Consider the following 231,011-nt stretch of genomic DNA (forward strand, 5'->3'; position numbering starts at 1 on the left):
GGGAACAGGTGTTACCCTAAACCGTAACAGAATAAATATATTTGTATAATATATTTACATCTATATAAATTTAACCTATTAAATGAAATTGAAATTCATCTAGATGTAGCTTGCATTTCAAATATTCAGTTAACTTGCATTCAGTTAATATTTTGTGTAAGACAAGTGCATGTAATATTATTTGTTTTACATCCAGAACAAGCTGAGAATGGTTTCTGAATTCTGAATTACTTTAAAATTTAATTTTATACATCTCATTACACTTTTTTACATTGCACACTTTTTTCTCATTACACTGTTTTAAACATCAGTGCTATAATGGGAATGTTGTAGTGTTGTGTATGTATGTAGTGTGTCACTTCATTTATATTTTTGGTTAAAATAGTTTAAACTACAAAAATGACAGTTGTAATCATAATCTTGAACTAATTGTTCAGCTGCACTACACCATCTTTTAAAAACATGTCTTGGTGACCTGTGTTTTATTATATTGTGCTGTTTTTAACGCAACACTGTGTCCTGTCAACACCTCCTCGTGATGTAAGGCAACTTAACACTGTTGTATTGTGACTTAACTGAACATAACACTGTCGTAACAATTGTAGTCCCCAGTGTGTGTTCTCCTCTGTCATTCCCCTCTTTCACACAGCTCTGCTCTTACATCAGTCTTCAGCATCAATATTTACTGAGCAGAAGACTAGACCCCCCCCCCTCTGGCTTCACCCCCCCGTATCACTCAACAACAGCCCAGTCCCACTGGAGAGCCTCAGTGCTGTGTGGGTGTCTGGACTATACCAAATGCGCTGGGAGAGGGGTGTGCTTAAAACTCAGTGGGATGTTAAAGCATCGGTGCCGGCTGAGAGGCCACTGTAAAACAATGAGATCACCTTGAAGAGGTGGATGTACCTCTGCTTTGTTAATATGCTACGCCCACTTCGTCCTAAAGTTGGTTTTGAGCTGAGATACAGGCACCCACAACTTCTATTCGGTCTCTTTCTCTTCCACATTCTCCTCTTTCCCAAGAGGGCTCTTGGATTTTGTGCTGACAGATATAACTATGCATTTCTTTAGTGTTTAAGGGTACACAAGAGGCCTGATGCAAGAGATCAGAGGGTTAGATCAATCCATCTTCAAAGCTCAATCTAAATCGATTCATCAGAGACAACACAGCACCTGTTCATCTGAACTGCATCATGAAATGCTGCATGAAGATGAATGAATCACCTCACTTCAATAAGCATGACGCATTTCAATCTCATTTAAACATTTGATAGCTATAAAACAAGCAACTTTCATTTCATTTGTAAGCTTAATTAACACTATAAAACTCGTATTAAAGGGGTAGTGTGCCCACTGATAGATCAATTCTGTTGGCATTTACTCATCCTCATGTCACCCAAAACCATACAAACTTGTTTTCCCATGGAACATGAAAAGAAAAGTTTTGAAGAATGTTTAAGCTGCTCTTTCTTCACACCTGCAAAGTAGTCGCTTTTCTGTGAAATTCACAGTTTTGAATCAAAATATGTCATTTATATGAATGGTGTAGATCCGAATTCACACACGAATTCAGACCATAGATGTTTCTCGAGTTGTTGTGCTCTTTAAAGGGTTAGTTCACCCAAAAATTAAATTTCTGTCATCAATTACTCACCTTCATGTCGTTCCAAACCATAAGACCTTCGTTCATTTTCAGAACACTAATGAAGATATTTTTGGTGAAATCCGAGAGGTTTCTTTAAAACCTCATATAGAAAGCAACAAAATTACCACATTCAAGGTCCAGAGAAGTAGTAAAGACATCGTTAATATAGTCCACGTGACTACAGTACAAACTCATTGTTAAGAAGCGCAGATAATGCCTTTTGTGAGCAAAAACAAAACAAATATAACAACTTTTTTTAACAATTTGAGCTGTTGTCATACGCAGTTGATGTAGTGAATGCAGTGCAGGCTTTCGTGTTTTCGTCCAAACACTGACTCAATAATGAACACGGAAGCCTGCACTGCATTCACTATGTCAGCTGTGTATGACAACAGCTCAATGAATATGTTAAAGGGACAGAACATATAAAAGTTACATTTATAAAGATTTATTGTCCATCAAGCTAATCTGTCCAGTTTCATTAATTTAATTTCCGTTTTTGTTTAGCATTTGAGCATTTGTCATCCTGTTTCTCGCTCTCTCAGTTATGCATGAGAAATTGTTCCCAACCGTCGCTTATTTTTCCAACACTTTATAGCTTTGCAGGCTGATAAACGGATCTTTACAGAATTCGAGAGTTTGTCTGCTAGTGAAAACACCTTGGACAAATTGCAGACTAATGTTAATTAATTTTAATATGTGAGAAAAAAGTGCAGTGAGAGACAACACTAGCATAGCTATGTAGGAAATTGGTTGATAGGAACAACTATGAAAAATACAGTGGCCATTATACAAAATATTTGACAGCAGAATGCCATGACTGACCAATCCGAATGAAGTATTCAATGCTGTTTGAAAGTTTTATGAGTTTTGAAGCAGTTTGACTGCATTTTCATTCTTCACAATAGGCTGGCAGCATCTCTAAGCCTTTCGATTAGACATTCAGTGACTCGTGCTGCTGATGGTGTCACTTGTCAGTGCTGAATGAGAAAATTAAAGGGTGCATACACTATAGAATAATGAACGCACTCCAATGAGCAAGTCTATTTTTACACCAATTCTTATCTGATTGTTGTTTTGTGAGGCCTGTAGTCTTTTGCTTACTAGAAAGGGAAAATCAGAGATGTTATGGAGAGATAAAGAAGAGCATGAGTCATGCCATAGTCAGGAGACTGGGAGGAGGTGTCTCAGCTTTGAGTCGCTTGTTCTTGTATGCTCTGCTTCATAGGCAGGCATACACCCCTGTTAGTTTTATGCTTTTAGATAGGTAGGCACCAACTCAATAGTAAATCTATACAATTACTTAAATTTTATTTATTTATTTAATTGTAATTTAATATTTATTAGAATATTATTTTACATTTTTAAATTTGCATTTTTTATTTAATTTATTTTACATCTTTAATTTAATTTACATCTTTAATTTTAATTTAATATTCATATATATTTTTTTAATTGTACATATTTCATACATATTTTTAATTGATTTTGATTTAATATTACTTTTATATTTTACATTTTCTATTAAATTTACCTTTAAAAGTTACTGGTATTGGTTGTGACTACTGACATGATATGATATCGTGACATTCCTACTTTAAGATGTCATCCAGGTAAAGCAGACAAGCAGAAAACAAAGGAAATTAAAAAAATAAAACATTTAGAGGTTGAGAGAACACAAGAGGGAGACATGAGGTTTATAAGGAAACTATGGAAACTGTTTAGGATGTAACAGAGCGAGGGAGGGATGGGGTAAAAGAGAGAGGCTTTGAAGATGAGCAGGTGGGCTTTTGCCTTTGATACATGTAGCTGCTCCTTTTAATTCACATCACGCCTGTATTATCTCTATCTGTAGACAGAGAGCTGTCTGTGACTCTAGGCTTTAGCTAAAGGCCCTGTAATGATGATTTATTGGTGGAACCTCAGGCCATACCCCATGCCCGTGTGTATGCGGATATGTTCCGGATGCATCTCTCGCGGGTACATGTGCACGAGGGAGGGAGAGAGCTTTGTGATATTTCATTGTGCCTGTAGGGAAAGGAGTCTCTTGAGGGAACGACAGGGATGATTCCAGGACAAGGAGGATGGAGAAATGAGGGGTGGAGTAGAGAAGGAAGAAGTAAAATGGAGTGAAATAAATATGGGAGGAGAAAAGAATGGAAGTGAGGAGAAAAAGATATGAGAATCCATTTGGTCCTTGGGTGATGGTATCACACAAAGCAATGAAAGCATTGCAAATAGAATAGTGTCTGTTAATGTTCAAGTATTGAAGCCCCCCTCTAATCATGAGGTGGAAAGATTTCATTCAGGCAAACATGTTCAATACTGCTGCTAAAGTTTAATGATGTCATTTTTTTCCTGACAGTTTTTCAGTTTAATATGCACATTATTGTTTGGCCTGTGATTTATGCCCAGACATGAAGTCATTTGTTTCATGTTAGTCATTACGTGTTGCTAACCCCCCTGGGCTCTGGCATTTCTCATGTACTGAATGAAAGCCAAAGATGACTTGACTGGGAGTCTTTGTCTGTCTGTGTCTCTGTAAATTGGTAAGTTCATGTTTATGTTGGTGGGTACTTGTATAAAGGATATTTAAGGGTGCTTTAGTTCATCCCAGAAATAATATTTGAATCCCTCATGTTCCAAATGTGTGTGTCTTTCTGTCTTTCATAAAACAAGAAAGCATAATGGTTACACTGCTCTTTTCCAGACAATTAAGTGAAAGAGATTGAATGCCCCTAGCCCTGCACATTTTGTCTCCCTATTTCTGACACACCCATTTCAGGTCTTGCAGTCTCTACTAATGAGCACATGAGTTGAACCAGGTGTGATATATCAGGGAAACATACAAAATGTGCAAGGCTGGGGGTCCTCCAGGACAGGTTTGGGAACAACTGCTCTAAGTGAATGAAAACATCCTGCAAAGTTTTAAATCTGAAAGTGCACCGTATATAAAAGTTATTTTCTCTCTAAAGTAAGAGTCAACTCTGAGTCAATTAAACGAGTCATTTGTAAAATGAATCCCAAGCCGTTTCATTGTGACGTCACAATGAAACATTAGCATATTGCCCGCCCACATATTGCTAGTTTAACATATGATTCACAAAACACTTGGTCTTAAAATATGCATCAATGACCAGTTTATTTGGACCAGCTTGCTCCTCTCAATCTCAATCTGTAAGTATGATTAATAATTGATGTTTATATTTTCTAGCAGTCGTTCAAGTTCATAGTTTTGTATGTTATGTTGTGTAATGTACACCTTAGTCTGTCTCCAGCTAACCGGCTAACTCACATTTCTGTAGTTCTGCTATTCAGATGTGGGTCCAATATTGTCTAAAAATGTGTCGATTAATGCAGCTTGTCTGTCTTATTACTTGGAATAAGGATCAAGGATGGAGCATGACTTTTGCTAAACAAAGTGTAATGCATTATCAGCTATTTTCCTCTGCGTTTTTATTATTACAGTAGCATGGAGCTCTATCTGTATTGTAATAGGATGTTAAGATGCTAGTCCACGCTAACTAGTTGAAGTATTCTCTCTGTAAACAGTAAACACCCACTGTAATAATATAGCCATTTCTCTTTGTTAATAGGTATGACGAAAAAGTCTGTACACATCTGGCCTAAATGTTTATCTTATGTTAGAGGTTTTCAGCTTTGCTTGGCATTCTGATACAGTTCCCACAGGTGCACCTTCATAAAGTATAACAGTAACGCTGCTATCACGCCTTATAAACAAATAAGGTGACACTTACGTGATTGCGAATCAGTTTCTGGTTGATCGACTACTTCAGACGTTTCATCGTCAGACTTAATTGATATGGTAGTCACTGATCAAAAGCTTGACTTGACTTCAAACTTGACATGTTTATGAGATCAGACATAACCTATGCTTTTGACATCATTGACTTAAAATCTGCCACAATGCATCTTTATGTGCTGTATTTGAATATATATGAATAAGAATTGAGAGCTGTGGTCTGTTTCTCACACAAATCTTTCAAATAGCTTTAGAAGAGACAGTCCTTCCATATTTCTTTGAATGAAATAAATTAAGCTTAATATGGTGGCTGTACTTTTGCTTTACAGTTAAGAGCAGATTGCCTACTGCATTGAGTTCTTTTCCATGGCTTATTGCTCTCAACCCATTTAACATTACTCTTCTTAACCCTACGTATCCACATTCAGTTTCATTGTATGGATAAGAGCAATCTTCTACATTTCTTGTTTTTGTGTTTCACAAATACAGTCGTACTGGTTTGGAATGACATAAGGGTGAGTAAATGTTGACTTTTTTTTATTTTGGGATTAACTATTCCTATAACTTGACATTTGCCTTGTACTTGGTGTTTTGTGCTATGTAGTGTGGTACAGACAAATTTCAATACATGAATTTAATCCACGTATAAAACTCATAGATGATGTCCTGTATCGGAGTACTTTTGGTTGACACAAATCAATATCTGAGATTTGAATAGTAGGCAGAAGGCCAGTACACAGTCCTGCCAAAAGCGGTGTGAGATATTGATGTATCACTGAATAAACAGCCACCGTTCATACACAGACTGCTGAACTACAGCAACCTCACAGACTGCATGTGATTTGCTAGTTCACATCGCATCCTTTAGATTAAAACACTTCCTCATTTCCCTGTTGCATCACCTGTTGTGGTGAGTGTATGTGCTTTACGATGCCTCAAAGGCAGATAAACATGTTGGATAATGTCATTGAGGATCTGAACCAGCACACTTTGCAGAGTCCCAAAGGACTATAAGGGTTTACTGCATTGTAAAATACTTAAATGCGAGTCGATGTGTTTTTGCCACAAGAGGTTTTTAGATCCAGCGTCATTCTCTCTCTCTTACTCTTTCTATTGTGTAGGTGTAGGGTGATTGCATGAATCAGTGTGTGTGTGAGCATTTGTCATGGAGTTATCTGAGAAGACTGGAAAAACATTTGACAGAAACCCATGCCTTTAGTCACAGAACATTTCCAGGATCATTGAGAGTGGACTGATGATGGCGTTCTGCCCCTGTCTGACCTTCAAATGAGAAGATACAAGCATTTAAACTCCAAAAAGGATTGGTGATACTGTTGAGGAAGAGAAAATAGATGTGAGAGCGGGCGAGGGAGAACATTTTCAACAAAAGACTATTGTGGGGTCTATAGATCAGCGTGAACTGCTGAATAATGCCCATTTAGGCAACAGTTTAACTGTTGGCTTCTGCAAGACAGAGGAAGTGGCTGGGTAGAAGAAAGAGAGATTAGTCAGATCCTCAGGCAGGGATGTAAATGCTGACAAATACAGCTTTAGCCTGGCATCTTCGCTAGCCTCCCATCTCCAGGCTCCTGACTCAGACAAGTTTCAGGGAGAGGCGGCCATCAGCCAAAGCCATCCTGCAATGTTCCTTCATTAATCTGCTCGCTGTTTGTAGCCTAATTGTCTGGACAGCTGAAAGGCTTACTGCAGTGCCAAACATGACTCCTCTTCTCATCCTGGCCTATGCAGCAATGCTGAGGTTCTAGCTTATTGCTGAGATGGAGAGAGACTATTAATTTAGTGTGATTTTTATCAGTATTAAAATACTTTCCCCTTTCCCAGCTTAATTTGCAGAGACAGCTGTAAGTAATGGGCATTCACACTGACAGAGATTTGCAGCGCCGAAGCAACCAGATATCATTCCTTTTCAGTGAGAATCTGCGATTCCTGACAACAAAGTTTAGCAGAGCTAATTTCTAACTGATATGATAAGTTGTTAATTATTATCATGTTGAAATTCTGTATACTGTTTTGTCTAAATAAACTAACACACTAGAACAGGGGTGGCGAACTCCGGTCCTGGAGAGCCACATTCCTGCAGAGTTTAGCTCCAATCCTGATAAAAACTCACATGTCAATAGCTCTCTAGCAACCCTTCAGACCTTGATTAGCTTGTTCAGGTGTGTTTAGGGGCTTTCGCACTGAATAGTTCTTGAAACTCAGTTCTAGGAACTAGCCACTAGGATAGTTCCCTGGGAACTAAAATTGTTCCTAGTTCCTGCGGTGCAAACACGACAAAATCCAGGTACTTCAGCCAATAGTTCTAGGAACTATGAAAAGGTTCCTCCGGTGCGAAAGCCCCTTCTGATTAGGGATGGAGCTGAGCTCTGCAGGACTGTGGCTCTCCAGGACCGACGTTAGCCACCACTACACTAGAAGCTAAAGTCAATTGTTTTTAATTCTACAAATGAATTGAGGCATGACATTGCAATGTACAGTATGGACATTTTTTAGCATTTTGAGATTTGCTAAAGATTGCATTTAATGGTGTTATTTAAATTTGTTCTTTTAAAAGTTAAAGGTGCAGTAAGCGATTTCTGAGAAACACTTTTGATATTTAAAATTGACACCCAAACAAGCACATCCCTCCCTTCATTGCTCTGCCCAAAAAGTAACAAACACACTATGCAACACAGGCAACCACCAACAGCTGCCACATGAGTCTGATCACTCAAGTATGGAAGTTTTTCCATCACCTTACTCGCATATCGAGCTGAAAACAAAGCACACTTAGCATTTTTGTTCAGGCCTTCCCACTCTATAACGTCTCTCCAACGCTGGAAATCTTTTCCAGTATTACCGTGGGGTCCTAGTTGTTGCTCGATCATTATCCTTTTCCTCTTTGGGAATATCTCAGCCATCTCTCTTTTTACAGTCTCTTTTAAATATCCTGTTTACTCACTCTCTCTCCTCCCTCATCTGGGATACACCCCCTATTGCTGAATGGCTATAAGAATGTTTTGGTGCTTCTCTGATTGGTGTGATGCACTTAGTTTTTCTCCTATTTACACAGCCAGGACTATGTATAAACATATTTTTTCCCCCAGCACACACAGAACAGACATCTAGCAAATATTCAAAAAACAAAAAATTTGTTTGTTTAGGTGTTTAACGAGTTTGTTTGCCCATAAAATCTTTAGGATATTAGGTAGGGCTGCACGATTTATCGCATACAATTGTCATGCGTGTCTCATCAGTAAAGCCGGTTCTGTGATTAGCGGTAAATGCCCATCACCTGCTTTCAAATGGAGCGGCACTTAATAAACAGAGCCGTAGTTCGCGGACAAGCTATGCAATATCGCGTTCATAATCACAAACAGATGAATCGCCTTCGATTATGAACGCGATATTGCATAGCTTGTCCGCGAACTACGGCTCTGTTATATTAAGTGCCGCTCCATTTGAAAGCAGGTGATGGACATTTACCGCTAATCACAGAACCGGCTTTACTGATGAGACACGCATGACAATCTCATGCGATTAAACGTGCAGCCCTAGTATTAGGTTAGCTAATTTGGCTTGCTGTGAGGAGGGGCTCGATAAAGCATCTTCAACTCAAGCTCTGATACAGCCCCCCAGTGAATAAATATAGGATGTGATTACATAGGTCAAGGTACCTGAGATGAAGGAGGAGTTTGGGGAGGTGGAGGGATGCTGAAACAGCTGAGACTGAAGAGAGGTAAGCAGCTGCTTATATACTCTGGCTGTTGATTGGAAGATTAGATGGGCTCGCTCCTCCCTAAATTACGTTTAGGAACTTCACAAAATTTTCAACAGAAAATTTCTCAGAAATTGCTTTCTGCACCTTTAAATTTAAGTAAGCGTTAGATGAAGGCAAATGTATTCTAAAAGATGAAATTCACTACACAACTTTTAAAATCTGAACAGATTTTAAAACACTAGGCATCATAAACTTGTTCGCTTTGTAAATGGTCACAGAGGAAAAACTGGACATTAGACACTAAACAAGGATCACAAACTACCAGACTTTAAAGTTCTTCTGCATGCAACAAACATGTGCCTCGTTGCTAGGAGACACCTGACAAATAAAAAAGAAATGTGTTTTACTGTAAAATCAGATCAAAATATCAAATACCAGTAAAATATCAAATACCAGTAAAGAGAAAAAAGCTAAGAAAAGGAAAGAAAAAAATTGTTATTCATCCAATCACTGATTGTGCTGCAGTGAGAGACACCCCTAAGAGCCAATAGTAGCAGCGCATTCATTAGTGCCGCTCACTGGTCGTGCCGGTGCCGCTTTCAGCATGAGCAGCAGATGAGAGAGAGGCTGTATCCGAAAACCTAGGCAGCTGACTCGTTGCCTCGCCTGTAAGGCAGTAAGGCAGTGTTTGTGCATGAAGGGACCTCACGAAACTGATTTCATTCAGGCAGACTTCCAAGGCAGCGTAACAGTTTAATGATCTACTGCAAAATAGCGCGCACTTTGGTGAGAACTATACAAATATTTAATTACTACAGTAGTAATTTCATCAAAAGTGGAAAATGTTGGTCAAAAAAGTACATTTAGACAAACTGACGCCACTTTCAGACGCCATCTTTATTTTTCTAGCTCAACTGTCACAGAATGGAAAGCACAGGATTGTGGGATATCAAAGGCAGCGAAGGACACCTCTATGTTGCATTCAAAAATCGATCAGACGAAGGGAAGTAAGTAAGAGACGGAGCAGTTCCCAGAGTGTTGAAGTTCTGAATAATCTTCCTTCGCTTCCTTGTGAATATATGATTCTATTTCACTTTGGTTGGGTTTTTCTGTTTTTCTTTCTATGTGAACGTGATCTCCTGCAAGAGTTACCTGTTTTGTGCCAAATATAATCCTTTGGAGAGAAATCGTCTGTGTATTGGACGCATTTAAATGTGCAAGAATGGTGAGCTGCCCATGGACCTGTTTCCTGTTTCCAGTTTGAACTGTGCTTTGAAATTCCAATTTTTCCTGTTTTTTGGACACAAAAGACTTTGATTCGTGGAATTGGTTTGATTTTTTTGGCCTTCAAAAAGGAGAGACTTTATCTTTTGAACTTGAACTGCACAAAAGAGACTTTTACAACTATTTGAACTGAATCGTTTGATTCACAAACTTTGATCAACTGAGTTGTTTGATTCATGAACTTTGTTCTTTTGAATTCATTGTTTTTTTGCATTTCCAATTCATACTGTTGAATGTACTATTTATTTTTTGACGGAAAAGTGGCTTATTTCAAGAAATTCTGAATCACATTCTGTGTTTTGGGTCAAATTGAACATCCATTTATATTTCTTTTTGTATATTTGTGTTATTGAATGTAATATTTTGTTGAAGGTTTTATTATAATAAACTACTTTGCTCAATGTGAAAGAAACAGAAACAGTATTGGTTTTGGACAATTCACTCAACAGTTGCATCATTTCCTCTCTCCAGTAGACGTTTCTTACTTCTGATTTAATTGTCCCATACTGAACTTCATTACTGGGTGTAGCACGTCAGTTACGTTGCGCACTACATGCTACACAAGCATTTGATATCCTCTAACTGGATGAAATCATAGTCTGAGCCTAGAAATTTCGGAATCTGTGCCGATCATACACATGTGATTTTCAACTCTGACTGTCCAAAATCTGCAGATTGGTTATGACTTTTTGAAACTCACGTTGACTCATCCAGACGATGAGTCAATGAAATGAGCATCACATTTAAATATACAATATCATTTAATGGCCGATAGGGTTCAGATATATAATTATTGTGCAACCAACAGCACAGGGCCTCAGCAACCTCTGGCAATTTAATCACTGTCAGTATGAAGGGGGTTTAATTAATTTGTACACTGACTTAAGAATTTCCAAACATTGCTTGTTTGAGCAGTCATAAGTCCCAAAGCCTGACTGAACCAATAGTGTAAGCAGAGCCCAAAAATGACACTCACCAAAAACCAGCTATGAGCAACAAAAGTAAATGGCTGATATGAAATATTTATTTATTGAACCTTGAGTGTAAGTTTGGAGCAGGACTACCTGTTTTGACTGAACGATTGCAGATGGGAACAGTGTTTGGTAAAGTAGTTTGAAAACAGTCATTGTTTTTGCAATTCCATTCGGTGCTGCTAATGGTGCAGAAATTACACATTTCGCCTTGAAGGAATGAGAAAGGCATATAAATGTGTAGCGCTGTCATAGTAATTCAAAGGTAATTAATATGAAGTGGTTTCAGGATGATTTTGTAATAAAATGAGCTTATAAATTTGATCTGTCTGACCTACTGAAATCAGTCATTCGTAAAGGAACAAAAATCAAGGTTATAGGAAACTGGTCCTGTGAACACTCTATGTCTGTTGTTGCTGTAGAGCTCTGTTTTCAGTATTACGCATGTGGATAGAATAAGATTTGTGAGTCTGATTTATTCACGTGCAAGCAGGAAACGTTCACATGATTAATTTTGTTATACAATTGCGTGACTGGAAAATGCTGCCTGTGGTCTTTTCTCTCACCGCTGCATCCAGGAATGTACCTGTCAGCGGATCTGTTTATTGTCCCTTTTCCTTTATCTTTACATCTGAGCTACTTAGAGCTATATCATACCACTATGATTTTGTCTTCCCTGGCAAACTGATGCAATGCATCTTCTTGTCTGCACAAAAAACATGTCAGTACATTCATTAAAACAAAATGCAATTCTTTCTCTCTTACTCCTCGGATGATTACCTGTAAGATCTTCTTAACCATATCTTGCGCTTTCCTCCTGAAATAGCTGCCCATTCCGAATGGATCTACTGCACAGATATACCCAGTGGACTACTGGACCAAAATAAATCCAAGCTAAATTTCAGACCACACAAACAATGTCACCACAAAGAGCTGTTTCATTAAATCATATCCTACTGATATTGACCATCCCCTAAATAGTCCCAGTCTATATTAAACCAGCTTCCGCAACCGTAAACCTAACAATACATAACTGCACCATTTCCCGCTGTGAGTTTGCTGGTCTTGCGATCTTGTCCTGCAGTCTATTCTGATCACCTGCAGGTTTCCTCCCATGGGCAGCACCAACACCTGGTTGCCATGGCAACACCCTCCTAATTGGTTGACTGGGCTGGACACAGTGTGATTGCTGTTGTGGTACTTCTCTTTCTTTTTATTACCTCTGAGGAATCAGCTTTCCTAAAAGTCAGGAATGATCTTCCAGTCAGTGTGTTCATATTTAAGTGTCAACTGATGTGTGTTTATTGGGTGATGTGTGAAGGAATGGCCTTCTTGTCATCTCTCTCTCTTTATCCGGAGAGCTTAAGGGACTGACAGCACCCAGTGGAATGCAGCCATTCTTTGCCTCCACAAAGAGAGCATGAGAAGGGAACAAAGAAGGTCTTTGTGTCCCTTTCCCACCCTCTCGCTTTCTCCCCCTCCTTCTTTCCCTTTCTGTCTTTAGCACCATCTCTCTCTCCTCTGCAGAGGCCATTGTGCTCTCGAGTAGCGGTGTCAGGAGTCACGAGCGCTGAGCTTGTTCGCTGTTTTATTTCATTCAGCTTTTCACCTGAGAGTCTTCCAGCACATGTGCATGTTAAAGTAGAACTTAGTGAACATATCCACTTAATATATTTACTTTGGAAGTGCATAACCAAAACTTGATATTTTCTTTTCAGTATAACTGCTTCTTCTACTATGGGCACATTTGACTTAGAGTTTTAGAAATTCCCTAAAAGCACACTTTTCAAACTCATTGATTTATGTCATTTGCTTGCTTTGAAATACTGTTCTAACAAAAGCCGCCTTTCCACCATTGGGCTGAACGGTTCTCAATGCGTAACCGTTCCATTCCGTGCCGATCCGGACCAGCTGGTACGGTTCCGGTTCCATTTTCCACTGTGGGGCTGATAACTGATAAAGCGTCAGTCGTTGCCTTGGTAACGCAATGGTTTACGTATGATATGAGATGTAATAACGGCCGCGTTATGGCAGATGATTACATATTTCTTTTAATTTTATTATTAATTTGTGTTTACATCGCTGAAATAGAGCACTTAGGCAGCTATGGAGAAACTGGTAGCCAGGCAACAGACAAATGACCAATCCTGGGTGTCGACTTCACTTCACGGATTCTATTTAGCACGATTAAGCACAGTTAGACAACCGTGCCCGAGAATTCTGAGAACGGTTTGTAATCGTGCTGTGCCATACCAGTGTCCAGTGGAAACACAACTGGAACCGTTCTATACCATTCTAAGAACCGTTCGGCCCGACGGTGGAAAAGCGGCTAGAGTTAGATTTTGTATGTAACCATACTACACACTGATGAATAATATTTCACACTTTTTGCATATTCTGTTCTCAAGTGATAATTAACTTCTTTCATTAGTTTCTTCACAAGCCACATCTCATTTCATCTTAAGCATGTTCTTTACTGAGACTGTTGTCTCCTTTGTAACCAATGCACTAATGTTTGATAACTTTACTATTGTCAAAAAGGTTGATTGTTGTGGAAAAGGTGTGACAGCTGGGTGACAAAATAAATATTAATATGGTTGATTTCAGTCTTAGATTTTATTTTCATTTTATTTTATTTGGTCTTATTTCAGATCATTTTCACACAATAAATGTTGGAATGGTTTATTTCAGCTTTTAGGGGTTTTTAGGCCCCGTTTACAGTGCGTTTTCGTTTTAAAACAGTATTTTAAAAATAAAAACGATCCTCTTCTACACTACATGACTGAAACACATGTCACATGACCATTCATACACACTGGGTATGCGCTTAGAAGTGTAAATCGTCAAGGATACGCAGAGTAAACGTGGGCAGCCATCAGTTTATACTGAAATGCAACCCTGGCATTTTCAAACTAAAACGGGTTCAAACAGCATTTTTGAAAGTCTCCATTTTCGAGGGTTGAAAACGCTGGAGTAGTGTAAACGACAGGCATAACCATAGCAAAAGTTTTATGCTTTTCTCAGAACGAAAACGCACTAGTGTAAACAGGGCCTAAAATATTTATTATTTTATTTTTAAATATATTTCATTATTTCAGATGATTTTAACATGATATCATGTTGAAAATGGTTTATGTCTTCAGTTTGTTTGTAATGATGTCTTTATACCAAATACATTTCACACAATATTTTTTGAATTAGTACTTTTCAGTCTTGTTTTTTTATTTTTATGTTTTTTTTTTTTGAGTATTTTTAGTCTTACTTCAGATCATCAAAGTATTGTAAGATTGAAAATCTCGGTCTGGGAAAGGGGGCTTTCATACTGGGCATGTTTGCTGCGGTCTGAATCCGAGCGCGATTTTTCCCGTGCTCCCCACAGCATTGGTCTGAATTCACACTCAAATTGATTCTATCGAACCCTGGTACACTTGTGTTCATCTTATGTCATCATAAACATGCACGCCGCATGATAGAACACAGAACAATAAATTGTGTTTTTTATTAATTTGATGCTATTATGCGCAGCAGAGTAAACGACACTTGGGTTTATTGTATGTGCGTTGCATGAAGGTGACTTTCTGCTGCTTGCAAATGGAATATTTAGAGGAAACAGTGGATTGCCATTCAATTGCCACCCTGATTGCACCCTGCTATGCGCGATTACACTGCAGACTCACTCTCGCTCGTATCCAAGGAAAATCATCAACACTATCATCCCTTACATGTGTTTTATTGAACTAAATACATAGTCATCGATTTAAACCTGCACATGCAGGTTACTTTTCTTCCTGAACAAGTGCACACCTGAGTCCGTGTTGCTTTCACATTCACGTGAATTGCGCCACAGTTCTCTTTCAGGTAGTCTCACCGGTGTGCACCCAGGTCTGCACGACAGCTTTCACATTAGCAATTTTTAACTGCCAGTGTGAAAGCACTACTAAACAATCCAAATCTAATTTTAAAGGCCTTTCAAAGTAAATGATAACTTAATTAAAGAAAAATCTGTACACTGACGTCAAAGTACCAGTAGTTGAAGAACCACATAACGTGGCCAGTCAACAGCGTTTCATTTATAGAATAGAGAGGGATGAGAGAAAATCTTGTTTTCTTCTCTAGACCTTCCTTTCATCTCCCCCTCTGCATGTGTGCTTGTCTTTTCTGCATGACACCATCCTTCATCTTTCTGTCCTGTCCTTTTCATGAGAGAATGCTTCGTTTCCAAATCCTTATTCAAAGCCAATTTCACAGCACTGGAGGAAAGGAGCAAACCGCTGACACAGCACAGCGATAGAGGGATGACAGGAAGAAAAGAAGGAAGGAGAGGAAAGTATGGATAGGGAGAGTGTGCAGAGTCAGGTTGAGGAGAAGAAGATAATGATGTGGATGTAAATATTAATATAAGAGATTAGGGTTGGGAAGCAGACTATGTGAGTAGAGCGACAGCAATTTCCCCTCCTTGCACAAAGTAGTCAGCAATCCCTACGCTCCAGATTTCACCGGGGTTTTCCATTTCCTGCTGCTCGCTTGCTCCACACTCACAGGTGAAAGAAAGCCAACTCATCTGCTTCAGACCAAATTTGCATAGTTTTTTTTTATGATGAAGATCAGCGGAACATGAAAATTCTTCAATTTCTAACCTTCATGTTATTCCAAACCTTTATGACTTTTCTTCTGTGGAACACACAAGTGAAATTATGTTACCATGTTTTCCTCAGCACATTCCACACTGGCAATGATTTTCATAATTAATCTTCATAAAACTTTCGGTAACACTTCACTATAAGGCAAGATAATGCAGCTCTGCTCCCCTCTCCGCACCGCTGACAGACTGTGGTAGCAAGATTCTGAGCAGGTTGGAGGAGAACAGACAGGGAAGCCAAGCCAGAATGGATTGATTTTGCCCTGAATGTGGCAGGATGGTTAATTGACAATGAGAGGTAAGGGAAGGAGAAAGGAAAAGAGCAGTTAGTGGTGGGAAGAATGTAGAGAAAATGTAGAGTGCCACAACTGAATCACACAAGCAGAGAAGATTCTCTCCCGCACCCTAACAGCACGTGTGAGCGTATCTGCCGCAGTCACCCCCCTTCCTGTTAAATACACGCACATCCTCTTCTCTTGCTTCCCGATTATATGCATGTATATGTAAATCAGGTCATTAGGAAGATGCAGCGTGTTCTTCTGGGGTAGGGGCAGATGGAAGATGAGGGAAGGAAATAATTTTCTCCTTTTTCAGTGTTGTAGGAAGTTTAAACTCTGCTGTACTAACTTGCTGCATCACACTTTACATCTCTGATTCAGTGTGCTGGAGTTTATGATTCCAGTGACACAAATCTTTAGTCTCTATTCACTTAAAAGATTTGTTCAGATTCAAACACTCGTTCGTTCTGTAGGTTACATTTTTAAGCCAGTGGCTGGAGACTAGGGCTTAATTCAGTCATTAATTCACAAAGGTGAATTGGTATTCCTCTATGGTATTCCAAATCAAAAAGTGTGAAGCTGCAATGTGCCAAAGAGTCAGATATGTTATTGAATGAAAGTCAAAGAAAATTTTATGTTGTCTTAAAATATTTGTTCAAAACACAAATTTGTTCACATTCTCTATTTCAGTGTTTGTGAGTTTGTCACTCAATTACTCTGGCAGTTCCTGACTCTAACATTAAGCTGCCTTGTGATCTGGACTGTTTGGGTTTTTGTACTGAGAGAGAACTCTGGTACATTGTGTTCGCTGCAGCTAAAAGAGATTTGCAACTCCTTTATACCATCTTCCACCCTCTCACTTTTCTCTTCTTTTCCTACATTCCTTGTTCTTTCTGTCTCAAAAGCCTAGACAGTCTATTGAAATGAGTCAATTTTAAAGCTCATTTTCCATCCTCTGATTCTTTCCCTCTCATTTGCATGTTGTCTTCTCTCTGCTTCTTTTTTCACACATAAGAACTGATGCACAAATGCTAGTGCGGAGGCATAAAAGCATACTCTGGCTGTCTCGACATATAACACACTAAACCCAATAGAAGTCTGCAAATGTGCACATATTGTGTTGTCTATACATTTTGCATCAGGTTTTTTTCATAGCAGATTGATGACATGCATGCAGTCTTTGTTGAATATGAGCCTGGCATCAGTCATGACACTCTCACCATTATCTTTTACATCGTACTTGGAGAAGATGGCATGAGTTTTGCTGATAGTTTCTTTGCTAAATCCATTATATACTGCTTTCTATTTTCTATTTGTTGAAAACATTTCCAGTGAAACAACAGACCTGTCCCTGGTGATGTATACTGAACTTTTCCAATTACTTTTCCGCTTAAATTCACCCCTTGTGTAAGTTAAAATGCTTTTTTGCTTTTTCTGATGATTCCTTTGAAACTATCAAAATATTGCTCTGTTTTTGCTTTCATCCTGACCAACTTAACCAATGGTATAAGTTTTGTCTGAGCAATGGTAGATGTGGGATGTTTGGGAGGAAAAACTGCTTTGAAAACAATCGTTTTTTGCAGTTCTGTTTTTGGAGATTCTAGAAAATACACATACTTTAATTTTAAGAGTGTACAAAAATGGACAGTTGAGTTTCTCATGTATAGCGTTTAATTTTAATCTGCAAATAAAAACATTTGCCATTTTGTCAGATCTTTTCAGTACTATCTCCTGTACATTAAGGAGGATGGTATATTCTTTATCTGAAACCTGACTAAAGCTGCCTGAACCAACTTCATTGCCAGCCATTTGTCAATCACACCAAGTGTCATGCCGACAGGCCTCTTCGGGGCAGGATTAGTGTACATATACTGACAGGTATAAAAACTGCGTTATCCTGACAGCCAGGTGTGGCAGTTTTAACCATCATAGTACTAGAATCAGCATTACAGACATTTGAATACACTCACTCATACCACTCTTACATGACTGCAGGGCCTTTAAGATACAAACCAGGGTGGAAATTTAAAATAGCTCCTATTGAATAATGTGTCAATGAATGAGTCATATTAGGACATTTGAAGAGAATTCCTATCTGTACTCTGGAGGCATAATATCTTCATTACTCACATACTGAAATAGTATAAAGTATATTTTTGGCGTTTGAGTTAAAGTGAGGTATTTAAAACTACTGCAAGATCACTTACAAAGAAAAAAACGTCATAGTGTTAATTAAACAACCCCTTAAGTAAATTAATTTAATTAGATAAAAAAGTAAAAAAAAAATTTCTTTGGTTTTTGTCAACATTAAAGGGTTAGTTCACCGAAAAATGAAAGTAATGTTATTAATTACTCACCGTCATGTCATTCCACACCCATAAGACCTTTGTTCTTCTTCAAAACACAAATTAAGATATTTTTCATAAAATCTGATGGCTCAGTGAGGCCTGCATTGCCACCAAGACAATTAACACTTTCAGATGCCCAGAAAGCTACTAAAGACGTATTTAAATCAGTTCATGTGACTACAGTGGTTCAACCTTAATGTTATGAAGTGATGAGAATACTTGTTGTGCGTCAAAAAAACGAAAATAACGACTTAATTCCAAAATATCTAGTGATGAGTGATTTCAAAACACTGCTTCATGAAGCTTTGAAGCTTTACGAATCTTTTTTTTTTTTTTCGAATCAGTGGTCTCTCACACCCTCCCAGTGGTGAACCAGTGAAATTTCAAAAAACTCTTATTAAGTAACGAAGCCTCGTTTACTGAAAACAAATAATTTGTAAAACTTTGAAGCTTCATGAAGCAGTGATTTGAAATCACCCAACACTAGATATAAAGTCGTTTTTTTTTTTTTTTTTTTTTTGGTGCACAAAATGTATTCTCATCGCTTTATAACATTAAGGTTGAACCACTGTAGCCACATGAACTGATTTAAATGCGTCTTTACTACCTTTCTGGGCATTGAAAGTGTAAATTATCTTGCTGGCAATGCAGGCCTCACTGAGCCATCGGATTATCAAAAATACCTTAATTTTGTGTTCTGAATTTGAATGAAGGTCTTACAGGTGTGGAACGACATGAGGGTGAGTAATTAATGACAAGATTTTAATTTTTGGGTGAACCAACCCTTGACGCTTCTCACCATACTATCTGCTCATTATCTCAAAATAAACCTGACAGTGTGATCAGGACTCTAAGAACAGAGGACTTGTATCATCCTGAGAGAGGTTTATTTTGCAATAATGGCCAGATAATATAGGCTTGCTTAAGAATCTTGATATAGACAGAATAACGATATTGTTGACTGTACATTTTTATAAAATAAATGTATATAAAATTTATAAAATACAATTTATATAAAATACAATTTATAAAATACATTTTGTACTTTCTAGACCTCTTCAGTCTTTTTTGGATTCAGTGTGCAGTCAGCAATTTTTTTCCGTTTGACTGTACATGTTGTCATGCTTATTCCATGGCTGCCTACCTGCTAATAAAATAAATAGACTAAAATGTTAACCAAGTAGTTTAAATAGGTTGAAGTTGGAAGGTTTTAAGGAAGCACATGCAGTTTATCAGAAGGTTGCTGGGTTGATCTTGGTGGTTTCTTTAGCCACATTTCCACTGTCGGCCGAACGGCGTAACCGTAACTGTAACCGAACCATTCCGTGCCGATCCGGGCTAGCTGCTATGGTTACTGTTTCGTTTTCCACTGTGGTCTGATAACAACTGCTCTTTGGAAAGTAATACAAAAGCATCAGTTTTTGCCTTGGTAACACAACTGTTTACTGATGATATGCGATGTAAATAATGACCGTGTTATGGAGGATGAATAGATATTTCTTTGAATTTTATTATTAATTTGTTTACGTCTCTCAAATAGAGTTCTTAGCCAGCTACAGAGAAACAGCCAGGAAACAGACAAATGACCAATCCTGTGTGGCGACGTTACTTCACGGATTCTACCAGCGCGATTCAGCATGGATAGACAACCGTGCCGAGAATTCCAGGCCGAGAGCGGTTTGTAATCGTGCCGTGCGTACCAGGCTCATGTGGAAACGCAACTGGAACCGTTTCATACCATTAGTGTTGTTTTTGGCGGCCTGTTTTAATTTTAGTTTTAGTCTAGTCTTTGTGTCAAGTGGTCATTTTAGTTTTTATTAGTTTTAGTCATGTTCATACTCTTTGTAGTCTAGTCAAGTTTCAGTCTGAGCATTTTAGTCTTATTTTAATCAGAATTATCCATGACTATTTTCATCTAGTTTTAGTTGACGAAAACTGATGACATTTTAGTCTAATTTTAGTCAATGAAAACTGCTGATAAAAGACAAAAAAAAAAAATTATATATATTTTTATAATTTTTAATTTTTTGACATGGAATAACTCACGAAAGCAATAAGATCAGAGAAAAATTATTTTTTGGTGATGCTCTCCTACATGTGAGCTGCATCTGGTTCAAATTTTGTGGCATAAAGTATAGTTAAATAAAGTGTTGTTCATTTTTTCGCAGCTAAATGGCGCCCACGGACGGTAAACTCGGGTTTAAAAGGCACTCATTAGGAGTTTTTCAAAATGGTTAGATGCATTAAAAAGCCGAGTTTCTAAGCTTTAAGATGATACCTATTTTGTGTTATTCCACGTTGGAAAATAAACATGGATGGGTCCGGGATCATTGGATACACACTGCATCCCGGAAAGATGAGACATGTTTTCAGCCAAGTATGTTAAATCATTTCCTGTGTAATATCTTGTGAACAACGCAATATATTATGTTGATTTTGGATTCATTTCGTAAGAATCGTAAGAATCTGCTTTAAATAATGATGTGCATTTTCTATGATCTGTGCAATTTTCATGAAGTTATGAGCACGTGAAATCTACATATTTCCCTACATATCGGTCCCTTTCTTACTGTCTATGGTCAGACCTAACTTTGTTTGTTGTCATTTATGCTAAACTCACCGCAGCTACATCTTCTAAATAATGCCGCGAGTGGGGCTTGAAGAAGTGACGTCGCCTGCGTCTGCGCAGTGCGACCTGATGCAGCTCCTGAAGTGAGACACAGGAAACAAATACTGCAAAATAATGCTGCGTTCCAGGCAGGTTTTTGAGGCCGTAAGTCACGATTTCAAATCACGACTCACGACTTTCTAGCGTTCCAGGAAAGTCACGCCAAACTGCGTAAAAGTGTAAACAAACCAACATGGCGGACCGTACGGGGCTTATGCTCATTAATTAGTTCTATTGCCAAAGGTGCTTACTCCTTGCTTATTTGAGGGAAACAGAGGAGGAAAACGGTGCATAAGGCAAGAGAAGCTGTTATACCTTTTATTTTACGTTATTTTACCGCATTTATGCATAAACACCGCATCCGTAGGGGCTGCCATTGTTGTTTCGCGGGCTATGTGACGTCAGAACTCATAACTGGGAGTACATCGATATAGTACGAGTTTACGAGTGGGAAGTCACGGCTTTGACTGCAGTTCCAGTGCACTTTCACGGGTAGAAGGTTGGAAAAACACGGGTTACGGGTTGCCTGGAACGCGGCATAATAATAATAACGCAACTAAACGAGACGTAATAACGTTATAACATTTCGTCTTGTCTTGTTTTGGTCAACGAAAATTAAGAGACATTTTAGCATAGTTTTTATTTTGTAAACCACATTTAGTCTCGTTTTTATTTGTCAACAATATTGCATTATACGATTAATTATAGTCATCGTCACATGACCAGAATTTACGCCGCGTCTCGTTTTCGTCAGGTGATAAAGGTTCGTTGACGACAATATTTAGTAATAATTTTCGTTGACGAAAGCAACACTGGCCCGACGGTGGAAAAACGGCTTTTGGTTTGAATTTAAATTTTTTTTTAACCTTTATTTTTTTTTTAATTCGTGTCATAAAGTAAGACTGCATAATGTAATGAAAACTAGAACAGTGCAGTGTAACAACAGTGTTGTTATTTTTTGGCTGTAATTATTAATGTGTTTTAGAATTTAAAATAGATATTTTTTGTATAAGTAAATGTTTTAAAGCTTTTGAACCGGCTGCCAGCAGAGCTGCTTTGAGCAAAGGTTTAAATCAGGCTGAAAGCATTACTGAGATGTTTTGTTTCTTTTTGACGTGTGTGCTTAAATGAGGTCTGTTATTTAAGCTGCAGTCATTTCATGGCAGTCCACTGAATTGAATGAGCCGTGCCTCCACTGGTTCCCATTTAAATGAGCCTGTCTCTTTTAGTATTATCTAATAAATTCACATTAACACTCCTGGACTTAGTTTCAACTCGAAATCTCTGAATGTCAAGCTCTCTGATGCTAATGCCCCCTAAACAACGTTGTGCAAGCCTGGCACAGCAATGCAACTGATATGATTAATGCTGCGAAACAGATTGCAATAACAAATCGCTAATCCACTGGCATCCACTCTCTGGAGCCCAGACGTGACTTAGCTCATTACAGGGGCCATCTCTTAGGAAATAGGGAGGAAGAGGACAGGAACGGTAAGAGACTGCTTGAGAGGGGTCTAGTGCAATTCGTGCATGCTGTGAGAAAGGACAGGATTAGAGGTGTAGAACAGTCAGACACATGATCAGGTGCTTGAGAGATGCTTGAGAACTGTAGGCATCTTTGATGTTTATGCTTGGGCTGCACAATATTGAGGGGAAAAAAAATAACTTTGCGATATTTAGTTTTTCTGCAATATATTGTGGTATGAAAAGATACAGGAATTTTTACCAAATGACTTGAATAGCTTTGGAAAGAATAAATCATTCTAGAGTGAGTGGGGAGATGTTTTTAGAGAGTGCTGCATAAAATAATAATAATAATTATAATTATAATAATAAAAAGCTGATTTTTTTTTTTTTTTACTTTGAGGACTTTTTTGAGTGTGAAATCCTTGTAGGGCTGAACATACTTGGGTTTACTTTTTACAAGAACCAACTCAAACCTCTTTCAGTAAGCATAAAATACTGCTGTACTATACAATAATGTATAAAATTAGTCTTATTATTGCTTTGTATCAGAAACAAAGTCACAATACGATACGTGATGATACAATATGATATGGGTCTGCACTAAATTACACCTCACCAGAATTTAGTAAAACAGCTGTTTATTAAACACTATATTGTTATACAGTACTGTATTACTGTATAACAATAAAGGTATTGGCGTAGGGTACATGTTAACATTGGGTACTCCCCACCAGGTACAATATTCTGATTGATTTCTTGTTTTAAGCTCATAAATAATAATGTACTCATTTTAATAAATATAAATATATTTATGTACTCATTCTAATATATTTTTATAAAATCATCTTTACATTGCTGGTAGGTTATTATTGCACAAATTAATACACTCTGTACATGTAAGAAAAAAATAGAAACATTCTAAACAAATGCACTTTCTTCACTGTAGCTCACGCACACATATTCAGGCAGTAACTCAAGCGCAAAGAAACTTCTCAATGCTGCCCTGCTATTTTTATCAATAAAATAGCTTCACAACTGAAGATGTACATTATCATTCTCACCAAGGAGTTGGTAACGTTAGTGTTTTTGAAGCAGTTAAACTCACCACTTACTGTCAATAGAGAAACACTGCACAGACTGTGGTAATTCATACATACACATTCTCTCTCTCAGGCCCGTGAATGAACATAGACTTGATGTATTCCACTTTTATGCGAATAGAATATCAAACTAGAGATCACTAAACTGTGAGCTTACCCGTGTTTTCAGAAACGCTTTTATCCACAGTGGAGACAGAGCCCATGCGCATGGTTGCCAGGTTTAGAAGAATAAGTAAAACACTTTGCAGATATGCAAGTGTGAAGCTCTGATTTGGGGTCTTTTGAAATCAGGCAACCCCAGTTATGTTCCTCTGTGGGCCAGATTAAGCCTTGTTGTAGCCTATATATTATATTTTATTCATTAATTTCAGCACTTTTCCTTTTAAACATCAGAACCAGCTGTATCGATACTTGTATCGATACTCATATCAACAAGTAGTATGTGACGATACATTGTCATATTGTTGTATCAAACATAGCCCTAAATACTGTTATTTCATTTTCAAATAGTAAATCATCATGCTTTCATTTTAATAGGTTGCTGGCAAATAAAAATATGGCATAACTGGTTTCAGAATGAAGTGCCGTGGAAACACTGTATCATGAACTACATGTGTGTATAATGCCACACTTCACTCTAAAACAGTAGACAATCACACTAAGCCATATTTTGATTTTGATTTTATTTCAATACATCGTGTAGCCCCATTTTAGGCATATTTGTTTCATGAAATATGGCCTAATAAGTCAGTATTTGCTGATGATGGCCTGTGACTGCATGTGTTCGGTTTTGTTGAAATATGACTGACTTTGTAATTATCAGGGTTGAAGAAAGCTTAGCATGCCTGTGTTTGTGCTGAGGGCTCGGCTCCCTACTGGGCCCTAACTACAGACGGAGAATATAAACATAAATTGATGTCACACTGTAATTCTACCAAGAATTTCCGACAGACTTTTCTGGCACCCTGTAAAGACGCTAGCTTCTCTGCTGCATTCATGCATTGATAATCAAGAGCCTGCAATGTTTAGTGCTCAATTATAGAGAATGCTGGTTATTTCTGCAAGCGCACTAAGCAGAGAGTGTAATGTTAGTCTAAAGCACAATGACAAGATGACCAGAACCAAAACTTATTCACGCTCCAACAGTTAGCTCTGCATTTCCATTTCATTCATTATTTCTTCAGTATTAATTACTGGGGTCCATAAACTTATGTAACATTAACTATTGAAGTAAATTATTTGATTTCTTCCAATTTCTTTCACTTTCAGTCTCTCAGTGACATTAAGTGTTTTAATAAAACGTGTGATGCTTTGTGGAGTAGTGGTTATCCTTACAAAAATGCTGAAAGTGACAGTTATGATGCCGGCAATTTAATCTGCTTAGCACACGGCCATAGACAATGATAGAGAAGTCTTATTGCGATGCAACTTTTGAAGCTCCAAATTGAATTGTAAGGCAGCCAACAACCTCACAATGGCTGTTTTGAGCATATGAAAGCCCAAGACTGTCCAGACGTAGCTGTCAGCACAGTCAGGTACTGACAAATGTCTTATTCATAGTAAAGCAGCATTACATTTCGGAGAGTACACATTGTTTTATAATTTTACACACCTTGCTATTGTCCGAGGAGACTAGTGTGCAGGGTCTGGCAAACTGCTTGCATTGTTTAGCGTAGTTTAAGGATAGGATGACCAGAAATGCAAAGCAGCCATGTGATATCCATGTAATTATAACACAATTACAATGGTTTCTTGGTCTCATTACCATACAAACACCTATATGTGCATAAAACCATTTCAAATGCAGATTTTGCGATAAATTATTACAACAGTTGTGTGCAATTTTTTTCTGTAAGAATTATATTTAAATTTATTTATAGCATACTATTTATTATTATTATTATTATTAATAATAATATACTTGGCTTTACTTGATCTTGCGGCATGTGCTCTCAGGTGACAAGATGTGTTTGTAGAAAGTACCAAATGACTGTACAGCAGAGGTTTGTGTAGGCTATATACAGCTATGGAAAAAATTAAGAGACCACTCCAAGTTCAGAAATCAATGTTAAGTGGTCTCTTAATTTTTTCCATAGCTGTATATATATATATATATATATATATATATATATATATATATATATATATATATTATATATATAAAAGATGGTTTAGGCTTGTATTGTGTTAATGATTAACTGTAGTCTTTATCAACATGAGAAAAAGGGTGAGAACAAATTTGTTTGTATGCAACTGTTGTGAATCCGATCTTATTCACCTTATTCAAATCTGCTCTTAGCTGTGTTTCAGTCTTTTAAATGTCTCTTGCAGTTTCATATGTTCGAAAGAACAAAACAGTACTTGGAACTCAAGGACAGTTCACATGTTGATATAATCTGTTGGTGTTAAACAGAAGAGAAATTCAGACATGAGAAGCAAATAAAAAGGTAGAGAAAGCCAGTCAGACGCTGTGGCCTTGTTGTAGCTTTTGCTATGTAAGTACTGTCCTGGGAGAGCACTGAAAAAAGGCACATGTACCATGGTCTAAAGGGATTTAAAGAGCTTTTAGTATGTGTGAGTTTGTCTAGTGAAAATATCAAAAGGCTTTAATGTGTTTGGCCATTTCACTCAAGCTACAGCTTTTACTTTCTCTCTCAATTTAATTAAATTCAGTTCATATTGCTTTATTGGCATGACATACTTAGGTACATATTGACAAATATTTGCACAAAGCAAAACAAAAACAAACAAAAACATACTTAAAATACATCTGTAAGCATATTAATTGTACTGCTAATGCGGATGTGTTTACTCAGTACCTCTTAGTTTGTGGCATTTATAATTATGATGTTCTACTAAAGAGGAAGCAGGTCCTTCAAGTAAGATTTTAAATTTGTCATTTTCATGGAGTGACTGGAACTCAAGAATAGTCTGCTCTCTCTCTTTCTTTCTCACCTTTTCCTGTTTAACTTGTGGTGTCTTGGCACTGACCTTGGCCAAACCTGTCGTGTATCGATACAGCATACAAAAACATCTATATGTTTGATGAGTTTCAGAGCATCTAAATATAGACTACTATTCAATTGGGATGCAAGATATAAGAAGACCGTATGAGTAAATAGAATATATAATTACTATATACTGTGTGTGTGTGTGTGTGTGTGTGTGTGTGTGTGTGTGTGTGTACCTTGAATTTGTAGATTAAATAAAGTATTTAAATATTTTAATATTTATAATTGTTCAAAATATTTATACATATATTAGCATTTAATAAATGTGCAAAGTATATCAAATACATGATATATTATAATATGTTGCATTTTTTTGTTTTTAAAATCTCTTAAAATTTGGTTTAAATGGAAAAAATATCAGAACGTTGAACAGATGTGGTTGTTGTTTGAAGTCCCTTTATTTATTTTTTAACAGAAAATGGTACAGTAATAGCCTTAGCATGAAAATATGTATTGCAATTAGTAAATAGTATCAGTCAGAATGTCTATATTTGTGTATCTGTACTATTCTTTTTTTATTTCTTTTGGGTTAAAAATATTGCAGAGTGATATTTTATTCACATGAGAGTACTGAGTTTGTAAATATTTAACTGTAAGGTAAATGTGTGCTTAAGCTAAAGGTGTTTTAGCGTGCAGCTGATTTAAACAGAAGCATCAACACAAGCTCTCAAGGGCTTCCTGCAGCTTTTAGTGTTGAATGTGAGAGTGTCTATTCTCCCATTAGGAGTGCTAATGTGTTTTAGCGTTAACACACAAGAGAGAGGCTTACCACAGCGCTCTCCCTGCAAGAGTGAGACAAGAGGGAGGCAAGAGCAGGAGAGCGAAGAGATTAAGATGCTGCTAATTTGCTTCATTTTGAGTTTCTCATCATCTCAAAAGTTTCATGAAGTGCCAGATGACAGTAAGAATTAATGCGAGATAGATGATTTTGAAACCATAAAAATAGTACACTGTAGTCCTGTTGTTATCGGCTCATATCCTTTCTTTTTTCTCTCATTAGCTGCATTTTAACTTCTCCTGTTTATTTGCATTTGCAATCATAATGGCTGCAAATAGAGGCTTTTTAGATGTTGGCACCTCAGCATCTACTCGGGGAGAGGGGAAAAAGGGAGAAACTGCAAATTAGATTCAGCTCATCACCACAGCAACACTGACAGAACTGTAGGTAGATTTTGTGTTCCAGGACAAAAGGAAAGTGGCTTGTTATATTTAATTGAAGTGAGTATGGCTAATGGAAGCTTGTGGAGTACTGGACTTCAGTGAGAATCGCAGTCAGGTGAGGGATGCGTCTGATGCTGCAGAAACTCATCCACGCTTGCTTCTCCTGCTTTATGAGTCACTGCTTGCAGTGAGTGAATGAACGGGGATGTAGCGCAATATGTTGCTGCATTCATTACGGATTTGGAGTTGTTTTTATTCCAGTCCTCATGAAAGCGGAGCAGATGACAGAGTGGCTCAGCGCTGGCACATGAACGTGACACCAGCACAATATGAGCAAATCGAAAGTTATCTGTTTCCTTGTAGCTTGTATTTCAGACTATCCTGGCATATAGATCACATCAGTAGGGTTTTAGAAGTAAAAAAAATTCCAATTTTCTCCAGACAAAACATGTTTTTAGCAATAATATGAAACTTTTATAAGAGACGCTTTGAGATTGCTTCTGCAGATGTCACAAGCCAAGTGCAGTTTCAACTTCTTTTATTAAAATGGGTTTAATAGCGACTATCCCTATGTATGTTTACCCTCAGACATCCAAGCATTGACAGTGGTGATTTATCTAGTTTTTATAATTTTATAATTTCTTACAATATTTTTTTTAATTACAAAGACAAAAAAAAGTCCTTATCTTTCGCTGTAATTTATATACTGCTACTTCTAGCAGTCTTTGACTACAGACTTGTGTACAGCTCTGTGTGTACTGTTTACTATGAACAGGCTAAATATTGAAAATTGTGCAAAAGTTATTGATATTGTAGTTTTTTTTTTTTTTTTTTTACGATAAACATTGATTTATCACCCAGACCTAACCATAACTACAACTAAATCAGTTGAAATTAATAATTAAAGGGTTAGTTCACCCAAAAATTAAATTTCTGTCATTAAGTACTCACCCTCATGCCATTCCACACCTGTAAGACCTTTGTTCATCTTCGGAACACAAATTAAGATGTTTTTGATGAAATCCGAGGGTATCTGATCCACACATAGGCAGCAACGACACTGCACATTTTGACATCCAGAAAAGTAGTTAAAAACATAGTTAAAATAGTCAATGTGACTACAGTGATTCAGCCTTAATGTTATGAAGCGACGAGACTACTTTTTGTGCGCAAAAACAAAACAAAAATAACGACTTTATTCAACAGTTTGAATCGTTGTCAAACGTAGTGAACTCACTGTAGTCATGTTGACTATATTAGCCATGTTTTTAACTACATTTTCTGGATTCCAAAAGGTGCAATGTCGTTGTGGATCTGATACCCTTGGATTTCAACAAAAAGATCTTCATTTGTGTTCGGAAGATGAATGAAGGTCTTGCAGGTGTGGAACGACATGAGTGTAATTATTGACAGAAATTTTATTTTTGGGTGAACTAACCCCTTTAGAAAAATAAAAAAATATACTTGCTTTGAAAATGACTAACTTTGTTCCAGAAGTATTAGCAATAAGCAGTGACCTTGTTGTGTGACTCCAGCAAGCAGTGACATTCAATATGTACATATTTTTTCCCCCCACTACAACCCTTGCTGTGATACATTTCAGAGTATCAGCTTCTGATATTAGTATTAGGAGTATTAGTATTATCTGTATTGAGGAAAAAAACCTTGAGTTTTCGGAACACTGACGTCTCTTTTTCTTATCCTTCCACAGGCTGACGCTCCGTCGCCATGACGACCGAGGAGTGTCCCGTGCCGCTTGGCGTGAGCCAGGTGGGGGCGGGGCTGTGTGAGGACTTCGGCCACTCTCAGGTTGATGACATCATTGAGGAGGTGGGGCCATGCGATGATGCGGGCAGTGACATCAGCACTTTGGTCGTGCCGTTTCCCGATTTGGCGCCAGTGGTTTTCTTCTGCCTCAAGCAGACAACCTGCCCACGCAGCTGGTGCATTCGAATGGTGTTGAGTCCATATCCTTTATTAGCTGGCGCTCACAGGTCGTGAGTAGAGTGTGATTTTCTAACAATGGCTTTCACACATGGGTTGACTTGGAGGAAAGGTATCTAATTGACAATAGCCAGTCGACTTAATCCAGCTTCCTACTGCTTTTTAGTCAGCAAGGCAGTGATTAAGTGTTGCGAGATCGCAGCGACAAGCTGATCTAAACACACTACGAGTGACAGCTTGAAGCAAGCGGCTTGGCGTTGTGCATGTCGTTGTCAACGCTGAGACTTTCAGAGTTGTCGCCAGTGACAGTGACATTGAGTTACAGTGTCAACATGTGAAAATGCAACTGGAAAGTCAAGAAACATACAGTATGAATTGTGCAGTTAAATAATGAATTATCAAGTTGAAATATTAATGAATAACTTGAATTACATAGGTAAGGGTTTAAAGTGCGTCGATAATGTATTCTTGCCGCGGTTCGCAAAGCAGGGCTGAGTTTTCTCTGTCGTTTGAAGTTTGAAAGTTGATTTTTCTTTCCTTTTTGTGCATTTCTGCCAGCTAGCTGTGGCTGCCTTGGGGACTCAGACTTCTTTGGAAAGTGTCTTAAATCGAATTTCACGTCTCTGCGTTGGTTTGGCTGACACTCTCATTTGGCTGATCTCAGTGAAAGCCTTTTATTCATGATGGGCACAGGTCTTCTTTTCCCCACAGAGGCCCAGATCTCCCATTTCTTGAACAGCCACAGGGCGCTAATCAGCACCGCTCGCTGTTACCACAAAGACAAGCACGCTCAAACTCCGTTGTCTCCAGCTACTAGCCGGCTAGTGAGTGGTAGCTGGAAATCTGCAAACAGAGGCACTTTCTGAGAAGACATTAGCACTCACACACATCTACACAGCATGCCAAATTTATTTCAATGCCTTAATGGGATGTCTCAGTAACTTGTTATGATTTTATTACATGTAGGTAGCAAGGGAGGGGGAGAGAGTGAAGGATGAAAAGATCCTTTGATGACTTTATTTATGGTCAAAAGTGTGCTGAGATTAATTTTACATGCTTTAAATAAGAGGACATTCGAGCTGTGAATTTGCAATGATGTAGAAGCAGAAATGCATTTCACACTTCTGGGGAACTAGAGGCTTATTGATATTGTATGCTTTACATTTCAGAAATATTGAAATTAAAGTGGAGTACTCTTTATCAAGCCCAAGGGGCAATTTGCTAATTATTTAGTAATAAGAGAGATTAGATAAGGGAGGAAAGAGAGGAAATTATCTCCCTTCTCTTTTCCCTGCATATTTAATATGTTGGCAAAATGAATCATTATCTTTTTAATAGTTTGTGCATATTGTTGCCCTTGTCAAAACACTTTAATTGGTGATTTAGTGGTTTAGATATGAGGTCCCTGAGTGTTTGCTATCACTTTGTTTGCATTTGAGGTACAGTTTAACTGCGGGGCTTCTTACAGTCAATTACTTTTGGATTTACATTCAGTCTGCCTTCAGTGAAATTTATAGAAAACTGAACCCTTTTACATCAGAACTTTTGATCCACTTTAATTTGGATTTTATCTGCTAACACTTCAACTATGAACTAGCAATATGAAAGTTTAGATGTAAAAGAAATAGTTCACCCTGAAATAGGTTCACTTCACTCACACAGTTTCAATAAAAAAAATTCTCTGTGGAACTCAGTAATAACATTTAGTGTATGGGTTAAAAAATTGTTTTAATTAATTTGGGTGAACTATTTGTAAAATGTCAGTAGAATTTCAATGGAAAAGCAAAATCGGAAAAAGATCGATCACCCGTTGGGTTAAAAACTGCCCATTTTGCAAATGGTTACCAGTGTGTGTCTGCATTTACTTTAATTTTTACTTTAATATATATATATATATATATATATATATATATATATATATATATATATATACTGTATATAATTTGTCAGTGTTAGACCACACATTCTGTCTAAATCCTGGAGAGTCCCACAAATCTAGAACAAAACAGCCACATTCAATTGGCTCATTGCAATGCTCCCTAGACAGCAATCCCCTCCCCAGAGCACACCAAGTATGACAACGCCCGTCATCACAGTGCCCTAATGAAATAATGATATTCCAAACCTTTGACTCCCAATACGAGAGGGAAAATTAGAATCTGTCAACACTTCTGAAACCATTTAGTATCGGTTTTCAATTCATATCCATGTTCCTTCTTTTAGTCTTTTTCTCTTTTCAGAGGCCTTTTTAGTAGAATCTATGGACTCAAATGCCTGTCTGTGTTTCATCTTTGTTCTTTATATAAAAGGTCTTGCCTCTTGATAGTATGATAGGATGGTGAAATAATTGTCATTCTTAGTTTAATATGTAGTATTTGAACAGTGGCTTGATTGCTTCCGGATGTCTCTCTCTGAATTGCCAAGAGCCTTGATTTCTCTCTCTCTGTAATAAAGGTGTAGCTAATAGACCTCAATCCCTCCTCACACATCACTTTGTCTGTGCCAGACTGTCTAATTCAGCCCCCGTGTGTCCTGAAGAGATCTTGGGAACACGAGGTTAATACTAATCTCCAGTCCTGACCGGTCTGTGTTGCTATGACAGCTCATCACACAGGCAAGACTGATGCTCGCTCACCTTCTCAACCTGCCTCTGCCTGCGTCTCTCGTGTTTCTGAATCCTCCTTTTAACCCTTTCTCTCTTCCCATATGCTTCTCAGGGGCTGAAGGATCTTAAAGCAATAGTACACGCCGATAATGAAAATTCTGTCTTTGTTGAGCCTTTTGATGTTCTAAACCAGTTCAAAATAAATATCTTCGGGCCTGTTTACACCTGGTCACTTCATGCGTTTTCTCTGATTGGATAGCTATCCAATTGTGAAAAGACTAGGTGTAAATGCCCTCCAAAGTGCTTTCAAACCGGATTTAAATCTGATCACTCAAACCACTTCAAGTGGTGGTTTGTAAACCAAAATGAAAAAATCAGAAATCGGAACTGGCCGCAGCATATCTAGAAAACCGGTCACAACACAAAAATTATTCACACAAATGCTCCCAAATATATTTTGAGGTCGCACAGACTAAACTTCGGGAGCATATTTGACCAAAATGGTCACAATTTCAAGCCTTGTATATGGCTTAATATTTTTCTGGAAACTGTAATACACTTTTTTCAGGATTCTTTGATAAATGTAAAGTTCAAAATAACATCATTATTTGTAATGGAAATGTTTTGTAAGAATGTCTTTACTGTCACGGTTGACCAATATTTAATGCCTCCTTACTAAATGAAATGGTTAATTTCTTCTTTTTTTTTTTTTAAAGTCTCACTGACTTAACTTTTGAACGGTAGTATAATTATTTAAAAAAATTCAACTTTTGTTTTCTCTGTAAGTCATACAAGTTTGGAATGACATGATATAAAGTTTTCTTCTTTTTTTTTTGGTGAACTGTCCCTTTAAGATCAGTCAGCTTCTTCCTGTCTGTCTAGACCTTTCTTTTTATCTTTTTCCCTCCCTCCATCACCTCTGTCTCTTTCCTCACCAGGCACTCAATACGAACTCTCTGGTGTGTGATTTATGTCACAGCATGTTAAAGTAATTACTGAGGACTACCATCTCTCGCTGTCTATCGCTCTCCTCCCCTCCCTCTGTTTCGACACAATTTGCGTGTGTGAATCTGACACTGTGCAGTAAATTCAGGCAGACCGCAGTTGAGTCCAGAGTACTGTTGTAATAGAGCGTTATAGTCAGTAGATCCTGAGTGATGGTACGGCACTCAAATTTCAGATCAGATGGACTTTGGGCAGAACGGTTGTGTTTGTACTTCTGAACTGAGCACACTTAAAGAAATCCAGCAAAACAGTGAACCTACTATATCAGATAAATAGTTCAACCAAGAATGAATGTTGTTGACTTTGAATGACTTTATTTCCTTTGTGGAACACAAAAGACCTTTGTTTAACTCTTATGATGTTTTGTATGATAGTATAAGGTGAAGATTATGATAGTAGAGTGAAATTTAAGAGTCAGACCATGTTTAAGATACACTATATTGCCAAAAGTTTTGGGACGCCTGCCTTTACGTGCACATGAACTTTAATGACATCCCATTCTTAATCTGTAGGGTTTAATATGGAGTTGGCCCAGCTCAGCTATAACAGCTTCAACTCTTCTGGGAAGCCTTTCCACAAGGTTTAGGAGTGTGTTCATGGGAATTTTTGAACATTTTTCTAGAAGCGCATTTGTGAGGTCAGGCAGTGATGTTGGCGAGAAGGCCTGCCTCACAGTCTCCACTCTAATTCATCCCAAAGACGTTCTATCGGGTTGAGGTCAGGACTCTGAAGGCCAGTCAATTTCCTCTTCACCAAACTTGCTCATCCATGTCTTTATGGACCTTGCTTTGTGCACTGGTGCACAGTCATGTTGGAACAGGAAGGGACCATCCCCAAACAATCCCACAAAGATGGGAGCATGAAATTGTCAAAAATGTCTTGGTATGCTGAAGCATTAAGAGTTGCTTTCACTGGAACTAAGGGGCCAAGCACAACCCCTGAAAAACAACCCCACACCAAAATCCCCTCTCCACCAAACTTTACACTTGGCACAATGCAGTCAGGCAAGTACTGTTCTCCTGGCAACCACCAAAACCAGACATGTCCATCAGATTGCCAGACAGAGAAGCGTGATTCGTCACTCCAGAGAACATGTCTCCACTGCTCTAGAGTCCAGCGGCGGTGTGCTTTACACCACTGCATCCGACACTTTGCATTGCACTTGGTGATGTAAGGCTTGGATGCAGCTGCTCGGCCATGGAAACCCATTCCATGAAGCTCTCTATGCACTGTTCTTGAGCTAATCTGAAGGCCACACAAAGTTTGGAGGTCTGTAGCTATTGACTCTGCAGAAAGTTGGCGACTTCTGCGCACTGTGCGCCTCAGCCTGCGCTGATCTTGCTCTGTGATTTTACGTAGCCTACCACTTCATGGCTGAGCTGCTGTTGTTTCCAATTGCTTCCACTTTGTTATGATACTACTAACAGTTGACCTTGGAATATTAGTAGTGAGGAAATCTCACAAATGGACTTATCACACAGGTGGCAGCCTATCACGGTACCACGCTTGAATTCACTGAGCTCAAGAGAGTGACCCATTCTTTCACAAATGTTTGTTTAAGCAGTCTGCATGCCTAGGTGCTTGATTTTATTCACCTGTGGCCATGGAAGTGATTGGAACACCTGAATTCAATGATTTGGAGGGGTTTTTATGAGTATTTTTATGGTGCCTGTGACCCTATTTATTGAAATTATGTGGAAAACAGTAGCCATGAAAATCTTAATGTTTGTGTTAAATATCCATTTAACGTAGAGGTGCTTTGACCTTTTAAAGTGAGCTTTTTTATAAATTACGCTGCTTTCAGGCAAATATGCTAAATCTCATCTCAAATTTTGGATTAGAGAAAAAAAAAAAGAGTGCTTTATCTTCATCAATGTCAGTAAAATGCTGTTGCTCATATTCGTCTTCCCTCTGAGAAACAGATGGTGTTGTAAAGTTTTATTTGATACAGTAAAGGTGTCAGACAACTGAGGTGTGTTGGAGTAACCATCATGTGGGTGATGTAAGTGAAACATAGCAACAAATGAGATCTCAATGCTTGAGATTTAGGTGTATATTATTTTAATTTTACAGCCATTTATTAGACTGTTTGAAGTGAAATTTTGTTTTTCAGGTGTTTGCTGTTGGCGCTGAAGCTAGAAAACACTTTCTGCTCTTGTTTCTGGCTGGTGATGGGAAGTGCAATCTGTTCTCTTTCCTTAGCTCAAATTGAGGTTTTTAAATGGTGTTCTGTGCTAACAGATGTCTTTTGTGCTGTTGAACTAGACCCACAGATCATACTTTCTGAAACTGGATTTGTCTTCAACACAAACTTACACACACAGTAGTTGTAGTAGATTAGTCTTCTGGTCCATCTGTAACTGCTTTTAAGTCTTTGTGGTCTGTGGTCTCAGGGCTCTGTGTTGAACAGCCGTTTGAACAGATTGTTTTGCTTTCAAACAGCACCTCTAAATGCCTGCACACACTTCCTGTCTCTTTCTCAGACACACTCACACTTGCCTTATGTGGGTATAATTTCATGGGTTATTGGCATCAGAAGTTTCACAGTGCCTCTCTCTCCTGACCGTATCGGCACAATACGGCTCGGTGTCATTGTCTCGGGTCAGAGCAAAACTTATGTTCTTGAATTCCCAGCCTGAGATGTGTGTTTATTTGTCATGCTGGGTGGGTATCAGAGATTCCATTAGACTTAAATGGTTCTCTCTCCATCAGCGTATTTCCACACCCTGCCTTATAGGGTGAATGGCATAAATTGATATCAAGCATTTAGTAGGCCTGTCTTGTTATATCTTGTGTGCAGTGTGTGTTTCTATAAGGATGCATATTAAAAGATATTCAAATTCTGATTGATTAAGATAAGCTGAAAATTATTTTCATGTAGTAAGTAACAGTAACTGATGAAAAATTTGACTATTTTGTCTAAATGACACTTGAACTGTACATTATATCACTTCAAAGCATCACAGCATTATAATGTACAGTATGAAAAATGGAAATTCATTTTGAGTTTTGCTAAAGGTTACATTTAACAGTGTTATTAAATTATTAGTGATTTTAAAAATGAACTTCAAGTTAGCATTAGATGGTGAAAAAGTCATCTAAAAGGGGGGGAAATGAGCATGCACAATTAAATAACCAATATCAATAATTAAAAAAAAATAATGATACCAAATACGATACCATTGCAACTGTAGTCTTTAAAAAAAAAAAAAAAAAAGACCTTTGGTTGTACGTGCTTGTCTCCGTTTAAAACAGGCTGGGTATTAGGATTTAATACATTTGTCAGAGAAATTAAGTTTAGTTTTAGCATGGCTGGTCACCAGCATTTGTTGGGACCAACATTCTAGTATGCTGTTATCCCAACCAGATAACCATAGTCCATAGTCGACAAACTTAACCAGTTTTACTGCAAGTGCATGTCTAAACATGTCTAAACTGATCCACCAGACTAGACCAGCACTAACCAGGCCTGACACCGGTTTCACACCGCAAGCGTGAGCGGCAGGTGAACAGCACGAGAGCGTAACTACAGTGTGAACTGCAATTGCAGAGATGCGCAATTATTCACACTGGAAGCGTTTGTACAGCGTCACATCAGCGGATCCAAGCTTCATATAAGTATGCATTTCTTTACAAAGACAACTATAGATTTTTTTTCATAAGTTGGTCATTTATAAACTTGAAAGTCTTGAAAGTTTGTTAACATGGGGAGGTGTACAACATTCTCATGTAAACGTAAATAACAAATAAACAAACGAAGAAGCCTTGTGTCATATTGCTGCACATGAATGAGGTAAGCTTTGTGTTTACATCATCTGCCACATGTACATGTTTACAAGACTCAGGTTTGATTTGGGTATTGCTGCCTATATAGCATACCTGTCACTGTAATAACTAAAAAAAAAGTTACTGAAAAAAAAAAAGTTTATATATCATATTTTCTTTACTCACCCAAACTGAATAATTAAAAACATTTATATCTTCTATAAAAATTTTTTTAATCTTAATTTTCTTTTTCTGACATTCTCTAATTCTTGTTAAAATCATATTTATTTTGTCCTTCAAAAGTGTACTTTCACTTTAATTGAGCGTTAGCAGCACAGCAAAAATAGACCCAGCGCTGAAGTGATCGCGGCACTGCTGCTTCTGCTCTGCTCCTGCTAAGCGATGCTGCGCAGCCTCTGTGTGCAGTGTGAATGCTCTAATCCGTTAGAGGCGAAAAGTAGTCTCATGATATTGCCATGACAGAGTGTTAGGATGATTAGGAAAGAATATGCCACCACTATGTTTACATTATACCTCCATTATCGTTTTGATTTGTATTTAAATAAAAAACATTTAATTCAGTTGGATAACGGTCGCTGCCGCTCCATATTAACAGAGTACATGCGATCGCGAAAGTGAAAGTAAATGCGAGGGCGCATTCAAACGCGATTTCAATAAATATGCAAATATCTTCAAATATGAAAGCTATTTTAGGCTGGGCCGTGTAGTTGTAGCCATCTCTTAGCTCTGTATCAAAGAAAAATGTGGTCTTATTTGCACTTTGAATATTGAGAGAGTGTGATTATGGTTGCACTTAATGTAAAGTGTTACCATAAAAATTTCTCTTAATCTTATTAAGCGCAAACAATAAAGTTTTATTTGTTAACTTTAGTTAATGCACTATGAACTATCATGAACTAACAATGAATGACTACTTTTATTAATTAACAATCACAAAGATTAATAAATACTGTAACAAAAATATTGCTCATTGTTAGTTGCTGGTTAGTTAATACATTAATGTTAATAAATGAGACCTTATTGTAAAGTGTTACCATTTTTATTTATACTGTTTTTATTTCTATGATCAGATTGTGGAAAGGAGTTCAGTTAGGAGGTCAAAAGTTGTAGAAGCTCATAAATCATGTACAGCAAGGTCTGAAAAGACTGAAATCATACAGAAGAGAAGCCAGTCAGTTGAGTTAGTGGCAAAACCTTTTACATGCTTCAGTATCGTTGTCTTTTACTGCATATGATAATTCATACTCAGAAAGTGGAACTAAAATAAGATGATTAGTTAAAACATTTCAAATGCACCTGTAGACTATTTATTCTAGTCATGTATTTCGCCATTGAGGATTTCTTAAAAATAGTGTGTAAAAATCTTGTCTCGTCTCGTTCTTGTGAACTCAATCTCGAGTCTCGTCTGGTCTCGTGAGCTACCTGTCTCGTCACACCCCTACTGTTAACATGTGTGCCGAAAAAAATACGCGCTGCTTACGCTCTGCTGCCGCTCTGTCTCTGTCAGAGTGACTGGACCAACCTGAACCAGCATGGAATTTATTGTTTAAGCTATTTTTTAAGCAGGGGATTCTAGCTTGCCTATATGAGTTTTTTTTTTTTTTTTTTTTTTTTTTTTTTTTCAGAAACCGATTGTCCACATTTTATCTTGGCAAAGAATTTGTGAGTGTAAGCAAATATGTGATTTGAATACCTGAACTGGAACTTGTTCAAGTTAAAGATTAAACATAAGATGACACAAGTGGTTTGTGCCAGGAGTGGATCTTGGCTTTTTGGGGTTTTAGTATCAAGAGTATTTTGATGGAAAATTGCCTTGAATTTGTTTGTGAAATAGTCATCCATATGTTTAATTAGACAAAGTGGTAACACTTTACAGTAAGGTTCATTGGTTAACATTAGTTATTTACTAACATGAACTAACAATGAGCAATACATTTGTTACTGTATTTGTTGATCTTTGTTTAAAGGGGTGGTTCAATGTGATTTCACTTTTTTAACTTTAGTTAGTGTGTAATGTTGCTGCTTGAGCATAAACAGTATCTGCAAAGTTACAGCGCTGAAAGTTCAATGCAAGCAGAGATATTGTCTTTTAAAGTTATGGCAGTTTATTGCCTACAAAAACGACCGGTTTGGACTACCAGCTTCTTCCCAGGTTGGTGACATCATAAACCCTGCAAAACATGCCCCCGGGAACACACAACAAAGCGGGCGAGGCCATGCGGCGCGGCATAATGGAAGCGGAAGAGTTGTGTACACCAGACGCGAGCGGCGCGACGTGACGCGTCAAAAGATAATAGACCCCATTATAATCTGTGACATTTTCTACACTGGATTCGGCGCGGAAAACAGCTTCCAGAATCTACACAAGTTAAATACTGGATTTGCACAAAGGCTTTTACTGAAAGAAGCAGTTCCCACTTTAAAAGCAGAAGCTGCTGTTTATTGGCTTCAAACTGTAAGTACGTTTTATGTCTTTTAAACGTATAGTTCAGTTGCTATTTTTGGTTGCATCAAGGACTTAGACAAAGAGCAACTCATTTTTGCTAGCCAGTTAGCTAAATTCTAGTGCATACTTCTCCAACAAACGTCTATGTTCATAGACAAACAGTTGTTCATGCTATAAATTAAACGCTACCTTTACAAAAATGCTACTTACACAGTCATGTATTCAGCTACAGTAAAGCTTTAATCAGCATAAAACTGTATATTGAAAGCTAACAAACAGCAGTGACAGCATCTAAACACTTTGACACAAATACTAAATGAAATACCATTCATAAACGTCCTTTAAAAGCCACAATTGCAGAGGTCCTGTTTGACCCTCTTCATCTGGGTCTGATTCGGGCTCACTTTGATACAGCAATATAGACGGCATTATTTACATTTCCACTGAAGCGGTAGTAATAACGAATGGTAAGGGGCGTGGCGTTTCCAGACGCTTCAGTGAATCACGATACACTGGGCCAGCTACCTACCTGCCAAACAATCTGAGCACATTGCGTATGTCGGAGGGAGTGGCTTAATAGAACCAGGAAGTCAAACGAGCCGTTCATATGACAGTGGAAACAGAGGTGTAGAATAAAGGTAAAATATATGAAAAATACAGCATTTTCAAAAAAAATGAAGCATTAAGACATGTTAAACTGTGCCCCAAAACACACAATCAAGCCTGAACCACCCCTTTAAGTTAGTTAATAAAAATACAGTTTTCTAATAATAATCATTATTTTAATGCAAAAAAAACTATGCAATTTATACTCTATATATATCAAGTATAGTTTAATATGCTTAGTTTATTTTATACATTAAAGTAATAAGTGTCAAAAAATATCTATATAAGCAATGTTCCCTCAAAGCCGCTTCTGAAGCCACGGCTGCGCAGAAAAAATAATTGCCACGCACAGAACAGACATTAAAATCATGTGTGGGTAAATCCCTTTGATTGTAGTAGTTTAAATGAGAAATAATTGAAGTGCTCTGGATAATAGAGTTATAGAGTTAGAACCATAGGAGTTAGGTCTGGTGAATGCGGTTTACAGGTTTCATAGAAAGAGAACGATTGAGCGCGTGTGAGCTGGCTGGCCCTGAGCCAATTCAGTCGTGGTAAGAATACTGTCATGTTTGCGGACTAAATACATCAATGCGAGAGGCAACGCGAAATGAAAAGAAATGTGAAATAAAACGTCATGTTTTAATGAAAAGTGGTGGAAATAACAGATGATGGGCACAGAATGCTAACAAAACTCTGAGACATTTACAATCACACACCCACCACAGCTGTAGCTTGCAAACTCAAAATACTTAAGTGATATACCTCAGTTTAAATAGATTATTGTGTGTGGTGGTGGTGTGGGTTTCAGGGATGTTTAGATAAAAGAGTTAACGTTTTCTTAAAAATATTTAGCTATCAGATCTGTTTAAATGCTTCAGTTTGTTTTCACTTTATGATATATTAAAACAAATGGAAGCATTTAAACTGATATACTACTGTATATCAGTTTAAATACTTAAATATTATATGCCTAATAAAAAATTGATCTCACAAGGGGATTGTTTAGGGCTCCTTGCCATGAAAAATCTTGAAACCTCCTGGTTTATAAAATCTGCGAAATTCATAAGCCATAAACATGTGATTTTGATGGTTTAACACTGTCTGTTGCTAATAATTGACTGTACAAAAACACATTATGGTTGTTCCAAACCATCATTGTAACTGCTCATATTATATTATTATAAAGAATTGAACTGTCCTGCAGGAGGACAGAAATTATTTTTTAATAGAATTTCTTGGTAAACACAGTTAATGCAGCAATGTGAAAATATCTCAAGTAACCTAAAATGTGCTTAATTTAGGTTTTGAACTGCTTGTTTTTAAACATATTATTTAATATATCACTAAGTTACATCAAGGGTCAAATAAAATAGAAATGGCTCATTAAAGGTAAATGTTACAGTTGCATGATAAAACCATTTTTTGTGTGTGTTTACGTTGATTGTACAGGTCTGATATAAAGTATGTTTTTGCTCAGGTGGCTAAAATGTGCGCTAAACAGAGAAAAGTTTTGCTCAGCGAGAAAAAAAATTAGAGGAACATTGCTTGTAGCGCATGTCATGGCATCTCATCACATTTGGTTAGGACATGGTGTAAAGCTGCAAGGAATTATGCTGCTGTTCTCTAAAAAAAAAAAAGGTTTCTTGCAGTTAATGTTATTTTCTAGTTTTAAATTAGAGTGTATCAGGTCAGCATCCATTTACCTTGTCCTCATTCTCTTTTTCAAAACAAATAACATTTCCATTAAACTTACTGTGACCTGCCTCGGAATCAGATAATATGTGTTTTTGAGACATATGTGTGTGCAGTCTGCTTTGCTCTGTGTGTCTGTCTAAAGGAGGTCATGACTGCTGTCTGTTAAGACTCTGTCAATAAACAGGTATGAGGACCACTGAGTCTCAAACTGTGCTGTTGGCAGGGGCTGTTATAGGCTGTGCCCAGAACAGCATGAAGCAGTGACAAATAGAGGAAGCAGGAAAATGAACAACAGACAAAGGCAAATGGAAGGGAAGAGGCTGTGGGAAGGGAAGGGGCTAGAAGATCATATTTACTCCCAGAAGGAAAGAATGAAGAGAGATGAACAATGTCTGTGTGTTTGCCCTACTCAGTGACCTTTCACCTCTAGTGGAGCCAAGCCACCGATATGCTCATCACACACAGATAGAGGGAGATAGAAGGAGTAAGAGAACAATCAGTGAACCATGGGAGTTAGCTGAAATGGCAGTGCTTTGTCACTGTCAAAGTGACTGGACCAGACCTCCTCCTGTGCCACAGTAAAGGTGCTGACAGCACACTGGGCGCATGTACAGTACGCGCAGCTACACATGCAGCTATGCATTTATTCATACAAGTATTTATGTATATATACTATGACATATATATGCATGCACTAACAATTTGCTGTTAAGAAATTGTCTTTTGGACCATTAAGATTTTTTTTCTTCTCTTTTTTTTTCTTTTTTTGCATTTCATTCAAGATCTGGCAGCTGGACAATCTTGGAATAATATATAGATGTGATTGTTCATATAACGAGGTTTGGGCCATACAAATTACAGGAGTTTCCCGGGAGAAATAACAAAACGGGAGGGGGGCGAGAGATGGGTGTGAAATATGAGAGATTCCCGGGAAAAACGGGAGTGTTGACAGGTATGGTGCAGTGTGGCATATAATAGGGCGTCCTTAAGGGTCTGGATCAGTGTGAATGAAATTTTAGGCAGGTAATGCAGGGCTTGTTAGATGGACATCAAGTATAACTCACATTTCTGGCTTTTTATTGAAAATCAGCAAGCAGAAAAAATTGTAATGGTCTCCTAATCCACAGCTTTTCATGCTCATTTCTGTCGTCTCAGGCCTGTGGAGAACAGTATAGTCAAGATATTTTTTTTCCCACTGACCCTGGATCAGTGGACCTGCTGTTCTCAGTGACACCCAGTTCTCTTGGTGTCAGAGAGTTAACCAGAGGGAGAAAATCCTCAGACATTTATACAGTGTCCAGATTAATGTCACAGAGCTGTCAGCATGAAGTGGAGAGAGAGAAATGTAGAGAAGGAGATTATTTATTTGGTTTTCTGCTCACCAGCACATAAAGATGCTAATGCAGGTCATGACTTTTGTCTTGTTTCAGTGTAATCTAATTTGTTTCTACCTGGGCTGCTGTTGGATGACGTTGCAGTTCTTTGGACAGTGGTTGTTGACTCCTGCTCTCTCCCCACGTACTGTAGCTCTTGAGCAAGGCGTTTAACCCCAGGTTGTTCCGAAGGGACTGTACCTGCAGTCGGTGTCCTGCAGTGTGCTTTAAATAACAAGCGTCTGTTGAATGACAATGAAGATTTGTAATTACAAATTTCCTCTAGCAATTATGCTGCCCTTGTCCAAACAGTTTCAAAAGAGTTAATTCAAGCTGTCAGTTCATTACAATATAATTGTGTTTTTTATAATGATGTAAATTACTGTTGGCAGACATTTTGCTGAGTGAATTAACTCAGGTGAGGTGATTTATAGTTAATCTTTGGATCCAGCTTTTTGGATACCTGGGGGAGATAGAGCTGAAATGTAAAAGGATAGTTCACTAAGCATTCTGTCATTATTTACTCATCCTTTATGATTTTCTTTTTTCACTTATTTCAAGAAATTTCCAAGAATAAAGTGTACAAGTTACATAACAATAACAATAAACAATATTTTTATGGTGCTTTTGCATCCTTTTTGAAGCTTGTAACTGCACGGAAAAAGAACATGAAGACATCATAGTTTCTCATTCTTAAAGGGTTAGTTCACCCAAAAATGAAATCTCAGTCATTAATTACTCATCCTCATGTCGTTTCACACCCGTAAGACCTTCGTTCATCTTCAGAACACAAATTAAGATATTTTTGATAAAAACCGATTGCTCAGTGAGGCCTCTATTGACAGCAAGTTAATTAACACTTTCAGATGTCCAGAAAGCTACTAAAGACATATTTAAAACAGTTCATCTGACTACAGTGGTTCAACCTTAATGTTATGAAGTGATGAGTCCCGAGAATACTATTTGTGCGACAAAGAAACAAAATAATGACTTTATTAAACAATATCTAGTGATGGGCGATTTCAAAACTGTATGGCTATATATTAATACATATAAAATATGTATAAACGAAGACAAAAATAGCATTACATTCATACATTTTTATCCTTTATTGTGTACATATATTGCACATACAGGTTCCCATATAAATGTGAATGTACACACATATATTAGGGGTGCAATGGTTTAAATCAACTAATCAAATATTCGAAAATTGTGACACATCCCTAGTTACAACAGATTTCTAGTTCCCAGCATGCTTTGTTTCTGACTGTTAAAGGAGAGTAAATGTTAAAATGAAGTGCTATTTCATGTGTTTTGCTCAATATTAATATTGAGTAGATCTGTTAGTGTTTAAAGTTATTTTGGAATTTAAAAGGTTTTTTGGTATGTGTGAGTTTTTGGGGTTACCATTGTGCTGAAGAGTTGAGCCTGAGGTTAGGTTTATGATTGGCTGAGCACTGTTAAGACTAATAACTATAATAACTTTATTTAAAAAATACCGGCTGTGCACGCTATAGCACAGTGATAATCTCTTTGGTAGATACTTTAGTACATGAAAGTGTGCTTTTGTTAAATTACTTAAAAATATGAAACATTTAAAATGTAAATAATTATAAAATATAAGAAATGTTACATAATATTTTTTACCATATATGTTTATACTGCATGAGTAAATATATCTGCAATATATTATGCATGCAGTACCATATCTGATCACATATAAATCTATATATTATGAAGTATATTACTGAATATAAAATTACATACATTATTATATATTAGTAAATATATTATAACATATTTTTCAATATATGAAAAGCGGCAATTCCTTTTGTATTATTCAATATATTGTAATATATTTATGCAATATATTTTTCTGAATATTTTCAAATATACTGTTAAATCATGTAATATATTGATCATTTATATAAAGGGAAATATATTTTTTTTTCCATAAGGAGTAATGGGTTATAGAAGGTGATCAGTTCATGCGAATTGAATCTGAACAGAACGTGCGTCTGTGGTTACATACATACATGCTATCTAGGCACTTTCGCACACACTCGAACACATGGCTTAGAAGTCATGGAGATACGCTTGTGCATCTGTTGTTCTTCCCTTGCCATTACTTTGACCAAAGGAACAAACATACTGTAGTTACAAGATTTATATAATTATGAAATTACTCGAAGCATTGACCATACTCGCATTTAAAGTTGTTTTTGACTAGATGCTGTTCTTGCTTTTTCTCCAAATGCGAATTGACGGTGCAATTCGCTTCAATTTACTTTTAAAGCATGAAGTGCCACAGAGCTCCAGTTCATCAGTATGATTCCTTTTGGCCAATTTCCCAGACAAATTAAGGAAGCAGACAGAAGTCCATAGAGATCCGAGCACAGTTTAGACGATGTTATCACAGCCCACAACAACAGCTTCTCACAGAACTCAATCCATTTCACCTTTTTTAAACAAATACCAGACGTTCATACGATTTACTTTGGTACACGGATCAGTGGCGTGTGGTGGGCTTGTGAAATGAGGAGTCAAAGTCTCCTCTTTAGATCTGAGGGATTTTTTATATCCATGTTTGCATGATTTTAATTAGATATGAAATACCTTTTATCATAACCTATTAACAAACCTTATCTACATGGACATCAGATTAATGCATTTTATTTATTTTTTATTTTTTTTACATTTGTTAAATGGGTCATGACATAATATGGGTCATGACATAATCATATTTGCTTTGATCTTTTGATATAAAGACCTACAGTAAGAGGTCTTTGTACTATTAAAACATCCTGCAAGTTTCATATCTTGAAGCACCCTCCTTATTATTATTACAAACCGTATGTAAATGATTTCATAATGCTTTGTCTGTAAATGATGGTTTTATATAGATAATGTTTTCAAAACACTTACTCACATGCAATAGTGAGGGGCGTTGATGCTGTTTCCTATAAGGTTAAGGTGAAGGTTAAAAATAATACTTTTTCCGCACATTATATATATAAATATTTTATATTTATATATATATATTTTTTTTGTGCCAAAACTTTATTAACATAAGTGAACCTCAAGGAACATCAAAATAAATTAACAGTTAACAGTTTCCTGACAAACATGTGACAGAATTCAGAGTCAGGCACATTAAAAACTTTATCTGTCTCACACATACATATGCACATACTTGTCTGTTTTTGACCCTGCTGTGAGTGTGACTCATAGCTGGCTGTCCTCATGCTCAGCTCACCTGACATCAGAATCAGAACCCCATGCCCCTTCCCATAAATACACACACACACACACACACACCTGCTTTCCTGTCACTGAAATCACTCTCAGCCACCGTTGCAAACACGTCAAACACTTCAACTGTAACACACCTTACTGGTTGTGTTTTTGTGCGTGTGTAGTACCCATTTCCATTAGCTGTCTCAAAATGAGAATGTATTAAGAATGTACAGTACTGGTCAATATATGAGAAAGAAATGAAACACTGCCAGATTCATTACTGAATTTTTTGGCCAAAAAAGAAAATGTATTTATTTACACTGAACAAAATTATAAACGCAGCTCTTTTGCCCCCATTCAACTCTATGCGAAGGAGATGTTTTGCACTGCATGAGGCAAATGGTGGTCACACCAGATACTGACTGGTTTTTGGACCACCCCGGACCACTGGGTTTATAATTTTGTTCAGTGTACTTACTTACATTTCTTAATTACTTAATTTATTTTATTTTATAAATAATTTTTTAATTTATTTTTTATTATTTTTTTTATAAATGAGGACATACTCCATTCCAGGTGTAAACCTACCTGAGTACTGCTCTGTATGCTCTTACAGGTAAACTATATTCTTTTTTTTATTATACTACTTATATTTCAGTATTTTCTATGTGGTACTGAAAGATGTTTTTAATTTAAATAGAATTTGAAAGCGGGAGCAGGAGCGTTTAAAAGCAGCTTTCAAACTCTCCCGTGTGTATCTGTGTAAGTGCTCGGTGAAGAGTGTCATTGGTGACTATTTACAACACTTTTGAAGTGTTGATCATTGAAGCAAATCACAGACTTATCCGGTGAGCGCGTCACAATGGCCATTCAGAGGTGTTTACGAATCCGCTCAACAGCACTCAAAGCATCACAGTTTTAAAATTTCAGCACTGACTTGGTACCAAAGTCGGTACTTTTGACAACTCTAAATGTAATATAATTCATTATAATATATTTATTTATTACATTTTGCTATAGTTATCCTGAAGTCTTGTGTAGTGTTTTTTTTTTTTTGGTATTTAATTAAAAGCATCAAAATGCACAGTACAGTTTCTTGACAGGCAAGAGAGAGTTTTTTTTTGTGTGTGTGTGTGTGTGTGTGTGTGCGTGTGTGATTGCAGTAGATCTGTCTCGGTGTGCATTTTACTTATTAACTCATACGTCATGTGGTTTGTGTATATCTGTAGTATCAGTTTCTTTCCGGAGAATCTGCTCTTGTGGTGGCTACAGTATTGGCGCTGAGGTTTGGCAGAAGAGTCCTCCAGACGACATTAGAAGTGAGGAAGTAGCAAGATTGGGGTAATTCAACATTGTATTGGCTTATTGTACAAAACATGTATCAGTGGCCTCTGAGAACTGACCCTCCCAGATCTCTCTTTCACAGTGTACAATTATCTCGTGCTGGGTTAGCCGTCAGACTAAATGATGTCCTTTTGTTCCGTTAATGTGTCTAAGTCTGTCTAACTCTCAGCAGGGCTGCTGTGGGCTATGTCTGCCTCTGTTAATGACGTGTATGAAACTGATCTATTTCAGCCAATTTAAATAAGGCTCTCTTAAAGATATTACCTAAACGGCCAGTAGCCATAAGCACTAAGGAAAATGATGTTAACACCGTTCTGATTATTAGGTAACATAATGGAGAAAATTGAATGCTATTACTCAGAAGTTATCCAATAACTCTTATAGGCTCACAAATCAGACAAAGAGATGGGCCCTCATGGGTGTCTTATTCCTAAAAGCCTATATACCTCAGTATAATTGATTTTTCAAATTTTTTGGGCCATATTTGTTTTGTAGGCTGTAATTTAGCCATCTGTGGGGCTGTGGAGGACAGATGTGGGGGTGGTGCGCTCATGACTGGCTTATTTGAGTCTGTCATGTCTAAGTGATAGACTGCAGATGTGCAGCTCCAGCGGCTCACTGGCAGATCTTCTCTTGTTCTTGGTTGTGGATGTATTTTATTGTCACAACCAACACCATTAGCAGAATGTTGAAGTCTATGTACTTTATTACTAAATTTATCACATAACATTTAAGTTCACGTGTTTATAAAAACTGCTGTGCCACTCAATGTTGGTGACACATGTTACAAGTAAAATGTTTAATATAACCAGGATTTGCCCTGGCTTGTGCAACCATTGTCCGTTTGTCTGTTGGCCATTGTCGTTACAATCAAATCTTGTTTTCTTTTGGTTGAACATTTTAGCATTTTATAACAGCATTTTAAAGAATCATCAGTGAGCTCCTGATGTGAAGGCAGTCCCAAAAATGTAGGCTTAAATGTAGGCAAAAATGTATTGCTGCCTTATAAAGCAGAATTCGAGAAGGCATATGACGTGCAAGAACTGTCCATTTAAAATTCATTCAATGCTGAAAATAATTAATAGGAAATAGTTAAATCTAGTTCTGTTTAGCCAATTTACTCATTATTTTAGGGAATCGCTGATTCCAGAAAAGGGATCCCATTTGTGCTTGACAGCTTAGAAACATTTTAACATCAAAAGTACAACAGTGCCACAAATATTTTCAGTGGCCTTCATTCATGGATTCCGGCATTTTTCCCATAGGGATTTCAAAATAATTTTACAATAAATGGTTATTATCCATTAACCAAATCAGCTACAAAGTTAACAACAACATTACAGACTTTTATCTGAAGCAAAAAAGTATTGAAAATCGTACAAAAAGACAAAGGTACAAGATTGTGCTGCTTAAAGGATTAGTCCACTTTCAAATACAATTTTCCTGATAATTTACTCACCCCCATGTCATCCAAGATGTTCATGTCTTTCTTTCTTCAGTGGAAAAGAAATTAAGGTTTTTGATGAAAACATTCCAGGATTATTCTCCCTATAGTGGACTTCAATGGCCTCCAGACAGTTGAAGGTCAAAATTACAGTTTCAGTGCAGCTTCAAAGGGCTTTAAACGATACCAGATGAGGAATAAGGGTCTTATCTAGCAAAACGATCTGTCATTTTCGAAAAAAATACAACTGCATATGCTTTATAAACACAAATTATCGCCTTGCACATGCTTCAGCTTTCCGCATTCTTCAAAAAGCTCACGCTGTGTGTCCTATGCTTTCCCTATTCTATTTATGGGAAAAAAACAGAACTGGTGCCGCGTTCGTTCTGTAAGTAGAATATGGAAGGCGTAGGAAGTACAGCATAAGCTTTTTGTAGAATACAAAAGTGTGGTTTTGGCGGAAGCACGTGCATGGCGATCATTTGTTTATATAATGCATATACAGTTGATTTTTTTTTAAAATGGCCGAACATTTCACTAGATAAGACCCTTATTCCCCGTTTGGTATCGTTTAAAGCCCTTTGAAGCTGCACTGAAACTGTCATTTTGACCTTCAACCGTTTGGAGGCCATTGAAGTCCACTATAAGGAAAATAATCCTGTGTAAAATTCCAATGTAAAAAATGGCTGCTAGCCCAGCAAAGTGCTTCTACTCTGGAGGAGTCAGCTGACAGTGAGAAAAAATAAATGAATGTATTTCCCAACACTGGTGACAGCTTAAGCCTTGCATTCCACAACTCAGCTCAAATAGCCAAGAGAACCATCACAATTTCCTCCTCTTTTATTGTGGAAGTAGTTATGAGCAATATTAGCCATGGCTGGATTAGTATGAATGCACACTTTCAAAATACTATGCCCAGGGCACACTAATAATACCTCTTTTCTGGTGAATTTTCAGTGATGATTTGGGACACTTTAATTTCATCTGGCACACAGTGTTATGTAGTATGGATTGCATGTGAATCGGAATGTAGGAATTGTTCTAAATGTCTTAAAAGCATTCAAGAGACCGTCACAAACAGGAGAGGAGAAGGGCCAACCAAATGATGGCTGCTGAGGACTGTTGTGTTGTTTATCACAAATGTTGTTATTATAGCTTGACCAAGTGTTACTTTTTTCAGTGGGAATGGATTATACGTTTTCAGAGAAGCTAATTTCACCATGTCTCTCTCCCCTCTGGCATTACGGCCTTCAGAGCTCAGCCAATAGAGGTCTGTAGCAAATTGAATAATGGCAGAGGGTTAAGCTGAGCATCTGGCAGACCCAGGTGTGTTTGTACATCTGCTTGTGTGTATCTTTCTGTGTAAGTGTGATTGCACGCTCTACACACCACCCCCTGCTGGCGGTTGGACCGCAGCACCTCTCTCAGTGGCCAGGGGCTGCCAATACCCATCAGCATCAGTGTGGGCAGCCCACTGGGTGCCTAGAGCTGAAGTAATGCGCCGCCAGCGAGCTTCAGCAGCGCCATACTAATGTGTGCAAACCAGGATGAAGGGGAAACATAGGTGAGCACCTGGGAGGGAGGCTTTGAATGGCCAGTCACACGCAGACCAAGCCAACTTCATACATAAATATTTTTTAAAGCTATCATGTGTACACTGACAAGATAAAACATTATGACCACTCATAGGTAAAGAAAATTTTGTTGATTACCTCCTTACAAGGTGACATAACTGGGTAGATTAGATCATTTCTTGTAGAAAACATGTTGGATACATGAGAAATGGGCTGGAGTAAAGACCTGAGCAACTTTAACAAGGACAATATTTTATGGTCAGACGACTGGGTCATAGCATTTCTGAAACTGCAAGCCTTGTGAGTTTCTCCCAGTCAACAGTGGTGAGAACCCACTGACACTGGTCTGAGGAGGGACAAACCAGAAACCAGTAACAGGGCATTGGGCTCCCAAGGCTTCTCACTGTGCAACTGCAATAAAGGCTATCCAGCCTGGACCAAACTTAGAGAAGGCCTTCTATAGCACAAAATGTTAATGATGGTTATGGGAGGAATGTGTCACAACACACAGTGCATTGCACCCTGACACATCAAAGTGCCCATGATGACCCCTGTTGAGTGCAATCCTTGATGGGTTGGAACTGTTTGGCAGGACACGGAGGACCAATACTATATTTGGCAAGTGGTCATTATGTTTAGGCTCACTGGTATATGTATGTATGTATGTATCTGCCTGTCTGTCTGTATGTATATGTATGGTTAGTTGACAGAAGTTATCATTAGCACTAGATAAAAACAATGAGGCAACTAAAAGTCTGTGTGTTTGTTCACTCGCTAAGGATTTCTTGTTTCAGGACTGTACTATCTGATGAGCTGTCAGATTGTGTAACCACAAGTGACAGTGATGTTTTAAACTGCTTCAAAAAAGCCCAGAAAGAAAACAGGGTATCTAGTGATCCCGAAAAAATGTAATGCAAAAACACATGCTTTTAGATGGCTCAAACCTCTGGTGAATCAGACAGCAGGTGCTCTAATGGGATGCTGGGGTCGAACTCTTCCTGAACAGCGTTGTGTGAGGAGATGGTTCCTTGTGGAGATGGCCTTGGCCCTGAGTCACCGACTGACTTAGTGTGACAAAAACGTCTTGTCAAATTGTCACACCTTTGCCTCCAGACTGCTGCTGTCCCCCGGGCTCAGACTTCAGCTTGTCCGCTGTCATCTATTCTGACACAGGATCTGAATTTGCTCTCAACATCGCAGCGTTGCAAACACGTTCAACCAATAGAGAGGCGAGGCTGGAACACTGAAAAGTGGAGAGAGTCTCGTGTTTGAGATTTCAGATTGTACACAGGAACAGATGGAGGGAGGGGAGAGAGTAAAGAAGTTGTTATTGTCAAGCTCTTTGTCAAGCGTTTGGTGGTTTCATTGTAATGAAGTCAACATTTACTCAAAGCCGTTGTCTAGATCAGCATGTAATCTAAGCAACAGTTAGTGATTAGCAATAATGACAGACCTGTTCCAACATCCTACAGTAGCTCTGATCTAAGACCTAGTGTGCTACATCACCATCCACATAGGCAGCTGCCTTTTTTCAATATTTTCAAAATACAAGCTATTGATCTTATTTGTGAACAATTCATCCATTCATGTTTTATTTATTTATTTGTTGGACATAATTTTGAATCAAAATATAACTGAGATTTTACAGTGAAATGACAAATGGATCTCCAATCATTTAGTCTGCTTAAATTTAGCTCACATTCAGGTCTTCCTTAATCCAATCAACAACCAGCTGTGATTTGTGTTGTTGCCCGATTTGCATAGTTCCTTTAAATAACTTATCAATAAAACTATGCATGTGAAAACAAAACAAGAAAAAAACAATAAAATTAAAATGACAAAATCAAAATTCTTATAAAAATGTGCCAAAAAACCCTTTTGTTACACATGGTTTCAAGAAGAGAATTTCCTCTGAAAGAGCACTGCCATTTTTTTTTTTTTTTTTTTGCTCTGACTGCACTACTGTGACGCTGATGTAGGAATTAAATGCATTAGAGATATTAACGAGCACATTAAATTAACTGCTGGGCTGCTGTAATGGTCGTAATGAAAGAAGTGATTGCTGAGAGCTGAATGGGCATGTAATGTTAAAAGGAGTGAGACCAACATTCTGAGAATACAAATCCAGTTAAGAGTCAGAGTTCTCCATCGCTGCTTGCAGTGTTTTACTGTACATGGTTATTTACTGCTCCCACTGTAACATTATTTTACCCTCTAATGACAGAATGGTAGACCACCTATCTCCAGAAGTATCCTTCTGTAATACCAAAGAATGGAAGGAGACCTGAACATTTGATGCTTTTCATCACATTTCATCATGCCATGCGCAAGAATTCGCCTTTAAGCATGGTAAATTCACTGTCATGCCTGGCCTCTCTAGGCTTATTGCTTTAATTGCTTACAGTTGCAAATTAGGTAAGACTACAGGGCTTATTGAATATTAATGAAATGACAGAACAATTAATATTTATGAGCAAGCTAGTAAGTTGTATAATTGTGTACCTCCCCATTTTTTCGACCCTGTTGATGATGTGTATTTAGTCCTCAACAAAGTTCACATGAGGTTGACTGCATAGTGAAGGAATAAAGATCAGTGTGTGTGTGTGTGTGAGTGAGAGAGAGAGAGAGAAAGATAAGAAAGAAGGACTGAAGGATCACACTGTTGAAAGTCAGTTAGATGGTAATTAAAAAAGACAGGAACATTGGCTCTCCAGCTGGGCTTGACGTGACTGGTAGAATGCTGCCATTAGTGAAGTAAGCTCTCTGCCTCCCTGCTCTCCTTACAGCCACTAAATTAGCAACAGGGATAGAGACAAAACAGGAGACGGGGGATTAAAGTAGCACATTCCAGGAGGAACATGAACGTGACAAATATTTATCGTAAGGAGGGTAATGTGGTGGATATGTGAGATGATAGTAGGTAGAAAGATTCCTTCCCAGAGAGAGGAAAACAATGGATTGGTGAAGGAAAGATGAGAAAGGTCAAGGGAAAGACAGATGTAGTTTTATGGATTGACTTTGAATGTGTGTTTGAGCCAGCAAAGCAGAACTCCAAAATAGACCGAACAGGATACAGATAAAACCAGTGATTCATTGAGGCTTCATTCATTTTCAAGACATATTTTTGTAAAGTTACTGTTGTAACCATAATTGGTTGTTGTAAAATGCTACACGTAAAGTAGAAATAAAGAATGGAAACAGAAAATTAAGTAGTCTAAAGCATGAAAAGTTCACTTTTAAAAAGTTGCCTATACTTTAGGCGACTCACGTTTTCACAACTAGGATTTTGATTGTTATAAAGGTTCTATGTTTGATTTATTTGTTTAAATTAATAAATACTTTTCATAGTCAACTAAAATTGTATTTTCATCATCAAAAATTATATTTCAGTCAGAGTAAAACTAATAATTTCACTAAATTTTGACTGAATTTAAAGGACCAAACTTGAAAGGCAAGAACCACCACAACAAAACATTAATGTCGATCTGATGAGGTGGGTGTGTCTACTACATTTTTGCATTGCTGCATCACACATGTCTGACCAATCACAGAATGTGTTTAGCTGTGCTAATTTATTATGCAGGAACTTTAAAACAATGGAACATGGGCATATCTGGATTCATGAGGAAAAAATGCCTTTAATAGGCCTACTAGGCAAAATGTAATTAATACAAGTATTGAGATTGCTGCTGCCTCAGTAAACACTTATTGTTGGGTCAAATGTTACATCTCAACAAGCCATCCTTTAATCTTGTTTTATTGAGGCCGCTCTTAAATGAGCCTTGCTCACATCAATCTCATGGAAACGAGGATACAGTAGTGTTGCCTCTCATGGGTATGACATCCTTAGTAGAACATGTCAAATGAGAATCTAATTAATTTCAAGGGAATTTTAAAGGTGAGGTGTGTATTTTTATGTAAAAAAACTTCCAGTTTAATGTGCCTAGACAACTGATCATTAGCACATGATCTGCCTAGAACCATTTGTGTTATGGACATCAAATAATATCTCAAATGCATCTTGAGGAGAAATTTTATTACTTTTCTGAGCCGGGTTGGACTTAGATTTCCACCTGGTACACTGTAACACCATGTCTTAACCAGATGCGACGCAATGCTGCAACACATGATAAAAGGTATCTTTTCCATGTTAATTTCAGTTTTTGCGACAGCGACACGTGAATATTCTATTTTAGAAATGGTTTCTATTTCTTCACGACGTCGCGGCTAAAACAGCAACACAAAGTATGCCAATGATAATATCAGGTACTGTTTATGTGCTTTATTTGATATTAAAAGTGTCTAATGTGAGTTTGAATATTCTGGCTAATTCACCTCAGATCTTGAAAATAAATAAATGGGCACAAGACTGTAACAAGAATGGGCACAAAAACTGTCAACTCAACGTGCACAAACAAGCATATTCTATGACAAAGATTCAGAAGGTTCAGTCACTCCGTATGTACTTTAAATAATGTTTAAATGATATAATGTTTATGAATTTTAATATGTACTTGCCCATTTCTGCCCACACTCTCTTCTGATTGGCTGTGGTTTTGATTGATTTTATCGCTTCTCATTGTCGAGTCACGTCTAGTGTGGACAGGCAAATTGCTGGAAACTTATTGCATTGTGCCTGGTTAGGACACAGTGTAAGAGGCAACATCCCATAGACTTCCATTTAAAAGATTACCGAGTCTTATCTACAGTAGAGTCCAGAATATCACAGAGACTTAGCAAAGACTATAGAATAACACAAAATGCGTCACTCGTATTGTTTTGAATGGGAGAAAGTGCTCCGGTTGGTGGGAGAATGTTGGTAGCTCCGGTTCCTATAGAAACAGTAAGACGCGCGCCTCTGAAATGAGTCACGAGACGCGCATTTTGGACTGCGCATCAGCTTGATCCAGCCTGAAAATAATACTGTTTTTTGTTATGATTTGAGCATTTAGAAACAAAATTTATGAGCCAGTTGTTGTCAGATTTAATTGGTGATTTCAAATATGAAATTGAATCGAAAGCTTGGCAAACAATTTTGGAGAACTTGATTTTTCCTCATTTAAAGTGATAGGAACTGCATTTGCAGGCTTTTCAAAGATGGCTGCGGAGTGAAATGACTTGTCTTAAAGGGACACTTTTGACTTGAACCAACCACCTATCTACTATGCAGAATACTGTAGTAAATGAAGAGCAACATGCTAAAAACACCCATAATACCTTAGCAAACACCCACAACTCCTTGGCATTGTGGTGGAGATTTGGACAGGCAAGCAATACTTTTGCAGTTGAGTTGTGTGCAGCTAGTGGCAAAGAAATTACACATTTTATCTTTCTTTGTCCAATATTAAGTTCAATTCTTAACCAAGTTTCGATTCTTAACCAAGGGGCCAGGGAAAGCTTCTATCGGGGCCTCATTTTGACGTAAAATGGTTGAAGATAAGAAAAAAAAAAAACAAGAATAAAAAGTAAAAAAAAAAAAATTCACCTCCTGAACTTTTTTTTTCATTTGAAGAACCAGTGCTCCCACAGTCTTGGAAAAACATGGGTATATGAGGTAGCCTAATTTTAAAACTGTGATTTCTAACGTCATGTCAATTTCTAACTTCATGTCTGTCATTTTCAAATAAATATGCATTTTTTGTAGTTATGACAGCTTTAAAATATTTTATTGGGTAGAAATTATTAGTAAAAAAAATCTTTAAAACCATTGACCTTAATCCATAATATGCATTAAATCATGAACAACTGGAAAAGTACATTCAGAACATTCAGTTCTTCTGGGAATCCTGTGTTTTAATTAGAATCTAGGAGCGTCTGGCCTTTGCATATTGTTTTTTGACAGTGGGGGGCCTTGGTCTCAAAAAGGTTGAGAAGCGCTGATCTAGACAGATCTTCATTAATGAAATATTGCAGCACTGCATTATTGGCTTTCCTGCATCTGTGGAATCTGTATACATAGTCCTAGATGCAAGCAAAGTTTGCTACCTATTGTATAGCGCTTAAATTGCCATTATTACTGTACTCTCATTATAATATCATTGGATGTGATGGCCTGTTAATCAGGCTCTTTCATCCTGGCATATAAAATATAGACCAACAGATCCCTGTGCCGCTGATGGGCCGTCACGCCAGAGCTGCGTGTTCCGCGTGGCCAGCTCATTAGCGGCAGCTATTCAGCTCTTCACATCCACCGCCGGTATTCACCCAAAGAGTGACAGACCCCCGCCTTCCGCTGTGCAAATTACCATCACAAAATGCCCCAGACTCTACCTATTAATAATGCAATTAGCTTCCTTTCTCCTGCCCGCCAGCTACTATTGTGTGGCCTTTGAGGCCTTCGGCACGTTTGTTTCTTCTCCATTGACACCTGCGCTAGTTGCTCGCGCTTCGTCATGACTGTCTCACAACGCTCTGAACATACTGGCGTAGATGTTGAAATAGCTTGTATTTTTGGTGATGCTCAAACTCAGATGAATAGTCAATAAATGTGTTGCCTGAATTGAGTTTTGATTGAGTTTCATCTAATGAATGCAGTGGCGCGGGGTCTGATTATCAGTGACGAAGAGGCATGTTAGAGGTGTTATTTATACCCCACTTGTAGTGGCATTCATTAAACATAATGATGAGCAAATGAGCCAAGCCACGTCAAGATGAGAACCGCTTCTCCTCTAGTCTTGCCTTTTCCTCATGTTGTCCTTCCTCTTTCTTGCACTCTATAATTCTTTCTCTTTGTTGTCCAGTCTTCCACTACTTTTCCATCTTTCATCTTTATTAACCCCCCTGAGCCACATGGTTATCTTTTATGATGGATGGTTGCACTTTTTTGGGCTTCAAAATCTCATCCTCTATTTACTGCCATTATAAAGCTTAGGAGAGCCAGGACATTATTTAATATAGCTCCGATTGTATTTGTCTGAGAGATGAAAGTCATATACACCTAGGATGGCCTGAGGGTGAGTAAGTCAATGGGGTCATTTTCATTGGGTGAACTAACCCTTTAATTGTTCATGCTAATTTCCCCTGTTTTTACATTTTGATTACCTATGATAACTGGGTTATTGGAATTGGCCAGAAATTTAATATCAGTGCATTATTACTATGAATTGTTATTTGGAATTATTGAGTATATTACCATTGTACATCAAGACTAAATCTACATGTGGAAATGTAATGGTGTATGAGTCTATATAATAGGGCTGCACGATATATCGCATGGGATTGTCACGCGCATTTCGTCAGTAAAGCCGGTTCCCTGATTACCGCTAAAACGCCATCACCTGCTTTCAAATGGAGCGGCATTTAATAGACAGAGCCGTAGTTCACTGACAAGCCACGCAATATCGAACCGGCTTTACTGACGAAATGCGCGTGACAATCTCATGCGATATATCGGTCAGCCCTACTATATAATATAGTAGTCATTTGAAGAGGATCAAAACCTTTCATCAAAGTTGTCCTAAAACCTTCTTCTTAGGACAACTTTGATTAATTTTTTTATCCACTTCAAATGTTGTCTACTGTATTTTGGACAATGAAAACAGCGATGGATAAAAATAGAGCGTGATGGAAAACTTTCCCAGTCCGTCAAAGTGACGGATAATGATCTGACACTCTGAGTGACAGCAGGAGAAAGCAAGAGACAGTCTTTAGTCCTAGGCTTGTTATGCTTTGCTGCACTCAGGTCATCTGATCTGGCTTTGGACACTCTATGTAAAATGGATCATGTCTCTGCATTAGATCTGTGTGAAATATGAATGAAGGTCTTGAGCTCCAGGGCTCTCAGAATCACTTAAATGCCATGTACTTCACCACCTAGCATCAAAACTATCAGACAGTTTCCTCTTGCTTTTACATTTTACCCCACTGTAAATTCAAGCTCTGCTTCTGTCCAGCTCTGTTGTTTCATTACACTAGGCAGCAAGAAAAAGAAACATGAGATATAATTGCTCCATATCACATTTTCAAATTATGCAGAAATGGAAAATACTTCCAAATGTATGCTACAGTGTGTTTGTTTTCGTTCTTAAACTAGTAAAAAGTTTTCTGTTTGGGTTAGAGTGTTGGATCGTCTCGGTTACAAAGGTAACCCTCGTTCCCTGAAGGAGGGAACGGAGACGTACGTCGGACAGACCGACGAATAGGAATCTCGCTAGAGAGGCCAATCTACTTCGAGTGTAACTAAACGAGCCAATGCACATTGGCATGCAATCATATGCATCAGCTGCTCGCCTCGCAGCGCGGGTATATAATGAGCAGCAGGTGCGTTGCATCTTCAGGTTTTCGCTGAGGAGCCGAACCGGATAGGCGGCAGCATCAGCGGGGTACAGCGACTGTGGCGACGGGACGTACGTCTCCGTTCCCTCCTTCAGGGAACGAGGGTTACCTTTGTAACGAGACGTTCCCATTCAGTCGGTCACGTTCGACGTACGTCGGACAGACCGACGAATAGGAATCCCTACCAAAGCGCCACAGGAGCTGCCCCCTTCCAGCGCTCTGTTGTAAGCCACCTGAACCCCCTTGCCTGAGGATGGTGGGACAGGGCTAACACAGAGAGAGTCGATCACTGCTGTTCCCCAAAACCCATTCAGTGAGACTATTGGATAACGCTGGGAAAGCGTACCCTTCGCTGGGAAAGGAACGCTGCGGAAGCCACATCCTTCCCCGAAGGAGTTATGTGGAGAAGTACATATGGACTAACCCTGTAGGGCTGTGCTACATATGGAAGAGCTGGGGTGACTCCAACCCGATGAAGGGTAGGTTCTCCCAGAGGGAAAGACACGGGCTTCGTTTAGGAGCAACCGTGGAACCAACCATATGGGATCCCCGTAGGGTCACACATATGGAACCCAGCCTAAACCCGGTTCTCAAGGATACAACGGAGTATAGGCCTGGCGCCAGACGCTCCGCCACGTCGGCTGCCGAAGGGATATCGGAGGACTCGACAGGGTCTGCCTTGTAGGGACTCTCTGGAGAAAAGAAGCGCATGTAGCGCAGCAAGCCGACACTAAGCCGGGGCCTCTCCGTGCCTCTGACCTGTGGCGAGAACATGGGAGGAGACCGGCTCGACACGAAGGCTATAGTATCTAGCGAACGTGTTAGGTGTCGCCCAGCCCACAGCTCTACAAATGTCTGTCAGCGAGGCGCCACGAGCCAGCGCCCAGGAGGATGCGACACCTCTCGTGGAGTGAGCATGCAACCTGAGCGGGCAGGGCACGCCCTGAGCTTGGTAAGCCAGGGCGATGGCATCCACTATCCAGTGGGCCATCCTCTGCTTGGAGACAGCCTTTCCCTTCTGCTGGCCTCCATAACAGACAAGAGCTGGTCTGAGGTCCTGAGGCTTTAGGTTCTGTCTATGTACAGTCGCAAAGCGCGGACTGGACAGAGTAAAGCCAGGGCTGGGTCTGCCTCCTCCGAGGGCAGCGCTTGCAGGTTCACCACCTGGTCCCTGAAGGGAGTGGTAGGAACCTTGGGCACATAGCCAGGCCGGGGTCTTAGTACCACGTGGCTATCACCCGGCCCGAACTCCAGGCACGATCCGTCGACCGAAAATGACTGCAGGTCCCCTACCCTCTTGATGGAGGCCAATGCCACCAGCAGCAAAGTCTTCATAGACAGAATCTTTAAGTCTGCTGACAGCAAAGGCTCAAAGGGAGCAATCTGAAGTGCTCTCAGCACCAGAGTGAGGTCCCAAGAGGGTATGGAGAGGGGACGAGAAGGATTTAACCGTCTCGCCCCCCTAAGGAACCTGATGACCAGGTCGTGCTGACCAACAGATTTGCCATCTAAGTGGTCGTGGTAAGCAGATATAGCAGCAGTATGGACTTTGAGGGTGGAGGGGGGGGACAGCCTACGCTCCAACCCTACTGCAAGAAGGAAAGCACGACTCTGGTCGAGCATCTTCGGGGGTCTTCCCGGCGAGAAGAGCACCACTCGACGAACAGGTTCCACTTTGGAGGCGTAAGCACGTCTCGTAGACAGTGCACGTGCCGAAGTGATGGTGTTAAGTACCTCAGGGGGTAAGTCACCTAGAACCTCTGCATCCCGTCCAAGGGACCAGACATGGAGTTTCCAGAGGTCTGGACGCGGGTGCCAAAGAGTGCCCCGTCTCTGAGAAAGAAGGTCTTTCCTCAGAGGGATGGGCCAGGGAGGGGCTGTCGCGAGGAGTGAGAGTTCTGGGAACCAGGTCCGGTTGGGCCAGTAAGGCGCAACTAACAAGACCTGCTCCTCGTCCTCCCTGACTTTGCACAGGGTCTGTGCAAGTAGGCTCACTGGGGGAAACGCATATTTGCGCAGGCCCCGGGGCCAGCTGTGAGCCAGTGCATCTGTCCCGAGTGTCCCCTCGGTCAGAGAGTAAAACAACTGGCAGTGGGAGGTTTCTGGTGAGGCAAACAGGTCTACCTGAGCCTCTCCGAATTCTCTCCAGATCAGCTGAACCACCTGGGGGTGGAGTCGCCACTCTCCTGGCAGCGCAGCTCGTGATAGCTCGTCGGCCACACGGTTGAGCACACCGGAGACATGAATGGCGCGAAGCGACCTCAGATGCTTCCGACTCCACAGGAGGAGATGGCGGGCGAGTTGTGACATGCGACGGGAGCGTAGACCACCTTGACGGTTGATGTACGCAACGGTCGCAGTGTTGTCCATACGGACCAGTACATGCTTGCCCTGAAGCAGGCCTTTGAGGCGGCTCAGAGCAAGGCGTACTGCCAGCGACTCGAGGCAATTGATGTGCCAATGCAGATGGGGTCCCGTCCAAACCCCTGAGACTGCATGCCCGTATTACGTGGCACCCCAGCCGGTGGCAGAAGCATCTGTGAACACCACAGCATGCCGGGACACCTGTTCTAGGGGCACTCCTGCCCGAAGAAACAAGGGGTCCGACCACGGACTGAAGGTTTGGCGGCACTCCTGAGTGATTGGCACCCGGAATGTGCCGCGCTGCCACGCCCATCTCGGGACTCGGCCGTGAAGCCAGTGCTGAAGCGGTCTCATATGAAGCAGACCGAGCGGTGTTACAGCCGCAGCAGCCGCCATATGCCCCAGGAGCCTCTGAAAGAACTTCAGTGGGACCGCTGTCCTGCCATTGAATGTATTCAGGCAGTTCAACACTGACCGTGCACGTTCCTCTGTGAGGCGTGCTATCTGCTCGACCGAATCCAACTCCATACAGAGAAAAGAGATCCTCTGCACCGGGGCGAGTTTGCTCTTCTCCCAGTTGACCTGAAGCCCCAACTGGCTGAGGTGTCTGAGCACCAAATCCCTGTGTTTGCACAACTGATCCCGGGACTGTGCTAGAATGAGCCAGTCTTCGAGATAGTTGAGAAATGCGAACACCCTGTTCTCTCATGGGAACAAGGGCTCCCTCCACGACTTTCGTGAAGACGCGGGGAGACAGGGCCAGCCCGAAGGGTAGGACTCTGTACTGATATGCTCGACCTTCGAACGCGAATCTCAGGAATGGCCTGTGTCGCGGAAGAATTGAAACATGGAAGTACGCGTCCTTCAGGTCAATCGCTGCAAACCAATCTCGGGGACGGATGCACTCGAAAATGCGTTTCTGCGTGAGCATTTTGAATGGTAGCTTGTGGAGGCTCCGATTCAAAACTCGCAGGTCCAAGATCGGTCGTAACCCGCCGCTTTTCTTGGGTACAATGAAGTAGGGGCTGTAGAACCCCGACCTCAAATCGGCTGGAGGGACCGGCTCTATCGCGTCCTTCGCCAGTAGGACTGCGATCTCCGCACGCAGGACAGGGGCATCGGCATCTTTCACTGTAGTGAAGAGGACGTCCCTGAACTTGGGGGGGGGGGGGAGCCGGGCGAACTGAATCGCAAAGCCGACCCTGATGGTCCGAAGGAGCCAGCGAGACGGACTGGGGAGCGCTAACCCGGCTCACAGAGACCGTACAAGCAGGACCAAAGGGACCACAGGTGTACCCGCAGCAGGGCAGCGAGGTGGAACACAGGGACGCGGCTCGGGGGGCTCTCTTTGTGAGGCGGCCCGAAGCGGCGTCACAGTGTGCTAGGCAACACTTACCTGGCTCCACGGATGGACAGAGGGAGCAGTCGAGGCTTTGGCTGCCCGCTGTTCGCTGCTGTCCGCTGGCGACAGAAGAGGGGGATGAGAGTGGTGAGGTTTTTCTCCTCCCACTGCTCTCCAAACCCTCTTCAGACCTGGAAATGGAGGAACTGCTCTTTAAAATTTGGGTACCGCTGCCTCTTGGGTCAGTGGCGGAACAGAAACAAACTCAATAAAGGATTTACCACATGGCCCTCCTACAGGGGTGGAAGAGCAGCCCCACCCATCTCTGGGTCGCCCGTCTCAGGGGTGATTCTCACCAACCAGTTAAACAGCTGCAGAGACGGGAGGCGTCATCTCCCCGCAATGGATACAGCAGAGCCTGCTGGGCCGGAGTTTCTTGCAGGGGACGACACCCTTGGCGACGAGCAGACTGAGGGGCGGCCCAAGAGGAACTCAATGGTTTGTCATGGGAAGCTCCCCTATCCGCTACTAACTGAGGAGAACCGCTGGGCTCAGTCCTCGACAGTGTCACCGAAAGGCCACCTCGTAAGATGGGAGCATTGAGAAAGCATTTAGCTTGACAACCTCTCACACCTCACAAGGTAAGCCAGGGGGCACTTCTGGACCACGGAGGTGGACATCGTCTGGCTGAGGGCCTGCACCGTGACTTTGATCACGGTTAGTCAACAAGCGCAGCTCAACCCCAGCACAGAACTACCCTCATGCAAAAAGAGTGCCTTGGCCTCACATGCAGGGTGGGTGTGGTCTGTGTACAGCCACCCCATCCAAGAGGGTAGTGAGAGAGGAAAAACTTATGCAGATTGGCACCTTTGGCATTCCATATTTATGGCACCAATATACCCCCATACTGCCAAGTTTTCCATGCACATCTGGAAGACCCAGGAAAGCATGGCTGTAAACTCTGAATCTGAGTCAGCATAAGCACACACCATTACAGTGGGCAGTGTCACCCTCATTTCCAGAGCATAACAGCACTCTCTCCGATGCTGCAATCGACGTCTGTCCCTCAGCTGGAGCTCTGAATGAAATGCTAGGTTCCCCTATGAAAAGGACCAGCAATCCAATCCAGAAACTGCACAGCTTGTAATGCGCTAGAGAGGGAGGGGCCCTAGGGGGTTGGTTCCCCGAAGGAACCCCTCAACCTCATGTCACCCAAGCCATATCAGCAAAGTAGACCTCTTCTGGTGCACCAGAGAGGGCGCTACAATGGAGATTACGCAAGGGAACCGCGCATCTAGAGCGCCGAGCGAGCGCTGGGTTGCCGTGACAACCCGCGCTGCAGCCCGGCAGCTCGACGGCACACGACACGCAGAGGAGCGAGAGGTTTGCTCTCGCTGATCTCCGCGGTCTCCCAGAGTGTCGGGCAGAGCCGCGGCTGTGCTTTTACACACAAGCGGCAGCTGGCCAACAACAGAGGGGACTCAAGCTTCCCGGAGAAAGAAGAGTCACGACCGGCGTGTCGACGTGATCATGTTCTCATATGAAAACATGAACACCCACGAACATCATTTCAGCACGCGCCCAGACATGCGAAACTGTGATCGTGGCCGTCAGTGAGGACAGGAACGATCGCATCCAGAAACACAAGTAGGATGTCGTCTTTAAAAAGACGCGAATCTACTTGTGTAAGCTCTTTCAGGGACTTTACTCTTTTAGAAGTGCTGAAGCACGCAGGGGAACGGCCACCGCAACACAGACAGGGATTGTGTGCAGCCTGTCATGTGCTTTCTCTCTCTTTGAAGGCGCTCACTCTTACCAGCCGTAAAAACGGCTTTTCAGCGCTCAAAAGCGCACTGTACCGGCCGTGAGAACAGCCTTCTGACGCTGTCAAACAGCTATTTGCTCAAAAACGGCAAACGAAACAGAAAAAGAGAGGACGTCGACCCCGCTGCTGTGCTGTTCGCCCGCACTCGGAAAAAAAGAGAAGTTCAACCAAAAAGCTTGACTCGTCTTCTAGCAGACACTCGCTTGCAGAGAACAGGAACAAACACCGTTCGGCTCCGAAGCGAAAAGCTGAAGATGCAACGCACCTGCTGCTCATTATATACCCGCGCTGCGAGGCGAGCAGCTGATGCATATGATTGCATGCCAATGTGCATTGGCTCGTTTAGTTACACTCGAAGTAGATTGGCCTCTCTAGCGAGATTCCTATTCGTCGGTCTGTCCGACGTACGTCGAACGTGACCGACTGAATGGGAAATATACTTATAATTAACTTGTGCCAGTGTATTAGCCATAAGTAAGCTTGTTCTTAACATACATTATAGTCAGAGAAAACATTGCTCTGTTTGTTTAAATGGCCTGGCATGCCAACTACTGTCTCAAACTGTAACGTGAGTTAGATTAGAGCTATCAAATCTTTGAAAGAAAAGTTCTGTTTGAAAACAATCATTTCTGCAGTTCTATTTGATGCCATACTTCACCTAAAAAGCGTTAAGAACTGGCTAGCTTTTTCCAGTATCTTAATTCCAGTATAGAGTGAGCAGGAAGCTTGCTAAGGGAGGATCTTTCTTTTACATTCGCATGGGTTCCCTTCATCGCTGTTTTCTCTTCCGCTCTCAGTGCCGGGAGCAAACACTGTGAAAAGAAAGGTCAAAAGTGATGCGATGAGGGAAACATAGGGAAATATTTGAAGACAGGGAGAAACGGAGAAAGAGGGGAACGAGTGACAGATGGCCAAAGGGAGGCTGGTGTTGTTGTGGAGTCCTGCGTGTCGTCATATAGAAGTCCTTTTCCTTTGTCAGTTTTACTCTCTCTCTGGTTGATTCTACTCTCTGTCCACCTGTCACTTGCTCTCAATCACTTTTCCGTCCTCATCAGTCACTCTCATATATTCTTATGTCATACACTTTCTGACTAGTGATGTTTGTGTCATGTAGCTTTTTAAGTGTTTTCAGATAAATATGTAGAAGTCTAAGACAAATTATAGATGTCCAAGAAACAGTATAGTCAGTTATTTCGTATATGAATAAGAGAGAGATCAAAACACTCAATATGGATAGAAAGTTTGTAACCATAACTGTACAAAAGCATACAAAAAAGAATTTACTTGCTGATCAGCACAGTAAGAATCCAGAATGAGGTGTCTAACACCCCATATCTTTTACTGGTAGAGTGTCTTGCTTTTGCCTGTCATCTCCTCCAATATGATTTTGAGCGGCTGTAGTAGCTACACACTGCATCATATTAACCATTTTTTTTTTTTTTTTTTTTTTTTTTTGCGTTTTATGACGGGCGGCAACCAGAGTTAAGGTGCAATACCACCTACTATGTTAGAGTGTCAAACAGATAAAGAGGGGCTGAATAGACCTTATTCAGAGCAGCACCATGACTGTTATGAAAGCAAGGCTGTGAGGGATAAATTTACCGTGTTTTCATTGGTGTCCACTGTAAAAAGCTGTATAAAGCTTCTAGATCACTTAGAATTTTCCACAGCTCATGTTGTCTGGAGTTTTATGTCTGCTGAAATTTTTTGGAAAAAAATATGAATTTTCTTAAAATGTTTGTTGTCAGCAGAACAATCAAAAAAAAAAAAAAAAAAATTCAAAACATTAAATAACAGTACCCACTGAAGAGATGTATGTCATTCCTCACAGCTTCGCTTTAATTTCCTTTAAAATTCAAAGATGGCACTGCTGTTAATAATGTCTATAATTTATGATATTGTTATGTGTAGTTTTAACATTTTATCAATATTTCATTTTCAAAATATCCTAGTTACTGTCATATTTTATTTATACTGTTATACCCCTAGTATAAATCTAGCATGACTTTTAAAGTTCTAGAAAACTTTTGCTGCCCCGTACAAGCCACTTAAGTACAGAAGAGCAGCCATTTGAGGTCACAGGAGAGCTTGAGCAGAGAGGTTGCACACATAAACGCACACTCCCAACATGAAACGGGCCAAGATCAAACCTTCCTAAGCGTTCTGATACACACAGATAAAACACTGCCATGATCAATAGATCAAAGCCTTCTGGGACACTGGAGGATCAATTAGCACCCAGCTGGTGAGAGAGTGTGTGTGTGTGTGTGTGTGTGTGTGTGTGTGTGTGTGTGTGTGTGTGTGTGTGTGTGTGTTAACGTGTGATGAAAGCAGAAAGGGAGCATCCCGAATGTCTCTTTTTCTAGAATGCATCACATCCTGGTATTTATGACATCATAACCTCATTATCATCTTCATTGTCATGTCATTGCTATGGAAATGGGGTCCATACAAGCTCAGTCTGTCTCTCCATCAATCTGCGGTGTGATCTTCAGTTCTTCTGACACATGAGCGGCATGAACGCTTAATCAAAGCACCCGTGCACTCTTTGCATCTCCCATTTTGATTCCCCTCGCAGGAGAGACACTCTGTTTAGCTCAGTATCTAAGAAGGCACCTCATCTGATCCTGTTGCTGTGGCAACAGGGCCCGGCTTGTCTCGGGCTACTGTCAGGGTCCAGTGCAACTTAACATCTGGGAGATAGACACACTCCCTTCCTCTCCTTCACTCTGTTTTCACCCACTCTTACAGCCTTAAGACTTGTGTTATTTGTGTGCAGATGTTTAAAGGAACACTCCACTTTTTTTGAAAATAGGCTCATTTTCCAACTCCCCTAGAGTTAAACAGTTGAGTTTTACCGTTTTTGAATCCATTCAGCCGATCTCCGGTTCTGGCGGTACCACTTTTAGCATAGCTTAGTATAGTTCATTGAATCTGATTAGACCGTTAGCATCGCGCTTAAAAATGACTAAAGAGTTTTGATATTTTTCCTATTTAAAACTTGACTCTTCTGTAGTTAAATCGTGTACTAAGACCGACGGAAAATGAAAAGTTGAGATTTTCTAGGCTGATATGGCTAGGAACTATACTCTCATTCAGGCGTAATAATCAAGGAACTTTGCTGCCGTATCATGGCTGCAGCAGTGCAATGATATTACGCAGCGTCTCTCACCAACGTCTCCATGGTTGCAGTACGTTCCCTGTGCAAGCAGGGGCTCACAGGCGCTGCGTAATATCATTGCACTGCTGCAGCCATGATACGGCAGCAAAGTTCCTTGATTATTACGCCTGAATGAGAGTATAGTTCCTAGCCATATCAGCCTAGAAAATCGCAACTTTTCATTTTCTGTCGGTCTTAGTACACGATTTAACTACAGAAGAGTCAAGTTTTAAATAGGAAAAATATCCAAACTCTTTGGTCATTTTTAAGCGCGATGCTAACGGTCTAATCAGATTCAATGAACTATGCTAAGCTATGCTAAAAGTGGTACCGCCAGAACCGGAGATCGGCTGAATGGATTCGAAAACGGTAAAACTCAACTGTTTAACTCTAGTGGAGTTGGAAAATGAGCCTATTTTCAAAAAAAGTGGAGTGTTCCTTTAACTACGTCACTACTGTGACATTCATGGTTGTTGTGCTCCGTCTAGATGATTTTGAACATGTCTTGCATGTATTCCTGTTTAAACAAAGTGTTGAGGACATTTGTCTTGTTTTCCACTAAATATATATATTTAAAACAAGGTAAATTAGTTTGAAGCAAAACTGTGATAAAATAAGACTTGTTTTCAGAAAACTTAACTTGAATTAAACATTTTTCTTACCCCTTTGGCTGATGTTATTGTTGATTTAAACAAATGTAATAATGTTTTTATGAGGTTTATACCAAAGGGGGAAAAAAAGAAAAAGAAGCAATGTGCCAGTGGGGTAAGAAAAATAAACTTAAGATATAACATCTGAAAACAAGTATCAAAGGATTAGTTCACTTTCAGATGAAAATTAGCCCGAGCTTTACTCACCCTCAAGCCATCCCATAGGTGTATATGACTTTCTTCTTTCTGATGAACACAATCTGAGATATTTTAATAAATATCCTGACGCATCTGAGCTTTATAATGGCAGTGAACAGGGTTCATGAGTATGAGCTGAAGAAAGTGCATCCATCCACATCCATCCATCATAAATATGTACTCCACATGGCTCCTGTTAATGAAGTCCTTCTGAAGCAAAGCGATGCATTTGTGTAATAAAATATCCATATTTAAAAAGTTATGAAGTAAAATATTTAGCTTCTGCCAGATCGCCTTCCGTATTCAAGTTACTAAGAAAGTGTAAACTGGCGTTGCATCAGTTAAGCTTTTTCTGTAAGTTGAATAGCGAAGGCGTAGGACGTAGCGTAAGCTTTTTGAACTGCAAGAGTTTTACACTTTCTTCGTACGTTGAATATGGAAAGGATGTCTGGCGGAAGCTAGATATTTTACCTCATAACTTGTTAAATGTGGATATTTTTTTTACACAAATGCATCGCTTCGCCTCAGATGTGGAATATGTTTATGATGGATAGATGTGGATGGAGACACTTTCTTCAGCTCATACTCGTGAACCCCGTTCACTGCCATTATAAAGCTCAGATGTGTAAGGATATTTATTAATATTTCTCCGACTGTGTTCATCAGAAAGAAGAAAGTCATTTACAACTAGGATGGCTTGAGGGTGAGTAAAGCTTGGGCTAATTTTTATTTGAAAGTGAACTAATCCTTTAATATCTTAATATTTAGCTCCAGTCTAAATGCTATGCTAAAAATAGAGTCTATATTTTTTGTCTGTATGTACCGTCTGTATTTTTAAGTGTTTTTTTTTATGGATGATGTAGGAAGTATGACATTCAATATTCACGTCTTAGTGTGACACTGGATACAAGGTGTTCAGTTCCACTGCAGTCTGTTCTTTTTGTAAGTGCACTGTGCTGCACGATGTCCTCTATTGGCCTCTACAAATTTTTAAATGAAAACAACTTAAACACACTTTGCTCTTTGTTTGAAGAAGCTGTTTATTATTGCTCTAGGCTCCTCATAAAATTACAATGAAGTTTCAACTATTTAAAATGTAGATGGAAGAAAACAGTTGCCGCAGAACCAGCTAAACACATCTGGGCTTGGAGTGATGCTCATGGACTTGCAGAACAGTGCTGAAAGGCCTATACGTAGGTTCTGTGTGCATGACAAGATGAAGGAAAGCCTCACTCAACGTTAATGCTGATATTGATTATTTTTAGTATATTATGCAAATGCATGTGGCTTTTAGTTATTTTTTTAGTCGTCATCTGATTAATGTGACCAGATGACTATGAAGTATGTAATATGGGCTGGTATACATGGTTCAGCTAATTGGGGGTAGTGCAGACAACACATTTTCAAAAGCACTCATGTGTTATTTAAGGTAGCATTTTGATTTTACTGTTTGAAAATGTGTATAGTATATGTGGTAAAACCTGTAGGGGTGCCCAATCCTGTTTCTGGAGATCTACTTTCCTGAATGTTCAGCTCCAAACCTGATCAAACACAACTGAACCAGCTAAGGCTATGTCTACATTAATTCAGGTACAGGTGAAAAAGGTTTCAAAATGCTCTCCATCCACACTAGTGTTTTCCAAAAGTTGTCTTATCCACACAGAAACATCAGTAAACGCTAAATTCACCTTACTGCGCATGCATAAAACCTCATAAAACCCACTGTTACAGATGGAACATAGATAATCAAGTTGTCATGCTATTCTTCTGGCAGGATCATTTTATTTAGCAAAATATCTCAAATATCTTCACTGATTCACCCAGGTCGCGCTTAATCACCATTATATTTTTGGTCTTAAATGCAACTGCCCTCCTGTTTTGCCGCAGAACAAATGAATTGCAGGACTGATATGAAGAGTGTACAAAGCAACATATATTTAGCAACAATGTGAAAGTGAATAGTACATAACGGGCACAATACCAGTATAAACATAGATATCTGTCGGTACAATATGCTTCACATGACTAAACATACGTCATTGTTTTCGAAAGCCTCCATTTTCACAGTCCACACTACAATGTGAAGACAGCATTTTCAAATTTATCCACTTGGGAGAGTGTTTTCAAAAAAGCGTTTTCAGATTTCACAGGAAAAAAATCACCATCTCAGTGTGGATGGAAGGCAAAACAGAGAGAGAAAAAGATGCATTTTCAAATGAAAACATTAGTGTGTACCGGGCCTAAATAAAATCTTCAGGAACACTTGATGAATACAGACAAGTATGTTGGATAAGGGTTGGATCTGAACTCTGCAGGTAGGCAAATCTCTAGGAACAGGATTGGGCACCCCTGCGGTAGAAGAATATTAGCTTTGGGTTGTTGAATTATTGAAAATTAATTTACAACCCCAGTGTAATGGCTACAATACCATTCTGGGATGTGCATTAATTTTCAGTAGTTGAACAGTCAGTTGTGATACACAAGGATAGGATATATAAATAAAACAATAGTCATGTAAAAGCTATCCTGAAATAAAATGTTTTAAGATGAGATTTAATAGTACGTACCAATTATGCTTCCCTAATGTCAGCTGGGAGAGAATTCATATTGAATTAATATGTGCTTTATAAATGTTATTTTTTTAACAGGGATGAGGGCTAGCCTATTGTTTTCTTAGCATTGTACTCACATTTGCATGATTCAGTTGTGATTTTGAGATATGTGAGATTTGTACTCAGTAGTCTCCAGCTGCTGATGTTTGCATGAATATTGCAGTGTGTTCAGCTGAGAGTTTCTGTCTTAACATGATGAGGCTGTTGAGGAGGTCAGTGGTTTTAGTGAAGTGTGTACTCTGTGTGTGCATGTCTCACTTTGAGTAGTGACATACAGCCAGTGTCTGCCTACTTTATCTGCAGGCTCAACACACTGTGCTCTTGACCAGCATGTGCGCTGTAATTAATCCAGTACAAAAAAAGATGAGGAAACTTACGAAGAGAGAAATGATGGAAAGACCTGAAGTGATTTAGTAGAATGTAAAAGTACAGACTGGATTGGGCTGACAATTTTGGAGACTTCAGTACCCATGATACAGTGCTGCTAGAGTACAACTCGAGTGAATGTATACACTACAGGTCAAAAGTGTTTGAACAGTAAGATTTTTAAATGTTTTTAAAAGAAGTCTCTTCTGCTCACCAAGGCTTCAATTATTTGATCCAAAATACAGCAGAGTTTTATCCAAGTACACAAAATGCACATAGTTGAGAAATCTTTTGTTACTTTCTGTTGTGTTAGTAATGTCTAGTTTTTGTTGTTAACATACAAGAACATGTCCTGTATGAATGCCCTCTATTGTGGGTAAAAAAAGGTTGGTAAGATTGTTTTAATGTTTTTTAAAAGAAGTCTCTTCTGTTCACCAAGGCTTCATTTATTTGATCCAAAATACAGCTAAAATAGTGATATTGTGAAATATTTTTACAATTTAAAATAACTGTTTTCTATTGAATATGTTTTAAAATGAATTTTTTTTTCTGTCATGTTAAAGCTGAATTTTCAGCAATATTACTCCAGTCTTCAGTGTCGCATGATCCTTCAGAAATCAATCTAATATGATGATTTGCTGCTCAAGAAACATTTATTATTATTATCAATGTTGAAAACAGTTGTGTACATTTTTTTTTTTTTTTTTTTTCAGGATTATTTGATGAATAGAAAGTTCAAAAGAACAGCAAATAGGAAACTTTTGTAACATCACTTCCATTCAAAAGTTTTGGGTCAGTAATTTTTTTTTGGAAATAAAATACTTTTATTCAGCAAGGATAAAGGGTTAGTTTACCCCTAGAAATGAAAAATCTTTCACCAATTACTAACTCTCATGTCGTTCCAAACCCATAAGGCTTTTGTTCTTTTTCGGAACACAAATGAAGATATTTTTAATTAAATCTGAGAGATTTCTGTCCCTCCACTGAAAGTCTATTAACCCAGAACTTTGATGCTTTAAAATAGGGCTGGGTATTGACACAATTTTCATGATCCGATTCGATTACTATTTACATGCTTTCAATTCGATTTGATTACGATTTGATTCAACATCGATTATTTTGGATGTAGCATTTCAGTTACAGTACATGACAAATGTTCTAGAGGAAAAAAAATGCTCAACTAATGCTGTAAACTACACACGGGAGTCAGTTGGTACTACTATAATAATATTGAAGGTTTTATTAACTTTTTATATAAAAATTTATATACAAACACTTAAATTACACTCAATGATGTTTTTATTATAAATAACGTTTAGAATTACATAATCATATTTCTACTCCAATTGTTTTTTTTTTGTTGTTTTGGTTTTTTAAATATAAACATTTAAATCACAGCTGATTTATTCAAACATGCATTAAATATTGAAGAACATTAAAAATTATAATGAATATGTAATGGTGCATAGCTATATTTATCAGAATGTTGCTTTCTAGAGTAGGCTACACTTTTCTAGCTGACTAATGAGTTTATGGTCAATGAATATGTTTTTCTGAGGTAAATGTGACGTTATGTGACATTGTTTAGCCTACAAGCTGTTTTATTGACGTCTTTCCAAGGTTGAAACACTGATTGAGCTATTACACGAGACATGATAGGGATTTCAGTAAGTTGCACTGTATATTTTAACATACCTTCAGAAGTTTAGTCATGTTTATTTCGCGCTGTAACTGGTATTAAAGTGGAGGAGAGGATGTTCACATAAACTCCATGCCTCTTTAATTGAGGCGCTAAAACGATCACGTCACGTCACATTAAACAGCGCCAAAACGGTATTTATTTTTTGAATCTCATAATAAGATGGATGTCATTTGAAATCTGAGACTTTGCTTCATATCAAAAGTAATAAAGCAAAAGATTATTGCGATTTATTGGATGGGAGGCGCTACATATTCTACTCATTCATCAACTGAACAGAACTAGACTAATCGATTCTTGGTATTTAAGAATCGATATTGGTTCATAAAAATGAGAATCGATTAAAAACTGGAAATCGATATTTATATCCCTACTTTAAAATGTTGGTAAAAAGATTGTAAAATAAATCCATTTGAATCAAGCAGTTTAATCCAAGTATTCTGAAGAGACACAATTACTTTGTATGATGCACAGATTAATTTACGATTTTTTTCACATGTAAACATAGATCAGCAAATGTACATAGAATACTCAAGTTTGGTAGAGCTCAAACATGTTTGCTTGATGTGTGAGAACCAATGAATTTATTCTCTCATATCAAGCAAGTATGGTTGTTGAGCTTCTATATACCATATTTTAGTGCTCTATATGTATGTTTGCTGTTCAATGTTTTTGAAGAATGAAAAGTCTTATGAGTTTGGAACGACATTGATGACAGACTTAATTTTAGGGTGAACTATCCCTTTATATGCACCCCTCAGTAACTTTCAGTTACTATGTTCTTAGAAAGTCAAGTCATGTGACCTGCTCTTCTCATTCCTGTATCCAATCTTCAGTCGATAAAGAGTCTACTGCTTGGATATCAGTTCCTACTATTCTGCTGATCATGGTTAATATTAGTTAGATAGGTTTGGAGAGTTAATCTTGGATTAGAGGACTGAAGTGAATTTTTAATTTTACTGGAAAATGAGTCTGCTCCCACAGGCAGCTATGAGTCACCACGGCCTTCGTCGACAGAGTTTCACACGGACACTCACATTTCACACCACACGTTCCTCTAACGAGAGTGCAGCACGCAATCACTCGCACACACACCCAGTGTACCAGAAGAGCAGGCAAAGTTCAAACTGCACGTACAAACCCACACAATTAAGGACAATGTTGCAGGCAGAGTTCAGAGGTGCTCTGTCGATTGTACACAAGGGAAATCCACACTGTTTCACTTTACAGAGCCGTAGAGTACTCAAGGGACACGCATACTTGCTTTTATGGCGAGATAACGGTGAAAGGTTTTAGTTAACTGCCGTTATTAATCCTCCTCTTAACATCTCTTAACACCAATAACCAGAGCATGTGTTGCACACACTTCAAAACACACTGCCCGCGAGCTCTTTGCATACGCACACTTAATGCTAATGCACAGAGGGTGGTGGGAGTGCTTCTGGAATTTGTTCCCTTTTCCACTGAGAGTTACGTGGTTGAAGCGGAGCGCCGAGGCAGTCAGCTGAGCAATGACTGCATTATTTGAACAGCTCTGTGGGGCTGTAGGTAAAAGAGGCAAAAGAGGTTCTGCATAGCGTGAGTGATCATTGGATAATGTTCAAACCCGCCTCAGAAGCCTACATCAGAGAGAGAATGACTGAAAGAATATGATGACAGTTTGTGAGAGAATCTGTAATACCCTGTTCCCAGTTTCGATTTGCTGATTCAAAGTGATTGAGAAAAAAAAAAGTGATTCAATGAATCAGTCATTCATTGTTAAGAAATAGGACACTTCTCCCCTCAAGGCTGCTGATGATGTTCTTATAAAGCTCAGTGAGCTGCACTGCTGAAAAAAAAGAGACTTAATCCAGCCTAGAAAAGCTAGTTTGCTGATTTTAGAGAGGTTTTGGACACATTGCTTTATTGGGTAAAATTATTCTTTTTCTAATTAATGCATTATTAGGGCCCGAGCACCGATGGTGTGAGGACCCTGTTGTAATTGCCCGATCTATTATTCTTCTTCTCCTAAATGAATCACATTTTTGATAGCCTAAACATGCTCGAAAACTCATGAAATGTCTGATATGGGTTTCAGAATTAGGTGTGGGTGTCGCTGAAGGGCGTGCCATGAAATAGGAAGCTGTTGTAACTCAGGCATACAATGTCCAATCTGCCCCAAACTTCACATGTTTGATAAGAGTCCTGGCCTGAAGACATCTACATGCCAAAATTTAGTTATAGTCATATCGCCACCAGCTGGTAGCAGGAAGTGTGGCAAATACAAACGACTGACATAGTCCTCCTATATTTATATACTTAAATACATATTGCCCACCGTTGTGGTGGTGGCATGGGTGCGAGTGCTCTTTCATCAAAATTAGACCAAGGAATGTGAATTAAATTATCCACTGTACGTTTTTAAGCAGCCTTTATATCAGGTACAATGACTTAAAATTCTTCCTCTGTAGAGTAATTGCAATTTTAGAGAGAAAATGAGATGGACAGAACTGTTATTGTAGATGAATTAGCTCATGCACAAGACCAGATGTCACACCTGCAGCCTGTTTTTGTGCGAGAAAACATTTACATGTGCTTTCACTGTTGACTTACACCACACTACTTTGTTCGTCGAATCTGTTTGGTATGCTTCTGCAGAGCACGGTGGGTCATTTAAATCTGAATTTGTTCAGCATTGTGAGATAAATATTGTGTCATCTGTGGGACCTATAGTCCTGGCCTCATTATTAAAGTCTCCGGGGGAGCAGAATATCCCAAAATAGGTCCCTTTCTCCTCATCAACTGCCTCTCATTCCCTTTGCTCACTGTCTCCAACCCTCGGACTGACAATAACCCCAACCCTCACCTTTTCATTTCACCCTCATTCACACACTTCATTACAAAAGAGGAGAAATTAGACTTTATCTGCCCTGGTGTCAAACTGTGTTAATTGGGACGGGGATGTTTACTGCTTTATACATTTATTATCATATTGTGTAATATATATATATATATATATATATACCCTTTAGCCCTTCAGGACAAAGGTTCACTTACACTACAAAATGAGCTGTCTACACCTGTTCTTTCCTCTAATCCTGCTTCAGTGTGTCTCACCCCTCGATCCACTAGTGTCCTGTCCATCTTAATGCCAAATCCAACAATGTTACAGCGCTTCTGGTTTCTTTCCCTTCAGGGTGCCAATTACAGCAAGCCCCATCCTCCTCCACCTCTGTTGTCTCTGTATTATGTTGACTTAAACATAAGCTGGGTCTGTCTTAATCAGCTAGCACTTGCAACTGATGGAGCTGCTCTCAAAATGAACTTGTTTCATCGCTAATCACACTTATCACACACCTACTTCTCATCTCCCTCGTTCATCTCTCTCTCTGTCTGTGGCTCTGATGGCATATGCATTGGTATAGGTGGTGTGCTGTTTTCCTGTTTTTTTTTATTGTAAGTGTCTGTGATTGGCTGTTGATATCTGACCCCCCCACACCCCCCCACCCCATACATCATGCATTACTTTTATTGAGCCATTTTGCATGTCTGTCAAAGGTGCAATTGTTTTGAGAATGTATACTGGCCGTGAACATTTTATTATCATATTATGCTATTTTTAAGGTTCCTAATTTTGTTTTGGAGGTCTCCTACAATAGGTTTACATGCATCCAAGGTCGAAAAATACTTGAATCTTCTCATACATTGCACTTTCTCAGTGTCTAAAATGGTTCAATAAAGAATTCTGTCTCTCTAAACACCTCCTTTCCGAGAAACTTCTCTGCTCTGATTGATCAGATGGCTCAGTCTGTTGTGATTGGTCTACCACTTACAGCATGTGACTGAAAAGAAATGACCATTACGATATTTGAATTTCAGCTCCGGAAGCTTCCTCAGTATTTGTATAGACAGTGATACGAACAGTAACAATGGTGTCAGTTTTACAGTGTCAATTCGAGTGCGAGTCCCCATCCTTTGGAAATGCATAAAATGTAGACTTGCTATTGCAGCATCTTCTCAAAATGTCGACAACATGAACCAAATTCTTCCATCCCTCAGGTACAACTACAGTGTTTGAGGGTGGTTCAAAGTAGACATTGTTTGCAGACAGCCAATGAAGACCTTAGGCTAGTATTATGCATATTTGTTACAAATCTACGTAGGTTTGTACAGGAAGTAAGACTGAAATTATTGATGACTCCTTTCAGGCAGTTCAAAATTGGTTATTTTTTTGGGAGACAATAGCTCAATTTATCATGCACTTTGATCTTTCAAACATTGAAGACCTTTTGTATTCACAAACAGCTATATTACAAACTACATGACAGGTAATATCTGAAAAAGCATAACAAGGACATTTTAAAACAAATAACTGTGTCCCTGTGAACTATATATCTATCCACAATTCCACATACAATAAAATATCCTACGATCTCAGCGAAAAACGTACAAAACCTGTCACTGGGGCTGTACCCTTACAAAAGCTTGTACCTTATTTACCTTTAAAGGGTGCATTTTAGTTCCTTAAAGGTACACATTAGTACCTGCGGTAAAGTTATATTAGTACCTAAATTGTATTAGTATCTTTTGAAAGGGTACTGCCCCATTGACAGTGTGTATTTACAAGATAAGCTAGCCTTTGTATCTCTGAAGCTATACATTTTTTTGGACAATTTTGAATATTTATTTCGATTTAAAAGACAACTTCACAGATTTTCAACCAGGTTTGTATTGTTTGTATTGAGCACAGGTAACAGAGAAAGAAAACACATTATATTACATATCCTACTGACATTGTAACAATTGGAAGCTGGTTGAAAATTGGCAAAGTTATCCTTTAATTTTTGTACCAGTGATTTTCCATTACATTCTTTCATTTTTTACATTTTAGTTTCTTTTTTTTATTTTTTTATTTCCTTTAATTTTATATTTATTTTATTTTGCATATGCTTTGGCCTATGCAGTTCATGGTAATATTAATAATAACTTGAATAAAAAACAGTATTGAAACTGTTTGTTTGCCACTAGATATCAGGTCCAGAAACAAAATCAAGTGCAATTCCTCATCCTCAATGATCCCACTGTGTCTATCTACCTTTTTTCCCAATAACATTTTTGATTGAAATGTTTTCCCTGTGTGCATGTGATTGTCTCATTTCACACTCCTTCAGCCTTCTTTCCATCTTTCCTTAAATAAACATGTTTCTGTCAACCTATCGGCTTTGTCTCACTCCTCCTTTCTCTCTCTTTCTCTCTCCCTCTCTCTTTCTGATGTGTTCTGTGAGATTGATTCTGTGCTCCTGTCCCTTTAATGTCATTTAAGTGTTTCTGTGGGCGCTTTTTCCCTCTGCCAAAAGCCCGCCTCAGAACCTGATGAGGTATCAACAATAATATAAAAAAGAAAGGAGCAATTTTCTGTAGTAACCATAGCGAACGCTTTGCTGCATGATGCGGATGCTTGCTTTACCCCTATGGGGGTTGCGGTCTCCATTCTAATGATTAAAGCAGGAACACAAGCCTGCAAGGCTTTTTACAATATTACACATGCAAGTTCAAAGTGTGGCCAACACTGTGGCAAATCCCTTAGTCTAATAGCACATGCATATTGAAATGTACTTTTTTTTTTCTCATTGGAAGTTTGGATGAGGTTGAAGGGCAAAAAAAAAAATTAAAAATTGCCCATAAATCACATTTTACTGAGTGCCAGAAGCCTATTTCCGGTGCAGTGAATTTTTGTAGGTCCTAATTAATTGAGGAATGTATAGCGCTGTTAGATCCAGCACAAAGCAAAATCAGCAGCCCTTTTGCCCTGTAGCTAACATAGTTCAAACACTAGAAAATGTTTCATGAAAACAGGAAATAAAAGGCAAGTGTTGAAGATTAGAGGCAAGATGGAGGGAGAATGAGAGAAACATGATGGAGTGAATGAGGAAGTTAAACGAGGAGGGGCAGACGGTATGTGCAAACAGAAAAAAATAGCTCGCTAAAAGGTTGACCAAGCCGGAGGAAAAGACGGAGTAGAGTAAATTGAAAAAGAAATGGTCCATAAAGGTGAAGAGATGAGGCTTGTAGAGATTTAGTGGAGAGGCCTGAAGATTTCACTCCAGCTAACAGGCCTGAGTGAGGAGGGAGGTTTCAATTTGTTTTTTGTTTCTTTATGATGTGCTTCTACTGTGAAGGTTGTATTAATTGAGTTGTCCAATTCATACATTGTAATGTTTATTAATTTAATGAGGTTACATTGGCACGAATAAACCGCACCATTCATGTAAACTGATATACAATCCAAAATCCACATAATGTTATATCTCATGTTGACTGGTGAATATTCACAACAAGATTTGCTTTTCGGATTTATCATTATTAGTGGTGTTTGCTAAGGCATTAATCAACCCCCAAACACTGCTTATAACGGTAGATAAATCTGCAAAACTAGTCTTGTTCCTGAATTTGAATAGGAAACATTAAATTCTCACCTGTCACATAAATAAATCCAAAACCCTAAACATTAAATTTCAGCATGGAACTCATTCTGCTAGCAAAACTACATTGCTTCACTACCATTATTTATTTATTTATTTATTTATTTTTAAGAGTACTCCAGTCCATGATACATTTTCTTTGATAAATAGAATGTTCAAAAGAACAGCATTTATTTGAAATAGAAACATTTAGTAACATTATAAATGTCTATATTTTCACTTTTGATCAATTCAATGCATTTTTGCTTAGTAAATATTAATTTCTTTACAAAAATCTTACTGACTCCAAAATTTTTAACAGTACTGTTCATCCTAGCATCTTCATAGCAATTTTCTCACAGGTAAGCACCCTTTTCAGAAAATGGAAAAGTCTATTTTTGTGTATTACTGCATTTATGTGTCTGCTGATAAAAATTAGCCTTAACATATACTTCCTCACATGGTTCGAGCGGATCAGTATCATGGTGATACTGCTGAACTGCGTCACTCTTGGAATGTACCAGCCCTGCGAAAACATCGACTGCACCTCGGAGCGCTGTCAGATACTACAGGTCAGTATGGACATATATAGGCCTACATAAAACTAGCTCTTTTCCAAAACCTAGCGATCAACCTACTAAGGCAGCATTGTAATTGTCATGGAACAAAGTAGTCATTCTTTTTTTCTTTTTTTTTTTTTGTTCCCTTGTTGGACTTTATTTTTAAATAGGGAAATTAGTTTGACTGTACTGCTCACTAACTTGCAAAATAGCCTTAAAAACCAACATGATAAAAAATTATAAAATCATGGATTGTGATCATGCCTGAAAAATTAGTGATATGATACTTTTTTTCATGATGCTCTAATACGCATATTACTCTAGTAATTGTATTGAATTGCATACATATATTTGTAATCATAATTTCTCTCACATTGTCCACCATCTTTTTTATCAATCCTTTCTGCACTCTCAGGAAAAAAATTTGCAAAAATAGTATTTAACCTTAAAAGTTTCATAGTAGTACCTTAAGGGTACATATTACTACTTTAAGGTACTGATATGCAACTTTTACAAGTAGATAAGGTACACAGTTGTTCCTTTGACAGCCCCAGGGGTAAGGCGTTGAATGAGATAAAATCTTAACTTGCATAGTTAAGATTGTTACCTTTTTTTGAATAGCTTTCAACTGGGGGAGCATGACTAAGGTGCCTTAAAATGCTGCCTCCATTGGATGGTCAGTAGGTTTTGGAACAGTAAATCTGTCTTTATCTCTTTTCAGATATATAAAATCAACCTGATACAAAAGGCCGGCCCTGAATGTGATAATGTGCCTTGTCAAAATGCATTTATTGATGTCATTTGAAGAGAGTTTAAGGTTCATACACAGACTCCCAGTCCGTCCTCTCTCAAGTCACAATCTTCCTCCTCTCTTTCCCTCCATTTATTATCATCACAACTCTCTGTGGTTAATGAGGCTCTCTCTCTGTGAGGTTGACGAAGCGGACAAAACTCGAGGGGGATTGTGTTGACAAAGGATGGCCTTTAATTGCTTATGTCATCTTTTGGGAGCTTTAGGGACATTTTCATGTGTCCTCTAAACTCTCCATGAATCCACTGTCCCAGGAGGAGCCCTGTTGTGTTCATTAGCTTGCCTGGATGTGATGGCTGGTTCCAGGGAGTCTGTTCAGAGACCTCACATAAAAATGTACATGATCGTTGTGTGTTTTGAAAAACCATTGCCTATGGCACTGCTCCAGTTCATCTTTCGTTGTACAGCTTAAACATGAACACACTCCATTAGGATTAACTCACCTAAAAACTGCCATTGTTTACTCACTCTCATATTGTTCCACCTGTATAATTTACTTTCTGTCGTGGAGCACAAAAGTATTATAAATGGTGGTCAATATGATGACGCACTGCATTTCTAGTCTTCTGAAGACATTATGAAAGAAGTAGCAATGTCATATTCATGAACAAATAATCCATTTGAGTCAGTTGTTTTCAATAAATTTGTATGATTCGTCATTTTTAAATCATGCTTTTGTGTTCAACTCAGGCTCTGGTCTGTCACAGAGCCGTTGAGAGACATATCTGGTCTTTTATTGTCGTGTTCTGGTAGCCATGTGGGTAGCCATCAAAAGTCTCTGTTTTCATCTGTTAACACTGAAACGTAACGCCGGGGTTTTCAAACTAAAATGGGGTCTGAATAGTGTAGATGCCAGGGGCCTATACTGTGAAGCTGGATTAGCTGGCTAGCCAGTTAAGTTTCAGATTAGTTTGCACCAATCCTTGGTTTTAGGTACCATGAAAGTGGCTTTTAGCGGTGTTCATCACCATAATAACTTACACTCCAAGGCTAACATGCTCCGGGACAGGTTTTGTTCTGGGAAAGAGATCTCAAACTGAAAATGGACCAATCTGAGCAAAGTGACACTGACCCATTCAACGCAATAAAGTCACTCCCCCAGTTTCTCTTCCTCCAAATTAAAGGTCACTATATAGTAAAAACAAATATTTAACAATGAAATTGTCTGGCTTTAATGATAATTAGAATTGTTTTATGATCTATATATGATTTATATAATTATTATATGATCTATATTTTTAGTAATCTATTACACTCAAGCAATTTTAGTTTAACAGTCACTAAGCATTTAGTTTAAATGAATATTAATATATACAGATCATGTGTAATATAGATAAGCTGTAGAATCAATAGATAACTCTTTAAAAATTACTACAGTGTACATGACCTTACATGTTTGAGTCTCTATCACTATATATTATCAACTATATAAACTAACTTCACAAGTCACGCATTCATGTGCACTCGCTCCACAAACTCAGGATCAAAGCCCGAGTTGGCAGTGAAAGTTGATAATAGCATCATGCTACCAACAAAGCCAGATTGGAGTGGTTTGGTTTTGTCAACGTGAAACTAATCCTATAACCCTGAGTTTGTTCAACTAAAGTCATGGCACAGGCCCCAGGCTTAACCGTAGCAAAAGTTATGCATTTTAAAATGAAAACACACTAGTGTAAAAAGCAATTAAGCAATTAACAGTACAGAAGGCATTTTAACGACTTAATTTGGGTGTGGTGGCATTCAAATCTATTGTATGTTTTCAGAAGACTTAGAATACAGTACATATCACTTTTATAATATCTCTTTTAGTGCATTTGCGTCTTTTTTTAATGTCCCCCTTCAGTCAATCATTTTATCGCTTAAAATTAGTATTTGATCACCAAAATTACATTTAAACAAAAAAATTCTTCATGCCTTAAAAGCTTGAATGTAACTACACCCTTGCAACATTTATTATGCAGAATTCTAAATATGCAAATTTGCCCCGCTTCCACTCACTTGCATTAGCTCAGAGATCCACCAGGTCAACTTTACTGTAGTAAACACTGCACAATGGCAATTGGAAATACTGGTTTAATTCAGCCATTATATGTTTGAACCAGATACTGATTCAGAAGAAGGGGAAGAGTGAATTATACAGACTTGTCTACTAAGCTGATATATAAGACTGGTAATGTGTTTTATGTATCACTCTTTATAACGTCGGACACATAACAGTAATTATTATGATTAGCCTTTTGCTTGACTACATTATCAAACAGCTAATAATGTGTTATACAAACCATGTTCTCATTTGCCATCTCAGAGTCAGACAGCTGCCTTCTAAAAATCAGTATCCTTAGAAATGCTTTGAACAACTTAGAATGTCAGTGGAGAAAGGCATGTAGTTCATAATAACATTGTACAATACATCATATACATAATTCACCTGCTATATTGCTAAATGTACACAATTTTTCATAGAAACAGAAAAATATACTGGGATAACCTGACTTCTCTTGAGACTCCGCTGCTTCAGAGCATATTCAATGATATGCTAAAGCCCTCCAGCACATTGACGTGATTGGTAGGAAGCACAAAAAAATGAACCTACAGTACACAAGAGTTAATACAAAGTGTTTGTTGATAGTCGCCAACAGCACAGCAGCTCCAGACAATCAATAACATTCAAAACCAGTGTACTCACATGAGTAGCTGGATCAAAACAGCTTCTGCGTCTGTTTTCAGGCCTTCCCACTTAGCTCTCTCCAGTATTGGAAAGCTTTTCAAATATATTTAGCTCTGTTTAAATATAAAGCACATTTAAAAACTACATAGACATATAAACAACATTAAAAACTTGATTTTCACTACATGGGGACTTTCAGCTTTAAAGCCATTCATTGTAATTTTAGGGAAAGACAAACCAGTAAAATTTTTCAAAATGATTTATTTTGTGTCCCATTGGAAAAAAATCAGTCATGTTTTTTTAAACAAGATTTCAGATATGTATGCAATATAAACTCTCTCTGTATCTTCGCCTGTCCTCACGACACATCGATACGAGATTAATTTATATGCTCCTGTTCTTGAACAGTGCCATAAGGGATGGTTATAGGTTGGTGATTTTGACTTCTGTCTATTGTGATCATCTTCTGTATGTGCAACACCCTCAGACATTTTGCAACACTGTTTTGATTCATTAGCCCTGTGTTCACAATAATCAAGGCACAGACCAATTTGATTTGATGCAAAAGCTTACCGCTTAAAGGCATAGTTCACTCACAAATTAATTTTCTGTCATTATGTATACACATTCATGTCATTCCAAACCTGAATGACTTCTGTAGAAGAAGATGAAAAATGTCTTGGTCATACGATGAAAGCCAGTAGGGCCCAAACAGTAAAAAACACATTTTTCAAAATATCATCTTTTCTGCTAAGTTGTACAGGTTTGGAAAAACATGAGGGGGAGTTATTTTCTTTTTGGGGTGAACTATCCCTTTAAGTTTTACAAGAATTAAATTATGCCTTAAGTCATCTTTTAGGGCTTTAGTCTGAGAGATAAGTCATCAAGATCTTCTCCTAATTACTAGGCTTTCCGCAACATCGAATGAGTTTTATAGCAACTCCCAATAACTTCCTACAGTGCACTGCCCAATTAAGAGATAATGCTGACTGTGGGCTTACCTTACATCTCAGGCTTACCTGTGAAAGTGGCATACGTTAGGGCAGGCCAGAGGCATCAGGCGGCAGCTTTACCTTCTCATTGGTGCAGCTGAAATGGAGCGAGAGCCATGACTCAATGTTTTATAAGTCAAGATGGCTGACAGTATTTCCTCAGTGAGCTCTCACTGTTCAAAGCTATACTTTCATTGTGTAAAAAGAGTTTTGAAGAGAGAAATGCAAATGAAGAAGGTCTGCAATGCGATATTTCTCACATTAGCTTTTTGGATTGACTGCAAAACAAAAAGACGGGGTTGAAATGAAAACTGTGTGGGCAGGAACGAGAGTCTGTCTCTCTCCTGCTTGCTGTGTGTGTACGGACTCGTATAGAGAGCCATATGTCATGTATGGCACGTGGAAGAAGGTAGCTTTAGAGGAAGCATCCTCCTGGCGCCAGGATGTTTGCGTCCTCTGGTCCCACAGGGGATCTTAAACCAGTACTGTTTTGCTTGCCTGCACCGGCCGGTTTCAAACTCTCCGTTTCTCGTGCGGGCGGCCGTCCAAATTGGCATCACTGCCCAACGGCCTCCTCCTTGTATCACACATACACACACTGTAGCATGAAACAAAACCTGTATCAGCTCTACTTGGCAACTGGGGACATGCAAAGTGACTAAGGACACAACGTAACAAACATTCTATTTTCTGCATGCGTGTGCAAGAAAATTACACTTCTCACGTCTTTATAATTATCCCCGCAGTGTCGAACTTAAAAACGAAACGAGTGACCAATGTAAGAAGAGAAACAAAGCCATTGATGAGGGTGATTGCGGCCTGACTGGTCTCTGTAATCAGTCGTTGAAATCCCAGCTATCTGTGGTGTCGTAATGAGAACGCAGCAGGGCTCTGACAGCGACAATCACGCATCAGAGTGTTTGTAAGAAGCTAATTAACAGCCCTCCTAAAGTCTGTGTACTCATGCAACTCAATTGTTTATGAAAGAAACGCTTTCTGTCAAGCCGATCATCTGATCTGATCGTCAGTCATCTTAGTGTCGGTTGGGAAATGAGATCCGAAGTGGGTCGTCCAGGGTCAGGTGAAGTGAGGGTTAACAGGCTGGGTGTTGACTGGACTTCATAATCAATTGTTCATTTACACAAGGGTTCTTGAGGGACCTTTCGTTTCAGATCGCATTATCTCTCATTGGCAGTCAGACATTATGTTTTAGAAAAATTGTGCTGTGCAACACATTGCTAAGTATCTCGGTCACTATGTCCTTCCCAGAGCAAATCTGAATGATCAGTGATTTTGAAGAGCAAACGGCAAAAGCAGAGCAAATAATGGATTGTGAACCAGAACTGGAGAACTGGTTCCATCTGGATTTGCATAAATAATCGTATGTTTGTCTGTCTGTATGTCTGTCTTTCAATGATGTTTGCAAAGTATATAGCAAAAGCAGATCAATGAATGGATCTTGAACCAGATCTGGAGAACTGGTTCTATCCAGACTACTAATCATGTTGCATAAGTTAATATAATCTTTTTCAGTTTTCCTGTCGTGTCTGTCATTCTGTCTATCTGTTGTTCTTTCGTTCTATCTAACAGTCTATCTACATTGTACTATCTGTCAAATAGTCACTTTCTGAGTTTCCTCTCTCTTGAAAAGCACCAGCCACCATTGATTTATATAGGAATCACAGAAACAATATATCATCTAATTGGACAAATCTCTGCAGTGATTGTTATCTAAATTGTTAGTAGTATACTATAATGATAGCCTCAGAGCTAAATATGGACACAAAACTCTATTTTTTTATTTCATGGGGTCTGTCAAAACATACATTGTGTTATACAAGTGCCTTTATTGATCTCTTCTTTTCTGCCTTTTAGGCATTTGATGCATTTATCTACATTTTCTTTGCACTGGAGATGGTGGTGAAGATGGTGGCTCTAGGGATCTTTGGCCAGCGCTGTTATCTTGGCGATACTTGGAACAGGCTGGACTTTTTCATCGTCATGGCAGGGTAAGGGCACTTATGTTTTCTTTCAACCTTCCCTGACATACCATTCATTTTAGCTGCAGGTGAATCAGGGGCTAAAGTGACCCTGAGTGGTTTTATTTTTTCTAATTAGAGGCATCTACATTCTGTGAACTGCATTATTGGACATTTCAATTCAGTTGTTCTGAAAGAAAAAGAAAAAAAAAAGGCTAATTTAGAATATGATAACTGTTAATATTGTGAAGTAAAGACTTCATGTTTACTTCATTCTACTTCATGTTTACCTCCAGAATGGCCTTGATGCACTTGTTCTGTTGTATGTCCAAGCCAAACCCCTTAGCTACAGTCCTTCAGATCTCAGTTATGTCGAGTTCAAGCATCCCACGTGTTGTTTTGATGGTGTTTTCAAGATCTCCCAGTTTTCACTGCCAAAAAGAGATGTAAAAATGGCTAAAACTGCTATGAGAGTATAAATTTACCAAACTTTTCTGGATGTTTCTTTGAAGAGGACATCAGAACAGAAAGGAAAAGCATTGGATTAACAGGACAGACCTGCTGGAACAAGATAAACATGTTTTAATTTGTTATATACACACATAGTCTCTCTCTGACAGACTATCCACACTAACTCACAGGAAACAAACCCTCATAAGTTAATAGACTGAACAAATTGAAACACAGCCATAATGTGATGCAGGTTGTTAATTTTTTATTATATACTACCTTAATTGGCCATGAGCAAATGCGTCCCATTACAATCTTTCTTTCTCTTCATAGAGCACATTAAGCTTTTCTTCTCTACTTTTGCATGTTAATTTGGTTGCACATTCAAGTGTGTATTTAAGTACTATAGGGTAGTACAGGATTTTTATCAATGAGCAGCCCCACCCTAGGTTACTCTCGGTTTGGCAGGATTCGCTGAGTGAAAGATTAGACTCATTAGAACATGATGGGCTATAATGTGGCCTTGTCTAATGACAGACATTAGTCTGTTCCATGCCTGTATTCCTGGTATGAAAATACTCATATACACACATTGTTTTGAGTAATTTTGTGATTTGTGATAGATTCACATTTTTTTTTTTTTTTTGACAAGGTGTATTTTTTTATATTGTCCATCAAAACCAGTTTAATGTGGTATTCTGTTTTCTGTTTTTTTTTTTTTTTTTTTTTTTTTAAGTAAACCAAAAGCTTCACTGGGTAGGCTAATGTCTCTCTCTCTCTCTCTCTCTCTTGTGTGCGCTCTTTCCTTCGCTCACTCTTCGCTCTTTGCTTCGCTCACTATCATTCATTCAAATAAATGTAATTTTACCTGCTACTTTATTTCACTCCAGAATTCTTGATCTAACGACTATAGACAAAAAAACAAATGCAAATTACCTTTATTTTCCAGTCTATATTCGTTCGATCATAATTCGCACTGCAAAACATTCATGAAACTGACAGCTGTTAACTTATCCATTCTGGCAAGTAATCATGGCCACCCGACATGTAAATGTAATAGTACGGCCATTCAAATTGCGAGGGTCTGTGCATGTAAAGCTATTAATGACAATCATTTTGGGCAGGAATTAATGTAAACGCAGATATTGGATACCAGTCGCGTCTAAAGTGAATGTAAATACACGGGCCAAAAAAATCGGATATGGTCAAAACATTGGATCTGTGCATTAAGACTTGCAGTGTAAATGCAGCCAATGTCGGCTGTTTGACCAGCTAAACGCCAGCTTGGCAAGGCTGGGAGACCAGCTAAACCAAGTTAACTAGCTAAAACCACAAATGTTTTCCCCCTTCATATGGTTCAGGGCACATATCAGGGCACGTACTGCTTCCTACTATTTACCTTCTGAACTCAGGACAAACAGCTGATTACAAAACTGCTTCAAAGTAGATTAGATTATCAGGTACAGTGGGTACGGAAAGTATTCAGACCCCTTTAAAATTTTCATTCTTTGTTATATTGCAGCCATTTGCGAAAATCATTTAAGTTCATTTTTTTTTTCCTCATTAATGTACACACAGCACCCCATATTGACAGAAAAACACAGAATTGTTGACATTTTTGCAGATTTATGAAAAAAAAAAAGAAAAATTGAAATATCACATGGTCGTAAGTATTCAGACCCTTTGCTGTGACACTCATATATTTAACTCAGGTGTTGTCCATTTCTTCTGATCATCCTTGAGATGGTTCTACACCTTCATTTGAGTCCAGCTGTGTTTGATTATACTAATTGGACTTGATTAGGAAAGCCACACACCTGTCTATATAAGACCTTACAGCTCACAGTGCATGTCAGAGCAAATGAGAATCATGAGGTCAAAGGAACTGCCTGAAGAGCTCAGAGACAGAATTGTGGCAAGACACAGATCTGGCCAAGGTTACAAAAAAATTCTGCTGCACTTAAGGTTCCTAAGAGCACAGTGGCCTCCATAATCCTTAAATGGAAGACGTTTAGGACGACCAGAACCCTTCCTAGAGCTGGCCGTCCGGCCAAACTGAGCTATCAGGGGAGAAGAGCCTTGGTGAGAGAGGTAAAGAAGAACCTAAAGATCACTGTGGCTGAGCTCCAGAGATGCAGTCGGGAGATGGGAGAAAGTTGTAGAAAGTCACCCATCACTGCAGCCCTCCACCAGTCGGGGCTTTATGGCAGAGTGGCCTGACGGAAGCCTCTCAGTGCAAGACACATGAAAGCCTGCATGGAGTTTGCCAAGATGGTGAGAAATAAGATTCTCCGGTCTGATGAGACCAAGATAGAACTTTTTGGCCTCAATTCTAAGCGGTATGTGTGGAGAAAACCAGGCACTGCTCATCACCTGTCCAATACAGTCCCAACAGTGAAGCATGGTGGTGGCAGCATCATGCTGTGGGGGTGTTTTTCAGCTGCAGGGACAGGACGACTGGTTGCAATTGAGGGAAAGATGAATGTGGCCAAGTACAGGGATATCCTGGACGAAAACCTTCTCCAGAGTGCTCAGGACCTCAGACATCAAAGGTTTACCTTCCAGCAAGACAATGACCCTAAGCACACAGCTAAAATAATAATGGAGTGGCTTCAAAACAACTCCGTGACTGTTCTTGAATGACCCAGCCAGAGCCCTGACTTAAACCCAATTGAGCATCTCTGGAGAGACCTAAAAATGGCTGTCCACCAACGTTTACCATCCAACCTGACAGAACTGGAGAGGATCGGCAGATCGGAGGAATGGCAGAGGATCCCCAAATCCAGGTGTGAAAAACTTGTTGCATCTTTCCCAAAAAGACTCATGGCTATATTAGATCAAAAGGGTGCTTCTACTAAATACTGAGCAAAGGGTCTGAATACTTAGGACCATGTGATATTTCAGTTTTTCTTTTTTAATAAATCTGCAAATTAATTTTCTGTTAATATGGGGTGCTGTGTGTACATTAATGAGGAAAAAAATGAACTTAAATGACTTTAGCAAATGGCTGCAATATAACAAAGAGTGAAAAATTGAAGGGGGTCTGAATACTTTCCGTACCCACTGTATTTACTCAGGTAAATAAGTACATTGAGCACTTGAGGGAAGGTATTGATGGAAGAAAGTACTGAGAGAAATACTGAATTTATTACATTTCACTCATGAAATATGTATTACTGAGCAAGAAAGCCTTAAAAAATGCAAACTGCATGGGCATGTTTACCATAATTCTCATTTTGCTAAGTGTGATTTGAGAGAAAACACCAGCTAAAAAATGTAAGATATGACAGACTGAAATGTCTGAAGTGGATATGCTACTTCCACGACCCAGTGAATCGGTCTGCACTGCATGGTTGAAAAAAAGAGAAAAAAAAATTGAGTAAACAGATTTTCTCTTCACTCTCCAGTGAAGTATCACACTGGTTGTATCACACTGCGTGGTTCAGTTGGGTAGTGCCGTTTCATCACACTTTCAGAGTGTTCGTCTTCCCATACAGATTATAACTAATACAGTAAGGCAGTCTGTGTGACTGTCAGGAACGTTTAAAGGAATAGTTCACATAAAAGATTCTGTCATCTCTTACTTTCCTTCATGTTGTCCCAAACTTGTATGTCTTCTGTTTTAGTTAGTTCTGAGTTGTATTGGAAGCCAGGCACTTCAAAAGAGTGATAAAATATACATGCAACCCGTTGGTCCCGAGCTGATATGCTTCTTATAGTATAGCACAGATTAGTTTTGACCACCAGTATGTCTTGGGTGGATATAAACAGATGGGGCAAAATAAAATCAGATCTGTGAATTAGAACTTGCAGACGATGTAAACAGATCCCTTGAACTGCTCAGACATATCTTGGGGCATTTTAGGGTTGCTCTGTTATGCTGTGTTCAGTTTCCCATTGCATCCAGACCTCAACTCTGAGGAAAGAATGTTAGGAGAGAGTTAGTCTCAGCCTCAGACGTCACACCCACAGACCGTTGGCTTAACGTCTGATGCATATGGTACACTTATCTGGAAACACTTCAAGAGTTTTGAAGTCATCATCTGGTTGGTTGAATTCTACAGGATGTCCAGGAGACGTGTGTGTTGCGTTCTTTAATGTTCTGCCTTGAAACAAATGATGTGACACCAAAACTGTTCTTGAAGAAGAAGAATGCCATCGTGTTTACAACTGTGATAATGACCAGGATCAACTAAACACAGGTTTTTCAAAAGTATGTGAAAAGTACGCAGCTCCATTGTTGCAGTAAACTTGCACAATGTTCTTGAATGAATAAATTATTAGATGCATGCCGGTCTGTTATTGTAGGGACATAGACTTTACATTTTCACGCCCCTAAACATGACTTGGAACCAAACGTTACATGTCAGTCAAATGTCCTCTTAGGCGGTCCTTGGCCAATGAAAGCTGTGATAGAGTCCAGACCTTCTGCTGTTAGTCTGAAGGTCTGGCTACGAGAGACTAGGAGAGAGTCAACTTCAGATTCACTTAGGCCATGTACACACTGCAAGTTTCAGGAGTGACAACCGCATTTAAGTGCAGGAGTGAATCCCCTAAATTATCATTACATGTGTGTACAGAACACAACTTACTCTCGAAAATGCGATGATTGACAGCTTGGAAACCATAGCGACGTTGTGGCGTCTCTTGTGTTTGGTATCCGTTATTGTGACCAAAGTAATATTGAAGTGACAAAACACTCGTTATTTTCAGCAATTGAACTAAACACACTAACACAGTCGACGGAGGCGTCGTGTTTTGTTTATGCTTGTATAGCCAGTTTCACACAGTGCGCGGCACTCTTTCTGTGTTGCCATGGTCACTCATTATAAGCGTTTTGGGCTTGTTGTTTATGCTTGTCTCATAAAGCAAATGGGTTTATAGAGTTATTAAAGTGAGCAGACATGAATCGTGATATTTTGGTCTTATTTTCAGCATAAAGCATTTGGATTTAATTCAGTATATTATGGGCTATTCTTGTTTGCTGATTTTTCTAGCAAGATCTGGCAACACAAATGAATCAAGGCCGTAGACCAGGGATGGGCAACTCCAGTCCTGGAGGGCCAGTGTCCTGCAGAGTTTATCTCCATCCCTGATAAAAACTCACTTGCCTATAGCTTTCTACTAATCCTGAAGACCTTGATTAGCTGGTTCAGGTGTGTTTGATTAGGGTTGGAGCTGCTGGGCAGCGGCCCTCCAGGACTGAAGTTGCCCATCCCTGCCATAGACTGTATAAAAAAAAAAAATGAAAAAGGTTTGTGCTTTCCTTGTGATTCGCCGCGCATTCACGAGAGACACGTTACACCGGTGCACATAAACGTCATTAACAACTAGTTGTTCAGTTCAGTTCTGTACTCACTGCATAGAATTTCTGTAAGTGCGGTTGTCACTACCTGTATTTTTCGGGAGTTAATATGGTTGTAGAATGTGGTTGTCACTCCCCGTATTGTACTGAACTGTGTGTGTACAGAACGTGATTAAGCACTAAAAGGTGAATTGACAACCGAATTTAGCTGCAGTGTGTACGTGGCCTTAGAGGCAGTGACAGTAAGAGAAATACTTGACTTTTACTGAGGAAATCTGGAAAACATGAAGAGATAAATGTAATGAAGTTGAATATTCCTTGACCATGATTACATGCATTTGTAAATTCAGATTACATGTGAACCTGATAAAGAAATAACCTGATTAAAATAATATTTTGGGATTCATTTTTTAATTACACATGTACAGACACATTCACCCATAGCATTAAACTGTTTGTCGTTTCACTTTTAAAATTCTAACAATCAAGACTGTGTGTAAAAGCAGACTAAGCTGCTTTCTCTCGCTTGAATAAGACACCTGCGCTTATTTGTCTTTCAGTTGTGACACTTCTGGGTGCAATCATACAGAAACATTCTCAAAGTAAGACCTAACAGTGAATTCATTTAAAAATGAAATCCAGATGGGACATTTAACTAACGTAAAGTAATTTGCACTTTTTGAATGGTGGAATTTAAAACGTGCCAGAGCTCAACAAGTATGAAATATCACCCACGAGCAAATACATCACCATTAGTGCACATTTTAATGAGGACCTGTGACTTCCAGACGACCAAGACATGTTTAACCAAGTAAAATCGAAATCTTTCAAAGTACCCCCGGAGGTACTCGCACACCTGGTTGGTAACACTGGATTAGAAGCCCTGTTACATAAAGTCCTCTCCTGTGTGTGTTTTCTGTGTGGTGGAATGTCTGTGTGTTTGTGTGATATTTTCTAGCCGACTCTTGGCTAATCCTTCTGTTGTGTTGTGGGTGAAGTCAGTGAGGCTATCTCTAACTACACACCCAGATTACATGCCTCTTTCTCCCCATTTTCCCTCCCTCTCTTTCTCTCTCACACACAGCCTCAGCTCAGATTGCCTCACTGCCTTTTTTAGTCACTATCTTTCTCTCTCTGTGTCTTTTTCTCTCATCCATCCCCACACCCACAGAAGAGTCATCATTTTTGCAGTCTCATTTCACATGATGCACACAACAGCACACACACACACATATACACCCCACACATTAACACTCTAGGAGACTGACGGTACATGAAAGTGAGGGAGATGAAGGCAGAGCAGGAAAAAGAGGCTGCAGCAAAGCAGTGAACAATTAGAGAGAGGCTGCCCGTCGGCAGGTAGCTAATTACTCTCACAGACACAAACTCTGATTGATGTGCACTAAAACAGCCGAGATCTCCCTCCCTCTCTCTCTCTCTTCGTCTCCCTTCTGAGCCTCTGTTCAGGATTTGCTTCTGTTTATTTATGTCTCTCCCCACAATACCTCACATATGTGGTGTCTTTTTTTTTTTTTTTTTTTTTCTTTGTCCCTCCTTCCATTGCTTTGGCACATTCCCTCACTGCTTGGCACAGCTTGGTTGATTTGTAATTCAATTATTCTGTTGAAGTTATACTAGACCCACCAGCTGAGATATAGTAATGACTTTATTAATTTTATTAAGTTAGTAAAGATTTTCTGTCTATACATTCATTTGTCCATCCGTCTGTCCATCATCTCTAATCCTGTGTAAAATGTACTTCTAATTTTTTGTATTTATGTTTAGTTTTTTTTTCTTTATCATATTTAGTTAAGCTTGTCCTGTTTTTGTTTAGTCAAGATTCAATCAACAAAATGTCTGGGCATTTTAGTCTAGTTTTAGTCATTGAAAACATAGTCACACTTTCGTCATGTTGCACAATAGTTAAACTGATAATAATTATTATTTAGCTCAAAATTGCAATCACAATGATTGTTTATTGTTTTATTGATGATTTGATAAATTTGTTTATACATTTCATCAGGATTATTGCACGTTCACCTATAAGCACAAATTAAGAGAGTGCCAACTTAAAAGCTTGGTTTATTTTACCTCATCAAGTGTACTGATTTATAGGTTATTTATCATATAACACACACTTAATTAAATAAGAAACTTCTCTTAAATTAAAACAGTAATTCCAATAATTCCAAATTACATTAATGTTTTTCTATTACAGTATTTCACAATTGCTAAAACACATTTCTTGAAACCATCACTCATTTTCTCAAAACATTAAACACAAATCCAATCTTCAAACTTATTTCACAAAACCTCTGACTCTTCTGGCTAAATCAAACACTTGCCTCAAAACCATTTGATCTGTGCTCAAAATCAAACAATGCTTTCAAAACATAAACACAGCCAGTCAATATATAAACACTCATCAGCATTCATTAGACACTACATCAAAAAATTGAGAACACAGCATCCAGAACATGAGGTTACAGAAAAAAAGTATTGTAACACACTAAACACATTTTGCCATTACATAAAATGTATAGAAATCACAAGTAACGTGAATTTATAGTATACTGCAAGTACAGTATTATATTCAATATTATATAGTATTGAATGTCTGCATATACAGTACTTGCATACTGCAAACATACAGCAGTCTAAATGCAAATGACTAAAAGGTCAAAGAAAACTCTAAATGAAAAGCATGATACACTCACACACACAAAAAAATCAAAGTTCAGAGTCAGTGAGAGATTAATTCTGCTTCAGCATCAGGTCTTCATGTTGGGTCCGGCCTAAATCAAGTCAAGTCACCTATATTTCAATTTCAATTTACTACACAGATACTAGTATAGTATAGTATAGTATAGTATAGTATAGTATAGTATAGTATAGTATAGTATAGTATAGTATAGTCTAGTATAGTATAGTATAGTATAGTATAGTATAGTTTAGTCAAAGCAGCTTTGCAGTGATAACGGGTACATGATGATCAGTAATGCAAAGAGGGTTCATTTTGGCTGTACAGCTCTAAAAGAAAATAGTGTCATTGTTCAGCTGAAGTCAGTTCAGTGTTGATTCACTTACATTGTAAAGACCATCAATAATTATGTAAATTACTGTAATTATTTTCCTCTATAAGGAAAGCAGTTCTGCAGAAAACAGTGATGTCATCATCTAGGCTAGCTTAGTTCAGTTCTCATCCAATAATGTCAGTACTGTCAGTTCAATAATATTGTTGAATATTATTGAATATTGTTGAGGACAATTTTCACATCACAGGCAATGTTGTCTCTTGCCAGGCAAAGGGAAAAACCTGTGCCGGATCCAGCCTTGACAGCCTTGTCTCCACACCCCTTGCTCTTTCTCCTCATCATCCTCTTACACATACTCTTCCTCCTCTACTTTTCAGATTGTTTCCATCTATTGTTGGTATCATCATTCAGCACCTGTGTCACCTGTGCACTCTGAACTGACCTATATTTTATACAGTTGATTTGATCACATCATTAGAAATAAGTGTTAATAATTCTGAGTCATTGTGTTTAAAGGATGACAACTGTGTTGTAGTTGTGTTTAACTTTTGCCACATGTATTTACCATTTTGCAAAACAGTGCAAAATCTGTTTTAGTGAGTAAGAATGTGTTTAGAGTTTTGCAAAAAGAGTGGATGAGATTTGCAAACATTGTCTTAACTACCTGAACTTGTTTAAGGTTTTGCCTACAAAGTGACTGATTCGACAAATGGGTTTAGGCCACTGAGCATTGGGTTCAGAGAATGGGGTTTAGTGTTTTAGCAATTGTGAAATACTGTAAAATAACAGCAACTTTGTATTGACACAGAGGTTGCTATAAGGTTTATTCTGCAAGCACAATTGCAAACAATATCGAGATCCATGTTTGGATTCACGTAGTACAGTTCATCACTGAGAATGTTTGATCGCAGATTTAGTCACAGCAAACAGTGCAGGCAGTTCTTGACAGAACACAGACTGTCTGAATGACACTTTCATTTAAGCAGAATATCTCAAATGGATATCGCTAAACTCCAGCTTACTTGTTTGTCAGGTTTTTCAGATCATTGGTGCTTCTTCCAAAGTTTAGAGAGAGCATGTGCGCATGATTGCCAGATGGTAAAGATTAAGTATGCTAAAACACCAGGCAGAAAATGTGTCCTTTTAACAGAAAATCGCTGATTGGGGGATTTAAACTCTTGACATATGGCAACCGCAATAATGAAGGCTCATAGTCGAGGCTTGTTCAGTATTCTGTAATATTTTGTCTCCCTTTTTTCGACAAAAAAGAGAGATTTTGGTAAAGTTTTTATTTTTCAATTACTGAACATTTTCAGTCAACGATATTGCATGTTGATGTAGTCACAGTTATCGTTTAATGACCTTGCTGACATTAGGTCATCCTGTTGTAGTCATGGGGGAAAAAGCTCATTGACAAAAAAATTTTTGGCATAGATTTTAACGAAATTAACACTAGTTAACATTTATTAGTTGTTTATACCCTGCAATGGGTTTTATTTAATGCAAACTATACAAAATATTAGCAATTTTGACTTTGGGTATGTGTGTCCATCTATACAGGAAGGGCTGCTTTATAAGAATGTTTGATGCCGAAAGTTTTAATCCCTCCAGGTGTAAAGGAAATTGATAAGCTCATCTCTCTCTATGGTTTATGTATGTGTGTCAATTAGCATATATCTGTGGTGGTTAATTTGTCCAAATGTAGTTTGTTCAGGTCTCTCTGTTGAAGATATCCTAGGCATCATGATGCCTTTGAGGGTCGGAAACTTTTGTCATTAAAGCGTGTTTGTGTAAATGGTGTTAATGTCAGTATGTTTGTAGAGGGGAGCGATCCTGCTCTCTGAGGTATTCTCACTCTATATGACATTTCAATCGCCAGTCTGACATTTCAACTGATTCTACAGTGCAGGAAAAAAAAGGAAAAAATCTCTGCTGATATTTTTGGATCATCCAACCTGGTCAGTCTGACTTCTGCCAGAATATTTGCCTTGAGTGCAAGTGTGTACTTGTGCCACTGAGCGGATGTGTGTGTATTCACCCAAAGCCTGCATTTATGCATCTAAATGGAGCTGCTTATTTCATTCGTAATCAGGAACACTGTGAAGAACTCTACTTAAAGTGCTACAATGTTGTCCGATTATACACCCTTTTCACTGGCTTCACTCTGAAACAAAATAACTCATCGTGTAGTGTTCTTCACTTAGCTGTCCAATCCCCTCTCTGATCCTCTATTCTAATCAGCTTCCTTTGCATGAATGAATAATGTATGTATGCTAATGAGAGGGCCAGCTGCTGTATGTGATTAGCAGGTGTTTATTGAGTGATGGACGGAGCACCTAAGGCTCTACTTCCCTCAGCAGGCCCGGGCGTGAATAAGTAAAGATGTTATGAAAATTCAAAATGAAAGAGGAGAAGAAATAATTTTTTCTGCTAGATGGCGATTGAATGAGATGTTCAGAATGAGTGGATGTCATCAAAGCTACCACTGTTATGGCATTATTGCTCCAAATAATGCCAATGGAACATTTTTTGTTTTTGTTTTTTGTTTAATGGGGTTATTGTATCTAGCATAGTATGCATATTAGTAGATATTGCCAAATAGATTGAGGTACTCAACCTGAACTTGTTTATTGTTCTGCATAAGTGGATGCCATTACTGTTACGGCAGTATCACTCCAAATAATGCAAGTGAAACATATTTTTTATGGGATTATGTATTTAGCATAGTATGTATGATAGTACACACATTTCCAAATAGCTTGAGGTACTCGGCCTGAACTTGTTTATGTTGATACACTTGCGGCTCATACTTAACATTGACATGCATTTTTTGAGTTTAGTGCCAGAGGCCGCACACACAGGATTCTGGATGGAGTGCAGTGGAGTGGAACAGAACATAGGGATCTTGAGACTCGTCTTTTTAAAAGTACTGCTTATATATTTACATTTATGCATTTGGCAGATGCTTTTATCAAAAGCAACTTACAGTGCATTCAAAGTATACATTTTTTTTATCCACGTGTGTTCTCTAGGAAGCAAATCCATGAACTTGGAGTTGCTAGTGCCGTTCCTTAACAGCTGAGAACCCACAAATACACAAATATTCAGTTTAATGTCAAACCTGGCCACACTTAATCACATACTGAAAGTCAGAGAAGCCTAAATTGTGTAAAAGCATTATAAAAGTGTTAAATTCCAGGTGCTTTAAATCTATATTACAGCGTTGTAGAAAAAAGAGTAATAATAGGGAGAAACTAACCTAATTTGATTATTAATTAGTTTTTGGTATATTAATTAGTTTTTACCATGAGACAGATTCATTTCATTAGTAGTATTATATATATATATATATATACAGTGGGGTGAAAAAGTGCTTGCCCCCTTCCTGATTTTTTTTTTTTTTTTTTTTTTTGTCACACTTTAATGTTTCAGATCATCAAACAAATTTAAATATTAATCATAGATAACACAAGTAAACACAACATACAGTTTTTAAATGAAGGTTTTTATTATGAAGGGAAAACTAAATCCAAAGCCACATGGCCCTGTGTGAAAAAGTGATTGCCCCCTAAACCTAATGACTGGTTGGGCCACCCTAAGCAGCAACAACTGCAATCAAGCATTTGCAATGAGTCTGTTACATCGCTGTGGAGGAATTTTGGCCCACTCATCTTTGCAGAATTGTTGTAATTCAGCCACATTGGAGGTTTTCCGAGAAAGAACCGCCTTTTTAAGGCCATGCTACAGCATCTCAATAGGATTGAGGTCAGGACTTTGACTAGGCCACTCCAAAGTCTTCATTTTGTTTTTCTTCAGCCATTCAGAAGTGGACTTGCTGGTGTTTTTGGATCATCATCCTGCTGCAGAACCCAAGTTCGCTTCAGCTTGAGATCACGAACAGATGGCCAGACATTGTCCTTCAGGATTTTTTGGTAGATAACAGAATTCAAGGTTCCATTTACCACAACAAGTCTTCCAGGTCCTGAAGCAGCAAAACAGCCCCAGACCATCACACTACCACCACCATATTTTACTGTTGGTATGATGTTCTTTTTTTCTGAAATGCTGTGTTACTTTTATGCCAAACGCAATGGCACACACACCTTCCAAAAAGTTCAACTTTTGTCTCGTCAGTCCACAGAGTATTTTCCCAAAAGTCTTGGGGATCATCAAGATGTTTTCTGGCAAAACTGAGACGAGTCTTTATGTTCTTTTTGCTCAGCAGCGGTTTTCGTCTTGGAACTCTGCCATGCAGGCCATTTTTGCCCATTCTCTTTCTTATGGTGGAGTCATGAACACTGGCCTTAACTGAGGCAAGTGAAGCCTGCAGTTCTTTGGATGTTGTTGTGGGGTCTTTTGTGACCTCTTGGATGAGTCGTCGCTGCTCTCGGGGGGTAATTTTGTCCGGCCGACCACTCCTGGGAAGGTTCACCACTGTTCCAGGTTTTTGCCATTTGTGGATAATGGCTCTCACTGTGGTTCCCTGGAGTCCCAAAGCTTTAGAAATGGCTTTATAAGCTTTTCCAGACTGATAGATCTCAATTACTTTCTTTGTCATTTGTTCCTTGATTAATATTTACATTTGTTTGATGATCTGAAACATTAAAGTCTGACAAACATGCAAAAAAAAAAAAAAATCAGGAAGGGGGCAAGCATATATATATATAATATACCCACCAGTTGAGAAGCACTGATTTTGCTGCTATCATGCTGTAAGACATTATGAAGATATCCTGAGAACTTTGGACAGTGATGGAGAGAGGTATGTTCAGAGAGAAAGGAAGATACTACAGGGAAAAAGAGAATGAAGGAGGCTGAGTAAAAGGAAAGGGATCAGCCATGTTGGTCTCAAGCTTTTCAATTATTCATGATAGACATGCAGGAAAGCAGAGAAATCTAGTGTGTAAGAGAGAGAGAGCAGGATGGAGAGAGAAAAAGAGTTTTTACATCAGTGTGTGCTGTGTGTATCTTAACATAGGCTCTGGCCAAAAATGCATTGCAGGCAGTACATGGAGGTAGGAAGGCATCAAGGCCTCTCTGAATCCAATGTTTGCATAACATCCACTTCTATTGAGATGAATGGAGAATAGAGAGGCAGAATAGAGCTATTCTTTGCTGCCTGTGATATCCCACAATCCTGTGTGTTGTCCAGTGCTTTGTAGAAATAAATCAGAAGCTGATGGAGTGGTTAAGTCGTAAATAGAAAAATATTTTTTTTTTTTAATGAATGCTTAAATTTCAAGTTAAGATTAGTTTTTTTTATGGAAAAATAACCATTGTAATCTTTAAATATTAAATAAATAATATAATATATTAAAATATTATTATCTTTAAAACTTTTGTTTCTCTAAAGCTCACTCAGATTTGTTTTTCTATATTTCATTAGACATGATGTTATGGTGTCTTAGAAGGTTTTCATGCTAGTTCTGTCTGTTTAGTCAAGCAGCTGCCTCAACAGTTCACACTTGTTGAGAGTTTTATTGTGAGGGTTTCCTCTTGTCAACATGTTTTAGAAAGAGATGGGTGATGGGTAGTTTAGTACTTGAGTATCTGGGATGTTGACCTAAAAATTTCAAGTTCATGGGCCGAACTGCAGGGTAGCCAAGAGCAAGGCACTTAAACTCAGGTTTCTCTAGGCTTGTTGTCCCTATCGTAGTTGTACTAGATCACTTCATAAAAATGTATGACCCAAAAATAACTGAAGTTTAGTCCTCTATTTGTGCATACAGTGAATACAAACAGGTCAAGGTCATTTGTCTCACATAGGGTTGGGAATCAAAAATTGATTCCAATGCTGGAATACTTAAGGTAAAGAATCGGATACTTGTTATAAAATTAAAATTTTAATTCCTCTTATCGATTCCTTTGTGTGCATTTTAATGTGACTTTAAACCATTTAATTGTTAGACCCAAACATTGTTTTCTGTGCTGTGTAAACATCCAAAACGATGTGTGCACAGAAATCCACCTCTCATACAATAGTGCGCAATAATGAACTGAGTTCTCCTCCATGTGTTTTTGCACTTGAACAGACAAATACACACTAAACTATGTCAAAATATCCTTGTAAACATAGTTGGTTGTGTCTTAAGGCGCACCGGCCTTGAGTATCTCATGGAGGAGCTCCGGGAGCATAAAAGGAGGAGCGACGACCGTGAAGGACGAGAGAGGACCAGGCCTGGACTTTATTTTATGTTTTATTATGTTTGTGTGGCCGGCAGACGTCCGCGAGGGTCTGCCAGCATTACTTTCGTTTTGTATTTATTTATTTTGGTATTATACTTTTGTTGAACGTTCGCCGGTTCCCGCCTCCCAAGTGATGCTCGTTATCACTTGCGTCACCGGCCTCGTGCCGTTCCCTCACGGCTCTCGCCCGCCCTGGTCGCCACAGAACGTAACAGTAAACATATGTTTAACAGTATATTGGATCTGTGCAGCTCTTAAAGGGTCATGAAACCCCCCTGTTTTAGCCTGGTCATTCACACCTCTGAGCTGGAAAAAGTCTGTAAAAATGGGCGTGTAAAGCGTCAAAAAGCAGAAGCGAAATCTTTAAGTTTCTAATGATACCCAACCCTAGTGTCACACAACATTATCACATCACTGAGCTTGAAACTGCAAAGCGTTAGTACAGAATTCATTCATAAACAGTTATTAACATCCCCCTTTACATGCATGTTTGTTTATTAAATATTTTGTAATAATGCAATCAGTTACCAATAAGTATTTTATACTCTCAAGTTTTCCACAATTTCAGTCATTTCTGCAAAATTCCACAGATTTTCTTACACAGTCAGTGCAGAAAATGTTTCGTGGCTAGTTTGACCCATCAGATCTGATTGGAGTGCTTTGTTGATTTTTCTTTTAAACTGTGTTCTATCTAGACACAATGTAACAAGCGACAAAATATTTTTGATTTCTGCAGTTTTGTGGTGGGTAGCTCCACCCACACTGAAAATCCATTGGACTAAAATCCTACTCCTCCTTTGATTATATGTATATATCAAACATGGATGAATAGAGATTAATTGTGGGTTTACAGCCTTTAATTTGAATACATTTGAAATGTTTTCTATTATGAAACAGACAGTTAAATAAAGGCTTTTTAATATTTTGACTTTGAAGTGAACAATTTCCACAAAAAGAGCCATAAAAGCATCTCATCCGGTGAGGCATTATGGAAGTCATGGAAAATACAGTATTCAGCTGCATTGTATTGGTGAGCACACAAAATCCAAGTGATGCTAATTGAGTGTGATTTTCTTGCATCACAGCTTTTTTACATTCACTGTGGACAAAAGAAAAACACTTGTCACTGGAATCTTGTCTCATGCATGCCTATGACATGTTGTATATGTTATATTTGTTATGAGAAATATTTTGCCTATTTTTATGAGAATTTGTATAATGTTATGAAACATTATGCCATGGAATTTATTATTGTTAAGGAGCATGTCACTGCCTGAGCCACACACATCCATGAGCCACACAAGCAGCCGCAGTGGTGCATGTGTGGCAGCGTCCCACTACTTTTCGACTGCTGACACCACTGTCAGTCAGACGGTAATTGACATAATGGGATTGTCAAGCTCTACAACAGCAATGCAGTCGATCATTCTTCTGTGGTAGTACTACGAAGGAACACAGTCCATGTCCTTTTTCCTCTTTCTCTCTCTCTCTCTCTCTCTCTCTCTCTCTCTCACTTTCTGGCCTGTTTCCAGCTCAGAATTACTAACTCTTTTCCCTTAAGCTGAGTCTTTTGGATAAATCCATGCCGCTGGGGTGATGAATATCCCATAAGCCCTTTGTACAACTTTTATTAACATCCAGTCTCATTGGTACAGTCATAATGATTGGTTACTTTTCTAATCAAGGCACAGCATGTCCGCACCTGCCTGTCGAAATGCATCGCTTGCAACCAGATGTTTAGTCTCCAAAGAATATTTTAATTAGCTCTTTGTTTCTACTTGCCGGTGGGTTGTAAACTGGACGCAAAAAAAAAAAAAAGTCTGGATATCACTTTGTTAATATAGTGAAAAATTAAACCAAATATTCAGTCTTTTTATACAACACGAATTCCGGAAAAGTTGGGACGTTTTTTAAATTTGAATAAAATGAAAACTTTCAAATCACATGAGCCAGATGTGTACACCTTAGATGTGAAAATAGCACCAAAGCAAATAAAAACTGTAATTAGTTGCTAGATGTTCTCTAGATGTGCTAAATCTTTTCAAAATTTCTTGCTTTTTCAGTCATTTGTTGCACCCGTCCCAACTATTTTGAGACCTGTAGCAGGCATCAAGTTTGAAATGAGTTTTGTTTCAGTTTGTGCATAAAATTGTAAAATTTCTTTTTAAACATTTGTTATGTTATCAATGTTCTATTGTGAATAAAATATTGGCTCATGTGATTTGAATGTCATTTAGTTTTCATTTTATTCAAATTTTAAAAAATGTCAAAAAAGTCAATCTCCAAATTCCTGATTTTATTGGATTTTTTTAGTGCATTGTTAGTGCCTTGTGGTGTTATTATTATTCTTTTTTAATAAAATCATTTATGTATAATATTAATATGCAAATTTATCATGGTCATTATTGTTGATTAAATAAAAGCTCATCAGTAATTTTGCTGATGTCATTAACACTTTTTCACCTATCCAGTGAAACAAAAACATCACATTTTGAACTGTCCAATAACACAACTACCTTTTTAAATCCACATTTTTGATTTTCCCCTTAAATCAGTGTGTAAATGGCATTTGCAGATTCCATATGGGCCCGCAGATTATTCCTGTTAAAGTAAACACTACTAAATGGTTTAATTGTGTGTATGTGAGAAGGGTTTTGGCAGTGAAGCGGCTCTGGAGAGCTGTGGAGTATTTCTCGCTGTGTGGTTATGTAGACATGTTGAATGTGTGACTCCCTATGCTGCTGCTATGAGATGCTGTCATTATATTCTCAGTGGCCGGTGTGACTCATTCGTCCTGTTCTGTGACTCAGCTCTCACCGCAGATGCCTCCCATTGAAAAACATTTCATGGAGATGGAGGTCAAAGTGAGGCTGACGAGATTGGTGACATCACTGAAGGTGTGACTGCTTTAGGATGGTCCTGACTGTATGTGTGTGTGTGCGTGTGTGTGTGTGTGTGTGTGTGTCTGCTGTTGGTAGCACAACAGCGTCTAGATTTGTTCACTGTGATGAACTATGCAGATTAAATGGGAGATCAACAGCAGATAATGTCAAATTCTGTCTGGGAAAAGAAACCCTCTGGCCTCTATTTTCAAACACACAGTCCCACAGAGCCGTTTGATGCAGAGAGCAGTCAGTAACTATTTCAAACAGAGCTGCTCGCACAGAGACGAGAGAGATTAACCCCCACCGCTTCAGTCCCTGACATAGTACACATGGTCCGATCAAGATGAACAGGGCTGTGCTTTGGGTTGGGTTGCATTAGAATGGCCTGTTGTCCTCCTGTGTGTGTGTGTGAGAGAGTCAGAGTGATGAATGGAGGTGTCTGTGGTGTGTAGGGCTGGTCTGAAACAGCTGTTTACCTACAGTTGATGTTATCTGGTGCTGAGGATGGAAGAAAGACCATATTCCTTTGGTTTGCTATTAAGCCACTGGAAAAAACAAAACATATGGGATGATACATAACTACTGTTCAAAGGTTTTGGGGTCAGTAAAATTGTTTTTTGTTTGTTTGTTTGTTTTGTCTTTTATTCTCGCCATGGCTGCATTTATTTGATCAATTAAAGGGATAGTTCACCCAAAAATGAAAATTATTCCATGATTTACTCACCCTCAAGCCATCCTAGGTGTATATCTTCTTTCAGACGAACACAGAGATATATTTAAAAATATCCTTAGTCCTCCAAGGTTTATAATATTAGTGAATGGTAGGCCAAATTCTGAAGACAGAAAAAATGCATCAATCCATAAAAAAATGAATCCATACGACTCCCGATGGTTAACAAATGCCTTTTGAAGCGAAGGGATGCATTTTTGTAAGAAAAATATCCATATTTAAAACTTTATATATTCAAACAACTAGCTTCCGGCGAAAGACCACACATAGAATGCGCAAGTTGACTTGTGCCAAATGAGTAATCCTCTGACGCGATGTATGACACATGATGCAGGAGAATCATAAGCGTATACGCCTCTCACGGTTCAAACAAATACGGCTGGGCAACAAACTCAAGCTCCTCTTCTCTTATATTGAAATTTCTCATTTTAAACTTCTAATTTGTGACTAGTGTTTTGTTTAGCTCTCTCCTATTCGCCTCCATGTGTGTCATTGCGCCATCACGTCAGGTCAAAGGTTGCTTTTCCGGCCCAAATTGACGTGCGCTGCATGTGTACAGTCGTCCCCTGGAAGCTCGTAATTTGAATTTATAAAGTTTTAAATATGGATATTTTTCTTACAAAAACGCATCCCTACACTTCAAAAGGCATTTGTTAACCTTAAATTTGTTAAGTCGTATGGACTGTTTTTTTTTTTTTTTTATGGATGGATGCATTTTTTTCTGTCTTCGGAATTTGGAATACCATTCACAACCGTTATAAACCTTGGATGACTGAAGATATTTTTAAATATATCTCGGGTTGTGTTCGTCTGAAAGAAGAAAGTCATATACACCTAGGATGGCTTGAGGGTGAATAAATCATTGGATAATTTTAATTTTTGGGTGAACTATCCTTTTAAAATTGAAAATAGCTGTTTTGCTGTTAAATATATTTTAAAATGTAAATTATTCCTGAGATGATGACAAAGCTGAACTACTACTATCATTACTCCAGTCACATGATCCTTCAGAAATCATTCTAATATGCTGACCTCAATAAACATTTCTTATTATTATCAGTGTTGAAAACAATTTTGTTGCTTAATACTTTTGTGGAAACAGTGAAACAAATTTTTCAGGATTATGAATAGAAAATTCAAAAGAACAGCATTTATTTGAAATAAAAATCCTTTGTTACATTATATTAGAAAACTTTTGTCATATTTGTTCAACTAAGGTGTCCTTGCTGAATAAAAGTATTCATTTCTTTCTTTCAAAAAAGAAAATCTTACTGGCCTTAAACGTTTATAAATGAAGTGTTTGGATTTATATGCAATATATAATAAAATAAATGTTATAACATAATGCATGAGAAATATTTGGTCACTAATAATCAAATGTTTGACATTGATCAATGTGAACTCTTCTGTACAGACCATCATATTATGTTTGCATCATTCTCAAATCATGAAGATTTTTCCACTCAAATTGTCACACTGTAAAAAGTAAAACGTTCTATCTACTCAATAAAATTGTGGCAACAGATTACAAGCAATATTATTAATTAAATTCAACAGATAAGAATTGAGTTAGAATGAATCAAATTAATTACTTAAAATACAACCATTTAAAATGTGTAAAATTAGCAAACATTACAAAAACCACAAACTGACATAAAAGGTCAAACTACCCAAATAAAAAAATTCTGATCATTATAATGATGACCAAATATTTTCAATAAAGTCAACATCAACATCTAAACCTGTTAATCCTTGTGTTTTTTTCTTTCCTTCAGTGATTCTACTTGTTATCATCAGGTGTCTTCAATGATGGCAATAAAAAATAAATAGTTCTTAATTTATCTTTGACGTCTGTCTATTCAGATATTTTTGTTTACATTTTACTCGTTTTAAATGGTTGACATTTAAGGAATTAATTTGATTAATTCTAACTCAGTTATATTTATTGAATTTAATAATATTGCTTGTAATCTGTTGCCAAAATTTTATGGAGTAGATAGAACGTATTACTTTTTACAGTGTATGCAGATGACAAATGTTTTATGAAAACAAACAAATAAATCATTAAAAAATTAAAAGTACATGTCTGACCAGTCTGCCCAACTTGGTATTTTTTCAGCAGGGCAATTAGAGAGAGGTTAGAAATAGACATATAAAAATAATTAGAATGTTTTTGTTAGAATGTTATATAATCATTTATATAATAATAAATGATTAACACAAAAATAAAGCGCTAGGAAAGTGTAGACTATGACCCCTTGTAAGTAATGAAAAGGGTGGCAGAAGCCAGTGTTGAAGTCGAGACCTACTGATTCAAGGCTGAGTCAAGACTAAGTCCAGATAAGGGTCTGGTTTCTCATTTTCTTGCTCTTGTCATGGGCTCGAGAATATGTTAGTCTTAGTCTTGACTCAAACTCGACCCTCTTCTGGTCTCTGTCTTGACTTGGTTTTTAATGAGATGGTCTCAACTACAACACTGGCAGAAACAAAACTCAGCTTGTTTACACTATGACAGTAATTTTCTGTATGTTTGTATTTCTCAGGATGGTGGAATACTCCCTTGATCTCCAGAACATCAACTTCTCCGCCATCAGAACAGTGCGTGTACTCAGACCTCTCAAAGCCATCAACAGAGTACCCAGTGAGTAAACAACACATACACTTTCCCCCAAAAATCAGTGATCTGCAAATCTCAGGTGTTACACATGCTCCGATTCAGTGTGTGTCAAATTTTTCTGGTTTTGTTAATGCCAAGCCTCAAAAGCACCCTCATGTGTCAGCTCCAACCCCTGTCCTATCAAAGCCACGGAAGCGTGCATTGTGTAGCTTTGTGTCTGGCATGCAGGTTTTCCAGAGCAGCAAAGCTGGAATGAATCAAAGAGGATTTCAGAGCTATTACTTCCCTGCCACCACCATTAGCAGAGCCAGATTAATCCCTCCTGTAATTGGGTAGAAAAACTGTTGTCCTTGAACAAATGCCATAATTCATATTCCTCTGCTTCACGTTCACACCCATCCCAAAAGTTGTGGCCTTTTTTTGAGCTTCCATAAGAAGCCCAGGATTTATCAATATTTCAGTGCCCATGGCCATGGTGTAGCGCATGAAATATAAATGCTAACTGAATTAGCTAGCATTTGATTTTTCTGCTCGAAGTCTTGATGAAGAGATAGCGAGTGTTCAAGGGGAGGGTTTTGGAAAATGTTTGTAGAATGTAGGTCTTTGTGTGTCTTGGAATAAAAACAGATTTTGACGCACACAAACACAATGCATAAACACTGTTACACACTCTCCCTCGTGCATGTTGGCATGCAAAATCGAATTAACATTCAAACATCCACTGATCTGTGCATATAGCATGTCAAATTGTAGGAAGGTTTTATGCATGGCTTTGTAAAGAGATAGTTGAAAATTAAAATTCAGTCATCATTGACTCATCCTCAAGTCATTCCAAACATGTATTTTCTTGCCTTTTGTGTGAATCTGAAAATGGATATACAAAAAAATGTTAGCAAAATAATTTTTCGAAAAAGAGCAGTCCGGACATTTGGCATGATTACCGAAAACCTGAAAATTTCAGGGAATTGTAAAAATCCAATGCCTTGAAAAGTAATGGAAATTTCTAAAAATGATTATACACTAAGGCCAGTAAGATTTTTTTTTAAATACCTTTATTCAGGCAAGGATGCATTAAATTGATCAGTAAAGACATTTAAAGATTCCTATTTCAAATAAATGCTGTTATTTTGAACTTTCTAAATTCTTTTCAGGTAAATACAAATGACTAGAAAAGTAATTGAAATGTATTGGTCCAAAAGTCTGGGAACCCTGATAAATGATCTTATTGGAAGGCTTTCCATGTTTTTTTTTTTTGTTTTTTGTTTTTTTGTTTTTTGTTTTTTCAATGGTCAAATTATGTAAATTATGGTCGAATTTTCATATTTAGGGTATTCTCTCTTTAAAGGTATAGTTCACCCAAAAAAAGAAAATTCTGTCATTAGTTACTCACCCTCTTGTTGAACACAAATGAAGTTTTTTTTTTGTTTGTTTGTTTTTTTATTAAATCAGCGATTTCTGTCCCTCCATCAGCTATGCAACTACCACTTTGGTACTTAAAAAAGTTCATAAAATGATTGTAAAAATAATCTATATCAAGTGAGTGGTTTAGTCCAAATCTTCTGTAGAGACTGATCACTTTATATGATGAACAAATTTAATTTAGGCTTTTATTCACATACAAACATTAATCTCATCATTTAGGATAGACAGAAGCTCAAGCATGCTTGCTTGACGTATGAGAATCAACGAGATTCTTTCTGTTGTGTTACACAGCCAGTTTGGACCAGCAAGGACCAGTTTGTTCTCGCTGTATGTACACATTATAATCCTCATCATCAAGGTGAAAATAACATTTTAAAACATTCTAGAGTATTCTTGAAAATGAATTAGTGAAATACCTGGTTTGGTAAAGTGATCAGACCCTTAGAGTATACCTTTATAAACTTGCTCAGGTGCAACCAATCAACTTCCAAATCAAACACCAGGCCAATTGCCCCACCTGACATCAATTGTAGTGGTTTTTAATTACTTGAGAATAAAACCAGCTGTTTCTTGAAGATTCCACTGTTAGTAGTGTATGGTACTGCAAAGAATTCACATGGGAAAATGCTTTCAAATGGCCTCTGAGATAAATTTGTAGAAAGGCCCAAGTTAGAATAAGGCTACAAAAAACATTTCGAAGGCTTTAGCTATGCCTATAGTACTGTTCAGAGCATCAAGAAGTGGAAAGCATGTGGCACCACCAATACATTTTCTAGCTCAGGCTGTCCATCCAAACTGGATGATTGAGTCAGGAGGACACTGATCAGAGAAGCTACCAAGAGGCCAAAGTCAACTTTGAAGGACTTACAAGGTTTTATGGCTGGGACTGGTCAGACTGTGCATGGGACAACTGATTAGTTTTACAATATCTTTATGAACTTTTTGAAGCATCATAGTGGTAGTTGTGTAGCTGTCAATTGATAAACAGAAATCACTAATTTTATTAAAAATATCTTCATTTATGTTCCAAAGATGAACAAAAGTTTTACGGATTTGGAACAACACAAGGGCCACAAGTTTTAATTCATCCTGTTCTCTTCTGATGATGTTGGTGTTGTTTTTTAACTGTGATTGCCTTTTCTGTAAGCGACCAAAGACACAATTCTGCTTTTTAATTTCAGATGTCCAAATATTCATAGCACTTGTCACTTCACCTGTCCACGTTCAGATTTATAACATTTTTGTGCTTCCACACACCACACAGTGTGTTAATATGGTCCATCAGCATTGGGTTAGTCCCCTGTTGTGTTTTTCCCCGATCCCACACACTGCGGTAATCACATGCTGCTGTTCTCCAATCAGAATGGGCACACACCCTTCATTCAATCCCAGCAGTGCTTCACTAACACACATGAACACACCCTCACTCACACAAATGAGCCCACTGTTGCAGAAGTAAACACACAAAGTTTTATGACGACAAACTCTCAAGAGTCACAACTGGGTGGACGGTCATATTAACAAATTGTTATATGCAAATAAAATGAAGTGCAAATGACTTGATGTGCTAAAAATAACCTGAGAATGGCAACATTATTAACTTCTGCAATGTGACAAATTTATGTGTAATCAGTGAAAAATACATTGATTTTGACATTTCTGCTCAGTAGTATTAGTATTGTGTCAGAGGCAGGATATGAAAATAAACTTTCTAGAATAATGAATATCTCAGAGTAATTATTCTTTCATATCATAATCATTTTTCTGTGTTTGTATAGGTATGCGTATCCTGGTGAACCTGCTGCTGGACACTCTACCCATGCTGGGAAATGTGCTTCTGCTATGTTTCTTTGTCTTCTTCATTTTTGGCATCATTGGCGTGCAGCTGTGGGCTGGACTATTAAGAAATCGCTGTTACCCAGAGGAGAACTTCACCCTGTGAGTACCAAAAGAGGAGAGCTGGTGGGCTTAAGGGAGTGAGAGAAAGAGAGAGGACTGAATGTACAGTTTCAGTGGTGATTTAATTGCGAAAATAGGCAGAGAATCCATACTTTGGGTTTATTTGGATGACAGTTTAGGTTTACAAGGATAAAGAGATTGAATTTAGGAGGCCGGATCTTCCAAAAGATGCATTTCAGAGTGTTTAATCACTCCATCATTGGATTGGACTTGTATTTCAAATGTCCTTTCCCTCTAAGAAGAGATACTTGATGTAATCAATGGATATTTTGGGATCACATGGACATTTGGTACCAATAAACAAATTATTCATTCAGTTCCATGTTATCCTTGTCATATATTCTCTATTTAAAAAAAATAAATAAATAAAGTTTTTAAGATGTCTTCTTTTCACTCATCTTCTCACTTGTATCTTTGTTTTTAATCTCTCCTCTCATCTTCTTGTTTTTACTGTCTACCTGCCACTAAAAATGCAAATGTGGTTCCACCCAGTCGATGGCTCCAGTTGATTAAAACTCAGATTGGCGTCCATATTCATGAGTGGGTGTCTGCCTGAGGTTACCGTGCCAACCGTGGTCTGCCTGCCTCTTACTGCTGTATGATTGGATTTGAAAGGACTCACGGTGCATGGCAGTGTGTGAGACACCCTGTGCGTTTGTTTGTACGCATTTGTGTGGGATAAAGAAGCGCATGTCTGGGTTTAACGTCAGCTGAGGTCTGATTGTCGTTTATTGTCTTGCAGCAAGTATATTTATGGGCTGGCACTACAGTCAGAGGATGATGAAGTGTTTTGAAAGGAGAGTCTATCATAGTCTCTTGAGAGAACGCCTGATTTTCTTCTGCTTTGTACATTCTCTTACAGTCTTTTTAAAATGTACACTCTCTTTCCCTTTTAGTTGGGGAAGAATTTCTTAAATGAAAATGCTTTTATTGGGTTTGAAAGAGCAAATACTACACTGTTTTAGTTTAATGCATTACAAGGAATGTCTTTATATAAGACATTTCTTTAGCTTTTGCAGACGTTTACTGCAAATGTTAGTCAGAACTTGTATTTTTATTTGGCTGCAAATGTTACATACACAACCGAAATGTAACCGATTATTGAAACTTACGTACCATAATTTATTACTTTATTATTACTTTATAAGTATATTAAAGAAACATCTACTATGGTACTATAAGCATCGTCAGCCATTTAGCTAACTTTAGCTGTTTTGTTAACTGTATAGCCATTTAGCCATCTTTTTACCACATTTCCTCTCAGCAAACCCGAAGAAAAGGCAGTTGCAGGCATTTGCTAGCAAAGTAGTTTGTAAGAATGCTTTGTCACCTTGCTTTACACCTTCATTTATTACATTTTATTGCATTTCAGTTACTAGTTTGTGCCAATTTCCCCTCAGAAGTGACACTTTTGTTCTCTCAAGCACAAAATAAGCTGTTTTCATGATATTCACGAGTTTTAATGTAAATCTTAAAATATTGCATTGAAAATGATAGATTGAAACCCCAAAATGTGCATCAAAATGTATATGCTTGCTTAAGGTGGATACGTTATGTATTCATTGATATTTTTTGTTTGTTTGTTTTTTCCCCCCTTGATATCCTGATTTTTTTTTTTTTTTTTGGCACCTATTTCAGTTACATCTGTCATGTAGTTGCTGATTAAAAAAAGCACCTTTAAAATCATTATGAAATGGTGGTAGGGACAGAGTGTAATGTTTAATTTAAAAAAACAAAAACAAAACAATTTAATGCAGGAACTTGGTTCTATTCATTGGTTATTAATTGATTTTGACATGGGTGTTGAACTCAAAAATTAATTGTGAGCTTGTGTTTGATTGTGGTGGGGTGATGGAGAAGTCCAACACGTGTCACTAGAAGGAAGTGTCATTTGCTTCAGGAAGATTTTGTTGATTAAAAATGAATAGATAAAAAATAAAACATGCATGGATGAATCGTTACATGCATTTAGAAAAGAGAGTCATTTTTAATTTCATGCCGACTTTAAGACAATCAACCAAAAATACAATTTAGATTGCTGAAGTTGAACCTTTGAATGATTCATATTAAAGAAATCCCTTTAAAAAGTCAACCCTCAAAGTCAAACCGATCTCCGGGGCTCATTTTATACTACATTCCTTAACACCCACCCACCTGCGATGGCCCACAAACAGCTTGTCAGTCATTGGTCAATTATCTCCATGTGCGAGAGCAGTCTCATTGGCAGTAGAATGGCATTTTGTGCCACAGTGGGGTGTTATTGGAGTGCCACGCTGGGCTGTGCGTCTTAGTGAGCTGCCACGCTGTGCCCGAGCCCTGGCACTGGCACAAACATCATTCAAACGCCAGCACTCCTTGCAGAGCCCTGACAGACCTACTGAATCTCTGTCTCTATGTCTTTCTCTTCCAGCCCCCCTTGTGTCGCCATACTGCTGAGCTCTTTATGGAAAGTGGTGGCACATATTCTGGCTTGACTGAATATTCTTGGCTGTTGTGTTGAAAATTCAAAATGACGTTTATAGGAGAGATCTCAGTGTGTGCCACACAAAGCCCACAGGGGAATTCATACATCTGTATGATGGTTTGATGCATTGGCTCAATTTGCCATATCACAGGCATTGATTAGTTTTCCAAGTTGGAAATGTGCACACGCATACCCTCACACGAGTGTCACCACGGTGGTCTACCTAGACAAATTGCTTTTTCTGGTGTAGCCTAATATACCATTGCTCATTACTGGTATCGAATGGTTCAGATCTTTTGGCTGCCATGTTGTTGAAGGGCAAAAGAAAAATGTCCTCCACAACTGCAGAAATATTTGGCCTTTATCGAGCTGCGAGTCTGTGGAGGAGTCCTCCGTCCAAATGGGGAGAATTACACCCTGGGGATGATGAACCAATCCTTTCTTGGCATCCAATACCTCCAACATGGCTGTCATGGGAGCTTTGTGTATGTGTGTGCGTATGCATTTAGATTAACTGTCTAGACCGCAAAGCAATAGAGTCATTGATTGATCAGTGTGACTGTGGCTTGCATGTGCTATGTTTATGTGCTGTGTGGAAAAAATGGCATTGCATGTAGCTGCATATACATGGATATGTGTGAGAGAAAGAGGCTAAAAAGGAGAGAGAGAGTGGGAAAGGGGGGGGAAATTGTCATTGTGACCCTGTTATATGAATGAGAGGGTGAGTGGCTGATGGAAACAGCTATTTCTGGGCAGTAAAACACTGTGATTAAGGGGCAGACTGCCCTCAATGGGTCACTCCCAGAGAAATGGGCTTCACACATATGTACACACACACTACACAAGCTCAGTTGCTCTGTTATAGAGTGAGTCCATACTGAATACTTCTCAGATCTCTTCAGGTCTACGTAGAGAACTTTCGGCTATCCTGCAAAAACAGACTATAATTTTTAATAGGCCAACAAGTGGCAACTTACCAGATGGGATTTATAGATGCTAGGGGTGTAACAATATATTGTGTTTAAATTAGTTTTTCTCCCCCTTGATTTAAGCACAAACATCACAAAATTTTGTTAGAAAATAATAAAAAAGTAAGAAAAATAAAAAAATAAAAAAATGTGTGATCTGTCTATCTATGTATACTGTATACAATACAGTATATATCTGTCTGTCTTCATTTTGTACAGTTTTTCACTCTGTATTTTTCAAAACCTTGACTTCTCCTCTCGTCTTGTCCTCAGCACATCTGGCATCACCCTCCCCACCCCATATTATCAGCCTGAGGAGGATGACGAGCGGCCCTTCATCTGCTCTCTGGCTCAGGATAACGGCATCATGTCCTGCAGAGATGTGCCCGCTCGGAGAGAGGGCGGACGGGAGTGCTGTCTAGATAAAGATGACGCGCTGCACCGTCAGGCTCTGGGTCTGAGTGCAGAGCCATTGGTCAATGGCAGTGCCTCTGCAATGGGGCTCTGTGTGAACTGGAACCAGTACTACACCCGTTGTCATACAGGACACACCAACCCACATAAAGGAGCGATAAATTTTGACAACATAGGTTACGCATGGATTGTCATTTTTCAGGTATGAGACTGAGCCAAGTGCCTTTTGTTTAAATTATACATCTTATTCAGTCTGTTTTGGGTGATCCAATCATAAATCAACAGTGCCAAATATAGGTGTAAATGCGATCCAACACATTGTTTTTTTATCCAGTCATGTTCGGATGAAGTCAGAACTGCATGTGACCACAATTGATGTGTAGTGTGTTGCAAATGCTAATCCATTCTGATACGTTTTGGACAACAGTGAATGGCCGCCTACACACCTGTTCTAAAAAAAGGTTTAAGGAAATTAACTCTTTTTTGCATTTCATGAGAATTGAGCATAAGATATTATGTGTGATTAAGACAAATCTAACAAAAGTGAGGTTTTTACACTCTTAACACTTCTAACTCTTAAATGCATATGCATTTTATATGTAAATTCTTCCCTTGAAATCTGATCACAAATAGTAGACCCATCTTACTTCCTCGCGAACAGCAGTTTTTCTCAACTAACGACTTGTGATGGATCATCTGGGACTAATCTTACCAGGTGTGTAAAGAGCCTGAATGTGATCTGATCTGGTTTGTGCAGGTGATCACACTAGAGGGTTGGGTGGAGATCATGTACTACGTCATGGACGCTCATTCCTTCTACAACTTCATCTACTTCATATTCCTCATCATCGTAAGTTTTTATATGTTGGCATGCATGTCTTTAGAAATGATGCATGTGTCCTTATTATTGAGAACTTGTAGTCTGTGGATTTATATGGCATATGTAGTGGGAGGACCTGAAGTTACAGTAGGTGACCTTTAACAGGGCCAGAGATTGAACTGGATGTTTGGTCTCACTTGTAAGAACAAAAAGGTCATGTCTCTCCCCTGGACACAAAAATCACAACACTGAAGCTTTTAGCACAAAGTCTACTAATTAGAGATGCACTGAGATTAATATTCTGGCCGATACAGATAAGAGAGTGATTATTTTAAAGTTATGGTTGTTAACCTAGAAATGGCTGATATTAAAATTCTATACTAATTTGTCTTAACAAATAAAACATTAAAATACTACATTCAACCATTTTAAAAGTAAAATTAGGCATCACAACATTATTATATACAGTATCTAAAATGGATATTAATTTTGAGATGTGAAAGAATTGAAAAAATCTAATATCAGCCAATAACCACTATGGCACCAATATATTGTGCATCCCTACTGCTAATTATTTACTTTTTGTTTCTTGCAAAACAATCATCTTGTAAAAAATTGAGACTCATATTTAGTGTTTAGAGTGCCATGTATAAGCTCAAAGTTAATACAGTAGTTTAAATGCAAGGCCACGTAACAGCTAATAGATGTTTAAGGACGATAACTGTTTGGTTAGTCCTGCCATATGGTGCATTGCAGCTGAAGTTTAAAATCTTGGAAAAACATCACTACTGTCATTCCTCAGAGATACATCTGCACCCAGCTTTTATTGACAGACTGAACTTAACTGAATTTGCAGGACTCCCATTGATGGCCTGAAGTTTTCAAAGATGCAGATATTAGCTAAACAGCACATTTAGGAGTCAACGGAGCTGCAGAGATCAATTAGGCAATGAACAACATAGTGTAGAATCAATAGCTGGACACTATAAAATGAATTTATCTTTGCTTCAGCTGCATGTTTAACAATGCCTTGTTGGAGCCAGCTTTCGTACCGCGGCGGCCCTCTTCATTGAATGGTAGGAACAGCAGTGATCGAGACGGCCCTGCAGTGAGATGTGCTTCGGATAATGTCTCCTCACAAGATTAAAGTAGAGGGAGAGCGGAAAGAAATGCCCTGAGGATGAGGAGGAAAAGGATCTGAGGCTGAAAGCCAGCAGGAGACTAAAGGAATAAAAGAGGAAGGGAATGGATTTAGGAATGAGATGTGCAGGTCAGATAGTGGAGAGGCCTCTGATATTTGTTGTAGCTATCTTACCTTCCCAGTTTCCTGCATTGAAACGCGTGTTAAACAACTGATGGCACTGCTGGAGATTCCGAAATCCATTTTAGCCCAACAAATGGCAAGTATAGGGAAATGTGGGTGTTTGTCTGTAGCTAATGACAGGGCCTAATCCTGTGTAGGTCAGCGGAGTGAAAGCATTAGCAGTTAATTAGAGCCCATCAGACTAGCGGACCCCTGCCGCCATCACGGCAGTCTCACACTTCCTGACAGAGACCCTGCCACCCCGACACATGCAGCCTGCGAAGCTGTCATGTGATCGTTCCCAGCATGCACCAGGAATGTGGAATGTGAGTGAAGTATAAAGAGACTGAGCAGAGTAGTCATTATTAGTCTTTTGCTGCCTAAAAATGTGACCATACTGTAGGTCCATAGGTGCAACCCAGTTGACTGTGCTTTGTACTCGCCCTAGTTCTTGCACAGTATCCAAAGTTTAACTGTGCTAAAACTGTGGATACTGTTGTAAAGGTATACATGTTGTAGAAAAACTAAGCTACACAAGCTACACAAGGCATATATAAAAATAAAAAGTTTTTATGCTTATAAACACATGCAAATAACATTCAAGGCCACTAAGGGTCATTTTATATTTTATTTACAGAGTTCTGCTGGAGTCCTAAAACTCGTTCATTGGGATTTTTGAATGTTTTTTTTTTTTTTTTTTCAATTTTTGGTTAAATGCCTAAAATAAGGTCTGTGGTTAACACAAGCTCAATGTATTTTCATGTTTTATTCTGTTCTATTTTATTCCCTTTCATGATTTTTTTAAAAGCTTTTACAGTTACTGCAGTAGTGAGAAAAAGGCAGTAGTGTTGGGTACATTAAACATCACACAGAACAGGAAAACTGATATATAACTCATCTTGTTGGAAAAAAAAAAAAAAACAACAACATATAAACCATATAAAACTTCATAATCTAACCATATAAAACTAAATAATCATAAACTACCCACTAGAAAAAACAAACAAACAGATGAACAAAAACAACAGAAGAACTGTGCAGAAAACGTAACGGCAGGCTGAGAAACAAAGCATACCCCACACTTAAAATTAGCAATACTTTTGGTTACACTTTATTTTAAGGTGACATAGATACATTGCATTTACTCAAATAAGTACTTTGTAATATTAATTAACTACATGTACTTACTGTAGAGTTATGATTAGGGATAGGGATTGGTTTAGGTTTAGTTACTTGTAATTATGCATCATTTACTGTTCTTTACTAATGGATAAAAAACTATTTATTAGGTGCACTGAAAGTAATGATATTAATATACATCATCTGTGCACGAGGTAGGGCCTTAAAAACATCAGCCAATCGTTTACGCGATCATCACATAAACGATTGGCCCTCTGGCTTGTCAATCACTGCCGTGACGTTCCTTGTGAGAGACGAGCGCGGCTGCGCGCTCCAGTAACTTTCCACACTCCACAGGCGCCGCATGCAATGTTTTTGTCAGGATACAGGAGTAACAACTGCAGATTATGAGGTACCTGCGGTGAGTCCGACATAATGAATCCAAAAAACACGACACAGTGAATGCCGGTGGTAAACACTCGTGTTCCAATACTCGTGCACAATTTTTGGGAGGCATTCCTTTGAACTGAGCTGTGAAGGAGGGGGGCTGTTCTTACGCATGCGCTCATTTGAAAAACTCAGTAACAGTCTTTGGATTCTCAGTCGACGAAAAAATCCTCTTTAGCACCTTTAAAGTGTTACCATATTTTTGTCTCAATTTTAATATATTCTTAATTTTAAACTCAATTTAAAAATATATTCTTGATTTTTAAGTTTTGTATTTCTGAAATCTTTTTAAAGCAAAGCAGTTCACTTTCTGCACTTTTTTTTAAAAGTACTTTTTTTTTTTTATAAGAGGATAACACTCTACCCTCTTTTTAAAAAAAAAAACACAAAATGTATTCTTTTGAAACCAATCAAATGTGATTTAGCTTTATGTAGCTGTTAGTTTCTGATGCTTTATGCTCTCTGGCACCCCCTTCACAGCTTGAAACAACAGCCAAATCCCTATGTGATCTGCACTGTTTGAGTGAGTAAGATGTGTCTTTTCACTGTGTGTGTGTGTGTGTGTGTGTGTGTGTGTGTGTGTGTGTGTGTGTGTGTGTGTGTGTGTGTGTGTGTGTGTGTGTGTGTGTGTGTGTGTGTGTGTGTGTGTGTGTGTGTGCAGGCTGTCCCTTAGCACTTTTATTTACTTCTTTGACGCCCTGCTCTGTCTGTAACCTGGCAACCACACAGCTAGCCGTCGCTACCTGTAGAGAGAGGGCCATAGTGTGCCGACACAGCCCACACCCCGCCGATGCACCTCTATTCACTTCCTTCCACTTCTATTGAACGTCGGAGCAATTAATTCAGGCTCGGCATCTCTGTGCCCTGTTTTTCGTCTTCAGCTGTTCTCTGACAGATCAGAACAAATGATCGCAAATAATTCGATTAAATGCGTTGTCTTTGATTACATAACAAATCTTATGTTTTTGGCCTGCTGCTTGTTGGTTTCACTAATGAATATGATTCTTATATTTTATTTTATATAATTTTTTTTTTGTTATTATTTATTTTATTTCCTAATCTATATTATATAAATCTATTGGTGACGTTCTCCACACATTTGCAAATTAATGGCACAATAATTAAATGGCCGGCTTTGCTTACTGTTCTTTTTTTTGGACAGTAAGTCTTAAGGTCACCCTGCCTGCAGCCAGACCCTTCCATTGTAAGAACAATATTAAATGAGAGTATAAATCATCACCTGTCATCTTTCATCCAGCTGTAACAGAACTGAAGTATACTTACTAACCCCTTTGACCCTGTCTACTTCTGCCTTGTTCCTTCTGTATGCCTCACCTTTTCTTCTTTTCTTTTCATTTCTTTTCTTTTCTTTTCTAAGCAATGTCAGATTTTCTTGTGTTTTAAAATACAGAGTGCCTATTTACACTAAGTGCAAATAGCGTCCCTTGTTGGCAAACACTATTTACACTAGCTCCACCCACCAATGTCTGGTTGGGCCACTCAAGTTTTACAAGATGTAAAATAAATCTTAAATGCAAATCTCCCTTAAATGCAAATGAGCTGCTGTGCTCGGCCTAAGAGGGCAGTCAGGATGCACTATAATGTCAGAAACTGCAAATATATGCTGCATGGAGATAGAACAGGTATAGTTTAGTTTAATTACAGTTACAACTTATATTGTCCCCTTTTTTTGTCCACTATATTTGTACAAGCCAGTTTACCGAGTTTATTGTACGTTTATTGTACTTCACACAAAATATGAAGCATTTGTTTTCACTCTAGAAAATCACTGTAAGAGCTAGGGATGGGCATTTTTCCAAAATATTGTATTCGAATATTTGGGCTTGTAAAAAACGAATATTCGAATATTCGTTCATTTAAATTACCTTAAACAAGAAGAACTTTTTTTTTTTTTAATTCATCAAGAGTTTGTAACCTGAACAAGCATATGATTAGGCAATATACACAGCAAGCTTACATTTTATCTTAAGGTTTAAGGTGAAAGCATTAAACAATTTGTGCAAACAAAAAAAAAATATAAAGAACAAAAGCATTTAAGCTCAAGTAGCACAAACTAAAAAAACGCTAATAAAGCAGACAGCGTACAAATTATGTACAAAACGTACATAATACACTCGAGTCCGTATATGGTTATCATTTTCATATTGTTTCACATGTTCATGTTGAGAAAAACAATAATATTATCCACATGCTCAGGTGAGAAACGAGCCGCGCTGACAGACGTTGCAGAAACAAGATAACGATAATACATAATGGTATGCTAAGTTTCTTTTTTCTTTTTAATTTCTTTCTTGTAAATTTGTGCACACCCCTAGTAAGAGCTAAAAACACAGTGCAAGTGTGTATTAAAATATTACCCATAAACTCTCTCTCTCCCTTGCATTATCATCAACATAGTACATAGAAGTACACAGAAACACTCGTTACAACTAACCGTAAACAAATATATAAAGACCTTATGCCTTTTCGGGTGGTGCTTAATATACTGGTAAACTTTATATCCATAAATCAACTCCGATGAACTGTAATAAAGTGCTCTCACCTTCATTACTGCCGTATCCAGTATCACTCTGGAGACTCTAAGCTGGATCACCAACAGTTTGTACTGATCTATCCTTGAGTAACAAATTTTTAGCTCAACCTCTGTTATGTATTGTCCCTTTGTATTGACATTTGTTCACAAAGCACTCCGGTGTGAAATAAACTAATTTTGGGTTGAGTTGAGGGAGCATTTTCTTAAAACAAAATTAATCCACCTCGTCTTCAGCGGCTCAGATTTCAGGAGTAAATGGAGAGAGCTATGTGGATTAATCCATCCACAGAACCTAAAAACTCTTGGGAGACATTCTCATAAGTGCAGCAATGGCGGACTGTGTACAACTCGCTGTGAACGTGCTCAGGGCAGTTCTTTGTTAAAACGGCAGTGTCTGTCAACATTCGCGGGCGGGGCCTGTGGCTAATGATCGTGATCGACACAGGTTCGAATCCACCTTTTGCCAAGTTCGCATTTATTTTCAATAACAATAATGTTCTAAAAGTGGAAATATATGATCTATGATATTATTGCATCCGGTTAATGTACAAAAATACTGAGGTGCAAATAGTATCTGCCAATATATAGTATAAATAGCATCTAATTACTATTTATTTATCTATTTATACTATCTATTTATTTATTGCAAAGAACTGATACTAAATCTATAGCTATTTTCACCTAGTGTAAATAGTATATCACTAAGAAAATGCTGCTATTGTCACTTAGTGTAAATAGAATATATTGCTATATTCACTTAGTGTAAGTAGTATCTATCACTAAGAAAACATGCTATTTTCACAGTGTAAATAGCATCTATCGCTATTTGCACTTAGTGTAAAAAGTATCTATTGCTGCTTGCCTTTAAAATCTTGTTTAAGTAACGGCGCTGATATGTCTTCAATGTTTTAAATGCATCATTATAAACTAAATCAAATAAGTTAAGTTGTTTGTGGCTAATATTCCCTTTGTTGTGCTACTAAGCATCAGTCATTGTATTTTATTATTTTGTATTTTATTTTATAGGAGAGCTAGAGCCAATGTCTACATTGTCTGAATAATTGCTTAAATTCCTATTCTTCACACAAAGCTATCACTACCACTTTTATGGTACTTATTTTGTCCCCCAGTCTTCATTCTCTTTCATAATATTCAAGACTGGCCTGGGTTGCCCTAAGTTGATCATAGAGAACATTGGTGGCAATGGTCTCAACAGTCAACTTGGGCTCACAATGCTTTTGTGAATTCCACATAAAAATAAAGTGACATGAGGGTGAGTAAATTTTTGGTTCATCTATCCCTTTAAAGGAACAAATATGTTCATAGCAAATCGAAGAGAGGAGCAGAAGACACATTTTAATTGTGCTTGTGTGTGCATCAAACATTATAGTAGAATTGATGATATGAAAGGTGACTGCAAGGAAAGAACGTGTCTATCTGCATAAAACAGGTCCGGCTGTTGATTAGGGGCAGTCCAGTCACACATCAGAATCCCAAATCAGGACAGCAGATGTGAAGGCAGGATACATCTGTACAGCTGCCCTACACACACATATGCACAAGTCCTCATTTCTCCACCTTCTCTGTCCTCCTCACAACTCATCTGTCCTCTCTGATCCCTACTTCACATAAGGTGGAAGCAGGCTGTACTTTCATTAAGGCGAGAAAGATCTGTGTGCGTTTGCGTGTTGACAAATGCCAGTGATATGAATGGTGAATGATATAAGAGCAGGCTCTCTGTTCTGATGAGTCTGGAACTGGTTCGCTCTCAGTCTTTAAAATGATTGGCTCCCAATTCTAATCCTTTTCACGTTGGCAGAGGGATCTAGCCCTTCTCTGCGAGGACTAGGGGATATTTGGAGGTTTTGATGCTATGAAAAAGCCTGATAATTATAGCATATCAAAGCCAGAGCGGTACAGGCGCACACACAACAAAACAGGCTCTTGTTTGGGCGTCTTCTGACTTCTTCAAACATAGGGTCTGTTTATAGCAGCTCATCTAGACAGCTATGGCCGCTGCTTATGCCAAACGCTGCAGCACAGGCTGCCTTAGAGAGATTCCAAGGTGTTTTGGTGTCATGTCGATCTGGATATTTAAAGCGGCTGAGACTTCACACGAAGTGCAATAGTTATGGTTACAGAATTAAGGGCAAGAATGATCTTTAGGTATTATAATCACAGCAAAATGCTTGTAAACTCAAATACATAAATTTAAAGGTTTAGTTCACCCAAAAATGGATATGAATATTGTCATTTCAAATTCGTTTTACTTTTTTTCATAGATGTTTTTCAAACAATTACACTAAATGTGTCCTGGAGCTTTTAAGCTCCAAAAGGGTTGGAAAAGCCCCATAAAAGTATTGTGAAAGCGATGTATAGGAATTCTGAAGTCATACCATAGTTTTGTGTGACAAAAAGACCAAAAAGTTATTCAGTGAAAATCTGCCTTGGCAATCCTTGAGAGAAGCGCTAAAGTCTGATTTGTGAATAATTCCGTTAATCAAATTGGTTGAATTGATTGATCTGGTTTACACAATTAATAAGAATGATTTGTTCAAAAATCTGACTGATTCAGTTCTCAGGTTCAACTCGCTTACTCATTGTAATTGCTGTGATCATTGAATCAGTGAATTGAATGCCAGATCTAAATAAGCCATGACTTTCAGAAAAGAATGACCAGTACCAGAAAGTTCTTCAGCATTTCTTTGTTTTCCATGGAAGACAGATGCTTAAGGTGTGATCACATTCGCTAATTTTCGAAAGCAAAAACGGTCCGTTGCCTATTGTCAATATTGTAGTGATTTATTAATCACAGAGAAGTCACTTTTAAACAAGCACCTTTCTTTTGTTCAACACTGCAAAATTGCATGACCAACTTGAACTTGTGACGGGTTTTCTGGAAAACGGTAAAGGTGACTGTGGGTTTAGAACAACATAAGATATATTTTCAAGATATCTCTCTTCTTCTTCCTGTTCCAGATTGGATCTTTCTTCATGATTAATCTGTGCCTGGTGGTCATTGCCACTCAGTTTTCGGAGACCAAACAGCGAGAGCACCAGCTGATGCAAGAACAACGTGCTCGCTACCTGTCCTCCAGCACACTGGCTTCGCTTGTTGAGCCCGGAGACTGTTACGAGGAACTCTTCCAGCTGGTCTGCCACATCCTACGCAAGGCCCGCCGCCGCTCAGCCGCCCTTTATTACATGATCCGTGGCAAAGCCCCTCCTCCTGGGGGAGGGAGGGGGCGTGGCAAAGGAGGTGCAGGATCGACAGGGGGAGGAGCTAATGTGAATGGTGGAGAAAGACATCACTGCCGTTCAGCTCAGAGTGAGTAAGGAGAGAGTTGGAGGCAGAGACATGACAGTGGATCATAGAAAAACTATGACTAACAGTGTTGGGAGTAAATAACTAAAATTAACTAAATTTTTCTTAAGTAGCCTGACATTAGCTCAAAATAGTAGCAAGCTTACATACAAACTGTCCTCTCTTGCTCATTTGCAATCCTGAAACGTTTAATTCATTCTAGTGAAATCAGTCATCCTAAACTCTCGAATTCTAGTGATTTGTTTCATCCTGAACTCTCCTCTATCACTTGTATTTAGCTTCAAAAAGTCTGATTCATTTTAGTGAACTGGTTCATTTTAAACTTTCATCTCTCATTCATGCATAGCATTCGAGATTCTGATTCATTCAAGTAAAGTGGTTCATTTGGATGGTTCATTTAAAAGAATATACATATGTATCTGTTTATATGTATCTGTATAATGAATGTTGCCGCTATTCCCATTAATTCATTCAAACCCCCAAAAATATGGCTCTGGAATTATAAATTATATCATCAGAGAGTTATTTATTTAAAAAGATATTGCCATTTTAAGTTTCTTCAGTGTATTTAGCTACTTGAAGTCTGGCAAAGTTTCAAAGTAGCTTCCTTGACACTCCAAACCTCGTAGCAAGTTATAAAAGCAAAGAGCAAGTTGCAATAAAAACAAAAACATATCCATCCATGTCTTTGCTTTAATGGCACAATGACTTTTCAATCCCAAACAGTATCATGGCAGTTGTCCAAGAAACTGACAGGCAAAAATTTTATTGTGTTATATGAAAATGTCAAATAGAAATGTTGAATTTTTTATGTGTTTTACAGCACCTCACTGTATTCACGAAACCAAGTTGGACCACAGCTCCCAAGCTCTAGAGAACGCCATCTCCCTCTCCGTCCCAAACCCACAGGAGTGTCCACAGTGTGCTGCAGCCCTGTCACTCAAGGAGGGGGAGGTATCAACGGAGCATTCGGCCAATGGGGAGGAAGAGGAGAGTGCGCTGGAGGAGACCAACAGAGATGAGAACCACTTGGACGAGAGGGGGGACGAAGACTCAGAGGACACGCCGAGAAAGAAACGTACCTGTTTCGGGAAATGTAAAGACGTCTGGGATGAAATGAGAGTGAAGCTTTGGGGTATCGTTGAAAGCAAGTACTTCAACAGAGGGATTATGATCGCCATCCTCATCAATACAATCAGCATGGGCATCGAGCACCATAACCAGGTAATTTCGCCCACAGTTCAGTCAGTTCACATAATGAACCCACTCTGAAGAAGTGTTCAACCTCATCATGTCACATATTACTGTAATAGCCGGCTCTTTCTGCAGTGCTGATAGAGTCTTCACAGGGCCTGCCATTCAAAGTAATGAGAGTGTGTGGAACGGCCTTTGGAGTCTTGTTGGGTTTTTTCTTGCCATGAAAGTGCAGTTAATTATCTTTGGAAGATGTAGAAAGCTACTACTACTCATGCACACTCTCTCTTGCTCTCTCTCTCTATCTCTCTCCTCCTCCACCCCCTCATGTCTTTGCTGACTTGCCTGCAGTGGGGCCTGTTTTCTCATCTCTGTGGGCTCTAAAAATATCAACAAGCAGAGAAAGCGGATATTTAGAGAGAGAAAATGAGAGAGTCACCATTGGCTGCTATTACGCAGCATTTTTAACATGTGAAGCATCATGTAAATGCAGCCCACACAGGCAAAACAGAAAAGCCCCTGTTTGCACGTTCACATATAAACACAGTATCTGTTCAACAGGTCTTTCCTCATGAGTTTGTGTCCCAATCGTCTTGATATGTTTAAACAGATCATGTGTGGTGACATCATCTGCTGTGACTCATTATGTTTTAACCTGGCTCTCAACCAGGCTGGTAAAGATCACAATATTTACATGTGTGTGGGCAGCGTGTGTGTTTGTGCTCACACACAACAGTCGATTGAATGAGTGTCAAGTCAACGTGCTTGGTCTGCACAATCAAATGCATTCAAAGATTCCTGTAGCTCAAACAGTAGAGCATGGAGCTAGCAACACCAAGGTTTGATTCCCAGGGTAGGCATCAACTGAAAAGATGTATAGTTTGAATGCATTGGAAGTTACTTGCGATGAAAGTTTCTGCTAAATGAGTAAATGTAAATATAAAGGTGCTGTAAGCAATGTTACCAGATGGGTCCACTGCAACTGTGTCTGATTAGCAGCCGTTTCAATCCATTCTCTATGGGAGCTGAATGCCAGAATTGTACAGGGATTGTAGTATCATCTGAGCAAGCAGTGAGAGCATGACTAAAACTGTAAAATACTCAAACTTATGCAAGTGAAAGCTGAAAATGCTGATTTAGTCTGTAAAATGTTGTATATTATTGTATTTAATTAATATTTCAAATGCAGTTCACATACTTGAATTGTGGATCGACTGTGGATTAAATGGATTAAATAGTTCACCCAAAAATTTAAGTTCTTTCATTATTTACTAACCCTCATGACTTTACAAACCTGTATGACTTTCTTTATTCTGTAGAACACAAAAGAAGATATTTTAAAGAATGTTGATAACCAACAGTTTGGCTTACCATTGACTTCCATTGAATGGACAATAAATAAATAAACAGACATTTCTCAAAATATCTGCTTTTATGTTCTGCAGAAGAAAGAAACTAAGTTTGAAACAACACAAGGGTGAGTAAATGATGACAGATTTTTTTTATTTTTGGATAGGTTTTATTTCTCTGTAAAATTTACTCAATACTTCAACTGGAGTTTTGGAGCAATGAAATTTTACATTGGGAACACTTTTGTTGCCTCTTCCTGAAATCTGAGTATGTACTGCATTTAACATAAGCAACTTAGCTGTTAATAAAGTACAAAATAAAGTAAATAATAAAGTGTGGTATCTTGATCGAAGTAGCAGGGTAATCCAGGTATTTTTTGCCTACTCTTTAATGAATTGTGCATAGGCAGGCAAGTTGCAAGGCAATAAGCACCTAAATGTCCTCTGATTGGCCGAGAAAAAAAGAATCTACTCTCTTAAAAATAAAGGTTCTTTATTGCCATTAAAGGATTAGTTCACTTTCAAATAAAATGTTCCTGATAATTTACTCACCCCCATGTCATCCAAGATGTTCAAGTATTTCTTTCGTCAGTCGAAAATAAATTATGTCCTGTATGTCCTACGCCTTCCCTATTCAACTTACGGAACAAACGGGGTGCCAGTTTTGTTTTTTCCATAAGTAGAACAGGGAAGGCGAAAGACATACAGCGTAAGCTTTATGAAGAATGCGGAAAGCACATGCAAGGCGATTATCTGTTTATAAATTATATACAGTTGTATTTTTTTTTAAAATGGCAGATCGTTTCTCTAGATAAGACCCTTATTCCTCATCTTGTATCGTTTAAAGCCCTTTGAAGCTGCACTGAAACTATAATTTTGACCTTCAACCATTTGGAGGCCATTGAAGTCCACTATAAGGAGAATAATCCTGGAATGTTTTCATCAAAAACCTTAATTTCGTTTTGATTGAAGAAAGAAAGACATGAACATCTTGGATGACATGGGGGTGAGTAAATTATCAGGAAAATTTTATTTGAAAGTGGACTAATCCTTTAATGGTTCAATGAAGAACCTTTAACATCCCTTTCTATTCCACAAAAAAAGTTTTTTTAAAACAAACAATGTTCTTTACACCATGTCTACACCAGCTAAAAGCTGTCTACACTGAACGCGACAAACCGACCGTTGCAAAACCATTGAACTACGTCAGAAATAGAATGTGGAATCCGTTTACTGTCAGGAATTTGCTGTGTCATGTCGCGTTGCGTCGCGTCGCGCCGCATCCAGTGTAGAGAATATCACTGATTATATTAGGTTTCATTGTCTTTTGATGCATTGCATCGCACCGCTCACGTCCGGTGTAGACACAGTGTTAGGTTTAGATAAAATGTTCTTCATACTATGAAAAAACAGCTTTGGGGAACCCAAAATTCTTCTATTGCATCGCTATGAAAGCCCTCTTTTGGGATGTTTATTTTAGTGTAGGTATGATTTCACAAGACATATTTCAGTGATCTTTCAGTTTATAGTGATAATTTATTCATGGTTTACAAAAAAAAAAAATAATCACAACTCTTTAAAGTAGTGTGCAAATAGCTCCGATAATGAGACGATCTGCTGATGGATTGATTTAAGAGAAGTGTACAGTACAGCCTGAGGAAGGACGAAGAGAAATGGAGCAATAAAAATGGAAAGAGAGGGGAGAAGTTATGGGTGTTTGTTTACCATATTGTTTTGCCGTTATTACTCCTGATTGCTGTGTCAATATTCAATTTCTCTAAATGGCATCTCCCTGGAGCTGCCTGTGGTGTGGTTTCCATTCATCCTTCAGTTGTTTTTTTGACCTTAACTCGTCAATGGAAAGATATTGATCAATAAAAGGATGGGGGGAGAAGGAACAAAAGGGACAATGAAGGAAGTGTTTTGAAATCAGAGTTCGCTCTCACTCCACTGGAATTCAGTCGCCTTTTCGCTCGTGCCCATGAACATACACTGTGTTATCAGTTGAGATAAGGTGTAATGGATTTATGTGATGTCAGATTACACAGCATGGACTGAAGCAGATCAGGGTGGTCTGTTGATCCTTTTCTAAGCGCAGTAGATGCAGTAGACACTAGGCTCAGCATTTGACAGACCACCCACAATCTGTTCACTGACTGTCTGATGCTCAGTGCACAAAAAATGGCAAGCTCAGGCTTAAATCACCAGCTAAAACCTGAATAGCTGGCTTTACACAATGTACATGAACACACGGTTCAGTCTGCATGGAAACAAAGCTTGGGTTAAGGTTGGCTTAAGAGGACATATGCAAGGTTAGTTTGTATGTTACTATAGTAGTAATATTACATCACAGTTCTAAAGTTTATAATATTGATAATGTAATATTACCTAAGATTTCTATTTCAAAGAAATGCTGAAATAAAATGCATCAAAGAATCCTGAAAAAATTTCACTAGTTTCACAAATATAGTAAGATGCACTGTATTAAGTAACTTTTTTCAACACAGATAATAATAATAATAATAATAATAATAATAATAATAATAATAAATGTCTCTTGAGCACCAAATCAGTATATTAGAGTGATTTCTGAAGGATCATGTGACACTGAAGACTGGAGTAATGATGCAGAAAATTCAGCTTTGCATCACAGGAATAAATTACATTTTTAAATATAGAAAATGGTTATTTTAAATTGTAATATTTCACAATATTACTGTTCTACTGTATTTTTGATCAAACAAGATTCAGTCTTGGTGTGCAAAAAAAGAAAAGAAAAGTGATTGGTCGGTTTTCATGTAAATCAGACCGTTTCCTCCTGTGTAAGTGGATGGATATTGGCTAGAATAAGCTGCAGACCTGCAGTACTTACAATGCACATACAGTATCAGTGTACTCGCATCACCCCTGATCTTTTCCTAACTGACGTTCCACAAGGAATTGTTCAGGTTTAAACTCAGTTTTCTCTGACCTTTATATCATATGAGAGGTCACAGCCTCACTGAGAAACTCAAGCCTGCCGTCAAGAGCTGATCTTGTCCATGCAACAATGCACACCCTCTTTTGAACAGCAAAGCAGTGATCTGAAATGACCTCTCCACATTTACTTCTCCTTTTATCCATCCCAACCTCTCGCTTGTCCCCTCTCTCTCTGTCTGCAGCCTGATGAACTGACTAATGTCCTGGAGATTTGTAACATAGTGTTTACCAGTATGTTCACCCTGGAGATGATCCTGAAGCTTACTGCCTTTGGCTTCTTTGAATATCTGAGAAATCCCTACAACATCTTTGATGGCATTATTGTGATCATCAGGTAAATGGATTTACTTTTATAGTTTGTCAAATATATGAAAAAATCACATTGTGGGTGTTATGCATTTTAATTGATTGTAGTAATTTATAATATTATAAATCATATTATTTAATTAAATTATACTATTATGATACTATTATATGTGACCCTGGACCACAAAACCAGTCATAAGTCGCACAGGTGTATTTGTAGCAATAGCCAACAATACATTGTATGGGTCAAAATTATCGTGCCAAAAATCATTAGGATATGAAGTAAAGATCATGTTCCATGAAGATATTTTGTAAATTTCCTACTGTATATCAAAAATGTACTTTTTTGTGAGTGGATATGCATTGCTTAGGACTTTATTTTGACAACTTTAAAGGTGATTTTCTCAATATTTAGATTTTTTTTTTTGCACCCTCAGATTCCAGATTTTCAAATAGTTGTATCTCGGCCAAATATTGTTCTGTCCTAACAAACCATACATCAATGGAAAGCGTATTTGCTGTATTCAGTGTTCAGATGATGTATAAATTTCAATTTAAAAAAAATTGACCCTTATGACTGGTTTTGTGGTCCATATGACTTATGGGTGTTTCTTCAACTGTGGTCATTTTTGGTCCTCTGGACATTTAGCAAATAAACTCTGTTGATACATTTTTCACACACTCACTAATCCATTAAATTTATTGACTATCAATGTCTAACAATGTATAAATATATACATAGCAGGAGAATTTTTTTTTTCTCTGAAAATTTTCTCTAGTGTCATTTCCATCATTTCTCAAAATGATATAGCATTCAGTGGTGGAAATTATTTTTTAAATTAAATGTCTGATTCCTTTGTTTTGTTAAGGCTTATTTCAAAGCTAGCATTTAATGTATCCTAAAATCGCGTTTTACATAATATTTTGACAAAATTGCAGCTTGGCTGAAAATAACACAACAAAAATAGTGATATTAACCTAGTCTTTTTCTTTGCACGTTTCATCTCAAACATGATTGCTTACTTTGTTGTTTCCTTGGAAACCAAATACACTTTAGCAAAAACTTTATTAGGAGCAAAACAAAATTGATATAGTGAAAATGAAACTACAATATACATTAATTTTGGAAAAAATTATAACACTTTACAATAAGATTTCATTAGTTAACTACTTTAGACATGAACTAAGAATGAACAATACTTCTACAATATTTATTGATCTTAGTTAATATTAATTCAATATTTACTAATACATTATGGAAATCAAATGTTGTATTTGTTTATTAACTAACATTAACAAAGACTAAAAAATACTGTAACAAATGTATTGCTCATTTTTGGTTCAGGATAGTTAATACATTAATTAATGTTAACAAATGAGACCTTAAAGTGAAGTGTTACCAATAATTTTCACATAATTTAGTCTTTTTTTGTTTTGTTTTTTTAGATCATCAGTTTTAAACCTAATATAATATGAAGTCATTAAATTAGGAATCTAATACGCACAAGGACAAAATATTTCCCCATGCAGATTTTTCAATGAATTCACTCCACAGAAAGCTGCTTGGTTTGAAAGTAACAAAAGCGTGAGCTGTGCTTCATATCACTACATTATTCACAATAAACAATGGAAATAGACAAAATTTCATAAAAGTGCCCGAAGTTAAAGAAAAATGTATTATATGATAGTTTTTCTGCAATTTAATCAACACGTTTTGTGTGTGTGTTTATAGTGTGTGTGAGATCATTGGGCAGTCGGATGGGGGTCTGTCTGTCCTGAGGACATTCAGACTGTTGAGGGTCATCAAGCTGGTGCGGTTCATGCCAGCTCTGCGCAGACAGCTGGTGGTCCTGATGAAGACCATGGACAATGTGGCCACCTTCTGCATGTTACTAATGCTCTTCATCTTCATATTCAGGTGGGTTGTTTTTGTAATTGCAGTCCAGTAGGTCTTATACGCAATTATTATTGAATGAAACCCAGTGTGTTTCATATCTGTGTGCTTACTCATAGTCTCTGTCCGTATCCGGACACTACACTTGTTTGTAATAAATGGCAAACACTTTATCACACAAAGCAGCCTGGGTTTATAAAATCCCACACCTGACAGCAGCCCCCTCCTCACAGCTGGATCATGCTGGGCTCTGCATGTCTGAGTGTCTCAGCTGCACAGGCTGCTCAGAGTACACCTTAGCTTCAGCTGCGAGTGACAGGCCCATAAGGATCAGAGTGAGATTGATGGAGAGCAGAACAATAACACTCAGGCCCCTGGTGCCCACTGACTCACCCGCCTTCCCCCTGCAGCGCTGCAATTCCAGCAGATTGCACCAAGACAGATGGAGGCTACTGCAGGATTGAGAGCATAAACCAATCCTTCCGATCCATCTTTTCCACTCAAGTTTAGCTTTCAGCGCCCCCAACCCCCCTCTCCCAAACACACATCTCAATTTATAACCCCTCATCTGAAAACAATGCCCAGATTTATGTCTCTTAAATGGATAGAGTTGTCCCCAGCCTGCGGGTACATTCAACAAGCTTCAGTAACTGTTAGCAGATGCCTGGGATGACGTGTCTTTGGAGGAAATGGAGAGAATGAATCAGCATTACAGACTGGAAGCTATAGTTGTGCCAGTTATTAATCAGCTTCATCATCGCTCTGCTGCATAGAGAACAGTTTAACACAAATTAAGTTTGTCTTTCACAAGGTGTTGTTAGATGTTGCTGTTAAACGTAATGCATTACAATTTTGAGTAATACTTCTTAGGAAAATCAGCATTAAGTTTCTATTTTTTGTCTGGTCTTTCCTTAAGAGTCGGATTCACTCACTTATTTAATCACTCATTCATTCACTCATTCGCTCCATTCATTCATTCACTCACTCACTCACTCACTCATTCATTCATTCATTCATTCCATTCACTCACTCACTTACTCACTCCATTCATTCATTCACTCACTCACTCATTCACTCACTCACTTACTCACTCCATTCATTCACTCACTCACTCATTCACTCACTCAATTTTTCATTCACTTACTCATTCATTCATTCACTTACTCCACTCACTCACACACCCATTCACTCATTCATTCATTCATTCATTCATTCATTCCCTCATTTCAGTTCATATTGCTTTATTGCAAACATACTTGGGTACATATTGCCAAAGCACTGCATAAAGCAAAACAAACAGACAAGAACATACATAACATTCATTCATTCATTCATATATATATATATATATATATGTATTTATACACACACACATATTAATAGTATTATAATGTTGATGTTCACTAAATACCTTAGTTTCTGTCTCACTCACTCATTCATTCACTGACACATTTACTCACTCATTCACTCACTCACTCACATGCTTACTCACTCATTCATTCACTCACTCACTCACTACATTTATTCACTCACTCACTCATTCATTCACTGACTCATTTATTCACTCATTCACTCACTCACATGCTTACTCACTCATTCATTCACTCACTCACTCACAACATTTATTCACTCACTTACTCACTCACTCATTCATTCACTCACTCACTCATTCATTTACTCATTCACTTTTATTTTTATTTATTGTAGTCACTGGGTGGAGATCACAGCACTGTCTGTTGATTTTTCAGAAAAGTATAAACATATGTAATACTAAAACAAAAAAATCTGATTTAAACATTTTATAGATTTTATATAGGCATATTTCATACAAGCACTATACATTTCATATATAGACATTCGATAACACTTTATTTTACAGTGTCTGTTACAGATCTTACATGTATTTAGTAATAACAGTAAATTATGCATAATTGCAAGCAACTAAACCTAAACCTAACCATAAGCCTAATTATGTACTAAGTACATGTAATATTACAAAGTACTTAAATGCATAATTACACTGTAACAAGGACACCTTAAAATAGAGTGTAACCAGACATTCATAATGTTTTAAGTTGTGCGCAACCATTAATAACTAGACTGGAGCCAGTTAAGCAGAGAAAATTCACTTCTGCTCTGAGGCTGCACCAGGGTTATTATAGTTTACTAAAAGCATAAAAATCTGAAATAAAATCTAAAAAACTGAAACTTTTATTTCAGCTTGTTGCTAAGAAACATTTGTTGTTTTTTACATATTGCCAAGACCTAACCTAACTTAATAAAACAGACTGTGTGACTATGAGGAATGATTACCTCAAAATGTATGTCTGTAAGTTCAAGGGACTTTATTTAAATTAAATACATACACTTCTTTAGCTATTTTCACATGCCAGATATTATCTTTCCGTGTGCCAATGCTGCCACACGTGCCATAGGTTGCCGACCCAAGCTCTAGAACTACAATACTCACACATACTACAACTCCTATAATACCTACACGCCTTACATGAATGAGGTGTTCAGTTATAACAAAGACTATAGAATAACACAAGACGTGTCACTCGTATTGTTTTGAATGGGAGAAAGTGTAACGCGCAATATGGCGGAATAAGTCCTGCCTTCTAAAGCTAAGAGCCAATCGCCGACTGGTAAAGTCATCGCGTCACTTCAGCGGCCGTTAGAATCACCGGTTTCTATAGAAACAGTCAGACGCGCCTCTGAAGAGACACACATTTAGGTCTGCGCATGTGCATTAGCTTGATCCAGCCTGAAAAAAATTGAGTTTTTTTGTCATGATTCGAGTGTTTAGAAACTAAATTTATGAGTCGGTTGTTGTTAGATTTCATTGGTGATTTCAAATATCAAATTTAATCGTAAGGTTGACGAACAGTTTTGGAGAATCTGATGTTTCCCCATTCAAAGAGATAGGAGCTGCATGAGGCCCAGGATGCCCGAGAGGTATTTCAAAGATGGCCGCAGAGTGAAATGACTTGTCTTAAAGGGACTTTGGTTATAACTCAGATATTGTGGTTTAAATTTAACAAATAACAATTTTTTGTTTTTACTTACTCCTTAAAAATAAAAGTAATGTCTATCACTTGTTACATATTACCAGCAACACTGCTTATATCAGTATTGTAGAATCACCTCTGTCTCATTTATCTCTTGGTGTGTGTTGCAGTCTGAATTCTGTGATCTGTCTCTCCAACGTCAACGACTGATCTCATCTCTGGCTGCTGTCCAACCAGGACATATGTCTCCTCACATAGCACTGATATCATTTTTATAGGCTCCTCACCTCTGACAGACTCATTCATCTCACATCCTGTTAAGGCTGATCGGAAACATACGGGATCAGAATTTCTAAACATGAGTGTAACATTCAAAGCTTGTTTGTCTGTTTGTTTCTGCAGTATTCTGGGAATGCACATATTTGGCTGCAAGTTCAGCCTGAAGACAGAGGCTGGGGACACGGTACCTGACAGGAAAAACTTTGACTCCCTGCTTTGGGCTATTGTCACGGTTTTTCAGGTGCGTAGCACTCTCAAAACTCATCTCACTTATGAAAGCACTGCTGCAGGTGGCTGGAAACACAAGGCAACTGGGAGCTAGGTGAAAACACATTTTAATCACACACACCTGGGTATTCTCTGTAGAGTTTAATTGTTTAGACAATCACATGCTAGTCTAAGGTTATATATATATATATATATATATATATATATATATATATATATATATATATATATATATATATATATATATATATATATATATCAGTCTCTTTATTAGAATATAACCAGAAAATACAGGAAATGTGTATGCCGTATTAAAAAAACAGGAAAAAATCAGAAAAATATGACTTCTATAGGCTAAAGTGGCAAGTATTTAATGATCTCCCCTTACACTTGAGTAATAGCAGGAACTGGCTCTCTTAAACCTGAATGGAACAGAATAGCACTGGAAGGCTAAGAAAACTTTCTTCTTTGAAACCAAAGAAGAAACATTTTCTTCTTTGAGAAACGAAGAAGTCCAGGAGGTCACACTAAATACTGATTTCTGCTTAAAGAAGCCATTTTTTTTCTGATTTTTTTTTTAAATTATTATTATACAGTTTGTGTACATATTTCCTGTATTTTCTGTTTGTACCATAATAATGACACACAAAAAAATGGATGGCCATTAAAACTTTGCTAAAAACAACAAAGTCATATAATATGAGATTATATATTTAAAAAAAAATGTCTTGGCTTTTTATAAAATAAAAATATAATAAGTAAATTAAAAAAATAAATATATATTATAATAATAGTAAAATTATTTATTCATTATATTTTATTGTTGTTTATTTATTTATTTAACTAATTTGCTCCCAAGTTTAATCTAAAGTTATACAGTATTTGTCAATATTTGTATGTGTGTGTGTGTGTGTGTGTGTGTGTGCAGATCTTAACTCAAGAGGACTGGAACATGGTATTGTATAATGGCATGGCCTCTACCTCCCCCCTGGCGGCCCTGTATTTTGTCGCGCTCATGACTTTTGGGAACTATGTTCTGTTCAATCTACTTGTGGCCATTTTAGTCGAAGGATTTCAGGCTGAGGTAAGGTACACACCTTAGGGCATCTGGGTAATTGAGTGTTTTGGTTGATGCACAAAACAATCCCTGACATAACAGGGCCAATAACTTACAGGTTTAAAATTTCATGCTCAGTGGGGTTATTTGAATGCATTATCCTGATAAGCATCTGTTGGCTGTGATGCTTTTGTAACAAGGTCAGATTTGTGCAGGTGTTTAGCAATAAAATGACAGCAAGAACATGCCGTGACTCTAATATCTTACCGCTGTCCCAGGGCATTTTTCCAAAGGCTTTTGTTGTTCTTGCCATTGAATATATTTTCGATGTGCATGCTTGTATGAATACGGTTTCACGGGCAGGTATGCAGTCTGCAAGAGTAGGTTATCTCTCTAGGGAGCTTGTAGAAGTGGGCCTCCAGGTTATGGTCTAGATCTGAGGCATGATGTGAGGGTGAGTGGGGAACTAGAGCAAATGCGACTGACTTTCAGAGGGAGGGCAATGATTTGACATTTTTAGTAAAAAATGCTCATGGCTGTTTAGTTATTTTACAAGAGAAATTCTGTTCCTCACTCTCATTCAGTTGAAAGTGTGGTAATGTATACACACTTAGGTTATAAACATGAGTGAAAACCACATTCTATAACCAAGATGTGCTGTACGAATGGACTTAACCAGTATTTGCTTCGTAACTCAACCTTATTATTGTTCTTGTGTCATTTTGACCTTGTGTGCCTGTTTTTTGTTTTGTTTTTTTTCCCTGTCTGGAACAGGGTGATGCTAACCGTTCCTGCTCTGATGATGACAGATCCTCTTGTAATATAGAAGAAACAGAGAAAAAGAACTCGCTCCAGCTGTCAGGTACTGAGCTGTGGACTAACTAAAGAAATACTTTTAAAGCACAGCTGCATTTTCCTGAACTTTTTGTGAAATACTGTAGTATTTCATTTTGATTCAGCATAAAGAGTATTTTGAGGCTCAGAACTCCTTTCCAAATGATCTAAATGATGAGTTAATAACAGTCTTTTACAATGACAGTACATTGCATTATGGTATTACATGTTTATATTTATACATTAAGCCTCCAGTGTTTTGAATTCTGGTGATTTGAATTAGTCAGACAAAGTCATTTAGTACTGTAACATTCAAAGGTTTGGGGTCAGGAAGATTTTAAAAAAATAAATGAATTAATTTACATGTGCACCAATAATGTGATTATTTCTAATAATCAGATTAAGGTCTTAATCACAGTAAGATGTTTACATGACACGAGCAGAATTGGCATAACGTTGGTTTGACGTTGGACGTTTGATATTTGCAAATATAGGGACTGTCTCTAAAGTTACATTCGACATTGGTATGCACGTTTCTAACTTCAATAACATTTGAAGGGATTTACAGCCATAAAATCAAATGTAAAGTGTTCATCTAAGTGTCAGCTAAGATGCACACCTTTTATATTTTTGATATTTATTAAAATATACTGTCATATCATATGTAAAATTGCTATTTTTCACCACTGTATATGGGCTCATACATAAATATGCCATAATTTAAAGTTCAATAACATTTGAAGGGAATAATTTACAGCCATAAAACCAACAGTTAAGTGTTCATCCCGGTGTAAGCTATCATGCACACCTTTCATATTTTTGATAGCTTTAAATTATGACATATTTATGTATGAGCCTATATACAGTAGTGAAAAATAGTGATTTTTACATATGATTTGACAGTTTATTTTAATAAATATCAAAGATATAAAAGGTGTGCATCTTAGCTGACACTTAGATGAACACTTTACATTTGATTTTATGGCTGTAAATCCCTTCAAATGTTATTGAAGTTAGAAACGTGCATACCAATGTCGAATGTAACTTTAGAGACGGTCCCTAAATTTGCGAATCTCAAGCGTCCATCGTCAAACCAACGATTTTTACATATGATTTGACAGTTTATTTTAATAAATATCAAAGATATAAAAGGCATACCCCACCTAGTTTGATGTGATTATGGTTATTACAATTATTAGCTTAATTGCATTCATTTGATCAAAGTATTGTGTTTACATGAGGTAAAGTTTAATCGCAGTATTGCCAAAATCCCATTATAATCGCATTATGAGGGTTCATGTAAACACACTCAGTGACAGTTTGTCACACTTTAACTCCCATTAAGTCTATTTCTTATTTTAATCAATTGTCTTAGTAATCTATAACATACATCATTTATAATATTTTATTAAGACCATATTCATAGTACAGTATACATAATTTATAACGGTAATACACTATAAATGTTCTAAATAATCTATATTTTATGCTATACCATGCTAAGATACAACTCAAGTTGTATTGTAGCATAGTATAGTATATAATATAGATTTATGCTGTATAATATTTCAATAAATGTCTAATACTTCCATTCAAGATGAGGCAGAGGCAGGCTCAGGGAGTGAGGGAGAGCCCACTGAGCATCAGCCAGATCAGACAGTTACAGGTAAGACTGTTAAACTGGCTGACAGTAAAGGAATATATAGAGTGTGATAAGAAGAAAGATAGACATTAAATGATTTGAATGGAAGAGTAATTACAACAATATAAATTGAATTAGACAATGATTGAATAAACACTAAGCCTAACAATTGTGTTTACAATATGATTCTCTATATTAAGATGACACTGCCTCAGCTTTAAACTTCAAAGTGAAGGTCTATGTGCTGTCTTCTCTCTTAATTGGATATTTGTAACAACTTGTATTACTTGTATTAACAAGCACCCCCATCCACCCTCATCCAGGCCATCCCATACACCCACTACAAATTCTGAAACCAAAGACAACCCTATTTTTTTTGTATGACTATCAAAAAATGTCTAAATCCTTAGGCTGGGGCTGTGCAAAATAATTTTTTTTGTTTTGTTTTTTAACTGCACCTTCACTTCCCTTCTCCTTTTTCTTCCTTTTCCCTGATGCCTCTCTGTCTCTCACTTGTATGTGTGTACTTTTTTTTTGCTATTTTTCTTGTACCTATCACTTCTTCACTAGCAGTTCTACTAAACAGAACAGAACCTTGCTGCAAAACATCCACCTCATTTGAACAAATCTAAATTCGTCAAAGTATTACATTAGGACAATGTGTTGATGCTGTTTTTCATCTTAGAATGATTTAAATACCCATTTAACAAAAATATACTTCATACAAATACTTTATAGTAAAACAAATTTTCTAAATTGCCTAAATGTTAAAATTAGTACAATAACTACACCATGACAAGTTTTTTTTAGAAACATTATATGAATATGTTCTTGCATTATTATGATGACTCATATTTTTGTGCTGTTGACTGCCCTAGCTCCCTCCCTACCTATACTATAAATTGATATGAATATCTGTCTGCTAAATAACTAATACAACTTTGCAGTAGATAATAGTGATGTCATTTAGCACACAGTATTTTGACTGATGGTAGTAATGGGTTGCTGCTGCTAACATTTTCTAGCTTCCTCTAGCTTTGTCCGCATTTATCTCTTCATCTTTGAATCCCACACATTGACTACTTTGTTGCAAACCGTTTGGTGGAGGTGCTGAGTGGACTTGAACTGAATCGTAGCGTTGCCAGTCAAGACTAACAGATTCATGATTTATTATTTATTTATGATTGAATGCTGAATTCTGAAATTATGACTTTGGTACATTTGGACAGGCAATAATATAAACTTAATAATTTTTTTTTTTTTTTTAAAAAACACACACACACAGGGCAGCAGGCCAAATACTATAAATTGATGCCACAGGCAATTCTCCCGGTGGTCCCAATGACCAGTTCAGGCCAACTGTGAACATTGCATTGAAATGTCTTATTAATATCTGGTTTTAAAAAAAAAGAAAAAAACATGGCGCTATGAGATCTGAGGACATGACATTATGAATAATGCATGTGCACACTGAAGCTCTCCACAGACAGAAGACAAACTTGCATGCCCCCATCAGGGTCACCTGGCATGAGAGGAAGGTTTAGAGATTCCAGAAATTATGGAAGCTTTAAACTTTATAGGCTTGGTGGAATATACTTCCTAATTCCGCACCACAAACACAGAATAAATAGTTTTGCCATAAGCCTTGCAATAAGCTAGCTAGTGTTTTCTTCTGATGTTTTTATGAAATAATCAGTCTTGGCATGTTCGTTTGTGCAGATCCCAAGATTTCCACTTTGACCCCTAATGGGCATCTGGATTTGGCACCTGCACCCAACGCCAGGGGTTTGTACCCATCTGAAAGGCTGAGCTTTGCCTTGGGTTCCCGCAAGAGCAGCGTGAGCTCTCTGGGCAGGGCTAGCCTGGAGCAGACGACGCTGGTGAGCCTTTGTGCATGCTGCAGTCAACCTGCCATTCATTACAGGATCTTACTCACTGAAAAGCACAGAAGCTATATCATACCACTCCAGCAATCCAAAACCCCCTTAAAAAGCACAAAGAACACAATAATTATCCATTGGCTCTGCATGTATTAGCATTTAGCAAACCATTAATAAGACACTTACTCAGCACTTAGAGAGCCGTCTCTACTCGTCTAGCTTGCATTAAATTAGCATATACACAGAGGGTCGTTGAGCGGGCACTCGAAGAGCTGAGAGCAACTTATAAACTACATAATTATTTTTACAATGGTTTAAATAATAACAGCTCTTGTGAGGAGGTTGGCTTTTTATGAGGGCTCTAGACGGAGGGTGGAATTAGCTAAGAATGAGTTGAAAGCATGTGCTATTTATTTGCATGCGCTGTCTGTTGTTTTAGCCAGATTCACCAGGAATTATGTTAACCAGGTTACACCTAAAACTTTAGTGCAACACAAGATGATTTTGGTGCTAGGGTGTGGAGGATGCAGTAGACTACCATGATCAGAGAAACTTTACTGGACTGTACAAGCATCAGCCCACCAAACACCTGGACCTGAACCAGTCTCTTTAAAACACAAAGTGCGCTTGACTTAACGGCATGTTTACCATCTGCTTCCTGTGGGCAGTAATAGCACAACATTAATTATATCTGACATAAAGTTTTGTGATTAATACTAAAATCTATAACAATGTTAATATAATACAGTCTACACACCTAAAGACAGGTCAGATGGACTTCAAAATGGTTTGATAACAGCATCTACAACTAGTTCCAGTTTGTCTTACAACCATTCCCACTAGAAGAGCATTGGTGATGAGTAGCCTTTACATTCTGAGTTGACTATGATCTGGGTTTTTCTAAAGCAAATAATTCTTGTGGTGTGTACTTGGCATAAAACACAGGGGTGTGTGCTTAAATGTTAAATAAATGTTTTTTTTTGTTTGTTTTTTTGTTTTGTTTTTTTGTTTTTTTTTTAAGTAAATTAGGCATTTCAGTCTTGTAGTGTGTAGTGTTAAGTTCAGGTTCATATATTGACTATGAACATGTGTTCTCTGTGTGTGTCAGTGTCCAGGACGAGCTTCTTTGTACCACAATTGGGGACGGCCCGCACGACCCACTATATGGAGCCGCAGGTCGAGTTGGAACAGCTTGGGTCGATCCTCTAGATGCTTGGGGATGGGGGGTGGAGGTAGTTTACGGGTTCGTAGCCCTCACTCTCGTCCCTCTGAGCAGGAGTCCCTGCTGTCTCCTCCGCCCCCTCCTCTGCATCCGCCTCTTCTCTCTAGACACTTTGTCCCACGCAGAGAACGACGGGCTCTCTCTTTGGAGCTTCCGGAGCTTCTGCAGGTGCCCGGACCGGCCCTGCCTCCCCTGCACCCCCGGCAACGCAAAAAGAGCTTCTCTGGGGGTCTGGGAAGCGTTGGAGAGCACCAGGACTGTAATGGAAAGACACCATCAGTCCAACCACAAATCATCAATGAAGTCTACCCTCAGGTCAATACGCGCAAGGACAGGGAGGATCTGGATGATGACTATGTAAGTGCCCAGTAAACCTAGTAATTGTTTTAAGGAATAGTTCACCTATAAATAAAAAGTGTCGTCATGATGTTCCAAACCCATTTGAACTTGGTGTAACACAAAAGGAGAAATTTGACAATGCAGATGTCAAATGTACTGGGTGCTCTTATCCATACAGAGAAAGTGAATGGAGACGGATGCTGCTAAGCTCCAAAAATGCAGAAAAAATAGCACCATAAAAGCAGTCTTAAATAGATGTCATATTCCAAGTCTTCTAAATCCATACAATAGTTTCAGTTGAGAATAGCAACTTAAATGTTGATCTGTATTTTAAAATTTATACTACTGTTTGTACAGTAATTAATATTTTTATTCAGCAAGGATGCATTAAATTGATCAAAAGTGACAGCTAACACATTTATAAGATTTCTATTCCAAATGCTGTTCTTTTCAAACCTACTATTTATCAAAGAATCCTGAAAAATGCATCACTGTTTCCACAAAAATAGTAAGCCGCACAACTTGTGACGCTTGTGAGTGTTTGTTAGAAATTAAGAATTGTGGGAGAACATTGTGCTTTGTACATTTTTGGTAACACTTTATTTTGATGGTCCCTTTTGAACATTCTGTTGACTATACTGTAAGTAACTTTGCAACTACATGTGAACTAACTCTCATTAGAGTATTAGTAGACTGTTTGATTAATATCTGCTAACTCTTTATTGTGATGGCCACCCAACAGACAGTCCACGGGCTACAAGTAACTGTGCAAGTACATTTCAACTTATTCTAACCCTAACCCTACAAATCTACTAATACTATACTAACACTCTAATGAGAGTTAGTAGACATGCAGGTGCAATGTTACTTATAGTCAACAGAATGTGTTAAAGGGATCATTAAAGGGACCATCTTCAAACCATTTCATCTGGCTAGCACGCTTATAATGTTTACTCATATAGGCGGAGAGTAGGTGGTCTATTGTTGAACGCATTCGACCACATAAGCATCTGCACTGCAAAGCAATCTGGTCGAATGCATTTTCGACTACCTCTGGAAGTGGTCGAAAGTAAACAAGCTCAAAATGTTTTAGACCCGTTTACCCTTGTATTTAGTGCCATCCACTTATAATCTGATTGACCAAAATGTATCTTAATTCCAGGTGTAATCAGGGCCTTAGAATGATTTCTGAAGGATCATGTGACACTAAAGACTGAATTGTACCAAAGTAATTGCTGAAATAAACTTTTTAGAAATAAACTTTTGAACGGTAGTGTATTGTTTCTGAAGACTTGAATTATGCTACTTTTATGGTGTTTTTCATTTACGAAGCTCAAGAAGTTGCTCCATGGAAGAAAGATTTGATGAAAATGAGAGTTGCCTTTTAAACTGCAATTTTGTTGGATTATCTGAGAATTCTGGAGAGGAGGTAGTATTTATCCCTGTAAAAAACAAAAAAAACAACCAACCTTCTGCACACATTGTAAATCTGCTTAAGCAGCGCCAATTGTCCATACAATCAAATACACACTGAAAATCACCCAATTATTATCTGTTGAGGAGGAACGCTAACAGATGGCAGTAGGATTTTAGTTTTTAATTTACAGCCAGACTCTTGTTTTGTAAGCAATTAAGAGTAACATGGCAGCTCCAAGGGGACATGAAACATTGGAAAGCTCCGTTTCATAACTGCTTCGACTAACAAATGCGTCTCCAAGAAAATTCTCCCACCCTGGATCCTGCAGAATTAATCTCAGTCCTCAACTTTGCCAAAAAAATCTTCAACTAAATGCTTTTTCTGTCTGCAGAGTTTATGTTTCCGGATTCAGAAGATGATAGAAGTGTACAGACCAGACTGGTGTGAGACCAGAGAGGACTGGTCTGTCTTCCTCTTCTCTCCTCAAAACAAGTCAGTCCTTTCACTGTCTCCTCTCTTTCACTACATAATAGTCATGAACAGACTTCATAAGAGCTGAGGGAAGCTTTTTCACCTACTGACCTTGTTCACAAACAATTTATGTAGGTAGTTTTACATGTTATGTGGTAATGATGACATTTAAAGAGTTCTCTGTTCATTTTCAATGAGAAAGAAGCCGATAAATGGACATATATAGTTTTGCGTTTGTAGCTGCCATGTGTGATTGACCCATCAGGTGATTGTTGTGTTATTTTTTATTATATTTGGCATTTAATTTTTATGTGGTCAAAAATACTGCAGCAAAACTTGTCACTAATAATAAATAACATTGTATAAATGTCATTTTGTTTTAACTTTGTTGGTTTCAATAGTTTATATAATATTTACAGTAATAACCCATAGCCTGTTGCAGCTATGTTTGAGAGTGCAGCTGGAAGTTGTCTTTCATGGAACCTGACCTCATTATAACACAAAACAGATTAGAAGTTGCTCCATGCCCAAGAACAGGTTGAAATTACATAGATAAAGGGAAGCTTGTGTCACAGGTTGTTTCCTATAGTGCTACTGATTTGATCTCTGAGTAATACAGAGGGAAAGATGCCCGCACACCTCTTCTTCTTCTGATGGAAACTCAGCCAGCAGTTATTCTGCAATTCCTTCCTGATCAATAGCACTGATGGGCTGCCAGCTCTTTAGAGGGTGGCTTGATTAGGATATTGATCGGTGTCAAAGAGATAGGAGCCTATTATTCCCACCCTCTGCCTGTCAGTCTGTTTTTTCCAAACTGTCTAGTCTTTGAATGTCTATCTAAAGTTTGTGCTGTGATGGAAAAATTGAGATATTTTACTGTTCCAACACATAGTGAGCTGTCAGAATGCATTTTGACAAGCTCCATGAAAAAATAAATCCAAGATGGCAGATGAAGTCAGAATCATATTATACTACCATTCAAAAGTTTGGGGTCAGTAAATTTTAGTTTATTTCATTGTTTTGTTTTGTTTTTTTAAAGAAATTGCTACTTTTGTTCAGTGAGGATGCATTAGATTGGTTAAAAAATATTTATAATGTATAATTAACTCCTTGACATTGACAAAAAATTGGTTGGTATTCAGTTTTCAATTTTGGGATTTGAATATTCATTTTTTTCTTTGTTGTTTGTTTGTTTGTTGGCATCCCCCTCACGAAACGGTTCTCATTCGTGCTTGTATATGTTTACACTATAAAATATGGTGAAATACAATACTCTTTTTTTTTACAATTATCTTACATAGCCTAGCCGTTTTTGATAGGATGGACAGTTTAAGAAACCCAACCTTCTTATACTTAATAAATATATTTGCTTCTTCTTAGCCTACTAATGTGTTCCCTGTAACTGGAGTATTCTCTGTCTGAAGCACACAACTGCACGAACTTGTATTTTGGGTTAAGCTGCGTTGCTTTGACATTGTGGAAAATAGAATAATAGAAACAAAATGTATTAGCCTTTTTACCCGTTATTATCAGTCTAAATGAATCTACTGCAAAATATACGAACTTGTTAAAACTCAAACGTGAGATTTTACTAGGACGGAGTGTTCTTTATTTCTTACCATTCGTTCATTTATTTATTTTTCGTTTCGTAACTTTAAATGAGCAACAGAAAAACAGAACCCACATAACCCGCATACATGCAGTGCTTGAGTCGTTCGAGACCGTTCAACCGGGAGCACGCAGCCTTAAAGGGGCCACACCATATTTCTACACATTACACATGCTGTTATTAGAGAGAAGAATTACCTTCAGCCCCCTCCCGCCGAAGCTTCAAATATTCAGAGCTTCAAAGCTCAAAAAATGGTATTCGGACCAGCCCTACAATCCATACAAACATAAACAGAATATAAATCAAAACTGTGTAACATTACCGAATGAAATGTCAAACCCATGAAGAGTTAAAGGGCATATTGCAGGTTAGCGCTTCAGTGATTCAATGTATAGAAAAAGAATGTATTAAATAGATTTTCTTGAAAAAACATGTATAAATTCGCTACATAGGCTTCTGGAGTCGTTTTTTTTTTGAGAGAATTTTATTTCCGCATCTGAAAAATGCCAAATCGGAAGTGACGTAACTCAAGAGAGCGCGATCAATATAAACAATAGGAAAACAATGGATCGCAATGACAGTTTGGACACTGAGGAAATTGTAAATGTTTATTCATACTCGTATCACAAACCACAGCCATACAATTAGCCTGCTATGTGTTTAAGAGAGCAGGGACAGGCCAGGATTAGACAGAATAACGGTCAAAATAGACAAATTGAACTGTTGTGTGAGGAGAAGCAGTGGAGAACAGGGCAGCGACCGATGTAAGCTTAGCTAATGATATGTGCTCAGATCACAATAGGCAACAGCAAAGCTATGTGTACATAATTTGTATTCATGCAGTGTTGAAATTGATTAAAGTAAAAATGGTGAAGAAGCATTGCGTGTGTAAGTTTATTCATTTAATATAATTATTTACAGTAGTAGTATTACAATGTTGAACTCCATCATATCGCCAGGATGATAATCCTCCGGTCTATAATGAACGCGTTTTTCGAAGCACATGCAGAAGTGAAGCCCCGTCTCTTCACCTGCACAAAACAAACCCCAGCACAGAAGATAGCAGCGTCCTTTTTCTTGTTATTAAACCTCTGGACTTGATGTCCTGACAGGCTGAAGTTTGTGCAACCTCCACAAACACAATAATTTACCATGACGATGATAAATACAATACAAAAACTACAGAAAACACACTAATTCACGACTGCTGTCACTGAATACCAGCCTACTCTGCACTGAATCAACACTGAGCTCGGCAAACGATTCCCTTTAGTGACGTAAAATGATGCAACGCTGAAAAAAAAAAAACGTTTTTTACAGAGACCGTCACTTTATCTACTAAATTCATGCCCTTATGTCCTGCAAAACATTTTTAAACCCTGCAGTACCCTTTTATATGGTATTTTTGTACAAGGTTATATATTAATCTCGAAAAAAAAATTTAACCTGCAATATGCACTTTAACAATTGTGAAGCTTTAGGGTTGATTTTCTCAGCTTTTTGTTCAAAATGTTGCTTTTTTTAATGAAACTTGCCTATCAGCTGTTGAAATCAATTGCAAGTCTATTCAGGCTTGTAGATTCTAAATAGCTTGCTTGTGTTTCCATTACTGTTTGGCTGCTGTCTATGTAGGCAGTAGGCAGCTTACTAGGCTTTGGAACAATGTTGCTTTGTCTCGTTTACTCTTCAGGTTCAGGTTGTTGTGTCAGTCCATCATAGCCCATAAGCTGTTTGACTATGTGGTGCTGGCCTTCATCTTCTCAAACTGCATCACTGTGGCTCTGGAGAGACCCAAGATTCTTCAGGGTAGCCTGGTAAGACTGAGGCCATAGACATTTGATTCAGTTGTTCAACCTATTGTTTTACTGATTGATGATTTTCATTTGTCCACAAGCAGATATTTTCACTGCATTTTTCCCTTTTCCCTTTCTTCTCTTTTCCTTATATTTCTCTTTTTTTCTCTTTCTCTTTCCCTTTTCTTTCTGTAGGAGAGGCTTTTCCTTACCGTGTCCAATTACATTTTCACAGCCATATTTGTGGGGGAGATGACACTCAAGGTAAATATTTACATTCACTGCATGATATATTGCATTGATTTCAGGACTGCCATATTTAGGTTTTTTTCACCCTGTATGCTCTGCCATTACCTCTGATCTATGGTGACAAATCAGGAGAAAATTATCTATATTATCTTTATTTTCACAGCAGTTGCGGATACTGTGACTCTATCTACTACTATGTCAGTCTGCTAAGAATTAGCGCACTTTTTCCTTTTTTTCATGTGAGTTTTATGGTTTGAATTCTGCTGGAGTACAATTACTTTCCATTTAGTTATGCTAATAACATACAGTGGGGTCCAAAAGACTACCAGTGAAAATTCATCTGTTTTTCATCTTTCTGATTTAAAGCAGCTTTTCCATTTCCATTATATTTTTTTATTATAAGCATAAAAATTGGAGTGAACAGTTGAATTGAAAAAGTGAATAATAATTGTATCATCTTAGTTTTTGATTCGTTCCTCTTTTGCTTTGACAGCTGCACAAACAGATGTTTAATTGAAAACTGATGATCATGTTCTCCAGCATGATTTGAGATGATCCAAAGAGCATCTTGTGCTTCAGTGGAAATTATCTGACCGTCTGTACAAAGACTCACATGATCAGTGTCACAAATTTACTTATTTCTCCAGTGAGCTAGAAATAGTGCTGAATGTTAAAATTATTGTTAAAACTTTTTTTGTTTTCAGATTTAAAAAAAAAAAAAAAAAAGCATTGTACCCTGCTGTGTCTATGACCGAATATTACATAATTCATCATTATATTAAACTTTGAAAGATACTAAACAAAATTACACATACACAAATATGACACAAATTTGTTGGTGACAAAAGACTGTGGTCATTTGAACGAGTAATTATCTAAATATCTCCCAGAAGATGAAAGAGTGTGTGTGTGTGTGTGTGTGTGTGTGTGTGTGTGTGTGTGTGTGTGTGTGTGTGTGTGTGTGTGTGTGTGTGTGTGTGTGTGTGTGTGTGTGTGTGTGTGTGCTTTTGTTTATATTACATTGTGGGGACCAAATGTCCCCATGATGTAATATAAACCTGAGTTCACCTACATCGTGGGGACCAGCCAGCGGTCCCCACAATGTAAATGGGTTTATAAATCATATAGAATGAGTTTTTGTGAAAAAGTAAAAGTTTGCACAGTTTCCTGTGAGGGTTAGGTTTAGGGGTAGGGGCAGGGTAGGGGGATAGAATGTACAGTTTGTTCAGTGTAAAATGCATTGAAGTCTATGGAAAGTCCCCACAATTCACAAAAACAAACATGTGTGTGTGTGTGTGTGTGTGTGTGTGTGTGTGTGTGTGTGTGTGTGTGTGTGTGTGTGTGTGTGTGTGTGTGTGTGTGTGTGTGTGTGTGTGTGTGTGTGTGTGTGTGTGTGTGTGTGTGTGTGTGTGTATATCTCTAATCCATCTCTCATTTCATAATTTTCCTTTCATTCAATCTCTCTTTCTCAGTAGTTTTCACTCATGCTTTCTCCCGTGGACCTCTTGAGAGTGGAGTATTACGTTTGCTGGCTCTCTCATGACAAGCAATTAAGCAATGATATTAATTAGAGCCAGTTTCCTATTTCAGATGCAGTCAATCTCACAGTCTGGCCCATCTATTCAGCTGCAAGCACTTGGCACTTGTAGGTCATCAATTATGTAACTTAATCAATTATTAAAAAATCGAACAAACAAGAGATAAACCTGTCAAAAGTGTACTGTGCTTAAGTGAATATATATATATATATATATATATATATATATATATATATATATATATATATATATATATATATATATATATATATATATATTCTGTATAATAACTATACAAGAATTACATTTCTTTAGATGTTTTAGATAGCATTTCATAAATCATATTGTTGTCAGCGTTTGAAATGTCATGTCAACTAACCATACGCAGTCGATATTTAATGCGTATATCCTTTACTGTGGACATTTTTAAAAGCGTTGGTGCAGTGGGAGACACAAGTCAAACAATGATTCCACCTTTCTCCCGGGGACCAGAAAGTCAACAATTACAGTTCATCCTTGGGGAGGCAGATTCTGCAAGCTACAGCAAAAATATACCTACCAGTATAACCGCCTGAGGGGCAACGGCTGATTTTACTGTCCCCAACCCACCTACACTCGACTAATAGGAGTTCTGCAAGCAGATCTGCTCTCACTCAAAAACACCTCCTTAAATTGCTAGCATGAGTGTCACATTACTGTACTAGCCTGGTATACATCACTGATTTATTATTGGCTTCTTTTGGCAGTATTGTAAAGAAACTGTCAGGCTAATACAGCCCAAATTGATCCCAAGAAAGAGCAGATATGTGTAGCAGTAGGTATCTCATTTCTTAAAAGTACATAATTCTCTGTGTCTATCTCTGTTTTCTTGCTCTTTTTGCTCTTCTCACTTTCAGACCTCAGCCAATGCTGACGTCAGACTGAGTGTGCGTGCACGTATTTCTTTTTCCTGTCACTCGTCTTGTTAGTGTCACAAGAATCTGCCTGGGAGGCCTAAGGCTCGGGTCACCTTGGAGCTTCAGTGGATTTAGTCATGTTTTAGTTTCGCTGTTTTTCTGCTGTTTTTTATTTTCACAAATTAAATAGTTTTTTAAGTCTTGAAGTCATACTGTATCTCACAGCCATCAGCAGTTCCCTTAAGTACATCTGCATCACACTACTGACATAATGGTGGATTTTAGATGTACTTGTGCAGAGCTCAGCTGAGTTGCAAATTCAGCTCTACAGGAAGCACTTTTTTAGGGTTTCAGTTAGAATAGTTGGCTTGGCTTGACTGGAGATCACAAACTCTAACATTGCTGTCTGTTAATGTGTCTGTTTCCCCACTGTTTTTGTTTATTGTAGGTGGTGTCCATGGGTTTGTATATTGGAGAGCAGGCATATTTGCGCAGCAGCTGGAACATTTTGGATGGTTTCCTGGTGTTCGTGTCTTTGATTGACATTGTTGTGTCAATGGCGGGTGGGGCTAAGATCCTGGGGGTCCTGAGGGTTCTCAGGCTTCTTCGCACACTGCGCCCCCTCAGGTACAGCAAGCAGTTGCAAGCATTTTTGTGGTGTTGTCCAACGTATGCTTGGATTATATCTCTGCAGGTGATTTTTTTTTTTCTTTCTTCTAACAGGGTTATCAGTCGAGCTCCTGGACTCAAACTGGTCGTGGAGACTTTGATCACCTCTCTGAAGCCTATAGGAAACATAGTTCTCATCTGCTGTGCCTTTTTTATCATATTTGGCATCCTGGGTGTCCAGGTAAAGAACAAGGGCTCTCTCTGAAACATAATGCCTATTCAGTATGCTACCTGAGATTTTTCATGTATACAAACATTACAGTTCAAAAGTTTGGAGATTTAAAGAACTGAATACTTCAGCACGAATGCATTAAATTGATCAAAAGTGACAAAATTTTAACAATGTAAAAGTCTTTCAAATGTCAAATAAATATGGTTTAGAATTTTCTATTCATTAAAGAATTCTAAAAAAAAAAAAGAAAAAAAAGCGTATCACTGTTTCCACAAAAATGTTTTTAACATTGATGATAGTAAAAAATGTTTCTGCAGCAAATCAGCATATTACAATGATTTCTTCATGTCACACTGGAGATTGGAGTAATGATGCTGAAAATGGCTGTTTTTTTTGTTGGTTTTTTTATCAAATAAATGCAGTCTTGGTGAGCAAAAGAGCGTTCTTTCAAAAACATTGAAAAACTTAAATCTTTGAATGACAGTGTATATATTTTTAAAATAAACCGTAAATTTGAACAGGAGATCTTTTGCATATTGACAAAAAAAAAAAAAAAAAAAAATATATATATATATATATATATATATATATATATATATATATATATATATATATATATATATATATATCTTTAATTTCTTAATTTTTTGATGTCTTATCTTGCCTAGGGCACCAAGTAAGCCTGCCACTGGTGCAATCTCAAAAAAAAAAAGATAAATGATGCCCCAGCGGGCCCTAATGCCTTTTGTCTTTTTTTTTTCTTTTCTTTTTTCAGATTTTCTGCTTAATCTCACTATCATACCTTTCTGTTTCTTTTCATTTATTTGTTCATTATTTGTTCTTATTTCTTTTTAGTGCCATATCTTGTTCTTTTCTTCATAGAGAATGTTTTTTTTTTTTTCTATTTTCTCATGGTCTTCTTTCATAACACCCTTTTTTCTTTCAAATACCCCACAGTACTCTGACAGTTTTATTAAAGAGATGTTCGAGACGTGGCATTGAGTGACATGAAGTGTGTGCCATTTCTTTTGTTTTAACAGCTGTTCAAAGGCAAGTTCTACCATTGCTTGGGCCTCGATGTCAAAAACATCACGAACAAGTCCGACTGCCTCTTGGCCAATTATAAGTGGGTCCATCACAAGTATAATTTTGACAACTTGGGGCAGGTTAGTTTGTTCTCTGACTGGGCCTTTCAAATTACATGACAGATTCTGAGCAGCTCAATGTGTTGCTTTGTCTAATTTAAATTCATTGATGTATATATACATTGTGTGTTTGTGTGTGCATCTTTATCAGAATTACCTGTCATCGTTTTGTTGTTGTTTTTTTGTTTTTTTGCACCCTTTGTCTTTCCATCCATCTCCATACTTCCGTTTGTCCTTGTTTGTGCTCATATTAATGTGTGTTTATGTTTTTACAGGCTCTGATGTCCCTGTTTGTGCTGGCATCAAAGGACGGCTGGGTCAATATCATGTATCATGGTCTGGATGCAGTGGCAGTGGACCAGCAGGTAATGTTCCCATGTAACATGTTCACTGATGTTCCCATCCTGCCATCCTAATAATACTGACAGGGCGAATGTAAATGGTCGTCTTTCAATGTCGTATGAACTTTTTCATAAATTTGCATATTATCACAGTGAATCTTAACAGCCAGTCCTCTCATAATAGGGGTTGTGGGCAATATGAACCCAAAACAGGCACATTTAAACAAAGGTACAGTAAAGTGGCAGCACAAATTTAATCACACAGAGCTTATAAAATACACAAGTCAGTGGTTTTAAGACTTACCAAACTAGCTAGGTTTTCTGATTACCTTAAAAGTCCATAGATATCAGCATCAGTTCTGCTGTATGAACACTTTCTCCAACAAACAGATGCGATGAGACCTGTTTTCCTATTTGTTCATGTGATGTTTGAAATAAAGCCTTTTTCGCAGTAGACAGGTGCACCCTCAGTGGAAAAAAAAAAAAAAATTCTATAGCTAGGATACTACAAGCTTTAATAACTTTGTATAAAATGTACTCTAATTTCAGAATTAGTTATTTTCGTACTTAAGTGTTAAAAGATCTTAAAAGTTACTTTCTTTCAAACAAAATAAATAGCTATAAGGAATAATCACTCAACAGTGAATATTTAATCTTGAATACACACAACCAGCTTCATGAATACTAACAGGCTTTTGGCTCTGAAGCTGAAAAGCAATGACTTTCAAGAGTCCTCGATTCAAAAAGCAGTGAGCTTGCATAGGTCAGGGACCAGCACATAATGATTGCGTGTAGGCCTGCAGCCAAACCCTATCCCACTAGAAGAGCCCAACATCTCTAGGTAGTCAAACACAGGGCGGATTAAAAAAAAAACACACACACACACATGGATTAAATGGCATGTGTAATTTACCCGCTGCATCATCTCTGTCACACCAGAGTCCACTGCAGGATGTAATCTATGTGTGGAAGCAGATGGAAACGTGTAGAGTACTGTGTGCTTTCTCATCCCATGTTTTAGAATGAGCCAATTTAGACTTTGGCATCTTCGTTTTGCTCTAACACTGCTGCTAAGCAACCGAGTAAAAGCTGCACCTAAGTTCATTTTACCATAATTTGACCAATTTCCCTCAAGCTCATAAGTGTCTGCATGTTGATTTTTACTCAAGGCTGTGTTGAATAAGCATTGTTATTATCATTCCTCATTGTTCTGATCAAAACTTTGATGAAGAACCAGTCCTGACAGGTTTGTGCTACAGAAATTTATATCTCAAATAATGTGACTTATTGAGTAGAGGTGGACTTATATTTGTATTAAAAATGGGTTTACAATTGTAACCGGGCAGATGACAGGTGAACATCTTTAGCAGCAACCACAAAGCCCAAGCAAATGCCTAGCAACATCCTAGCGACCACCCCAGAATAGCATATCAAATGACTAGCAACACCCCAGTGAGTCGTGACTTTCATCCACCTTTCTTTCTGTCTCTTCATTTATCAGCCCATAACCAATAACAACCCATGGATGCTGCTGTACTTCATCTCGTTCCTCCTGATTGTCAGTTTCTTCGTGCTGAACATGTTTGTTGGAGTAGTGGTGGAGAACTTCCACAAGTGCCGTCTGTACCAGGAGGTCGAAGAGGCCAAGAGGAGAGAGGAAAAGAGACTGAAACGCATGGAGAAAAAGAGACGGAGTAAGGAGGAGAAAATGAGATGAGAGGCAAAATGTTTTGAATGGGTCAATAATGGAATAATAACAGTGGAATAATAATAATCTCCTGTTCAGTTTAATATTGTCTTCAGTTTGGGGAAAACTATATATTTATTATACTATTTATATATAATTTTGTTAAAAATAATGCAATGACTGATATTAGACATAGCCCTACTGGTTCCACAGACCTTCTGGTTCCATGAAATCTAGGGATGCACAATATTATTGTCTCATCTCCAGAATCGGCCAACAAAGGCTTAAAACGAAAACATCAGCATTGGCCTGATATGAAAAATGATGCCGATATGATTTGCCAACAATAAGACATGTTTATTATGCATCTGCAGTTCTTTCTTGAAGCAAACTTTTGCCTGAATTGTGATTAGACTCACTGTTTTGGATCACGCGCTGAACATGAGAATACAGATTGACACCACAACCTCCCCTGGCTCCTAATGCCTGCCCAGTAAGGAGTTTTATTTATTTAGGGGGCGCTGTAGGCCTACCTGTTAGACTAATGAAATAAAAGATAAAATACACAAATAGCATTAAGATACTTGTGTTTCTGAATAAATAAAGCAACAATTGGTGTCATAAAATCACGAATCTGATTATTTTTAAAGGTCAGAAGGTCAAAACGAATCCAAATGAAAAATTATTTGTTTATAATCAACGCACAGGAGAGACTTGGTGTTTTTTGTTTTTTTTTTGTTTTCAAAGAAAAAAGAAAATATACCAAAATTAGTGGCAAAATTATCTGCATATCGGATATCGGCAAAGATCCAATATCTTGCATCCTTAATGAAATCCATAAAGGAAAGGAGGAGGGAGGTAAAGGAAGAAACATAGTGACTGTAAATAAAAAGAGATGATTTGATTTGCACACTAATGCTGAACAACCAGTTTAATTCTCCAGACATCTCATAATAGTGTTAGCCAGATGGAGAGACAGCACAGGTGTGTTCTTTGATGCATCTTTCCTATGCAGAAAGCAAATCTAGTTTACAGACCAGAGAGTAGCCTTTTCATCACTTTTTATCATTTTAATAAAAAAATATTCTCCTGTCCCAATTTAATGTGTAGAGATAAACTTAATCCATTGGTCGGTTGATTTTCAGAAAAGTGTAAGCACTGTGGCTCTGTAGCGCTATCAAATAATTTCTTCTTTTGTTTGAATGTCACAACAACATTCAGCTTATCTAATGGCATAAGTTTGGGGGTGGGATTATAATTATGTTGAATTCCATTTGTTGAATATACACACTTCAACTTTAAATATTTGTTGTCAAAAGGTGTGCTTACTCATTTTAAACTGATCTAATAATTTCTCTCAGAGGCCCAGAAGTTGCCCTACTATGCCAGTTACAGTCATGTGCGATTGATGATCCACACTCTGTGCACTAGTCACTACCTGGACATCTTCATCACCTTCATCATCTGTGTGAACGTTGTGACTATGTCACTGGAGCACTACAGCCAGCCTCATGTAAGATAAAACACAGGCCTCATCCTCTAAATAATCTTTATTATTTAGATTTTTTTTCGTACCATATTGTATTTTTATCATTATAGCTATCGTTGCTGATTTGGCTTTACAATATATCACTTGCCTTGTTATTGTTTTCAGTGAGACAATTTTGTTCACAATTCAGAAATTTCCCACAGTCCCCTTGGGGATTTGAGACTGACACACTGGGGATTCATAAATTTGAGAAAATTTCTGCTCTGAAACGCATACCATTGCAAAAACACATGTGACAATCAATTTATTGGGCTTTATATGAACATTCATAGAATACATGATATTGTTATATAGCTAATGTAAAAATGACTGGTTGGACTGACTTTATGAACCTGAGGCGAAAGTCTTTTAATCATTCACACCTCTCTTGTTCTCTTCCTCTGTCTCTCTGGCTTCCTCTCCATCTGTATGTTTCCTTCCCCCCAGTCTCTGGAGATCACACTCAAGTACTGTAATTATTTCTTCACCAGCACCTTTGTGCTGGAGGCTGTCCTGAAGCTCATCGCATTTGGCTTCCGTCGTTTCTTCAAAGACAGGTATTCAGTTCATTCCCCTTCTCACCTTTCATCTCACGTTTTCTCTGCTACGATCGCTAATTGATTTAATGAATTCACTAGATGTCGATTCCACCTGACCGAATCCTCTTAGTTTCTTCTCTGGAGTCACTGGAGGGTGTTTTATTGGCAAAATGTTGCTTCTGCTGTTGCATTTATGACGCAGATAGAAATGAAATTAGCCCTGCATGGTGTTAATAGAACAAAATGCACCTGACTACAGAGAGAGCGAGAGTGAACATAGTTATTTGTCTCAAGGGTTTAATGAAATCTCACTTCTGTGTTTGTTTACCTAATAGAACTTCTATTTATCATTAGGCGGACTACAAGAGTAGTTCCTCTGGCTTGTCTTAAACTAATACTGACATGTATCGAGGTGCATCGAGAAAGCACAGGGTGTAAACATCCTGGCATTTTGTAGCTTTATTAGAATATATGGTATTGACCCATTTAAAAGAGTAAAAAACACAGGCTCACGCCGCAACACACTTTGTCTTTTTTATTCAAGCACATTTGGGTCTGACACCAGAAAGCTTTCAACAAGCCATTATTTATTGTCGTAGCTCTCCGTGCCTCTTAACTAGGTCACAATTACGAGCTGGATGGCAGAGGTGTGTGCACAGACAGGTGTGCCATGGCTGGTTCCAGCACTGCAGATGTGGGCGACTGTGATTTGTGCTGTAAAAACGAGCCGGCCCTCGTCCTGCATTAGCGAATGAGGTCACCTATGCTGGAGTGGGTCCTTAATTCTCCCTAATTGGGTGTTATTAAGTGGTCCCCAGCAACAATCCAGGACCTGTTTAACCAGACCGATCTTCAAATGTTAATTTCTTTTAAGCCAACTCTCTGGAGGAATAAATGACCAGACTGAAATGAAACTAGAGAGAAAGGTTGGATTCAGAGTGCATGAAAGTTGAGTTTTTGCATAACTAAGCAAATCTGTCCCCTGTGTATGTGTGCAGGTGGAACCAGCTGGATCTGGGAATAGTGCTGCTGTCAGTAATGGGCATCACACTGGAGGAGATAGAGATAAGTGCAGCTCTGCCCATCAACCCCACCATCATACGAATTATGAGGGTGCTACGTATCGCACGTGGTTAGTCACGCAAACACAGACACTGACCACTGGTTAATACCACTCATCATAGCTGCTGATAGGCATTAAACTTTTAAAACCCCTTAAAGGGTTAGTTCACCCAAAAATGAAAATTCTGTCATTAATTACTCACCCTTATGTCGTTCTACACCCACAAGACCTTTGTTCTTTGGCAGTTTGATACACGCTCCTAACCACTGATTTGAAACAAAAGATTCATAAAGCTTCAAAGATTTATGAAGAAGTGTTTTGAAATCGCCCATTACTAGATATTGTAGAATAGAGTCATTATTTATTCTCGTCGCTTTATAACATTAAGGTTGAACCACTGTAGTCACATGAACTGTTTTAAATATGTCTTTAGTTGCTTTCTGGGCATCTGAAAGTGTTAATTATCTTGCTGGCAATGGAGGCCTCACTGAGCCATCGGATTTTATCAAAAATTTCTTAATTTGTGTTCTGAAGATGAACGAAGTTCTTACGGGTGTGGAATGACATGAGGGTGAGTAATAAATTACATTATTTCCATTTTTGGGTGAACTAACCCTTTAAAATATGCAATTATGTGATTTGTCCTCATGCTTGCTGAGTACAGAGGCTTTTTTCCCTACTCTGGATTCCCTTACCAGTAAGGATGGGTCATGATGGTTGACCAATCCAACAACCTGTTTGAAATATATGATATATATATATGTGTGTGTGTGTGTGTGTATATATATATATCATGTGTGTATAGATTATTATGTTTCTAGCATGTTATATGTTTGGCAACGGTTCTTTTAACCCTAAAAGATTGAGTGTGTAGCTTTTCATTTCTTAAACAACCATGTATGAAGACACATCATGGCCATATTCCAGGATGACAATGTCAAGATTCACCAGGGTTAAAATTGTGAAAGAATGGTTCAGAGAGCATGAAGAATCATTTTCACACATGAAATGGCACCTCTGAGTCCAGACCTTAATTTTATTGAAAGTTTTTGGGATGTGCTGGTTTAGACTTTACAGAGTGCTCACCTCTTGCACTGTCAATACAAGATCTTGACCAAAACTTTCTGCACCTCTTGATTGAAATAACATCACAACTTTTATTTCCATCAAGAGGTGCATCATTCCAAACAGCAACTTTTTTTTGGCTGGGCAGTGTATATATATATATATATATATATAGAATCGCCCCTGACACATGCATTCCAGCGTAACCTCCACAAGTGCTTATTGTCACAGCACACAGCCTTTATTCTCCTGACTTTTATCTGTCTTTCTGTTATTTTTAGCCCTTTATCACTTTTATTGAGTGGTAAGTAGCGAGGGAACAGGAAATGATTGGGAGTGAAGACGAATGGGACTGAGAAATGTTGCGTGCCAGATTTGAACTTGATCCCCTACATGAGCACCACAGCCCAATGTGTTTTTGCATGTCCGTTAATCTTTTTTTAATCTTTTGTCTTAATAAATGACAAAAATCTATTTTTCTGCATTGTTCTCCAGATCAGATCAAATTGCTTTATTTCCTTTCTCAGTGTGCCATTCAATCTTCAGTCAGCCTGCCTGAAACACAAACAAACTCACTTCATGTACAGAATATTGTTACGAAATTTAGTTTAATTGCTTATCTCCAGTGCCAAATTCCCCAAATCTGTCGTTTTCTCCTCCCCATTTCCCTCTACTACCTGATCAGTGGCCCATGTGTTGATAAGCCCTTAATAGCCGATGAGTCTTATGTTTGCCTCATTACCCAGTACGAGCCTTAGAAATATTGACTCCATCATACCAAAATGATATTTTGCACAGGTCAGTGATGCTGTATTATTGAGGATTGATCTGTTTGTCTAGAGTTTAATCTGGTATTTAATCCTGCTGTTGTCCACAGCCATCACTGAGTCAGTGTGCCATCACTCTACATATGTACAGGGAGAGGGTGGCAGTGTGAGGGTTTAATTTTAGCCCTGACCTTTTCCTTCTCTCCTCATTAGCCGTTTAGGCTAGAATTAAACCAAGGTGGGAGGGGGTGATCCTTGTCGGTTAGCGGCCTTTTTGTTTTTCTTCTTCTGAAATGATCAACGCCTTGTAGACATGCACCCACACTGAGCTGTCTTGTTGAACTCTCTGTAACTCTCTTTTTCTCTCTCTCTCTCTCTCTCTCTCTCTGACAGTGTTAAAGCTGTTAAAGATGGCAACAGGAATGAGAGCACTGCTGGATACTGTAGTCCAAGCCCTGCCACAGGTGATAATACCATTGCAAACACCCTGATGAAGCATCACATTGTTACCCCACCCCCTTTTAGTCACATTTTGGCTTGAGAAGAGGAAGTCATCCAAGAACAGGCTGCTCATTGGCCCATGAAAATTGGTGACTCATAGGAACCATAAACTCACTCAGGGCGGATAATAACCCCAAAAGCAAGAATAAAGTACCTGCTTTTGCACACGCACACACACACACACACCTACACACACACACACACACACACACTTATCTTATTCATAGCTTTTTCAACAAGGATGCATTAATAACAAAGTTCATTTTTATGTCACAGCTTTAAAGCACTACATAAAATTGCATAAAGAGATATGAAAAAGAACTGACTCAAATAACAGTTGAGACTCTAAATAGAAAGATCCATCTCCCACAGAGCAGATGAGTTTGAGGAATATTTAAAAGACACAAGTTTGAAGAAAGAAGTAAAATGAAAAGAAAGCAGTTCTCACAGACTCCATAAAGCAATCAGAACTCTTTCATAACCGAACACAGAGTGTTGTTGTCATCTAAGTGGTCACAGAGTGGTAACTGCTTCAGGAGAAAACTGCTGGCTAGACATCGCCAGGGTGGAGTAAAGCTTCTCTCCTGTGTGGATATCGATCCCTTGTTCATTACTGCTGGGCCCAATGTCTTATCCCCATGGCATCTGTGAGGTAATTAACGCTGCAGCTGATTAAAGAGCCACTCAGGCACACAGTTCTACCACACAGTTCTTATTTAGTACATCCCTCCAGAAACTCCTGTGCATTTCCTTTACAACTCTCTTAGAGATACTGCTCATTCCCCATTGGCTTCAAATTGACTTTACAGTAGTTTAGACTATATCATTTAACCTTATTATGGTCCTCATATAGATTTTGTTTTGCAGTAGACATACCTTAAGCCAGTTCAAAAATTTGGAATCAGTAAGATTTTATCTCTTTTTTTTAAGCCTCTTTTGCTCACCAATATTGCTCACCAATTATTTGATTAAAAATACAGTAAACCAATAATACTGTAAAATATTAATATAATTTAAAATAATTTAAGTTTTATAATTTATTTAAAAACTGTTTTCTGTTTTAATATATTTTAAAATGTGATTTATTCCTGTGATGGCAAAGCTGTATTTTTAGCATCATTACTCCAGTCTTCAGTCACATGATCTTTCTGAAATCATTCTAATATGCTGTTTTGCTGCTCAAGAACTTTTTTTTTTTTTTAAACATTTTTTTAAATAGTTTTTTTGGTGAAACTGATCCTTTTTTCAGTATTTTTTTATTAAAGGTAGGGTAGGTCATTTTCGGAAAGGCTAGCAATAGTGAGCTAGCTTTGAAAGCATAAGATCCCACCCTCCCTTAAGAGTGTCTCCAAAGAAGACAAAAAAAACTGACTGCTGAAGATTAGTTTCGGCGTTGATAGTGTTGCCAATGGAACGCATAAAGTCAAAACCACTCCAAGTATAACGTCATGGGTTTCCATCTCTTCCAAATTACGGTTAGTTATGGCGTGAATGCAGCAAAGCTCATTGTTTTGGTTCAGGAAGAACTGCAAAATGTGGTTGCCGATTTGGTTGCGGTGCTCATGACTGGCGTCACTCTGCATACAGTAGCATGAAACGCGCTGATGAAGTATGATGTCTAAATAGGGTGCGCAAGGGTATGTAAAAACATAGGTTGACAGGCAGGAAGGACATCCTATTGTATCCCTCGGAATGAGTGGTATGATTGGATGAACATTTTATGGTCTTATGCCTTCCACAGATGATATAAATACATTTAGACCACTTAACTTAGTAATTGCTATCAGCAGGTGAAGAGACTTTCAACCAGCATAACAAAAAATGATTTTGAAGCAAATCACCTACCCTGCCTTTAAAAGAAAGTTCAAAACAACATTTATTTGAAATGGAAAACTTTTGTAACATTATAAATGTCTTTACTGTGCGTTATTATCAATGGAATGCATCCCTTCTGAATAAAAGACTGACAATAATTGAATGATACCATGTTTTTTTTGGACATAGTACCATTGTATTCTTTAAGCACCTTGGAGAGTACCTAAGGTGCATAAATATAGTAATCATGTATTACCACGATATATATCAAATGGTGTGGATTTACCATCTGTGTGAAACCAGTGCTTGTTTCTAAGCTGCCTAAGCAATATTTTGTGCTTCATAGGCTAGTGAAAATTCTAGTGAGATGCCTGCTGTACATAGACTGCATGTTTAGCCATCATAGGCTCATTTTAGATTGAAACACAGCCAGAGATGGTCATTTTAGAAATAAACAGAAGTATGATGCCGTTTTACAGCTATTGTGCACACATTCTGATTCTGTTAGGTCATAAAGTTTCCCTTTACATCTTGAAGCCAAAATGACTTTGTAATTTTGTAGCATTGGTTTGTAGGTTTGATAGGCCATTACTTAGCATTAAATGGTAATAAAGCTCAGTTGTTGTTTTATCATACCCGCTGACACGCCACATAAAATGACACAGCCAACCACATCCTGTAACTATACAAATTACAATAATGTGATCTAAGCACATTTTATTCACCATTTTACATGTTTATAGCTCTCTCACACTGTTTTCATAATTACCAGCACTTTAGGCTAGCTGTTAGCTCATGTGCCATATTCTTTATCACCTTCAGTTTTGTCTCATCTCTTTGTTTTTGTTTTGAGCTACCTGTGCAGCAGTGGACACACTCTGAACTCCTATGCTAATATTCTTGACAGGCTAGTGTGTTAGCGTTAGAGTGGTGAGCCTTACAAGCATGCACGCTCCATGTTCTTTGGCCGCATTAGGACACAGGTCATTTCCTCTAGTATGAGGGTTAATTCTGTCCTCAGAGCTGTACCTCCGACATGACCACTGGTACCATCCATCATTTATGAGCTTTTTGTTCATTCAAAAATTTGTTCTGCTTAATTTTGTTGCAGGGAAACAGGTACAGCAGTTGCTTAGACTGACTAGAGAGACTCAAATTGCAGGGGCAGAGATATTAAAATATACATTGCATTGTACATGTTATTGTTATGTCTGTTCCAGACACTTCTTCCATCTGTACTAAACCTCTGTTTTTTTGGTTGTTGTTGTTTTTTGTTTTGTTTTTTTGCTTTGAAACATTGCAAAAATAATTTTCTTAATCATTTTTTCCATTTTTTTTTTTTTGTTTTGCCCAAACCAAAATATATGAACATTCTTATAACATCACATATATTTACTTAAGAAGCAAAATTGCAAAAAATAATGGAAAAGTATGGCTTGAATTACATTTATTATTCTTACCCCATTAGCAAATATTTTGTTTTAGCTTTAAGCATAAATATAGCCAAATTTAGTAAGGTTTAAACATAAAACATGGGGAAAATGCCTTTTTTTAAGACACTATAGGATTACTGTGGTTTTTAGAAGGTGTTTTACTTGGAATTGTAAATGATCTTCTTTAAACTATAAAAAAAAAAAAAAAAGAATTAAAAACAATTTTGTCTTGAAAACGTCTCGGGTTACGAGTGTAACCCCTGTTCCCTGAGTAAGGGAACGAGACGCTATGTCGGATGACGTGATGGGAACCCTCTGTATTTTGTGTTCGTGAAGCACCTCTGTATCCAACCAATGAAAAGACTCAACGTCAGAGGCGGGTGACGTCACGGATCAGGAAGTTATAAAGCACACCTGAACACAAACCACGCCAGCTTCTGTAGGTTGTCTGAAGCAAGCGCACCAGGCATGCAGGAGATACGGCCACGTGACGTAGCGTCTCGTTCCCTTACTCAAGGAACAGGGATTACACTCGTAACCCGAGACGTTCCCTTTTCGTGGGAACTATCGACGCTACGTCGGATTACGTGATGGGAACGCAATCCCAACTACGCCGTGTCTCCGAGTGCCTGGCTGCTATCTTGTAGCACCCTGGCCCTCGGATTGATGTTAAGGTGAAGATTGTAAAATCTGATAAAGGTGTGCTGGGATGACCATCCAGCAGCACCACAAATGTCGTCCATAGAGACACCAGATAGGAGAGGTCTGGACGCGGCCATACCTCTCGTGGAGTGAGCACGCACCATCAGAGGACACGGGCGCCCCACCGTCTCATACGCAAGTGAGATGGCCTCGACCACCCACTTGCTCATCCGCTGTTTAGATGCTGGGCCCCCCTTCTTAGGGGACCCATAACATACAAACAATTGTTCTATTTTTCTCCACAGGGCAGCTCTGTGAACATACGCATCTAATGCTCTTACAGGGCAAAGCAGATTCTTCCTTTCCTGATCCAAATTCGCAAAAGAAGGCGGGCAGAAAGCCTCAAGTACAATGGGGCCTGGGACCCTCGTCGGAACCTTTGGAACATAGCCCGGCCTGGTATGCAGAAAGGCTTTCACCATACCAGGCACAAACTCAAGACAAGATAGAGCGACTGACAGCGCTTGTAAATCACCAATTCTCTTCAGAGAAGAGACGGCCAAGAGAAAGATGGTTTTAAGTGTCAAGAACTTGTCTGACACCTCTTCTATTGGCTCGAAGGGAGCCTCAGCCAGCCCTTGGAGCACAATAGTGAGGTCCCAGGTCGGGGTCTTTGTGCGCACCACAGGTCTCAACCTGAGTGCACCACGGAGGAAGCGTACTACTAGGGGGTCTCGACCCAGCGAGGAGCCCCCTACAGGGATATGATGAGCCGAAATAGTGGCCACATATACTTTCAGCATGGAAGGGGTTAAACCTTCCAAGAACTTTTCCTGAAGGAACCAAAGCACGTCTGAGACTGAAGAATGGACCGGGTCCAAATTTTCATTTATATAGGTACAGCTTCCTCGTGGAGGGAGCTCTGGAGTGAAGAATGGTCTCCACAACCTCGGTTGGGAGACCAGTTCCTATGAGCCTTGCCCCCTCAGGGGCCAGGCCCACAGTTTCCACATTTCTGGGCGGGGATGGAGAATCGTGCCGCCCGCTTGAGACAGGAGATCCTGCCTGAGGGGAAGCTCTAAGGGAGAGCCGTGAAGTAGAGACATTATGTCCGAAAACCATATCCTGGTCGGCCAGTAAGGGGCCACCAATATTAGGTCGACCTTCTCCTGGTGAACCTTCTCCAGAATTCCGGGGAGCATTGAGACTTGGGGGAACGCATACAGACGTAGCCTCGGCCACGTCTATAGCATGGCATTCAGCCCTACAGGTGCTGGGTCCTGAAGTGAGTACCACAGAGGGCACTGAGCTGACTCCTCTGTGGCAAATAGATCGACTTGAGCTCGACCGAAAGTTTTCCATATCAACTCCATCACCTCGGTGTGGAGTTTCCATTCCCCCGGTCTCGCGCCCTGCCTCAACAGGGCGTCCGCTCCCACATTCAACCGCCCGGGGATGTAAGCTGCTCTCAGCGAGAGGACCAGAGGAGGATGCGACTGGCCAGCTTGGATAATAGGCGAGACCGCAAACCCCCCTGATGGTTGATGTACGAGACCACCGCAGTGTTGTCCGTACGGACCAGCACATGATGGTCTCTCAGGTCGGGGAGGAAGTGTTTTAGTGCAAGAAACACCGCCATCATCTCCAGCCGATTTATGTGCCAGGAGTGCTGATGGTCCTCCCACAGACCCTGAGCTGAGCTGAGCGGCCACTCATGACTGCTCCCCAGCCCGTGAGGGAGGCATCTGTCGTAAGCATTACACGACGACCACAAGTCCCCAGCATGGGCCCCTTTGTTAGGAACCAAGGCTTTTTCCACATGACCAGAGCACGAAGGCATCGCCGCAAACCCCTTGGTCCTGAGCCACCACTGTAGGGGTCTCATGTGCAGGAGGCCAAAAGTAATGACGTTGGACGCAGCTGCCATCAGACCCAACAGTCTCTGAAACTGTTTTACAGTGAATCCCAGATTACACCTAAGTAGTTTGCAACCTGACTCGGGACCAGCACACTCTTTTTGGCGTTGAGCCTCAGCCCAAGCCTCTTCATGTGCGACAGAACAACATCTCGATGTTGAACTGCCAGTTGTTCTGTTTGAGCTAATATCAACCAATCATCGATATAGTTCAGCACGCGGATGCCCTGGAGTCTCAGCGGAGCCAGCGCTGCATCCACACACTTCGTGAACGTGCGGGGTGAGAGGGATAGGCCGAACGGAAGAACCCTGTATTGGTAAGCTTCGCCCCCGAAAGCAAACCTGAGGAACTTCCTGTGTGAAGGATGGATGGATACATGAAAATATGCGTCTTTCAGATCTATCGCTACAAACCAGTCCTCGGACCTGATCTGAGGGATGATCTGTCTGAGTGTAAGCATTTTGAACTTCAACTTCCTTACTGATCGATTTAACACACGTAAATCTATGATCGGATGCAACCCTCCATCCTTCTTCAGAACAATGAAGTAGCGGCTGTAAAAGCCCGACATTTTGCTGGGAGGGGAAACCCTTTCTATAGCCCCTTTTTGCAAAAGCGTCATTACTTCTTGCTCCATCACCAGAGACTGCTCTGGGGTTACCACCGTAGGAAGCACCCCATTAAAATTGGGCGGTCGTGAACCGAACTGAATTCTGTAGCCCTGTTCTATCATGAGCAGCACCCACTTCGAAACATTCGGGAGATTTTTCCACTCTTCCAAATATTCTACTAAGGGAACCAGTCTCTCGAGACTGGTCTCTGATGTTTTTTGAGCACTTGGCTCGTCCATCTGACGCGGCGCACCGGCAGACAGGCGAATCACGTGCTGGCCGACCCTCCTCGGAGGATCGGTGGAGACCGCTGCGCCCTGACTCACACTTGGTGGCAGGGTTGACATAACGGTCCCGAGGAGGACCCGATATACGAATCCTCCCAGAGGGGGCTGCCCTCGAGAGATCCTGCGCCACTAACGTCAGGACCTCTTCTTTGAAGCATTCCGAGAGATAATGATGGCCCTCAGATCCGCCCTACCTCCGGAAGGCTTCGCCTGTGCCGCCCGTCCCGGTCCCTAGGCACTGCGTGGGGGAGTACGGGAGGCGACACTGGCCTTTTGTTTCGCTCTGTGCGCAAATGTTGCTGAGGAGCTGGCTGTCGGCCGAGGCTGGTCCTGCCCAGCAGCCTCGGGGGGATGAGAGCAGCGGGGAATAATTTAAGAAAAAGCCTCTGTTTGTTTGCGTGACTCCTGGAACCTGTCGACGACCGTTGACATTGCGTCGCCGAACAGGCCACCAGGAGACAGTGGCGCGTCCATAAGCATGTTTTTGTCACGCTCTTTGATGTCTGACAGATTTAACCACAGGTGCCTCTCCATGGCCACCAGGGCTGCCATAGAACGGCCGATGGATTTGGCCGTCTCCTTAGTGGCCCGGAGAGCTAAATCTGTGGCTTTACGAAGCTCATGAATCGCCTCAAAGGACGCTTCCCTGCTCTGATCAATTTCCCCCAGCAGGTCGGCTTGGTATGCCTGGAGAATAGACATGGTGTGAAGGCATGCCGCCGCCTGACCTGCCGCCGAATAAGCCTTGCCCACCAAGCTAGATGTAGTTTTGAGGGGCTTGGTGGGCAGCGCCGGGGTCTTAAGGGACGACGCGGTCTCGGGCGAGAGATAACTTGCAAGCGTCTCCTCTACCCGAGGCATCGCCCCATAGCCGTGATGTTTCAGACCGACAATATTGCTGTACAGTGATGTCTGCGGGCTGTACAGCCGATACTGCACAGGTCTCTTCCACGACCTCGACACCTCGGCATGGAGGTCGGGAAAGAACGGCAGACCCTGGTGCTGAGGCAGTGACCGAGGGGGAAGAAAGCGTTCATCCAGTTTACTTTTAACTCTGGACTCAGCTTTCTCCGCGGGCCATTCGATATTTAACTTTTCAACAGCCCTAGTCACCACCTCTAATAGCTCCTCATAAGCTGGTGAAGCTGATGGCGGTTCATCATCGACGCTCTCTACATCAACCTCCTCGGAGGAAGATATATTGAGCATTGGTGTCTCTCTTCGGGGGGAAGAAACCGCTACGCGTGCTTCCGCTGCCAAAGGAGAGACACTGGGTCTAGCGGGTAAGGGAAGCGATAAGGCAGAGCCCGTCTTTTCCCCCTCCGCTAGATCCATCTGTGAAACCCACGAGTGCAGCCTGCACTGTGCCTCGGCAGCAGCGGGACCAGACCCGCGGGGAACACTCGCCTCGGCGCCCTCCTCGAAGACCGCTCGACGCGATCGCAGCACTCTGAGGGTGAGCTGCTCACTCGAGAGCCGCCTGTGCATGCTCAACCTCCAGGCATTTTACGCACAATACACAATAAAGCGTGGGCAGGGAGGAGCACACTTTCTAAATTGCTGCTTTTCCGCCATAATAACTGTGTCTTATATATATATTGTGCTTGAAACTCTTGTCCTCGGACGAAGAGATCACTGTGTGAATGTATCAGACAGACAACAATAAATAAGACAAACGAGATACAGAGAGCGCTTGCTGAAGACAACAGAAGCTGGCGTGCTTTGTGTTCAGGTGTGCTTTATAGCTTTATCGCGTCTTTTCATTGGTTGGATACAGAGGTGCTTCACGAACACAAAATACAGAGGGTTCCCATCACGTCATCCAACGTAGCGTCGATAGTTCCCACGAAAGGGAACAGGACAGCTCTGTTTAGCTATACAATTACAGAGATTTAGTGCAAAACTATAAACTTTTGTGCACTAATTTTTGTTCTACTTTAGCTTAATTGAGATTGTGGTACTGCTCTTGGCCTTTGTATGATAATTGTTATTTGCTTTGGATAAAATTATCTGCTGAATGATTCAATGTAAATGTAATATGGTGTGCTTGCCTGTATATTGTGTCAAGGATGAATGCATGTGTCCTGGTTTCAGTATTGATTGGTGTGTTTCAGGTGGGGAACCTTGGACTCCTCTTCATGCTGCTCTTCTTTATTTATGCGGCACTCGGGGTGGAATTGTTTGGAGAGCTGGGTAAGAACATACTACTCCTCTTTAACCCCTTTTGATGCATATTTCTCTTCCTTTCAATCTTTCTCCCTCACTGGCTTTATGTCAGTTCTTTTGAATTTGGCATGACTGCAGACCTGCCAACATGTACGCATTTTGCGTAGTGGGTACGCATTTTGACCTCAAAGTACGCTGGTACGATTTGTCACTCTAAACTACAAACTAAAAGTTTAAGTTTGCCTAATATATGTGGGTGTAATATAATTATTGTACATATAAATACAAACACATTCATGTATATATTTGAGAAATATTTACAGGTATATGTATTTATTTCTATTTTTATATCATTTATATCATATATAAATACAAATATTTTGTACATAAATAACATATTTCTCTTAAATATATACATTAACTTGTGTATATTTATATATGCATATTAATTACACACAGTACTCACACATATATTATGCAAACTCAAACTTTTATTTTGTATGCGATTAATCATGATTAATCGTTTGACAGCCCTACAGTACAGTAGTCACGGTACTTCTAACTCCTTAAGGTAAACGTGTATAAAATGTTCAAATAATGTTGAACAACAAATCTAAATAAAATTGAAATCGCTATATGGCTTAGTGATTATGAAAATGTTGTGATGTGTGACTGACTGACAAGCGCGAGTCTGAAAAAACGCGTTTATTTTTTCTCAATGTTCAGAAACGTAGCCTACATATGTTGCGTTACTGTGTTAATAATAACTAAAGCACCTAATTATTTTACATAGCCTACTTATTTTGTATGAAAACTAGCACATTAGTTACTTACGCATTTAAAATTACTGTTGTTTCAGTGCTGCGCAAGCTCTCTCTCATAAACGCAAACGCGCGTGCACACAGAGAGAGGCAAGATCATTGTAAAATGAAAATTTCCGTACTTGGTTTAAACTTTGTTCTTGCTTGTGTTATTTTTCTGTCGGTAAGCATTTTGAATTATCCATCCATGTTTTTAAGATTCGTTAAATGGCGGACACTTTAGTTAACACAACCCATCGTTATATGTAGGACTAACTTTTACTTGATATTCTTGAATTTTCAATTCGTTTTTGCTATTATGGGTCCTTTCTATTCATTGTCAACAGTTTTCTATAAATATGTTTGTATTGGCTAACCTTTATACAGCGAATGTTTCTTGTTTATAATGTGCAATGATCAAATGCAAGGACAGCACGTTATTGAAACCCTTTTTTCTGTGGGATTTAGTAGTTATTATACTTGGATATTGGAATAATAAATTAAGTATTCAATGTTTTTACTGTTTTCAAAGGGTTTCTAAATTTTATACTAGTTTCCATTACAAAACCTGTATAAAGGACTGTCAGATTAGTTGTAGTATGTAAATATAGCCTACTTGTTTTAGTTCATATAATTGAATGCGATTCACTCGTGGTTGTCAGTTTGTATAAGCACACATTGTTAATCATGAATTTAAAAAATGCTTTTGAGCAGGTTTGAAATTTTTTAATTGGATCAAATTCAAAAAACTTTAACAGTAAAAATTAGATTTATAAAGATAGGTGAGTGCGTGCGTGCGTGAGTATGTGAGTGTTTTGTGTATTACATTCTCAAAAATGCCTGTGACTGCATAGGTAACATTGAGACAAAGCTTTTAGGTGATAACATTCACAATAGTATGCATCAATACAAAGTCTCTTTATGTCTCTATCTGTTTCCTTCAGTTTGCAATGAGGACTACCCATGTGAGGGAATGAGTCGACATGCCACCTTTGAAAATTTTGGCATGGCATTCCTCACCCTCTTTCAGGTGTCCACTGGAGACAACTGGAACGGCATCATGAAGGTACAGTACCATGAGCATCACTTTGTTATAAAAAGAGGTGGGGACAGCTAGTAAAAAATCTTTTTAAACTTTTATTTATTTAGTTTGGAGTCATAAGATTTTTTAAATGTTTTTAAAAGTTGCTAAATATTATTATGATTTAAAGCTGTTTACAGCTGTTTTCTTTTCTAATATATTTTAAAGTGTAATTTATTCCTGTGATGCAAAGCTGAATTTTCAGCATCATTACTCCAGTCTTCAGTGTCACATGATCCTTCAGAAATCATTCTAATATGATGATTAGATGATTAAGAAACATTTCTTATTATTATCAGTGTTGTATTGTTTAATATTATTGTGGAAACAATATTACTTTTTTTTCAGAATATAGAAATATTTTAGACGACTATTATAAATGTATTACATATTTAGACTATAAATGTGTTTACTGTCACTTTTGTCATTGCCTTAAAAAAGTATTGATTTCTTAAAAAAAAAGAAAAAGAAAAAATTCTGTCTCCAAACTTTTGAACAGAAGTGTAGGTACACAGACTACCTGAAATTGCAAGTACCTAGCTCATTATTATTAAAGGTGCCATAGAACGCTTTTTCACAAGATGTAATATAAGTCTAAGGTGTCTCCTGAATGTGTCTGTGAAGTTCCAGCTCAAAATACCCCATAGATTTTTTTTTTTATTAATTTTTTAACTGCCTATTTTGGGCCATAATTAAAAATGTGCCGATTCTGTGCATGTCCCCTTTAAATGCTCCCCGCCCCAAGCTCGCGACTCTATAATACACTGCATAAACAAAAGTTCCCACAGCTAATATAACCCTCAAAATGGATCTTTACAAAGTGTTCATCATGCAGCATATCCGATTATGTAAGTATGGTATTTATTTGGATGTTTACATTTGATTCTGAATGATTCTGATAGTAGCCTATGCTGCGGCTAACGGAGCTACAGCTAACATTACACACTGTTGGAGAGATTTATAAAGAATGAAGTTGTGTTTACGAATTATACAGACTGCAAGTGTTTAATAATGAAAATACCAACATGGCTCTGGTCTCTGTGAATACAGTAATAAACAAAGGTAACATTAACCACATTTAACAGTACATTAGCAACATGCTAACGAAACATTTAGAAAGATAATTTACAAATATCACATCTGCCATTTTTCGCTATAGTCCTTGCTTACTTACCTGCAGAATGTCTGATGATTTGGCTGTGCACATCCAGACGTTAATACTGCCTTTCCTTGTCTAATGCCTTGAACATGGGCTGGCATATGCAAAAGTTGGGGGCGTACATATTAATGATCCTGACTGTTACGTAACAGTCGGTGTTATGTTGAGATTCGCCTGTTCTTCAGAGGTCTTTTGCACAAATCAAATTTACATAAGAAGGAGAAAACAATGGAGTTTGCGACTCAATGTATGTCATCTCCATGTACAGAACTCTTATTATTTATTTAACTATGCCGAGGTAAATTAAATTTTTAATTCTAGGGCACCTTTAATTAATGCATAAATCATATTAAATGATGACTAAACATTCTATGTGATTAATTTATTTGAAGATGCGTTTAAAAAAAAAAAAGTAAATTCAGTGTCTTTCCCCTTAAAGCCGATTTAAGTATTCAAATGAGCTGACATATTTAATTTGATATCTTCATCCTTTCATCTGCCACTGTTGTTCCTGGGATTTTCTAGATTAGTGGATGAATGCAGTGATCAGCAGTTCAAAACCAAATATGATTTAGATTTTAATATAAGATGTTCAAGATCATAATAAATAAACACTAATTACATTAGGTTTGTACTGTATCAGCAACAGGGATGCATTTCTTCGTATTTGGTTTTATGATTACATCATGGAAAAACAATTGACATGTAGAATAGACAAGAAAACATTGCTGTTGTCACTTTCTGGAACTGAAGAGAATGAGCACTTCTGATGCTGAATCTGCATTCATTATAACACACAAAACAAAGGCAAATCAAATGAGAACTTGCTTATTCTGTGTTCGGTACAACACTGTCATTTCATAAAGTGTTGGGAACTAAATCAGCTCAGGAAAAATGTGTGCTTAAAAGCTGTGCTTAAAAGTACCCATTTAAGTGCAGAGTACTCAACAGAAGAAGCTGACAGATTACTTGCAGATGATATGACCAGACACTTCAGAGACACATTCACAAGCAAGACGCATATGTTGTATAATATCTAATGTCACCGCAGTAAAGAGGCCAGGATAGGTTGTTATGAAAAGTCCTTTGAGGAAGTGGCTTATATATCTACAGCATTACAATCTGTTCACTTTTCCGCACTTTTCTTGATCCCTTCTTTTGGTTGGAACGTTTTCATTATAGCCTCTTTTATCATTGTTTTTCTCTCATGTTCTCTGTATCTTTCTCATTTCTAATACACTTGTCTTTGAGGAATGAGTTCTTATCGGCATGTATAAAGAGAATCTGGCGCCTTTCATCTGCTCTCCCTCCAACCTGGCGTTTATATGATAGGTATATGATGGAGGAACTACCAGCTCAGCATATTCAGCGCAGTAGTAAACCACACCTGAATAAATGAGAACACATCGATGCGTAACACCCCACACATACCAGAGTGTGCATTTGATGGAGGGTGTCAGGCTTCCCCCATTAGGCACACACACAATGAGTTTTATGGTTTCCTGGCAGCTAAAGCACCATAATCAGAGCTGTAAATTACAACCTGAGTTTCGACATACCTGCAGAGAAGCCACCGCAACAGCCCTGCACCCATGTGCCTCTCAGTCACTGCAGCTTTTCGAAGAAAAAATATAGGTAGAGTTTGTTACATCAGAATAAATCAAAATTAAATTGGCAGTTTGGGATTTGTTCCTATTGTTCCTGTTGCTCATGATAATCAAACTGCAGATGATAAGAGGAGGAAGGGGAAGTCATTTGTCACACAAAGCACTGGTTATCAGCCATCTGTAGAGGCCATTGTAAATTTAAAGTATTAAAAAAATATGCTTGTCATTTAAAAAAAAAAAGAGAGAGAGAGAGAGAGAAGATATAATGCCAAATTCATTTAATCAGTTTTTTGTCTTGTTTTCCTTCATAAAATAAAATAAATCTCATTACAGTGCAGCTATTTAAGTCCAAAAAATATAGTTCTAAAAGAAGTGGGATTGAGTATTGGAAATCTGTGTAGTGAGTGTGATTTGTCCAGTCAAATGAACATAACTACCTGTTGTATAAGTTTATGGTAACACTCTCTTCACTCCTGTAGGACACTCTTCGAGAATGCCCGCCGGGCGAGTACGCCTGCAATCCGAGCCTGCAATTCATCTCTCCTCTGTACTTTGTGAGTTTTGTGCTCACGGCCCAGTTTGTTCTGATCAATGTCGTCGTGGCAGTGCTCATGAAACACCTGGACGACTCAAACAAAGAGGCCCAGGAGGAGGCAGAGATGGATGCAGAAATTGAGATGGAGCTGGCCCAGGGAGCACTCTGCTGCATCATTGGAGGGGGGACTGGAGGGGGGACCGTAGCTGAGAGGAGCAGTGGAGGGCATCAGGGGCCTGGTTCCAGCTCTGGAACAGCAACTGTTCTACCACCATCCCCAAACACACACACAGGGACCCACGAGCACAACAGCGCCAGGAAACTTTACTCACCAGCCCAGGTAGGACACTCACAGTGCTAGCAGGGAATGGATGGATGGACTGATAAACAGATGATTGATGGAGGAATGTATTCATGAATATTAGGATATGCTTAGATGGATGAATGAATAGATAAATAGATTGGGTCATGGAGCAAAGGATTGATGAATTAATGATTTGGGTGAAAGGAAGAATGCATAGATTGTCAATGAGATAATGGATGAATAATTAAATGATGGATGAATAAATGGATAGATTGTAGATGGGGGAATGTATTGATTAAGAAAAGGTTTGACTGAATGGATGGTCATAATGATGGATACTGGAGGTGTGATTGATTGATGATTGGATTGACAAAGAGATAGATTGACTGTTAATGGAGGAATGAATTGGTAAATATATGGTTTGGTTGGATATATTCATGCATGAATGTATATAGTGAGTTATTTTAAATCCCAGTTATGACATATATCACAAAATGGATATAATTATGCTGCAAGTCAAATCCTAAAATTGAATTTCAAAACATTTATAGGGGTCTACATTTCTACATATAACAATGCAAAAGTCTTAATGTCATGTTTGATCAATATAATGTATCCTTTTTTGAAAGAAATAATACTTTTATTCATCATTTATAATAATAAGAAATATTTCTTGACAGGTTTTCAATGGGCCTTAAAGGAAAAAAAACACTATTTTTGAAAATATGCTCATTTTCCAAGAGTTGAGTTTTACCATTTTGGAATCCATTCAGCTGATCTCCGGGTCTGGCGGTACCACTTTTAGCATAGCATAGCATAGATCATAGAATCTGATTAAACCGTTAGCATCTCGCTCAAAAATGACCAAAGAGTTTCGATATTTGTCCTATTGAAAACTTGACTCTTCTGTAGTTACATCGTGTACTAAGACTGACGGAAAATGAAACGTTGCGATTTTCTTAGGCCAGTATGGCTAGGAACTATACTCTCATTCCGGCGTAATAATCAAGGAAATTTGCTGCCGTATCATGGGTGCAGCTGGCGTGTTATTTTGTTGCTAATACAACTCATTGTTAGCTTGACTTCGTCATACTCATATTCTAGGCAGAATGTGAGTCTGATACTGCTCCATTGCACTTGAATTATGGGCGTGTCTTAACCGAACCAGTAAAAAAAAAACTCTGCACTCAATTGGATAGACCTACAACCAATCAGAGCAACGCAGTAAGTGACATATGTTGAACTTGTACTTAAACTTTTGCCGAATCCCGTTGGAAGGACGGCAAACACATCTTTCCCATCGACAAATGCCTTGATTGCGGTTCTTTGTTAATGCGCTGTCGATTTCTTTTATTACAGACGTGATAGCGGAATCTAAACATCTTACTTCTCCAGCTGCAGTCATCATTGGTGAAAACAAGCACTCTTTGATGACGTGGGTGGTTACGTAACCGCAGATAGCCTGTCCATCATCGATTAAAGCCCACCCTGGCAATTTGATTGGCTCGGCCTTCTGGGAGCCGAGCATAATTACTCCACAATGGATCGAGTCCAGACCGAACTTCCCGTCCAAAAAATGTTGTGGGCGGGGTTCGGGCTGGCACCCAGGCTAACTCATTGTGTTTCTCCCTAGGCATTTACATTTAGAAAACATACGGCTATACTACATATTTAGTATTAAAAAAATGTCTTAAAGTCTTAAATTTACCTTTATAAAAACTATAGAAACCCTGCTTGAGCAGCAAATCATCATATTAGAATGATTTCAGAAGGATCACGTGACACTGAAGACTGGAGTAATGATGCTGAAAATTCAGCTTTTCATCACATGAAGAAATTGCATTTCAAAATATATTAAAATAGAAAACAATTAATTTAAATCGTAATAATATTTCACAATATTAATGATTTATTTTTCATCAAATAAATGCAGCCTTGGTGAGCAGAGAATACACTTTATAAACTTTTAGATGGTTGTGTATGTTCAAAAGACCTGGATAAATTTGCTTAGACAAAATTTAAATTGCCATGTTGGAAATATATTACATATTCTATATTCTTATAGATAAAATGTCTTTATTTTTCACTTATCCATTTTCATCTCTCAGTCATAGTCAGATGCACAGTATATGATGGACAGTTTCTGTGTATATGCTCAGGTGACCAAAATGATGCTTTAGATTAAATGTGTGACACAGTTTACTCTCTCATCTTACCATATTCTCCCCTTTAGCAGAAACTCTAGTGATTGACACATTTCTACCATCATGTGGTACATACTGTACCATAAGTAGCCATGGATTTCTGGATGTTCTGTACAAGTTTGCGTACTGTCTGTAGTGTTTTGTTTTCATGCATGGAAAAATGTTAGCGCCATTTGCTCATGAAGTATGATTTGGGTCTGCTAAAAAGGGCAAAAGAGGCATAATGAGGGGGAAGGAAAAGCCACAGAATGAGACGTTTTCATTATAGATCATCGGGACTCGCCCCAGCTTGGGTCCTGTCGCCATGGAAACACATTATGTCAGTCTGCAAAGTTCTCTTAGATATGTAAACACTAAACTACTAAACTACAATTAATCACATTTTGTAATTAAGTTAAGGATCAAATATGATTAACTGCTTAATTAAATCTATTAGTACAAACCAGGAAAGAAAAGTTTCTCACGTGCATGCATGACTGAACTGCTAAAAAGAGAATACTGACAAATGTTGTGGTGCACTCGCACAGACACACATACACACACACACACATGATGACTCACTGTCAGGCAGCTATTGTGGAGCTATAATTGTCTTTACCTGTCCATTTTTAGCTTCTGCAGCAGATTATGTAACTGCCGAGAGAAGAGGAGAAGAGAGGAGGAGGACAGAGAGAGAAAGGAATGGAATCCTAATTGAAGGGTTGAATTCATTGCGATGTTAAGCACATGGATTCAATAGTGAAGCTGGGCTTGTTTATCCACCTAAATTGTAAACGTTTTTTACATGCTCATGCAGTTAGGTGTCAATGGTTAGTATAGATTGGAACATTTGAACTTTACACCCAGAAAAGAAAAGGAGAGTTCAGACTGTAACTGTTGCAGCAGTGATTCTACTTTCTACGAATAGGGCAGTGATTCCCAAACTTTTTCTGATGGACCCCCCTTTTGTAGAAAAATATTATGCCCCAACCCACCCCCACACACACACATACACGTTTGTTTTTGTGAATTGTGGGGACATTCCTTAGCCATAATGGGTTTTATACTGTACAAACTTTATTTTCTATTGCCCTACACCTAAACCTACCCATCACAGGAAACTGTGTACATTTTTACTTTCTCAAAAAAAATCATTCTGTATGATTTATAAGCCTTTTGAAAAATGGGGACATGGAGTAATGTCCTCATAAGTCACCATCTCTTTGTAATACCTATGTTATACCCATGTCATTATACAAATTTGTGTCCTGATATGTCACAAAAATACGTACACACACACCTTGCCAAATTTAATGGACTTCTATTTGTGTTCGTGATGTAGATTTTTATTTTTATTTTTAAAGTCTCTTATGCTCACCAAGGCTGCATTTATTTAGTAAAAACAATAACTATTTCTATTTGAATGTTTTAACATATAATTCAGTGTCACATGATCCTTCAGAAATCATTCTAATATGCTGGTTTGCTGCTCAAGAAATAGTTCTGATTATTATCAGTGTTGAAAACAGTTGTGCTGCTTCATATTTTTGAGGAAACTATTTTTTCAGCATTCCTTGAATATACATACACCCAAAAAGCACCCAGACATGACCTTGATTGCAAAATTATATATGATTTGATGTGATTAATATAGTACTACTTAGCTAGCCAACTTGGCATCTTAACTTGTCCGGCTTCATTACCCATCTTTGTACTGGTAAATCCGAGCGAGATATGCCTCGACATATTTCCTTGTCTTTTCACCGCACCGGATGTGGTGCAACAGGTGATGTCTACTGGACACGACAAAACAAACGTTGCAAATTCTTTTGTCCATTGTGTCAGATCACTGGAGTTTGTCAGAAATAGAATTGGGCATAAGTTTAACAGTTTGTCTGGGATTTGTTGTGTTGGGTCACACCGCATCCAGTAACAGCATCACTGATTGAACATCACTGGGTTCTGTTTGATTTTGCCATTGTTTTGGTATTTTTTAATTTTCCATATATTCATCATCTGCTTTGCGTTTACCTGGCACTGGCAGTCCTTTCACAAACCTGTCCATGCTTAGTGCAGAACCATGCATCATTCATTTATATTTTTCTACGGCTCCCTACAATGATCAATCCCGTTTCTTCAATCGTGCCATCTAGTGGTCTGTTATTGCATGACGACAACAACTGCTACATAGTGCTGTAGTACTCGAGTCCGGACTTGGACTTGAGTCCGGACTCGAGACGTTTTTCTGTTGTCTCAGACTCGTCTCGGACTCGGTGATATTTGCACTCGGACTTGGTCATTGGTCTCGCCACAAGTTCTAATTGGTCTCGACCGAGTCCAGTTTTTCAGTCTCACTTCTTACCGATTCCGAGCCGATCTTTATTGTTACCAGCGGCACAGGCAGTAACGTCAGCTGCGCATTCTCGCTCTCTTCTCTCACGGTGAAGTGACACACACTCGCGCGGGCGCCTCCTTTCTCTCACTCGTCTCATTCGCTCCGGTTCCTGCAGGTTTCGTGCTCACACCGAAAGCGCGCGCACCACTGATCACGCAAATAAGCCACGCTTAGTCTCAAACAGAGACAGGAGTCAAACAGAGTCACAATTACCAAAATGAGTGGCTTAATGCACTTAAAATATTAAATACATACAAAATTATGTCAAAATGCTCGTCTTGGCAATAATTCAGATAAACACAGTCAGTTTTGGATCGTTAAATAGAAATATTCCTGCTGCTGTCTGACATGTTATTTAAAGAACAAAAGACAAAGAAAATCACTTTCTGCTCTTGACTGAATACATTTTTAACTTTAATGGTAAGAATAAGTCTGTATTTAATATTTACAATAAAAAATACAGAAATTAAGGTAACCAATGTGGATGTGTTATTTCACATTTGATTACTTTAATTTCTGTAGTATTTCTTATCTAAATAAAAACCTACTTAACCTGAAAAACTTAGTTTCATTGCTCTCTATTCTATTGCATTTATTTGCTGTTTGTAATTTTTTTTTTATTTGTTCTTATTTTATTACTGAGTTTTACTTTTTTTTATGAAAATAAAACTTTGTGTTGAAGAAAGGTAGATTTTTGTTTGTATATGCTGTCAATTATAGTTCTTAGAAAGAAAATCAGAATCGGCAAAAATAGGTATCGGCAGATCACACTATCCAAAAATCGGAAATCGGAATCAGCCAAGAAAATTGAAATCAGCGCATGTCTAGTTCAAACAAAGCCACAGCAGAACTGCGATTCATATCGATGTTTTGTGAACAAATCTGTGGCTGTGTAAAAACCATGAGAGTCAATGATTCAATTACCCTTTCAAAAATACATCCACTTGTGTCGTTACTGAATGAATGAATGAATTGACTTACCGCCACCTACTGGCAGTTTTAGTTCAATTTAAAAGTATCACACATTATAACATCATTGCTTATTTTTCTTTTGGACATTTTTAATTTAAAACATTGATTTATTTTATAAAGGTATTTATAGAGGTAAAAAAAAAACACTGTAATGCACAATCAGTTTAAAGGGGAAAATATTGTCCTTTAATGGAAAAGGTGTGATTGCAGCAGTCTAAGTGGAAGAGAAGGGGTATGCAGAAGAATGTTAAATGCCTCATGCTGTGTTCACACCAGACGCGACTTGCGCGAATTAATCACGCTATTCGCGCGTAGTTGGACGCTTGAACATTTTGAGTTTACTCGCTTCATTCGCGCTTGAAATTCGCTTCATTCGCGCGTGAAAATCCCTTCACAACAGACGCGAATTCGGGTCATGAGAGGGGCTCTCCCGCTCCTTTATGTGTCCCAGACTCTCCAACTGCTTTCTGCACACTTCCTCTGAATAAACACAACTTGTCAGTGGGGAAATAATTGTAAATTACAGCGAATAAGCTCAATTGGTCGTCTTTAGTTGGCTTGTAGTCTTAATATGTATGTATATATATGTATAGCTCAAATTGAGTAAAGACCGTTTTTTACAACTTATCAGATTGTCCGACCTCCTCACTCACTTTCTTTCAAACACGATCCTTTTTATTTCTGTTTCTATAAATGTATGAAGATGTACAGCGACGATGATTTTGTCCTCCATTGTTGTTTCGAATTTCTGCCTCAGCTCGCTACGTCACGTCACTACTAGAGCAAGCTCCTGATTGGTTAACGCGGCGCGGAAATTCGCCAAAGTTCAGATTTTTCAACTTGCGCGATTCGCGCGATTCGCGCGAATGACGCGCCGCAGGATGTCAATTCGCGTCTTTGCATTGACTTAACATGTAAATCACTCGCGCTTACCGCTTCATTCGCGTCCGGTGTGAACGCACCATCAGGGTGTACGCGACTGTAAAATGTTTGGGAACCACAGTTGTAGAGAATTTAAAAACGTAATAATGCAAAAAATAATAATGCAAGATTATTATTTTAGAATCTAAGATATGCTGTCTCTTACATCACATAAATTATCAATAGTTATGTACGAAGGTCTTGAAGAGGATTCTTTTTTTTTCTGTCTCTGTCTTGACTGTCTCATTTGGACTCGGACTTGACTTGGAATCGAACCTTTTGGACTTGGACTTGACTTGGACTTGAACCTCTTTGGACTCGGTCTTGACTTGGACTCGAACCTTTTGGACTTGAACTTGACTTGGACTCGACAAAGGTGGACTTGACTACAGCCCTACTGCTACAACTGATAACTGAACGCTCAAGCAGGTACAGAGCATCATTTTGAGATATGTCAAATTAATATTTTGTGTTCAAGTATTTATTTGTCTGGCAAGTAGCCACATATTAAGTGAGATAATTACTCAGTGTTCCACTGCCGTTTTTGCCAAACTTCCTCCAAATTAACACCTTCTTGGGGTGGAGTCTCCATTCCCCGGGCCTCAGCTCCTGCCTTAACAGGATGTCGAATAAACATTGACATCATCTTGACATTGAGTCTCATCCCCAAGCATCTTTGATGGCGAAGAACGACATCTCCTCTGACTTGGCAAGAATGAGCCAATCTTCAATATAATGGAGTATATGAATGCCCTGAAGCCTCAGTGGAACTAAAGCAGCATCCATACACTTTGTGATGGTGTGAGGGAAGAGGGCTAGGCCAAATGGAAGAACCCAATATTTATACGCTTTTCCCCCAAAAGTGAACCTCAGGAACTTTCTGTGTTGAGGAAGGATGGATATGTTGAAATATGTGTCCTTGAGATCTATCATGATAAACCAATCTTTGGATCTTAATAGACTCATGATGATAGGTATAGTTAACATCTTGAACCTGAATCTCCTCAGAGAACAATACCCTGAGATCTATGATAGGACGCAACCCCCCATCCTTTTTGGGAACTATGAAGTACCGGCTGTAGAACCCGGCCTCCCTCTCGTGAAGAGGAACACACTCTATGGCCCCTTTCACTAAAAGGGATTCAACCCTGCTCAGGGTTGACAGTAGTGTAAACCACCAAATTAAATTCTCGACCCCCTCAAATTCGGCGCAGAGTAGACATTTTGAAAAATAATGCTGCCCTCAGTTGTTAATCTGGAGTCTTTCAAACTTAAAATAAAACTGCACATTGTAATTTATGTAAGTTAAGTCTATTTATTACCAAGCCATTTGTCAGTAACACAGTCAAAATGAGGGAAAATGTGAATAATTGCAATGCAGGTCAATTTAAGGTGTGCCCCTAAATGTTCTGCTTGCGCTCCTAAAATTTTCAGTAAGGGGCTACAGTGTTCCTAGTAAAAAAAATTAGTCTGGAGCCCTGAAATGCTGCTGACTGTCATTTTGCCTCCTGAATCCTCTCGACGACAGTATTTACAGCATCGCCAAAGAGGTCAGAAGGCGAAAGCGGGGCATCAATGCGGAAAGCCCGCTCCTTCTCACCGATGCCCAACAAGTTCAGCCACAAATGTCTCTCCGTAGCCACTAATGCTGCCATGGAATGGCCGATGGCATGAGCCATCCTAGAGAGACAGGTCTGCAGCTCGACGTAACTCTTTGATATCATCAAGGCACACCTTTAGTAGGTCGGCCTGGTATGCCTGCATGATGCCCATCATGTGCAGGCATGCACCAGCCTGACCCGCCGCCATATATGCCTTGCCCACCTTGCCGCGGATGTTGTGCAACAGGGTTTGGTGGGCTGTGTCAGAGTCTTAAGGGATAGTCACAACCTCCAGCAGCTCCTCAAAAGCAGGGGAATAAGGTGGCAAGTCCTCTAATTGATGCAACACCAATTGAGATTGGACTAGTTCCACACGTGCTTCAGACGCTATCACACTGGAGGTGTTCCCCAAAGTTTCGTCTTCAACGCAGCACGAGTTCCCTCAAAAGGGAACCAAGGGCTTATAAACACAGGGAGTAATTAAGTAATCAGGGGAAAACAGAACAGGTGTGGAACTAATTACAAACCATGACAACTGATGAACGAACTAGAACTAAAGCAAAATGGAGACAATGAAAACTAAACAAGGCATGCACGTAACAATATCATGTATGTACTGTATATCATACACATTTATTTTTCATATAGCATCTAGCAAGTAAAGAGTTCAGCAAAATATTTGTTTAATAATATTGATAAAGTTATTTCTTGTTAAAAAATCTTTTTTTTTTTTTTTTTTTTTTTTTTACAACTTTGATTACAGGTTTGAAGGTTGAGCTTAATGATTGCAGGCAACATAATTTAGAAAATTAAATGAAAATATTTAATACCACTATTTTACTTATTTCTACTGAAAATGTATTTCTCGACAATTTTTAAGGAATGCAACATTTTTGTATCATTGTGTTTAAAGCTATTTGTCAGTTTGAACAATTCTATGAGTTCTCACAGCAAAAACAAAACAAGAAAAAAATAAGGGATTTGTGTCTTTGATGCTTTAATAAAATAAATAAATAATTTAAAAAAAAAAGTTATTGGACACCATATGGGAGTACCATATTTATGTAAAGTGCTGTATCAGTCCAGATAGCTGTTCAAGCAAATGTTTCCATGTTTTCTAATTAGATATTCAAACCAGTGAATGGAGCCAAGAAAGAGAAGTCTCTAAAACTTTTAAGACTTTTTTGTTACCTTTTTTGTCTCATGTCTTCAACTATCATAGTGCAGGCACATGCGCTGAAACTACAGCCCCAGTGATGGTGTTAGTTTATTAGAATACTAAGATCCAAAGAGACTGAAGGAAGTGATGCCCCATACCTGTACAGGGTCTTAGGTAGATAGTGACAAACACAGACAAATACAAAGGCGCACACAACAACACAGATTACACAGCAGCAGCTTTCCATGCAGTAAGCTCAGTCCTTATCACTACCTGCAGGCTCAGGGCTGGAAGATGGAGAGGGGGAGACAAAGAGAGACACAGAGACAGGAAAGAGGTATGCATGACAGTCAGCAGAACACGAATTGGAAAAACTAGTTTGACTTCAAGCAGAAGCCATGTCAGCAGACCCAAAGCATTTCATCTCCTCAGAGAGAAAGAGAGCAGAACGGAAGAAGGATAGAAACACAAAGAATGCAAATGTGTCATTAATGAGCTTCATTTTTGCTTAAGTTTGTTTTCACAGATGGTCAGCCGGAGTTTTCACAAAAATGTCTTTGTAGACAGTCGTGTAGTTATATTTAAGGAAGGATATATATATCACCGGTGGCGTGCAGTGGTATTCTGAAATGAGGAGGCAAACAATGACCTCAATGACCTTGAGAGGCAGGATTTATCACACAAACCAATCATATCCAATCATAACCGATCATATCCATTCATAGTGCAATAGAGGCATTGCCTCCTCTCTTATGACTTTCCCCCATTCATTCTCTATTACCCCCCAGAAAACCCACCGCATGCTTAAGGGATTAGTTCACTTTCATATAAAATTTCCCTGATAATTTACTCACCCCCATGTCATCCAAGATGTCCATGTCTTTCTTTCGTCAGTCGAAAAGAAATTAAGGTTTTTGTAAATTACCAGGAACATTTTATTTAAAAGTGGGCTAATCCTTTAAGGGGCTCTGTTCATTCTCTATGAGCTCAAGGGAGGCACAAGACTCCAACTGTAACTTTACTTGAGGGTGTCGCTGTTGGACAGTGTTCCTTTAGGAAAACGAGTGACTTGCACACTTTTTATTGTCACATTTTTTAATATTGTGTTGCTTTATTTTTGTAATATGGATTATTTTCTCATCCTGATTTTTTTGAGGACGCACTGCCTTCCTTGCCCCTTGTTGCACACCTACTTAGACTGTAAAGCTATATGTTTTACTTGTTGCACTTTATTTTAAATTTTCTTTTTTTTTCTCTCTCTCTTTTTATTCTAATTATACTTTTTTTATATACTTTTTTTTTATTATCATTTATGTTGTATGTGCTTCTATCTTTATAATATCTGAATATTTTATTTATTTGCTGTAATTTATTTCACTGTTCCTCATTTTTAACTATTCTTACAGTATTTATCTGAAAATAAGTTGCTTCCAACTGATTTGGCAGTTTAGACATACTGTTATTTGTTACACTGGTAAAGCCTGCTAAAACTGAGCAGCAGATTGTGAAATAGAGGTTTACATCCTGAGTTCAAGCACAGTTCAGTGTGTATTTATAACAGAACATATTTTAAATGCAGTGGGAAGTCACCTCCCACTCTAGACAACTCTTCTGAATTGTGCATTGCTCACTGACACACTGACTGCAGCATTTCTGCTGAACAGCTCTTCTTATCCTCAAATCACTTCAACTTTTCTGGTCACACTGTATGCCATGGCCAAGAAAAGTAAGATGATTGTCTGAGTCACATGGTGCTGTCGAGTATGTGTATTTGATTTTTACAGTGTCCATAAAAGATGGCCAACAGAGCTTATCAATCTCTGTATAGTTTTTTTTCTATGCTATCAGCCCTTATTTAGCCAGTTATTTTTATTTGTGGTTTGAGTTATATTATGCCTTTTGTTTAGATAGATAGATAGATAGATAGATAGATAGATAGATAGATAGATAGATAGATAGATAGATAGATAGATAGATAGATAGATAGATAGATAGATAGATAGATAGATAGATAGATAGATAGATAGATAGATAGATAGATAGATAGATAGATAGATAGATAGATAGATAGATAGATAGATAGATTATATTACTTTATATTACAGTTTTTACTGTATTTTTAATCAAATAAATGCATCCTTGGAGAGGAATAGAGTCTTCTTTCAAAAACATAAAAAAAATGTATGGATCCAAACTTCTGAACTGTAGTATAGACAAATACACGTGTATGCTACTCAATGTGCATAAATGTGTCGGTCTCGGAGGAAACATCATGTACTGATTAGGTCCCCGGCAACACATAATTTTCCTCATGATCAGCACTGTGCAAAACCGCTGCTAAAGTCAGCAGATGAGAATAGACAAGCAGACAGACAGAATGAGAGACAGACTATGCCTTGAATCGGTATCAAGTTCATGACCGTCTCTACTTAATTCATCTACCTGTAAAACACAACCTTCAGAAAAGTGTAAAACCAGCAGATGCTGCTTTTCCTTGAATTCACACCTGTTTGCACCATGTGTTGAATGATTTGCCACCAGGAAGCCACCAGAATGCTCATTAAAAGAGATAGTTTGGAGGTGTACACTCTCTTATGCTTAGATTTATGGAGACCTGTGATTTGAGGAGTGCTGAGGTAGCCATATGCTGAGACATTGATACTCCCTTATGCTGAATTGTCATTAAAACTCCATCCTTGCCAATTATACATTTCCCTGCTCCATCCGGCTGATACGAATTATGACCCATATCGGCAAGGTGAGACTATAACACCCATAAATATGGCACTCGTGCTCAGAGCTATATTGAAAATGATTGTTCTCACACTACAGGCCATGACCACGTTGACCTGTGCATTGGCCACAAACAGACCCGAGCGGGCCCATTACCTTTGTGGGTCATGGCTGGAACCATAAATTGGTAAAACCCCTGGACTACAGAGCTGTATGTGATCCTATAACACCATGCACTCCTAGGTGCTAATCTTCAGGGGATAATCGCAGCCTGTGAGTTGGTCTCAGGCCAAGTGTAAAGTCTTGGAGTCAAACTCTCATTAGAGCTGCTGAGGTGAATGTTACAACTTTTCTGTTGGTCGGTGTTTGTAACAGCTCTTGTTGTACTGTAAAGGCTTTTGTTAGACCTGTTTGTTGTACATAAGAGGTTGCTTGCTAATAAGCAAGTGCTCTCAGAATTAGCAGGCAGGCCAGCCTGATCAATTTTCATCAAACTCTAATGAATCATTTCAACTTAATTGTTTATATGTGTGTAGGAAATCAAAAGCATTTGGCTCCAACAAGCTGGCAGTGACGCAAAGTGCAATTACCAGGAGAAATAAATGATTGTCATTAGACAACGCTACATTATGATTGTGTTAGATTGATCCTTCAGTTGACTGCTTCCTAAATTACTTTGTTGGGTAAATTAAATATTGAATGGTCAGCCCTTATTCCTTCTCCCCAAAGCATATTTCTGTTGTGGAATCGTACTTGCATAACATTTGCTTTATTTTGATATTATAATTGAGTGATGTGGCATTTATGAAGGAAGCTAAAACAGATGTTGATTGATGGGGGCGAAAGGTTTTTGTTTGTGTTTAAAGCCCTCAAGTTTAGCCAAATTTCAATAAACTTTTGAGGTGCCTCAAAAGGTGCCTTTTTTCGAACTTTTATCGCTTTCAATATTTATTTATTTTTTCCCTCAAAGGATTTTGCTGAGCAGCTACTGTGTGTGTGTGTGTGTGTGTGTGTGTGCAGGTTTAGCCCTCTATACAGCTGCTCTTTGAAGCTGTGCTGTAAGGCTCCTCTCAAACGCCATCATTAAGACCAGTCTTGTGACAGTGAAGGAGACCCTTTCGCTGACCCTACCCCACTTATTAATGTGTGTGTGTGTGTGTGTGTGTGTGTGTGTGTGGGTGGGTTGGATGTTCTATTTTGTAGTACAAGGAACATCTCAATGTGTGCTATTATGGATGCATATATATACAGGCACCTTAATGGTTATAAACCGATATTAGAGTATTTATTTATTTAATTTTTTATTTATTATTATTATTATTTATTACTTCTTAATATTACTTTTTTTTTTTGTCGATATTGGATTTTTAATTTTGCATGCTTATTTCCCCTATATGTACATTTAGTTTACTTTCACCATCATGTAATACTCAAAGTTAACCATTAAAAATGTTAATAATTTAATAACATATTAAATGTTATATCTTATAACATTTATATTTTAATATATTTTAATCTTAAAATTTAATATCCATTTTTATTATCTACATTATAGTAATGTGGTGCCCAAATTCAGTTGTGGGTTTTAAAATTATTGATTTAACTTTTTTGTGTTTCATTTTATATTTATTTAGGTATAATTTTATAGGATTTTACCATTAGCCATTTATCAGCCATAACATAATTAGCTTATTGTATCCAGAATTTTAATATTGTGCATCCCTATTTGATATCTTTTAAGTCACCCAACTGTTATAGAATTACACTTCATTATTCATAATGAGTCATGCACTGCACAGTCTTAGTGTGCCCCCCTCGTTATAGTTTTTGGGAAAGCGTTCCCAGATCTCCAAACCCCCACTCTATGGTGCTGCATTTACTCAGTGAGTTATTAACTCTGGTGATGTGTGTTTGTATCCCAGGAGAACTTGTGGCTGGACAGTGTATCTCTGCTTATCAAAGATTCATTTGAAGGAGAGATGCTGATGATTGACAACCTCTCTGGCTCTGTCTTCCATCATTACTCCTCCCCACCCGTCTGCAAGGACTGCAGGACTCATCCGCAAGAGGTAGTTTCACACTGAAGATGTCAGTGTTTGTTGCAAATGCACTCTTGAGTTTAAGAACATTACATTAATTCTTTCCCCACCAACATTTTTTTTTTTTTAAGTTGCCAGCCACCGCCAGCATATTTGATCATTTGCACACAATTTCATGGCCCCCAGAATATTTCATTTATTATATTGTTATTGTATTGTATCTGAACATGCAGTACATAAAAAGAAAGAACAGAGCCTCAGGGCCCTATCATACACTCAACACATTGTGACACCAGGCATGAAGCAAGTGTTTTTTACTAGTTTCAGCCCGCTAGTTTCATTTTCATGTTTTCTTGTTGTTGTTGTTGTTGTTGTTGCAATTATTATTATTATTTTGTTATTTTTATTATTGTTATTGCAACTAAAAACGGCTGTGCCATTGACCAACAAAAATCAATGTCTAAAGTCAATGGTGCAGTATTTTTTTTGTTATTTAAAGGGTGTGTTAATAATATGCGCCTATAAGCAGGTACACAACACGTGTACACTCTGCTTGTTAGACACACAGGGATGCGCAGCAGCACACAAACATACCAAATATTAAAAATAAAAAGATTCCTCTCTGGAGAAGCAATCAGACTTTCCACTTGCAAATTCTGCCATGTAAATAGCAATCCACCATGGTGCAAGCACAACTGGCTTTTAAAGGGAATGGGAGATGAGACTCTGATTGGTTAATGCATGTTAAGCCCAAAACACACCCATGATTCATTAAGAGACCAGGTACAACCCTTTTGGACCATGCACCTGGTGCGCCGACCATTTTTTCTGTCGTTACACTTGCAAAAGTGGAATCAGACAAGCCCTAAGTGCACCTACGTCATGCGCTTCAGACTATGCACTTAGAAAATCATGCTTTTTTTCAAAGACTACGTCTGTGTCAGATTCAGATTGATGATCAAAACATAGATGGAGTAGATCGCTCCATCAACACCCTCAAAGCTTCTTAGTTGTTACCTATTCATCCGTTTGACATTTCATTCAGTAACGTTATGCAGTTTTGATTTATATGTTGTTTAATGTTTCATGATGGTGTCTGTATTGATGGTGTCAGAAGATGTGCAATAGCGCTGCCTACCATATACTAGTGAAAACATGGATTGCCAGAAATTTCTGTCAATGGTGGGGAAGCATTTTCATAAATGTTGGAAAATTCTGTCAATAAAAGAGTTAAACTAACCTACATACAAACCCATCAGAATTTAATTCAGAATGGCTTTTAAATTAGATTTTCATGTTCATTTTCAAATTCACATGACTGTAATTGCTTCAGAAAACCTTGTTTGAAATCAGTTATCAAAAGGATTTAAAAAGCCACGTTTGGATGGATGGATGGATGGATGGATGGATGGATGGATGGATGGATGGATGGATGGATGGATGAATGGATGGATGGATGGATGGATGGATGGATGGATGGATGGATGGATGGATGGATGGATGGATGGATGGATGGATGGATGGATGGATGGATGGATGGATGGATGGATGGATGGATGGATGGATGGATGGATACTAATGTTGTACAACTAATGTTGTACTACAGTACATATTTTAATGTACACACACAAAATCTCCCGACGCTTATGTCCCATCACTCTGACAGACAGGATAGGGGTAGTTCAGGAAAGAAGTAATTCAAGTGGTAACCTCCACACCTGTCATCCTGCCATTCTGCCAGTCTGCCAACAATGTCAGTCCATCAGTCTGTTTCCATTGCCCTGTCTTTGCTCTCTATACATCTCTGATTTGCAGGCTCTTTTCTCTCACTCACTCTGTTTGACTCTAAGCATCTCTCTTCTTGAATTACCCAAATTTCTTCAATCACGTTGTCAGACATGAACCATGCTGTCCATAACAATTAAAGGTCTCTTTTGACAGTTTTACTAATCAAAATTCACCTCACTCTGCAAACTCTAGCCGTTGGACTGGCACATAGTAAAAGTCTGCAGAAATTCAAATACTGGGAAAGGATTTTAATGATTAAAACCCCTCTCAAGTCTCATTGCTATAAATTCTGGCCCACAGCAGATCCACATGGCTGAACTGGAGCAGGCGTCTCTGAGGTCAGAGCAGCTTTCAGATAAGTCATCCTCACCAGCGCTGCCTGATGACCTCAGCCTGGACGAGCAGAGCATGTACCAGATGGCTGCCAAGGAGGGCAAGGTGAACTTTCTCACAGAAAGATGATTTTGTCACAATGCTTCACCCCATTAATTATCCTAGTATCCACACTTACAATTTAAAATATTCAAATCTATTTAAAAAAAGATGCCCTGATATTAGGATTTTTGCTAATATCAGAAAGCCACTAATTACTTTCATGTTATGGCCAATAACTCATAAATGGTTAATATTAAAATGTTGTACTATTTTGTCTAAAGATTATTTAATGTTTTTTTTCTTCTGCTCACCAATGTTGCATTTATTTGATCAAAAATACAGTAAAGAAATAGTAATATTGTGAAATATTATTACAATTTATAATAAATGTTTGCTATTTTTAATGTATATTAAAATGTATTGTTTTATTCCTGTGATGCAAAGCCGAATTTTCAGCATCATTACTCCAGTCTTCAGTGTCACAGAAATCCTCCTCCAGAAATCATTCTAATATGATGATTTGATGCTCAAGAAGCAATATCTTATTATGTTGAAAACAGTTGTGCTGCTAAACATTTTGTGGGAACCTTTTTTTAATATATTTATTTTTGTCATGATTTTTTTCATTCAAGATTCTTTTATGAAGTTTATTTGAAATAGAAATTGTAAATGTCTTTGCTGTCACGTTTGATCAATGTAATGTGTCCTTGCTAAAGCTAAAGAGTTTCTTGAAAGAAATGGTAACACTTTACAATAAGGTCTCATTTGTTAACATTAGTGAATGCATTAGCTAACATGAACTAACAGTGAGCAGTACACTTGTTGCAGTATTTATTAATCTTTAATTTGTTACAGTATTTATTAATCTTTAAAAATCCAGCTGTTCATTGTTTGTTCATTAGTTCACATTGCATTAACTAATGTTCACAAATACATTTGATTTCCATAATGTATTAGTAAATGTTGAAATTAACATTAACTAAGATTAATAAATGCTGTAGGAGTATTGCTCATTCTTCTCTAAACTAAAGTATTTAACTAATGAAACCTTATTATAAAGTGTTACCAAACAAATGTCTCACCAAAATGTATAATGGTAGTGTACATTTACAATGTTATTTGTGGGATTTAAGATATAGTATAGTATAGTATAGTATATACATGCTCTTTTCATTTTTCAGATGCCCTAAATATATAACTGCTGTAATCCCTTACATCCCGTACTATGATCCTTTAATTGAATATAATCAGTGAGAATGACCAGACTCGCACTAATTAGATTGAAGGAATCAAATAACTATAAGCTGTTAGTCTAAAACCTGCAGTCTCATGGGGCATGTAGCTCTGCTGCTCAACCAGCGTTATTCTTCTGCAGACTTTAAACATCTCTATTTGTTAGAGAAATGCCATAAAGACAATATGTAGGGCAGATGGCTCAGATGATCCAGCAGAGCCTAATTGCTCCTTAATCTCTTTTACTGTTATACAGACAATCCCTAGATGCAAAGAAACTAAAAGCGTTTAGTTTACCATGAAAGCAAGATGTTAGCATCTAAGAGTCCTGAAAGGCTCCCCAGGATACTGAAAGCTCATGCTAATGTTTTTGCTCAGGAAAAGGGCTGTGATGAGTGTCTAACCTCAGAAGAAACAGGCGGGAGAGGTCACAGCAGGTTACGGCGACCCTCCCGGGTTCACAGCTCCGGGATAGAGGATGGGCCGGCAATGCATGGAGGCGGTTCACAAAGTCCACATCATAACACACCTGCTCGTCACAGCATAGGTAATGCGGCACCTTCACAAGCAAAGCAAGTAAAATGTTGCAAAATTGTGAAAGTGAGGAATTGGCTTCCTTTCAGTCATGCTAAGAGTTTTAATTTGAATTGAACACCTAATTAGCTAATCTAGAATTACAGGTAATTTGTTAACTTAGCTAGCAGCTAAAAACTTTTGTTCATCTAATGAACTTAAAAATTCTTAGCATTTAGCAATGCAAAGAGCTACATACCTCATTCTTTCTTCTTTATGATTTTTCAAAGCCTACTACAGTACATAACATGGGCATTAATTGCCTCTTTAAGCGAGAGGGAAACATATTATACTGAAGTTAATTTTTATTTTTTTTTACATTGAATAGACCACATCCCACAAAAAGTTTGGAGTGACAGAAGAAATTGTAGGTTTTCATTTGAATTTTACATCCATAAATTCAAACTCAAATTTTCCTTCTGCATCCTGTTCGCTGCCTGAATTTAATTTCAATTCAAATTCAGTAACTGAATTTGTGTGCAGGTGGAGTTCCCTGTAGCAGCAGTAATCAAGAGTACCCAGAGGTTTCTGGAGGTTCAAGCCGCTCTAACACTCTTGTTCGTCTCCCAGCTGAATTCTTCCACCCAGCTGCCGCGGTCCTCCCTGCACCCCCAAAAGGCCGACCGGGACACAAACCAAGAGGGCTCCGTCTAACTTCCCCAGCATCATGGGCATCTCTACGCTCTCCTGGAGCAAACACCAGGCTGCTCACTACACAGGTATAGACTCATTGTTCGAGTTCGAATTAACTTGATCTCAAAATTCAAAATATGGCATAGATAAGACAAGCAAACATGCTGTTTTTCCCTGAATATCGGCAGGATTGCAAATGTGATATTGATTTTATACAATTCGATAAACAAGAAATTGATATTAAGCGAATTACATTTTAGACACAATATTGCCTATTTTTGTTACAAACTAATTACAGAAACATTATGCATCTCTGAGCAACACAGTAGTGTTTGTCTCCTGAATTAATCCATATCACCACATTACCTCTTCTAACATTTTAAGGTTAGAAAAATCAACCAAAACCAAAACTGTGTGGACAACATACATTTCTGTGGATCTCTTTAAATAGGTAAATTTTTAAATGAGGGGGACCCACCAAGAGCTTTGACAGAATTCAAACATTGTATGGGCTTTAATACATGTATGGCTTATGCATCTTATCTGTTTGTTGCCATAAATTCCCTTATTGACTCCTTTCTGTGTGAATTGAACTGAGCTAGACAATGACATCACTGTTTTCTCCAGAGCTGCTGTATAGCAGCTCTAAATTAGTAACTAATGATTTTTACAACGGAATGAATCAGTACTGAACTTACTGAACAATGACACTATTTTCTTCTTGAGCTGCTGTGCAGCAAAAATTATTTTCCTGTTATCACTGTAAAGCTGCTTTAACACAATCTGCATTGTAAAAAGCGCTATATAAATAAAGGTGACTTGACTTAAAAAAACTCTTTGTCCTTAGTATCCATCTCACAGTGACTCCTCCCTGGCTACGGGCAGCTCAGAGGGCAGTCTACCGACCACCATGGAAGAAGGGCTCAGTTTCGTCGTATCCACCCCCCAGCCCCTGTTGGACACGCTCCTCGACGAACGTGCCAGTCTCTCCACAGAGACCCTGAGACCCAGTCCTCCAGCCGCCCAGAACCTCCAAACCACAAGGGGGCACCAGCGCAGCAAGAGCAACTGTGAAACGAACATCAGTGCGGGAAGCACTAGACAAGGCCCCGATGGGGATGTAGGGATGGTACGGTGCGGCTCAAACCTGACGTGTGACAGCCAGCAGCTCTTAGAGACGCAGAGCAGTCTGTCGCTCACGTCGCTGCTTCTGCCGAGCTCTCTAGCGCCCCCGTCTGTGAAAAAGTGCAACAGCACGGGCAGCTTAGACCAGGGGACTCTAACAACCCAAGAAAAGGTGTTCGCAAAAGAGCCACTGGGTAATATCGCCAGCCCCTGGAAAGAAAGGAAGGAAGGAGGACCAGAGAGGCAGTTGGAGGCAGCACAAGGAAAAGACGGGGAAAGTACAAGCCAAATAACAATTGTGGGCTCTAGAAAAAATAGATGAAACTCTACCTAGTGTTTTAGGATGTTAACACTTTGAGCATACATACTTTTTACAGGTTATCTGTTCATTTGTCATTTTGTTTGTTTGTTTCTGTCTGTGTTGTACATAGGTGAGGATAAAGAAAAATGTTCCATTGTCAGCCTGAAGTAAAGATTTCGTTTTATCATTTGTCTATCTATCTGTATGTCTGTCTGTCTTTCATTTTATTTATTTATTTATTTATTTAAATTATTGTTTGTATATTTAATTAAAGGGCAAATGCAGAAATATATAATCTCCTACCTTTTGCATTAGGAGATGAAGAAAATATGGACACAAGGACAAAGAACAGTCCTCTGCATGACGGAGTCTCTTTACAAAGAAGTTCAATGTCACATTTACTGAAGATGTCAATGCTGGATGAGAGGAGTGAGGTTTTTACTCAGATATTTTTTTATTGATATGCTCTGGATCAAGGAATAGGTGACTCACGTTGTTGTGGTCACTTTTGTCCTCCCCACAATCCAAAAACATTTCTCTGTGACTTTATTCCCTGCAAGTGGCTTCCATTTTTATAATTTTGGTTAGGTGGAGGGGACTCTTTGTATGCTGGGCCGAAAAGAGCCAAGCAAACAAACAAACAAAAAAAAAAAAAAAAAAAAAAAAAAAAGGAAGAAAAAATGATTTTGGACTGTGGATTACCTGAACTCTTGGATGTTTTGGAGGTTGAATACAGCCAGACACAAAGGATGATGAACAGGCCATGGGATTTAAATGCTTCTTCAAGAACCCAGGAGCCTCTGATTTATTTTGTTCCTTGGATGGCATGTCAGATGAAGAAAACACAAGACGGTGATATTCAGCTTTCATTTTGACAAAACTAGGTTGATTGGATTTGCAACTGAATCAATTATTTATACATGAATTTTCTTTAGCATGGTTACTGGACTGCAGTAGGACACCTTATTTATTATTCCTCCTCTTTAAAAAAAAAAATTGCACTTGTTTGCTCTTTATTTCATCTAACTTAGATTTGGTCATTGTATTCATGTGCAAATGGAGCAACTGTAGGTATGACACTCAAAAAATCTCCAGATATCTTAGTTTAGTCTGCCGTAGTGTTTAGCACCCCTGGTGAGTTTTGTTTTATAATATTCATGTGAATATCACAAGTAGACTTGACCTGTTGATGAACTTCATTGTCACTTGATTGGTAGTGACTGTCCATCCGTGACGTCGTCGGGGTCTCTGTACATTACATCAGTTGTGTTGTGGTTTAGTCAGGACCCAAGTGCGGGGTTGTCATTTTAATCTTGCTTATTCCATCCGTTTGAGGAACACTACAGTTTGAGGAAATATTAAAGTTTAATCAGCAAAACACAATAACAAAGGGCTTACTTGGTTTCCAAGGTGTTCTTGGATCTTTCACAAGACAATTTTTTGCTAATAGTGCGCAAGACTTCAAAGGTTAGTCTGACACTACAGCAATAAACAGTAGCTTTGTGTGCCCCAAGTATACATAATGATGTCAATGTCTTTTTTTTTTTTTCTTCAAGTAGAGTATTTACCATTGATAACTAGCCTAAAAAACAACACCTGCACGACGTGAGGGCTGATCTCATTACATAACCATTCGATCTTTGAGAATAGATGGGCTGCCAATGGTTCAGATGAACATATAAAGTCATTTCGAACTCAGGGCCTTGGAAAATACCACTACTGAATGCTCTGTTTCCTCAGGGAGACAGATGGCTGGATGAAAAAAATAGGACTGTATGTTAAATGTTAATGTTCATTTGATTTGACTTTGCATTTAATGCTCTAATAAGCTTGCATCAGTGCATCACCATTATAGCAGAACATGACCGGTGGCCAGTTTCATAAGAGTAACAGGTAAACCAAGAGTTAATTTATAGCCATCGCTGCATAGTTTGAGAGTGTATGTAGCTTAGAGAAATATATGACAATGCATTTAAGGACGGATGCATATAGTATTTGAAAAGTATATGTAAGTGTGATGTTAAATGGTCTAGAGTGATGGGTGAGATTTTATACGAAACTCAATGTGTCTTGTCAATGGGTTGAACATATGTACATATCCTTTTATATATTGAATTGCATGTGTGCAATGACCAATGACAATAATACATGCATTTTAGAGTGGTTGAGGCTTGTAGGGATTTTTTTGTTTGTTTGTTTGTTTTCCACCCACCCCAAGGTCTTCCTGAATCTGTATTAATGTAAAACATTTCCCTTTGTTTTATTAATGAGACTACGATTTCTTATTAGACTGCTGTGGTCATATGCAGTTTGGGCTCAAACTGTCTTCTGTGCTAGCTCAGATCCCTTATTGAACAGTTAGTTCTGATATTTCACTGTTTGTATGACTTCATGTGTCCGTGTTTGCGACATTCCAGACCAGAAAATGTGAAAGGTGTAGACTGAAATGAGATTGTTTTGCTTTGTAAGAGCATCTGAGACCAAAATTCATTTGAAAGGCAGAAGCTGGATTTCTCAGTAGCTCCTAACTGCATGTGATCCAGAGGGTGAGGTTGGATCCAGATCCAGGGGGTGGAGACTGGTAGGTTTAGGGATCAGTGTTTAGTGTAGGCAATCAGTAATGTGATTGACATGACCAATAAAATCTTAGTGTTAGTTCACCCCAAAATGAAAATTCTGTCATTAATTACACTCATGTCGTTCCACACCCGTAAGACCTTCATTCATCTTCGGAACACAAATTAAGATATTTTTGATCAAATCCAAGAGGTATATGACTTGTCCATAGACAGCAATTTAACCACCACTTTCAAGGTCCAGAAAGCTACTAAAGACATTGTTAAAACAGTCGACGTGACTGCAGTGGTTCAACCTTAATTTTATGAAGCGACGAGAATATTTTTTGTGCGCAAAAACAAAACAAAAATAACAACTTTATTCAATCTCTTCTCTTCTGTGTCATTCTCATATGTTGTTTACATCCAGCACTTCCAGGTTCTACATCAGAATGCCGACTCGTTATTGGCTGGCTCCTGCGTCAGCATCACACACATGCATCGTGCTGCTCACGTGATCAGTTTTGGCCCATACTGAGCTAGCAATTGGACGTAAACACAGAAGCCTTCACTGCTTATTGTGGCAACTATGTATGGATAATGACAGGCAAAAGAAGAGATGGTTGAATAAAGTCATTTTGGTTTTTGCCCACAAAAACTATTCTCATCACTTCATAACATTAAGGTTGAACCACTGCAGTCACGTCAACTTTTTTTTAATAAGGTCTTTAGTACCTTTCTGGACTTGAAAGTTTCAGTCAAATTGCCGTCTATGGACGAGTCTTATACCTCTTGGATTTCATCAAAGAATATCTTAATTTGTGTTCCGAAGACGAACAAAGGTTTTACAAGTGTGGGACGGCATGAGGGTGAGTAATTAATGACAGAATTTTCATTTTTGGGTGAACTAACCCTTTAAGAACGTCTGACGTCACAATTGAATGTGGGCCAGGTTGGATGTCCACCACAGGCTTCAGTAAGATGCTTCTCATATGTAAAGTTTGAGGAGTTGGATCTGGACCCAACCTCACCCCCTGGATCTTGTGTTGTGCAGTGAGGACCATCTTGTGTGATTATGAAGTGCTTTGAGGAGGGAGGCAAAACTGGTGTCACTTTATTCTATTCACATCCTCTCTTCTGGTGTGTACAGTATGTTGGTTGGCAACACACAAGCTTTATGGTTGGGCTTTTTGGGAAGTATTTTATAATATATATATATATATATATATATATATATATATATATATATATATATATATATATATATATATATATATATTATTAAAACCCGAACTTGCTTGATTTTAAAGGGATAGTTCACACAAAATCTGTCATAATTTTTTCTTCTTTTTTTGGTCAACTATGCCTTTAACTTCTTGTGCTGATGTTCAGTGCAGCTTGTGTGGTATTGCTTAATTGGATATTCATGAGTAAAATACATAGATTTGCCCCTCTAAAAGAAGCAATATACTCGATGTAGCATGGCCCTTGAGAAAATAAAGTTGGGTGGAAAGAGACAGGAGAGGTTCTGACAGAAGACATGCTGCTAGTGCTTTGGCATGCTTGTGTGGTTGGTCAGAAAGCTCTGAAGCAGAAATGCATAGGAGAAGTGTTGTTTCTCCACACCTAAACCATCTCTACCCTCCAGCTATCTGTCCTTTAAATGTCAGCTGCTCTGCTGCTCCAAATCCTGACCGCGCACTCGTAAGGCCGTGGTGTCGCCAGCCTCGGGAAAGTTGGAATGCGGGCTGTCACAGCATCGAACAAATCAAGAACCCTCTGAAGGGGTAGAGTTTCTTAAGCTGCAGTTTGTGTTTTTTTTTTTTTTGCCTGGGAAGTTCTGGAGGTCATATGCTTTATATTTGACTCATACATGTGCTCTTATCTAATCATTACAGATTTAAGGAGTGTCGGTTAGATGTATGGAGAACCTCTGTCATCGTGGCTGCATCAGTGTTTTATCTAGAGGTTGAGTAATTACTGTCCCCATCTGACTAGAATAAAGCAAGTGCTAATCACTACAAAAGTCATACGGGTGAAATAAAGGAGATCCTCCTATTAAATGACAAAAAATGAACTTCAGTAATGACCAGGGCACCTCTGGGAGGACAATGAGATGGATACCCTTGTGGCATACTGTATGGCCTTGAATGTGTCATTATCTGTACCTTTTCTTTTTCTTTTTTTTTTAAATGGAAAAAAAAGAAAGACATGTTTAAAATTACTTCTATGTGTTGTATTTTTGGACTAAATTGCAGCTTGGTGTGACATCTCAAGTGTAGCCCTCATTCGGTGTGTTTAAGTCTCTCTCTCTCTTCCCAGTATATGTACCTCTCTCATTTGGTTTGTTTGGCAATCACTAAATCAAGGCACCAGCTCTCCATCATCACAGAGCACAGCACTTCACACACCTGAAATATGGTAGCCCACTCACTCACACACACACACATACACAAACAACCGTTTCATCAAGGTGACACAAAGCAAATCGCTCCTGACATTCCACTCGGATTCGCTTACTCTACCACATTTAGTGCCGATAAGAAAAAAAATGAGGAGCAAAAGAGATAAAAGACACAAAACAAAACCACTATAAACATCCTGTGACAACAGGAACAAAGGCTGAGAGTTATCTGATGTGCCTGTCAATCTGCCCCATTAGAAGCAATGCTGATACCTGCACTCTACAGCGGTGGCTGCTGTTATCACCCTATATGCTAACTGCAAATCATAAAATGCCACAAATAGATAGTAAAATAAATAGGCTTCACTTTTAAAAGGGAGGATATAAATGCTTTTCATATATTTAGTTTTTGTCCCTAAAGCCTGTGTCTTCAAATCAACTTGGTCCTTTAACAGAAGCTTGTTGCCATAAGCATGATACCATTGAAAAATTCCGGATTAGAAACAAATGCCCTGTCCAAATACCCACACTCGACAGGAAGTGCGCAAGACTGTCCCATGTCTTAAAAATGCCCAAGAGCTGTGCCCTTAATGCACACTAAACCCACACTACCGCTTCGGAGCGGTATTCGAGGCTAATATAAAGTGTTGCACATTGTATTGATGCAAAGATGCGTCGGCTGTGTGTATTTTATACATCATTTGCAACTTTTTATCACTTAAAGAAGCACCACAATTTCTTGTTAGTTACATAGCGACCACTGAACAGACATTTAGAAGTGTATTTTAAAATGCAAAGTATTGAATAATAATAAAAAAGAAGCTGTAAATGCTTGCATATTTTTCAAGACTATAAGAGTGTATCCCATCGGGTAATCAAAAGTTCTACACACACTACAGGCCCACTTGAACACTTGAGCCAAATACAGGAAATACGTCATGTAAGTTGACAAGTGGTCAAGTGCAAAGACTGCAAGTGTGGTTATTTGGACAGGACAAAACTTAAGTTCCCTTTCAAGTAAACTCTACACAATCCAATTGGCCAACAGGCATCAGGTGACGCAGATTAATGCATCTTCAAGACCTAAAAGGGGAACCTACGTCATAGAATCCCCAGCTTCTTTGTCTTAAGAAGCCGCATCTCTGTTTCAGTGTTGACCACTCAGGAAGTGTGGTGTGAATCTGAATCAACAGCTTCTGCCACCAAAACAGCACTTGTCATTGGATTTTTGAAGAAATTTCTTTTGCCTACGAGGCGCGCAGTGTGGCTTTGTCTCTTGGCACCAAAGCTCACTCCACTGTGCCTTTGCAAGATGTTTATTCTGCCGTAGATTGGTTCTCTCCACACACATTCATAAGGTTCTACATTTTGGATAGGAATTCAACCTTAGGATCTCAGGTCCTTCTGGTTTAATGATTCCTTACTGGCCATAAGGTTTGTAAATGCAAAATCGCAACCTAACTGGTTGGCAATTTTTTATTTGCTTCGCCTCTAGGAATCAAAGCCCACTCCTCCAGGAGCATGGCCTCTTCTAATATGCTTATGTTAGGCCCCGTTTACACTAGTGCGTTTTCGTTTTAAAACGGCATTTTAAAATGAAAATGATCATCTACACTGGCGTTTCCACAGCATTTCAGAAACAATCTCTGTCTACACAACTGAAAATACATGTCACATGATGGTTCATGTACACTAGGCATGCCTGTTCAAATGTAAACAGTTGCCTCTTGTGCATGTAGGCAGCTGCAATATTGAAAAAAAAAAGCACAATGCAGAGTTTAACTGCACAATGGCTGCTAAAAAATGACAACAAAGCCAGCAAAGATTGCAGTTCAGTATCCATGTTATTGTTTACACGGTCGTCAAGCATACGCAGAGGCAGAGTAAACGTCGGCAGCCACGCCATTGTTTTAAAAGTCTCCATTTTGGTCTGTTTATACTGAAATGCAACCCCGGCGTTTTCAAACTAAAACGGGGTCGAAAGTCCATTTTTGATAGTCTCCATAGACACTGGAGTAGTGTAAACGACAGGCGTAACTGTAACAAAACTTATGCGTTTTAAAATGAAAACGCACTAGTGTAAATGGGCTTAAGAGGTTTGTGTCTTTTCTGTACACATTCATAAGGCTTTACAGTATGGACATGGATTCGACCCCAAGCTGTCATTGTCAATCCATTCAGTGGGTTGCCATACTTCATGCCCGCTCGGCTGCTTCAGACAATTAGAATCTGGGGATACTGTGATGTAGGTGCCCTTTAATGGTTTTGGTGACACGCTATACTTTGTCACATGACCTCCGTCGGCCAATAGGATTGGTGTGATTTTACGTGCACTTCAGACACTGCCGCATGCTGAAGGCGTTTCCATAGCATCACTGCCATGACGCTGCGTCTCATTCCCTTCTCAGGTACACACGTAACCCCGAGACATCTTCTGTGCCTATATAGCTAGATTTAACTGCATTTCTGTAAGATAAAAAAAATGTGGTACTGTGTTGGTTCTCTACTTTGATGTAAAATCTGAAACAAAATCAGTTCAGAACCAGTGCTATAGAATATCTGCATCTTTTATTTAAAAAAAAAAATAAAAAAAATAGAAGATGCAAATTGCTTAAAGTGTTCTTTTCTTACTTTCTTTCTTTTATAACCAGTTGATTTTAGTTTGTTTCACAGCATTTGATTGGACAAAATGAGTTGGCGCAGGATGAGTCATCAATATTATTAAGATAAAGACCCAATTTTAAGTGTGCTAAAATGAAACCTTTTCAGTGTTTAGGAGCACACTAGCATACAGATGATCTCAAAGCTAACAGAAAAGGGCTAAGAGCCACATAATTAAATTTGATTTAATGGTCTTTATTATCAGACCGTTCTATAGACAGCGGCTGAGAGAAGACTGCTGGTCTTATTCTTTTGTGTGTCTGCACAGGTCCTTTGGGTCGGTTTATATTAGTTTAAATTGAATTTGGAGCCGTTTTGTCTTATTTCCATCAGGCGCAGGAAGTGATCAAACTACAAACAGGTTATTTTACTATGCAGGTTTTTGCATATAACATGAATCGGCTTGCGTGTATGTCCTTTCCTAGTCCTGAATCATACATTTATGTTAAAAAAGCCACAATATCCATTAATATTCATGGTTCTGAGAGCTTTGCTAATGTGAGTTCAGCTTCAGTTCATTGAATTCACTGGTTGGCCTTGCCTGTTACGTGTAAGTTTATGTATGTTTAATAGACAGCTGATGGCAATGATAATTCATTAGATGTCTCAGTGATTATGAATCCCCTTTTGATCCTAATTTAAAAATACTAACTTTTAGAAAAAGAATAGTAGAAACTAGGAATTTTAAAATAAATTCCATGTCCTCAATCGAGATAGCAGGTGTTTGGGTTGAAATCCCTGCCCCAGAACCCTACTTGGAAACAAGAGAGATCTTTTTCTGGCCTGAGACTGATGATGATTCTTATTTGCAATGGCGCCATCATAATTTCTTGTTTGGGTGAGATAGGCCTGCTATTGTCTGGGCTTGTCTGCGATCACTACGACAGGCTTATGAAGTGTCAAATCTGTATTATTAAGTTTGCCCAGCATCACCTTGCCTTTTGATTGAATTATGGCCAGATGCTTGGCATCTAAATTAGGGGACCACTAAAAATGTGCAGTTTATTGTTTCAGCGTTCATTTCAGTTCAACAATTGAAATGAAAAATCCCTCAAATGCACAGTGCCCTGAAGATTTCGTTAGACTTTAGTTGCTGCTTATTGGAACTAGCATCTTACTGTGCGAAATAATAATATTTAAAAAAAAAAAAAAAAATGCTGACCACATCAAAAGTTTTCTCTTATGGCTGCCATTTAAATCTGTGAAAAAATGATTTTAAATGACTCCAAAATGGTTTCTTTCCATATACTGATACTTTAAAATTCTAAAAAGATTTTAAAGAAATATATTAGCTCAATGGTACAGTTTATGTAAGCATATTTGCAAACAATGTTGCTTCTAGACTGAACCGAGCGATGTAAACTATATCATTTTCCAGAGCTTGATTATTTATTTATAAGCTATAGGGTTTTCGTTTTTCACAGATGTTTGTTGAGTGTTTTGAAGAAGCTTGGTGAGAGACATAAGTATGTTTATTTCCAGCATGTTATGCCTGTTTATTTATTTATGCTGTATTGACATTAATTAAGCGAGTAGTGTCTGTATCCTCCAGGCACATTTGCCTCGTTTTCTTCTCTTTTTATGCACTTGATTATTTACAGGTACAGTTGTAATTCATTCATTTCAAAGATGTCATTAGTCATGCGTGATGTTATTTGTTTTAACAAACATGATCTTGTTTTTTAATCAAGAAAAACATGTTGAATTCTCCATTTACAGAACCTCATTTCACTTTGCAGGAATGGATTGAGTGTGTTGCTCTGATTAAAAAAAAAAAAAAAAAAAAAAACCTGCAGTCCAAATCATTCTTGCTAAATGACTGCACCAAGTGCTCTTGAAAATTCAAATATGCTTTAGCATTATACGGTACAATACATTATATATACAGGGCTCTCAGTGAATTTGCTGAGGCATGAATTCTTAACTTCGGCCTTCTACTATAGGAACAACTTCAATGTTACAAGCTCTTATTTTCATGCCAAGGTCTTACACAGCACAGACTGGGCTTGGCCAGTGCTTATCAGTGTTTGGGAATCTACCTTGAAATTGTAGCTTGCCAAGCTGCAAGCTAATCACAATTTAAACTATTTAAAGTAGTCAAGGTACTACAAAAAGTAGCTGACTACATGAAATATACTATAGTAATTTATAGTGTTTTTGAACCATACTATAGTAAACTACTTGAATTAATTTGTTGTGGAAATTCTATAGTTGTTGTGGTAATATAACAACTATACTTTACTCAATACTGTACTTAGTTTTCTACAACTATAGGGTATATACAATACACTAGTATACTGTAGTAAAAACTAAAGTATACTACAGTATTTATTACAGTTGATCAGTTCACTATAGTTAATATTACAGTATGCTGTAGCATTCATCAACAAAGTGTTGTACTGTAAATACTATAATATACAGTATACTACAGTTTACTATAGTATGGTTCAAAAACACCATATTAGTATGGTATTTACTATTAATTACTATAGTATTTTTTTAATGTTACAAAGAAACATAGCTACTTACAGTAACTACTTCATCAGCGAATTGGTTGTTTTATTTGTTTATTTACATCAACCGTCTGAACAAACTAGCCTAGATGCTACATACCTTAGGGGAAAGAGTACAGTTTGGGATGAACCAATTAATTTCAATGAATGAGAGAGAATTAGGTGAGTGCATTTGTCCATCTTAGGCATTAAAGTTACCATATTTTTTATGGTACATTGCAGTATTTGTAAATGAATATCTGTGCTACTAGTTAGGGATTGGAAACAGCTAATTTGAAATGGCTGTTGTGACGCTTCAGAAATTAGCTGTTAGGTTTAGTGTTGCTTCTCCCCAACAATGGTGTTTATATAGTCTCTAAAATATGCGCTGTCTGCTAATTGCGTCCTAATGTCATGACACATACACATTCATATCGTTACGTGCGGCTGCATTTGATTATATTTGATTTCAGTTCAGCGCGATGGACTAAAAGGCCATTCATTTGTCTAGATGAATGTTATGTCCCGGTTTAACATGAAACATGGTCCGTGCGCAGCAGGTAAAGCCTCCACTGTCCCTCTTCATCTTTGTTCCGCTTCATTTAAGTAGCCGTTTGTTTGCGTTCATACGGTATATTAACTCAATAAAAACCTCATCTATTTTTCCATTAGAATGTGAAGTGCTAATATTGGAAAGTGATTACTCAAAGACTGTTTTGCACGGGTTGACATTAATACACCGGCAGCAGCGTTGCAGATAGGCGCTGAGAGACAAAAAAAAAAATCACTAGCAATTTATTCCTGATGTGTCATGTTCTCGATAGCAATTATGATGCTGGCCTATTGTGTGAAGAATAAAGGAGATGCAAAGATAGCATGTGGCGTTTTTCACGAACCCTGTGCACAGCTACTGACTTGTCAGAACAAAATGCTCTCTCACCCCTTGCTAAGACCCTTATCTGTCTTTCTCTTGTTCTCCCAGTCTTGTAAACAGCACGTGGCTTTGGCATGCCTCTAGAAGGTTCATTGTGTGCACAGCCTGCGACTGCAGGTTCACCCTAGTCAACGGCCCATGGGACTGTATTACGTATTTATCTTGGCAAATAGGAGATGTGCGCACTAAGGGCCATTAAAAGGAAAGTGCCCCTGTGCATATAGTGCATTGATGCAGTCTGTGCTCGCCACTCGTTCTTAAACCCGGTTATCAATGGCTGTGGCTTTTGTGTATACATGAGAGATGCTCAAACTCTCCATTACAGCCACCATCACGGCACTATACAGCCCCAACAAGGGCTCTGCCACTCCTTTTCACTATACCACTCTGCTTTCATAGAAAATAGCTGCTCTCCGAGAGAGAAATAAGGAGGATGTGGTCTGAAAAGCTGTGATAAGGGTTCAGCAGGAACATACATACCAGCCCACAGACATCTACAAACCGAGGTTGAAAATAGCCCTTGTTTGTCTGGGTGACATGTTGTATAGCTCCGGGCTCCAGGAAATCGGTCTAAAGCCAGCACCTCCAGCACAGGATGTTACTCTAGTGCACATTACTATGATTCTCTTAGTCATTCATGAAGAGAAACCAAAGCGGCTGGCTGTGAAATCTACTACATATCAGCTACAAATTGCTAGGAAGATGAGCTAAATGTTATATGTGTGGGACTAGCTTAGTGGCCCAGAAGGATGGACGGATGGGTAGACTGCACTGCATTCACAGTAGAATGGTCCCAGCCGTGCATGAATGAATGGAAATCTGCATTAGCATCTTCTCACATCCGTCCTCTGATGTCTCCCACACTTTGATGTTTGGGAAGATGGACAGAAAGAAGAGAGGTAATGGGGAAGGAGAAAGAGATGGCAAAAGATGAGAGACCGGGATGAAAGCCAATGCTGAGGGTAGAGAGAGAAAGATGGATCATTTGGGATTTTCATATTTGTCTTAGCATGGGTTTTATGTAGCATCGTCTATAAAATCAATCATGGTATAGAAAGTGGGAAATGGCTCTTTTTGTCATGTCTGTTGCATATGTGTTGTTTATTTTAACGATCCACCAACATGATCCTGAAAAATCTATTATTAATGTCTGGGTGGAATTGCCAGCAAGATAATTAACACTTTCAGATGCCCAGAAAGCTACTAAAGACATATTTAAAACAGTTTATGTGACTATAATAGTTCAACCTTAATGCTATTAAGTGATGAGAATACCAAAATAGGTTTATTTAAGAATATCTAGTGATGGGCAATTTCAAAACACTGCTTCATGAAGGGGTTCGGAGCGTGTATCAAATAACGAGGATTCGTTACGTCATAAGAGTTTTGAAATTTTAATAGTTCACCAATGGGGGGCGTGACTTTGGCAGTTTGATACACGCTCCGAAAAACTGATTGGAAACAAAAGATTCGTAAAGCTTCGAAGCTTCATGAAGCAGTGTTTTGTAATCGGCCATCACTAGATATTGTTGAAAAGTCGTTATTTTGGTTTTTGGAGCACAAAGAGTATCCTCGTTGCTTCATAACATTAAGGTTGAACCACTGTAGTCAGATGAACTGTTTTAAATATGTTTTTAGTAGCTTTCTGGGCATCTGAAAGTGTTAATTATCTTACTGGCAATGAAGGCCTCACTGAGCCATCGGATTTTATCAAAAATATCTTATTTGTGTTCCAAAGATGAACGAAGTGTAGAACGACATGAGGGTGAGTAATTAATGACTGAATTTTCATTTTTGGGTGAACTAACCCTTTAATTCTTTGTCATTTTTATCCACAAAAACTAGTTTGAATGATTTGTTCACTCAGTGATTCGATGATTTTTTCTTGTTGAATTCGACAAGAACTCTAATCTCACCCAAAATCAGTCGTATTGCTTGGTGCATGAGTCATATATGGACCACTTTGATGGTGCTTTTTATGGTACTTTTGCTTTCTTTTTGAAGCTTGAAAGCTCCATGCCATTTATTGTAACTGTATGGAAACAAGTGACCATTACATTCCAATTTTCCCTTATTGTGTTCTACAAAAGAAAGTAAGACACACAGTTTTGGAACAATGTGAAAGTGAGTAAATTATTTTTAATTTCTGGGTGAATTATTCCATGGTGTTGTGTTTGTGTGTTTAGATTTTATGGCCGTTTAGTTTATTTGAACAGCAGCAGCAGAGAGTGATGAATGTTCTCATTATCAGAAGCACAGCCTTATGTCTTGTTTTCACATTTGTTAATGTACAAAGCCCTTCATCCCAGCAGTCCAATGCAGCGCATGAGTCATTAGAGATTCACAGGGGAATATATGAAAAACAGGCCATTCGTACTCTGTCTGGACTTGGTAGCGGGACTTGGTATCTGGACCACTAGCTTCTTCACAGAGTGTTTACACAGCAGCTGATGGAGTGACAAATCGAATGGATTTTAGATGGTTTGAGCTGGATGAGAGGGAGACGAAGAGTGGAGGAACAGGACTACGGGAGATGGATTTGAGCATCACAGAAAACAGATACCACAGATGATGAGAGCTCTTCAGTGGAAAGGATGGAGAGGCAGAATGAGGGAAATGAAATATTTTGAGCTTACTATAGTTGTGCGATGTGTCCCATGTCTTAAAGGTCTGTGGAATAGAAAATCTAGAAGGTGTCTTGTATTTGTCAAGGGTCTTAGCGTAGTGTTTATAAAGCACAGAATCTAACTGAAGACAAACATGTGCATGATCATTTGAGGACAAGGGTGTTACGATATTTAAGGGTGCTTAAACTTCACAACTGATTAAGCTTTCACAAGTGGGAGGTACTTACTATGAGCAAGCCCAATCACCAGAGCTGTCACTCAAAATCACTGGGGGCGTGGCATTACTCAACACTACTTCTCTGGCTTTCTGCTGCAGTTTGACTGATTTTATCACGTTGAGAAGCTGTTTATATGAAAGACTTTATGAATATGTATAAATATATTAATATATGTAAACATAACACTTTATTTTTGCTTTCTTTGTATTATATTGTCAAAATGGATTGATTGCTTTATTTTGTTGATTCTGTTCATATAAAAACCAAACAAAAAGTTGTGCAATAATGAACAATGAAGAAAAAATATACCTTGTAATTTAGTGTATATAGTCAGCCTGGTGGCAATAAAGAGGTGTGACTTCCAAAAAGATGATTTCGCCCAGAACTGAGACTGAGGTGTCCTCTCTCACCTTTGTACATTCACCACCAGTCCTGCTTAAGATTTCATTGTAAAATGTATTGTATGAAATAAAATTTAAGATATTGAGACTTTATGAAAAACATTGTGCCATGCATTGTTTATTATTTAAATTCATTTTATTTGTATGAATTTCATATTGCTCCATTCATAATGGTATTTTTAGGCCTCTTGTTGACATGCAATAGTTAATGTCCTTTTAATAGAATCTGATGGCCTCATTAATGCACAATGACCCTGTTTTGCGTTTTTAGGGAAAATGGCCTTCCTTTTTATGGTGGGTAGGGGGTGTTTAGGATGAGATGGCATCATTTTGAATCCATTATCTGTCACAGATGTTCATTTGTGTGCATGCCAGGTCTACTCCTACAATATTTGCCCAAAGCAAAATTTACCCGTCACACTATTTCGTCAGTCTCAGGAGTAAAAAACATCTCAGACACACTTGACTTCCCACTGTCTTTCAATAACACAGATTAAAGGAGTGTTATTGACAGTCTGATGTCAGGTTTCAAGGGTCAAAGCAACAGAGAGCCTTCTTTCTAAATAAGACTGAATTGTCTTTAATTAAATGTTAACAAGGATGAAATTGCATTTTGCTTATGCTCAAAGCCTGATTTTTTTGCTTTGAAACACAAAAGGATTGGTTATTAATCTGAAATATGCATTTGATTAGATATTTTGAAAGGTTGGTTTTAGCCAAATATTTAATATAACTGAATCGACCAACAAAAGTCATTTTCAACTCTGTATGGGGTAACTCATTCTCTTTTTATAGTATATGCACATGGTAATTTTGTAGTTTTGTTGTAAAGTACAAAAACGCATGTGACCTTGTGCACTTTTGAATTTCACACAGATGTAAAGAGGCAGAAACACACTGTTGCGATTGCGAAGGATCACTACAAATAAGGAGAAGACGAGTACATTTACATTGCTAAACATCTAAGGTTTATTTTACATTCATGCTTAACATAAAGGCAAAAATCTGCCATCTAGAACCTAGTATGGACACAAATTCCAGCGACGGAGTCAGAGCAGAGACCATACTGAAAGGAAGAGGCTGCTTTTATGCAGAACAAGAAACACCTGTGTGCCGGTGCTCCTAATCAAGCCACAATCAGCCAGTCACCTGCAAAACACAGACGCAACACAAACGCAGTACACACACACACACACACACAAGTAACAACCGACGGGGACATCACAAAACGCACATGGTCTTAGTGCTCTATTGCACCACAGGACTTTCCCAAGCAAGTAGTAAGTAAATGTAAGTCAATTGCTTTGCTCATTTACATCAGTCGGCATCAGTACACAATAAAATGTCAAAGCAATGACCAGTGGCGCAACACCAAAGTCAGAGTTTGACTCTCAGGGGACACAAATACTGCTAAGGTTTATACCTCGAATGCACTTCAAGTCACTTTGGATAAAAGCATCTGCTAAAGAAAAAAAAATTAAATGAAATCTCCTTCATCCACAGGAGTTGAAATTATGTAAACAAGGCTTCAAATGCCATCTCTATCATGTAACCGTGTAATATAAACATTTTAGCATCCAGCAAGAAGCAGAGGAGCAAATAAACACAAACGGTAACTTGCATACTCTACCCACGTCATGTTTCGTATCTCTGCCTCGTTTTAACAGCTAATGATTGTTCCCTGAGGGTAAATGCTTCAAAGATTTCATGGAGCTTTATGTAAATGTACACCATACAACCACACAGATGAGGAATTTCGGGATGACAACAAGGTTATTTTACATGCCACGTGAGATTTCATAACTGAATGTCTCTACATTTTCCAAAATATGTGTGGTGGTGGACAACATGCCAAGGCTGTACAAGAGAGCGTGTCAGTAAACAAAGAATGGAACTTTTGTGCATCTAAAAGAAGACTATTTTTTTTTAAACATCTTGTTGCCATTTCTTTAGCTGGAGTTCTGTGGGTGTGTTATGTAGGTCATTAATGAACTGATAACAGTATAGTTACCCCAAGCATGCCCTGCCTCATTATGAATACCAATATGAATGTCTTTGTAACTAATACTGTCAATTACTTTCAGCTGCATTGGTGTGAAACGACTTTAAAAAGCTATTGGGCATTTAGTTTGGGGGAAAGAGCTACAGGGGTGTATAACTGGAGTTTTTATTTTGCCATTTTCCTGGTCCTTTCATTCCCTTTTCATACCATTGTAGTTTTCCATTTGATTTGTTCTCTGACACACCTCTTACATGTAATATGTTTGTTGGAGCTATAGCTCTGTTGTGGGTCTCTCATCAGGAAGAAATAAGTAATTTATAGATTTTCTTTTCTGTTTTTGTTCCTTTTGTTGTGGCCAGAAAAACCTTCTGGTTTTGCTTCAAGTGGCAACCAAACACAGCACTAAAATTGTTCAAAATGTCCAAAAGTCAAATGTTGATTTTTTTTTTTTTTTTTTATTGGTTAATGTTCAGAAATGTATTAGTGTATGTAAGATTTTTCATTTTTATAAATACGTTGGTCAGTGGTTTACAATCTGGGGGTTTAGATTAGAGGGAAATATTAGAAGGAAAATTCTTTCCAGAGGGAGTGATGTTCAGATGGGATTATCAGGCCATGACCTTTCGGGGTGTGGTTTGGTTCGCTGGTTGGGGGTAAGTTCAGATTGAAGGGGGGTACAGTCAGTGGAAGTCACACAAGAGCAGGCCCAAGGGGAACAGGGTGGCTGGGAGTCGGAGTCGGCCAAGATTGTGACATCAGGATTGGAATGAGGAGGTACTGTTACCAGTGAGGTGCAGACTCGGGGAGAGATGACACAGGGGAAGGTACGATACAGGCGAGAGTAGCGATTCAAATTGGCTTAGGTTCTGGAGACATAGGTTCTAATAATAGTGGTTTAATGCTGATCGTATTTGGGGTCAGATGGGGAGAGTACCATTGCCAGGGACGCACGGACTACAAGAGAAACATCCCAAGGAGAAATACGATTTGGTCGACAGGGGCTGGTCAAATTAGCTTAAGGCTCTGAAAGTTCAACAATTGATGGGTGACCTAAATGGCTACGAATAATCTTTTACCTTACATCTAGAAGGAATGGGGGACCATGATCATTGTGGGATCAGAGGAGTCAGAAGGAGACAATCTTATTTGGATCACTGTGGACGAAGTGGCGGGAGGGAGTAGCCAGCCACAAGAGGTCCAGAGAGAGGAGGAAGGGGAAGGAAGAGAGGGATGGAAGGTAACAGGGAAAGGATCTAGGATGAAGAGGAGGAGGTGGAAATGGAGCCTGCAAATATGTTCCATAGACAAGAGCATGGGAGAATTTAATTAAGAACTGGATCCTCAGACCCAGGTGGCCAATCCTGATCATGGAGGACTCCAACATGGGGAGGCTGCCAGCCATTTTTGGTGAAAGGGTACAAGTGGAATGCTATCCAGGGGCGCATTGGTTTCATGCATATAAGATTCTCAGGAGCAGGACTCTTATGACTGATTGGGTCACAGGAGTGATTTTATTATTTGGCATCAATGACAGGGCATACAATTCAGCAGAGGCAGTGGGGAAGCTGGTTAAGAAGGCCCTGGGGGCAGCAGAGAGCACTTTCCCTAATGCCCAGGGCAGCATTTCCCAAAAGCATCGTAAGCCTAAGTTGATCGTAGCTCCATTGGTTTCAATGGAGCTACGATCAACTTAAGCTTACAATGCTTTTGGGAAACGCTACCCAGATCCACATCACTAAGATTAACTTCAGTAGACACCTTCCCAAGAAGCAATGTACAACGCTCAATCAGATTAACTCCCACATCACCAACACGGGCAGAGCACTGAAGGTCCTTCCATAAGAGGGATTCAGGACTGAGCAGGACTTTACTCACTGGATCAGAGTTACAGGGCAAGCAATGTGGAATCATTGGGCGGAGTCTTTAAACTGCTAGGGGAGAGGCACTCAGCAACCGAAGCATGGGGACCATAGCGAACCTCTACCAAACTAGAGTTTTAAGTCTAGAGTTCATTAGGAGGGAGCTTGGGCAGTTGCAGGTGGGAGGTTTTTTAAGTTCAAAGCAGGTCCTATACATTAAGGGGCGGGATACTCAGAGAAGAGGAGGTTTTACTTACTCCCGAAAGTACATAAGGATAGGACCACCTGGCCATTCCCAGACATCCCTCCAGGGAGGCCAATCGTGTCAGACTGTGGCAGTGAAAGTTATGGGGTTATGTTTATCACTTGGTACCTGGGCCCACTCTCCACCAGGCATACAAGCTATGTCAGGGATATGTATTATTTCCTGGAGAAGGTACAGGCAATAAGAATAAATCCTGATGCCAGTCTCTTCTCCATGGACTTTGAAAGCTTATATACTAATATAGAGATGGAGAGGGGACTGGAGGCAGTCAGGAGATGCCTGCGGTGATATCCAGAGGTGGGGAGGCCGAATGAGAGTATTCTAAGATTGCTGGAGTTGAGCCTGGTGAGGAATGATTTTGAATTTAAAGGATGTTATTTTCTGCAAGCGAAAGGAACGGCTATGGGTAAAAGGTTTGCCCCGGCATATGGTAATATATACATGGCCGATTATTAGGAGTCTATATTCCCAAAATGCAAATTCAGGCGGACCCACTACTGGAGGTATCTGGACAATGTGTGGGGGGTCTGGGAGGGTATGGAGGGGGACTTCAGGGAGTTTGTGGATACTTCAAATGGTCATCACCCATCCATCTGTGTCAAAGTTGAGAAAAACAAGGACAGAATAAACTTTCTACACAACAATTTTTAAGGGACCGGGATTCCAAGACTCTGGGAGACTGGACTCTAAAGTATATTTTAAAAGTACTGATATGCATGCCGGATCTGTACTAGGGAAGGGGTTAGGGTCGAGGCTGTAAGGACGCTGTTTGGGGCCTTGAGGAGGAAGGGGTACTCTAGACAGTTTCTGAGGAGAGTGGCGAAAGAGGAGAGAGCAATGGGTGGTAGGAACCAGACCATTCAAAGGAAAATAGTCCCACTGGTGGTCCAATTCTCTAGCACTGCCAAAGGCCTGGCCTTAGGGGTCAGGTGGAATTTTGGCAGGTTGACACAGGACGAGACGCTGGGGGCACGGTACAGGATGGTGGTGGCCTATAAAAGAGGCAGGAACCTTCGGGACATGTTGGTTCACAGTAAATTGGGCCTAACCAACAAAAGCAACAACATAAACAACAATATAAAAACACAGGACACTATGGTGAGTAAAAACTTTGTTAAAGTTTCTTAAAAAATTTGTTAAAATAGTCAACTTGACTACAGTGGTTCAATCTTAATGTTATGAAGTGAAAAGCACCAACTGTGTAACAGAATGACAGGGAAGAGGAAAAAATGCTGAATAAAGTCGTTATTGTTTTGTTTTTGTGCACAAAAAGTATTCTCGTCCCTTCATAACATTAAGGTTGAACCACTGTAGTCCCGTTGGCTATTTTAACAATGTTTTTACTACTTTTCTGGACATTGAATGTGGTAATTTCATTGCTTTCAATGGATGATAAAAAAACCTCTCAGATTTCATCAAAATATCTTAATTTGTGTTCTGAAGATGAACAAAGGTCTTACGGCTGTGGAATGACGTGAGTAATTAATGACAGAAATTTTATTTTTGGGTGAACTAACCCTTTAAGTTAAACATTTAAATATCCTTATTTATTTTTCTATCCTCATAATACATGGGTGCTTGGTTAGTTGCAGTTTATTGCTTTTAGTAATGCCAACCACTGCTTTAGCGTATTCAAATATTAACTAAGTTTAAAGTGGCAAGAAAGGCTAATTTTTGCAGTCTGATCCTGACTGAATGGAAATGAGCATAATTACTGAAGGGCAAAATCTCTTTCTTCACGCATCCAAACACACTATGTCAGTGTTGTCTGGGCTGCAGGTGTGTAATTCCTGTGCAATGTCACAGTGTTAAATGCATAAGCCCTGATCAGTGTGAAGTCTTTCAGCAGAGCTCCATTTTGCCCCAAACAGCAACATCTGATCCCTCTTTACAGGAATGGCACACAGACCTGCAGCCAGATCATCAGTCTGTCAGTGTGCATCAGATCCTTTCCAGCTAGAACTTCATTCTTTTTTACTTAAATTTGAGATCTGCACTTGTATGCTTGACTGTACATCATTAGTTTTCTGACTTCAGGTTTCTCCCCCAGCCCTCATCATCTGCTTCACTCTGGCTTCCACGATTCTCAGCCACCCCAAGGAGTTGTGTGTTGATTGGAGGATCTCCAGTAAATTGTAATATGATTGGTGTAGTGAAGTGAGATGAGAACAACCTGCTGCCAAGTGCAAATGGGTGTCATTATAGCTGTATGCTTAGAGCCAAGCACACACGCACATGCACACATTCTCTATGCTCTATGTTCAGATGTTCAAAAATATTCCTTCATATTTTCGTTTGACTCCACAGGACATAATCCTTATGTATCGGCTTATCTCCCTCTAGCTTACTCTTTACCAGCACCACATTCAGCCAGATCCTGCTGAGAAACCAGGAAAGTATTACAGACTGGATACTTGAAAATGAGAGAAGAAGCCTTATAACTGCTCTGCTGCCTGTCGATAGGCCTGGAGAGCAGGTCTGCATGTCAGGGATTAGGATTACATATTGCCTGTACAAGAAAAGTCCTTTCATCTAAAACACCAAATTTTGTATAAATTAACATTATAACAATTAAATGTAGATGATACAGAAAAACAAGACATGAAATAAAATACGTTAAGACACAGTGGGGTCCTAAAGACTGAGGCCATAGTAAAGATGCTTCTGTTTTGTATTTCTTTTTGCTTTCTAATATGAATTAGTTTATTACAAACTAAGTTGTCTGCATATATTTGAGTAAAATGTTGAATTGAATAATTTGCATGAATTTCAAAATGTCTTAATTTTAGGTGTGTTCACATTTTGCAATTTCAATTTAGCGTGCTTCATTTCCTCTATAGAAACTTTTGTGTTGCTCAACCAGTGCAAAATAAATGTAAACTAATAATAGTGCATAAAATAAAATGTGGCTTGCTATGAGCAATAGATGAGCTTGGTGCTTTGTTTCACTTCACTTATGATTTCACCAAGAAATGTACAATCAAAACTCACGACAGCACAAGCCCGGTCCAGCTTCTCGTCCGCTCACCTCGACGCGTGTCTAATGCTGTTCACATTTTATCAGAGAAGTCACGAGAATATTAACCTTTTCTCTTCTTTTGCTCGCGCTTGTCTCGCTCCCCAGAGGTTGGAGATTTGTGCCGTTTTCCAGGCAACCCGTAACCCGTGTTTTTCCAACCTTCTACTCTGCACTGGAACAGCAGTCAAACCCGTGACTTCCCACCCGTGAACTCATGCTAGATCAATGTACTCTCATGCTGCGTTCCAGGCAGGTTTTTGAGCCCGAAAGTCACGATTTCAAATCACGACTTTGTAGCGTTCCAGGAAAGTCACGGCAAACTGCGTAAAAGTGTAAACAAACCAACATGGCGGACCGTACGCGGCTTTTGCTCATTAATTATTTCTATCGCCAAAGGTGCTTACTCTTTGCTTTTTTAAGGGAAACAGAGAAGGAAAACGGCACATAAGGCAAGAGAAGCTGTATACCTTGCATAAACACGGCATGCGTAGGGGCTGCCATTGTTGTTTCACGGGCTATGTGACGTCAGAACTCGTAACTGGGAGTATATTGATCTAGTACGAGTTCACGGGTGGGAAGTCACGGCTTTGACTGCAGTTCCAGTGCACTTTTACGGGTAGAAGGTTGGAAAAACACGATCAGGTTGCCTGGAACGCAGCATCATTGGGTTCTGACGTCACATAGCCCGCGAAACAACAATGGCAGCCCCTACAGATGCGGTGTTTAAGCAAGTGCACGGAAAAATACAAGGTATAACAGCTTCTCTTGCCGTATGCGCAGTTTTCCTCCTCCGTTTCCCTCAAACAAGCAATGAGAAAGCACCTTTGGCGATAGAAATAATTGTTAATGAGCACAAGCCCCGTACGGTCCGCCGTGTTTATACTCAGCCTGCGTCTCTGTGCATATTATCCATCCTAAATAGTATGTGACACTATAATATTCAATACTATTTATGGCAGATAGGGTGGATAGTATGCACACTGGGATGCAGGGTCAGTCAGTTTGGCGTGACTTGCCTGGAACGCTACAAAGTCGTGAGTCGTGATTTGAAATAGTGACTCACGGGCTCAAAAACCTGCAGCATTAGTATGCTCCAAGTCAACCTTTCTTACTCGTTGTGACAACTATCCTATGCCACTTACACACTATTCATGTGTCAAAGCAGTCGGAGCAACTTTTCTCTATTTATGAATATGAGGAGACATGCACAGGCGAGTGATGCACACCTGGTCTAAAATATAAACACTTAGGCTACGTCCACACGAAGCCAGAACTTACCCTATCCGATCTTTTATTTTTCCTCGTCTCAAGAAATATCTGTGTACACACAAAACCACTGAAAGGACTCAAAACAATGTAGTATACATGCCAGACCAATATGTGGTGCTGTAATTCTGCCAGATACACTTAAACAGCGAATAAGACTTGGAGCATGAGCATAAACCTTGCGCTCTGGGACCCGGTTTAACAAAAATAGCAGTTTCGGCTTCCAAAAACGACAGATCCGTGTGGACGAAACGCCTATCCGTGCGTATCAGAAATGCATGTGGACAGGGCCTTAATAGGCTTACCATACACTAAAAAATGCTGGGTTAAAAACAACCCAAGTTGGGTTGAAAATGGAAAAACCCAGCGATTGGGTTGTTTTAACCCAGCGGTTGGGTTAAATGTTTGCCCAACCTGCTGGGTAGTTTTATTTAAACCAACTATTGTTTAAAAATTGTTATATGGCTAGCTTAAAATGAACCCAAAATAGTTGGGAAATTAAAAACCAGATGCAATTAGAAACAACAATAATAGACAAAAGGTGAATGTTTATTAATAAGCTTTAATATTTTATTAACATAAATGTAATAGTTTAATAGTTTATTAATATACATTTATTAATAAGCAATTTAATAAATGTTTATTGTTTAATAATTATTCATTGAACATTAATAAATGTTAATTTCCAACATACTTTAGGTTAATTTTAATTAAGCAATACAGTAATTTTTAAACATTAGTTGAGTTAAATAAAACTACCCAGCAGGTTGGGCAAACATTTAACCCTACCGCTGGGTTAAAACAACCCGATTGCTGGGTTTGTCCATTTTCAACCCAACTTGGGTTGTTTTTAACCCAGAATCTTTTAGAGTGTAGTGAATCGGGGTAAAACAAAAACAAGTTTTGGAAGAAGGATTGATGATGTATTCAGATGATGATTGAGGGTTGATGATTAATTAAGATTGACTCAGTATTTACATTTTGAACAAAAATAAAGTTACATATAGTGTACCTTTAAAAATCCTATTTATTTTCATGTTTAAACAGAAAAAACATCCCAGGTTTTTAATTGAACCCCACTGTACAGTTAACAGTTAACCAGAAGATTGCTGGTTTGACCCTCATAAGAAGGGAGACATGAGCTATCACCATCTTACCCTTGAGCATGGCACTTAACCCCAGTCTTTTTCCAAGGGACTGTCTCTGCAATAAATTCATGTCATTCTGTAGTGATTTTATGTGAAAGTCCAGCAGATTCTCTTCCATATAGAAAGAAAAGAGCTTGAATTATGAGAATATAGTGAAACTGCGTGAGTTTTAACAGAAAACCGTGGAGAACCCGATGGAAGCGACAGGGTCCATTAGTCTTCCTGGCATCTCAATTATCACATCTCCTCAAAGGTCATGGTGATGCCTTCTGCCCTCATGACAGTTAATGCGCTGACCCTAGGTCAGATCTCAGAGACTTGTGATGGACTGCACACCCACACCTCACTTGCTTTCATTCATTACCTTCATCCCTCTTCTGTTTTCTTTTTTTCTATCCCTTTGTTTCCCTCTTCGGAAGGTTCATGTTAGTTTTGAGTTTGATTGAGAGGCTGGTCGTATATTGATTTAAATGTGAATATAGATTAGATTAAAATGAAACGTCTTGAATACATAAGACAATAAAACTATGATTTAACCCTTATGTCTTGTTGAGATTGAATTTACTATTTTTATGTTTGGGTTCCCAAAGACCACAATATGAATATAATAATTTATAATCATTCTGAAATTAACCTCTAATTTACTTTCATATTTATTTACTAGGATCATGCACTTTTCAGAAATGTGACAGGAATCTGTTCTCAAGATGTTGTTTCTATTTGGAGTTGATTTAAGCCAAACATTGTAAAAATAATAATAATAATAATAATAATAAAAAACATAAAAAAGACATAAGAAAACTCTAGAGTAAAGTGTGTTTGCCTGTTTGAGAATATCAGTGTATGAAAATTCATTGCATTTTTTCATGTTTTATATCTGAGGTCTCTGAGAATCCAGATGTCAGTGATGCATTATTTTACATGACAGTTATTGCTAATATTTTCTCATAAGATTATGAAAAGAAAAGTCCTGAACGTGAACTCAATACTTGAATGTAAAATGAAACTTTGGAGATTTTAACCAGTTCTGTATTGTCATGTCAGTAGTGTTATGGAAATGAACAAAGTGTACTCTTTCTCTTTGTTACATGCACCTAGATATCTCTGTATATTTGACTGATATGTGTGTACCTCAGTTTGGACCCAAATAACAGGCTATAATGTGAACACAATCCAGCAGGGGAAGGGGGAAGCAATACAATTCTGGTTCAGACCAGGCAATAGAACCAAGAAGCGTGAAAGCACCCTCAGATTCATCTTTTCTTTTTGAACTAGTTTAAGGTTTAATATTAAATTTTAAATTTGAGTTGAGGAAACATCCTAGACGAGCTGTTGTAGGCAGTTTTGTCTTTGAGCAGGGATTGCCTATTAATATCTGTTTTTCATACTATCTATGCTCTTTACATTGTGGAGCTTCCTCTGTGATGTATTTAGAGTCTACCTGTGCAAGCTGACCTTTAACCCTGTAACGGCGGTGACATAGATCAGCATGAGTCTGTGAGGCAGTCATATAACAAGCATTTAGAGAGGTAGAGACACATTCACACCGCATACTCCCATAATTGATCATATTTCCTAGAATATTTCTCATTTGTTAACACCACCTACAAAATTGTCAAATTCTCTTGCAGAGTAAATGTGCTTTGTCAACAGCTGAATGTGGCATTTTCAAAATAATCAGCTCTCATTTCTTTATTTTTTGCTTCCGTATCTCTCTCTCCCTCTCTCTCTCTCTGTCGCTGTTTCTGTGCTGTCTGTCAGAATTAGAATTAATGGCTCAGTTTTAGATGTTGATTCAGTCTCAGAATATTAGACTCAGAGACACTCTTACCTCCTCCCTGTCACTTCCTGCGCCAAATCCACTGCTCTGATGAGCAACTTATTTACATTACAGCTGCAGAGGCTTTGTTTCTCTCCCGTACACATACAAGTACACATCCGACCTTGCGCATTACTTCCACGCGTCTGATAGTAACCTATTGTGTGTGACCTTGCAGGCCAGAGACAGCTGCCTGAAGCGCAATCAGCAGACATACACACCACCAAATGACGGAAGGCTACGACCTCACCTCACACTCCACCATCTTTCCATTATACCTCTCTCGCTGTTATCCCATCCCTCCCCTCCTCCACTGCTCTTTGTCCAAAACAATCTTGCACTACATTATGACACCGATGCTGCTCTGTTTCTCTCGCTCTCTGTTTTATTTTTGATTTCAATTTAGTGTTCCATATTGGCACAACAAAAACTACACATTTGTACTGCCAAAAATAAAGTCAAATTAAACCAGTGCAAATTGAGAAAATAAGTATAATTAGCAAATTTAAAAAAATAAATAAATAAAATAACATTCACATATCATAAATGTCAGGGCAAGCTGTCAAATGTGTTTCAAATGCTTTACATTTATACATTATACATTAATTTTGTCTATTATAATATTTGTTGGTCAAAACTATATATATATATATATATATATATATATATATACTCTATCATTCCATTAATTAATTGGAAAACTAAAGATGAAAAATAGGGCTTAATGTGTGAGTAATAAACATACCCCTCTCTCTGGTGTAGATGGAGACTGTATTGTTCTCAGCTTGTCGCCTTCAGGCGTGTCGCACTCTGGTGACTGTAGAAAGGGCTTCAGCAGGTGTGTGGACACAAAAGAAAAATATTGCCTTTAATATCTTTCATTTCAGGAAACAATGCTGCATTAACATAAGCATTAGCTCTATCTAAGCTTCTGTGCTCCAGAGCGCCATGCTGTTTTTTTCTCTACAGTCATTTTCAGCCCCTCTGTGGATATTGTTAGATGAAACAATAACATGCCAGAATGTGTTATACATCACATGCTGGTCTTTGGGCTTTATTGTACAACTCAAGCCAGTGGCATATTTTTCCTCTAAAGAAGCCTCATGAAAATGAAATGCTATAAAGAGGAACGCAGAGAAGCTTTAAAAAAATGTTTGCCTTTTAGCCCTGGTAAATCTATCTATCTATCTATCTATCTATCTATCTATCTATCTATCTATCTATCTATCTATCTATCTATCTATCTATCTATCTATCTATCTATCTATCTATCTATCTATCTATCTATCTATCTATCTATCTATCTATCTATCTATCTATCTATCTATCTATCTATCTATCTATCTATCTATCTATCTATCTATCTATCTAATCTATGTCATGTAGGATGGGTTATTGAGGCTCTTTTCTCCTGTTTCCACAGAGATCCAGATATCAAAGGTGGTGTTAGTAAAGCAGGTGTGTATGTGTGTTTCGCGGTGTAAGAGACACACACAAGCACAGAAACATCGACACAGAGTGAAAGATCTTATCCTCTCCACCCAGGGGGTCTTGTTAGAGGCTAGTCGCGGTGACACAGCAGACTGTGTTACTGTAAAAGTCATCAGTCATAGCACTGTGTGGGTGCAGGAAAAATCTGTCGCTCCATGCAGAAAGCCTGTGCAAAAATCGCATGAATCTCCCCCAGTCATATTCTACATTATCATTTGCGCCTCTCCTCCCATTTCCTGTTGCTATTATTTCCATTTGCCATCCTTCACTATAGCGCTTCTCTGCTTTGTATCCTTTCCTACATCTGACTTTGGTTTGTGTGTGTGTTTGCAAGTGATGAGCAGCCCGCAATCATCATTATGCTGATCAAAGTAATTAGCATGTTCAGTAATGCATGTGTTGAGCGTGTGCAATAAGTCAGATGATAAACTGTCTGTTCGCCCTGAGCTGGAGGCCATTTAAACACATATTCCTGATAAACTCTGGTTTGATGAAGCTCATGCTCTGAAGTTGCACAGCATTGCACTTTTGACCACCACTGGATTTTCATTACCCGAAATTAAAAAAATAATAATAAAAGGGGAGGTCAGTGATTGGTACCAAGTGTTTTTTTGTTTGGTTTTTGTGTGTGTGTGTGTGTGTGTGTGTGTGTGTGTGTGTGTGTGCTTTTGTTTATATTACATTGTGGGGACCAAATGTCCCCATGATGTAATATAAACCTGAGTTCACCTACATCGTGGGGACCAGCCAGCGGTCCCCACAATGTAAATGGGTTTATAAATCATATAGAATGAGTTTTTGTGAAAAAGTAAAAGTTTGCACAGTTTCCTGTGAGGGTTAGGTTTAGGGGTAGGGGCAGGGTAGGGGGATAGAATGTACAGTTTGTTCAGTGTAAAATGCATTGAAGTCTATGGAAAGTCCCCACAATTCACAAAAACAAACATGTGTGTGTGTGTGTGTGTGTGTGTGTGTGTGTGTGTGTGTGTGTGTGTGTGTGTGTGTGTGTGTGTTTTGCAGTGCAATAAAACTGTTTGTTTGGTCACAAATGGTCACCTGTACTTACTATCTGAGTCATGAAAATGAAGATAAAGTAAAACAACAGCCCCAGAAAGTCTGTGTACATTTTGACCATTTTGTTGCCTATTTGGTAAGGAATAACAGTATTTTTTGTTTGTTTTTATAAGGTTCTGTTAGGTATTTGTGTAACTGTGGTATATATGAGATCAGATAAATTTCATTCTACCTCTTAACTAATTTGATAAGTATTAGAATCTTATCATGGGAGGAACAGAATCCAATGGAATCGGATGTTGAAGTAGTGGCTTCAACATCCGTTGTTGACTTTATCCTGTATGATCTTAACCAGTATATCTATCTATCCATCCATCCATCCATCCATCCATCCATCCATCCATCCATCCATCCATCCATCCATCCATCCATCCATCCATCCATCCATCCATCGGTTAATATTTTTCTAAATATATTTATTGAAGATTGAAGTGTTGTTATTTATTATGTTATTGTGCTTTTTGATATGGTTAATAATATACATTTTCTATATGTGAATTATTTCTGAATTGGGGTGGAGACTCAAAAGAAGGATTCAAGAAGTATGTTAGTTCAGTGCTGGTTTCTGAAAGCGTGGGTTATATCAGACAGTCTTTTAAAACAGATGTGACATATGAAATGTTAGCTTTGCATAGAAAATTCATTCTACAGAATGATCAAACATGGTGTCTTGTCACAGCACATCATGGCCTGTCTTCTAAAGGTCACTAACAGATAAAGAAACTAAAATGAGGAGTATTTCATGGGATTTCACACCACTTATTTTGCCTGTGTGTAAGCTCAATGGTGCTTTGAGTGTTTTTATTTTTTTATGCAGTGGTTATTACAATGCAGATTATAGGAGGTCAGGTTTGAAGCGTTGCCATGGAGAGGGGAGTGAGTAATTTCACGTCTCCTTTGGTTTAGCTCACCTGCTTGCCTCCGCTCTGCTGAAGTCAAATAGATTGTGAATCACATTACCAGTGATTTAACCAGAAATGCAGAGCGGTGAGCACTCACTGTCTGGACTGCATCCATATCTCCATCCACTTCCAGAGAGAGAGAGAGCGAGCGAGAGAGAGGCAAGAACCAAGAATGCAAGCACAGCACAAAGCAGTGTGATGCTTAAAGGGAATTAAAATGGAAGCAGATATTGGAGAGGGTAACAACAAATATGAATAAATGTAGAACAAGATGAGAAAAGCGACTTGTGGGAGTCAGAGAGGTGACACAGAGATGTCAGCGTGAGGGACACACACCCCTACGGATGGACCATCTGCTCTATGAGAGAGAAATAGAAATGGATGGAGTTTTGGTTGCAGCTGATTGTGGCCATTTTAAAATAAAAGGAAAGAATCTCTTGTAATATATAACAATACTAACTGGGTCTCTCCCCTCATATCTTAAGCCATGTCACTCAGTTTCCTGGTGGGCATCTCAGTCCCTATATTTTAAACAAATAAATTAATAAATAAATAAATAAAGGCCATTTACTGTCCTATTCTTTCTTCCAAGATTTTAAAGTTCACACACCACTGAAAGCAAAGACAAAGCAAAATAATTCAGGGTTTGTTTTGTTTTCTATTTTTTGACATTTTGATAAAAGCTAAACACTGCCCCCTGTTGATGATTAAACGTTTTTTTATTACATGCTGCCTGTAGGCTTGCAATACAGAAATGTACACTCTAAAAATGCTGGGTTAAAAACAAAGTTGGGTTGAAAATGGACAAACCCATTTTTTTTTAACCCAGAAAGTGGGTTGTTTTAACTCAACGGTTGGGTTAAATGTTTGCCCAACCAGCTGGGTAGTTTTATTTAACCCAAAAGTGTTTAAAAATTACTGTATTGCTCGCTTAAAATGAACCCAAACTATGTTGGAAATGAACATTTATTAATATGTTTAATACATTAACATTTATTAATAAGTTTAATGAATAATAATTAAACAATACACATTTATTGAATTGCTTACTAATAAATGTTCATCTTTTGATTATTATTGTTGCCTCTATAATTATGTGTCTGATTTTTAATTTCCAAACTATTTTGGGTTCACTTTAAGCCAGCCATATAGTCATTTTTAAACAATATTGGGTTAAATAAAACTGCCCAGCAGGTTGGGCAAACATTTAACCCAGCTGCTGAATTTGTCCATTTTCAACCCAACATGGGTTGTTTTTGATCCAGCATTTTTTACAGTGTATATTTACATTTTAAAATAGAAAGGACTTACACACTAGAAGAAAACGTACTATATAGAACCTTAAAGGGTTCTCTCAGGCGCCTAATTTTAAATATCTTTTCCCATCATGGGATCATTTTATGGATTTGATTTTAATTCATTAATTTTTGTTGAATTTTGTCATTTTGTACAATTTTATGAATTAAATAGCTTGCAACATACTTTTTCACTAGGAAAAATAATCTGTTAAACATGAAAGTATTATGCATTATTAGTATTTTTTCTTATACAGAAACTCTTTGGCATTAAGGGTTCTTTAAAATTGAGTCAAGAACCCATATAGGGTTCTATATGGAACCCCATTAAACCTTTTTTTCTAAGAGTGCATCCTATAATCTAGTATCATGTTCCACCATTTCAGCAATAAACAGAGATAGAGACTGAAAGAGTCTAAGGCTGAATTTGGACTAGCATATTACCACATTATGGCAGAAATAGTAAGTAGTATGCTAAGCCTAGCTGCTTTATAATGCCAATGATTTAAGCTCAAAAAAGAAGAAGTTAGCATGAGTGGGGGAAGGAAACATCTTTTTTGCATTTATCACACTCTACAAATATAAATAGCACCTTCTTCCATTAAGCTATTTATAAATATACCTCAAATACTGCAAAGCTTGCTGTCACCACAAATGTATAAGATTTTGTCGGGTCTCAACTAGCAAAATAAAGACAGTTTCTATTTTTGCATGGTGTCGATCTGTTAATCAATTCTTTCAGAGAGAGAGAGACAGAGAGAGAGAGAGAGAGAGAGAGAGAGAGAGAGAATTCCAGCAGGAGCCCTCACCTCTCCATGGAGACAGACATGTGCTCATGGGATCAGAGAGGAGGACGGAGATGAGCCAAGTGGAGCCAAGTCTTCTCAGTGTCACATGACAACCATGGTCACTCAGAAATGCCCTCAGCTGCAACTTGCCTTAAAGCATGGGAAACAGATTTATATTTGCTATAGTACAAAAGAGGACATGGCTTGTTCAGGTCATGTAAATTCACATACATTTATGCATTTGACAGAGATTTTTATTCAAAGCAACTTATGGTGGTTTCAAGGGTAACCAGGGTTAGCTATCACTTGTGTGTGTGTGTGTGTGTGTGTGTGTGTGTGTGTGAGAGAGAGAGAGAGAGAGAGAGGAAAAATATCTATTGGGCGATGTTGTCACAATATTACCTGTTAACCATTGTCTTCATGGCTAACTAAGATTGTAATTAATACAATTATAAACTTACAACTTATAAAATTTATAATGCCATTCACAAAAATACCCTTGTTTTTTAACAGATTTTCAGCTTTTTCTTCAAATCTACCTACAATATATAGCTATGTGGTTCATTTATTTTTTAGTTTATTCAATTATTTGCCTATTTAGTTATTTGTTTTGTCCATTTTTATCTTTTTTAGTGTTGTTATTATTATTATTTTATTATATACAGTGGGTACGGAAAGTATTCAGACCCCCTTAAATTTTTTTTGTTCTTTTGTTATATACTGCAGCCATTTGCTAAAATCATTTAAGTTCATTTTTTTCCTCATTAATGTACACACAGCACCCAATATTGACAGAAAAACACAGAAGCTCACAGACAGAATTGTGGCAAGGCACAGATCTGGCCAAGGTTACAAAAAAAATTCTGCTGCACTTAAGGTTCCTAAGAGCACAGTGGCCTCCATAATCCTTAAATGGAAGATGTTTGGGACGACCAGAACCCTTCCTAGAGCTGGCCGTCCGGCCAAACTGAGCTATCAGGGGAGAAGAGCCTTGGTGAGAGAGGTAAAGAAGAACCCAAAGATCACTGTGGCTGAGCTCCAGAGATGCAGTTGGGAGATGGGAGAAAGTTGTAGAAAGTCACCCATCACTGCAGCCCTCCACCAGTCGAGGCTTTATGGCAGAGTGTCCCGATGGAAGCCTCTCAGTGCAAGACACATGAAAGCCTGCATGGAGTTTGCCAAGATGGTGAGAAATAAGATTCTCCGGTCTGATGAGACCAAGATAACTTTTTGGCCTCAATTCTAAGCGGTATGTGTGGAGAAAACCAGGCACTGCTCATCACCTGTCCAATACAGTCCCAACAGTGAAGCATGGTGGTGGCAGCATCATGCTGTGGGGGTGTTTTTCAGCTGCAGGACGACTGGTTGCAATTGAGGGAAAGATGAATGAGGCCAAGTACAGGGATATCTTGGACGAAAACCTTCTCCAGAGTGCTCAGGACCTCAGACTGGGCCGAAGGTTTACCTTCCAACAAGACAATGACCCTAAGCACACAGCTAAAATAATAATGGAGTGGCTTCACAACAACTCTGTGACTGTTCTTGAATGACCCAGCCAGAGCCCTGACTTAAACCCAATTGAGATCTCTGGAAATCTCTGGAGAGACCTAAAAATGTCTGTCCACCAACGTTTACCATCCAACCTGACAGAACTGGAGAGGATCTGCGAGGAGGAATGGCAGAGGATCCCCAAATCCAGGTGTGAAAAACTTGTTGCATCTTTCCAAAAAAGACTCATGGCTGTATTAGATCAAAAGGGTGCTTCTACTAAATACTGAGCAAAGGGTCTGAATACTTAGGACCATGTGATATTTCAGTTTTTCTTTTTTAATAAATCTGCAAAAATGTCAACAATTCTGTGTTTTTCTGTCAATATGGGGTGCTGTGTGTACATTAATGAGGAAAAAAATGAAAAATTTAAAAAAATTAAATTTTAGCAAATGGCTGCAATATAACAAAGAGTGAAAAATTTAAGGGGGTCTGAATAGCCCCCTATCTTTTGAATGTTATAAACTCTTGTCTGAAGCTAGTGTGATTTTATTGTGTTCACTTGTTTACCCAAGAGCTTACAGCAAAACTGTGAAGAAACTGGATTCAATTTTAGCTTGGAGGACAGCAGAACAGAATATGTAAAATAATGAAGCAACTGCACTGAATTCCATTACATGTTCCCTGCATTCCATCTCACATTCCTTTCATGGATCCTCAAGTGATGATAAAAGGGAAAAAGACCCAGGCCTGTTTTTTATCTCTCCTGCTCTCTCTGCTAAGCAGTTGATTGTTTGTGTGTGTGTGTGTTTGGCCTAGCTGGACCAGAGCCAGCTGTATAGAGCAGGAAAGCCCCAGGGAGCTTCCTTAAACACAGCCTGTACATTGACCCGGTGGCTGGTGGCTATTAATTACACCTCAAGTGATGAGTTCTGACTGAGAACGCTCTGTGCCAGCCGGACTCTGGGCTGGTGAGGTCGCCACAAAGGCATTCTGCCAGCGTAGCTATAACCATTAAGCTTTTTCTCCATCTCACTCATCATTCTATTGCACCCTCTCTTTCTAATGACAGAAATGGGGCAAGGTGTCATGCTAACTTAACCAACTGCATTTCCTTTCACCAAGGATGTAACCGCATATTCAGGTTTTTATTTATGACTTTTCTTTAACACCTAATAGCATTTCAAGTTCATAATATGCTTCAACCACCTTCCATGAATAATGTTAAACATTTTTTTCAGAGGTCTCAGACAACCCAGATGTCTACTTTAAAAACACTACTATGGATCTTTGGCCTCTCAATTGCAATATGTGGTGAAAACATGGAATTGAAAGTTAACTGCGGAAGTTTTCTTTTTTTTTTTTTTTTCTTTTTTTTTTTTTATGTTAGTTGCGTCACTTCACTTCTGCATGGATGAATCTGATGGTTTAAGGACTCCCCATGGTTACCAGTGATCACATACCAGATCAACATATCTGTCATTTTACACCATGATCCACTGACAGTAAGAAGAAAGTGCTGTTGTAACAGAAGCAAGCTAGTTAGATCTGTGTGTGTAAACCTCACTCCCCTGACACTAGAGACTGCAACCTTTAGCATCCTTGCTAGCACACCCGCCTCTCATGCCGGAGACGGCAGTTCAAATCCTGCTTGGAGTGGGTCAAATAGTTAGTAAGTAGCTTTCCAGTTGAAGCAGACGCCAAGGTCATGGGCTTGATTCCCAGAGAAAGCAAGAACTAGGCCTATTTGAATGCAAATATGGCAATGTAATTTGCTTTGACTAAAAGTGTCTGCCAAATGAACAGCCTAAATGTAAAGTAAATATACTGCGTGAGGGCCGGTTCACTCAGAATGTATTTAAAAACAATAGGCAATTTTTTTGGGATGCTGTCTCATCTGTGAAATGCTTAAAACACACAATCTTCTAGAGTGTTTACATGAGGGTTGCCCAATCTTGTTCCTGGAGATCTACCTTCCTGCAAAGCTCAGCTTCAACACTGACCCCAAACACAACTGAACCAGCTAATGAAGATCTTCAGAAGCAATTAATAATTACAGACAGGTGTGTTGGGTAGGGGTTGGATCTGATCTCTGGAAGGTAGATTTCCAGAAACAGGATTGGGCACCCCTTGTTTACATAAACAAACAATGGGATAAAAGCAATGTAATGGGATGCAGAAATGTGTTCTGAGTGAATGGCCACTTAGGAGTAAGACATAAAAATAAATCAAATTTTAAATGTCAAAATAAACATTATTTCTTATTATATATATTATTTATGTTTTAAACATTTTTACCCCCAGCATTTTTTTGCATAGTGCATTCTCAAACACAACCACAACAGAACATGAGGGTTAAGAATCAACCAGTGATAAACCCATACCAGTTGACCGCTAATCAGAATACTGGGGAGAATGTATCCTATTCAGTGGTTTAAGATTGTTCGTCCCTGTTTTTCAGGTACAATAGCCTACATACCTAGAGCTTTTAGTTCTGCTTTCTCTTTGAAAATGACAACACTGTCACTCATTCATTCATGGCATAAGCAAATCCCTTTCATCCATTGACAATTACTCTCTCACTCTCTCTCTCTGGCTAGCATTTTGGCCTCTTTAGCAGTTTCCTCTTCCTGACCATCTGCTGCATGCGGGGTACTCACCTCATCTCCTCAGTGGCAAAGGGAACGGGTCCGAGCAGTTGCCATGGAAACAAAACACCATTGTCAGCAATAAAGTTATCCCAGAACAACTCACACACATACGAATAATGTGAGTGATCGTATCACAGTTAAGAGAGGAAAGCCTCAGCTGGATTTAACACAGCTTCATGGAGTGTGACTCCGGAGAATATGCTCTTCCTTGCTGAAAGGGAAAAGATGAGTGACATTAGACAGAAACTCAAGAACAAAAATACCAAATGGAGAAATAATCTCCAAGAGAGAAAAAGACGTGTCATTCAATTTGCCACAAAACATTGCACACCAGGCACTGCACTGCTTATGCAACCAGGAAATGGCTTAAGTTCTGTTTATGAAGTTTATGGTGAACAAAATCATATAGATTTGTATAAGTTTGGGGTCAGTAAGATATGTTTTTGAAAAAAGTCTAATATTGTGAAGTATTATTTAATGCATCCTTGCTGAATAAAAGTATTAATTTCTTTAAAATAAAAAAATTAAAAATTACTATGGTGA

The 231,011-nt window shown here is 38.5% G+C and overlaps 1 protein-coding gene across 3 annotated transcripts; it reads left to right on the plus strand.

Moving 5' to 3' along the window:
* Window positions 1–80,394: 80,394 nt before the first annotated feature.
* cacna1ia (calcium voltage-gated channel subunit alpha1 Ia) lies at window positions 80,395–197,786 on the plus strand. Of its 3 annotated transcripts, XM_067381897.1 has the most exons (37): window positions 80,395–80,620; window positions 86,955–87,088; window positions 108,193–108,290; window positions 111,467–111,626; window positions 115,353–115,695; window positions 116,251–116,343; window positions 124,716–125,064; window positions 125,885–126,285; window positions 130,766–130,917; window positions 132,622–132,807; window positions 136,197–136,314; window positions 137,230–137,385; window positions 138,133–138,220; window positions 139,790–139,858; window positions 141,554–141,714; window positions 142,823–143,293; window positions 145,084–145,184; window positions 148,463–148,586; window positions 148,761–148,829; window positions 151,697–151,875; window positions 151,972–152,098; window positions 153,130–153,255; window positions 153,510–153,599; window positions 155,077–155,269; window positions 156,624–156,775; window positions 157,238–157,347; window positions 158,328–158,461; window positions 160,618–160,688; window positions 169,544–169,622; window positions 171,340–171,461; window positions 174,722–175,117; window positions 188,968–189,114; window positions 191,173–191,310; window positions 192,859–193,027; window positions 193,382–193,420; window positions 193,537–193,772; window positions 194,534–197,786. In XM_067381897.1, exons 1-37 carry the CDS (start codon window positions 80,465–80,467, stop codon window positions 195,131–195,133), a joined length of 6,537 nt encoding a protein of 2,178 aa, XP_067237998.1. In that variant the 5' UTR covers window positions 80,395–80,464; the 3' UTR covers window positions 195,134–197,786. The 3 variants fall into 3 exon arrangements, with proteins under 3 accessions (XP_067237998.1, XP_067237999.1, XP_067238000.1); XM_067381898.1 differs by lacking the exon at window positions 193,382–193,420; XM_067381899.1 differs by lacking the exon at window positions 188,968–189,114.
* The last annotated feature ends 33,225 nt before the right edge of the window (window positions 197,787–231,011 follow it).

This window comes from Chanodichthys erythropterus, chromosome 3 (assembly GCF_024489055.1).
Source record: "Chanodichthys erythropterus isolate Z2021 chromosome 3, ASM2448905v1, whole genome shotgun sequence".
NCBI classification, from domain to species: domain Eukaryota; kingdom Metazoa; phylum Chordata; class Actinopteri; order Cypriniformes; family Xenocyprididae; genus Chanodichthys; species Chanodichthys erythropterus.

What these genes read in the sequence shown, in the direction of transcription:
- cacna1ia (XM_067381897.1), top strand. Translation starts at nt 80,465, where the DNA reads ATGTGTCTGCTGATAAAAATTAGCCTTAACATATACTTCCTCACATGG. An exon ending in GCATCGAGCACCATAACCAG is followed by an intron (nt 126,286 to 130,765) that starts GTAATTTCGCCC and finishes CTCTGTCTGCAG; the next exon opens with CCTGATGAACTGACTAATGT. An exon ending in TGGGGGAGATGACACTCAAG is followed by an intron (nt 148,830 to 151,696) that starts GTAAATATTTAC and finishes TGTTTATTGTAG; the next exon opens with GTGGTGTCCATGGGTTTGTA.